The sequence below is a fragment of the Conger conger genome, chromosome 3 (genome assembly GCF_963514075.1).
Source record: "Conger conger chromosome 3, fConCon1.1, whole genome shotgun sequence".
Classification (NCBI taxonomy): Eukaryota; Metazoa; Chordata; class Actinopteri; order Anguilliformes; family Congridae; genus Conger; species Conger conger.
In genome coordinates this window covers 30,299,708-30,588,065 of record NC_083762.1, presented here as the reverse complement: position 1 = coordinate 30,588,065, position 288,358 = coordinate 30,299,708, and the positions used below count along the sequence as shown (strand labels likewise).

Here is a 288,358-nt window from a genome sequence, read left to right as displayed (position 1 = left end):
TATGTGCCTCCCACTTTTTAAGGGACCAAAAGTAAGGGGACAATTGGCTGCTCAGCTGTTCCATGGCCAGGTGTGTGTTATTCCCTCATTATCTCATTTACAAGGAGCAGATAAAAGGTCTAGAGTTAATTTCAAGTGTGCTTTTTGCATTTGGAATCTGTTGCTGTCAACTCTCAATATGAGATCCAAAGAGCTGTCACTATTAGTGAAGCAAGCCATCATTAGACTGAAAAATCAAAACAAACCCATCAGAGAGATAGCAAAAACATTAGGTGTGAAAAATCAACTGTTTGGAACATTCTTAAAAAGAAAGAACGCACTGGTGAGCTCAGCAACCCCAAAAGATCCGGAAGACCACGGAAAACAACTGGTGGATGACAGAAGAATTCTTTCCCTGGTGAAGAAAAACCCCTTCACAACAGTTGGCCAGATCAAGAACACTCTCCAGGAGGTAGGTGTATGTGTGTCAAAGTCAATAATCAAGAGAAGACTTCACCAGAGTGAATACAGAGGGTTCAGCACAAGATGTAAACCATTGGTGAGCCTCAAAAACAGGAAGACCAGATTAGAGTTTGCCAAACAACATCTGAAAAAGCCTTTACAGCATCCTATGGACAGATGAGACAAAGATCAACTTTGTACCAGAATGATGGGAAGAGAAGAGTGGAGAAGGAAAGGAACTGCTCATGATCCAAAACATACCACCTCATCAGTGAAGCATGGTGGTGGTAGTGTCATGGCGTGGGCATGTATGGCTGCCAATGGAACTGGTTCCCTTGTATGTATTGATGATGTGACTGCTGACAAATGCAGCAGGATGAATTCTGAAGTGTTTCGGGCAATATTATCTGCTAATATTCAGCCAAATGCTTCAGAACTCATTGGACGGCGCTTCACAGTGCAGATGGACAATGACCTGAAGCATACTGCGAAAGCAACCAAAGAGTTTTTTAAGGCAAAGAAGTGGAATGTTATGCAATGGCCAAGTCAATCACCTGACCTGAATCCGATTGAAGATGCATTTCACTTGCTGAAGACAAAACTGAAGGGAAAATGCCCCAAGAACAAGCAGGAACTGAAGACAGTTGCAGTAGAGGCCTGGCACAGCATCACCAGGGATGAAACCCAGCGTCTGGTGATGTCTATGCGTTCCAGACTTCAGGCTCTAATTGACTGCAAAGGATTTGCAACCAAGTATTAAAAAGTGAAAGTTTGATTTATGATTGTTAGTTTGTCCCATTACTTTTGGTCCCTTAAAAAGTGGGAGGCCCATATACAAACTGTAAATACCCTCAAATTAAAGCTGAAAGTCTGCAGTTAAAGGCCATCTTGTTCATTTCATTTCAAATCCATTGTGGTGGTGTATAGAGCCAAAAAGATGAGAATTGTGTCGATGTCCCAATATTTATGGACCTGACTGTATCTGCATTGATGATCTAACTGCTTATGGTAGGAGCAAAATGGATTCTGTAGTGCATACACATCCTATTTGCTTTCAAGGCTAAGCAAATGCCTCTGAACCCTTTGTCCGGATGTTCATTCTACAACAAGACAACTGCAATGATACTGCAACCCAAACATACTGCAAGAGTTTTTTAAAGCAAAAACATTTTAAATTATTGAGTGGCCAAGTCAATCACCTGATCTGAAAAAATGATTGCTGAAATACAGGCATGGCAGACCATCTACAAGAAAGGGCACCCAGCAACTAGTGAGACATAACATCATAATACAAAACATGACTATTTTAATTTACATAACAAAATTGTATGTATAAACTATGTACATGTATAAACACTGCTGTAATTTCTACATTTAAACTCATTTAAGCAAAACTTGATTAAAGCATCTTGAGTTTGCCAAACGTCATTTGAATGATGTCTGGAAGAGAGAGTGCAATGGTCAGGTGAGGCCAATATGGAATGTTTTGGCCATACAGACCATCAACATGTTTGGTGCCAAAAGGAGAAGCTGTCAGTGGTCCAGGTGCACTATTTAAATCAATGGCACAATAAATTCCACAGAAATTTTTGCAGGCTACATCAACTTCCACATTCTGCAATGGCCATCTCAGTCTCCAGATGTAAATCCCATCAAAAACCTGTGGTCAGAATGGAAGTCGTGGGTCTTTAAGTACAAATCCAAGGACATCAATGTTTCTGAAAGGTTCTGCATGGCAGAATGGTCAACAATCCAAATCCACATTTGTTCTCTAACCTATAATAATCACATATAGGAAAAGAAACATGGCTATCATCTTTGCCAGGTGTGCTTTCACAAAGTATTAAACCAGGGATGCCAATACTTTTGAACCCGGTTTTGGGGAAATACATTTTTGGACAACATTGGACTGAGCTCCAAAACAGCTGGTTTGAAAATGATCTATATGTGTGTTCATGCTGATGGTCAGAAATCATCCTCCAAGTTCATTTCTTGGGGTGTACCCCAAGGGTCTATTCTGGGTCTGGTCCTGTTCACTATTTATATAAATTACATTATCTCAGTGGCAAAAAACTAAAAAACTCATCTCTACTCCTGCACTGCCTCCCTATCTAGAGCTGTCCAAGATATCCAATAATCTTTTAACCAAAACTACGCATTTCTCCAGGTCAGCCATTATCCCAATGCAGATGTCTTCATTGGCATATTTTCATTTATAAAGCCATCCCTGCCTATAGAAATTGCCTTTTTAATTGGAAAACAAGTTCATGCAACCTCCACTCCCAGAACCTGCCACTTTTTACTGTCCCTCATCCGTCCACAGAATTTAAGAAGATATTTTGGGTTTTTACGCTCCATGGTCCTGGAATCAGCTCCAGAAAGATACTAACCTGGATCACTTCATCCCTCTGGGTGATTTTTTGCAGATGGCAAATCTGGTAACCCTTATCTATTTTTGCAGTGTTCTATTTGAGGCTTTACAACTCAAGAGATGAGCATCACAGAGCCTTGAAAAATGGCTTGAATGAAGCAAGACGCTTGTACTATTTACAATACCAACTTTCTTTATAAGTTAATTATGAAAATAAACAAAGTAGGTGAAAATGCAACAACAACAAAAATGTATCTCCTTTATTTTGCAATGAAATACTAAGAATCAGAAACAGGTACGGGGTAAACCGATACATTTTCTGAATTATAAACTCTTGACTACAAGTGTGCAAAATCTGAGGTTGATAGAACTACTAAAGATCTATGAAGCAAAATGTAAGCAGTGTATCCTGGTGTCCCTTAGTGTCTCAAAATATATCCAAATGGATAAATTGTTCATTGTGGTAAATCATAAAATAAACATATTTTACCATTTATTTTGTTGTTTTGACTCATGGAACTCACTTCTACATGATTTCCGAGTGGGAATTACTATATTTTCAACAGCATAGGGTCATAAAATATGTAGGCGTCCAAAAACCTACCCAAACAGGAAGAACATGTTTTTTATCCAGTATAAAGCATTTCTATTTGTCATTTTTCCACCAAAGCCCCTGATAGCAAGTAATGTTGCTCATCACAATAAGTATTCACAAAAATGAATGGCACTATAATACGAACCTGTAAGAAGACAATGTGCTGTTACAACCTCCTATGGCGTGGATGCAGTCTGCCACACTGCAGAGGGACATCACAAGAATGACGCTGTTGCCACCTCCTGATCTTCTCCCTGCTGTGTGCTGCCATCCTTGCCCACATTAGCTGGCACAGAGGACCTCCCTTAATGTCTTCTGGATCAAGGGAGTGGGCGATTTCTCCAGAGCCAGCTCTTTGCAAATGATGAAGCTGTTCTCCACTGCGATGTGAAATATAATGAACAAACATAGTGAAATGTTAGAACAGGAACAAATCCCATTACATTATTATGTCAATTACAAATGAATCACTAAATATTTAATAATGCACTCCATGTTCTGAAATGGCTGGTAGAAGGTAATTAAATCTTCGCATCCACCTAACAGCGATAACCCAGCGACATGAAGCAGTTGACTGCTGTAAATGTTAAACATTTGAACAGGAACATCGCGGCCATGCAGTCAAAACATAGCTTCAAATCCAGATCTCTCTGAACTGCTCAACAAGCCAACGACCTGCCATTTTGCAACCTTGCTAGCTAGCCCTTTCAGTCTACAGTAAACTTGCCCATGGCAGGGAACAAAAGTTTTACATGTCAAGATTAATCTCCCAAACAAATACTGTAACTAACTGTACATATGCCCAGACACATATTAGATTAATTCAGTCTCTCCCAAAATTTGACATGGTACTCCTTAATATGCAAGTTGCATGATGACCTGCCTAAGGCTAATATTTTTTTAGATTCTGAATTCTGAATTCATCATTTTACCCACAATTTACAAGTGGTACAATCGGTTCAAGAGTTATAGACCAAAATCCGTATTCTACTATCTGGCCAATCATACTATCATGCCATGTTTGGTTGCTGTAGGACATACAGTTATTGCTTTTAGTGCATAAAAGGAATAATAATAAAAATCAGAACAAATGCTATAGATTTCCAGCACATTGTGCTTGGACCCCTAATAAACTATAGTTTACAGCTACTGCACTCACTATATAAGGGCTTTCAAAATGTTGCAGTGGCAGAGGGGAAGACGCTAAAAAGGTCCTGGGAATCACAACAGCAGATGAGCAGACTGGGTAGTCCATGAAGCATTCTGACAGACCAGGTGGTTCCCTGTGCCCAACAGGCCGGTGCCCCTGCAATATGTGCCAGTTGGGCAGTTATGGGCAACTCCTGGCTTCAGCAAGGCTCCAGTCTGGGATACCTGCCAGGTGTTCAGCTTGCCACTGATGACTACTTATCAGCTGACCAGATGGTGGAGAAGCTACAGTCCCAAAGTTCAATGGATAGTAAGTGTCTGACTGACCTGAGCATATGGAATAAGACAGCAGAGTTTCACAGTGATACTCTTCCAGTCACTGTGTCTTCAGAATGTCTGGGAGTGCATGCATTATGGATATGTCCTTCCAAGTAAAGGGGACTAAAACGATTAACCAGATATTGACTGACAGCATTCAGCTCACAGGATTAACAAAATACCCAGAAAAGACATGATGCATCCGAGAGGAAAACGTTCACTTATCTTGGATTCATGCGTGGGTTGTCCTTTGTGTCTTGCAAGCTCCACAGTCTCAGCCAATATACACTCAGTAATCACTTTATTCGGTAGACTTGTACACAAGCTTGTTAATGCTAACGTTTGTGGTGAGGCCGCGGGCCTGTGATGACACATCAACCCAAAATTCTTAAAAAGACTCCTTTCAGGATGGTTATTATAGCTTGTGTCGGATGAGTGAAAATAAAATACAGCAAGATTTCTGCCAGAATGGTGAAGAAATGTGATCTAAGTGACTTTGACCATGGAATGATTGAGGTTACCAGACAGGATGGTTTGAATATCTCAGAAACTAATGATCTGGGATTTTCACCCACAACAGTCTCTAGAGTTTTCAGAGACAAAAACAACCAGTGAGCATGAGTTCTGCGGGAAAAATGAGAGAGGTCAGTGGAGAATGGCCAGACTGGTCAAAGCTGACAGGAAGGTGACAGGTTACGCAAATAACCACACAATACTACAGCGGTATGTAGAGGAGCATCTCTGAATACACTAATTAAGTGCTCACTGAGTGCATGCAGATGTAATATTGAAGGGGCACAATCAAACAGAAATGGAACAGGAGAATATGCCGTGCTGAACAAGCAGAAATTGAAGTAAAGCCAGTGACACAATTGGCATGAATCTATTCATGGTAATTTAGATGTTGGTAATGTGAAGCAGAATAATGCACTATGTTAGTCAGTGAGGCACAGAAACAGATAATCATCTTTATGCTATTTACAATGACAGATTAGGGCGATGCACACCAGCCTGATATTATATCTGTAAAACAGTGATTGGATATTTTGCCTTACGACACCATGCGCATTGGTGATATCTTGATTTCTTACAACAGAATTATGTGTGCTCATTCTAGCATCACCACGTAAACAATGCAGAAATGTAAAAATATCGCAAACTATCTCATCATTTCCTGTGCTGTCTCCTACAACACGAGCAATGTACTGCTGCACAATTTGCTTGACTGCTCCGAGATTACCTCAGAATACCTCAGAAATTCTGTGCAGCCCTGGAATACATCGCTGCAAAGGCTATTTGCGATTATCAGAAGATGAAACTGAAATGATATGAAAAGTTTCTCAGGAGTAAGCAATCTCCCTCCATCCAATTAAATGTTTTGCTGCAAGCTTACCAAGAAGGACAGAATTTGAAAAACAGAATTTTGAGTTCCCATTTCAAAAGACCATCAGAGGAGAGACATCCCCAAATCACTTCAGTAAATGAGCAATCTTTAGATATTATCTATTTTTTCTTAAATAAATTAGCATCATAATCAATCATTTAAATACCAACTTGCAGTAGCCTTCTGTATTTCTATTGCTGTCATTGCAATTTAAATATAATTTGTTAAGTACTGTTCAAGCAACTATACTGTTCGAGCAATTGGATCATTAATCTGTGATGATTGGGGAATTGGCATGTTTTATTTTAAATGTTTTCATTGGCTCCAGTAGTTGTACATCAGTAACAATGCATAACATGTGTAGGGGTCCTCGCACGGGCTCCAAAATATGTAGGGGTCCTCGCACGGGGCTCCAAATTATGTGGGGTCCTCGCACGGGCCGCCAAATAACGTAGGGATTTTACTCTCTACGAAACCAGGGCACCAGTTAATGTTATGTAACATTATAACTGCTAAAAAAGGTAATCAGTCTCATAAAATTACTGTTATCAGAAATATCTAACCACAAATTTAGTATTTTAATTAATAATTAAAATAACCAATATTAATAATTAAACATACTGATAACCTGAAGGTTGGAAGTTCTTCGAAAGATTGCTTTAACTCGGCTCTCATGTCTATGCGATTCCAAAACGGACACCGGGGTTTAATAAAATATATTTATTAAACAAACATACAAACACATAACAGATAAACTAACGGAAATTTAGTAGGTTAAGTTAGGGCGTGTATGTGTGTGTGTGGGCGCGCGCGCGCGAGCGTGTGTCGCTTGAACAAAGGAAAGGTGGGAGTAGCTAGCTTGAGTAAGCTAGAGTTCTGGGTGTGGTAATGAGTTAGAGTTAGCTGTGAGAAGGGACTACTTAAGTAGTTTTACTCTATATATGCGCAAAAGACGGCGAATCAATTCACGTACATATATATGTAGCTAACCAAACATTACAATGGTAGGATGGTAAATATTGAAACACAGATTCACAAAAACAGTTAAGACTAAACTAAACACTGGCTATGCCTGAATGTTTGTTCTCTTACTGAGTCCATACGCATTGGATCCAAAAGACGTGCTGTCCTTATAGGAGCCGCGATGGTGCTGTGAATGTGTGTCCTGGAGAGATGCGCAGGCTGGGGCGTCTTAGTCACGCGTTGTCGTCTGGTCCACACGGTTGCTGGAAGGATGTTCGTTGCAGTTGTTCTTTGGTGAGCTTTGCAGGGGTAAACTGATGTAGCGTTCCGCATACACCAGTTTCCACTCGCTATAGGCCACAAAGTTACCGTGAGGTAACTGGGTGTGTCCGTAGGCCTGGTAGTGCGCTGTGCAGCATTCAGCCTCTGTCCGAGTCTCAGAGCAGATGAGCTGAAGCGAATGGCCAAAAAGGGTGCGTCGAAGAGAAGAAGCAGAAGAGAGGGAAGAGAAGAGAGGAAGCAGAAGAAAGATCTTGTCTTGCTCTTATACGGGACCGTTTATTGCTCCCGCCATTACGGGATTGGCTGAACCAAGTTAGTCGTCATTTGTGGTGGACGTCGCAGAATTTTCCTGTGGGAATGTGGAAGTTGTAGTCCCAACACATGTCCAGTATTACTAAGTAGCCGACTTTACCATTTGAAATTAGACAGCACGATGGTCCTGTCGTATCCGGTCCTGCTATATGCCTTTTGTACTCAGTTTGGCCGGACGGCCATCTCTAGGAAGAGTCCTAGTGGTTCCAAACTTCTTCCATTTCACAATTACAAAGGTTACTACAGAGAGTTCATTGCACTTCATGGCTTGGTTTTTGTCCTGATATGCAGTGTGAATTGTAGGACCATAATTTGGCAATCGCAAACAAGGTCTTCCAATAAAAGTCTTTATTGAATGACTGGCAGGTCAAACAGGAAATAGTCAAGTACAGGCAAACGGGAACGTAGTAGACAATGCAGTCAGAAATCCCAGGCAGGGGTTCGGTGACCAAGCAAACAGGTACAACACTGGCAATCCAACATGTGGTTGTGATCACAGAAAACTGGAAGGCAGTCAGAGAAGGTAGATAAACCAAACAAAATCCAAAATCACAAACTGGGAATCCAAATAAAGTCCAAATACAAGTGGGTAAAATATAAACAGAAGGGTAACCCAAGAGGCAGTGGTAGAGGTGCACAAAATGTGTCGAAACACAAGCAGATCAGATAGAGAAAAGGCTGGAGAGAATGGCAGGAGCACAGGAAGTGACATAGGGCTTAACTTGGGAGACATGGGATACTGGATGGATATGCTGTAGGGTCGGAGGGAAGCTGAATAGGCAGAAGGGGTGAGAACATGGGTGATGGTGAAGGGGCCGATGAACCTGGGGGCAAGATTGTCGCAGGGAAGACAGAGGGGAATGTCCTTTGACGACAGCCAAACCTTTTGGCTGACAGCATAGGATGGTTGCTGGACCTTCGTCCACTTGAGGTGGTGAGTAGAGTCAACAGGTGTGTCAGGTTTGACGTTCTTAGAGCCAGGCTGGAAAGTGAGGGTGAAATTCAATTTGTTGAAAAACAGGGACCAACAGGCTTGGCGGGGTTGAGTCTCTTCGCTGACCTCAGGTACTCTAGGTAGCGATGGTCAGTCCAAACAACAAACAAGACTGAGGTACCTTCCTGGTGGTGGCGCCAGTCTTCAAAGGCCAACTTGACAGCCAGGACTTCTCTGTCACCAATGCTATAATTTCTCTCCATTGAGGTGAGACGGCGAGAGAAGACGGCACAAGAGTTCACATGTCAGGAGCTCTTTGTGAGAGTACCGCTCCAACACCAATGCAGGAGGTGTCTACCTCAAGGATGAACTGCTTCTCGGGGTCAGGCATGGTTAACACAGGAGCAGAAGCGGTTCTTGAGCTCATGAAAGGCAGATTCGGCTTTGGAGGTCTAGAGGAAGGAGACTTTGCTGGATGTGAGGGTTTTGAGAGGGCAGCTACAGAGCTGTAGTTCCGGATGAAGCATCTGTAGAAGTTGGCGAACCCTAGGAATTGTTCAAGCTCCTTGCAGTTAGAAGGAGCGGGCTAATCAACTACAGCCTTGGTCTTCTCGTGGTCCATTTATATTTTGCCAAATCCGAGGAACTGGACTGTGGATTGATGGAACTCACATTTTTAAGCTTTAAGAAACAAGAGGGTTCTCCAGAAGATGCTGCAGGACTTGGCGGACGTGATGGACGAGGCAGAGAAGATGAGGATGTTGTCCAGGTAGACAAAGACAAACTTCTCTGAGAAAGTAATTTATCAGGTTCTGGCAAATATCTATAAAAATGGCTGTAATTCCTAAATGTAGAGGTAATATGAATAATCACATGTAGTGATTGTTTTATTTCACCTGTTTGTTTGCTGGAATAAAGAGCTAAAAAATAAATAAATAAAAAATAATTCACTGTCCAAATACTGATTGTACTTTAATACAGTGGTCACAACTGTATATGTTATATATATATATATATATATATATATATATATATATATATATATATATATATATATATATGAGAGAGAGAGAGAGTTAAGTTATAAGGATTCAGATGACATCCCAACTGGCAAACATTTCATGCTCACTAGCTGGCTATTAGCACCCAGAACTGTCAGTCCCGCAAAATACTGGTGTGCCAAAAGCTTTTGCCAACGGTGAATAAATTAGGTAAATTAGTTGGTCATGATCTGATGCTGGTGGATTACTGCAGACCATTTGCAACATACTAGTCTACCAACAGTTTTTGCCAATGGTGGTCTGATAAGTGCTTGTTGACTGAGACAAGGCAAAGAAATGGAGGATTTCTTTCAGATCACAAATGTAATATTAATGCAGTTCAATAATGCACAGCAGTAGAAATGCAACTACAGAACGTAATCTGGAAGCTTCCACTGCACTGATCCTGTGTAACATTTATTTGTCTTTAAATAACTGATAAAAATGTACCATGCTGCTTTACTGTCTGCTGGTGCGTTGGGATGCCAGCTGGTCCTCAAAGCCAGCTGTGAATACTCCAATTTAATCATGCTGATCTCATTTTAAGTGTTAATGGAGTACCATTTGAAAGTACTGCTGGAAAAAGAGGAGTTGAAGATTCAATTTGATAGAAACAGTCAGGTCCTATTTGCACCCTTGATAGATGCACAAATAATACTGTAAACTATAAAACTATAGAAACCGCTATTGAAATAAACTTTATTTTCAACACTTGTAGTGTGCTTTATTAATGATTCAATGGATTTATCATCTGTCTATGCAAGGCGCCGACCAGCTCGTCAGGAGCATTTGGGGATTAGGTGTCTTGCTCAGGGACACTTTGACACAGACCGGGCGGGGGAATCGAACCGGCAACCCTCCGACTGCCAGACGACTGCTCTTACTGCCTGAGCCATGTCACCCCTATTATGTGTGTAGGCATGTTTAAAATCACCGTCAGTGTAGCCATTTCCTAGATATGGGGCAAATCAAATCAAAACAAACACGTCCAGTGATGGTTATTTGAGAGATGTTTATCTGCATTATTTTATTTATGTAACAAACTGTGACGGATGTGTTCCTTAAGAGTATAGTGCTTTAAAAAAATGTGGGTGTGTGTGGGCGAGTGTGACGGCAATGGGGATAGTGGTTCTGATACGAACAGGCAGACGGCTCAACCAAAAGTGCTTCTAGTAAAATTGTTCATGCACGTACACACATCGTGTTATATAGACAGTTTTGGTTTTGAATTAATGTTAAGACTAACCAGGTAAAGATGTAATAGAGATTTACCTACATATACTAGAGTATAAAACTGTAGTAGTGCTTCAGGTCAAAGTATTCAATGTACTGCAAATCGCAATGTAGTACAGGGGACTGCACTTCCGTGTTACATCACACCCACTTCCAAGTATGATTAACAGATACGGATAATTGAATTGGTTTGGCGGATATAGTAACGGATACAGTGATACAGTACTTGGTCACCCCTAATGTCAACTCAATTGACAGTTTAAGGAGCTTAGTTTTTGTCAAGATGAGTAAAAATTAAGCTCTTCAGCTGAAGACATGATTTTACTGGCTGTGCTGCCTGTGTCTATAGGCCTACATCATCTTTTGAGATGTTGTCTCAAGAGGATGGAGGTTGCTGCACATCTGACTGACCAATTGCTGTCTGTGGAGCTGAATGATCAAAGTGATCCTCAATATGAAAAATGACAATTTCAGAATTTATTCACACAAGAACTGTTCAATGAAGTCTAAAATTGGTTTAAATATTTTCTCTCCTCTCCCTTCATAAAAATGAGGATAGATAAGAACAGCATGAGATGCAGAGAACTAGAAAATTTGGATAGATCAAGATTATTGCACTATAGGCCTACATAAGAGTAGGCTATACAACTACATCATATTTCATAAGCTACCAAAAAGATGTTCACTGACTGTGAACACAAATTTCAGCAGTAAACCAACACGGTGCTATTTTTGAACAAAGCCAGTGATTGTCTGCTGCCCAGCACTTGCTTGCACTTCTTTTGTCTTTGGCCATGATGGAGTTGTAAAAAAGCAAAGTGCTAAATGGGAAAGCACTTACAACAAGTAGGCTATATTGCCAATATCAATGCAAACGTTTTTGAAGCTGAATGATAACCAACTAAAGCTGTGGCTTAGCTAAGGCTGTGGCTTAGCTATTATTTCCCTCATGGAAATGCAATTTTCTTGCTCTCAGCACCTAGCGCCATTCGTTTTCTATGCTGCATAATTGGTGAAAACATCAAGACAGAACAGAGAAAAGTGGTGACGTTTCTCTTCGTAATCAGATTTCGAGTGTGATTCCGCTGACATCAACAGCAAATTTGGGCTAGACAGCGGTGTGACAGTGGGGAATGGTCGCTTATGTGTGAAGTAGGCTTTAGACTATGTTGTTCTCATTTGACTAATTGTCGTTCAGACAATGACAAGTTAACAAAAAACAACATGTAAAATGATCTAACATAGAAAATAGTTAGGTTACTAGGGCAAACCGTAGAAAGGAAACAGCGTTTAACCTGCCTCGCAAAGCAGACTCAAGAAGCAAGTACATAAGACACATAAGAGTCACATAAGACCTGCTTTCAGCGAAAAATGGATCACGTTAATCTCACCACAATTGTCCCGTGCCATTTAAAATGCATTGGCAAAGTTTATTGTTACATAAAAATATATGAAATTGTATCGAGATCTGTATAAAAAAAGTAAAAGTAAAATCCATTCATTATCAAAGAAATTCTGTGTTTTAAATCTGAAGCTGTCGGTTCACTTATGGCTTATTGTATGGCGTTTGTTCATCCGTGCTTATTTGTTGACACATGAATTAAAACTACAGGCAAATTGAACATAGCTTTCCACTCTATGGTATCTACATAAAAATAAATAAAGCAATACATTATCATTAGGCTATTTATCCATCAGATATTGCTATGGGCGGCCTGTAGTGGTTAAGGTAAATGACTGGGACACACAAGGTCGGTGGTTCTAATCCTAGTATAGCCACAATAAGATCCGCACAGCCGTTGGGCCCTTGAGCAAGGCCGTTAACCCTGCATTGCTCCAGGGGAGGATTGTCTCCTGCTTGGTCTAATCAACTGTACGTCGCTCTGGATAAGAGCGTCTGCCAAATGCCAATAATGTAATGTAATCTATATTGGAAACAAAAATGTCCTTCAGTGAAAAATAGCATACAACAGCACCCCGGACGCCTTGGAATCACGGTCAAGGGCTCTGAGACGATCGGGCTTGAAGGCGTATTGTTCTCTGAATCGCCAGATCCCTCAGGGCCACCGAGAGACGGGGCCGTAAGCAGTTTATCCCGAGCTAACGCCAATACTTGGAATAGATAGGTTACAATTGGCTACCAAATTGAAAACATTTCATTATAATAATATATTTAAATCAATAAATGCAATCTGAATTCATACTCACATTGCACACAAATATACTAAAAGTATTCAAGCATCATGGCTAGGTTGGTCAAATGAAAGATGAAAATATCAAATGTGAACATCAAAAACTGCAGATTGACTAAGAGGTCATCCTAGCTCAACCAATCAAATGGCTGTTACATGCAACCTAGTTTGAGATCATCATGTAAATGATTATACAAATAGGCCCGAACCTGATGAAGCGCTGAGCACATTCGATCAGATTCTTAGGTAAGTGACATGACCAGTGAAAGGCCATCTCAAGGCTGAATAAATAAAAATGCAGTGCTCTCATAGCGAGTACATACTGTGCATCTAAATCAGTGTCATTTCTTTAAATTGCAGATTGAGACAATGTATTTTGTATTCAAGTAACCTTCCTTCACGATGAACTATCATTTACCCTCTTTCTACTCTCCTACAGCAAGTAAAAGAGAGATAGAGTGAGAGACTGTTTGTGTGTGAGTGGGCGTTACCATCCCCTTCTCACGTTTCAGCCATTTCTCAGTGCCTAGGTTGATGTATGTCCCATTCGCCCTCCAGAGAGTTACGATCTTGACAGGTGGCACATGAATACATATTTGCATTTGTCCTCTGCATGGTGCATTTATTGCAGATTCATGATTTTGCTGGGGCACTAAGCAACAGAACCAGTGAATGGAGTAATGTGTTGATTCACGCCAGCCCTGTTGTGCCATTTTCACCTACAGTCCCCTCCAAAAGTATTGGAACAGCAAGGTCACTTCCTTTGTTTTTGGTATACACTGAAGACAGGTCAAAAGATGTACGTGAGAAAACAGACCTAAATTAACAGCTTTTATTTCCTGGTATTTTAATCTAGATTTGTGAAACAACTTAGAACATATCACCTTTTGTATCAGACCACCCAATTTTAGGTGAGCGAAAGTATTGGAACATGTGTCTGACAGGTGTTTCTTGTTGCCAAGATGTGTCCAGTTAGCTTGATTGGTTAAACAATTAACAGTTCTGAATGTCTACTCTTGGTTTTAGCCTTGGGGTTTGCCTTTGGTTTTAGCCTTGGGGTTTGCCTTTGTGTTAGAAAAGATAAACTAAACCAACATGAAGATCAGAGAGCTATCTTTGGGAGAAAAGCAAGCCATTTTCTAAGCCATCTTGGAAAAGAGGGGAAACCGATCAGAGCCATTGCACAATCAATGAGGATAGCTTGTACAACAACAATGTCCTGGAAAAGAAAGCAACTGCTGTCGCACAGGTCGACAAAGGAAAACAACAGCAGTTGATGACAGAAACAAAGCTGTGAAGAAAAACACAAAAACATCAGTCAATGACATCACAAACAATCTCCACAGGGCAGGGGTGAAGGTATGTCAATCAACTGTTCAAAGAAGACTAAGAGAGCAGCAATATAGAGGCTATACCACAAGATGCAAACCAAGTAAGAATTGGAAGGCGAGACGATGAAGTTCCTCCAAATTAGTTTAGGCGCATTTCTCCATAAGTTGACAGACAGGATGTTTTTGTAGCAGGACGATTCAGAAATCTACAAAAACATTCTATCTGCCAACTTCATTGACTTCGTTATGGAGAAAAAGTGGAAGGTTTTAGACTATCCAAGTCAATCATCAGACCTTAAGCCAATTCATTCATTCATTCATTATCCTAACCCACTTATCCTGAACAGGGTGCAGGAGGGCTGGAGCCTATCCCAGCATTCATTGAGCGAAAGGCAGGAATACACCCTGGAGAGATCGCCAGTCCATCGCAGGGCACACACACCATTCACTCACACACTCATACCAATGGGCAATTTAGACTCTCCAATCAGCCTAACGTGCATGTCTTTGGACTGTGGGAGGAAACTGGAGTACCCGGAGGAAACCCACGCAGACACGGGGAGAACATGCAAACTCCGCACAGAGAGGCCCTGGCCGACGGGGATTCGAACCCAGGACTGACGCTGCAGTAAAAGCCTGGAAAAGCATCACAAAAGAAGAATACAACAGTTTTGTGATGTCAATCGGTCGCAGACCTTATGCAGTTATTGCAAGCTAAGGATATGCTACCAAATATTTAGTGTTATTTACTTTCATTAACTTAAATACTTCTGTTACAATACTTTTGCTTACCAAAACACTGCAGTTTTACGCATCTCGGTGTGAATACCAGTACATAAAAGCTGACATTCTGTCCCGTGTTCATCTTTTTTATCTCAACCCCAAATGTATTCAATATATTGCAAAAACAAATGAATTGGATTTCTTGTTCATTTACTTTTGGAAGGGACTTTATATGCTGATGACCAGAAATGGCCAAAGTTGCTATCCTCACATTCTAAAAATTATCTCATGCTACATTTAAGTTTTTTAAACTAGCAAGGTAATTTTTCATAGTGCTTGCCATATATTTTTAAAGCTTGAAATGATCCTTTCAATAAGCCTGGCTGATCACTGTGAAACACCGATTGGCAGCCATTGTGATGACATTTCAGAGCCATGGATCTGTGTGAAAAGAGCCTTTATTTGGGTCATAGATTTCCTTTAAATAAATTTCAATAAATTTTTAGGCATATATCCAACAGTCTCTCTTCCTATTAATGGAATAATGCACATTCTAGACAAATGTGTCCTCTGTGGGTCCCATGGCATGCTCGTCACCATCATTTACACCTTCCATATTTCCTCACTTTGCTAATTTATTTGCAAGGTGACAGAGCTGCACTCTGCAGATGCTTGGATCACCTGTCCCAAAGAGAGTCTAACTCTACACAACTCAGTCCAGATAGCCTATGCTAAGTGATATAAAAAGAGAAACAAATGATGTAGTTGGGCACACATTATTTACAATATGACAATCTTTCTCTCTCAAAATGCTCAAGATACACCTTAGGTTTCCAAAGCACAGAAAAGAACATACAGCCCCTTCCAAAAGTATTGGAACTGCAAGGCCAATTATTGGCTTTTGCAATACACTGAGTACATTTTGCGTTGAGATAAAAAGACAAACACGAGACAAGACACGTTGAACACATGAACATTCGATTACATTTTATTTGTATAATAGTGTTATTCACAGAAGAAGTCCCAGAGTCGCTTTACAGAGTACAGAAGGGAAGAAAAAGGGGAAATATCAGCATATACATATATGTAGACATAGAGTTTACAAATTTATAGGCCACCCAAAACAGACTCTCACAGATTATCCCTGTTTACTCTGACGTAATTTGCCGCTAGTGTGATGCATTTGTTGTGTTCTCCTAATAAATAGGGGAGCTTTTATCATGTCAATGAATTTATTTGAATATTATATCATTTTTGATTCTCCACTGTACACTGAACACTGTGATTTGACAGTCAGATAAACACCTTCCTTCAACCAAGACTCTGGAGATGGTGCTTCAATGTTTACTGGAAACTACAAGACAAAGACATACAGTTTAGCACTTATTAGCTTAAATGTAAATGTCTTGCAATACAAATGAATACAATAACAATATACTACGATATTTATTTTTCTTCTTTATTTATACAGGGTAAGTTGACTAAGCATGTGTGCTTTTTTTCAGCAAAAAAAAAGCACACATTCCGCAAATATCAATGTAGATATTGAGATGGGACCAAGGGCAGAAGACAATGCTGTATTGGGTAAACATCAAATTTAGAAATTTCATTAAGCTTCCTGAAATTATACAATTGCACAATGTTTGTGTGTCCAGGCTGACTGGAAAACACATCTCTGTGTTGGTCTACCACCTCCTGTATTTCCTGGGTTTGTCGTTCGGTCAGTCCAGGTCAGAGAATGACATCTTCTTGAGTCTTAGTTACTGGAAAGGGGGATAAAACACAATTCCCGGGCATGGCACTTTTTAAGCAAATTCACATGATGTATTAGCATTTTCTTCAGTTCCATCAGGTGTTTGGACATGGTAATTCACTGGGCTCACCTTTTCAATCACCTCATATAGTCCTTGCCAAGTGGCTAGAAATTTGCACTCAGTACCTGGAATTCACGGTTGTAAAGTCGTTGCTGAGTTTTTTGGGCCTTGGCCATCTCTTAACAAGGGCCACAGCGTAGCCAGTCTTTCCCTCATAATTTCCACATGCTCAATGAGGCTTCGACTGGGCTGTTCCTTCCATGCTTCTCTAGCCAGGTCCAACAGTCCGAGTCAGAATGTTTTCTGACTAATTCAGTGGTGGTTCTAGACCGATTTTACGGGGGGATGTTGGTGATGTTGTTTTGTCAGAGGGGGACATTTGACCCAGGACAAAAGAGACAAAAACAGTGTTCAAGTTTTCTAAATTTTTACTTCAGTATATACAATAATAGCACACATAAAATACCCTGATTTGTCTTTGTTTCAGTAATAATATTTGTTTCAGTAACTTACAGTTGTTTCAGTCATTTGTTTCAGTACCAGTATTTGTTTCAGTAACTTACAGTTGCAGTTACAATTTTGAAAACTAAATAAAATATTCCTGTTTTTGTCCTCCTGGACTCAATTCTAAATACACCCATCTCTCATTGGTTATGGTGGTTTTCACCAGGTTCAGTGTAGAATAACTTGGCTCACAGGGATCACAATTGCTATTTTCCAGAGTCTGAAGAGCTCAAAAAATACTTCTTTATGTGGCTAAATGAACAGTACCAGCTCTACTGTACTAGAGCGCCTCTGCAGCAAATGAAAAAAAGAGCTGTCTCTTTCAGAAATCCATCATTTTTGGGGTTAGAGCTTGGTGCTATTCATTATGTCACGCTTTGTCTTTCAAAACCATTTGTTAAGCTCATTGAGCATCAGATCAATGACGGGCTAGAAAAAGGCTATCTATACATAAGTGCCATTACGGTCTAAGGCTAATCACAGTGATTGTGAGTAGGGGAGGGAAAGGTGTAGCCTGAAGAGATGGGTCTTCAGTCTGCGCTTGAAGGAGGTCAGAGACTCTGCCGTTCTGACATTCACCAGGAGGTCATTCCACCACCGTGGGACCAGGACAGACAGCAGTCGTGAGCGTGAAGTGCAGGTGTGGCGAGGGGGAGGCGCCAGACGGCACGAAGTGGCAGAACGGAGGGGTCTTGTTGGTGTATAGGTCTTGATAAGGGATTGAATATACACAGGGGCTGATCCTTTAACTGCCTGGTATGCGAGCACCAAAGTTTTAAATTTGATGCGAGCCATAACAGGCAGCCAGTGGAGGTTGCTGAGCAGGGGGGTGACATGTGAATGTCTGGGAACATTGAATACCAGACGGGCTGCAGCATTCTGGATGAGTTGTAGGGGTCTGATGGCAGATGCTGGAAGACCAGCCAGCAGAGAATTGCAATAGTCCAGGCGGGACAGGACCATTGCTTGAACAAGGAGCTGAGTGGAGTAGGTGGTGAGAAAGGGTTGGATGCTCCGGATGTTGTACAGGAAGAACCTGCACGCCCGGGTCACCATAGCGATGTTCTTGGAGAAGGATAGCCTGTTGTCCATCACCACTCCAAGGTTTCTTGCACTAGGGGATGAGGTCACTGTGGTATCCCCTAGTGAGATGGAGAATCCATAATGTTACATGGAGCTAACAATAGGCATGCCCACCGAGTGTGACTTAATCACTGGTGTACCTGCATACATCTCTCTTTGTATAGTTAGCCACTTAGGACATATAATCCACATGTGAACACAAATAGTTTTTCTAGTAAGGAGAAGAACCCCTCCACCTTCGGGACAGCTTTGACTGGATCTACTAAAACAAAATTTAGACAGTGGGCATTGCAATGGATGTAAATGGTATATTCCGCTTGCTCTTTAATTCTTGCCTGGAACCCAGAATGCTTACCACTCATGAAGGCAGCACCATCATATGCTTGCCCTACAAGGTTGTTTTTGTATTCTAGACCATGACTTTCCAATATGTGAATGATTTTTTTCAGTAAGCTGTACTTCATCCAGCCTCTCAGCAGATTCAAAATGGAGAAAACTCTCTTGGGTAGCTCCAGTGAAATAGTACGAGAGAAATATGCTCTTTTTTTAATCTTCTGTTTCATCTGAAGACTTCACTGTTTTTCAATTCTTGTGTAATTTCGGTTCGAACCATGTCTGCCAAACAATCCAGAACCTCTTTATTATCTTTGACTGAAGACTCATTGTGTCCTCTTTAAGCAATGTTTTGTGTGGCATAAGTAGTCGCACTTCCCCTATATTCCAGATTTTCTTGAATCAGACATTTGCCAGTGTTGCATTAGTTATTACAGCTCTCTGATAGTTCCTCCATGTCATCATTGTTTGTTTGTGCCACTCAGACAGACTTGGCATGGATTGGCAAAACCCCTGATGTTGAGCCACATTTGTTCCAGCGAAAGTTCAATTTTGGTTTTGTCAGTCCAAAGCACAATGTTCAAAAAGTCTTCAGGCTTCTCAATGTTTTCTTTTGCATACTTCAGACCCTTAATTTTGTGTTGAAGCTGTTCTTTCTGGCAACTCTGCCATGTAGGTCTTTGTTGTTGAAAGTATGTTGTATGTTGTACAGCTAGCCCTGAGTTTGCTACTGTTTTTTGCAGATCTTTTGCAGTGATGTGTGGGTTCCTCTGAGCATTTCTCACCAGGTCTCGGGCCATTCAATCTGAAAAATGTATTGAGAGAGCTTTTGTAGCCTTCTCTTTCTTGGTGGAAATGAACAATCTTCACTCGGAAATCCTTGGACAACTGTTTAGAGGAACCCATGGCTGTTCCCTCGAGACAGAACAGCCACTGCAGTTGGATACTTTAGAAGGCATGGAGTTACAGTTGTCTTCAAGAAAAGAGCAGTACAACATCAGTAACCTGATGAACCACTGTTATTAGTAGTACTGATATTTCTGCATGGCAAATACTTTACTTGTAGATGTAGTAGTGTAGTAGTGTAATAGAAAAACAACAGACTCAACTCATGACAGTAAGTAATTGACTCATTTATTGAAAGGGGCATGTTCAAAATAATAGCAGTGTGGAGTTTAATTAGGGAATTCATTAATTCGGAAAAAACAGGTGTCATTAATTGTCCTTCATTAAGGAAGAAGGGAAGCAAATGTTTTACACATTGTTATAAAATATATTTGCTTCTGAATTGCCGAAAAGTAAAATGGGCCATTCCAAACATTGTTCAGAGGAACAACGTCATTTGATTAAAAAGTGGGGAAAACATATAAAGAAGTGCACCAAATTATTGGATGCTCAGCTAAAATTATCTCAAATACTTTAAAATGGCAACAAAAACCCGAAACAAGCAGAAAAAAACGAGCAACTACTTTTAAAACAGATCGAAGAATGGCAAAGATTCAGCCATTCATCAGCTCCAGAAAGATAAAAAATGATCTACAATCGAAACTTACCTGTTTACCTGTAAGTGCTGTTACAGTCAGAAGACATCTAAGCCAAGCTATCAGAAAGAAGCCCCCGTAAAGCACCATTGTTGAAAAAAGGGCATGTGCAGAATTGGTTAAAATTTGCCAAGGAGGCATTAAAAATGCAGTTTCTGAAGCAAAACCCAAAAATTCACAGGAACTGCAGAATGTAGTTTGTTCATCCTGGGCTGAAATACCTGTTTCTAGGTGCCAGAAGTTGGTTGACTCGATGCAACGCAGACACGCAGCAGTTATCAAAAACAATGGTGATGCAACTAAATATTAGTTCAGTAATTTAAAGTGAAGTTCAATCTTAAAACATGTCTTCAGTTTATACAGTTTGAAGAGAGTTTGAAGAGAAAAATGTCGACACTGCCATTTTTTAAAACAGATTAATATGACTTTTCTTTGCATCCTGTAAAATTTGCTAATGCTTTGATTTGGAATTGAATGTGTAATGTTTCCACTACATTTGAAATATTGAACTAAAAGCTATTAAAAAATATTTGCACTTCACTCCTTTTTTTTAATGCACTGCTATTTATTTGAACACAACTGTACATCCAAATAAAACATTTGTGGTGCCTTCTTGATCACTGCTCTAAGTGATGCTGCCACCCTCATCAAGTACAATGACACTAGGTGGCACTAATGCACTTTTCAATATTCTGATTCTTCCTTGCTTTCTGCCTTTATACTCTGCACCACAAATATAAAATTACTGCAGCATATACATACAAGTGATTTTTTATCTCCAAATAGTATTGGATGTATTGAGCAAGTGAAACTTGTGATGAACTACACTCACCGAGCACTTTATTAGGAATATATTTACTTTATTAAACCTACTTATTCATGCGATCAGCTGCAGTAATTTTATATTTTATACAGGTGTAATAAAGTAAAAAATATTCCTAATAATCTGCCGGGTGAGTGTAGTTTATCTCAAGTTTCACTTGCTCAATACATCCAATACTATTTGGAGATAAAAAAAACACTTGTATGTATAAGCTGCAGTAATTTTATCTAATCAGCCAATTGTGTGGCAGCAGTGCAATGCATACAATCATGTAGGTATAGGTCAGAAGTGTTCACATCAACCATCAGAATGGGTAAAAATGTGATCTAAATGACTTTGACCGTGGAATGATTGTTGGTGGCAGACAAGGTGGTTTGAGTATCTCAGAAACTGCTGCTCTCCTTAATTTGCACACACACTAGTCTCAACAATGGTGCAAAAATCCAGTCAGCAGCAGTTATGCAGACAGAAACGCCTTGTTAATGAGAGACGTCAGAGGAGTATGGCCAGACTGGTCAAAGATGACAGGAAGGTGACAGTAATGCAAATAACCACACATTGCAACAGTGGTATGCAGAAGAGCATCTCTGAACACACAACACATCATAACTCTAAGTGGATAGGCTACAGCAGTTGAAGTCTAAATAAGTACCTAATAAAGTGCTCAGTGAGTGTATTTCTGCTAAATTCACAGATAGTTGGCATTCACAATATAAGAAAGAAAATGTAACCTAGGAGAAGGATAATTCTTTAAGAAAAATATTCTCAAACTTTTACACCTGGTTTCCATGGCCACTAGTCCCATAAATTATGACTAGAATATCCAAGCAGGGGACTCTGAGGTATACCAAATCTCTTTTTGCTATAAATAATTCATATTTTTAAGGCTATTCTGTACCTTTTTTACTACACAATGTGCAGAGAACATGCATTATATGTGTTCTTCTGTATCTGCTAATTAGGATAAATGAAGGCAGATATATCTTTTGGGACATCTTTAGTTCTCTGTCCAGCTGCATCCACCAGAGCAGCTTTGCCTTTAGCATTACAGTGCTATAGCCTGAACTCACTATGTGTAGTTAATTGAAGGTGACAGCTCAAATTGAATAATGACAATTAAGAATATCTTTGTTAAGCTGGATGTCTTCTGACTGGCTGTGATTCTGAGAAATATAATTACCACCATCACCCCTTTCATAATAAGACTGAGAAAATAAACTAGTTTAGTATAAAATACTGAAAAATGAGTACAGCTGAACTGGGCCACAGAAAATTGGCTCTGAGGTGGTTTGCAGGTGTGAGCAAGTAGATAATTAAATTTCACAAATGTATGGGAATGGAGGAGGGGTGGAAAACAACCTTTTCTTTCAGGAGAATACAATTCACAAATACATTCCCCTCCACAAGTTTTGGAGAAGCAAGGTCAATTCCTTTGTTATTAGTATACACTGACGCCAATTGAGTTTGAGGTCAAAAGATGTACAAGAGATCCAAAGTTCAGCTTTTATTTCCTGGTATTTTTTAATCTAGATTTGCTAAACAACTTGGAACATATCACCTTTTGTATCAGACCATCTGATTTTTAGGTGACAAAAAGTATAGCAACATGTGATTGACAGGTGTTTCTTGTTGCCCAGATGTGTCCTGTTAGATTGATTGTTTAAACAATAAATAGTTCTCTTATAAATAGTATACTCTTTTTACTCTACGCATGTTGGGTTTAGCCTTGGGTTTTGCCTGTGAAGACTGCGTTTGTGTTAGAAAAGATAAACCAACATGTGAACTGTCGGTACACAGTGAACTGTCTTTGGGAGAAAAGCAAGCCACTTTGAAGCTTAGAAAAGAATGGAAAACAACTTGGAACATCCTGAAAAATAAACAAACAGCTGCCGTACATGTTGACCAAGGAAAACGGCAGCAGTTGATGACAGAAACGTTGTGAGAACAGTGAATAAAAACCCCAAAACATCAGTCAGTGACCTCATAAACAAGCTCCACAGGGCAAGGTATCTCAATCAAATGTTCAAATTAGACTTACAGAGCAGCAATATAGAGGCTATACCACAAGATGAAAACCACTCATCAGTTGTAAGAATCGGAAGGCCAGATTGCAATTTTCAAAGAAGTACAGAGATGAGTATGCTACCACATATGAACTGTTATTTATTTTAATTTACTTAAATACTATCTGTTCCACTTTTGCTTGGGTGGTCTCATACCAAAGGTGCTATGTTTTAAGTAGTTTAGCACATCTAGGTGTAAATACCAGGAAATAAAAGCTGAAATTCTTGTCTTGTGTTCATCTTTTTATCTCAACCCCAAATGTATTCAATGTATTGCAAAAACAAAAGAATTGGCCTTGCCGTTCCAATACTTTTGGAGGGGACTGCAACTTCTCGTTGTCATTTCATGTCAACCTACCGTACAAACAGACACCAGTTTTATGGAAGCTGTGAATAAAGGGTTATAGTAAGTGAATCACAAAGAAATCTGCAAACTAGTTGTTTCAGCAGTAGCCATTTCAGTAGAGAGCTGGTTGACTAGAATCCTATCTGACTAGGGTGTAATAACAGAACTGACTTAACAGAGCATCCATTTGTCTGCACTTGGATGATTCAAAGGCCATCTTATCACACTACTGAATAGCAATAGCCTTTCACACCTTTCCATCTTAATGGTGTGCAGGCATCCTGTCAGCAGCCGTTTCAAAGATTTAGTAACATTTATATCACCGACACACCTTTCTTGGAACGGTTATCACTCTCTAGGGTATATCATTATGCTAGGACTCTCACAGTAAGGTCACTGATTGTTGCATTGAAGAATAGAAGACATTTACCAGATTAAAAAGACCATATAACAAAAATAGGAATTTACGACACAAGGGCCCCTGCAATTGACTCAATCAGAAAATTGCTGCAGTTGCTGCAATCGTCAGATGGCATATTCTGGAGGCACCTGGGGCCTCATGCATAAATGGGGCTTATGACCAGTTTTGACCATAATTGTGCCTACTCTGAAATCCACAAAAACATTGAGATTCATAAACTATAAAATATCGTGAAAATGTCTATACCTTTACACACGTTCTAGACCATCCATAAGAATTATTCAGTGTGGCTATTCAGCTGTATTGCAGGCATGAGATATTATCCACTCATATCATTAATCAGCCGTGATATCTTAACCATTTCCATTTTGGTCAGCCTAGAAGGAAATTTCTGCCTATCTTGTACTAGTCCTATAACAGTGTCAATATCCCAAAAAGTATTTACTGCACACACATGGTTGAAGACTTAAATTAAAGAAGAGGCTTGTACCATTCATAAATTTGAACAAATTCACGTCAGAGCATGTACATACAGTGTACACAAAAGTGACATAGAAATACAAAAAAATTCAAACTATTTTACTTTACAATTTGAAAAGGTAGTACACTGCTAAGATAAATGGCTGCTGACGGGGAAGACGTGACCTGTTGTAAATACACAGCCATGTGCTTCAAACAAGCTACTGTACAGAGCTAACTTTAGAAATAAATGTTCTAGGATTAAAAAGTGAATTGTAAGGACGGAGGATGTGGTCACGATTTTGTGGACATAGACATTATTTTAGCTAGAGGTAAGGTAGTTGACATTTTATCAATTTAGCTTTTTTTATAGTGGTTTCTTGTTATTTAGTTATTCACTTTTAAACACATTTACTAGCCTGCTAGCTAGGTACTGTGAAAATGTCAGGGCGATGTCCATCTGCTTGATTTGTTTGTGATTATTTGAGTGATTTTTATCTGCATTATTTTATTCACATTAACAAACTGTGACAGATGTGTTGCTTAAGAGTATAGTGCTTTAGGAAAATGTGGACCACCTGGATGGGCAGCAGCACCAAGAAGGACTACTTGGCCCTCAGGAGGGTGGTCCGCTCAGCCGAGCGAACCATTAGAACCACTCTGCCCAACCTGCAGGACGCCTATACCCAATGGTGCAGGTCCAAGGCCAACAAAATCCTCAGGGAGCCCAACCACCCTAGCAACAGACTCTTCTCTCTGTTGCCCTCAAGGAGGCGTTATCGCTGCCTGAGGGTAAAAACAGAGAGGATGAGGAAGAGCTTCTTCCCTCAGGCCATCCGCCTGCTGAATGAGGATTGTGCTTAGCACATACACACACACCTACATATCAGCAAAAATGGACTGCCACTGCACTTTGCACTTGCACTTTTTATCACACATGAGTAATTCATCTTTTAATTGCTTGTTGTCTGTGTCTTTTAATTTTTGTCTTTTAAACACCAGACGGGTGCACTAAGCATTTCACTGCACATTGTACCTGTATATTGTGTATGTGACAAATAAAATTTGAATTTGAATTTGGGTGTGTGTTTAAAGAGGCGAGTGTGACAGCAACGCAGATAGTGGTTCTGATACGAATGGGAAGGCGGCTCAGCCAGTGTTCCTTGCAAAATTGTTCACGCACGTACACACATAGATGTTTTTTAATTCATGTTAAGAGTAAACAGATAAGGATGTAATAGAGATTTACCTGCATAACAGAGTGCAAAACTGTAGCTGTGACTATAATATAGTATGGAATACTGTTTAAACGACACCACTTCCGGTTTATGTCATGCCCACTTTCGAGTACGAGTAATGGATAATTTAATTGGTTTACTCGTATACGGAAACAGATAGGAGTAATGCACTACTCGTTCACCCCTTGTAATTACTTCAGTGCTAAAAATAATTTGTGATTTGTTATGATTACATTTTTGTATGTTATTAGGCGCAAAACAAATCTATATATTGGCATTGTATCAGCTAATATAGAGATTATCTGTTCTTACCCTTATTTGTCCATTTTGTCTAGCTAGCTGATGAGTTAACTTTATTCTCAAGACTATCATGCTGCTGCCAAAAAGAGATGTCGGTGGGTTGCTGAATGCAAATCAAGCAATCGGAGGTCAACACATCTATATCTATCGATCTACCTATCTATCTATACATACATACAAATAAAGTTAACGTAAACTCACTGAACACTAAGTTAGCTCATCATGTTCGGAGCAATACAACTTGACAAATAACTAAAGAAAATATTCCAGATCAGATTTGGTTTTTGTGTGTGTAAAGTGTAACTTTTTTAATAAAAACTAGGCACAAGTCACATACGCGATCAATTTCAGCATACACTGACATGGTAATAGTGGTGCAATTAGATATTTAGGGGTCAGCAAGTAGTGCATTACTCATATTTGTTTCCTTATCCATTAAACCAATTAAATTACTTGTATCCATATCCATTATTCGTACTCTGAAGTGGGCGTAACGTAAACGTGAAGTGAAGGAACCCGGAAGTAACGTGGATGTGAAGTAACCCGGAAGAGTGAGTAACGTAAACTGGAAGTGGTGTCGTTTTTAAGAGTCCCCTGTACTACATTGTGATTTGCCGTACATTCAAACTAAGACTATCACCTGAAGCAGAACTACTATAGTTTTGTAATCTGTTATGCAGGTAAATCTGTAATTCACCTTTATCTGGTTAATCTCAACATAAGTCTTTATTCTTGTCATAATTGGTGTTCTTGTTGGTAATTTCCTTAAGTTATTTGAAAAGTTTCTTTCACAAGTATTTTTTCCTGCTCAGACACTTTCCGTTTTATCTCCCTTGAAAGCATGTTATTCCTTGTGTATATAGCTTTCCCTTCAATTATCTTCTTGTCCTCCATCTGTAGTGGTTAATGTCCCTTTTATGCAGCTGATGAGTCATTTAATCAGGATCTTTATGTGGCTAGAATAACCAAATGAATATATTAATAGCTTCAGGTCTGCTCATGTACTGTACACTTGGCGATGCTTGGTATTCAATGCATAATTATTTGTTTCATTTTACCATAACATACAAGTACATACATGTCATCCATCATAGGAACTAGCTGGAGTGTGACGTCATGAATGCTACTCTCTAGGTAATTCAGTGTATTCCAAAAGGTTATTCAAATAAGGCAATTTTGAATACTTGGATAATTAGACCTGTGGACATTTATGCTTTCCAGATCCGGCATGTTGATACTTACTGTAGTTCATAGTGACACGTGAACAGCATGCAGGAACCTGTCAAGAAAAAAATAATTAACTTTGTAGGCTATGCTAAGATCTTATATCGTATTGTTAATCATGTTAAATAAAAATTTTATATTGATATTACCCTCACTGTAATCAATACTCATTATTTTATTATATTCACAATTTATAACATTCATGTGACAACAATTTTATCTATTAAAAATAGCATTATATCTTTATATTTAATAAAAAATATGTAAAAGATAAAATTAATAATATATCAATATATACTGTACACAATGTACTGCAGTATTTGTATGAAAATTGACAGATCATACCAGTCAGATTATTCACAATTTAAATGTTTTTTCATTAATTCACTTAGATATTTTGCAATTCAGTGCTTTCTCTACAAGATTGTATTAGCTGAACATTTAGCTTATCCACTCAAGAGAGGGCCCATCAAGTTACAGAAGTATATATCATACTTATATATATATAAGTCAAGACACTTAGATGTAGCCATTTTGCATAGATGCTCTCATCTAGAGCAAAGGTACATGCATATGAGACAGTATTAACAGTCAGACACAGAAAACATTGAAAACATGACACCACATCTGAACATGTCATGAGAACATATCGCAAGAGTAAATAACACAGTGCACCAATAAATAATCTAATCAAAATGTATTTTAATAGCACATTTCTCAAACAATTGTCATACATACTTCCAAAAAACCCTGGCCTAATCCCCACAAATATGACAAGGAAAAACTCCCTGATGGCAGATAGGAAGAAACCTTGGAGAAACCAGACTCAAGGGGAAAGCCCATCCTCCTCTGGCTGGCTCAAGGTATGAGTTTTAAGAACCAAAATGGGCAATCAGTCATTGTTCACATTAATGAAATTAGCTTCGATTAGGCAACGGTCCTGAGGTGGTGGCTCAGACGATGGGCGGGGCCAGTCTGCCATGGTGAGGAGCATCAGGTGGCGATGGTAGGGCTGGAGTAGTCCACGGCAAAAGGGAGTCGAGACAACAGGGTCAGGATTATAGCACCTGGGAATCGGGGCAAGAGTCCAAAAAAAAAAAAGGCATGGAATTTTGTAGTATAGCTGCAAATGGGTTGTGAGATCATGTTGGGTAATCACATTTCAAATGTTTGTACAGAAGTTGAACATTATAAACATTTTTGTATCTTATTTTGATTTAATAAATATGTTATTGCAATAAAAAAAATATATATATAATTATGACTATTTTTCTTGGTGAAGCTGTTGAATCTATAACCATAACCATAACCTTTTTATATAACAAGATCTACCCAAAACCAGCCCAAAACCAATGGCAAATAAAATCAGCCCAAAAACCAGCCCAATACAGATTGCCAGTATAGCAAAATTCAGTTTATGGAAATTAATATAAAATGAGCTGATGTTGATATCATTAAAGCCATTGTATTTGAGTGTTATACATAGTGCATAGTTCTTCCTTCACCAAATGTGTTTATTTTATCCAGTACAATATTAATCAATTGTGGCAGTGCAGTGTTGGCACTCAAAGTTGCATTCCCACACAAACCTTTTCACTTCTTGTTTTTGTTTTTTACGTTTTTTCTTACAATCTGACATCACCGTTTTCTTGAATGAACAACGGACAGAGAAACACTTTTATATATTCCCAAATTCATATGGATATTGGCATTGACCTTTTTGGTTACAGGTGTTGGTATGCACTAAAAGAAAATATATACACTAAAAGAAAATAAAAGTATGCCGGAGTATACCAAATGAAACCAATAATAAACCAGAACTGTGCCTACATGATTTGATTAATTGATTATGATCTGCGTGAGAACTCAAAGTGTGGTTGCTTTGGTTACCACTATGCAACTATGTATGTAACCACTGTAACAATGTAGCCACTATGTGATGTAAATGCCTACGTGTTATAGTGAGAATAAGACAGATCAGGTTCATATTAAATTGGTAATATAATGATACAATATATGCGGTATGTCAGTGTATATTTGTACAATTGCTATTCATTTGCTATTAAAATGTAATTTCATAACGGAGAAAGACAATGCCATGGAACAGCAACTATGAGTAGAATACGATGAAAGTCAGTTATTAGTAATTTGGTATTAACAGCCCTGTCCTGTCATTATTAAATGTATCTGCACCACTGTGGTTGTAGAATTTCAGCTTCCACCAAAGAGAAAATGGAAATGGATTTCAAAAATATATCTTCTTTTTGCAATTTGTCCCAGTGATTTTTTTCCTGCTCATTTGCTGTTGGTTATAGTGATATCTTCGGCTTTACAAATCACAACCCTTTTCTTCTTGCTCATCCTGAGACTCAGGATTTTTTGTTTGCTTTTTTGGGTGGGCAGGTTCAGAGCAGTGAAGGTTTGACAAGCTATATCATCCTCGGGAGATCTTGACACAATATTAAGCCGTAGTCACAAGCCCATGCTTGAATGAGAAGCCCTTGGGAAATCCTTTAAATCTGCCATGCAATGTTTTAATACAGGAGTCAGGTGCCTGCATCAGTGAACCAAACAACAATTTGATAAATTTAGCATCATAAATTGATACAGACTACCATCCCTTTTCACTGCGGAATGCATCCTGAAATTAAACATTTGTCTTTTTATCCCTGGAGAATGTTAATTCACTGACAGGATGAAGTATGTGCTCATTATGACAGGTGTGGACAGAGCCAGGTGCTTTACTTGATACCGTTTCTGAATTTATGTCCTTCCTTTCACAGCTAGAGTTGGCGGAGCATCTGCGGCAATGTCGTTGGAGCCTTGGAGCTTATAATTAGGAGTAAGCATGCCATTAATTACCTATAGGAATGGCTTGCCATATTCTCATATCTCAGCATGAGTTTCCTGTTACCTTCAACCCCCCTCCAGACTTCCCATTTATTGACGCTAAATTTACAGCTTCTTTGAAAGAGATTCAAACACTGCAGTTCAATGAACCCAACTTTGATCAGAGCAATTCCAAGGTACTGTAGATCCCCAATGGAATGGAATGGAATTGGAATGAATTACTGGTTTTAATGTTTCAGTTAGGTCAGACTGAATAATATTTCTGGTTTAATTGTCACATTTGCAAGCTATGCAGAATTTTTCATTTTTAGACCACACAAATGGATAATGAGCAATGTTGAAATTGCATTTGGAGTTACAGTGGATTTTATTTTTATTTTTTTGCATATTACAGTTCCCATTTCTGCCACAAGAACAAACCCATAGCATTAATGTGTTAGTTAGGTAAATAAGACTCAGGTCTTACACAAAAAAAAAAAAAAATCATAATATGTTCCTCAATCAATAGAATTTGGCTATGATACGCAAAAACATAACTGTCTTAGCACAAATTATGCCTCAAGCCAGCTCAATACATTCCTTAGAACATTCCAACGTCAGCCCTCAGGCCCCCCTGTTTATGCTGGTTTATGATCCAACCACAATTGCAAATTCTCTTTTCATGTTGAGAGGGATTATTTACCATATTGTGCTATAAATAGCTTTGCATGCCACATATAATGAAATATCCATGACCATAAAAAAGACTGAGATTAATAATGGCCTATTAATTTGTGAAAGTGTGAACACATGGCCACAAAAATGAAGGAAACCACAAAAACTATTTGGTAGATAATGAAGAATTCTAACTTGTAGAGTTAAACTTGTGTGTTAAACCACACAATCAGACCACCCAATTTTTAGGAGCAAAAGTATTGGAACAGTAAATGAAAGTAAATAACATTTAGTATTTGGTAGCATATCCCTTGCTTGCAATAACTGCATCAAGCCTGCGACCCAATGACATCACAAAACTGTTGTATTCTTTTTTTGTGATGCTTTTCCAGGCTTCTACTGGAAGCTTTTGCTTGTTTCAGGGGCGGGGGTTTGCCCTTCAATCTCCTCAATCTGCTCAATTGGGTTACGGTCTGGTGATAGACTTGGCCAGTCTAAAACCTTCTACTTCTTCTCCCTAATGAAGTCCTTCATTCTGTTTGCAGTGTGTTTTGGGTCACTGTCTTGCTGCATGATGAAGTTCCTCCCAATTAGTTTGGGCGCCTTTCTCCGTAACTTGGCAGACAGAATGTTTTTGTAAAGTTCTGAATTCATCCTGCCACTACCATCATGAGTTACATTATGAATAAAGATTAGTGAGCCCACTCCAGAAGCAGCCATGCAAGCCCAAGCCATGACACTTCCTCCACTGTGCTTCACAGATGAGGTCGTATATTTTGAATCATGAGCAGCTCCCTTCTTTCTCCAAACTTTGGCCTTTCCATCACTTTGGTAGAGGTTAATCTTGGTCTCATCAGTGTTCCAGAACCTTTGTGGCCCATCTCTGTACTTCTTTGCAAATTGTAATCTCGTCTTCCTAAGTCTTCTTTGAACGGTTAACTAAGATACCTTCACCCCTGCCTGGTGGAGATTGTTTGTGATGTCACAAGCTTCAAAATGACTTGTTTATCTCCCAAAGACATGTTGGTTTATCTAAATCTTCACAGGCAAAACCCAAGGGTTGAACTATCAGCAATCAATCTAACAGGACATATCTGGGCAACAAGAAACACCTGTCAGTCACATGTTCCAATACCTTTGCTCACCTAAACATTGGGTGGTCTGATACAGTTGTGTAACAAATCTAGATAGAAATACCAGGAAACAAAAGCTAAAATTTGGATCTGCTATCCCCTGTATGTCTTTTGACCTCAAACTCAGTTGTCTTCAGTGTATAGCAAGAACAAAGGAAATTACCTTGCTGTTCCAATACTTTTTTAGGGGACTGTATATGTGCCGTTGCATCATGTGTACTAGTTGTAACAAAAAACGTAGCATTGAGCTATAGTAGTCTATATTCTCTTAACTACATTAAGAATAACAATAAGACTTGTGAAAGAAATTCAGAAAAGAAGAGTAATAAAACAAAATTATCGAAATGAAAAAAAATATTGATCTTATAGTGTGGGTTTGGAGATGTTTATGCTGGGTTTTGTTCCAACCAAAGTTGCAATCCCTGATTTTTAGAATGCTGGTAGTATTACTTTATGTGCTTTTTATGTCTAGAGGAATGATTTACCCTCTTAAGACTTATGATTATTATGCCATATTGCAAACAATTCCATAGGTAACACAATTTAAAACCGATTATAAGAATGAATAGGCTCTTAATTAAGTTGTTCAACACATGGTTCAGTATGATCATATTTTTCCTTAAACCTATTAAAATAATGCATATTTGGCGCTACCAAATTATTAGTGTTAGTATTTGATCAATTAAATAACGTGGACATCAAAATGTTATCCTTCATGCATAGATATTTTTCAGGTGATTTCAGGTGATTTTTCAGGCTTAAGAAGGTAAATAAGCCTAAGAAAATACATAAATAATACAAATTCTGTGCTTCTGTGCTGTGGAACGAAAACCATCATACCAAAGATTGGAATCACTGGATTAGGCTATATAGTCTTAAAGTTACCCTCAAACTTATCACATATCTTTGCCAATTACAAACAAAAATATAACTTTAAAAATCCTCAAAATGTGAATCATCCATTTGCTTATGTTCAAACACAAGGGCATTAATTTATTTGAACCCATTCCTTCTTTTAAACTAAGGCTTTGGATGCTTCTTTTAAACTAAGGCTTTGTTCTTCACAGCCAAAATGCTTTGTTATGTTCAGATCAGTAAAACACTGAATACACATGATTGCTCTACCCATTTTAGGGCTTCACATTCCCATTATTTACTCAAACCCTTCTACTAGATTCTGATAAAATAAACAAATTAGTGTTTACTATTTTACCCACTGCAGTAAAAAGAAAATTATATATTGGATGTTTAATACAGAATTTTCAGACAATCCAGGTCTGATATAATATCAGTTTTCTTAGTTTCACATAAATCGACTGGACTCCCTGCTCCACAATATTCTCGAAAGTGTGCATTCAGAGTTTCCATAAGTAGTTTAGGGACCTTTTTCTGTTTGCAATCAATATTTTGCATTCCTCTGTGCATTTATACTAGATTGAAATCTCATTTAACTAAAATGGTTATGGACTTACCTGCCTGGCCTAATGATTTAAAGTAATCTGGATGGCCAGGCATGGAACTGACACAATGATTGAGGTCAACAAAGAATGCAATCGGGGTGGTCTGTTGTAATAAGACAAATGGAAGAAAGCTGCATTGTCTCTGATTTATTGAATCTGCATTCAACTTGTGAACCCCCAGGAGATAAATACAAGAAGTGCATGGACATTGGCAGGTGTATTCATTTGTGTTGTTAGTGACGAAGGGAGCTGTAGATGTCTAGTCTTGATTCTAGACTTTGCAATTGCCTTTGGAGATTGATGTTTGGGTAGACTAGTAAGGTGCAAATTAAGCTGGCCAGAAGGCTCAGAAATGAAAATTAATCAGGAACATTGCAAAAACCTTGGGCATTATTAACAAGAAAAAAACAACTGGGGAACTTTTAAATAATTATGTCAAAACAACCCATAGACTGAGGAAGACCACTGTTGTGGATGAACGGAGAATACTCTCTTTAGTGAAGAAAACCCCACTGGCAACGGCGCAACAAATCAAAAACTCTCCTGGATGCAGGTGGAGATGTGTCAAAGTCTACCATAAGTAGAGGACTACAGAGAGTACACTTCAAGATACAAACCACTGATAAGCCTGAAGAACATAAAGGCAAGATTAGTTTGCTAAAAAGCACCTAAAAGAGCCCTGTGAAGGAGTGGCCCTTCACCAGCCACTAGAGTTGGTCAATTAATAGAATTGAATTGGTTGATTGATTTATTTGAGCCAGGTGTTGGTGTTTAAAATGGAACACAGCTGCAACTATTTGTCTCTGCCATTTAAGTGTCTATCAGTTTGAAAAGGAGATGGAAAAGGCTAGCCCCGATGTTAATTTCTGGGTTGGTAAAATAAATGATTACTTTTTATCTCAGTTGTTTTTAAAGCCTTTTTTACATTTGGTATCAGAAGTGGGATTTAGCCCCTATCCCTGTGGGGCGACCCATAAAAAAAAACAAAAAAGGATTTTAAGGATTTTTACACTGAGTTTTGATTGCACTTGGACGATGTTGTGGACATGCCAAGAACTGGATTTCCGTTCAACGAGGTCCAAAGGAAGATCCAGATGGGGCTGATGGTGGACCATTGAGGACCTAGACAGAGCAGCGGGGCCCAGAAGTGGGAGCAGCTGGAAAACCCCTTGATTGGCTGGGGAGCTGTAGCTGGCTCTGTTGGAAGGGGTACTGGTCTGGAGCCCTATGGGACAGCAACACTGAAGGCCAGTATGAGGAGCCTGTAGCCTATTGGGAGGTAGTATCCTGGCCCTGCAGGGTAGTTTATGCCAGAGGGAGGAGCTACCAAGTGTCCCTAATCAGGGGGCTAACCTCGAAAATCTTGGAGAGGAGCTTCCCAGTCGGATTTCACTATCATGGACTGTTCTTGGTAAAATACAACGTTTGGAATTGACTGCTTGGGAACATCTGCCCCTTGTCTTGCAAACTGTGGTATGCAAGACTGGAGAAGGGGGAGGAAATGTGAAGGAGTGGCCCTTCACCAGCCACTAGAGTTGGTCAATTAATATAATTTAATTGGTTGATTGATTTATTTGAGCCAGGTGTTGGTGTTTAAAATGGAACACAGCTGCAAATATTTGTCTCTGCCATTTAAGTGTCTATCAGTTTGAAAAGGAGATGGAAAAGGCTAGCCCCGATGTTCATTTCTGGGTTGGTAAAATAAATTATTACTTTTTATCTCAGTTGTTTTTAAAGCCTTTTTTACAAGCCCCAAGAGTTCTTGTGGACAGAAAAGAATGATGGAAAGAGGAAAGTGGAGAAAAAAGGTAAATCAAAAAAATGATGACACTATGCCACAGAATACTGCCAGGTTTCCGTCCACTTCTGGATTCTGTTTAAATCTTCCTGGATTACTTTCCAAACTGGTAAATTCCAAACTAGTTGGTTAAACCTCCTAGTTTGGTATTATCTGCTAATTTAATGAAAACTTTCAACACCTGTATCAAGGCCATTTATGTAAATGAGGAAGAGCAGTGGCCCCAGCACTGAGCCCTGTGGGACTCCACTTCCCACAATACCCTGGTCAGATAAGGTCCCTCATCCTACTACTCTTTGTGTGCCATCCCGTAACCAGTTCTGAACCCACTCATGATAATGCGTTTGTCAGATACCTTATGAAATGCTTTTTTTGAAATCTAAATATACAGTATTGTCAGGGAAGTGAAGATGTTCAATTTCAATTCAATTTTACAGTTTTTCTCGATTGCTTACAGGAACACTGGAACTTGAGACACAATGACCAAAGCCTGAAACTTATGTACCATATCATATCCACCAATTCTGCACAAATACAAACACATTAACTGCTTTTCACTCATTTAGAAAAGTGTGCATTATTGTTCTGCAGTGGGTTGGTTGCTGCCCTCAGATGGACTGGCGACCTGTCCAGGGTGTATTCCTGCCTTTCGCCCAATGTATGCTGGGATAGGCTCCAGCCCCCCTGCGACCCTGTTCAGGATAAGCGGGTTCAGATAATGGATGGATGGATGGAGTGGGTTGGTTGCATTTTCTCCTGGATTAGTTAAGTATTATTTGTTTGCTTGCTGATTCTAAATTCAGTTTAGTTGTCATTTTAGTGTTCTGTTGTGTACTTGTTTGTTTGTTAGCTATTACAAGTGGTGTTTATTTAGATTCAGTGAAACTGGGTTAGGTGTTTGTTTCTCTCAGGTAAGCTAGGCTATTAAGTTAGGCTATTGTTTTACTGGCTGGCAGGCCACAGCTTTTGTTGTAGGAGGAGCCAATACTTTGCACCCTGCTCAGGCTATTAGTACTGGCACACCTGAACTCACTTCAGTGTGCATTATTGTTCTGCAGTGGGTTGGTTGCATTTTCTGTATTCGGCGTCAGTGTTACTTAAGCAGTTGTGTAGCGCACCAGCGGCAGCGGTGTGCGGCAGCCTCGGCGTACGAAGTCGCAGGTGTACAAAGTCGAGGGTGTCTATCTATGGGTGTCAGAGAGCCTGATGATTAACTTTATTTTTGCTGCCTGCCCTCATTCCACTGTGTAGTATTCCTCTTGTCCTCCCTAGTTCCCTCCATGTGTTTCCTTCCCATCCCTGTCCTCTCTCCTCTCCCCAGGTCCCAGTCAGGTAGGAGGTTCGCCTCCCGCCAACATGGGCAGAATATCTCTAACCTCATCTTTCCTCCCAGATCCCCTGGTATTGATCTGTGTGGCTGGTGGCCTCTGGAACTGCCAGTCCGCCGTCTAGAAAGCAGACTTCATATCTGCCTATGCCTCCCACCTCAACCTTGACTTTCTTGCTTTAACTGAAACGTGGCTCTCACCTGAGAACACGGCCACCCCGGCTGCCCTTTCCTCTGCCTTCTCTTTCTCCCACACACCCAGATCCTCTGGCAGAGGAGGTGGCACAGGTCTCCTAATCTCATCCTCATGGAGATCTAGTGTCTTCTCCTCATCCCTCTCCTTCTCCTCTTTTGAATTTCATGCGGTTTCTGTTACTCTGCCGTGCAAACTGTTTGTTATTGTTGTTTATCGCCCCCTGGGTCCTCTGGGAAACTTTTTGGATGAGATGGACATCCTCCTCAGCTCCTCACCTGTCAATGACACCCCCCTGATCCTCCTGGGTGACTTCAACCTCAACTCAGAGTCCACCCAGTCTACCTTTCTCTCCCTCCTCTCTTCTTTTGACCTTACCCTCACTCTTTCCCCTCCCACCCACAAAGCAGGCAACCTTCTTGACCTCATCTTCACAAGGAGCTGCACAACAACCAACCTCTCCGTAACACCACTCCATATATCTGACCACTCCTTCATCTCTTTCTCTCTTCCACTCTCCTCTAACACCCATCCATCTCTCCCACCATCCACTGTCACCTGTCGACGGAACCTACGCCACCTGTCTTCCTCCACCCTCTCATCTACAATCCTCTCCTCCCTACCATCTGCGGAGTCTTTGTCTCGACTGTCTACCGATGATGCGGCTACAACTCTCATGTCCTCCCTCTCATCTTCCTTTGACTCTCTGTGTCCCCTCACCACCAAACTAGCTCGGGCCTCCCCCCCCAGTCCTTGGCTTTCTGATGCTCTACGAGCTGTCCGAACCGAACTGCGGGCGGCGGAGAGAAAATGGAAAAGGTCCTGTCTCCCCAGTGATATGGCTTCCTTCCATGCCCTCTTATCATCTTTCCATTCCTCTGTCTCTCTAGCTAAATCTTCCTTCTTTCACTCGAAAATTAACGCGGCCGCCTCTAATCCCCGCAAACTGTTTTCAACTTTCTCCTCTCTTCTGGCCCCCCCTCCCCCCCCACCCCCCTCATCACTCACACCTGATGACTTTGTCTCCTTCTTTGAAAAGAAGGTCGATGCTATTCGCAATTCCTTCTCCCAACCCTCCACCCCTGCTGACCCTCCTACCCTCCCCAACTCCCTAACCTCCTTTTCTCCCCTCTCTGACGCCGACACACTGAAACTCCTTACTTCCCACCGCCCGACCACCTGTCCTCTTGACCCCATCCCCTCTCCCCTCCTACAATCTATATCTGAGGACATTCTCCCTTTTCTCTCCTCTCTAATCAACACCTCCCTCTCCTCCGGCACCATGCCCTCTTCCCTGAAGAGGGCCAGAGTCACTCCTCTCCTCAAAAAACCTACTCTTGATCCCTCTGCCCTGAACAACTACCGGCCTGTCTCTTCTTCCCTTTCTCGCTAAAACCCTGGAATGGGCGGTCTGCTCCCAACTGTCCACTTATCTTCTCCACAACAATCTCCATGACCCCAACCAGTCTGGCTTCAAGAGTGGCCACTCCACTGAAACCGCCCTGCTCGCGGTCACTGAGGCACTCCACTCTGCTAAAGCAAAATCCCTCTCCTCTGTCCTCATCTTCCTCGACCTGTCAGCCACCTTCGATACAGTCAACCATGAGATTCTGCTCTCATCGCTGTCTGGGATGGGTGTCACAGGTTCTGCACTCGCTTGGTTTTCCTCCTACCTCTCTGGTCGCTCCTACCAGGTGACTTGGAGGGGCGCACTCTCCGACCCTCAACCCCTACGAACTGGAGTCTCGCAGGGCTCGGTTCTTGGGCCTCTCCTCTTCTCGCTATACACCATGTCCCTTGGTTCTGTTATCTCTTCCCACGGCTTCTCTTATCACTCCTACGCTGATGACACCCAACTCTTCATTTCCTTCCCCCCCGACACCCAAATCACCACACAGATCTCTGCCTGCTTGGCTGATATCTCTGCGTGGATGACTTCCCATCACCTGAAGCTCAACCTTGCCAAAACTGAGCTTCTCTACATCCCTGCTAAGTCCTCTCCGTCAATCGACCTCTCACTGACTGTGGAGGACTTTGTAGTTTCCTCCTCCTGTACGGCAAAGAATCTTGGGGTGACTCTTGATAACTGCCTCTCCCTGGCTCCACAAGTATCCTCCACTGCCAGAACCTGCAGGTTCTTTCTGTATAATATACGCCGCATCCGTCATCTCCTGACGGAGAAAGCCACCCAGCTCCTAGTCCAGGCGCTCGTCATTTCCCGCCTGGATTACTGCAACTCCCTCCTAGCCAGTCTCCCAGCGTGTGCCATCAAGCCCCTCCAGCTGGTCCAGAATGCTGCAGCCCGCTTGATCACCAGTCAGCCCAGGTCGGCTCATGTCACCCCGCTTCTCATTGGCCTCCACTGGCTTCCTATTGCTGCACGCATCCGATTCAAGGCCCTAGTGTTGGCATTTCAGGCTGCTAAGGGGACTGCCCCAAATTACATACAATCCCTGATCACTCCCTACTCCCCAGCTAGACCACTCCGGTCTGCCAGCTCTGGTCGCTTTACGGTTCCCTCTCTACGGGCACCTGGCGGTCGAGCTGCACGTTCACGCCTGTTTTCCGTTCTGGTTCCTCAGTGGTGGAATGACTTGCCTACCACTGTCAGGACAGCAGAATCCCTCCCCCTATTTCGACGCAGACTCAAAACACACCTCTTCAAACTCTACCTTAGTCCTCCCTCCTGATTTACCCCGCCCCCCCCTTCTGATACCCCTATCCCTGTCTAACCCCCCCCCCCCCAAAAAAAAAAAAAAAAAAAAAAAAATTGCACTTATGATGACGACTATATGTTTAGAACAGCAGTCCAGGTGTATTTTCCTAGTTCTGGATGTGATGCTTTGACTTGTGGTAGAACCTATGCACTTGTAAGTCGCTTTGGATTAAAAGCGTCTGCCAAATGACTAAAATGTAAAATGTAAATTTTGCAGTTCTAAATCATACTTTTTGCAAAACACTACACACAATCTCTACATTTGGCACAAGATTTGATAAAATCTCTAGGGTTCAGATGGAAAACACTATGCTAAACTCAAACCGCCAATCACACAATTTACACATCATGCTCACCTGTTGCTTGTCAGTTAGCAGTCATAGCTTTAGCAAAGAAAGGGCCAAATTTGAGCTGTCCTGTGTTGAGGTAGAATGAAAATGGCAACAGGGAAGGAACGTCATCGGCCAGCATGCCACGGTTGAGGTTCCTGGCCAGCGAGGGGAGAACATCACCATGTGCGCAGCTATAAATCACCAAGGTGTCCTCCACCACCATTCAACCCTTGGCCCCTACAATAGTGCCCAACTCATCACTTTCCTGGACAAACTACACAATATCCTCACTCCAGCCGAGCAGATGGATGGCCCAGAGCAGCCCAGGTATGTTGTCATCTGGGAAAATGTAAGTTTCCACAAGACTGCTCTAGTGCACAACAGGTTCATCGAGCACCTACGTTTTTTCGTTCTTTATCTACCAACACATTCTCCATTTATCAACCCTATTGAGGAGTTTTTTTTCTCTGGAGTTTGTATTTCCTTTAGTTTTAATGCATTGTTTGCTCTAAGCATATTGACTATTTCAGTCTCCTGGTGAGGTATGAGAAGTGTTCCTCTTCCACACCAACATGGTAGTTTTTCAGTTCTGTACTGGAAAATACTGTAATTATTAGAACAATACAGTAACAATACTTTACATTTACAAAGTAGGAGGATAGTTCCCCATTTCATATATACAAGAAAAATATCATTTTTATAGTATTCAACAGAAATCAGTAAGTACCCACCCACTCTTGATCTACCTCTCACTGCAAAGTTGGCATCCATTGTTCCCCAACAAAGGAGAGCTATGGTTGCTAATTGAAAAGCGTTTGCCCATATGAGGTTTGAGTTTGGCATTTTGAATGGTAGTGTTTTCCATGTGAACACAAGACATTTTATCAATGAAGATTGTGCATGAAAATCCCAGAAGATCAGCAGTTTCTGCGATACTCAAACTCCATTTTGTATGGAGATTCTCAATTCAAAATTGAATTTAGTTTTGGACTAGGTTCAACTGAATGTGAAACTGACTATTACATCGAACTCACACAGATTTTGACAAAGGGCCCAATGCTACCCCTGCAAAGAAAGCATACTTGCTTTGAGGTTTAGTTTTCTGTTTTTTATTTTGTGGGAGGTAATAAGGATCTGTTTCAGTTTAATGGACTTAACTTTGGCCTGCTAACAATAGATGCATGTCACAAAATCCATTTCCTGGTGCACATTGAATGGAACATATTGGGCACATTACACATATTACAATGCAATACAGTGCCACAGGCAGTTTTGAAATACTCCCTGGTTGGTTGCTGCTAGTATTTTTTTTTTTTTAAATGCCATTATTAAAACCTGTTAAAACTATATCAATGTTTTTTGAAATTTTATTTATTGATCTCCCATATGCCTCTGTTAACCCTTATTGGTTGTCGATGGTAACTGGAGAAGCAGTATTTACCTGAAAGGTTATCAAATGGCAGGAGGAAACTATTCCATCTAACCTGGCTTTTGAATACCTTGCCTGTGTTGCAAAACAGCCAAATTATTTCCCTCAGAGCTGTCTGAATTTAGAGGAATTCAGTCAGCTATGACAAAAGTAACGACACAATCTACCAAGCTATCTTTGCTGGTGACCAAGATTACAAAGCCTTTTAAGATCACCTAAGAGCTCATTTTACCAGCTGCTGTGTCATTTACTGAAACCACGCTGGACAAAAAATTGTTCACAGCTGATATACTGTGAAGAGTACCCTTCCAATGATACATTACATTACATTAATGGCATTTGGCAGACGCTCTTATCCAGAGCGATGAACAGTTGATTAGACTAAGCAGGAGACAATCCTCCCCTGGAGCAATGTAGGCTTAAGAGCCTTGCTCAAGGGCCCAATGGCTGTGCGGATCTTATTGTGGCTACACCGGGGATCGAACCACCGTCCTCGCAGGTCCCAGTCTTGTACCTTAACCACTACGCTACAGGCTGCCCTGTACACAATCTATCAAAGGATTGATAATATCGGAACTGACTTTGTCAGTCATTGTCATTGTCATTGTGAAGTGATATAGACCTATTGCAACAGTGCCTGACTGATTGTCAGTGTAATTCTTTCCCACTTAACATTGTAGCATAATTCATCAGGCTAGATGTTTAAGAGAGAGGGAAAGTGCAACCTTTGCTTGAGATTAATTTTATCTTATTTTATTTTTTTCCCAATCTGCACAGAAAAACCTTTAGAGGTAGCTGCAGACAATAGCCTCAAATTATAATTAGATTCTATGCTCACACAGTTCTGGTGCATGGTGCAGAAATTGTGAATTGTGAAAATGCTTGCTGAATGAACTGCTTCCATTTGCACAGCAGGGTATGTCTTTGTAACTAGATTGTGTTAGAGCTGGTCAAGGTACTATCTGAAACTTACTGTGTTGTTGTTATGTCTGTTAATGATGCTGATGCTATCCAAGAGCCTGAAGGCCCCCCAGAAGGGAACAGGAAAGTCTAGCTGGGACCAAAGAGGGGGAGCAGTTCCTCCTCAACCCCTCCTGGCATCACAGAATTATGTTACAAAAGTGATAATTTCCATTAGCATCTTTGAAACCAGAACATGAAAATAAAAATCATCACAGTTGCAGTCATAGCAAGGGTCCAGATATGAGGTAGGAAGTTGCAGTTTTTATTTTTATTTTTTTCATTTTACTCCATTTTACACTGGACTCCCTTAATAAAAATGGATAAAAAAGGCTGCATAATCAACCACATGTATAATGATGTATATGTTCAAACAGGTGGGAAAACTTTTATTTCAATACATTTATTTTCATGTTTCAATGTTTTTTATTTTCTGAAAACCACAGGTGCCAAAATGAATGAATCAAACACCTCGGTCTACAAATCTCATGAATCTGAGAGGAGTGAGACAAAAAAATGTATTGGACATTAGGTCGAGGACTTCTTGATTTCATCAAGGTACCTGACCCATTTAAAGAGAGTGGTCAGAGGAGAATGGCCAGACTTGTCAAAGCTGACAGGAAGGTGACAGTAAGGCAAATAACCACACATTACAACAGTGGTATGCAGAAGAACATCTTTGAACACAAAATGCATCAAACTTCTCGGTGGATAGGCTACTGCAGCAGAAGACTTATAAATGTACTAATGAATGTACGTTGATATTGCAATGCATTTGATTTCTCTAATTTTGCTGATGCTTAATAAATACAATAATAATCACATACAATATAGTTTGAGCCACTTTTTAAGCAATTTTCTTATTTTCCATTATCTTTTCCATTATTTTTTCAAGGAATTCCAGGTTTTCCAGAACACATGGGAACCCTGACATTTTCATAATACACAAGCGCCTGTTCTGTAACTACATGTTGATATTTGCATTGAAGATTCTTTTAAGAACAAGAGTGCATTTTATTACTTCTGTACCACACAGTTAATGCTGAAGTGCTTTCACAATACAATCTTTATTGATATTTTACAAGGATGCAAATTGTCCTATTTTGAACACACCATAATTCCAGTGCTTGGCACACCAATAAGATGTAGCTCCCGATGTACATCCATAAATTGCTGGCTTCTTACAAAATATTGAAATATCAACCCGCCAAATGGCCTTCAAGCTTGATCATGCTAAAAAAAATGCAGTATGCTAAATGGGTTCAAGTGTACATCACCACTGCCCATTACAAGGTCATGGAGGCATGTAAATGCTTTGGAGGAGAAGGCACAAATTGATTGAATCATTTCTCAGCTGCCCTGGGTTAATCACCACACATACACTTCATGCTGTTGTTCCAGTTACATCATAATTAACACAGCAGGGAAAGCAATCCAGAGCTTATGAGGTAATGGGCCTCTCTCCCCTGCCCCAGGAACCAGATGTGTGTTTTTTATTTTAAAGGATTGATTTCATTTGTTTAATGACAGATGTTCTAATGACCCTCTTTGCTGTGTTGATTGACTCATTAATGCTGGGTGTCCTAGACAGAATTGAGACAGAAGACAACTGACCTAGCCTCAATTTGGCTATAAAAGGAAGGACACGCCAGGAAGAATTAATCATCTTGTTTCGCAATATTTCTTCACTCACAGTTTGATCGAAATGATGTGACCTTTCAGCTTCTCTTCAAGGACTTGTTGCTTGTTGTGAAAGCAACACTTATATACAGAATCGTCCATTAGTCACACGCATCTAAATACAATTGTAGCTTAAAGCTATGCAGTGGACAGTGAAAATATTTGTTGTTTCGGTTCTGCACCCCATCATATTGTATTTGATATGAAACAATGAATATCATGTTGCAGATTGTCCGCTTTGAGGGTATTTGCATCCATATTGGGTGATCTGCGTAGACATTATAGCACCTTTACACATACTTTACACATACTTTACACCTCCATTTTAGGGGAAGACTCATTTAAATGCCTCAAAACTAATAACACATCAAATATATGACTGTCCAAATACCTATGGACTGCACTGTATGTGCTATACATTTACAGACACACAGTAAAATGTCCAGTAAAATGTCCAAGTTGTCAGGGTTGGGAGGGAGTACCGGCTGTGGCCACCAGGGGGGTGCTTTATTACCTTCACCTGGCAGTCATTAGTGCCAGCCAGGTACCTACCTCTGGAGAGTATTTAAAGCCCTCATTTTCCATTGTTCTTTGCTTCAGTGTACACTTACGCTCTGTCACCCAAGCTGGTATTGCGCACGGTAGACTCTGGTAGTTGAGTCAGGTATTGTGCTGGGTATCAGTTCTTTCTGAGCCTTTTTCAAATCACGAAACTGTTTTCTTTTATTTTTCGGCACGTGTGAGTCCATGGGTAAGGGACTGTGTCCCGGTTACGTACTTTAATTTCTACGTTTTCCGGAGCTGCGACTCCTGGTGTTTTATTTTTTTTGGTGCCTAGTAGTTTACACTAGGTTGTACGTTTATTTTGGGTTTCCCCCCGTTTCAGGGTTGAGTGCTGACGTTTATGCACTCTGTTTTTTGTTGTTATTTCTTCGCCCTGGTTTTGATGGGTAGCTTTATTTTTTGAGCCCTTATTTGTTCGGAGCTGCCCCCTATTGTACCACGGTCTCTGCTATTCCCGTAGTCACGCTTGGCTCTCCGCACCTCCTCGTCACAGAACACCGAAGCCTACATGGAGACCAGTGACTAGTGCAATAGGGGATTCTCCGCTGGAGGCGGTCACAGCCGCCCAGCAGGCTACCCTGGTCAGGCAGGAGCAGGAGTTGCAGATTTTTGACCTGGGCGGAACCGCTGATCCGAGGTCAGGCTCCCCTTATGAACAACTCGCAGCTCCTCATGCAAGAAATGACGCGAGTGTTCGACCATGATGTCACTGGCAGGGAGGCGGCTTCTCGATTAACTTGGATCAAACAGGGTACACGGAGTGTTGCCGAGTTCTCTGTGGAGTTCCAGGCCCTGGCAGGAGAGACTGGGTGAGCGGACGAACCGCTCATTACCCTGTTCTCGAGCGCCTTATCAGACCCGGTCAGGGATGCTCTGGCCACCATGGAGTCACCGGGGAGTTTAGGCTCTCTGATATAGGCAGCTATCCGCATAGATAACCGGGTTCGGGAACGAGAGAGGGAGAGAGCGGGCAGAAGAGGCGGGTTCAACTGGCCGATTCCGCCTTCTCCGGGCAGGGCTGTCAGTATGGAGGTTCGTCAAGGCACACATACGGGGGAGGAGCCGATGCAGCTAGACGGGGCTAACCTGACGCGTCCTAAGAGGCGTCCCTGGAAAGCAGGGTTGTGCTTCTTTTGCAGAAGACCCGGGCATTTAGTTAGGGAATGCCCCGATCTGAGAGTAAAAGAGCAGTCCCACTAGGGGAGCGAAAGTCACTAGTGGGACTGGTTCGAGGCATTAGCTTTTGCACGTTTCTTCCCGTCCACCTAATGTGGAGGGGAGGTGGGGCTAGGGCAGACGCTTTTATTGATTCCGGGGTGGTTGATAATTTCATTGACCGTCAGTGGGTTCAACAGCAGAGACTGCAGGTCCGGGTCCGGGTCCTGCCACAGCCCCAGGCCATCACGGCGCTTGACGGTCATCCGCTGGGGTCCGGGGTTGTTCGTCAGATGACTGAGCGGGTGGTTATGCGGATTCTGTTTCGGGGGCACTGGGAACGCATTTTTTTTTTTTTTGGTGGAGTCTCCAGCGTACCTGATCGTTTTAGGTCACGGGTGGTTAGCCAAACATCAACCCTGAATAAACTGGGGAGACCGGAGTCATCCGGTGTCCCGGTGGGGTCCGTATTGCACCAACCACTCAGAACAGATGCACACCTCCGCAGTTCCCCCTGTAGAGACTGACATAGGTTCCGAGGTAGATGAAGGGGAGGCTAGGGGGTTCCCCAGCTCTCAGATTAGTCCTCGGGACACAGCGGAGCAGGCAGAGAGTCTGGAATGGGATTCTACCTGCGATTGGTACCTGCCCGTGGACGAGGAGGACGGCAGTGACGTCACTGACCGGGACTCCGAAAGATGCGTTTCCGACAGTGGGGATGAGGGTCGGATGATAGGGGCCATTACATTTCCTCTTCCCCCTAACGTACCCAAGGAATATAGGGAGGTAGCGGAGGTATTTAGTAAACAACGGGCCACCACGTTACCTCCGCACCACTCATACGACTGCGCCATTGAGCTATTCCCTGGTACCACTCTGCCTAGGGAGTCGCTATATTCGTTGTCGGCACCGGAGAGCGAGGCCATGAATGAATATATTCGCGACGCATTTATTATATTATTATATTATTATTATTATATTATATTATTTATAACGGGTTTATTACACCATCTACGTCACCGGCAGGGGCAGGATTCTTTTTTGTGAAAAAGAAGGATGGGAGTCTTAGACCTTGCATTGATTATAGGGGTCTAAATGCGATAACCATCAAGAATAGATACCCCCTGCCGCTGATGAACTCCACATTTGAGCGCCTGCAGTCAGCGTCCGTGTTCACCAAACTCGACCTCCGTAATGCGTACAACCTTGTTCGCATACGGGAGGGCGATGAATGGAAAACGGCATTTAATACTCACACCGGGCATTATGAATATCGGGTCATGCTGTTTGGTCTCACTAATGCCCCTGCAGTATTTCAGGCGCTGGTGAATGATGTGCTCAGGGAGATGTTGGAGAAATTTGTGTTCGTATATCTGGATGATATTTTAATATTCTCCAACAACCTCTCTGAACACATTCGGCATGTTAACCTAGTCCTCACGTGTTTGTTAGGAGCCTGCCTGTTTGTCAAGGCGGGGAAATGTGTTTTTCACGCAGATACTGTTTTGTTCCTCGGATTTATTGTGTCTCGGGGAAAAGTTGAGATGGACTCCGCGAAAGTAGCGGCCGTCAGGGATTGGCCTACCCCTGCATCTATAAAACGGGTGCAGAGGTTCTTAGGATTCGCTCATTTTTACCGCCGGTTCATTAGAAATTTTAGCACGGTGGTCGCGCCCATCACTGCGCTGACCAAGAAGACCGCTTCAGCGCGCTTTGGGTGGAATCCCCGGGCAGAGGCGGCGTTCATGGAGTTAAAAAGAAGGTACCTATGGAACCTATCTTAATAAACCCCAACCCCTCGCTGCCGTTTATTGTGGAGGTCGATGCCTCTGAGCTGGGAGTAGGCGCTGTTTTGTCTCAACAGTCCCTCCTAGATCAAAAGGTACATCCGTGTGCGTTTTTCTCTCGGTCACTGTCCCCGGCCGAGAGAAATTACGATGTGGGAGACAGGGAACTGCTGGCAGTTAAATTAGCTCTGGAGGAGTGGTGTCACTGGTTGGAGGAGGCGGAGCATCCGTTCACTGTGTGGATGGACCATAAAAATCTAGAGTACATACAGACTGCCAAAACACGTAACTCACGTCAAGCCCGCTGGGCACTGTTTTTTACACGCTTTTCTTTTATCATGACCTACCGTCCCGGGTCGGAAAACACCAAACCTGATGCCCTTTCTCGGGTATTTGACAACACTGATGGGGAACACATTCCCCAGCCTATCCTTCCTAGGGAACAAATAGTAGCACCAGTGATCTGGGAGGTGGAGTCAGTGGTCCGGAGGGCTTTGCACCCTCAAATGGGACCATATGTATCTGTAAGAGTTCATTTAACACTGAATATTTTACTGTGAACTTCATTTTTGGGTGTCTTAGCAATTTCATGTGGGTTCTGAATCTTCGGCTTTGTTCACATACAAACTTGGCCTTCTGGCTAAAGAAGCTATAATAAAAAAAATAAACTCCTTAACCCCTTAAGTATTGCCCCTTTTCTTGACAAATGACAAAAACAATGCTTAAAAATTGACGAAACCTAAATAAAATGGTTACTATTCTTGAACCCTTTTGACTACAGGCATAATCCTGGTCTCTTCTGAAAGTTAACCCTTTGGGGTTTGTTTTCCAAGAATTACTCCAAATATTACGAAAACAAAATTACAGAAGCTCAAACACAGTGAAGCTTTTTTTCCCTCACTGAAAAGATTTTCTGTTTTTGACTGGATACAGATTATTGCAGCTGTGGCTGGTGCGCTTAGAAATACAATGCAACCAAGTCACACAAATCTCCTTTTGAGGACAATATCACCAAAAATGAGCATTCTACATTGTTTTTTCTAATCTATCTCTAGGCAATTTTCAAAAAAAGACATTTGGAGACTCCAAAAGGACACATGGAAACTAAATGATATTATTGGTCTTATGAAGTGTAAAATACTGCATTTTGCTGACTAAACTAGCCTGTTTACACTTTCCCCCACCTGTCACCCTCCCCTACCGCTCTGTCCCATCTCCCTCTCCTTGCAGCCATCCTCAGACAGCAACAGGTCTAGAAGATCAGAAAAAATAAGTGCAATAATCATATTTAAACCTGCAAGCAGGGTTGAGGGGCCCAAACAGTCCACCAGGGCAGGGTCACCATGGCAACTTGATCTGATCATGTTAAAATTATGGATGAAAGCACTGAAGAAATTTGCTTTGCTGATCACTTGCATCAAATTCTCAACTTTCATTTAACCTTGGAATTCAAACCTTGATGAGGGAAATTCTGAAATTGTATCCAAACTGGTTGTCAGTCAGAGTAAAAAATGAATACTGTAATTGGCCAGTGATAGGGAAGTGTTAATGGTTGGTTCAGTTCAAAGGCAGTTCCTTTGGTCCCACAGCTTGAAACAAAATGCGGACATTTTGACCACAGGGTCTTAATCAGATTCATTATCATTCACAGTGCAAGGCTATTCACTTTTTAAACCATGTTTACATAATTGAATATATCAGAATAATATATCAGTACGGTATATTAACTGAGCTGTATCTCATTTTAAATTGAAATTTGCATATTGTGAGCTGAGAATTAGAAGTTTCTATCTATTCTGAGTAGTTTTTTAGATATTGTGCTTCAAAGATTCCTAAGTGAGTGGGAGCAGATACAACATTCTCAATTTTGCCTTTTTACATACTTTATACAACTGACATTTTCATCAATAACCTTAGAATTTCAGCTCACAACATGAAACTACCTCTCAATTTAACAGAGTACTGAGACGAGATGAATAAACTTAGTTAAAGGTTCAAAAGGACACAGTAGAAGGGTAGGTGGGTTTTTACATGCATTCCTTTTTAATCACTGGAAAGCCACCAGTTTCCTCAAAACTAAACAGGCCTCCCCTCGTCTGCAAGTGGTCCATTCATATTGTCAGGGTTGGAGGTAGTACTGGTTGTGGCCATCAGGGGGCTTATTACTTTCACCTGGTGGTCATTAGTGCTTACGTGATGTCTACCTCCTGAAGGTACTTAAAGCCCGCATTTCCCCTCAGTCTTCGCTTCGGTGTCACTGTTCGCTCTGCCACCTAAAGCCGGTATTTGGCACATGGTAGACTCAAAGCTACGAGTCGGGTATTGTGCTGGTTCGCTCGTTTTCCAAAAAAAAAAGGGTAAGGAAGGGGTCTGCGTGCGAAGTGTGTGTACACTGCGACCGCCTTCCGTTTGGTTCTTTTGGTTCTTTGTTTCTCTTTATTTTCGGCTCGTGTGAGTCCGTGGGTGAGGGACGTTGTCCCCGGTATTTTGTATTTTGATTTGTGTTATTTCGGAGCTGCGTCTCCTGTATCTTTATTTTGTTTCGCCCAGTCTTTTATACTGGGTTGTACTTTTACTTTGGGTTTTCCCCGGTCCGGGAGAGAAGTGCTAGCATTTACGCACTTATTTTTGGTTTGTGATTTTCGCCCTAGTTTTGTAGGGTAGTTTTATTTTCAGAGCCGTTATTTGGGGCTCTTCCTTTTATTTGTGCGGAGTTGTCTCCGTGTCTCAGAGCTGTCTCCCCTACCCCCCGGGGTCTTAGTGGCGGGCACGTTTGTGTGTCCGCTTAAAAGGGATTACCCCTTAGTCGCACCTGGCTCTCCGCACCTCCTCAACCTTACACATATATCTCATGGTTGGTCGCTGTTGACTGGCTGGGGGACAGAGTTCAACTTTTTTCCTGTTCCATTCCATTTCATCACTGCTGTCTTGTCAAAGCAGGTCTTGTCCGTGCTGTCCCATCATGAAAAAGAAAGCCTGCACACTTTACAACAAAAAAATAAGTCTAATAAATACTTAATAAAGTGCTTTGTGTAAACAGCCCTGGCAAAGATGACAGCCATGAGCCTTTTCCTATCATTTGTGATAAGGTTAGAGAACACATTTGGAGGGATTTTTGACCAGTGCTCCATGCAGCACTTTTAAGAGTCATTGATATCCTTGGATTTTCATTCTCTTCTGTTTTTGATGGTATTTAAGTTTGGAGACGGCCATTGCAGAACATGTATGTTGTTTTCAATGGGGTGCCCACCCCAGTCCTTGTGTTTTTGTGCATAGTTGAGTCTCTTGGATTTGTTTCCATGGCAGAGGAATGACTTTCTGGCTGCAAGTCTTTCATGAAGACCACATCTGATAAGAATTCTCCAGATGGGTGTACCAGGGGCTGCCAATTTTGAGCAGATAGCACAACTGGACATTTTCCTATTTTGAAGGGAAGTCAGCTTGATGTGTCCAAATGTTCTTTGAACTTATATGAACATTTAAAAAATGTGCCACACCAAACCTTCTAAGAATGTTCTTTCCAAACATTCAGTTTTAAAAAAAATGTGCTTATGACTTTGAGGAAAATGCTTTGGGAATGCTCCCTGAACATTTCAAGCTACAGTAATGTTCCCAGAACAGTAATATTAGGGGAACTATCTTGGAACCTAAAATTGTAGACTGAGCGAGTGCATGTGTGTGTGCCTTATATCTGTCGCCTTTTTCACCGTCCATGCATTTGCATCCGTACAATCAGTGACTTACAATGAATAGGAATGGAAAATATTTTCACATACTATGGAAATACTATATTTTAACTTGAATATATATGCTTCCTCCTAGATATAAGACACTATATTTAGTTCATATTGGTTTAGTTTAATACATGCAATGATTATGCTCAGTGAATCACAACCCATATGAATTGTTTTTTAATTAATGGAATGTTGTTAAATTCTTAATGCCTTGCTTAACACGAGTCATTAGGTTACAAATTGTGGCAATAAAACATGCAAAAATATATAGAAGGCTTTGAAATAGAGGAGAAAGTAAATAACATCCATTATTGACCCGTATTATTGACCCGTATATCTCAAACACTGCTTCGAAGGACGTAGTGTTGTAAAATGAAGCATATTAGAAGCCATGTGCTAGGTCAATAGCAGCTGAGTTTGCAATTCATAAATATTGCAGTGCTTTTTCAGAAGTATGTAAATGAAACATTATGCATACAGCAATATATTCTCTGATAAAAGAAACAACATTTTCCTTAATAAGATGAATCAAAGTTTAAATAAACATGATGTTCAGCCCGCCTTTCTTCTCCCTTCCCTCTTCTTATAATATTCAAGGAATATTTGTTCTGTAACTTCAATCAGGACCTCTGTGTAAATGGCATGCTACTGATCTTTCTTTAATCATTAGTACTGGGCTCATATTTATTCTTGGCCCCCTCTCATTTTGAAATCATCCACATCTTGCCTTCATGCACAGTGGATAGTAACAGAATCAGATTTCTTGTCTGTGTAAATTGATCAAAAATTAGAAATCTCCACAAAATGTGCATTTACCACACACTCAAGTGACTTAATACTTTTATGTGTTTTATTTCTGGGAGAGAATTTGTTTTGTCAGTTGTCAGAATGTCAGAAATGCTGCATATATGCTGCACCAGAATGAGATTTTAGACCAGAATGATTTTAAGCTTATTGTAATTTCTAGCCTAATATAGGAGCTATATCTCAAGATGTGAAAATCAGAGGCTTCTAATAGCCATGTTTGTAAAGGAAAGAAAAGAAAACAAGAAGAAATGACACCAATAGATTGTAATAATTGTGAATAAAGTAAAGTAGTAGATTATTCTTATTTGATTGTTTCTGACAGCAAGATGGTATACATGGTTCAAACAAAGAGTCATGGATAGTCTCAGATTTTTATTAGGCACACCTACTTATTCATGCATTTTCTAATCAGCTAATTGGGTGGCTGGTTTGAGTATCTCAGAAACTGCTGATCTCCTGGGCTTTTCCATGGAAAGTTTGCAAAAAATAGTGCAAAAAACAAAAACAAATCCAGTGAGCAGCAGTTCTTCAGACAGAAATGCATTGTTTATGAGAGATGTCACAGGAGAATGGCCAGACTGGTCAAAGCTGACAGGAAGGTGACAGTAGCGCAAATAATCTCACATTACAACAGTGGTATGCAGAAGAGAATACACAACGTGTCAAACCTCTAGGTAGATAGGCTACAGCAACAGAAGACCAATAAGTCTAATAAATATCTAAGTGCTCAGTGATATGTATAATAATAATGCTACTAATTTCAGTCTCTGCCATTTTTTTCCTTCTTCTGACCTTAATTACTTTAATTCCACTGACCTTATTAAAACCCAGTAGACTTGTGTGTGAAGATTTGTGTTTGTGTGCATCTTCGTCGACTGGGTCTTAATAAGGTCAGAAAACCAATCAATCAAGGATTCACCCTCAACACCAATAAAGGATTCAAAGCATATACAAATCCATCGCATTTAATCATGTTTTACAGCTGGGGTCTCTTAGACCCCAAACAGAATGTGTGTGTAATTTTCAGTAGAGGACTACAGAAACATCAAGTAAAAAAGTTTATAAGCTGTTCTCATTAAATTATGAAAAGTATCAAGCTGAAATATGTTTTTGAGCTGTTGCAGAAGGTCTGAGATATCCAGAACTCCAAAAAGAACATAAGGCCTAAATAATTTATATTGGTAAAATATACCAGCAGATGCCTGAAGATTAACAAAATGTGTTACTCACCAAAACATTATTTGACATTTTACATTTACATTTTAGTCATTTGGCAGACGCTTTTAATCCAAAGCGACTTACAAGTGCATAGGTTCTACCATAAGTCAGAGCATCACATCCAGAAACTAGCAAAATAAGGATAGGGATATCAGAAAGGAGGGGCAGGGAAAATCAGGAGGGAGGACTAAGGTAGAGTTTGAAAAGGTGGGTTTTGAGTCTGCGTCGAAATAGGGGGAGGGATTCTGCTGTTCTGACAGTGGTAGGCAAGTCATTCCACCACTGAGGAACCAGAACGGGAAACAGGCGTGAACGTGCAGCTCGACCGCCAGGTGCACGTAAAGAGGGAACCGTAAGGCGACCAGAGCTGGCAGACCGGAGTGGTCTAGCTGGGGAGTAGGGAGTGATCAGGGATTGTATGTAAGGTGGGGCAGTCCCCTTAGCAGCCTGAAATGCCAACACTAGCGCCTTGAAACGGATGCGTGCGGCAATAGGAAGCCAGTGGAGGCCAATGAGAAGCGGAGTGACATGAGCCGACCTGGGCTGACTGGTGATCAGGCGGGCTGCAGCATTCTGGACCAGCTGGAGGGGCTTGATGGCACACGCTGGGAGACCGGCTAGGAGGGAGTTGCAGTAATCCAGGCGGGAAATGACGAGCAGTTCTGTTCTGGATATTGGTCTTAAAATATATACAGTAGTGTGCAAAAATGTGGACACCCCTGGTCAAAAAGCCTTTTGCAATGAATAATCAATAAGTGAACAGAAGCGAACCTGACCTCTAAATGGTACAATGTTAAAAATGACAAATTTCCTCACATTTTAAAGCAAGATTACTTTCATTTAATTTTTTTTACAGTTTCAAAATAATAAAAAAGGAAAGGTTTTGTGCAGCCCTGTCAGTTAGTATATAACTCCTCCTCAGGCAACTATAATAGCTTGTAATCACGTCCTGTAGCCAGCTAAGAGTCTTTCAATTCTCAATTTTTCCCCATTCTTCCTGGCAGAACCTCTAGCTCAGAAATATTCTTCGGCCTCCTTGCATGTACGGCATGTTTGAGATCTCTCTATGGATTTTCAATAATATTGAAGTCTGGGGGTGGCCATTCCAAAACCTTCATCCAGCTTTCCTAGAGGTACTTCATGGTTGATTTTGAAGAATGCTTTGGATCATTATCTTGCTGGAATACCCAACCTCTCTTCAAGATCAATGTCTGGACTGACCATTCTTCCTTCCACTCGCACAGTATTTCCTGTGCCCCCAGCAGCCGCACAACCCCAAAGCATAATGGATCCACCTCCATGCTTCACCGTTGGCAAGGAGTTCTTCTCTATCAAGGCTTTGTGAAAAGGGAAAGCAACTTTCATTTAAAAAGGATAGCAGCATTCATTTTTATGGTCTTCTAATATGTTCATATTTTTCAATTTTATAAATGTCAGCATAACTAATTATTGAGTTTACAATAAATAAGTGTTTGTAAATAACACTCTCTTCCTGTAAGGTTTAAATGTCTGTTCCTTTTTAAACCCCAATCAAGAGTGACAGTCTCATTAGATGTGTGTGAGCAGCAATGCCTGTTTGAATCTGTCCTCTGAAAAGCCCTAATTGAAATGCCCAGACTCCGTGACCTTGGAATGTTAATCCATACAGACATTTATCTCTGCCTTATCACCAGGTTAGCTTCTGTCCTTTGATCAAATGCTTTAGAATTCTATGGAACTTCCCACACCCTGCAGTTACACATTGACAATGTAGGCTGGCCATCTCAGTGCACACTGCTATTTTAAACTCAAGCAAAATTATATTAGCTACAACAAATGCATTGATTTGATTTGACTGGCCTTGCACTTCCAGCTTGGTGGATAACTTTTGATTACTTGTTTCTGTGGACTCTAATGGAGGTATAAGGCGTTGCTGACTGACCTGAATGTAACATTTTAGAAAAGTTCAATTACGTTTCTTTAAAAATAGTGTCATTCACGAGGAGAGGCTTAAATCACTGCTGAAGGAGGAACTGCGCTTTTTTTCTCTCCTCAATTTGGAATGCCCAATCATGCTCACACTGCCATCGTCACCGAAACCTTCAATGTTGATTCAGGAGGGCACAAAGAAGCATTTGCCCTTGCAAGCAAGTCAGGGAAGACACTTCATGTACAGCTCAGCAGATGACCTTGGCAGCCATCCAAACCACCGGCAAGGGTCACTGGAGTTGCAATGACACTCATCCCAGCCAGAGCACTCCAATCTCTGGGTGGCACTAGAGCCACTTGTGCATTCTACTGTGGGGCTGCTGGCCACAGTTGGCACTGGCATAGCCTGGATTGAATACCAGACTATGGGGTGCATCCATGAAAAAAAAACCACCTAATTTGAAAAACATACACCTGGATACTTCCATCCCAAATGATTACACACCAATCTAAAAATCTTAAAATGATAATTTCTATTTAAAATTTTAGAGATAGTGAGCTCAAAGCCGATATCTTTACGTATAGAAATTCAATTTTTGAAAGTTTACCGACTGACTTCCATGGTCAACAAAATTTAGTTTCAGGTCCAGAGTCAGGAAAGGATGACTTCTTGCAACTCTCCTGTATGTCAATTACATTAAGCTGTTCCGCTTATACCACGCCTAACTTGCCAAAGTAATATGTGGAGAGAAAAAAAATCTTCACAGCATAGCTGTCGAAATGAGCTGGCATGTTTTGTTTTTGCTGCCAGTCCTGCAAAACTACATTCATTATTACAGACCTCAAGCTATATGTAGTTTACAGAGAATATCGGTGTACTGAATATATTTTAGCATCTCGGGGTGCTCCGTGTCTAAGTATATTCCTATACGCTTGCGGCACTCATTCTTTGTTGTTTTACGGAGTGAATTACAGACAGTAAATGTTTGATCATTATCTCCTCACTTGTGAGTTGTAAGTTACAAGTGTGTGTAACAGATCTTTCCTGTTATTAAGTGTAAAAAGCTGTCACATTGATATATGGATATACTACGCATGTGTGTTTGGTGATTGCTGACTTGAAAGTTTAAATTAAATATCAAGAAAACATACTTTTTTTGTCATGATTTGCATTTTCTGTATTCAGTGTTCTAAGTCCCCAGCATTTTGGCTTTTACTACCCTCTGTGCTTTCCATGGTCTGTTTTCTATTCATTAATTATCATTCATTCATTTCACCTGTTCTCACTTCCTGATTATCGTGTGCACCTGATTCTCATTTCTATATATACTTGTCTGATTCATTTCTTAAGTGCCAGATTGTAATGTGCTCCTTCCATTCTGTCCAGCCTTTTCTCTGTCTGATTCTCCCGAGTTCTGACCTGTTTTGATTTCGACCACTGCCTTCTGGATTCCCCTATTCGTGTATGATCCTCTGTTCTTGGACTTCGTTTGGATTGCCAGTTTGTGTTCTTGGATTTTGTTTCTGTTTATCTGCTTGTCTGGACAGGCTTCTTGTTATCAAACTTCTGCCTGTGACCACGACTATGTTTTGGATTCCTTTGCTGTTTCTGTTTGCCCCATTAACAAACTCTTGCCCAGACCTTCGCCTGTTTAACCTGCCTGTGTTTTAATAAAGACGTTTATTGGAATTTCTTTGAGTTTGCTAGTGGGTTCATTATTCTGAAGCCTGACACTTTTTGCTGGAGGGGATTTTTCTTCTGTTAATTATTCTAACAATTCCCTTCTCTGGAACCCTTAATGTGTAAGAATTCAAAATACATTTTAAAACTTTTTCCCCTCAATGTAGGAACAGTATAAAAACTGTATTCAAATTTAATTAAAAATTGCTCCGGGTTATTTTCTCTTTTACAGAACAGTAACTGGAATTTATGAAAATGATGCAACAAGACATCTGCAGCGATTAATGTCTTTTAAAAGTCCCCTTTCCCTTAAAGTGTGAATTAGCCATCTTTTTTCTTTTTTACTTTCAACCAGCAGGATGATTAAAGGCATTATTTTATGCTTCATTAGTAATAGCTTTGAATATTACATGCATCACTGAATCTTTGTGACTTCTCTGTAGATAAGTGAAGATGGGTGGCAGTCTGTTCTGAGCTTTTTTTTATTTTTCTTGTATTTATAACCATAGAAGTGACAAAGAAAGATTATCACTCACCTTTTCTTTCCCCCAAAATCCTGTCTTGAGCAACCCTTTACGATAATTTCATTTTGCTTTGATTTCTCAAGACATCATGAAATGCTTTTAAATTCATAGGGAAATAATGGTACATAAAAATATTTGGATGTACCATAAAAGGAAATTTGTTGATTTCAGTAATGTCTTTGTACGGTCCCTCAGTTACATACTACATTTCATTTTACTTACACAAAACTTTCATATTTGCAAGTAAGGAGTGTTATGTGTGGTTGAAACCTGCTCCAGTCTGGGCCAGATGGACTGGATGTTCCCTCCGCACTTGTTGAAAACTTCTTCAGGAATCAAACACAAATAAACCGATGCTATCTGAGTCTAATGCAAGAACCCAGGCTCGTCTGCGCAGAGCAATATATACGATCAAGCTGTCCCCAAACACTTCTCCAAATAAATCCTCCTTTTACCCTGTTTCTCTAACTCCCCCTGCTGTGGAGCTTAAACTCAACTCCTCCTACATCAACTTTCACAGTACTTTTGCAATACACTATTTCTCTCTCATTTTGGCTTCAAATCTTCTACCATTATTTACATGTATCCCATTCGGATCCATAAAAAAGCGGTTAACGGTTAACTTATCCTTTTCTGTTGGTGTTATTCATGCATTACATATGACAGTTACTGATAATACACATTGCCTAGAGACTATGTTTGATTATACAAATGTGATTATAGCTTGGCCTTGGTCTGGGCCTTGATCTGGCCAGAGTTATTCAAGTAAATTAAAATGCTGTTATAGTGGCAGACTGCAACTCTTTTTTTTCCTCTCCTTCCACAGCATGTTTTGTAGACACAGGAATATACAGAGATGCATTTGAATAAAATAAGACTAAGTACACTTATCATGGGTGAATTACTATATTCAACTTCCACATATGATTGTAAAAGACCTGCAAAGGAGAACATCAACATAGTACAGCATGACCAGATAACGTCACAGGCAAAAGAAGAAGGGGGATTGCTTCATTTTACATGTGACAGAATTTATTTTAAAAGAGATGTTCATCCCTATTCTGTATTAAAAAAATCTATAAAATGATGCTTCGTGACCCAGTAATTACATAATTGTGTATGGGAGCGGTGATCATACTTAGGGAAATTTCCTGATCAAGAGTTTTAATACTAGGAGATGATCATGCATATCTCTGGTAGCTATTTTTATGTCATATCTGCAGCACCTTTACTACTTTGAGAGGTCACTTTCAGCAGTTTCTTCATCTAGCAAAACAATTTATGCTCAGGGCTGAAAGGAGAATGCGAAAGCCTGTGGTCTTTTGTCTCTCCGTAGACTGGAGCACAGTCAACATAAGATCCGGTTGCACCCACTGAGTCAAGCCAATTTGTTTCAGCACACGGCAGGAGAGGGCACACTCTCAGCAGCTGGAGGGGAATTTAATCTTCATGGCCATTATCTCTGCTTGCCCCTTTTGGGGTTGCCGTGTTGTAATGAGATATGTGTTGCCTTTGCTGTGATAACAATCCAGCTTCCTGAAAAAGTGTTTCCTGCACAATCCCACTGAGCCCCATGATTTGGCTAAGAGAAGTCAAACAGAGATGGCAAATTTATTAATTTCCTTTTTAAAATCTTTGTATTTCCCATCATCATGAGGCAAAACATACTGCAGACTGCAGGCTTGTGTGGATAAGGAGTTTAGATTTCCCAATTTCTTAGAATTCGGGATGATAAGGGTTAGATAGATGCCTTGACTGTAATAAACATGTTAATTCCTGTATTCCACTCCACATTGGCCTCCACTGGCTTCCTATTGCCGCACGCATCCGCTTCAAGGCCCTAGTGTTGGCATTTCAGGCTGCTATGGGGACTTGCACACAATCCTTAATCACTCCCTACTCCCTAGCTAGAACACTCCGGTCTGTCAGCTCTGGTCGCCTTATCGTTCCCTCACTACGAGCACCTGGCAGTCGAGCTGCACGTTCACACCTGTTTTCCCTTCTGGTTCCTCAGTGGTGGAATGACTTGCCTACCACTGTCAGGACAGCAGAATCCCTCCCCTATTTCGACGCAGACTAAAAACACACCTTTTCAAGCTGTACCTTGGGTCCTCCCTCCTGATCCCCCCCCCCCCTTTCTGATATCCCTCTTGTCTAACCCAAAAAAATAGATAATTTTGCACTTACAATGACTGTATTTTTTGTTCAGAACAGCACTACGTGTGTATTTTACTAGTTATGGATGTGATGCTTTAACTTGTGGAATAACCTTTGCACTTGTAAGTCACTTTGGATTAAAATGTAAATGTATTTGTACAATAACTAACTGTTGTTGCCTACAGTGACAAACTGTAGACTACTTCTTTTTACAGTAGGCTAATACAGTATACTGTAGCATACATTCAAATGCATTGTGGGAAATTACCTTTGAGCAGGTAAAATATCCAGTATTAAAAATGTTACTGTAAATTTTAATAATTGCTTGGGCAATATTGTGTAATAGTTATGGTATGTTTAGTGATACTGTAGCCTAATGTTGCCATCTTCATTGCACTGCTGGCAACTACTGCAAGAAAGAGTGCATAATTAGTATGGGTTACTTCGAAAGTTAGCCTTTTAACTGTTTTGTGCGACAACAGTACCAGTAAATAGTCTAATACTGTCTTAATACAAGTAAATTACTGCAAGGGCTTATACACTAGTTTGTGTATTAATACTATTTGTGTATTAATGCTGTATTAATTACAGTATTGAAATGACCTATACAGTAATGCTGTCCATACTGTAAATATTTTACAATATTCCAGCTGTGAAACAGAAATGCATCACTGGCCACACTGCTGCCAGTAAAATCCTCATTAAATTATTAACAGTAGTTTAGTAGCTAATGTTAGCTGATTTTAACGTTTGCCTATTTTATATAGTTTGCGTTGGATTTTTGTATGTATATATGTAGAGTACAACAAATATAAGCCTATGTTTATATTTTAAAAAAACTTGCACTTGTGCTAACCTTAGCAAAAAAAAAAAATATGACACAACAGTCAGCTACGCAGTTACGATAGCTTGAAGAATCTACTGTATGCTAGAATTTATCAGAACTGAGCTCTGTGCACAAGGCAGCTCTGCTCAATCAATTGACACTATCCAGTGGGGAGAGCTAAGTGGGAAATGGGTCAACACTTTGTTTCGTACAAAATGTATAAATTATCATTACAAGTAGGGACATTACCTAAATCTATGCCTGTACAAACCCCCATGCACAATAGAGCTAAGTGTTCCTCTGTATGCGCCGAGTCACCCTAAAATGTTTTGGACATCTGTGGCTAACTACAGCAAACGACACTAGCCCAAAAAATTTTTTTGTTACCACTGCTTCCGCGATGGGACGTTAACCAAATGAAACGAACGAAACCGAATTTTTACGATCAACAAATTAGTTCGCTATTTAGTCCACTTTTCATTGATCATACTGCAGTTGATGTTGGATTTAATAAGATAGAAGACAAGGGAATGGCATCATATTTCTGCTTAAGACCTCTTCTTGTGCAGCTCATTGACAAGGATGCAACTTTTCCTGATTCATCAAGGCATTGTTATTTCGACACCATACATTTCTTTCTATGTGTCTAAAGTCCTCGGCCTATGGTTGATTAATTAATTGTTGTAAAATTGTGCCTGATTATTCAGTAAAAATCAATACTCAGCAGAGGAGGTCTATGTGTTCAGTGCCCAGTGTCAAATTATACACAGTATAATGGAATCTGCGCTACCTCAGCCAAGTGCTCCAAGACAGGGATTTATCGGTCTGTGATTTAGCTCTGATTGTATTTGGGACAAATACTGTTAATACCAGTAGTGCTAATTCCTTGTGCTGATAGGCAATGGTTTGAAAAGGTCTGAAAATAAAAGTTGCTTTTTATATTTCAGCTCACATAGTCCAGGCCTGTTAAATCCCACTGGATGCTACTGAGAAGGAAAAAGAAGTCTGACTACTGCTCTTATATCAAATAATAATAAACTTAAATGAGTCTGAAAAAAATCAATAAATCGCAGCAAATAAATGGTGGAACCAGGAACCCAAGAATGGGTATATATATTTATATAAAGCACTCAGATGGTTCAGTACATTCTAGGGAAATCAAATCCCCTGCCATGATATTTGTATATTTTCTGACTTAATTAAATACAAAAGAAAAAAATCCCATTAGTTTTTCTTTTGCTGTAAAAAAGGAAACTTACTGTTTCCTTTCAAATTTAAAATGATGTGAAGTATATGTGCATTGCATATCAATAAACGTGCAGTTTGCATGAGATAATGAAAATTATAAGAACTGATAAGAGATTTTGTTTGATGGTTAAGACAAAACATTTTATCAAAGTTGAGTCGGTGACTGATTTTTAATAATCCATTCATCCTTTCTCTTTTTCCTGACCTTTCACTGCCAAAACTAGCAAGTCGTTCTGCATGACCACATGATAAAAATTGATACTTGACATATGGACAATACCATACAGTACATAGGTATATTTCCAAGCAAGCTTTGCATATCAAAGCCAGGCAGGAATTAATCTGGTGTAAATCTGGCACAAAAAGCAAAGAGAAAGGGCCATGCCAGAGCAGCCTCATAGGATTACAGTGTTTATGCTACTTCTTATTTTCCAATCAAAATTGATTGATTGAAACTTCTATTTTAACAGGAAAACACACTGCGACATGCCCAAACAATAATACACTTTTAAACATGACCTAAAAACAAAACTTAAAGAATCACAAAACTATGAAAACGATGCAAAATGTAACTATCTGCTTCAGAAATTAATTGGAAATTTGTAAGTTGTGCATAATGGAGATATAATCGATTTAATGATAATTAGACTAGCTTGCTTGCTCACAAGTACCGAGGCTAGTAATGATGAAATTGCAACGTCAAGATGGCAACTGGCAAGTCCCACTGACCTACTTCATAGTTTTTTAACAGATATATAAGATAAAAAGTGAGGAAGTGTTGTTTAATCATGGTTTTATAATTAAAACAGTGCCTACCTGAGTGATATTATTCACCGTAACCAAACTGGGGCTGGGGATGCTGTGATTTTCATGACAAGTTGCATTCGGTAAGTTGCATTGGCAGATGCGACGTTGATTGATTGAGACAGAACCATTTGGTGGGTCGGAGAGTGGAGTACTTTTTAAATTGATAAGGTGTATTTTTTTCATGGATACTACAACAGATTTCACTCCTTATATTTCAATAACAAATAAAGATAAAAAATTTTTGGGCAGGGGCTCAAGCCTTGATTGGGCCTTATCTGTACATGTGCCTGGTTCCTTGCAGCCCCCATAGATGGGTAACTTTTTACTTCATGCGCCATCATGCACCTTCCATAGAGACTCTATGTGTGACGTCATCATATATGCCGATTTCCACCTCCTTGTTTGTAACTTGTAGCTAATACTATGTAGCAACCATTTCTAATCAGGGGTTTTATGTGTGCCTAAAGTCACACATAAACCTAAAATGCAAATTGTACCAATAACTCCACAGATCATTTCTTATTGTTTTGCTTGATTTTTGGTTTAATTTGGTGGTTAGAAAAATGATTTAGGTGGGCCACCGAAGGAAGTTCAATACAGTTTGAAATCACATTTTCACATCTTGTACAATCTGATTTCAAAATCATATTTCATAATAATTATAATTCTTGATTTATTTAGATTTCGTAAATGGGTGATTTAAGTTTCAGATTAGTTTCTGCTGGGAAGATAACTTCAGAAAACCGAGTGGGAGCTTCATCAGCAGGGTTTGAAACTGACCTGTGAAAGTAGAGACCCCCCTCTAAGTGCAGGGTAAAGCTGTATCACTATTCCTGCCCTTCTTTGAACCTGAAAGGTGCAGAGAATAGAGGGATTATCTGCAGCCTGGATGTAAAAAATTATGTTGAAAGTGTTTGTTCTTCCTTTGTTAGATGTTCTTATATGTGATCCACCCTGACTGAGGGAATGAAAGAGGGGACCATTTAAAATTAATAGCTGATTTCACAAGTACCATTTTGGAAAGAAACTTTGAGGTACCTCATTATCCTGTTCAAAAGACAAATTGCCTTCTTGTCTGAAGCACAAATGAGCTAAATATCATGGTAAAAAACAGTTGCATGTGTTGATATAGTGAGTGAATAAAAATGTAAGTATCCCAGTGGGATTTTGTGGTTTCTGTAATGGTGTAGGGCATGTTCTTCTGTCTTGGATTGGGTATACTCATATTCTTGCAAGTGAAAAGCTCATTAATACTTGTCTAAACTATGCCTTCTCAGTCAGCAGATTTTAAGCCAAACAAACTGTAAAAGTGTATCATGTAGACCAACACCTAAGGCAGCATTTTACACTTCCAGAAAGTGTGAGTTGCTTGACTTTTGATAAAGAGTGGTGTCGTGCTGTGTTTGCATAATTCCAGATGGAGCACACAGACTGTATTGTACATCACCATATTCACATTGGTACTTACACTTTTTTTGTTTAATACCTTCAAATCTCTTCCCACCAAAATATGAGCTAAAATGAGAGAAATTACCTAAATAACAATATGGTTTGATTTACCAATGAAAAATGAGAATAACTGCAAACCAATGCCATTGCTAAGATAAAGTAAGAAACTTAAAGGAGATCCAGGGGGCTCTAGAATTATTGGCACCCTTAATAAAAATGGATAATGATCTATATGTTATGTTCAATCATATAGGAAAACTATACTTTTATTTCAATACATTTACTATTTCAAACATTAGTTTCAATGGTTTTATTTAGTCTCATTTTTTCCTGAAAACCACTGGTGACTTATTTTCTTAACTTCTACTGCTGTAGCCTATCCACTTAAGAGTTATGACACGTTGTGTGTTCAGAGATGCTCTTCTGTATACCACTGTTGTAATGGGTGGTTATTTGCATTACTGTCACGTTCCTGTGAGCTTTGACCAGTCTGACCATTCTCCTCTGACGTCTCTCATTAACAAGGCGTTTCTGTCTGCAGAACTTCAGCTCACTGATATTTAGTTTTTTGCACCATTCTTAAACTCTAGAGACTAGGGTGCGTGAAAATCCTAGGAAATCAGTAGTTTCTGAGATACCAACAACAATCTGTTGGTCTGCCACCAACAATCATTCCATGGTCAAAGCCACTTAAATCACATTTTTTCCCCATTCTGATGGTTGATGTGAACATTACCTGAAGCTCCTGACACATATCTACATGATTGCATGCATTGCACTGCTGCCACACAATTGGCTGATTAGATAATTGCATGAATAAGTAGGTGTAATAAAGTAAAAATGTTCCAAATAAAGGGCTTGTGAGTGTACAGAACATTATAACATTCCCCATTTAGTGTGAAATTGATTTGTGGGTGACTGAGTGTCTGTGTATGCACAGTAGCCATGACTTTGTTTCATTGGTCTACTTTTAGCCAAATATTCATGAATACGTATATATAAGCCCATACAGTGCATTCCATAAGTGTTTGGACAGTGGTACAATTTATGTTCTTTTTGTTCTGGATTTTAAATGAAACAATGAAAAGTGAAAAGTGAAGTGAAGACTGTCAGCTTTAATCCATATCAGGTTATCGGTGTAATCTTCCCACATTTTAGTGGACCAAAAGTAATTGGAGAGTTGACTTCTCAGGCATTTCTAATTAGCCAAGTGTATTCAATCTCTTCTTTATTGCAGGTATAAGAAAGCTTTCATTCTCTAGTTTTTATTTTAAGCTTTTGATTGCCTTTTGAGCCTGTTATTGGCATTTGTCCACATGACCAGCAATTGTGCCAACGAAAGTCAAAGAGACCATTATGAGGCTGAGAAATACAATTGAAAAAAATCTGCTTCCCTTTTACACAGGAATACCAAGTCCATAGGTCAATATACACACCAAGTTTCATGATCAGCCATTGGTAAATGGCTGCTGATATATGATTGGCTGATGACGGCCATGTTTTTAAAGCTATCTTTCTTTATTGAAACTTTGGTATGACATAGATGGATTGTACACAATTTGAACCTGATTGGTCATGTGGTTTACATAATACAGGCACTTACAAATTTTTTTTTTATAGCTCAACCTTTTGGCCCAGATGCACCAAATCAGACGTCAGACGTCCATAGGATCAAGGCCTGTACAGATTTACTAAATTTGGTGAGAAGCATTTTTTTTTTATTTTTTTTTTTATACATTTTTGTATAAATATTGAGATTCAGACTCCCTAGATTCTTTCAACCCCAATTTGGTGAAGATGGGTCAAAAATCCAGTTTCTCTGCAAAATTGTTCAGCTAGAGGACATACCTCGCTCCTGCACTCACTATAATATTAATTAAAAAAATAAAAATAAAATAAAAACAAGCCATTGTTTTATTTTAATTAAACATAAATAATTAATGGTCACAACAGAAGTGTTTGTGAAAAGCTTTTTATGTAAACATACAGTTCCTTATGTCATGGAAATACAGAAAAGATTACATTTTTTGTAAAGATAAACAAGATGTGACAAATGAAAAACATGGTCCAACAGTACTTTATATATGGATAACAGGTGCATTAAATTGGTTAATATGAATTTATCCTATTTACAAACATTTCAACAATATACGTTAATAGTACAGGGTTTTCTTACTTACAATTCACTTTTCTTCGGTTATTACTACAGTACAGCTCATAACAACAATTACAATATTTGTGTATTTTGAAAAAACCCCCCAAAAAAACATGTTTTAAAAGACACATGAGAGAGACATGAGGCACTGACAAACTGACTGGCACTGTCTGTGAAAAATGATAGCTTTAGATTTTTTTAAACATTTATGGAATTGACATCATTAAGAGAGTACACTATACTTATGAATCAAGCACTACAGATCTAGAGATCTACTTGATACATGTACCTAACACATAGCAATGGCATCATTGCCCACATTGCCCTCACCCATTACTTTTTAAAGCTGGTGTTCCTATGGACTGTCCATTCTTGATGCATGTTCATAGCAATTCAGGCTTGCCAGTGGAATGTCTGTCATGTGACCAGCATTGTTAAAATGTCCTTCAGCACTGCCAAACTGCTTTCTATCCCTAAACTGGTCCTGAGAGCCGTCATGATCCCAGGTCCTCATCAGATTGCCCCCAGTCAGTAGTTTTTCTTTGGACCACTCCTTGTGATTGGCAAAGTTGGTATCCGATGAATTAGAGGGATAAGTACCCAGACTTTGTGGCATCCAACAGTTGTCTGAATGGCCCAACACTAGACATTCTTGTGTGCACATCTCTGTTACTTCCACTAGGCCTCTAGATCCAACAGGACCATCTGGGGAACAAGAACAACAATACATTAATGGCAAAGTGCTTTCAAATGGTCATTCACAGTCAGAAGTAATTCATAATGAAATATAGAAAATTATTTATCCACTACATGAGTCACAGAAATATTGCCAAATAATGATATTACAATAAGGTTAAAAATAATGTATTGTGTAAACACAAGTGCTGGGCCCACATTTGTATGACCTTTTCAGACTAGGGGACAAGGGGGAATGCTCCCCCGGGGAAAGAAATATACAGCGGCTTCACAAAGTATTCAGACCCGTTTACTTTTTGCACACGTTATTGTGTTTTTGATTTCATTTTAAATGGAAAAAAGAGTACAAATTATGCTTCTCATTCTTTAGAAATTATTTTATACCCTTTCTCAGATCTATGCCTCGCCACAATTTCATCACAGAGGTCTGCAGACAGTTCATGGCCATGGACTTCATGGCTTTGTTTTTGTCCTGACATGCAGTGTGAATAGTGGGACCTTATATACACAGGTGTGTGCCTTTCTAAATTATGTCCAATCAATTAAATTTGCCACAGGTGGCCTCCAATCAAGTTCTAGCCGCATCAAGGATAATTAAAGCAAACAGGATGCAACTGATCACAATTTTGAGTGACACAGCAACGGGTCTCAATACTTAGGTCAATGAGAGATTTCAATTTTAGATTTTTAATACATTGCAAAAATGTCTAAACACATTTTCACTTTGTAATTCAGTAATATTTCAAGTAAAGGATAATGTAGAGCGAGTCTGTCATAACTGCTAAATAAACCCCTTCAGGGTGATTCAAGACCTGCATCACCCTGTCGGAGTTTATATTGCAATTATGATCGGCTCACTGTATATTATCCCGTTTATCACAGTTACTAATCAATCAGTAATCAAACTAAGAAATCAATCATTTGGCTCAGAATATTGATTTAAAAATAATTTCAAATTGATCAGATTGGGTGAATGGGAATATTGCCCTCTTTCACCTCTGTTTCCTTCTTCTAGCAACGGTCTGTTATTCATAGCAGCACCTGCTATTTCTGAAAGCTGTAATTCACCAATTAGAATCGAAAATTCAACAAATCCGTGTAATAAGTTTGGATACTATACACCAAGTGGCACTGATACAAGAAGCCATCGAAGTATAAGTTCTCTCTGAAATCGAAGCAAACCAAGACATTGCAACTCATTTTGTTGACATAGGTAGGCCCATTATACACTCAGTAAGCACTTTGTTAGGTATTTATTAGACTTAATTAGATTTTTTACTGTTACTGTTACCTTCCTGTCAGCTTTGACCAGTCTTCGCCATTCTCCTCTGATGTCTCTCATTAACCAGGTGTTTCTGTCTGCAGTACTAGTATAATACTAATAGTACTTACCCCCTAGTAGTTTGTAACAACTAATATTAAAGATATTAATGTTTCAGGACACATTCACAATACATTACAATGTCATTTAAGAACTATTTTCCTTTCCAAGATTGGCCCAGAGAGTCTTTTGTCTGACAACCTGGGCCAATTTTAGCCAAAAACACTCAGGTGCCAGCTAGTCCTTGGGGAAGTTGGTGACTACTTTGAATGGTTCCTATTCCTTTTCATTAAGTTGTTACACTCACCCAGTTAAAGTGTTCCTTGAATTGCTCTCCTCTGAGAGGATCTGCCTAATAACATGGCCCATTTGTTTCCTCCCTCTAAACCAGTGGGGCATGACTCCTTTTCCCACATCAAGAATGGAATCAATTCAGCCTGCTGAACTTCTGCTACATTAGCATTCACATCGGTTTGTGTAAGTGAGAGAGAGAAAGAGAATTTGACTGTTCCCAATGCTACAGAGCAAATCTGGATTCCCTTTATTTTATTTTATTTTATTTTTTGCACAATAGCAAAGACAGACAACAAAAAAAAAGAGATTATCACAGTTTAAAATGTGCAAGGTGAGACATGAAACCCTACTGGGCTTATATGGGAGCCTCACCCAAGAGACACAATGGTCAGAAACCATTGCATACAAATTATAGAAAAAAGAACTACAAAATTAACTATTATTTAAAGCAATCAAAGATAATTATAATTGAGAACAATAACTCAATATACAATATTTATACAGAATATAAAATGAAGAAAGAGATAAAGAGAGAGAAAGAAAGAAGTGTGAAAGAGTGAAAGAAAGAAAGAAAAATACATGTAAGATACACAATACAAAATAAAAGCGTAATAAAGTAAAACAATAAAGTAAAACAACCAGTCCCACCAGAATTATGCTTCAGGCCACCCCCGGGCCGCAGCAAAGAGTCCACCAGGGCGCACCCACATCCCGCCCCTGACAGCCAGGGGAACAGGATGTGGGCCCACCCCAACAAACTCCTCGCCACAGCCCGAAAACGGCCCACCGCACAACTCTGGAAGCACTGAACAACTTAACAGATAAGACAAATTGTTACAAAGTTGCTGTTACATTGCTGATGAGGTAATTTTTTAGACTCTTCTTAAAGGATGATAAATAGACAATTTTTTAAATATAATCGGGTAATTGATTCCAAAGACAAGGGCTCTGATATCGCAAAGTAAATTGACCAAGAGTACTTCTAAAGAAAGCAGTATGGAGATCAGAAGAATGTCTTGTGGCATAACTGTGGACTTGGTTGTTGGAAAAGAATATATTACAGAAACTAAGAGGCAAGAGATTCATTCGTTGCTGGAAAACAAATAAGCAGACTTGATACACATTTATATCATAAACATTCATAATTGCAAGTTTTTGGAACAGAGGTTTCGAGCTAGCCCGTGGTTCAGAAAAAGTAGCTATTCTAACAAATCGCTTATGTAATGTAAAAAGGTGTTTAAGGTTTGATCTGTAGGTGCTTGCCCATACTACATTACAATAGGAAAGAAAAGGATAAACTAAGGTGTAATACAGAGAAATAAGAATTTTTCTAGGTAAGACGTGTCTTATGATGATGATGCTGATGATACCAATATTCTTGGCAACTTTGTTGCAGATAAATGATATATGTTTTTTCCAATTTAGATTTTCGTCAATGTAGACTCCTAAAAACTTGGCGGACTGCACTCTGTCTAATGAATGATTAGATATGTAGACCTCTTTATTAAGGGTTGTTTTTTGTCTATTCTTTGGTATGACCAGCATATACGATGTTTTTTTGATGTTGAGTGATAATTTATTTTTTTGGAACCAGAGATGTACTTTACTAAGCTCAGTGTTAGTTTTACTAATCAGGTCTTCATAATTTCTATCAGACAAGAACATATCAGTATCATCAGCAAAAATTATAAAAAACATATTTTTGGCAACCAAATATAAATCATTAACATAAATAATAAAAAGCAGCGGACCAAGTACTGAACCTTGTGGTACACCACATGTTAAGTTCTTATAGCTAGATTCAGTACCATTCCATGAGACAAACTGTTTGCGATTTGTTAGATAGTCACAGAACCATTTGAGCTCAGTCCCCCCAATACCATATAGTTGCAGCTTCTTTGCCAGAATATCATGATCAACGGTATCGAACGCTTTAGATAAATCAATAAAAACGCCAATAGTAAATTCATTATTATCCAAGGCCCTTGAGAATCGATCAACTAGTTGTACCAGAGCCATCGCTGTAGAATGTTTTTCCCTAAATCCATATTGATGAGTGTATAAAAGATTGTGTTCATTAAGAAAAGCTGTTAATCTATTGTACACAATTCTTTCGAGTACTTTGGTCAGACAAGGCAGAATAGATATTGGTCTGTAATTTGAGAATTTAGACATCTCATCAGATTTATGTACTGGGATAACTCTGGCCCACTTGAGTTGATCGGGACAACGGCCTGTAGAAAGAGAACAATTCAATATGTGAAGAAGAGGTTTCATTATTACAGGTAAGCATTGTTTGAGAAGACTAGGCTTCAGACCATCATGACCAGCTCCCTTAGGTTTGAGCTGGGATACAATGTCCTCTAGCTCTGACATCTCAATCAGACTGAACTTGAATTGTTTAGGTGTCTGTATGTCAGGGAATGACATAGAGCTATGAGGTATACAATCAGTCAGTAGAGGTCCAATATTGACAAAAAAATCATTAAATCCATCAGCAATTTTTACAGGATCAGTTATTGACTAATTTCCCTGTCTATCTTGAAATTCTTGACACAATATTGCATTGGAAGGAGTCTTATTCATAATCTCTTTAATAATTGACCATGTTGTTTTCATATTGCTACTAGACTCTGTAAGTTTAGTTTCATAATGATGTCGCTTGGCAATTCGTAGGAGATGATTAAGTTTATTCCTATAAGAGGAATACAACTTGAGATTCAAAGGAGATGGGATGGTAAGGTATGCTTTATAAAGGTTGTGTTTTTTTCTTATGGACTTCTTTAGCCCTTTTGTGAGCCATGATTTAGGTTTTCTTTGACACCTTTTTGTTTCCTGGTAAGGGAATGCAATATCAAAAAGTTTGAAAAATAATTGGAAAAATATATTATATGCTTTCTGGGCATCTCCCTCCATCTCCACTGAATGCCATGGACTTTCATTCAATGACAAAATGAATCTTTTAATATTGGACTGACTGAAGTTTCTAAATACTGCCACTTGTTTGCAATCTGTGCTAGATGGAACACAGGGAGGTGGTCAGATAGATCTGCAAATAGAACACCTGATATGCCAGGACCATCAGTTGAGTTACTAAATATATTATCAATTAAGGTTTTGTTTGTAGCTGTGATTCTTGTAGGTTTGGTGATGAGAGGATGGAAGGCAGAGGCACTCAGATGGTCAGCAAAAGTGCAGGATTGGGGGTGCATTAGATTGATATTAAAGTCACCCAAGAGATAACAACTTTTGTTCTCTGATGAAATTTTGCTCAAAGTAGCGGTAAGACATTTAATAAATGAGTTTTGATTGGAGTTAGGAGGCCTATAAATGCAACCAATTATAACATTGTTCTGCTGGATACCTGTAATAAGTTCAATGAATATAGCTTCAGCATCCTGGCCTAGTGAAATTTCTAGGTCAGGGTGAAGAGAATTTAAGTTGATCCTGCAGAAATAGGGATACGCCACCACCAATCCTGTCTTGCCTGTAACAAGGAATATGATTATAGCCTTGAATGTTAAAAAGAGACACTTTCTCACTAGTTAACCATGTTTCTGTTAGGGCAATTACCTTGAATTGTATGGAAAATAAAGAAAGATAATTGGTGAGATCATCAAAATGTTTTGGTAAACTCCTGATATTTAAATGAAAAAAAGAAAAAGATTCATTAGGACTGGTAGCCTTAACAAGAGTATTAAATGACTCTGTAGTAAAATAACTACATGAGTTCTTACTAGAACCATAACTGAGGTTGATATCAGGGTCAGCATTAACAAAAGATGAGAGATGTTGGTTAGAGAAGGTAGTATAATCAAGTTCCTCATCAAGTAAATGTGAGACATTCAATAATTCATCAGTGTAAGACATAGTGGGAAAATAGAAAAAATAAAAATAAAATAATCAATTGAAAGAAAAATAAAGGATAAATGAATAGGTGTCCATTCAGCCATTGGAAACTTCATTGGAAACTTCATTACGAGGTTTACGTGGAGGGAGCACTACAAGCTGATCATACTTGAGAAAAGCAAACTTCCCTTGCTTACGTGCATCTCTGAGCTGTGGCAACAGGTCTTTCCTTTTCTGGCGGACTCTCTCTGAGAAGTCCTCATTGATAAAGAAATCAGTCCCCTTCAGTTTCTTTGCTTGCTTTAGGATTTCCTCCTTGTCCTTGTAGCGCAGTAGCTTGACGACTACAGGTCTCGGATGCCCAGTGGCTGTGAACTTCCCCGTTCGGTGTGCTCGCTCGATCTCCACCAGCTTTGGGTCCATCTTGAGGTGGTCTGCAAGTAGCTTCTTAGCCTTGAGCTGAGATTCATCCCATGACTCTGTATTGACATCAGGAATGCCATCAATCACAATATTATTCCTTCGTGACTGATTCTCCAGATAATCAGCTTTAGAAGAAAGGTTGTCAAGGGTTGTTTTGTATTCTTCAAGTAGAGTAGAGACTGACTGAGAGGCACTGTTGTTAGTAGTATTGGCCTTCTTGAGCTCATCAACTTCTTTCTGGGAGTATTGAAGGCTGCACTTTAACTCTTGTACTTCTTTGACAAGGTCATCAACCCTTTTGTTTGTTGAGTCCAGAATCAACTGCATAAACATTTTGTAGGACTTTTCCTGCTGATCAATCAACTCTTTAAAATAGGTTTTCTGTTGATCCATTAACTCATGATGTTGATCCATTAACTCATGAGAACAGTTGACTGTTGAAGGCTGAATTTGCTAGAGGCAGGGCCAAGGGTCACCCAGACGGAATGCATGAATCCAACAAATAGCATTTTCATATCAGTTCCACATGTTTCCTCTTAATGTCGATATTTTGTAATAAATTATATCAGGGATACATTTTTTCATTGAATATTTAAATTATTTGTATTTTTAGCTATTAAAAGCATACATGCACACACAAACACACATTCAATACTACTGAAGTACTAATTACAAAGTACATGTTTTAGTTCTACTGCCAGGTCTCTATTGAACTTCCATTGTGGCTTATCCTGGTGACAGTCCGACCTAATGCAACTGGGCCAAACTCAATGTCAAACTCAATATTCAGGCATATTTGGTCAAAATTATTTCCATGTAATGATTGTTATTGGCCTAAGGATTGTGTTTATAACAGCACAAACCCACTCCTTGTAGACTAAGAATCTACACCAATAACCCACGGCTATATGCTCGTAAGGAGTCTTGTGGAGTTCTATTTTGAGGGCGGCATTGTGCGGGATGAAATAGTGGGCCTCATGAAGAACATTTTTGTATTCTTATCTCAAATGTATCTTTCTTTGAATGAATGCTCATGAGAGTGTGCCACATTGGAGTCAACAAACACACTAACTTCGGAGAGCTGTCCTAAATGAAGATGTCTGTTATAATACAGTACTGTGGTTTCATGTTTCAGAGATCTGCCAGCCAGTGGCAAATTTGCATATATCTTTGTTTGTTGGCAGTAACTATACATTGTTTGCACCACCACCACCAGGTAGCAAATGTGAGCACTCTAATCCATTGCTGTCTGAAATACTTGCAATGTTCCAACAGTAGGGGGCAGCAGAGTGTCATATTTCTAATAGTGGCCTCGGTTTCAAGAACAGTCCATGAACTCATCCAAAACTAGCCTAAGGGGTGCACAGCAAGGGTCGATCCACTTCAGGTTTTTGTGCCAACTTCTGCACTTAATTATTTAATGAGCTAATTAATGTCTTGATCAGACATTTGTATATGCTACAGCTGCAGACATCAAGTGTATCCTAAAGATTATACTGAGCTCAAGTACAGGAGTGAACCAACATAATTCAGAGAATTTTCTGAAAAATAACCATTTGTTATTTCTGGGTTGGAACAAAAACCAACTCACAGACAGGACCAATAGTTGTGCACCCCTGACCTTATTTGTTCTTTGTGGGACATATCATTGTTTTAAATTAAACATGGGCTTGCTGCATAGTTGCTTTAGGTGTGATTTTGTTCACTGCTGCAAGTCTGCTTGTTAAAATGAAATGTGTCAGAAAACAGAGGGCAGTGGAGCATTAAATTGGGTTTGATGGAATAAGCTGGCTTTACCATTCAAACTTCAGATGAGCTTTGCAATGAGTCACGGTGTGGTCAACAACAAATAATTAACGGGATTCAGAAAATGAACAACTCATTATGCTCTAGGTCAGATAGCTAAACGCAAGTGAGAGATTTGGTTAATTGGAAGAATGGATACCGATAATAATTTGTTCAGATAACAAGTGCAGGCTGTAGTCATGCATACCCAACAAGAACCTATATATGCATAATAATAAAGTAATAAATAATGTGGATATCCATTAAAATCCCACAACTTGCTCCTTGGAACTTGCTCCTCATCTCTACCCTGGCTGCCTGTGTGTTTCAGAATTGATTTTGAGGACCCTTTATTAGAACACTATGGTTGAATGCCTGAATACATAACTGACATATTAACTATCATCCTGAATAGTATTGCAGATCAAGAAGTTATAGCCTCCACTGTGCACAAACAGGGAAACTTAAAAGGCACTGCACCTTGGAATGAATAGCCAATGGACATTTAGAGGGGCCACCAATAGAACAAACTGTTTCTTTAGCTTGCATTTGCATGTTCATATAATAGCAAATTAAATAATAATTGAGAAAATTGCAATGATCTCTGGCCTATATGACTGCAATATTTTGCTAGGACTCAAGTCACTCAAGGACCAGGGGGGTATTTCATGGTAGAATGAAGGTGGTTATGAACTTGCTAAGTGAATAACTGGGCTATGTTAATCAACTCTGTGCTTTCCCATAAAAGTGGCAGTATCTGCAAACATGAGCCTATAGCAGCAGAGCATGGACTGGCTGGGGATGCACCGTTTACGACCCAGTCCCTCGGTAGCCCAGATGGATTTAGTGATCTCACTGTTGTACGTGGCTACCCCCTGCCAAGTCCCTCCCTCGGAACGGTGAGCCAATTATGAAAATTTGCCATTAGTGTAAATTAGTAGTTAACTCATTTACCTTACAATTACTAACAAATAAATATACTCTCACTAATTAGTACAGTTTATTTCTAATGCAACAAATTATAAAGCTCCTAAACTTTAAACTTAATACAGGATATTTAAAATAGGCTATTGCCTGTAGCAATCACACCGAAGTTCATTCATAAACTTAAAAAATTACTCATTAAAGGCTGTTTTAATGAGTAATTAAAACAGCCTTTACTCATTAAACTACCCATAATTAAGGGTAGATATGGATGCATAGGGTTCATGGGGCGACATTGGCTCAGGAGGTAAGAGCAGTTGTCTGGCAGTCGGAGGGTTGGTTTAATCCCGCCCTGGATGTGTCGAAGTGTACCTGAACAAGACACCTAACTCCCAATTACTCCTGACAAGCTGGTTGGTGCCTTGCATAGAAGCCAATCGCCGTTGGTGTATGAGAGTGTGAGTGTGTGTGTGAATGGGTAAATGGGTAAATGAGAAGCATCATTTGTACAGCGCTTTGGATAAAGGCGCTATATAAATGCAGACATTAACCGTGAAGCTTGCATATGTAGCCTGCTGTGTTGCTTTGTCTTTTGTATAGCCTAGTGTATCCTCTGAGAAAGCCAGCGGACTAATCCGGTCTCTAAATAATCTCCGCCCTGTGAAAACATAGGATACTCCAGGAATGGAGATGCACTTTTCCAAGGAGTTGATTGATGAAACAGCGGTGCGTTTAAACCTTTCACTCTGATAGCCTGAACATAATTTGCCCTGGACAAGGTTAGCCATGCAGCATGTGTTACCATGGCAATGTACCCTGATTTAAAGTGGGTCAGGTTGTAATAAGGAAAGGCCAGATTTAGAGCTTAAGTTAGCTCGCTAACCCTGAAATCTCAGTTCGTATTTCACCCCTCTGCTCCCCCAGGATGGCCACCCATCAATGTACCAGCTGGAACATTAAAATCAAATGTATTACATGGGTTATAAACTTGTGAAATTGCGATCTACCACCCTAGTGAAATCTAAACGTCAACTATATTTACTCATCCCAGGATATTAGATGTACTATTCCTACTAATCACATCACATGGTAAAAGTATTATAAAGTATTATGAGAGTGGCTGTCAATAGTTCATAACTAACATTAGCCAGCTAACAGAATCATTTATGTTATGTATAATTGTGTTTATAAGTAACAAGCTAAGGATAGTTAGCCATCTAATTTATTGTGTTTTTTATCATTTAATTTTGGCACAAATAGTCCTCCATAGGCCCATTGTTGTTCCTATTTTTTATTTTAGTTTTTTCATTTCCATTATTCAGTTAAGTTAAATTATTTTTCCCTTATCTGTCATTAAAATTGATCTTTTTTTACTCAAGATAGGTATAACAATAGTGCAGTACTAGTATAACATCAACAACACTCCTTCATTTTTAAATAAAGTGAAAATCTGGATGACATTATTCTTTTATATATTAATAATAATGATAATTATAATTATTATGTCTTATTCTTTTTTATACAAACATGCTTAAGGAATGCATGAAGCACTACCTGCTTCAGTGCATATGTTATATGAATAAGCACCTGATTAAATCTGGATAATTTACTTCACAAATGCTCAGTTGTGATTGCTTAAATACATAGATTATACACTCAGTGAGCAATTTATTAGGTAGACCTGTACACCTGCTTATTAATGCAAATATTTAATCAGCCAATCATGTGGCAGCTACTAAATACATGAAAGCATGCAGATGTGGTCAAGAGATTGAGCTGTTGGTCAGATAAAATGTCAGAATGGTCAAGAAATGTGATCTAGGTGAGCATGGAATGATTGTTGGTGCCAGACAGGGTGGTTTGAGTATCTCAGAAACTGCTCATCTCCTTTGATTTTCACGCACATCCTCTAGAGTTTGCAGAGAATGGTGTGATAATTTCCAATCCACACATCCTGAGATTCCTCAGTGCATTGGCTTTCTTTATGTACTCCAGGGTCCTGTTCCTAAAAGCAGGATTACTGCACTCTCTGGATAATTGCACTGAGAAACTCTCCCAAACTCTCAGTAATCCTTCTTTGTGGAAGTGCTGATAAAAAATGATAGTTTAAAATGGATCAATTCTGTACATAAGGCTCAGTTTAGCACCAGTTTTTAATTTATAAATGCATTTATACTGTGGCACTTTTATCCAATGCACATGGACTACCTTAGCCACTGTAGCCTAGTGGCTTAGGTGTATGACTGGGACTCACGAATCGCTGCTTGCAGCTATATTTAATTTTGTGCTTTGTTAGATTGAACAAGAATGGTAAATGATTTTAAAGAGTAAATCACACAAACAATGGTTCTGCATTAATAATTTTAAGTTCTGCAGAAATGTTCAAGGTCGTCATTACATAACATCAGCAACATCAGCACCATGAGACAGTTAAAATAATGCCTATGTGTGATTGCATATGCATACATCTTTAATATATCTTAATAATCCAACAAAATAGATTTCCTTTTCAAAATGTCTAGTGTATATTTCACTAGAGCAGATTTGTACTGGAAGGTGGCCAAATCTAATGTTGATATTTAAAACTGTAAAACTTGGGCTGTAAAACTACTACTTTTGCAATATTCCAAAGTATTGCACTCCATTTACTTGCGGGTCATTACACAGATACTTTAAACCAAATTTAGCTCATGTTAAAGACAGGCACAGAAACAACAATTGTGAATTAAAGGAAAAGATGCAGATTCACAGATCAGCTGCAAATAAACCTATTTTCAGTTTTTTCTAACCATTTACATGGAAGGTCTTTTCTGCTAATTTCTGAGCAACATGCCTAGTGACTCTCAATGCCCCTGACATCCTTTGTGCTCTTTGAAGAAAGCAAGCATCTATAGAGACATTTCTGATACTGGCTGATTGCATTACTTTTTGCATTCATGTCAGTGTTCCTTTCATCAGGCGTCTTGCTGACAAATCTAAACACAGCATTGTCAGTGGCAAGCATGGCGAGTACTCTCCTTTAGAAACAACAGCTTTCAATGATGTGAAAAATATGCTGCTACTTGTGGTTCTGTCAGCTGGTCCATTATACTTCTTGTATAAAGTCAAAGGTCAAAGCTGCAGTGGGCTCCAGACTTATTGGCACTCTTAATGAAAATGAAGGAAAATAAATGCTGTAATGTATATAATCAACAAGGATATGAAACTATATGTTAAACATATGGGAAAACAATATACTTTCATTTCAATACATTTATTCTCATGTTTAAATGTTTATCAAGTCATGTCATTTTTTCTGAAAACCATAGGTGTCACAATTATTGCCACCCCTAACAATTATTGTAAATAAATTCAAACAAGTGAAATGGGCAATATAATTGTATTTACTTTTGGTAATCTCAGTCTAAAGAAACTATATTGTATCACTCCACCACTTCATGTTACAAGAGTATAAAAATGAGGTAAACATGCTAAATCCCTTTGTCATACAACAGTGTAAGCCAGTCATAAGTAACATTTGGTGTCATGCGCTGGTCAGCTTGCTGACTTCCCCCTCCCGGAGCATACATTGTTAGCCCCCACCTTTTGGCACACATGCCTGTGGGGGAGAGCTAGAGAAGGATTCTTAGAGGTGCCTTCTTGGGCCCTGGGGGCCCCCCTTTTCTCACATTCCTTACAGGTTAGAGCACAGGAATACTGGAGATGGCATAAAGATGTTTCATGATAATCCCAGGTCAGAATATAGTAATGTTTGGTGGCTAATAACCTACCTGTCTGCGAATAAACTATTTTGTTTGTAACTTACGTGATCTCCATGACTCTAATTCATCTTGTACCAGCCTAAATTAGAACTGAATACTCAGGGGGAAATGGTGGCTAGAGACCGACTGATCGGCGGCTTGGTACACCTGTGGTAGTTCTAAGCTGTGAGGCCATCAATTTCTGTCCATTAAAGGGTTGGGTGATGCACAGCTCTTGTAATTTGGTGCGAAGGGAACCCATGGGCGTTACGGCGCTGGTTCCTGCCAAATTAGCTCTAAGGAGCCCAGACAATGCTACGCCGACCTGGGCTCGCAATCATGACAGTTTCCCATGTATTGTGTTGGCTGGACCCTCAGCCTCTGCGTTCTCCACCGAACTGAGATTTCAGCAGTAATGCTAATCCCGGGAGCATCTATTGAATAATGGTGGCGCAGGGACGAGTCGAGTGTAATCAATCCCGAGGTCCGCGTAAGTTACAAACCCAAATTTCTAAATTATATTTTAAATGGAGTCAGATAAACGAGTAAAACTATAGTAACCACTAAGCGTACAATACGGCCCCGTTTGAGAACGGAGAATATTAAGAACTGTACTGATCCGTTTCTGGCCAGCTGTAAGCGGGATATGGGGCAGGTCAATCCATATCTGACCCATGGCAATGGACCCAGTATATTCTTAAACATAATTGTGCTCTGTTCTTGTACGGAGGATAATAATTAACCCTACTAATGTTCTCCCAGCAACGCCAGAAGGACAAGCACGCAAAACCCCCTTCGGCCCTCGCTAAATTCCGTCACTGGGTTAGCGTGGGGTTTCACAACAGCATGGAAAACAGGACATTCAAAAGAGACTGATGTTCATTGACCATCACAAGTCTGGTAATGGGAACAAAAAAAGACATAAATCGTTAAGCATACCATTAGGGCAAAAACAAAAACATGTGAACCATATGCAATGGTTGCAAACTTGCCAGAAAGAGGATACATTGTCCTCATGAAAGGTGAGGAAGAAGGAGAATTGATAAGAGTTTATGAATTAAGAGATTGGCTGCATCGTGCGGTCACAAAGATTCAAAATGAACAATAAAATGACACTTCCATACCAACAAACTCTTTGGAATGCTGGCATAAAAGACAGCCCTTGCAGAGCACAATCAACAAAACCAAGCATCAAGAGTTTGCTAAATGACATTGGAATTATGACTAAAAGAGAGCGTTATGGTGAGATGAGACCAATATTGAACATTTTGGCTATACATACAATTAAAGATTTGGGGCATGGTGTAGCCTACTTTGGAAAAATCGCATATTCAAATACCGAGCCAATTGGTAAGGTTCACAGAAGAAACAACGAACAATAATGGCGAGCGAGTTCAAGTTCAAACATCATGGTATAGAAGTGGCATGGCATGTGGGTGCTTCATTTGTTAAAGAGTTTTGTTAATGTCTGAGGTTGATAATGTAACATTTGCTGCATTCTGTGGCTGTGACTAATGAAGCCAAACATACAATGTTATATTTGATGACTGTGACCAACATAGCATTTTCTAGACTCTGGATCAAAAATGATAACAAACCAAAAAAAAACATCAAAATCACTTAGGGTTCAAGGAGTTAAATAAAATTTTAATAGCAATAAAATAGTATTTAAACATTTTGACACATATGTCTTTCAGATTTAAGAAAAACATTGAAACATGAGAGGCAATATACACTCAATGAGCACCTTATGAAGTAGACCTGTACACCAGCTTGTTAATGCAAGTATTTAATCAGCCAATCATCTAACCTACTAAATGTATAAAAGCACACAGACCTGGTTAAGAGGATCATCTGTTGTTCTGACCAAATGTAAGAATGGGGAAGAAATGTGATCAAACTAATGGTGGAATGATTGTTGGTGCCAGACGGGGTTTGAGTATCTCAAACTGCTGATCTCCTTCTCACACAAAACAGTCTCTAGAATTTTTGCAGAGAATGGTGTGAAAGACAGAAACATCCAGTGAGCAGCAATTCTGCGGGCGAAAGCACCTTGTTAATGAGAGAGGACAGCGGAGAAGGGCGAGACTGGTCAAAGCTGACAGGAAGCTGACAGTAATGCAAATAACCACACATTACAACAGTGGTATGCAGAAGAGCATCTCTGAACACACAACCCATCAAACCTCTTAAGTGAACAGACTACAGTATCAGAAAATAAGTCTAATAAATGCCTAATCAAGTGCTCACTGAGTGTATATAGTTTTCCCATGTTTGATCAAGACATAGATTATCATCTGTGTTCTTTATCATATGCAGCCTTTTTTCTGTTGATGAGGGTTGGCAATAATTCTGGACCTCACTGTAGATCGCCTCACTGAGGTTAGGCCCTTTATCAATACAAAATGATGGGCCAGATGAGGGGGAATGCTGCATAGAGGCATTCCCCTAAGCTTATTAAGCTAATTATTGGAAAACCAGCGCTGAGAAAACTATTGCCGTTTTCGGCAAAGCAGTACACTGCATTGCCTGACACTATCCTAAGACAAGAAAGTCAAGGAAACCTTATTTCTTTCAGATATCCTTAAGTGCAGGTCTCTTCACTTTGAAGTGCTTTGGAGCAGAAATCCAATTAATTATGCAAAATCCCTATTTGATCAATAGGAAGATTAGAAAGACACATTGTAGCATGTGCTGGGTAAACATGAAGTGGAGAGAACAGTGATTATTCAGATGCAAATAAATTCAGTTTCGGTCAATTAATTATTTCCAGATTGAGTGGGTGTCTCTGATGCATTCTTTGTTGTTTGTTTCAATGAAATATCAGCTAGATCAAACAGCATAATGTCGACAAGATGCAAAGACAATTAATTTGATCAATGGAGGAAATCACAAATATATTGGGGTGTCCTGATAAGAGTCAATTTCCTTGCCTATTGTCTACCTATAAATGTAGTGTATTTTATTTGTATTTCATTTGTATTCTTATAAAATAACCTCAAACCTATATTACATGGTTAAAGACAACAGACAGTTCCACTGAAAGCATGAATACCATTGTTTATAGTAATTTGCAACAACTTCATTTACTAGCCCATATGTCACTTAAATACTTCAATTACATAGAAGCTCTTAGCTCAGCTTTGCCCCTTTAGCAAGCTTGTACCATTCAGAAAATTGACTGATGTTTTTATAGTTTAGCACAGCATAGTTTTTTATTAGGGGTCATCCGAGTATTCATTTCATACGAGTACAAATATTGACGTTTTTCTGAATACGAGTGTTGTATGAGTAAATGGATTCATATCCATAATGGGAGAATTGGTCTGCTTTATATATTTTTTACATTGGCTGCACTAGCCGTATATCAGTGACAAATGCATAACATAAAGTTTCCTGATAGGCCAGTTCCCTCCTGGGTTCCTCCCCCTTCGATTAGTAAAACTGACTGCCTGTAAGGATGGGGTTGAGCGGAGAGCCAGTAACGACTAAAGGGGAAACCCTTTTAAAAGCAAGCATGCAAACGTGTTCGCCACTAAACCTCAATATAAGGCGATAACCCCTACTCCCAGAACAGAGGGAGGAACAAAAACTAACCCGAAGGCGAATTAGAATGATAACAGAAATTAAGCCAAAAACGGCTGGGAAAATAAAACAACCCTCCAAAACAGGGCGAAACTCAAAACCAAATATGTGCTTTACACACAGCACTGACGGTAGCAGACCGGGACCGCCGAAAAGAAAATACAACCTAGCGTAAAAAAAGCTAGGCACGAGAAAATAAAACCCGAGGCGCAGCTCGGGAAGAAAACTCAAACCAAAATACATACCAGGGGACAACGTCCCCCAACCACTGACTCACACGAGTCCAAAGAAAGAAAAACCAAAACCAAAACCTTTGAGGAAGGCGCCAGCGAACACAATACCAGCGGAACGCCTTCCTTACCTTTTAAGCTTTTTTGTTTGCAACCACCAGCACAGTACCTGACTCCAAAAGACTGACAGAGTCTACCTTGTGCTTACCGGCTTGGCGCAAGAGCGAACAGTTGACACACAAGCACTGAAGGATTGTCAGTACTGGGCTTAAATATGCTCCCGGGAGGTAATTCCCCTAACGCCAATGAGGAACAGGTGCAAACAATGATCCTCGGCCCTCTGCTGGTAACAACGGGTATTACCTCCCACATGACACTGCCTGGCTGCCATTTTCCTCACTCTTCTCTTGTGCATGTCAAGAGACTGTTGTGTGAACTTGTTCCGATTGTAGATTAAGGATATTGTAAGGGGGAGGTGCGGAGAGCCAAGCGCGACTAAGGGTGATCCTAAATGAGCGAACACACCAAAAGCGTCCGCCACCCAGGCCCCGGGAAATAGCAGAGACCGGGGTACAAACGGAGACAGCTCCGTACAAATAAGAGCCCCAAATAACGGCTCAAAAATTAAAGCTACCCATTAAAACCAGGGCGAAGAAATAACGAAAAACAGAGTGCATAGACGTGCGCACTCAACCCCCGAAACGGGGGGGGAAACCCAAAATAAACGTACAACCTAGTGTAAAATACTAGGCACAGAAAATAAAAGACCAGGAGTCGCAGCTCCGGAAAAACTTAGAAACAAAAGTACATACCCGGGACACCGTCCCGTACCCACAGACTCACACGAGCCGAAAAATAAAAGAAAACCAAGAAACTCAAACCCTAGGAAGGTGTTCAAATAAGGCACACTGCCAGCGAACAGAACCCCTTCCTTACATAAATTAATAATGCTCTTTTTTGCGAATAGCAAGAACCAAAACCCAGCACAATACCTGACTCGAATACCAGAGTCTACCGTGTGCGTATACCAGCTTGGGTGACAGAGCGTAAGTGTACACCGAAGCAACGACTGAAGGGGAACGAGAGCATAAATACTCTCAAGAGGTAGGTACCTGGCTGATACTAATGACTACCAGGTGAAGGTAATCAAGCACCCCCCTGGTGGTCACAGCCGGTACTCCTCCCCAACCCTGACAGATATAACCACAAATAATACATTATTTTATTTTGTGCATTGTTTATCAGTTTCTGACAGTTATCATTTGTCAGCAGCACCATTCATTTCATCACACTTGCCTTTACACGGTTCTGAGTCCTGATAATTATTGTAATGATAACAGCCTAATAATACTATTATAGCTATACTACTACTATAATAATAACAATATCAATAATAATAACAATAACCTTACCCATTAGTGAGGAAACTTTAGCGGCACTGGGTCCACTGAATTCTGGTGCTACTTTCCAACTGAAACAATTATTTTGCTAGCCAAAAAGCTTGCAGCACGGCACATATCCGTCACAGCATGCTGTTCCGTGAGAAGGGTTCCCAGTTTAGCTCATGTGACCGTCAGCCAGCATAGAAATTGAAAGCAAATTTTCAAATAACTTAAGGAAATTACCAACGAGAACGCCAACTATGACACGAATAAAGACTTATGTTAAGATTAACCAGATAGAGATTTACGCAAAACTAGTAGTAGTTCTGCTTCAGGTGAAAGTCTTGGTTTCAATGTACTGCAAATCACAATGTAGTACCAGGGACTGTTTGAATGACACCACCAGTAATTCAGTGATTTAGCAGACAGAAAAGCCAATGTTAGATGTAAATATTTTTATGAAAAAAAAAGAAATAATTATAATTATACTTTTTTTCTGCACTGACAGGTCGAGGGTGGGGCAGCGCCCTACGCACCCCCTATTGACCAGCCACCACTGATAGAATCATTCTCCATAAATGAATGATGAAGAATAGATCCATCACATTTGTATTTATTTTACTATAATGGTCATATTTCATCTTTATATTATGGCTACTGATCGCAGTTAAACTTGGAAGACACGTCGCAAACAAGGCAAGCAACAAATCGATCCACTTTGTTTTTGTTTTTTTATTTAACATGTGCGTTCTCCCTTAACAGACGGAATGTGACCTGCATGTTACATCTCCCTTAACAGACGGATGTGACGCCAGCGTTGTATTTGATTATATATTTTTTCAATTCACATGACCATTGAATTCATTGTGATTCCTAGGCCTTTCTATATTTTCTGTAGGTCACCTTAGTCCATAATGGCTTAAGCATTGTTGATTACCATGAAATTCCAACGATCAAATATGGTGTCAAGGAAATGTGCTGTAAGGACCGCATTCTAGGTTTCGAAAAACCACAGAATGCATTTGAGTAATGTGTACAAAAATCGCAAGTCTGGACATAGCGTTAGTCTTAGTTTTCTGACTGATGCTTTGCTTGTTTGTTTTTTTTTTATTACAAGAAACACCATTTATTCCATGACTGGTATGCTTTGTTTTCTCATTACACTGTAGTCCAACAATTCAGAAAAAATAAAACTATCCTACCACCTTGACCTATTATACAATACAGTTCTGGAAGTGTCATTCTTCCAAACACTTGTTGGAGGTATTGTTCCACAGAAACACTACAGAGACAATTATCTTTGAAAGAGCTGTTCGTAAGAGAAGACAGGGAGATTTAATTTCACAGCCTGGGGTAGGAACACAGACACATTAGAGTGGATTCCACAGGCACATGGTGTAGTTTTCTTTTTGACAGTTAATAAGGTATATTTACATTAAGGTGCCTTAGAGGATGAGACACTGGTCCATTATTGCTTCTGTGATGCTATTGTTACAAGATGAGGCATCTCAGGTACCATCTATACAGTCACTCTATTGTACTGAGAATCATATATTTACTAGTTTTAATTAACAATTATCTTTGCCTAGTAACTATTGTCCACATGGAATGCAAAGTGTGCAATGTGATTACTCTGTAGATAGTGTAAGGCAATATTCCATAACAAATTGATATTGAAGACTTTATGAATGCAGCATGTCACTTTTCGGGGAAGACGAAAACAAGCTTAAAACATTGTCAGACAGACGACACTCAGGAGCAATCTCTCCTGCCAGTGTTATGCTACCTTAAACCTGCAAGCTAAACTCAGTGGCAGTTGATGTTGTATAAGAACTGAGACATTGGTTTCCCAGTTACGTGATTTGCAGTCTTCTGAACCATTTGCTGTATTGGGCTGGGGCTCGTTTGGAGATGTCTCCCCCCAAGAGTTTCACAAGTAATTGATTGTGCTGCTTTTCCCAGGATTGAATGTGTGAGGTATTGGCACACAGTGAGATTTTGCAGCTAGTTTATTTTGGCTAGTGGGCATAAAACAATGGCAAATGCCAGATGCTCCAAACGACAACCGCCCATTGAAAATCTAATATTGTAGGTGCCTAAAATGTTTCCCCTGAAACTATTTTAACTAAGTAAACTGTCTATGGATGCTCAATAGATATATTAGAAATTGATTATCTGCTCAAAGCACACTGAATGATTTTGGATCACCTTTTCTCCTTTACACAGGCATTGAAAATCCTGAATACTGAATTTTCTTAAAACACTGAGGTGCTGCAATTATCAAAGTAATGTATTACTTCCCCCTGCAATTTTTATACCTTTCCTAATGTTTTTCACTTTCAAAAAAATGCTTTCACAATGTGTTTGCATACTATAAACTGATTTCCATGTACATTAACATTATTGCTTACATGCTAGCTGATATAAAATAATGGTATCAGGAATTAAAAGATGTGCAAAGAGAACAGCTTTATTGTCATTTGAACTTTTTACATGTCAATGGATGCATTTTTCATTCATATTGCAGTCGGGTTCTTGTATTCTGTTTGGTAAATGTTTGCTTTCAGGGTGCGCTGTGAAAATCTTTGTTGATTGATAAATTAAACTCAAATGAGTCCTTTGGCAAAAAGCTTATTTCCTGTGCACCACTTTGTGTGACAGCCCTCTACCTCACAAAATCACAGTCACTCCTTAGCCATCCTCCTAAGCACTGCTGTATCTTTTAAGACCAACTTTTACATAATTAAAACGCCTCAAGTGTACTTTTGCCACCTCTGAGCCTCTTTGTACAGTTTTCTTGGCATCCAGAAACTGCTTTAACCAGCCACAGATAACACATCAGGACACATAGAGGACAAAGCCAACCTGCAGATATATGAATATAATCATGGTTTGCCCATGTTGATACAATCAGTGGGGCTGTGGCAGCCTGTGAAAATGTATACAAAATGAACAAAAAAAACAACTGTTTTTTAATTTCCATAAAAAAATAAAATGATTTTATGTGATGTGCACAGAGGTGATGCTACCACATTAGATGCAACAGAGTAAAAAGGAGGCGGCTGCTAATTTAAGAAGCTTATTTAAATTTGTAATCTTGTTTTTCATGCATAACAATTAAAATTGGATACAACACATTCATTAGTAAATTCTAAGCTTTCCCTAGGTGTGCCTTATGGGTCAGTACAACAGTAAAGCTTATGTTTAGTTCTTAGAGACAGGCTTGGTATCTCAGTGGAAACTTGCTCTAATTATATATATTTAAAACTCACATAGCCTAATTATGTGTCAGATTCCAAAACCATTTATATCACCAACTGCATTATTTTGATTATTTGTAACTTTCTAAAGTTACAAGTGTTATGGTTGACACTGTTTTGTAGAGTGTATACATATGTTTGGATTTCAGGCTCACCAGATGTCCAGTGTAGTTTAATAAAAACTTGAATGTCACATTCAGTGCATTGCTGTACAGATTATGAATGCTATTTTCAATGAACAAATTTACAATAAGACAAGGCAGCATATTGACATTATTATATCACCAGCGCAGATTTGTGGATAAAAATGTAAAAAAGATTTGCACCATCTTTGCTATGATTATTTTTTTTGCACCAAATTCTAGAGACTCTTGTGTGTGAAAATCCCAGTAGATTATACATTTCTGAAATACTCAAACCACCCTGTCTGGCACCAACATTCCACGGTCAAAGTCACTTTGATCACATTCCTTCCCCATTCTGACATTTGGTCTGAAAAAAGCTGAACCTCTAGATCACGTCTGCATGCTTTTATGCATTTAGTTGCTACCACATTATTGGCTGTTTAAGTACTTGCATTAACAAGCTGGAGTAGAGGTCTACCTTATGAAGTGTTTACTCTGTACTCTGTGCTCTGCAGCAAACAAACAGCTGAAATAAAGCAGTCACTAAGTGGTTAAAGTACATACTTTCAGCTTTAATTTGAGGGTTTTTTAACCTTTTTTGTAAGGGTGAGGCTGGGCGGAGAGCCAGATGCGACCAAGGAAAACCCTCTAAAACGAACACGCGAACGGGGTCGTCACTAGATCCCAGGGAACAGCGGGAATGGGATATAAACACAGAACTGAACCAAATAAGGAAAAGAGAAAAGCCCCAAAAAACGGCTATAAGAAAACAAATCAACCCTTAAAAAAACAGGGCGAACCGCACCACTGGCTTAGGTGCTTCCAATGACTGTGGAACAAAATAAAATACAACCTAGCCGGGGAAAAAGGCTAGGCACGAAAATAAAAACCTCGAGACGCAGCTCGGGACCAAAACGCAAACCAAAAATACATACCAGGGGACAACGTCCCCCAACCTCCGACTCACACGAGTCAAAAAGAAAACCAAAACCTTAGAGGAAGGCGCCAGCGAACACAACACAGCTGAACGCCTTCCTTACCTTTTAATCTTTTAGTTTCTTAACCGTGAAACACACACCAGCACAGTACCTTAAGTCTCACAGAGTCTACCAAGTGCATTTACCGGCTTTGTGTCAGAGCGCACAGTGAACACAAAAGCATTGGTAGACTGCCGGCACTGGCCTTAAATACTCTTTCGGAGGGGGAAAAATCCTCTGCCAATAATGACAGCCAGGTGAAGCCAATGAGCACCAGCCCTCTGGTGGACACCATAGATATTACCTCACCATGACATTTTTATACAAAGCCATATCCATCCATAGACATCACCAGATGCTGGGTATCTTCCCTGGTGATATTGAAAATATAGAGGAAATTATTAATGGGCTTAGTGATTATTTTCTTAATGTAGGTCCAAATTTGGCAAAGGAAATTAACCCTCCTACAGATGCAGTCGGTGAGTGTATGTTTGTTTTATTCGATACATATTTATGGAACCAAGTATCCTACCTGGTTATGAAGCTACGACTAATGTTGAAGTTTTTCTTAATCCGTTCAGCCATTTTCAAGAAAACTATATTTTTGCCAGGACCAGTGGCGGCTGGTATAAATGGGCTAATGGAGCTAAGCCCACCCTATCTTTTTTAAAAGTTACCCATGGGTAGGTCTCCTTTGTTTTGTTATTCCATTGTTATGTCAATAAATGAATTGAAGCAGTTTAGTTTGAATTATGGTGAAACCAAGAACAACAGCACCATCTAATGGTCATAAGAAAAACATAAGGTATGACAATTAAACTGTATTTTAGCTAGTTTTTCTTAAATTTATTCAGCCTGTTACAGTAAAACATATACAAGTATAGACTATAGGTCTGAAGGTCTATGTGAGGCACGCCCCCTCATTTTGTTATCCATTGAAGGTGTGTGAGTAACTGTTAGTGGCAAATTAAGGAAATGGGGGCAGAAATATGAACAAGGTGGACTATATACGGGGGGCAGAAATATGTATACTTCACTAATTGTCTGTTTTATAAGATGTCTGTGGAGGAAAAACACGAAAAAAAGAGATTGGGGACCAAATGATGTGCAGCTTAGACAACAGGACAAACAACCTAAGTTTTGAACGAAAGGACTGGCTAGCTAACAGGGAACTTAGCTAGTAATTCGCTTTTCAGCTTCCCATGTTTGCTTTTTGGTCTAAACATTGCAAGGCATTACAGATTTGAAACATTTGTTGGAGAAAATGAGGACGATTTGGAAACTCATATTGAAAATAGCATCAATCTGTCAATGCTGGGTAAAGCTAACATAACGTTAGCCTGTCAGCTTGATGACGGTTTGCTCGCTAATTGTAACAACATACAGAGACATAATGAACTGAAGAAAAACACAATCTCTGTCAAGAATTGTGGATTGTATTATATTTCATATAGGACACAAGTTAGTTCTGTGGTGGGTAGGATCAAACTACCATGGCTGCGTTTCTCGAAGCCTTCCTAACACTATTTCGTTCATAAGTTATACCTTAAGCTGTACCTTAAGGTTTCAGGGTGTTTCCTAAGTTTAGCTAAGTATACCTTCTGCAAGTAGTACTTTTGTAAGGTTGGTGTGGACCACTCTTAGCTATACCTTATCGATGTTGTCAGCTCACTCCGCTAATGGCCACCACTGTTCCGACTCAAGCCTCTGAAATCAGCTGTTGCTAATGTTCGTCTCAATCTGTTAAGCAATGTGTACACTAATAATTCTACAGTTATAGTTGGATAATAATGTTACTAGAATAGCACATTAATGGGAGTGTTTTCATGCAAAGAATACATTTGTACATTATGATGGATGCATGCTGCACTTTATTGAACATGTAGCCTAATTGCCTTTGAAATGAATTCTGTGGTCCTTATAAGGTATTTTAGGGGCGTCAATTTATGCTAATTTTATATTTTGTGCACACGCTTTTTGTTGACGATGAATTGGTATTTATCAACATACACACGTGGATACGAAAAAAAAGCTGTGCCTACTCCTCTTTCATGAATTTGGCGCAATATTTTGTTTGTTTCCGATCACACGTACATTTTCACATGGATTTTCTAAAATATTGATAAATGAGGCTCACTGAGTTTACGTGACAAGCCACTAAGAGATAACTGACTGATTATTGCTATACATAAATGCACATGTTACTACAGCAAGCGACCCATAGCTACACAGCTGAAGCCACACTGGAACACTTTTGTTTTCTTTTTCACATAAACACTGCCACCTTGTCATTGGATGCACATCTGCCACTTAACAAATAAACAAAACAAACCATGTGGATGCCTATAACTAGGGTCACCAAACTGATTAAATAGTAGGGATGAACAAGTACGGCCTTATCCGTATCTGTCTCCATAGCTGTGTGCTTTTGAGTCCGCACTTGGGGCACGAAAGCACGGTAGTTTGGAAGACTTTGTTAATCACTGAGATGCACTTTGTAGTGTCATTTGACCTGTTACCTCCAACCTCTGACGTAACTATCTAACAAATCACATTTACGTTGCACTTAGTAAATAAACATCAGATAAACATCTGTACAGCTGAAATAGTCTGATAGCTATATGTAGCCTACAGTGAAATGTGTCTAGCTAATTAGTTCAGTTGCTTTTGCTTGTGTTCAAGAAGCGGTGTTCACAAAGCCAGGTCAGTGGGGGCAATGATAGCTGCCCAATATTAATTGCAGCTTGGGACAACTTTCAGTGAAAATCTAAATAAAGCTGTTATTGCCTTGTCTGTTTTCATTATTTCCGTGCTGTTTAGGAGCTGGGTGCTATTCACTTATTCTGGCAACTAGTACATTTTAAATAGATAGCACCATCTTTCCCAAAAGTTTGTAATCCCTGCTGGATTTTACAGCAGAGAACAAATTGAACTTTTGTTAGCTTTATTTTTGTATGTTATGGACAAGTTATATGCAGACTAGCTAGAAAGTTATTTATGGCACACAGGAATACATTTACAATTAGGATTACAAATATGAATATTAGCTAAAATAACTAGGTTACTCTGAAAGCAGCACTCCGGTGTACCCCCCAATATGGTCAGTGTTACAACAATAGCATAGGTCAGCTATAATGCCCTTTTAAAGAACAGTTATGCAGGTAATACTCTATTAAATCTTTATCTGCTTAAACTTAACATTCATTAAAAACGGAATCCATCTATATAAAACGATGCATGTACGTGCATGAACAATTTTACAAGGAACACTGTGCTGTATGAGCCTGCCCGTTCATATCAACCCCACTAACCGCATTGCCATCGAATTTCACATTTCAGGCTTGGAACGAAAAATAGCCCACAAGGGATTTTTTTTTTTCAATGAACATAAATGAGGGAGCTGTACTGTGTGTGCATACGTGTGTGTTTGTGTGACTGCATGCAAGGCTCAAGCTGAGGTAGACTAACGATCAGTGGCAGCTGCTGGCCATTTACCTGCCATTTACTCTGGCCAACAGATCTAATATATTACTTATTAGACAACAAAACAAAGTTCACTGTTACATTACATCATGGTCTGGGTAAATAACGCTATTTGCATTTAAAAATTGTCAACTGGCATCTGATATAACTGTGACTGGTTTTGTGAAGTACATTAAGGTTACATCAAGATATTAGCCAGCTCTCTTAATGTGTTGCAAGTTGCAAATGTTATGTGACGTCCTGAAATTGTTGTTTGTAAATGAACAACTCTCAATTAGCTATGATGTTTCCATATATCACCAGCACAAAATAGAGAAACTGGCTTTGTTGGCTAAATTGTGTGACATTTGTGTAATGTGTGGTCCAAGACGATTTCAACATTTAAAAACTTTTCTGAAACTGCGAATCGGCAGTTACAACACTGGTGTAAAAGAGAATTACGTATAAGGAATTGCAAATAAAAAAACACCTAATTTAAAACCTTTAATTTAACCAAGATACAATATACCCAAAACCGGACTTAGCCATCTGGCTAGCTTCTCTACTTTGAGCAGAACATAACCAACATACCAACATAGGCAACCATAGCAACATGCTGATACAGTAGCCACCTTAATGACTTTAAGCACCAGCAAAAAAAAAGATTTTTATTTTGAGGGCGAATTGGCCAAAAATATTAGCGACCCCTGCTTATAATTTAATCTTTGGTAAAAGACCAAGACTGTCCTATCGTTTTTGCAAGTTTGTATCAACATGCAGTTGCCTGCAGGCTAAGAAGAACAATAAATAACTGCCTGGCTAGCTTGCCATCTAGCTACAGAAATAATGTGACACACATCACGATGCATTTTAAAAACTTAAAATAACTGAACTGAACAGCATCGCTGGTTAACATTTACAAATCCACCCAGTTACAATGTTACCATTCGTCACAGATGTACCACCACTGCAGCCAATGTAAAAAATAAATAAATAAAGCAGGCCAGTTCTCAGATCCGGTTAATGATCCGGTACATGATAATGATTACTTGTACAACACAAAAAAGTAAATAATCGTTACAGGTCCTCATCTAAAATGAGTACTCAGTTCACCCCTATTACATAGGCTTCAGAATCGTAGTGCAATTGGCCAAACACTGCACAGGGAGGTTTTTTTTTTTTTTTTTATCGTAACCTACTCTCGGTTGTAGCCTAATCCCTACACTCGGTTTTGCAAACCAAAATGTATCAAAATTTACCTTTAATACACATAAAAACGTTAACCCCATCTGGATTGTTTGATTACATTTCTAAAACTGAGGCAAATCAAGCAAAAAGTGAAGGGGTCTGAATACTTTCTGAAGCCGCTGTATTTTCACCATGAAAAATGGCTTCATTTTTCTCCTAACAAGGTTTAGATGATTTCTATTACTTTCACATTACAGGGAAAATTGGACTAAATGGAGTCCTATTTATAATGTGGCACAGCGTCCCCTCTGTAAGATCCAATGAATTTAGCTTCCCTTTAATCACAGACAACCTATGCTATTTCTGCCTGGATTCAGCATGATTAAGCCAAATAAAAATTCATAGCATTTGATTAATCCTTTTCATTAGATGGAGTGGGAAAATTCCACAGAGTTTCTATCTACATGACCTACACACACTACGAAATATCAATATAAGTTTCATTCTAGGCATAGAAAAGATGGAATGAAAATGTAGGCAGAAATTAAGGTTTCAACCAGTTTTAAACTCCTCTCGCCATTAGTTCACTCTATGATGTGCTCATAATATAAGATGCTCACAGTATCTTTTCTGGCCTTCAAGTTGCAGCATCTGGCGGGATATTTCAGAAAGGTCTGCCAAACCTTTCCACATTTTGTGGAACAACTGTTTGTTGTGAAACTGGAAAGCCAATCGTAACTTCATCGCAGGGCACCCGTCCTGGAAATACATTTAAATGGCCATAGTCCTGTCCACTGACATCCGAATTTGGAATGAATGACTGAATAAATAAATAAACAAACAAACAAATAAATCAAAACGGCTAAGCCAAGTACATCATAGCCTAATCCATATCCGGTAGCCAAGCCCCAATAGTTATCCCTGTAGTCTGGGGTAAAAAAAAACAACTGAATGCACGCTGCTCTGCGTGGCTGTAAAAAACATCTGCCTTTGTATTATTTACCCTGGATGGTAGGTTAAATGTCACTTTACAAAAACATGAAACTGCTATGCATAAAAAGTGCTGTAATTGATAATTGATTGAGTCCAGAACCAGATCAAGAAAAAAAATTGTCTCCCAAAAATGATGGAGAGTACTGTATTTTGTCCTTTTATTCAAGAAACATGCTTCAATTTATGAGAACTAAACAGTCGTAAATAAACTGTACCTCTTTGGGACAGCAAAAAGGTCCACTTTATTTATTGTTGTGTTTCGTTCTGTTTAATATTACGTATATTAAATCTTGTGCATTTGATGCGTTAATCAAAGTCCAATTCAAATGTCTGACTACAATGAAATAAAACTGCATTTTTGCATGTCTTTTTCAACACTGAAATGACATGAGAACAAAAATAGAAAACAGACAACGTAATTCATTGAAGGAACAGTTATATAAAAAATACCCTCTCAGCAGATGAAATAGGCCAAGCCATCAGCTGCTTTGATGACAAATGGTACAAAAATAGAAAAAATAAAGCAAATTCCCTGATATAAAAAGTCTCAATAAAAAATATGCAAAAACAAAACACAAATATAGGGATCCTAAATATTCTGCGACACAGTGTGATAAAGTGAAATATTTGGATCACTGCCTGCCACTAAATCCCACTTGGCATTTAAATGCCTTGCCTTTGTGCAGGGGGAAATGACTGGCTTGACAACAAGTCTCGAAGGAGGTCTCCTTTGCTGTGCAGTATTCCTAGGTCAGTGTGGGAGTGAGCTGGTGAAATCTCATTCTAATTTCCATGCCTACTATGGGATGACTTCCAACCAAATGTCCTTGCTGGAAGGCCCCTCATTGTGTGATGAATGGTCTTACTTGTATTTGTTTGCTAACAGTGTTTGTACTTTTGTACTTGTGTTTTTTATGACTATTGCAATCACCCACTCTACTCGTATTGAATAAATATAAAGGAAATGAAAAGATGAGTACAGTAATACAAAAACTGCAGTTTAGCATCCAATTCCTTGCTGCTGGGCTTCTGGTTGGTGCTGCCGATGAGATTGATTTAATTTAATGTTTCAGAATGAACATGATTTCCAAAGAATCAAAAAGTGTGTTATTGTGTTATAAACACCTGAAACAGTTTTAAGGAGTGGATTGATATATATGTATAAACGATAATGAAATTCAAGGGTCTTGGAGAACGTAGCCAAATGCAGAAAAAATGTTTTTGTCCCAAATATTATGGAGCTCAATGTACAGATCAGAAAAAGATATGATCTTGAGACAATATATTGGAGGGCAGTTACAAGTTTATGAACACCAATATACTGCTCCATGAACAGATGGATCAGTAATCAGTAATCAGTAAATAATCACCTCATCTAGATGGAAATGAGAAGAATGGCATTTACAGGGATAACTTGGAAATAAAAGCTTTTAGATAATTATTTTGCAATTTCGCACCAGCCCTATCTTGTACATGGCATTAAGAGTCCATTGGTAAGCAAACAGTGTACATAAATTGCAATGCCTTCGACATCAACAAGAAGTGACATTGCAGTTGATGGGGTGAGATGAGGCTTAACATGGCAAAATGCTTTCTATCTAAACACTGTGATTAGATCCAATCACACAGCACAAATAACTTGTCAGTCCTACATGCCCATCGGCTTCATGGCTGTCAAAATTGCCAAGACATTCATTCGTATGTTTTAGAGGCATTCTGGTAGCATTGACCTAATACTAAGATTAAACAACATGTTTGATTTCAAAGACAAGTTTTGGCATGAATGTCAGCACTCCCTGGTGTTTTGAGCTTTTCTCAAGCCCTTCAGCTCAATTGGTTGATTATTATTATTATCATTTTTATTAACCTGAACAATAGCATTAAGAAATAAATATGTATATACTGCAATTAATCAGTATAACTAACAACTGAAAAGTACAATATTCAAATCAAATAAGGAAAACATGAAGAAAGTGTGGGTTTAATTAATATTAACTTTGCTATGGCAAATCTTAATTAATTTGTTCTTAAAAAAAAGAACATTTATCTCAAATTGCCTATGTGTGACTCATTTTATTTAAGCTTCATAAAGCAGGAGAAGAGCAAACATTTTCACACAGTAACCGGAAGACTGAAAAAATATTATTTTATGCAATTTAATTTTTTGGACGCCACTTATCGCGTAATAATGGGGTTGTACTGTATTACCAGTTTTTTAAAAAATAGTTAAATTGCCTCGACAATAAGGAGTGTCTTTATTGTCCACTGGCTCGGGGCCAATACAAGCTGAGTTTGGGCCAGTTGATTGATGTTGTACTTGCCCAATCGGGTTCACTTATCATGCTGTGCTGCGTCCTTTGCCACACAGGTTAATATGCCCCACAATAATAACAGCAATTTAGCCGAAAACCTGTCATTCATAAATTCATTTTGACGTTCTGACCCCACAGAGTTGTACCGAAGTCATTTTGAGCAAGACCAAGTCAAGCCTCATGTGAGGTTCCAGCAACCTCCCCTCTGTAAGCCACCAGAGGGAGACTTAGTCTCCATCTCATCCCTGGGACTCAAGTTAGTTAAATCATTGGTGTCACCCTGTGGCCCAGGGGTAATTACTGTCAACTCAGTACCCATACAGCTTGATTTTGAATCCTGGCCTGGGAGGGGTTCCTAACATCCTACAGGGCAAGTCAAAGTGAAGTCTCAAGTCTTTTTTTTTTATTCATTTACATGCTTTCTGAAATGTAATTATTAGATTTTAATGTGTTAAGGGTGAAGAGTTGAATAATCATTGAATAGAAGATAATGGGCTTTAAATCAAGTACACTAGCAAAATGTATTAATTTATCAACATTAAAATCATCAGTTAATTGAAATGTATTATTTGTCATTCCTTGCAAGTAGTCAATAGGGCAGTTGCTTTCACAACCTGTACAAATGCCTTCTGCTGCAGTCAATGTTAGCTTTATAATGGTAGACCTAGGGTAGTACCCTGAAATTATTTTGAACACTAGCTATAGCAAATAAGTCTAAAGTTTTTGTTTGTTTTTTACCAAACATTTATTGAGCCGAATTTTGCTGTTTGGCCATGGACACAAATTTTTATTAGATTGTTTTTTATTAGAAATTTTAACTCAACTAAACCAATTCATAACTCACTGCTCATGTTAGCTAATATGACTTATTCATACTCTTTAAATTTTTTGTAGTGCTTAAGTAGAAAGACAATTTATTTAAGAATGACATTGGTTAGACAGCTACTTACTATTTAGATAGCTACTGTAGTTTGCAGTCGTTTGTTCAGCTTCTGCGGCAACTGCTTGATAGCGTTAGCTAGCTCAGTCAAATCAGTCTGGGAAATATAAATGCTAACCTCACTTGATTTTACAGGAGATGTCTCATGAAGTTTAATGAAATGCATCCTCCATCGGAGATCTTCATACGTGTCTTGCATACGACCATTTTTTTGTTTCATATACAAACATGGTCACTCTGGGTATATCCTTCGTGAACATATGCACAACATTCATGCATGCACATGCGTAGGGTTACCATGATGACAATTTAACTAGCAGCACTCATAAAGCTTTGTGATTAACAAGGACAAGAATAGCCCAGTAAAAGAATATCACAAAAATATAGAAAATCCTAGTGGTTAAGGTACATGAGTAAAAGAAGATTGTCCCCACAGGGAAATTTGCTTTGGACATACATAGAAAGCAGCTGTTAACAATAACAGCAAATAGCCTAGGCTACAGGCCAACACAATATACAACACAACAAACAGCAGTGAATGGTAAATCATAATGCAGTCACCACTATCATAGTTTACACTGTAGTTAGAAATGTCAAACTACCCCAGTTGGTTTGATGTCACAGTTCCCTAGTCAGTTATTTGGTTTGATTGGCATGGGAATGAATGCACCTGGGGAATTTATAATGTCTTCATGAATTGAAATTATGAATAGAGCACATTCATTTGGTCTGCACAAACTTTTAGTGCTTGTCTGATCAGATTTTGTTCAAAAATGTGATGTACTGAAATGGGGAGTAATATCCCAATTATTTCTTTATATAGTTTTTAAAAGATGGTTGATATTTTTAATATGAGCTCAGGACAATGAGTTTTCCATACCACGCCATGATGCCATCGTCGAAAATGCTTGTGAGAATGCCACAATAGAAGAGTAGCATGATCTTTTGCTCAATATCAAAGACTGATTTAAGATAGTTCAAGCATGGAAATGAACCCAAGCATACCTGAAAATGGGTAAAAACATGGTCAAAAATCACACTAAAACGATTACCAATCTCATGAACACTACAGAAGACAACTCTAGTACAGAAGTGTACATAAGAAGTAGTCTCCTTGCAAAGGGAGGTATACAATATTTGTGATACATTTTTGGGAAATAAATGCATCAGTTCATGTGTTTAAGGAGGAGAAAATAGGACTTAGAAATAAACAGAAGGAAACTATACCTGAGGAGGGTGTAGATGGATGGGAGGAGGTTAAAGAGGCATTATTTCAGTAGAGTAGGGAAGAATAAAGATTAGAGGAAGGAAATACATCCTAGTGTGAGAACTGTTAGCTAGTAATGTTTATCATAAACCCTCGCAACCATGTAACTCATTTTAAAACCAATCCGGGAATTCAGCTGATGGAGTCATCACTGTGTTGCACACCTGGGTAGTCTGAATTATTATTTCAGCAACTCATTGTTGCTTTGTTCTTCATGGCACAATAAAGTATATTCAACCAATTAATCACATTTGCATCTTAGGTTGGTTCATTAGAATAGTTAATTAGAACAATATACTTAAAGTATATCTTATATATTGTGAAGTCAGAATATAAAGACTATTTTCACTTTTGTATGACCTATGCACTGCATTTCATCTATCTGCACCAAAAATATACATTGTCATATTGATATAGGAAATAGCAGTAACATCCTGCTGGCTGCATACCACAAAGAAGCATGTGCTATTTTTACATTGCATTATCATTTTGTGAAGTGCAAATGATCTTAATGAAATGCAAATGTAAGTCAGGCGATTCTGAAAGTTAAGCAGTTGGTCACATTGACACTCCTATTTAAGCAATGGAAACCACTAACAGCACAGCTTCCGCGCCTATTGCCATGGAAACATTTAAGATAAAGATGGATAAGCATTTGGTACCAAGGTAGATGCAACATCATTTCAGGCTCTCCTTTTAGCGCTTGCCCAGGCATTCAACATTTCAATTTGCGCAATCAAAATATAGGAATGACTAGCTCTAACTAGCTATGCTTGCAATGAATAAAGTTGTCCTTAAATTTCTCTCAAAATTAATACAAAATAAAATGTTGCCAAAAACAAAATCTAGAAATGCACTTGTTAATGAGGAAAAAAAACAAAACGTCTTTGTCACATTTAAGAAAAACCTGGCTTAAATTAAGTCTTCAGATTGTGCATTCTACAAAAGCAATAGTTGTATCTGTCCTTTCAGTGGCAGCATAGTCATTGTGATTGCTCTTCATGTGAGACAGCACAGAGAAGTTGTTATTCTGTTGCCACTGGTTGTTTGTGCATACTGCATCCCAGTTGGGATTTAAAACACGGTGTGTCTGGGGTCATCATTAAGAGCATTGTTAATGCTCTAGCAATTCTTTACAACACACTCACAGCTAGATTATCCACTATTACTGAATATCCTGAATGTAATGCATTTTCCACACTAATAAAGTCGCTGTCGTCAGTTGTACAAGGTGCTAGGTATGTTCAACCCAGACTTACTGCTGCATGAAAGCCAAGTGTTTGTCAATATGTGAAAATAATATTAGATGCTGGCAAACTTCCATGTACAGTGAGCTCCGGAATTATTGGCACCCTTGGTAGAAATGAAGAAAAAAGGCTGCATAATAAATAACACAAATAATAATATATATGTTGTGTTCAAACATAGAGGACAACTATTTACTTTTATTTCAATACATTTACTTTCATTTTCCAATGTTTTTTTATCTTTATTATTTCTTGGCAATACAATTTTACTTAATCTACTATCTACTTAAGTCTAAAGGAAGTCATTTGTGTCATTCCATCACTTCCTGTTTCACTAGACATCGTTAAACATACCACTTAGCACTGTCAGGGAAATAATTTTTAAAATCTAAAAACGTATGGAATGGTTGCAAACTTGCCAGGAAGAGGATGCAAGTGCACTTTGTCCCCAAGGACAGTGAGGAAGGCAGCTATAAAGAACCCAAGGATCACAGTTTAAGAATTGCAGAAATTGGTTGCACCTTGGGGTCATCAACTCTCAAAACTCTTTGGAAGGGTGGCACGAAGATGGCGCTTGCTGAGCACAACAAACAAACAAGCATCTGTAATTTGGAATTATGACAGGAAGAAAGTGCTACTACCATTAATTGAAGATTTTTGCCACATACACCATCGACATGTTTGGCAGTAAAATAAGAATGACTAGCACCTCATGCCTATTGTCAAATATGGTGGTGGGTCATTGATGTTTTGGAGATGTTTTTCCGCCAGTAAAACTGTCCAGGGGAACTATTTAAGATCAATGGTACAATAATTTCAAGAAAGTACCAGGATATTTTGGCATGAAATCTGGATCTCGGAGACTTAGTCATAAATGTGGAGCAGGACAATGACTCCAAACATACATCAAATTCCACACAGAAATGGTTAAGTGAAAACAACATCCATATTCTGCAATAGTCATCTCAGTTGCCATGGGTATTTGCAGAAAGTAATGAACTAGGGGTGGCAAAACTTTTTGGGATTTTATTTTCCTTTGAAAAATTGTTAATTTCTTTGAATCATTAATAAAGTACACTACTTAAATAACTATTATTTGTTAGTTTACAGTATTTGTGTGCTCATCATAAATATTTCTGGAGCCCACTGTAAGCTTTTAGATGATAATTGCATAGTTCACACATGAGGCCAGTACCAAGGGCTGCATAAATTAAGATGAAATTACATTTGAGCACACATACACAAACACTTTGCAGAAAGTGCCCAATGAACATACTCAAGATCAAATGTGATTATTCCTGATCTGGGGTACTCACATTTCTTTGTGGTAGAAAAATGACACTGCATGGCACTTTGACAGAAAGCTGCATGATACTGCATGGCACATGACAGTGTATATTTACTTTGTGTATAGATTGTGCACAACAGAGCAGCTAAATTGCACAAAATGTTTGTGCACTGCTGCTGCTTCAACTTAGCTAATATGAAGAATATTTAACATCATACAATATGTGTATTAATATTATTGTCAATGTAGTTAAATTGAAGAATAATTGTGGAATCAACAAAACCATGTATACTACTGAATGAAGCTCTAAGCTTCAGAGACCATGTGAAATGCTTCTGGAGAGGGAAAACCAATGTATTGGGTGTTGATATGACAGCCATTCAGCAAAAAGGCCATGCAGCTTCCGTATGATCATATAATGTTATTTAATTTTTAAGGAAAGTGGACAGGTCACCCTCCTTTTGCTTTATTCAGACAGAGAGAAGACAGAAAGAGAAGCAGATCAAGATGGGATCACAACTCAGAAGGTGCCATGTTAGGGGATTGAGCTACTAACTGCAGACTACTAACTGCTGTATGTGCACACTTCTAGGCACATATATTTATACACTTTGAGCAGGCGCACCATCCAGATTAATTATGTAACAGATTTTGTACCTATTTATGGCAATTTTCACAGTACCCATGCCCAAGCAGGCACGACCTGATCCTACAAACTACAGATGACAATAGTCTCTTTTTACTTTAAAAGTTTGTGATGAGTGACAGGTTGTTTCTTCATGCAAAATATATTTGGGGTTTAAAATTCAATGAAGCTGCTTTACTTTAGGGGTTTAGTAGTAAAGTCATTTTTTACCCTTAGGACAGGGGGAGTATACAGAATGTTAAGACTACACAAGGTTTAAACATAAACTGTGAGACACAAGGAAGTAGCAGAATAGTGAAAGACAACATGTTAACTACATTACAGTTCTGCAAAGAAAAGCATATAAAACCCTCACTGGCAACTCTTTGGCATGGCCTTTGTAAGTGCTGTTTCAGGCAGTAAGGCAAGAGTATCATGAGATCTTTTGTGATAGGACCTGTGATTAGTATGGATGGATGGCAGGGGGAAAAGGAAGTTACCGGAGTTGGGGTCTGAGTTTCCGTCAGCTTCGGTTCTCATGTCAGTGGTGGCTTGCGTGCAGAATTCATCCTGTTGCTGCACCAGGGAGAGAGGGTGTGAGAGAGGAACTCTGGGGCAGGAAGGCTCATGGTCCCCCAGCCCACTGTCACTGCAGCTTTCCTGGGAGCCATCTGGCAGGTGAAAGGTCACGTGCCGCTGCGACTACAACAAAAAACCCAGAATACAATACGCAACCATTAGGAATCTAGTTTTAAGAATGTGATGCCTGTACTCCACACTACATACACTCACTGAGCACTTTATTAGGAACACTATACTCATGCTCGGTAGGGCCTCCTTTTGCTCTCAAAACAGCCTCAAAGATTCCTTTGAGATTCTGTTCCATGTTGATATAATTGCATTATGCAATTTCTGCAAATCTGTCAGCTGCACATTCCAGCTACCACATCCCAAAGGTGTTCTACTGGATTCAGATCCAGTGACTGGGAAGGCTACTGAAGAACATTGAACTCATTGTCATGTTCATGAAAACAGTTTCAGGTGACTTTTGCTTTGTGACAAGGTGCACTATCATGCTGGAAGTAGCCATTCAAAGATGGGTACCATGAAGGCATAGTCAAATAGGCTGTGGCATTCAAACGATGATTGATTGGTATTAACAGGCCAAGTGTGCCAAGAAAACATTCCGCACACCATTATACCACCACCACCAGCCTGGACTGTTGACACAAGGCAGGTTGGGTCCATGGATTCATGCTCTTGGCACCAAATTCTGACCCATCTGTATGCCTCAGTAGAAATCGAGATTCATCAGATCAGGCTAGATTTTTCCAGTCTTCAACTGTCCAGTTTTGGTGAGCCTGTGCCCACTGCAGCCTCAGCTTTCTGTTCTTGGCTGACAGAAGTGGAACCTGAAGTGGTCTTCTGCTGTTGTAGCCCATCCGCTTCAAGGTTCAACGTCTTCTGCATTCTGAGATGCTTTTTCAATTGTACAGGGAGGTTATTGGAGTTACTGTAGTTTTTCTGTAAGCTTGCAACAGTCTGGCCATGCTCCATTGACCTCTCTTATCAACAAGGCATTTCCGTCTGCAGATCTGCCACTCAATGGATGTTGTTTGTGTTTCGCACCATTCTGAGTAACCGCTAGAGACTATTGTGCGTGAAAATCGCAGAAATCAGCAGTTACAGAAACACTTGAACACTGGCACTTACAATGATGCCACGGTTGAAACCATTCTGATGGTTGATGTGAATATTGACTGAAGCTCCTGTCCCGTATCTGCCAGATTTTATTTATTGCACTGCTGCCACATGATTGCTGATAAGATAATCACATGAATAAGTAGGTGTACAGGTGTTCCTAATAAAGTGCTTGATAAGTGTATACTCGTTATTTCACAAAATCCTGATTCATCAAAAGAAAGAAGAAACGTACGTAGACCCCTAAGTTCCAATAAGTTGTACACACAAGATCTGTATTTTATGAAGTTATTAAAGTTGCTGTCACTAGGCTACTGTACTGACTTATGGTAGCTACCGTATATAGTATATTCGTTAGTTAGCAACAACCCAGTCATATAAACTTGTATAGCATCATACCAAGATTTACAATGATGAAGTGAAAACTGACCGCAAACAAAGAGTTAGCGATGCTAGCGTTAGTAAATAGAGGTAACAGAGCTGACATTGGGCCAGAATCAGCCGAGATCCGGCCGGCCTTGCTATCTAGTCATGAGGCTGAAATAGATGCGGGAATGAATGTTGATTACACTGCCGGTGATTATCTGTCATGATTCTGTGCAAGTTATACTGCGGAGAGTGACAGTGAGCCAGAAATACAGAATCCAAGCAAATAAAGTAATCTTTTGACTTTTCGATAAATGGTTCAATGTACAGCTGTTCTAGCAAGCCACGTAATACTATGAACGAATATTTTTGACCGTTAGGACAAGGGGAATATACAGAATGTTAAGACTACACAAGGGTTAAATGAAATTCAAGTAGCTTTATTGGCATGACAAAATTGTGGTAGTGCTTCATCGAGGAACATTGGTACTCTCAGGTGGTTGGTCCTCTTGCTGCGGCTCCAAGGCTGCAGATAACCCCTACTTGTCTGTCATGTTACATTACTAATCACAGCTAGATTAAACCCAAGAGAACCTACTCGTCTTGGACTAACCAATGTGAATGGGTGGGTATCACGTTCCAAAAAATAAAGAAGCAAATGCTGTTACTTTCTTTTCCTAACTAGCTAGGCCTAAAATGAAGAGAAAGTATCTGAGCGCCATACAGTTTTACTGATATTGCCACAGAAGTTAAGCTCATTTTAACAATTCCTGCAACTGTGGCTTAGGCGGAGAGATCATTTTCAGAAACTAATCAAGGCTAGGCTCTCACCTACCTTCGAAGCTCCACGTGTCTAAACTGTCGGGATTGTCAGAAGGCTACAGTCGGCTACCGAAAACAGGTGAACGAAACAGGCTACTAGTATAGACAAGCAGCAAGGCAGGAGGACAGTGCTACAATTTATAATTCGCCATATTTTATTGCTTTGCAGCCCATTTAAGTTGGCTAATAACCAGACATTCGTTGAGGGTATACAGTATTTGGCCCCTGTACTTCAGAAATAATTCCGGCACCCCTATTATTAATTATTGAGATTGGTTTATGAATACCTCTGAAATGTATATTTTCTTGCCAGGCACAACTTCAGTCTGTGTGAGAATGTGTCATGCACCTTTTTTTAAAGAGAGAAATTCAATCAACATCCTCTCCTGTCATTCTACTCCCAGGTGGTTTCAAAGCACCCAAGTGAGTAGATGTGTATTTTGTGCAACAGAGATGCAATCAGACAGTGGATGTCTATATTTAAATTTTATTGATTTGTTTTACTTTCTTTTCTCTTCAGGCACCATGGTCCAAACCCCTTGTCCTTCTCCAGAGATCCCCTTGGATGGTAGTACCATGCAAGAATCTTAATTTCATATTTCATAATAATGTATTATTCCATTTTCCTTTCATAAGAATAATTATTTTGTCATTTTTGAATGCTATGGGAGGCAGGGAAAGAAAACAGAGGTATCAGGTCTGGTACCGACTTCAAGAGCTATGAAGAAAATAGCATGGTTTTGGAGATGTAATCCCAGAGTGGATGGACCTGTACAGAGAAGACCAAGGACAGTACTACAGTCTGTCTTCCAAGATTTCAGCTGAGCACAGCTTTTTACACTTTTAAATATCATTGTATGTCCTTATAGGTACAGCTGTTTTACTGTATTTTTTACAAGACATTTTCTCACAGCATTCCATGGCAGCCAGTCGCCGTTGGTGTGTGAGTGTGTGTATTATTGGGAGAATGAGAAGCATCAGTTGTACAGTGCTTTGGATGAAGGCGGTATATAAATGCCAACTATTTGTGCTAATCAGAATCAGAAGTGTACACAGAATAAATAAATAAATCTTAGATGTTATGTAAAATGCTTCTATAGCTTTCTCAGTACTGAAAAGGAAAAGCACAGTAGCCCTTAACACTTGAAGCATAACTGGATAATATTATACACTAAAATGCATTTGCCAGCAGTCAATATGATGCGACTCGCTGCACAGTTACAGTACACATTTCATGGTTACAATATGATAATTCTCAAGTTGCATTTCATAGTTCAATAAAATGGTAGATGTATTGCTAATGGTTTATACTTGGTTTCAATTATTGTATAATGGGAAGTGCATGATATTTAAGGAAATAATGGTTGTAAAAACGCTATTCATTTCAGGCTCCATAATTCATTTCATGGGTAGTAGTGTAACAATTATTTATGTATGAGCTAATCATCTGGAAAATAGGAATTAGACCCTTTCCCAGTGTTTGGTTGGCAGGAGGCTTGTGTAAGTTTCTAATCACAGCCTGAATGCCAGGGGAGAAGCATTGGAGAAAACAGAAAGACTATTTTGCTCCCTCTAGACTTACATCAGCTTGTAATCAACTACAATGCACATAGAAACCTACCTACCACCATTTGCACTCTGCAGGGAGAACATAAAACATACTGTACATGCAGGGAGAACATAAAATCATGGGATAAGAGCAAGTTTGTAAATACAATGTGGCTTTCTTCAATGTCATGTACACTTGGTTTTTTATAGCTTAAGAATAAGAATTGTAAAAACAGCTCCAGAACCCCATATATGGGAGAATTTTAGTTTTAATGCCTTGCAGGGCTGCCAGCCACAGTCAGTATTGGGACTAGTCCAGATTTAATACATAGCCTGTGGGGCTCATCCATACACTAGAACAGTGCCTTATGACCAATTTTGGGGTACTTACATATATTGGCCAAGTGATACCTAAATGCATACACTGCAGCTATACATTTTGAAGGCCAGTACATTTTTTGAAATAAAAAAGGGTGCCATTATGGCAGTCACAGAGACACTTTGGCTGTGTCCAAAATGGCTCACTTTTCACAAACAAGTAAACTAGATTGGCCGTCAGCCATCTTGTTCTAGATCAAAAATCAAATTTTACTCACATTTTGAGGGCACTAGAAAGTAAACCATAAAATCTAGTGAACAACCGTGGTCTATTTCTTACAGTTTCAGCTGCAGAGTTCACACCTAAACCAAAACCAAACACTGTTTTTTAGCTGAACTTTAGTATGATAAAAAGCCTCAATGTATTACCCTTTCTAAGGATGCAACTTATTTGTCTGAGGAGAAGTATTCAGGGGTTTAACAGTGTTGCTGGACCTAATAAATTGAAAAGGGTTGATGTCATTATAAGGTGTGAGGAATTACAGTCATACATTATGCATATCACATTATCTGCTGCAGCGATCAAGTAAAACAGAGCGTGTTTTAATATTGCACAGCGCCACTCCTGCCAAGGGGTTTCAGCTCCCCTTAAGAATAGTCTCAAAGAAAATCAAACAACATGCTGTGATGCCCAAGAACATTAATGTTTGGTCATTTGTATGCATTCACCAGAGACTGTTAATGTTGCAAGAATCTATTCAGTGAGTTCAGTGTTGCTGCCATCAGAAAGGATACATTATCTATTTTGACCTCATTTTTTCTCAGGGATGGAATAAGATATTCATGTTTCATGGGCAATTTATTTATTTTTATATTGTAAAAAAATACTAAATAATAATATTTTCTAGTAATCAGTAATTAGTCATGTTTCTCTCTGTTTCAAATGCCCCATCACAAGGGCCTGGCATTTTCATGTTTTTTAAACATACAATTCTACAGTTCTGTACAATAACAAGAGGAAATCACAGGATTTTCTGAAGCCACTTGTTGAGAAATAAACACATTGTGGTACCTTAATCATTTTAAGTAATCCTTAATTCACTCCAAGAGCCCCAAATCTTATCTGAGAATGGTTAGTGCAGATGAAAACTTTTGTTCTCAGTTACTCAGAGACCAGCTACAGCACTGCAGCTCATTGAATTGCGCTTAAATTGGAGAAACTCTAGTCTAGGGACAGTGGTTAGAGGGAAGAAGAAAGGCAAACATTAAGTCATGTCTTTAATTTGCCATATGACAGACCCCAAGGCTTTCTGGAAGAAGATATTGTGGTCTGATGAGACAGAAATTGAGCTCTTCAGGCTGACTATAAGCTATATAACTGTACAATCCAAACACAGCCCATCACCCAGGAAACATAATTGATGCTATCAAGCATAGTGGTGGGAGCATCATGCCACGCTGTTGCTTTTCAGGGTTAGGAAGGGCAAGGGAAAGGTGGATGGAGTCAAATACAGGCAAATACTTGAAGACACACTGTTTCCAAAAAATCCCAAAGCACATGGCAAACAACTACAACGGAATGGCTTAAAAAGAAGATCAGTATTCAGGAATAGTTCAGCCAAAGCCCAGTTTTAACCCTTTGAGACCATGGGTGAATAGATTTTTTCCACTATTCTCAGTTTCTTGTAGATTAAAAATGTTTATCTAATTGATATGTCTTCATGCAATCCCTAATTTTTTCACAAGACCTGTCCCGATCAGAACATTTCAAGCAAAGGTCTGGATATGATATGGTTTAGTTGGTGGCCATTATATGAAAAAAGAAAAGAAAATGACATACTAAAAAATATGTTCACTTGAGTATCTTCAAAATCAAAAGTGCCACTTCAGATATAGACATCATCCTACATGACAAGAATAGGAGAATAGGTTGTATAGAGTAACCGCAACATACAGTAATGTCATTAGGACATGCTATTGCATCATGATATAGAAATATCAGCAGATTACCTGGCAGAAATATGCAGAACTGAAATAGTTTTCTTGTTTTGATGATATTGTAAACAATTAAACAAGCAACACATAACTATGTACAGCTTCCAGACTTTGCTCTTGCCATTACTCTGACTCTGATACAAGTTCACCTACACTGATCACCCGATATGGAAGTAAGTATGCAAATGACAGCATCTTAACCTAATTTTCATTGTTTGGAGCACAAAGCCAAAAGAACAGAAATTGTACCACTGTCCAAATACTTGGACTGCACTGCATGCCACTGTTCTTACAGGTAAGGTTCTGGTGACCAGTAAAATAATGGCCACTTTCTGTTTTATGGTTGTTGGTTTGTACTGTGATGTATTGTATTTTATGCCGCATGACTGTTTATGCTTTCAAAATCGATTTTCATTTCCATTTCAGTGGGATTCACCGGGATGAAGGATACAAACAAGAATAAAGAAGGACAAATTTTATTTCTTAAGCATTTGCTTACTTCATACATTCATAATTGTGCTTGATGTGCACATTGAGTTTAATCAATTTTGCTGATAGGTGTAAATATCAAAGCACAATTAGAAGAAGTATTTCACCAGTAAGCTGGGCTACCATGCTTCCTAAGCCATACAGTTTTATTGATTTATTTATTAATCCTGGTGAGTAAACCTCTCTAAGACAAGGTCTTGCTAAAGAGACAATTCCCTGGAATAATTGGGAGGCAACAGATATAATAAGGCCTTAGGGGTTATGTTTCCACCCAACACCAACTGTTGCCTCAGAATACAATTGGGGCTAAACCTTACTTTCATTCAGACATGAGAGTGATATACAGGCACTAAAAAGAGAAACCAGAAATAAATAAGCAAAAACTGACCATGCAAAATTGCTGACACATATAAACATATAACTATCTATAGATAGTAAAATAAGGGCAGCAAAGAAAGATTCATTCATCGAGGGGGAGTGTATTTAGGCGATCTAAAAAGGTGATGAATGGTTGCCACTTTTTGAAAAACCTGCAGACTGCGCCTCAAGTTTTAAGAAGTAAAGTAGATCTTGGAGCCATAGAGAAATAGAAGGAAGGGCTGGGGATTTCCACAACAGTAAGATTTAGTTTTTGTGGGTAAGATCACAGGGCGAGTTATGACACCTATCATATTTGTTCTCAAACCTGGATATGTCACAGACAATTAGGACTTAGAGAGATAACTTTCAAAAACTTTCAAAGAGACTCAGATGTGTGCAAGATGTTGTATATATTCTGTAAGTTGCCTCATCCCACCAATCCTCTTTGAGCTCAGGAACACATTCCTGTTCGAAGGCTGTACTAGATTTCTTTATAGCCTGGTCATCAAAAGATGGAAGGAGAGTGTGATATATCAGGGAGATAGGAGCTTTCTAGTGAAGCTCATATGCAAGTAACTTTCCAGGGTTGCTTTCGGGGTAGGGAGGGAAATCCAGGAAAGATAGCTGAGACACAGGGCCATATTTTCCGGTCGGTGTCTACTCTGTTGCAAACGATCCAGATGCCTCTGGTAATTTTGGGACTCTAGATGTGTTTCTACTCTAAATAGGTTTTCCTCCGATATAGTTAGCTAGCTAGCTAACTGTCACTTCAGATTTCAGTCGCTGCTGCTAGTCAGATGCATGTCTTATTAAGGTCAGAAGAGTCATGATGTTAGAGTACAAGTGCGTCTCAAATTACCGGATTTCATGTTCTTGCATTGTAAGCAGTGTTGGTGTAATTAAGCTCTTAAGAACACAAGCCCGCTTACAACTTCAGTTCTGAATTTCGAACAAAGGCTGGAGGAGGCAGAAATATGTGACTGGGTATTAAGAAGTAGTCTACTGGGTGCTGTAATTTAAATGGATGGTTCACAAAAGCACAAGTAGCACAAAAGTAAAAAAAAAAAAAAGACAAGTAAAACGCTTTTAACAAACATACCAACATTATCAATATTAGGTTTGTTGGGAACACTTATTGTTGATAACAATTAATCAATTGCTGTTATGCGATTTCATTGCAAGATGTGTTGCTTCAGGGTAGGGTAAACACCCATAGAAACCAATGAAGACATCAGAACCAGGAAGATTTTTTTTTTTTACTCAACAGAGTAAAAAAGCAATGTCTGGTCACATGCCTTTATTTTATTTTTTTATTTATCAGGGACAGTGCACATGAATCAAAATTTTCAGTTTCCACATCTGTAAATGTGCCAGAGTTGGCTAATGAGCTCATTTTCATCTGTTGTCCCTAACCTGCATGTCTTTGGACTGTAGGAGGAAAGCCACGCAGACACGGGAAGAACATGCAAACTCCACACAGAAAGTCACGGGAGGGGCTCGAATCCAGGACCTTCTTGTTGTGAGGCAACAGTGCTACCCACTGAGCCACCATGCCTAATCATGCAACAAGGTAAGCGCAGTTACATCAAAGCCAACCCTCCTTTCCCACAGGTGATAAAAGCCAAATAAAAGTTTTCATGTGGCTGAGATTGACAACGGTACATTTATGCATGTGGGAAAACATTCCCAAATTGCAAATAACATTTGATGCTGAGAAAAGTATTTTTGGACCACATCAAACAAAGTTGATTCGTTAAAACTAACATATGCGATCTCCTATACTTTTCATGTTATTTCATGGATGTTTCTTTGAGAAAATGTTTTCTTCAACAGAGCTGTCCAATTGGAACTTATGTGGCGTATTGGGACTCACACTGTCACTATGAGAGGATTGCAGCCTACCAGTATAGGCCAGGGGGGTTTGTATGGAAAAGCAGCAGTCAGTAGTATTCCAGGCCCTTGGGAATAGGCTGGATAGGGATGCCACATGGTAAAACATGGACAAATATATGCTCACTCCTTGACCTGAATCTCTATCCATCGGGTCAGAGGTTTCAGGCCCTTTTCTGTCGCTTTTACTAAATCTACAATCACTGGTCAATGAGGTCAGTATCTCTTTCCTCTCTTTTTCCCTTATAATCAGTAATGAAATGTACAGTATGTGCTGGGACATCAAGATCTTGGGCGTGAAGTCACTGGTGCCTGGGCAGGGAGAGGGATGGGCTCAGCACCCTGGGAGTAATCAGCAGGAATTTATACCTAGAGATGGGTGCTTACCAGCACGGAGGGTAGTAATTGGTGGGTACATTCTAATTGTCAATAAAGACGGATGTGTCATGAAGTTTCTTTAGAGTTCTCTTCAACTGCCCTTGAGAAGCTCTCCGTGTGTACACTGGTAAATAAATTGTCACTAATTGGACCTGCTGTGGCCATCTGATGTCTTGGGGTTACTGAGTTTGTTCCTGGGAATACACATGCATTAAAAAAAGAAACAGTATAAAAACTCTCAGCACTTAAACTCTATCTGTTTTGCCAATTCAAACATAAAAGCTTTTATGACTCAGTAGAAGATAATAAATGAATGACATGTGGGCACTAAGCTTGATGACCTGAACCCATCTGGAGGACAAATGAAATGGAAAGGTTGGCAGGGCATATACAAAGAGCACCATTTTGCTCTTGGGAAATTAATGGTCAGTGCTCCGGGAGGAGGCACTAAACATTTTTTACACCCTATTTGAAGCAAGTACAACTTCAACATGTGCGTGCTTATACTCTTACATGTTTTTTGCATTTTTGGCAATGGATAGCTCCCGTATTTTTTAAGGATCTACATTTCAGTCTTCACTCGTCATTCAAGGGTGAACAACTTGATGATATGGTGTGAGCTAATTATCTAAACATTTCACTTTCCTGTCGTGTAAAAGAGTCTGACAGCTCTGTTTATTTGGAAGACTGTCCTTGAATTGTATTACTATTGCTTGCAACACAACACTTCTTTGGGTGTTACACATCTTTCTGCTACACGTAGTCTGGTATGTAAACAAATAGTTCAACCCTGAAAGGACACTTTTTAATACATATATCTGTGTATTATCCAGCAAATGCAAGTGCTTCCCAAAGCATTTTCTTAGAATTCATGCCACTCGAGTCAGTGACTCGTGAACAATAAGAGTCTACCAAATGCCATTGTGAAAATTACGAAGTGAACAATGTCACAACCAATGATTATTTTTCAGTTATTTATATGAAAAATATTCCTTAGTTAAAACACACCCAACGTTGTTTCATGCACCACACCGTGCGCCTCTCAGTTGCAACTATAGCAGCACCCTACACTATTTCTTACAGCATAGCTCGCTAAGATTAAAGTTCTGTATGTTGTGGATTTTAAATAATTCAGGCTCATGGAGCCAAAGAAAATCATTGCAAATTGCAAAATGTGCAGTATTAAAATAAAAGATGCCCCGACATTTGAAAACTCACACGGAAACGTAAGTCAGTTTACCAACACCGGACCTGATCCCACCGCTGTTGACTGTTATCTAGTTAACTTAACTTGGCTAAACTGTTGTGTTGGCCAAATTACGTGTTTCAGACTCAGTATAATGTTACTGTCACAGTTTAATCAGCATCACGGAATTGCACATTTTATTATTTTGTTGACTGCCAAGTTGTAGCGATGTTGGATTTCATTTCAAATGGTTGATCTTAAAAAGCTATGCAAGCTAGAGAACCACTAGCTTAAGGTACAGTAATGTTAAAACAAACTTCTTCAGGTTGTCTTGAAAAGCCCTGTACATTTTCATCGTCAATGTAGTTCACACAAGCAGCTGCATTTTCAGTAAAACGGTCATCTAATGGGATTTTTATGCAAAACAAGCGTGGGGGGACCACACCTTCTCTGTATTTTCGAAATCCGCAGACTACACAAATCAAATTCCCAAGTATGGCGAGTATTTAACATTTCATGATAATGCAAGCTCCACATGATGAAAAATGGCACTGCCACCCCCTACTGTCAGAAGCTGCAAGTCTTTCAGACCGCTATGAATTAGAGTGCTCACATTTGCCACCTGGTGCTGGTTGTGCAAACAAACAAAAATGCAAATTTCCCTTCAATCTGTTTTTCCAATTCTCCTCCCAGTACAGTGAAAGGTGCAGGAAGCACAGACCCTCGTATTGTCCTGTTGAAAAATGAATGAGGAAAAGCTGATTATCATGTTGGAGACATATAAAGAGCTCTATGACCCGCAGAAGTGGTTGTATACGGCTGTATAATACAACACTACAAAATTTGCTGTTTGGATTACTGTCACCGTGCCAAACGTTCATCAAAACGTAGTTGCTTACTTCAGTTAATACAAAGTATATACATTTCAATTCCATTTATTTTTGTACTGCACTTTTCACTGAAGACTGTCACAAAGACACTTACACACAGAAGATAATTAAACATATAAACATACAGCCCTAAGCCCCCAACAGCATATGAGGTGAACAACTTCCTTAAGGGAGAAAAACCTGTAAGCCGGAAATAATTACCATGTGGTGTCATGCGCTGGTCAGGTTGCTGATTTTCCTCCCCTGGAGCATACATCGTTAGCCCCCAAGACTCAGGGCACTCCCACAGTGCCCCCATTTGGATACTTCTGTCATTACACTCTTCACTACTCTCCTGGGTTAATGATGGACTTTTCGTGACAATTACAACATAATAAGACATAAGGATAATGTTTGGTATGGATGTGATCCAGTAAAATCAAGGAATCGGATGAGATACATTTCATGCCAAATGGAGTTTAATAAACCATAGTTTCAGTAACTCAAGGGAAAACCTACCTGTCCTCTCTGGTAAGCATCATTTTTTTCTCTTCTAACAACCCCCAAAGGTGGGGGTCTAAATTCCAGATTTGATCACCCCTCCAGGTTAATTTATGGCACTGCCGCCTGGTTCAAACGTGTGATTCGGGATAAAAGAGAGGGAGACAAACGAATCGGGGAAGATCGCATTCGACTTCCCACACTGCATATTCTATCTTAAAATGGAGTCAGATAACGAAGGTGAATGTATTGGCCCGATTGTGGAGATCCATTACCTAATCACCCACTTCTTTGTGGCACAACAACTAGACTTATTATCATAAATAGGAAGATGTCATGGGTAATGTCATGATTGGCAGTCATGATGGAAAGCTTTCATATATCGTTTTAAATGGTAAATGGTTGGAATTTATATAGCGCCTTTATCCAAAGCGCTGTACAATTGATGCTTCTCATTCACCCATTCATACACACACTCACACACCAACGGCGATTGGCTGCCATGCTAGGCACTGACCAGCTCTTCAGGAGCATTCGGGGGTTAGGTGTCTTGCTCAGGGACACTTTGACACAGCCTGGGCGGGGGATCAAACCGGCAACCCTCCGACTGCCAGACGACTGCTCTTACAGCCTGAGCTAATGTCGTTTTAGTGGGTTAACTGTACTTGCAGGCAGGCTGGTGGCTGGCTTTTGTAAAATCATAAATTTCGAAGCATGGAACATTTGTGATTGATTGTCTAAAAATATTGAATTTGTGATGTATAAATAATAAGTGCTAAAAATAGGAACGCATTCTCAAACACTTAATTGTAAATATTATGAACTATGAGCTTCAAATATAATTTCCTGTTTTCTTTTGGAAACATGTTCCCCTTCCAAATTATGCCATCTGCTAAGTTAAATTTAGCAAAATATAAAATAATATAATAAAATAATACATACAAATATAATTTAGGTATCTCAAGACTTATCATGATTATGTGAGAAAAGTGTTAGAATGTTAGAGGTAATAGCCAAACAGCTCACTTTTGGCACAGTAATGGTCCAATACAACCCTAGTGATTGGCAATACAGTGGTACTGTAGCTCCCTGGAATTTATATTTGTCCCCAAGTCACCACAGGGCCATATACTGATAATCTTCCCATCCCCCAGAAAACCTGTTCATCATGTAGGTATGATCTCAGACAGGACAAACATTTACCAAGTCCTGTCTTAAAGACAGAAAATAAAAGGTAAAATGATAAGATGCAACAGGCTTGCTGGACTTTTGAAGAGTGCCCATACATCATAATTTAGTATCTTTTACTGAAGTCGATTTTTTACTATTTTTGTTCATCACAAACTACCGTTTGCTCTTTCCCCTATGCCATCCATCATGAGTCTCAAGGTCAGTTTCAGTCATGATAGGGAGACCATGCTGCACTGATTAATTGACTCCAGCTAGCTGGCAAGGCTGTCTGAATGAGACGTCTGAATGAGTTTCTTTTTCACAAGAATGCATACAGTGCTGTGAAAAAGTATTTTCCCCCTTCCTGATTGCCTCTATTATTGCATATCTTTAACACTGAATGCTTTTAGTTCTTTTGTTCTATAATTGTTCTATAGTTCTATAATTGTAATATAATGCTGGGTAACTAGCATTGATTATTGGCTTCGAAACCCAGGCAAAACCGTTTGTAAATTATTTTAGCAAACTTGCATCGTCCACATGACTGAAGTCACCTGCTCTGTTAAAAGGGTACCTGTACCCAAGACATGCATACGCCTAGATTTGTTCAGTATATAATAAAAATAAAATTTTCCATTCTTGTAAGCTAAATAAATTCCGCATAACATGTATAGCAACATATTTCATTTATTTTATCGGACTACATCGGTCCCATAACACTTCAGTCAGAGGACATATTGCCGAAAACTCAACGAAGATGTGAGATCAATTCGATGACAGCTCAAACCAGTAACAGCTAAGTCCAATGTAAACACAGTGGAGTATATACACAACATCATGCAGAGAATTAGCAGTTTTTTTCAATCTAGGCATCATTAAGAGTGGCGAAAATTATTCAGAAACTTCAACTGGTTATTTCTATGAACCACTGAAGAGGGATTATCCCCATTAAATATGCTCAGGTGGAGAAAGTGACGATTCAGGTGATGACATTATGGGACCTCCAGCACAATTGCTAGCTCGCAAGGATCACATAAAACATGCATTGACTCCTGGCTCGCAATGATTTGATGTCAGACCTTTCTCAAGTATTCAAGTCTGCTCACTGAAGTGTTACAGTCCACTAAAATGAATGAAATATGTTGTTATACATGATTAATTTAGCTTATGAGAACGGGAAAATTTATTTTGATGATATATTGATCAGATCTAGGCATATGCTCATTTGGGGTACAAGTACCCTTTAAATCATGTGGAATGCTGTATGCTGCTATACATGTTTCTTGAAGGTGCAGGTTGACTAACTAGTTGAAACATCCCTTGTTTACCTACAATTTTTCTGGGGAATATTAATTCTTGTCGTTCCTACTGCACAAAAGTACTTGTTCGTAGGAGAGCTACACAGTTCTCATATCGTATAGTCAATGTTCCTGTCCATACTCAAGCAACCACAGTATGCCCAGCATACAACAGGAGTATGGTATTACAGTGAGGACCGAGCAGCATTTTTGCAATCAAAATTAGCTTACATAAAACACATATTATTTCAGCTGCATAAATAAACTGCAAGCTTTTCATGAGAAAAAACAGTTCAAGACTGTTTGCTGAAAAAGGTTATAAACAATTGTAAAACAAAAAAACAATAAAACAATTATAATAACTATAATAAATTCAGATATCCAATCAGACATAAATTCAGACCCCAAGAATTGCTTAATTACTTAAAGGTACAATAGGTCATTTCAGACTTCTACCGGTCAAGAGAGGAATTGCAGGAACAAACACGCTCAAACCACAACACTGCTTATCCCACCCCTTCTCTGTGAACATGCTGACATTGAAATGCCATTGGCTGTGGCAATTTTCAACCAATTAACTTGAATTACTTACAGCTATACAGATTTTTTGGTACAGATTGCCGGCCCATCAACAGCATATTTTGAAACCCGAATTTAAGGACTATAAACACTGGCGAGTGAGGCAACATGTCACTGAGCCATAGGAAGGGATTTACAACGGTCTAATGTTTTACATAACATAAAGATCTCACCGATTGTACCTTTAATACTGAACATCAATAACAATAACAAATGCCATTATGTTAGATTAAATATCATTCTGAGATAGTTACTGTATAAATGTATCATAATGAGTGCATGCAGAATAAATAGGTAAATTTAAATTTTAATAATGTTTTCTTTTCCTAAAATATAGGAACTAAACAAGATGTTTCAGTGTTGGTCGTTGTTACAGTAACCTTCTTAATAATGAATGGATGAATATGAATAGAAAACAAAGGCAGAAAGCTGGCTTTTCTAGTGACCTTTTGTCAGCAATATGATTCAAACACCCGGGAGCACTGGCTTTCTCTGTACCTCTTGAGATGTTGATGTCATGTGTTGGTTGTTTTGTCTTTCATCCTGGTGATGTGGACCTCCCTATCCATTCCCTGCAGTGGTACGTTTAACAATTTATAGAAAAACTGTGCTTTCATGAAGAAAAGCCATTAAGGATACAAAGGCACACGATCAGTATGGTTCTGTCTGGAATGACAATGACATATAGGTTTCCTCACACCTAAACAATTTATTGACCTTCTTTTTTCTATTAAATTGTCAAACACATCACACATCAATCTTATAAAGGATACAGTGTTAAAATCAATATGAAACCAGGACCACATTGCCACAAACACACATGGAGGGCATGATTATACACTTAAAAAAGAAGATAAGTGGAATTTATTTGTTTGAGTTTTTATGAAGCTGGAGCAATTGATTCTGATCCAGTTTTCAGGGTATATGGAACTTTTCAAGGAGTCTTCTTTGTTTCTTAGAGTCTTATTTCTCTTAGTGACTCTTATTGTACTGGAAGGTACAGTAATTTAACTACACATATCATGGAATCTACCAAAATAAATAACAAAAATCTATCACTCACAAAAAAAATAAAATCATGAAGTAAATTTCTACAGAACACACATAAAATGCCTTCTTCAGTACTGAATTCATTACCAAACTCAGAATGCTTACATTCCCTCTAATTTTGAACTGAATTTGGAATCAAGAACCATCAGTACCTGGAAACAACAACACCAACTGACCATATTTGTCACGTGCGTGCCCTTTACCCGTTGTTTTTTCCCTTCTGTCTGTGTGTCTGTGCTTCTCTCCAAGTTTCTATCTGTATTTTGTCCCCTGCATTTTGTCTTTTCTATCCCACTTTGCTTTCTGTAGTTCTGTTATCTGTTCATCATTTGTGTCACCTGTTCTCTATTTAGGGTCTCCGCCTCCCTCTCCTTATATGTATTTCCTTCCTGTCATTTTGTCATATCTCTCACCTGTTTATCATTAATTCATTTGCAAGTGTATTTAAGCCTGTGCTTTACTGTTCTCGTTGCTAGTTTGTCTTGCCTGTTATCTGTTCCATATCCTGATTCTAGCCTGTATTTTCCAACACGGTTTCCCTTCTGGTTTTCTGTATATTGTTTTTCAGGATTTTCTGGTTTTGATCTTTGCTTGCTTTGGTCTCCCTGTGTTTTTGGATCTCGCATTTGTACTTTTGCTTGTTTGGACTGTCTACCTGGTTTTTGGACTGTTATTCCGATGGATGTTTAGCCTTCATGTACCTGTCTGCCTGGATTACAACCATTGCCTGTTTCTGCATTACGTCTTGGATCTACCCTCTGTTAATAAAGCTTGCCTTCTTCACATCATCCCTGAGTCTGTGTTTGGCTCTTCTGTCCCACAAACTGACAATATTCAAATGGCAGCCATGTTGCTATTACGTAACTTCCACTTGCAACTTTGGAAGACACAGAATACACTTCATGAGGCCAATAAATTGATGGGGCCAAGAAATTGATATCTGTCCCACAACTAACAGAAAAAGTCCAGATAAAGATATGAAGATGCTAAAGAGGTCCCAGACCAAAGGTTACAGTAACTACATAAATGTAATTTACAAAATAAGTATTCACATATTAAGCAATGCATAGGCATACTACTTGAAACAGTTTTTTGGTAATATATTAAAGGAGTAACATGGTGGTTGGTCACACTTTCTCGGTTTTCATATGCAATTTGCATAAGAGGGCATTGAAGAAATACGATAAAAGTATTAAATATGTCTGTTCTTTAGTTTTGGAGAAGTTTGAAATTCATCATTTTCAACCATTTGAGAATATTCTCTTCGTAGTGCATCACACAAGGATAACCACTTCCCTTATCCCTGCCCTATAACTTGTGACCCATAGTGTGCTGCTGGCATACAGGCAAGACAATGCAAATATTTGACTAATGTTAGGTTCCCTTAAATCAGACTATTAGACTATCTGGTTATATTAATTTAGCTAGCAAGCTGACATTAGCTAGCTATGTAGTTTGCTTTCATAAGGTGACGTTATCAATAATGTTAGCGAGCTAGTTCACTTTCATAAAGACGTTATAGTTGTGCTTTTATTTAAATTTGGCTAGCTAGAAAAAAATCCTGAGTCTCCCAAGATGAGCGCATATCATGGAGGTAGCTATGGTTGTTACGTCCCAGTGTTTTGGGATGTATAATGCTGTTGCTTTTTGGCTGTTTTGGGCTGGGTACTGCTGTGTTTTTGTGTTTCCCTCTACAGCTGGAGTGGAGCATACATTCCGTTGCTGAGAAACACACTTGGGCGAAGAGGATGCAGCATCTTGTCACGTTGGAGACTGGACCAGATGCAGCCGTTGCTAAGAATGCCGGCAGTCGTCGCGGAGCAACACATGCCAAGAAGAATGCAACTACCGTAAATCCTCAAATTGTGTCCGGGGTCTTTTATTTACTTAGGCTGCACAAAGCACAGGCCATTATTTGGGGCAGGCTTGTATTCAAGGCAGGCCTTTATTTCATATTAGGCTTCTGTTGTAGAATTTTATTCTTAGAAATAAAGTAAAAGGCTACACTTAAAGTGGGCCAACACTGTTCAACACTTCCTGTAACCGTTCAGAAATCAATTAGTGTAGGCTAATCGGGAAAAAACGCTTGGTAAGTCATAGTGTCAGTCTTCACAGACTTAGTTTATTGCAAATATTCTCAAACACAATAAATCACATGCAAGTCCAGAATCCATAAAATAACAACTTGCCAGACACGCCTTCATGAACAATAACAAATTAGCTTAGATAACAGCAAGTTAAGGATCTTTTTTTTCCTAAAGTGCGTTTTATTGTGAGACATGCGATTCGTTTGGAGCAGCATACCGGTAGGCTATCAAAAGATTTTGGCTTTGGTTTGGGATTTAATTTGCTTTTGGACTGTTTGATTCTATTGCTAAATGTTGGGACTGATGGGCACTGAAATCTGGGGGGTATTTGATGGTTCACTGTTAAGTTTTATGTAGTTGAAAGAGTGTTGGGATTTCCACCCGTCTGTTTATTGCATTTACATTTACATTTTAGTCATTTGGCAGACGCTTTTAATCCAAAGCGATTTACAAGTGCATAGGTTCTACCATAAGTCAAAGCATCACATCCAGAAACTAGGAAAATACACATGAAATGCTGTTCTAAACATAGTTGTCATCATAAGTGCCCTTTTTTTTTTTTTTTTTTTTTTTTTGGGGGGGGGGGGTTAGACAAGGATAGGGATATCAGAAAGGAGGGGCAGGGGAAATCAGAAGGGAGGACTAAGGTAGAGTTTGAAAAGGTGGGTTTTGAGTCTGCGTCGAAATAGGGGGAGGGATTCTGCTGTTCTGACAGTGGTAGGCAAGTCATTCCACCACCGAGGAACCAGAACGGAAAACAGGCGTGAACGTGCAGCTCGACCGCCAGGTGCACGTAGAGAGGGAACCATAAGGCGACCAGAGCTGGCAGACCGGAGTGGTCTAGTTGGGGAGTAGGGAGTGATCAGGGATTATATGTAAGGTGGGGCAGTCCCCTTAGCAGCCTGAAACGCTAACACTAGGGCCTTGAAACGGATGCGTGCGGCAATAGGAAGCCAGTGGAGGCCAATGAGAAGCGGGGTGACATGAGCCGACCTGGGCTGACTGGTGATCAGGCGGGCTGCAGCATTCTGGACCAGCTGGAGGGGTTTGATGGCACATGCTGGGAGACCGGCTAGGAGGGAGCCAAAGCAGCTGCTTTCATTCATTCATTGAACGTGCGCTGTGCTGTAAATACATGGAAACCTTATTGCGTAGCCAAGTAGCCTAAATTAAGTAAATTTTTAATTTTGCCTGATTAACTTTTTATTAAATTCGTAGGCTGGAATGCCTGGCGGCAACAATTGTGTTTAAATGTATACTGCTTCAGCCTTTGGCAAGCTACTTAGAAGGGGGCGGCAAGCGACTGGTAGCTTGAGAGCAACGTGTTGGAGACCCATGGTGTAGGACAACGACTTTTCATTGGCAACAGTATTAAACCAACCAACAATATAAAATATTAAGAAGAGCTCTTTTATTTCATTGAGTTAAATCGAAACAATGTCTTCTAGTGCTCATGGACAGATAGCCCTACTGGTAGGCAATATTACCCCGGCTTGTATTTGGGGGCCAGCCTTTATTTGTCCGAATCGGCCACGCCCCCAGCCATTATCCGAGGCCCGGCTTCAAATAGAATCCCAGACACAATTTGAGGATTTACTGTATATAGGAGCTGCACGCTGTCAAGAGCGAGACTACATCAATTCACATGCAGCTGGAAGCTACGCCGCTTTGACCTCCGCTACCAAAGTCTGTGACTTTAAGATACCGAACTTTGGAGAAGTTTCACAACTGTTCACGTTGTAGAACAACTTAGATGGTGTGACTTCCGCATCACGAACTTTTAATTATCGAAGGACATTATTAGTATAGGACTCTATTTAGCTTTGTAATTATTAAACATTCTCTTACTTCTTTATAACACTGCGTACTGGTTACTTCTTTCTGAAGGGTTTGTGATAGTGAATGTTACGCCGTAATAAATTCTCGTCGTTATTGAAACATCGGTGAGTACCAGGTCAATGGTAATAAACAACAATATGTGGAAAGTCGTGGCACGGTCTGTCAATCACAGTTCTCATTACCATGCCCAGACAGTTTGAATGAACTTTTAAAGTGGGAAATTTAGGCTTAGAAAAAAAAAAAAAACATTTCAATGATTGAATAATAAAGACATTGTACACATTTTATTGTGCCTAAAGACAACTGGCAAGAGTCACATTGAACCACCATGTTACTCCTTTAAATGCCATTCATTATCCCGAAAATGTAAGTCTGACTTCCCGCTCCCACCTGCATCACATAAAATTTGTCCCACGACCACAACAATTCTGTAGGTTCCTGATGGTCCCGTGCTCTAGGTCAGAGTGGCAATCTATTGCATTTAAAAAAAAATTCAGAGGACAAAAGAGGACATTGTTCTTGCCATCATTATGCCGTTAATCCAGACCAACGCCAGTGTGTCGAATCAGTGTTTGTCAGAGGTGTCTTAACGCTGAAACCAGAACAGCCAGGCAGCTCATGTTTGTCATTGCCAGCCTGGGTTTCTTAAAAAAACATTGTTTGATTTCTATGATGACCAGTAGCTACCTAATCAACCTCTTAAATACAACCTGAATAGATTCTGTTTTATATCCCTCAATTTATACTCAACTCAGTATTCAATAGTTTGCCCTATTCAATTACCAACTTCAATGATTTTACTGCTGTAATTCCATGGCAGATAGAGGGAGGGGAGTTTGGTTGGAAACAAAATAATCACCAAGCATTCATATGCAAGGTATTGTGGGATAACTACCTGGCAGGAAGTCATTACCTGTTGATGAGGGCTATGAAACATTGTGGGCACTCTGAAGTATTATTGTTATATCTCAATAGGGAGAGCATTTGTCACTGTTTTGAAGGTAGATGATAATGGTCATGACAAAATAATGAGGGAAGTGGAAGAATGAAAATGGTTCAGGGTTTAAGCTGAACTAGAAGTTTAACCTGAAATATGAATTATTTCATGAAATTATGGGTTAAAACACTATCATAATCAAACCAATTAAAATGCATAGCAATCACTGGGCTAAGAACATATAACAATTTCATACAACAGTTCCTGGTTTGTGGGTGCACGAGAAAAGGCTAAATCACAGCAATTTAATTAATTTTATCAAAACTGTGTTTTTCAAAAAAGCAACATTCAAATCCTCAGAATATTAGCTCAGTCTCACCAAGTGTTTATTTACGTCTCATTCTGTACTTTAAGCTATATATAGTATAAACTGAAAAAGTCTCATTTTGAAACATGTATCTGACTGTCACATATAGTAAACAACATGGGTAATGATCTATATTTTATGCTCAAACATAGGGGAAAATTACACTCAGTGAGCACTTAGTTATTAGGTATTTATTAGACTAATTTTCAACATATTGAATATTCTGCAGCTGCAGCCTATCCACTTAGAGGTTTGACGTGTTGTGCTTTCAGCTATGCTCTACTGCATACCACTGTTGTAATGCCTGGTTATTTGTGTTATTGTCACCTTCCTGTCAGCTTAGACCAGTCTAGCCCTTCTCATCTGGACTCTCTCATTAACAACACATTTCTGCCCGCAGAACATCACTGGATGTTTTTTTTGTTTTTGGCACCATTCTATGCAAATTATAGAGACTGTTTTGTGAAAATCCCAGGAGATCAGCAGTTTCTGAGATACTCAAACCAGCCTGTCTGGTACCTGCAATCATTCCATGGTCAAAGTTACTTAGTTCACATTTCTTCTGCATTCTGACATTTGGTCTGAAAAACAGCTGAACCTCATGTCCACATCTGCATTCTTTTATGCATTTAGTTGCTGCCAGATGATTGGCTGAATAAATATTTGCATTAACAAGCTGCTCTACCTTATACAGTGATCAATGAGTGCATATACTTTCATTTCAATACATTTAAATTATTTTTATTTTGTCATTTTTTCTGAAATAAAGTGAAATTGGCAATACAATTTTACTTTCATTTTGTTCATATCAGTCTAAATGAACTTCATTGTGTCATTTCATCACCTTCTGTTTAACTAGAGTATAAAGAATTAGGTTACAAGCAAGCAAAATCCCTTTGTCAACCATCAGGAAAAGCCATTCAGAAGACACATATGGTAATTGATCATCACAGGTTGGGTAATGGGTACAAACAATACATAAACAGTTCAACATACCACTTTGCACTGCAAGGGCAATAATAAAAAGGCATAAAACATATGGAATGGTTGCAAACTTGCCAGTTTGAATACATATTAACCCCATTGATGGTAAGTAAGATGGTGAGGGAGGCCATAAATAACCCAAGGATTGCAGTTTAAGAATTGCAGAGATTGTTTGTGTCTGTGGGTCACTCGAATAAAAAACATAACATGGCACAATACCAGCAAACTCTTCAAGGGTGGCACAAAGACAGCCCTTACAGAGCACAATGAACAAAACCAAGCATCTTGAGTTTGCCAAAGCTCATTGGAATTATGACTGGAAGAGAGTGCTATGGTCAGATGAGACCAAAACTGAAAATTTTAGCTATACACACCATCAACATGTTTGGCAGCAAAATGGAATACAAGGAGAAGGACCTCATAGCAACAGTCAAATATGGCCATTGATGTTTCAGAGATGTTTTGCTGCCAGTTGTCCAAGGGCAAATACTTGGAAATCTTGGCAGAAAATCTGGTTGGTCATAGGTAGACTCCAAGCATACATTCACACAGAAATGGTTATGTAAAAACAACAACCATCTTCTCCATCTCAGTCTCCAGACTTAAATCCCATGAAAAACCTGAGGTCTGAATTGAAGAGGGGGGTATCCCAAGGATATCAATGATTCTGAAAAGTTCTGCATGGAGGAATGGTCAAAAATATAAATATTATAAATCTGCTTCATATTGGCATCAACTTATTACGATTTGGTCACATGTGCAATTAGCTGTAAATGCTACGTCCCAATGCATGATTCATGCATAACCCTTTAAAGAAAACCGAAATTTCCAGTTTGCTGTAATAAAACTATAGGGGATAGCATTGCATAGGGAGTCCTTTTTCTGCTTATGAAAAGCTTAGGTTATCCAGGTAATATGTTCCTTGGCACAGGGGTTGCTTACAGCTGCTCCCAAGGGTAGGGAAATTTCATCTTCACATTTGAGTGGCTATCCTACCCACCTCTGCCTTTAGATAAAGTAAGATATATGGTTCTGTTTTCATCCAATGTGAAAGGCCCGTTGAGTGATATTGATGAGTGAATATACTGATAAAGGTTTTTTCCATACCTTTTTATGCTTAAGGGCTTGTTCTCTTTTCTGTGCTAAAAAAATGGTGGGTAAATTATACATGTAGATTAAGTAGAATAATGTGTAGTGTTGTAACATTTGCATACAGTGTGCCTATAAATTCTAAATATCCATGAATTCCTGATGAATGCAATCATATATTCAGAATTTAAGAAGAATTGAACATTGAAGTAGAAGCATATGTGGAACTTGGGGGTGGGCGTGAGGGGGTTTCGGCACCAACAGTACCCTGATGTAATTGATTCAATCATTTCTTCAAAGTTATCTTACCAGTGTACCAAAACCCTTATGGTATAGAATCCGGTACAGTATATGAATAATCCCTATCAACTAAACCATGAGGAAATGGTTAATTGCAAATACTAACAAAGTGTATGTGACATCTGGCCCACTGGGAATGTAATGAAAGAAATAAAAGCTGAAATCATTCCCTCTACTATTATTCTGACAATTCACATTCTTAAAATAAAGTTGTGATCCTGAGATAAACTAAATTAACGTAAAATGTTATTGCCATTTTAACTTTGTTTGATTTTATTTACAATAATTATTAGGGGTACCAATCATTTTGAAAAAATCAGATTGCTAAATAATGGACATTGAAACAAATTTAAATAAAAGTATATCGTTTTCCCATACGTTTGAACATAAAATAACATGCCAATAATACTGGAGCCCCCTGTATGTCTAACTTGTTGTGTTGGTGTTTGCTAATGATTTGTTTTTCCACATTGATTCCTCCTAATTTCAAACAGTCTTGACTCTTTCTTAGTTAACCTTCTGTTGCTTGGCTTGCTCTCTGACCAACCACTGTGTATTTCGCCACATTTTTCAGTCCAATGCAAAAAATAAGCCAATCATAAGCTACTTTCTTAGAAAAACAGATTTATAGTTTTATTGATAAGATGGGAACAGGTTCGAAAAAATATTTTCCAACTTTTTAGGCGTGATGCACAGTCCATACTGGTGTATGGCTGCAGGTGCCACTGACCATAGGCCAAACAATAGGCTTACTAACTTATAAATAGACTGTTTGGACACTGAACATCATTCAAAAGAAAACACTGGTGCGCTCAGTAATCGCAAAGGGACTGCTAGGCCAAGGATCTCTCCAGCTTATGATAAAATAATTATTGTCATAATGAAAAACAACCCCCAAACACCCGTCTAACAAATCAAAAACACTCTTCACGAGGCAGTTGTGGATGTATCAGTGACTATTCTCTGCAGAAGACTTCACAAACAGAACTACAGAGGCTACACGGAAAGATGCAAACCACAAAAAATAGGATGCTTGTTACAGTTTACTAAATACCTAAAAAAGGCTGCAATATGAAGTCCATAGGTATTAATTAATTAATTAGTAATTGGGGTTGTTTCCACTGAAACAATTGTCTCATGCTTTGCTATTTTTTAACCAGCCTGTAAATATAGATGGCTTGGATCATTAGCATGTGATGCAAATTGATTTACCATGTAGACTGGAACATAACTTGCTTGTGGGAAATCACAGATGGCATTAAATGATAATGCAATTGTACAGAGGTTTATGTATATCTGCAGAATGGGAATCCCAGCACTATAACAGCTTCCCTTGCAGAATAATTGAGGATAAAACAATTCCCCCAGTTTTTCTCTCCACAGAACACTGATTGCAAAGCAAATACCACTAGACCACTTGGTCTCATCAGAAGAGAATACATGCTACAGAGTGGATCATTCCCCCAAAGGTGTTTTATCAAAGATGTTATGATCCTGGGCATGGCAATAACATTAAATGCATTCACACAAATTACAATGAAAAGAAACCCATCAATGTGTACTGAAAATAACATATTGGATTTTGAGATACGAGGCAACATTTTTCATGACAAAATACGGCATAATTGGATGATACACATGGATGCATACAAATAAACCAAAAGCACAATGCTGAATCAATGTTTCAGTGAAGCAAAGCAGTACTTACACTGAATGGGCTATTTTGTAGTTAATTTATTATCTTTTATTTTGTGTTTCTTCCTAAGGCTTTCTAGGTAATCAAAGGAACCAGGAAGCTGCCCCTGCCATTTAATTATTCATGATAATTCTACTCTGCTGTCTGCTGAAACACGATGGTCCCCCATTATTTTTTCACTGCAGCGTTTTCTGAAAATGTCTGGATCCCAAAAAAGTACTGAATTCCACATGGAGTAAAGAGTCGTGTCGACCTCTCGCTGTACTATCACAGAGGACATTTGCCCCAACAAATTCCTCATCTTCACTTCCCCCCCTTTCCCTTTTTATATATCCAAGCACAGAAAAAAGCCCCCCCTGCTTTTTACTATATCAGACTATAATTGGTTCAGTCCTAGATAACATTAACTGGTTCCTCACAGGCCAGGCAAATGTCTGTCACAGTGAATTGGACAGGTGTACTTTTTTCATATGCCGCCATCTAAATCAACTGCCATTTTCTCCTACAAGCTAATTAGCAGATGCCAAGCTGTTCTGCATTTTGGCACTGTCCGCCAAACAGCCATCAGCTGAATGTCAAGCTGAGCCTTTCACATTTTACTGTGAAGCCTGTGCGGGAGGGCATATATATGCTTTTGGTATATATAAAAAAAGAATTACTGCTAACTCTACACAAAGAACATCAACAGCAAATGTACAGTAATGTTGTAATTGGCTTTTCATAAATAATGAGGAAAGTAGTTCAGCCAAATATCAAAGCCTTTTTAATGTATTCTTAATTAATATGTCACATTTGTTGATAAAATAAAGGGGAATTCTTGATTGTAATGTGCATGACTGTGTACACTGTCTCTAACCTTGAGATTTATACATAAAGGCAATTTTGCAATTGCATACTGTGATGCAGGGCTGGGGATTGCCACTGCTCACATGATGAACAGATCAGCACAATTCAAAGAAAAGGCTTGCAGCCATTTATTAAAATAGAAACATCAAACTGAAACACAATTAAACAAGAAAAGGCCAATCTGGCAACCCAAAAGCTGCTGAGGCTAAGGAAGGAGTGAAATCACTACATAAAACTACCTTCATCATGTATCAGTGATCCCGTGCCAACCTGTCTCTATCTCTAGGCCTGTGAAGCAAGCCTATTATATGGCCCAATAATTAGGAAATTGGGCACAGCTACTGTGATCACAATAAATTACAGCTATACCTGTTGTTAGGGCCAGTGCTCCCCCCTGTGGACGGCAGCTTACTATACTAATCTGGCCACCCCTGGTCAAAAAACCTTTTACAATGAATACAAGTGAACAGAATAGGCCGCGTTGCCGCCACACCCTTTAAACACACCCACGTTGTCCGAAACTTTACGAACTGTGACGGATGTGTTGCTTAAGAGTATAGTGCTTTAGGACTTAAAGCACTATACTCTTAAGCAACACATCCGTCACAGTTTGTTACATGAATGAAATAATGCAGATAAAAATCACTCAAATAACATTCCATTAATCACAAACACTTGTGTGACCAGCGACCACACTCCCGTCCAGATCCTCAGACTGCTAACGTTAACTCTCAGGGCAATCTGTCACAAGAGGCAATACACTAGGCTGGCATGGATTATCGGTACGTTTCAAAATAAATAATGTCGAAACGTAGCCGGCTAGGCTACCAGCCACAACCTAAGGTTAATGTTACAATAAACTGGCTTATTTCACCTACTTCACCATTCTAAGAGCTAAAAATGTATGATGATTAAAGCACTGTACTTAAGTAAGATTGATTTCTTTAACAGCCCCCACCGGAGAATACAGTAAGTCTGACCCAGGTAGAAAGCTCACTCCAAACACGGTACCACCATTCATGCTTTGACATGTTTGGGGCATTATGGGTTTATTCAGCGCAGTAATCCTGCTTTGTCAAGTACTACCAGTTCAGATTGCTAGCTAGCTAGCTACAGAAGATACTGTAGTTAAAAGGTTGCACATGCATGTAGCAACAACAGCAGTAAGCCAACAGGTTCCACCAAGCGTTTAATGTTACGGTCGGACATTACAAGCTCACTAGCTAGCCAGCTACATTAACATTACAGCAATCTAAAAAATTCACCGCAACATCGCTGTGAACAACTTCAACAAACAAATAAAGCCGATGGCATTCACCCACAAGTGTGACAGCACAATCCAGGTATCTAAATAGCTGGCTAGTAAACACGTTTAAAAGTGAATAACTAAATAACAAGAATCACCAAAATAACAAAAAATAAAAATAATAAAGCAGGCCAGTTCTCAGATCACGGATAATTGAAGCCAATTACTCCTACAACATTTGTATTGGGAAATAAGTCAATAATTGTTACGAGTACTCGTCTGAAACAGATACTCGGATCACCCCTAGAACAGAAGTGAAACTGGTGCTCATTTCACAAAAGTGATTTGCGACGAGGCGGCACAGATGGTGCAGTGGGTAGCACTGCCACCTCACCGCAAGAAGGCAATGATCCCCTCATTCTAGCTAGCAATCTTGGGGATTATATGTTTTTTGCAAAGTTTGTGTCTTGGTAGATTTACTTGGTAAATTGTGTGAGATTGTCCGTGGGTACCCTGTAGGGTTTGAGCTGTAGTATTTGAGGACCGAGAATATCAAGGCAGTCACAGGTGAATTTTATTGGAACATGATTTATAGCTAGCCAGTAGTCTATGGTTAAACTTGCAGGTTTGGCAATAGATTACTTGCTACCTAGCTAGCTGACTAGTGAACTCTTAGCCCAGTGGTCATGTCAGGAAATCTGTAATGTTAAGTTAAATGCATTGTATAAACCTAATAAATAGCTTTTACCGAAGATTAAGTTATTGCCTTGTTTACCTCTAAAAAATCACCAATCACAACAAAACCCATTGCCCTGCATAAACTTGCATGGTGACTTCGCTAACGTTATTCTACAACAATCGCTGACTAGGGATGTGTATCGTTAGGATTTTATTGATACCAATACCGATACTCCTTATCGGTGCCGGTATTTATCAATACTCTTATCGATACCACGGCGTGTAATTTAGTGTATAAAATAAAGACTTTTTGGTCAAAGATTCAATCGTTTTTTATTACCACAAGGGGGGTAACACCAGCAACATCATTAAACAACTGCCTTTTAAGCCCTTAGCAAGTCAACATGAGCAATGCAAGGTATGTCAAAAAAATGAGCAGGCAGCTCCATACAGCCTTAAAGGTAACTGTCAATGTGATAATGCTTCAACAGAACAGAAGCTTAACTTAAAATTACAAATGCTTCTCAGAATAGATGAAATAAAAAAAAAAAACCTAGGGAGATGACCAAAGCCCTTGCCTACATGTTCAACCCAACAGACACATACATGTAAACAGAACAGTGTTTACATGCGCTTCTCCTGACGCATTTAGCCCTAACAGTTTTTGTTAAGGAAAAGCAACATATTTACTTTCTCTGGCAGCAGCCGAGATCGCTCTGGACAGAGTGACGTCACGCTATACACTCGGATAAAATGGCGCTGCGCATGTTTTAAAAAAGGGTAATTTAATTACTTATTATTTTTAATCCAGCTTTACTGGCAGTCTTAAACCTTTAAGGATGTATATATTGGGAATCAATCTTGTAAATTATGTCAATTTAATCTAGTATTTCACTTCCCCTTTAAAGATTCATATGCTCACCGTGACTTGATGAAGAAGCACTGTCAGAGTCTGCCTGCACGGAGGAGGGCACGGTGTTGTTAGTGTCTGCCGGGTTGCTAACTTTAGATGCGTTGGTTAGGCAGTCAAACACGCCGCACTCCTTCAGCTTTATGCTATGGGTAGACTGCAAGTGTTTCATGATGTTGCTGGTGTTACCCCCCTTTGACGCAACTACTTTCTTACATATATTGCATTGAGCCGAGGATTCATTGAGTTTGATGAAGGGAGCCCATACCTTGGAGCGCTTAGCTCTTACGGCCGACATATTGACTACTAGAGAAAACAACGGGGCGCTACCTCATAACTTGTCGACGGCGGCAGTGTCATAATTACGCGACGGTTAGGTAGACTCTTAAAAAATACCGAAAACAGTATCGTTTGTCCAGAATATTTAGCGGTACTCTGGTACCGACCAATTAGGAACTGGTACCAAAAAATACCGGCTCTCGGTACACATCCCTATCGCTAACATACATTTATTTTACTTTACCCTAAAATGAAAGCTGGAATTCCTTGCATCACCCAATACGGAGTATGCACTGTGACCTCACATTCATTGGTTTCAGTATAGAAACAGGGCTGACACAATGTAATACATTTAAAAGTTGTAAGCAGTAATATGTACATCTTTGCCATGTTCATATGTTTCTTCACTAGACTTTATACTGTACTCCCTGCTGTTATTTTCACCCACTCCCATGAGACTGCTCAACTCAGAAATAATTTGTTTGCAGTGCTCCTGGAACCAAGCGATGAGCATTTTCATCGCGCCAGGGCCATGGCCACTTGTGAACTTGCACAAAGGGTTTATTTGAAGCTTAACTCACTTTATTATGGAGCTAATATACAAAGCACAAATTTCCCACTGCTTTTACGACATGTGCATCTGTGTGTTTGTGTGTGTGTGTGTGTGTGTATGTGTTTGTGCGTGATGGGAATTGTCAACTATCATATTTTGTCATAATACTTGTCATATGAAATAGAGAGAGAAATCTCACATAATGTCTGTTGCTGCCAATGTCACCTAAAAAAGAAAGAAGTCTATTTCTGGAGAATGGAAAGTCACACTCAAAGGAAGACAGGGCACAAATATAAACGTGTCATTTAACAATTACATCATCTCCTTTGATCATATAAACCACAGTGCTCCTTGATCTTAGTGCCATGCATGACTTATGATTAATTACTTTCATGCTTTTCAATCAAGAAAGGTAACAGGGTTTTTTTTTTTTAAACATTGTATTTTTTCATGAATGAATTCCATTATGGTCTAACATTCATTTGAAATTCATTATGGTCTAACAACTTGGGTTGGGTGTCAAATGGGAAACTACTGTAGAAGGATATGTTCAATAGCAGAACCACTATGTTCTATTGCAGTATTATGAAATATAATTACGATATGAACACTAAAATATACAAAGCCAGACCAATACATAGATACTGGGAAAGCACTCCGGAGAAATAGGAGCGATATTCTTGTGTGCCGTTACCCTCGCACAAGCTATAAATTCAGCTTGTCTCGTGTATTTCAGTCTTCATGCATTTATTCACCCATGGATTTCTTTTTTCAAATCAGACTTTGTGGACATCACAATATACATATATCCAATGCAATTTATCTCAATCACACCAACCCATTGTTCCAGTACACCCACTTCCATCCTCTCCCCCAGACTGTTCTGCCTCAGGTCCAGAGCCATCAATCAAAAGTCTAATGAAATATTGCAAATCCCTGACAGAACACAATGGATTAGCTAAATAAGGAGCTCCCAGAACATCTGAAGATGTATGTTATGTCTGAGGATAGTGTTGATGGATAAGTTTGCAAAAAAGAAGGCAGCAATGAGTATGTATTTCAGCTGGGGAACTGCCAACATTTTTTTCTCTCTGCAAAATAACAAGTGGAGAACTAACTTTATAGTGGCAACTGTGCATCTATATTCTGAGGTACAAAGCTAACAGCTCATTAGGATGCACTAACATAATTATATTCAAACAGCATTACGAAGCTAATGGATCACACAGTAGTCTAAGAAGAGTAATGATTGACCCTTCCCCACAGAAAGGAAAACTAGAAAAAGGACCATGAGTTGTGCAGTAATATTTCCCCATTGCAGTATTACTTCCAAGCCTGCATCAACACCCATCTACACATTCCTCACCACTTCCCATTCTTCTTATGCTTCAATATGAATGGTCAGACCAGACATCAGCATGCATTCACTGTTAGTCCACTGTTTAGTCCACACATAGTATATTACAATCTGTAGTCTCACTTTTCATGTTGCAGTTGCTATGGTGATCTTTTGTGTGTGTGTAGTTTGTGAGTTTATTTATGTACCACTGAGTTCAGATACCACCACCATAAACCAAACCACTTGTTCTAGTACAACCACTGCTACTTCCACAACTAATGCACTCATACTACAGCTGCATCCGTTGTGCACTTCCATAATGATTTGGCAGGAATCTTTGACAAATCAACGAGAGCTGAATGTCACTGCTGTTCTGGAGGCAGCGCAGAGAATACTACAGATGTCCCCTTATGCTCAGTCTAAAGGACATTGCAGTCAAGACAGGAGTGGGGAGACTCATGATTTAATTCTTTTTTTAGCAGAGGAATCATGGAACACCACTGCATTCTCGTAAAATATAACCATCATATTGGTGGACAAGATGTGCCACTCCAGTTGCAAAAATGGTATACATTTTGAGGTGCCTTCTGTGTTGTTTTGTTCTGAACCTCTCCTCAATCTCACTGTCACCTATCTGTTTTTGAAGCTTTTGAAATGTGGCTTTATCTTCTGGGACTTCTTATATTGTAATGATTATGGTGTCTGGAAACATGAAAGTGAAACTCATTCTGAATGTCTGCTCTTGGTTTTAGCCTTGGATTTTGCCTGTGAAGACTGCATTTTTGTTAGAAAAGATAAACCAACATGAATAACGGATAACTGTCTTTGAGAGGAAAGGAAGCCATGATCAAGAGCATTGCACAAGCATTAGGGAGAGCGTGTACAACAACTTGGAATGTCCTGAAAAAGAAAGAAACTGCTGGCATACAGGTCGACCAAGGAAAACAACAGCAGTTGATGACAGAAACATTGTGAGAATTGTGAAGAAAAACTCAGTGACATGACAGGGGTGGTGGTATCTCAGTGAACCGTTTAAAGACTTAGGAAGACTTAGGCGAGATTACAATTTGCAAAGAAGTACAGAGATGAGCCACAAAAATTGTAACAAAGTTTTTTGGAAGATCAGACCAAGTTTATCCTCTACCAAACTGATGGAAAGGCCAAAGTGTGGAGAAAGAAGGGATCTGCTGATGATCCAAAACATACAAGCTCATCTGTGAGGCACCGTGGAGGAAGTGTCATGGCTTGGGCTTGCATGGCTGCTTCTGGAGTGGGCTCACTTATCTTTATTAATGATGTCACTCATGATGGTAGCGGCAGGATGAATTGAGAAGTCTACAAAAACATTCTGTCTGCCAGTTTACGGAAAAATGCATCCAAATGAATTGGGAGGATATACACCATGCAGCAATGACCCAAAACACACTGCCAACACAACAAAAGACTTCATTAGGGAGAAAAAGTGGAAGGTTTTAGACTGGCCAAGTTAATCACCAGACCTTAACCCAATTGAGAATGCATTTCACCTCCTGAAGAGGAGTTTGAAGGGTAAAATCCCCCGAAACAAACAACAACCGAAAGAGGCTGCAGTAAAAGCCTGGAAAAGCATCACAAAAGAAGAATGCAACAATTTGGTTGCAATGGGTCAATGGGTCACAGGCTTGATGCAGTTATTGCAAGCAAGGGATATGCTACCAAATATGAATGTGTTATTTACTTTCATTTACTTAAATACTCTCTGTTCCAATAGTTTTGCACCCCTAAACATTGGGTGGTTTGATACCAAAGGTGATATGTTCTAAGTAGTTTAACACATCTAGATGTAAATACGAGGAAATAAAAGCTGAAACTCTTGTCTTGTGTTCATCTTTTTATCTCAACCCCAAATGTATTCAGTGTATTGCAAAAACAAACAGCATTGTTGTTCAAATATTTTTGGAGGTGACTGTATTTGATGACCATCTTCTCTAAGGTGTGATTTAGACTAGTGTGATTTCTCTCAACATAACCTGCTGCACACATGATATACTCTGCCCAGGGTTAATCATCCAAATGAAATTAGCAGTGTATGCTGCCTGGGGTGAAATGTCAGGGACTGGAAAAAGTAGTCAGTGTATTCTTATTCAGTTGCTATCTTGCAAAATATCCTCAATGCTGTTGTCCCCTGTTGGCATACAAATCTCTTGGAAATCCAAGTGGCATCAAATGCCTAGGGCAGGGGAGAACTATATTGACATCCTACTACTAGCAAGGGGTTACTGGACAGATGAATTGAAAGTTAGAAAAAAAAGAAAATGCCAAAATGTCCTTTTAAAAGGATGGTTGTTCGTGATCAACAAGTTGAATCTATGCCTTGACACAGACTGATGTTTGCAGATCCTGCACCTATGCTGATAAAATAAGTCCAGCCAGCACTACTGAATGGGCCTCACTGGGTGAGAGTTATATCTATCACTAGTGAAGGTGGACAAAGATCGATTGAGTTATGCTTTCCAAAGGTTCCTGTTTTATCCCACAACCAAAACCACAAGACAAAATTTACACAAAGCGCACGGTTATACTGACTCAAAATTCTGTGTTGGTAGCTTTGTGATATTGAGAACTGGACATGACTGAATAACAGGAAATCTTGCAGGGATATTGGATATTGGATCATTGGATCATTTCAAATCCAGCAAAGTGGATTTGAAATGAAACATTGAATATGAGGTTAAAGTGCAGACTGTCACCTTTAATTTTATGTACAGCCAGATTGGGTGATCTGTGTAGGAATTACATCCTTTTTATACATAGTCCCTCCATTTTAGGACCAAAAGTAAATTGATAGGGGGATTCCCAGCTGTTTCTTATTTGTGGTAGCCGGCCAGTTTAAATTGTCCTGACGCTATATGCTTTGCACCATTCATTGCTATATGTGTGCAGGAGATGAGACCGAGCCTTCGACAGTGCTTGCATTCTCTTCTGAACACTTGAGTCTTGAGAATCTCAATATTCTGTAAACCCAGGACGCATTTTGAGGTGTTTGAGTTAATTTGTTCGCTGTTGTAATCTGTTCGCTGGCTACATCGTCATGTGGTTACAATGGTTAAAAACATTCTTTATTTGGTTCAGTGACAACAACATATATTATGTTCTGCAATGGCCATCTCAGATGCCAGACAATCCAAGTGGGCTGAACTGAAGAGGGAAGTTGATAAGCGCAGACGCAAGAATGTGAAGAATTTTGCAAGGATATGCTTAGAGGAATGGTTGAAAATCCAAAATCCAACTGTGTTCCTTAAGGCCCGGACACACCAAACCGACGGTCGGCTGCGGAGCGCCGACAAAGATCGCCTTGCGTCGATACGCGTCGTTAATGTTGGCTGTGCCGAACACACCGCAACGACGGTCCGCCGACGGCCGAGTTGCACGTACGTTCTGCGCCTGCGTGAGAGGTAATAACTCTCCACACCAGCAGGTGGCGGTAGTCTGTATTTGTCTTTCAAAAAATGGAAACCGGAAGACCGGGGAATGCGTTTGCATTGCGTTGGACCTAGAAGCAGCCATTGTCACAACAAACAGTTTGCAGCAATTTCCTTGTTCTCTCGCTATTTAGTATTACTAATCGAAAATTATGTCTGGTAGTGATAGTAACTTCGGAATGTCTTGCTTTCGTCGCTTCCGTTACTCTTCTCGTGCACTGATTCGCTAGCTGGACAGCCAATCAGAGAGCTCTCTCTCATCGACGGCTCCGGGGGCTCCGACGCCGATTCAACATGTTGAATCGGCTTCGGAGCCCTTCAAAACACGCCGACACTCCGACACACCGGAAAGACTCGGCCGACAGCGACCGATTTTTGTTGGTTCCATAGAAGCATTAATAAAGCAAAGTATTTTGTGACACATTGGCATTGTGAGTTTATCTCAATAGTTCCTGGGTTTTTTTTTGCATTACCAGTCAGAGATGCCAATAATTCTGTACTCCACTGTACATATACTGTAGATAACATAACATAATGTAATGACATGAACTGGCCATTCAGCCTGGCAATGCTTACCTTCTTAGCTAAAACAAAATTGTATCTACCACAGTATAAAGACTGGTCTTTCCCAGTTTTTGTCTCCACTACATGTTCTTGCAAGCTTTTCTGCACAGTGATCACTCTCTGCGAAAAAAAATACTTCCTAATGTCTGTGCAGAATTTATCCTTTGCTATCCTTTAATTTATTCCCCCTCATTCTACTAATCGAACTCACCCTGAAAAATAGCCTGTAGTTCACTTTAAGGCTTTTCAATTCATTAAAGGGATTAATAATACAATCTCCCCTAAGTCTTCTTTTACTAAACTTGAAGAGATTAAGCATCTTGAGTCTTTCCTCATAACTTTTATCTTTCATACATGGAACATTACTGTGCTTAATTGATACATGCTACCCTATTGGTCGACATAGTGAGTAAGTAAGTGACCCAGATTGTGAGAGCTCTTGTAAATGGTATGTGAATGACTGTTTTTTTGCCTGTTGCAATACTGCCCTGAAGAAAGTCCCCATTTAAATGTAGTAGTAAGTGCATTTTAAACTTCCATAACTCTCCAGGAGTGGCTGAAATGTTTCCATTTGGTTTTTGCCTTCTCCAAGGGAAAAACAAGTATACTTAGGTGTGTGAATAAGTATACTTTAAGTAGTTAGAGTACTAACAGTATATATTTAATTTAATGTATTTTATAAAAATACACCACAAATATACTGTACTTATATTTACTTTAAAAAAGTGCATTTTAAGTCATTCAACTTGAAGGTATGCATTAGTATAATTTAAAGAAATACAATAAAATGAATGCACATTTTTGCATATTTTAGCATACTTAAAAGTATATTTGATTATTCACAAAATCTTAAAAGTGAGGTTTTCTCAAAACTGTGTTTCACAAGAACACACTATTCAGTCATATCTCAACTATAGATTCAATCTCATCAAGTGGTACCTTAGCTCTGATTCTTTACTTTAACATTGTAACTTTACTTTAAAAATGATTAAAAAAAAAAAAAAATGTGTATGTCCAGTCACATGTTCTATCTGAAATAACTTCCTCCCTGGGTCATGCTATGGCTGTTATTACTTGCTCTGTGGTGACAGCTAGCACTGGCATGGTTCAGATGTGTTACTTATCAATGGGCCAATCCACAGTTTAGAGCATTGCCTTAACGGACAACACACTCAGCAGTACTGCACCATGTAGCAATTTTAATGAATAAATATAACATATCTTTTGATCGGTGAACTTTGGGAGACCACACCCCACTTAGTGGATAAATACGTTTGCTCTGACCCTTGCCTAACAGTATAGACTTACACATTTATTTTATTGTATATCTGAAATTATACATATTTCCTTTCCCTTTTAGTATTCTTACCACGTCTAGGCATTGCAGAATTTAGTGAAAGTAATTTATTTTTAATAAATCTCAGCAGATTACAAAATGAAGTGACAAAGCACTTGAGTGACAGGGAGCAGGCTATTTTTAATGAAAACCATGTTCATTGGGTCTTATTTTAAATATAACAAAGAACTTAGATGCTCTCTTCAGTATAAGTGAAATGCATTATTGAGTTGCTGGACTGACTATTATAATTGGTTCCAAAGTAATTTCCACCCTCATAGCATTATCACAATTTCACAATATGAAGTGCTTTACCTATTAATTCATAAAAATGATTTTAATAGACACTCAAGATATACTGCTGTAATGCAGTGATTACTCAATTTAACTGCCACTGAATTATAACATTTTATTTATTTTCATTTTATTTACATGACTCATAGTCACACCTCTTTTCATGAGGAATAATGTAAGGTCATTTATTGTACAAAACAAATTGAATATGTTTAAAAAGTACATTTCAATATGTTTATATTACTACTGGTTTCCTCAAGGTAATGTTCTTTATTGAAGGGAAGTGCTACTAATCTACATATCTTAGTTAGTGACAGCCCATAAAACTATCTTGTCCAATTCAAGGCTGAGACCATTTCACTACACATTTCAACACTGGCTGTTGCAGTATAGTGAAAATTTGACTTGTGTGGCTTTGTAAAACTCCAGCCATATCATTGCAATGAGAAGTTACACCACTGCAAGAGAGAACTAAGTCATACAGTACGTATCCCTTTAAAAAATATCAGTATTGAGTCTTTATCTTTATCAGTTCTGAATCATATCTCACTCTGAACAAAACAATCAGAACAAAAGGAAGGTGAAGGCAAGCAGTTTCCGCTTGCCTGGAGTAGCATCTGCCCATCCAGATATTTTCACTGAAATATGTTGCATTTTCTAAAATAAAAAATTGCTGTCGTTTACCCTGGTAAAGCGGACCATATGGGCCTGTGGCTTCTAAAGCACCAAAAATGTACATTTTAAAAATTCAACAGGTTTCGTCCTAAAACAGTAGATTTTTGTATGCCTTGTGTGGCTTGTATTTTGTACTTTACTACTGTGGCGTTGATAGCTATTGTCCATAGTCTTTTATTATTTTTATTTTTGGAAGCACCCAAGGCTACCATAAGCTGTTACACCAGCCAAAATGGAGAATTAAATGGAACTGCGATGTGCAAGGAGGTCAAAGTATAATTAAACTAACTCTCCAAAGCTCAAAGGCAGTGACAACAGAAGCCATTTTTCTTTGCAAACACAAAATTCTATTGGAACATGTGAGGTGTGCATTAGGAGAAACTCTAAACTAGCTCAACTACTATGATTGTGAAAATGTTTGTATAGGCAAACTGCACATTGAGCAATCCAAAAATCAATTGCACTGCCAAGCCAGGTAAACAGTTTAGGTATCACCCTCACAAGCCATTCTCATTTTCACGATGTCAGAAGAAGTCAAAGATGCAATTATTTTAAAAGGGCACTGTAAACTGCTTATCGCTGAGTGACACTGACACTTTGATGTTTTCTCCATTCAGTTCATGGTTTGAGGATATAATTTAAACATGAAAGAACACACAACAGAACATACTATTATGAATAACAAAATATTTCATATTTTCACAGTATGTATCCCTTTGAAAATAGACAACAAAACTGAAGTGTGTTGCAGAATATGCAAACAACATTGCCACAGGGAGACTGTAAAATGTCAATGCACGTCGCAAATAATCCCTACCATGTTAAATCCCAGTCTGAAAATTCAAAGGTACAGCCAAGTAGGCACAGTTCAACTGGAGCAGGGTGGAGGGTATGAGAGATGGACCAGAGAGCTTTGATTACTGAAACTGATCAGTCCATAATCCATAACATAAACATATGAAACGGCTAAGAACCTTCAGGTGGCTAGCCATGTTAATCTTTTGAGAAGAGCCCTCGAGAACAGTTAGCTGTAAAAATGTTTCTAATAAAGTGAGTGTATGTATACATAGCATATGTTCATACAGATTTCAGTTAATCAGATTCTTGTTTCAATGTTTTTGACAGTGCTAAACAATGTCATTTGCTGTAACATCTCTGTTTTACTCCGTTTTTAAATTTTTTTTGTGTTTATTTGCCCTTTCTCATCTACAGAAGCTTATTGCTGCCAATGAAAATAAAAAAATCTATATATATACTTTTTTTTTTCAAAAATATTTTGCTGCCAAACAGGGTGGAATTATTATTATCTTTTTTTTTTTTTTTTACAAAATGTTTTCCTGCCAACAGAAAGAAAAAAAAAATCTCAGGAATAGTGGTCTCTAAACCTGATCTTTAAAAGCCGCTGGATCATATAATAATAATAATATAATAATCCTTGTTGCTTCATCATTATAGAATTACTCGAAATGGAATTATCGAAATGGAAAATTACCAAAAATGACTGATCCTACACTTAAACTGGTCCTTAATAGCAAACAACAGATTCATTTATGGAGCACCCAGCTACAGGAAACTAACTTTGATCGTTTCTGTCATCAGCTGACTGGCCAACAGGAAAGGAGTGTGTCATGTATCTAAATTTAATAACACAAAAAAATAGCATTCTAGCCTTTTTTTTTCTCCTGGAACCTACTTGTGCTACTTTGAAGTTAAAATGTAACTGGATTACATAACAACGGATTCATTTATGGAGCACCCAGCTACAGGAAACCAGCAGTCAGTAGCTATGCACTGGAACTGAAGGCCATCTTACTGGATCTGCAGAACACACAACCCGTGATCTGCTGGGGGAATTTTATTCATCAAATTAATAAAATGGGATACTGGAACTGAAACCTATCATGATGTGTATTTGGATCAATACCTTGTAAATGTAACTTATTACTGAATCATATTTTGACCACAGGATGACACCATATGCCTCAGATCCTTATAATACAGGTAGGAATAGGTAGAAGCAGGTTAGATAAGCATCCCAGGAACTTTATTTTATAGGAATACCATTACATATTTTACTAAAATGCTCATTGCTGGCATCCAAATTTGCCATCTTGTGGTTACAAATGGTAAGATCTGACTCTATCTGTTGTTTTAACTCCTGTGTGACATCCTATGTAGAAAGCATCGTACATGTGCTGTGTAGCCTGTTGGATAGATAGATCTACTGTAGCGAGCATCTTTGGTTACCTAATACCACTGTTTGTGACAGAGGAATCACTGAGTGTAGGCTACAAATTCTTAGTCTAGCCGTCTTCTGAAGCCAACTTCAAAGAAACAAGCAAAGTAATGCAAGTAACTTTCATTTTAACTTCAAAGTAGCACAAGTAGGTTCCAGGAGAAAAAAAAAGGCTAGAATGCTATTTTTTGTGTTATTAAATTTAGATACATGACACACTCCTTTCCTGTTGGCCAGTCAGCTGATGACAGAAACGATCAAAGTTAGTTTCCTGTAGCTAGGTGCTCCATAAATTAATGTGTTGTTAAGTGAGGGTTTGCTATTAAGGACCAGTTTAAGTGTAGGATCAGTCATTTCTGGTTATTTTCCATTCCGATAATTTCATAGTAATTCCATAATGATGAAGCAACAAGCATTAATATATGGTCCCTGTAGAGGCTTTTAAAGATCAGGATTAGAGACCACTATTCCTGAGATGTTTTATTTTTATAAAATATTTTGGATAAAGAAAAAGTATACAATAAGCTTCCATACTCATCCATTGTAGAGAATAACATAAAACACACCCACGCTAATTCAGTGTTTCATCTGAATGACAATTAGGGATGAACCAAAATATTAACAAGCTTGTTTATTATGTTTTAATTCCAGCATCATAATTTGCATTCATCTGTGAAACAAAAACCACCATGCAAATGAACTCACAATTAAAGTTACCACTGCTGTGCTGGATCAGTAGTTTTGCAATGTTTGTAGAAGCTGATGTTATTGGAAAAGACTGCTGTAACATGTTCAGAGTTAACTTACCCAGCATCAGGAACAAAATAGAACAAAAATGACGGGTCTGAACATTCATGGAGGGGGAGTAGGAGGAAACAGAAGTAACTTAAATTGTGCATCTCAAGTATTAATAGCCAAGTAAGTCTTTGAATGTTTTCATCAAATCCCAATGTGGAGAATATGAATATTAAGATAAATAGTATGAAAAATCTCTAAGGGACTAATAAAACTTTCCAATTAATTCATATTAAAGTAATGGCTAAATAATAATACCAAGCAATTCCGTTTCCCCTCTCTTTGTGTTCCCTGTGTTTGGATTTGTGTAAGCCTATATACCCAGTACATGGGAAAATCCACCAGAAAGGTAATTCAGGCCAACAATTGGCATAACAGTTACTGCATAGTATTTCTTTCACATAATGTACAACTGTTACAAGATTTGGATGATACAAATGGGGGAATAAAACAATATACACAGCATAAAAAACATTTGAATATTACCAAATCTAAGAACCAGAAATTGTATTTCTTTAATTTTGGAATCATTTCACAACAAACAGACCCCATATTTCCAGCATCATTTCAGCAGTTCAAGTATCCCGAAATTCATGAGTTCCAGCCAGCCTTCTAAACATCCAACTTGTGAGGGAGGAGAATGGTAAGAAGGCATAAGCCCATGCTCCAGTCTCACCTCTTTATGTATTGCCAAAAACATTTGTGTTTACCTCTGTATTACAATATGTTCCTCAACACTTTTGGTCAACCAAAATAAAAATAAAATTCTCGGACTTCAGACTTCTTTTAATGGGATGTTTTGGTATGTTTTTGGTCACCCCACTACTGTTTCCTCATAAATAGTGCACTTTATGGGCAATTCTGTTCAGCCATCAGAGATAAAGCCATCATTGAATCTCATTAAATTGTTTCAGGACTATTTTTCTATGACTGCCAGAGCCAAAACAAAAAAAGGAAAACATTTGCTTTTGTGCTTCTATCTCAGACAGAAAACACTGCAGTAATGGGGCAGGCCTACAGGTGCATATGGGAATCTAAAATAGGATAAATTGGGAAAACGCTTGTGTCAAAAACAAGAGAGGAAGTATTCATCAGAGAAAAATAGAAGCACATGTTGCACAGAATCACAAGTGCCTTTGCACTGTAAGCAATATGGCACTATAGTGAAATCTTCTGGGTGAGATAACCAAAATATACACACACAGGTGTGTAAGAATGGTAACAGACTACACTGAGCATGGCAATATCAGTGGATGACTCAGTCCACTGCTTACATAATTACTTGATGTTTCCACAGTGCATGCCTGGATGCACTTGTTAATTTGAAAGGGCATAGAGACCTTACCCTGGGTCTGGGAGCTGACTAAGAAAATGGTGGCATTTAATTTCTCTCACACATACCAAACATAGAAATGTAATTAAACTTAAATCTTGAAGATGTCACTTGGTACCAGTTATAAACTGAACATGAGACATCTCAGTCGATGGCAGGGTTATTTGTGCTTGCCCTCAGGAAGTTCTGCAAAGACATTTAGAGCGGTAAATCTGCGCTTTGAATTCATTGAGCAATGTTCCCATTCTCTTTTGTTGTCGATGTGTTTTACCATCTGATGAGTTGCCTAATAATGACTTGCCATACGCTATACTGTATATTTATACAGTGGATTCCAGAATCCACCGTTAAAATGTTATGTTCAAACATACAGAAAAATATAACCATAAATTATCACAGAGGGTTGTAACTATAACCACTAAGTAACTCATATCAAGTCAATGTGACTAGCATGGCTACATCTATCGAGAAACAAAACTCAACACAGAAAAGGCTCCAGCCATTTAATCCCTAGATAGAAATAAATGTTTTGACTGATAGCAATGGAGTGCAATTGATTTTTCTGCAGTTGCTGATACTTAATACATACCATAATTACACCATATAATGCCACTTGAAGCCATTCCGATTTATCTTTACAGTCACTTTACATAATATTTTTGTTTCTGAAAACCTGAGTTTGCCAAACCTCATTGAAATTATGACTGGAAACGGGTGATGTGGTCAGATGAGACCAAAATTGTACATTTTGGCCACAGACACCATTGACACGGCACATCATACTTACTGTCAAATATGGACAGCAAGACAATGACAATGATCCACACAAAAATTGTTAAGTAAAACAACATCCAGGCGGCACGGATGGTGCAGTGGGTAGCACTGCCGCCTCACAGCAAGGAGGTCCTGGGTTCGAATCCCCGTTGGCCGGGTCCTCTCTGTGTGGAGTTTGCATGTTCTCCCCATGTTTGCGTGGGTTTCCTCTGGGTACTCCGGTTTCCTCCCACAGTCCAAAGACATGCAGGTTACACTGATTGGAGAGTCTAAATTGCCCATAGAGTATGTGAGTGAATGGTGTGTGTGCAATGGACTGGCAACCTGTCCAGGGTGTATTCCTGCCTTTCCCAATGTATGCTGGGATAGGCTCCAGCCCCCCTGTGACCCTGTTCAGGATAAGCGGGTTAGGATAATGAATGAATGAATGAAAACAACATCCATGTTCGGTAATGGCCATTCTTAGCCTCCGGACTTAAATCCAATTGAAAACCTGAGGTCTGAACTGAAGAGAGCAGTCCATAAACGCAATCCCAAGGATATCAAAGATCTTGAAATGTTCTGCATGTAGGAATGGTCAGAAATCCCTCTAAATGCATTCTCTAACCTTATCACAAATGATAAGAGAAGATTCAGTTATCGGATTTGTCAAGGGTAGGTGCACAGCATATGAAACCAGGGGTGCCAATAATTCTGAAACCTGTTTCTTGGGGAAATACATTTTCTATTTGAAAAATGTAAGACCGGTTGAATCCATTGAATCATTAATAAGCTTTACATGTGTTGTAAAATAAAGTTTATTTCAATAACGGCATTATTTTATTTTATTTTTTGGTGCATATTTATCAAGGGTGCCAATAATTCTGGAGCCCATTGTATATACTCAGTGACCACTTTATCAGGTACTTCATCATGTTGTATTATTGAGTTCTCAGAAAGGTTTTCTATAATTAGATTACAGTAAGTAACAGTGGCAGTGTTCTTTACATCAGTCCTCTCAAAGGACAAATTAATTGTCTTATCGACTATGTAAAAGTGTGACAGCTTGGTTGACATTGCATATAGTGCAACCAAGAAAAATTTTATTCAATAGGGGCAAATTGCTGCATACCTCAATTGGTTAAGGCGCCACACTATGGTGATTGGATGAGCCCCACATTCCCGGAATTAATCCAGACCGTGCCAGCACCAACTGTGGCTGATGGGTTCACATGTCATCGCTCTCTAGTGACCCCCACTGCTTTACTGGGTACCCATTGACTGCATGCCAAAAGCCACATTTGAGATTTTTTCCTCCAACTTGTAGGAGAATCACGGATGTTACATCACAGTTATTTACCTGATGCTTTTATCCAAAGTGACTCAGTTCATTAGACAAAGGAAAGGACAATCCTCCCTGGAGCAATGTGGGAACAGCTGCATGAATCTTATCTTGGCAGTGGAGATCATGGACATGAAATTGGACATGTCCGGGCCCATCTTGGGTAGCAAATATTTTTTTAAAAGACAAAGAAAAAAATCGATGAACTACTGTATATATACAGTATATTTCTTCTTGCTTTTTTCACAGGTAGTCTCCAGATATCACCAAAGGTGCCGAAATCTTCAAAAATTTTCCAAGTGTAGTAGATTAGCTACCCGTGTGAGCCATATCTTGGAAGGTGGTGTCTCTGGTTTTGACCATAATAACAGTATACAATTTTTAGTCTAGTATATAAGAATATTTATACGTGATCGATATGTCAGTGTGAAAATTCAAAAGGTAAATACTTGGTGACATGTCAAATTCTTTTGTATCTTTTGTATAATTATGTGAGTATCTTTATGTATAATTATGTGAACTCCCTTCCAGTAGAGTTAAATCCTATTACAATTCCAAAATAGATGCATCAAGGCACCTAAGCTGGTCTTACATTTAAAGCACATATGAGATGTTTTGGGGAATATTTTCTGCTAACAGAACAGGTTAGATAGGTTCAGCGAGTAAACTTAACATTTTGTCCATGCACATTAATTAAGACACCCTCAATGTGTCATAAGAGGAGGTATATATCCCTTGACAGATATAAAACTGAAATATTTCCTACCCTTTAGTCTGCCAGGGGATATCAGTTTGTAAAACTGTAAAAACTTTTTTAAATCCTTGTTTGGTATGTCAAAATTATCTTTCATTTGGTCAAATGGAGCTAGCTTGCTATCGATACCTAAATTATCCACCAAGACACACCGATAGAGACTTTTGATGGCGAGAATAGTGTAGGGCATTTTACATAAGTGTGCCTCTCTGCAGACCCCCAAAAGGAAACAGACTGTGTTGACCATGTTGACACAGGGTCAGCAAGGTTTGATGAAAAGACAGTGCTCGTCATCATTGTGCTGCCTCTGCGCAATTCTGCCACCTCAGTGGAATGCTCCCAGAACTGATGAGTTGAAATAGCACTGTATAAACCATGGGTTTTCCACATACAGTGTTTGGTGTCTTTAGATAGCTAATGATGTGGGAAATAGTTTGGTGTAGTACACTGGTTGCTGAATAAAGATCTTGTAGGAATTAACCACAAGTAATGCAAGTTACCTGTGAGTCAGCATCCAGCTGTAATACAAAGGTTAACCAGGTTTGTTGGACATCAGCAGGATCATTGTTGTTACCTCCGTCTTTATTTGATGATTTGTTGTTTTTCCTGAAAACCCTGGGTATATAGAGGGAAATGTGGAATGGTTCGAGGAGACTCGCTAATACGATCTCCTGCGCACTGTTTGCGTATAGCCATTCATATTACAACTTGTAATTCTTGTAACACATTGTCATTCTATTTCTGCAATGCACATTGTTTAATAAATTGTATTAATTTGAACCTGCATCCTCTTGACTTACACCACTGCACACTTAGCAGTTTAGAGTCCTAACACACAAAGACAACCTAGGATACCTGCACCCCGTAGTCACTCGCCTATACACCAGTGCCATCACAAGATACATACTGTGTCATTGTAGGCTATACATGCCACAGGTACGTCCGCGTCTATACAAATAGATAGCGATCTTATAGAGCCACACTATTGGCGAACATCTGCAGTTCCTTTTGTTAAACTGTTAGAACAGAGGAGCAGTTGAATTTATCTTTTGGAGTCAGATAAATGAGAACAAAATTAAATTAACCCTGTTCCAGTAGCATTGGTCAGACTACACGCATTTCCTTCACCTCTTGGATACTTCCGCGTTTTGGTGTATTTGGGGGGTTTTCCTACAATAGCTATAGATTAAACAGAGATGGTGTTATTTGTGGTGTAAAGTACATGACCCATTGATCCAGGGTCAGACATAATGTTACTTAGCTATTTCGGGAAATCAGATCCTAGACCAGCATTGCAACTTAAGCCTGAAGTATAGATAACTAGCTAGCTAGGTAAGTAACCTAGCTGTTGGAAATATATTGGTGTTATAATTGGGTGAGAAAATACAACACTGTAAAAAGTTTTTACAAAAACTAAATTTTCAGGATTCATTTGAATAGCATGTTTGCCTTACCAAAATATTTGTACATTATATTGTATATTGGTGCCAGAAACGACATGACTGGTTGTGACATTTCGTTGTGCCTCTGTTAATATCTGGTTTTCTTTTCTCCCAGGTAATTAGCTGAACAATTAGTTCTATTGATTGGCTAGATTGTCTTCACACCTGACTCTGAGGTAAGGTGGAAAATCAGCAGTCCTCGGACCTCGAGGACCATGATTTGATGATCCCTGCGATATAATGTCCCAGGTCTATTCATCTGTGCTACATGTAATTAAAGTTTCTAATGATTAAAATGTTCAAATGGCAATTCAGCAGTGATGGCTGGCTTCAAAAAAAATGCCACACAAACTCTTTAAACCCTTCTTTAAAGAGTTCAGTGGAGGCCAAGAAGAAATTGTATTTCTGTTCTGTACTGGCTCGCAGGACCATGAGATTGCAGCTCATTTGCATACTTGCACACGTAGTTCTCACTAAAGTCGATGTGAATTAGAACTTCACTCGGCTTAGGCCATCTCGTAGCTCCCTGTAGGTTGAATATTGCCACCTTATATTACAAATGTGACATGTGAATGTGAATAGCCTCTCCTAAAACTGGCTATACAGGTCATCTTCAGAAACATCCATGACTTTTTTGACTGTTACTGCTGTTTTTTATCATCTCTCTGGCTTGTCCCCACTGGACTATGGGAATTTCAGCACTTGTGAGGGGTCTTAGGGGATTTTTTTGTTGTACTGAGACATTCTTTGCACTTCCCATATGCAAATGACTTCATCTTGGGGTTGCACATTCGCTCAAGGCTTCTGCTGTCTAGAAGCCCTCTATAGTAAAGAGCTCTCACCATCAAATCAACGCATGTAAGGGTCTCAATCAGCTTCTCCTGGGGGAACAACCCAAAATGGCCATAGGTCACAAAAAAAAGGAAAATAAATGTGCTAAGGATGTGCTGCAAAAAACGTTCTGTGTATGTTGTTCATTGTATCTGTAAGCATCTCTTCTGCAATTTATCTTTTTCTGTGTTTTTGCCTGTTTCATTCTGCTTACGTTATCTCTTAGAAGTCTTCAATGCAGTTCCTTGTGAGACACGGCTCCTCATCAGTACGAGACATGGTCCCACTCGACTTTGCCCTCTTCTTTGAAAACCCTAAAGTGGCCTGGGCTTGTTCTGAAGTCTGTATTTCACTATTTTTCCAACCACTACACAGGTAATCATCTGCTTCTCTCTCTCTGTCGTTCTAATGGCCGGATGAACAGGAAACTGTCTCATCATAGAGTTCACCCTTGAATGAGGGGATTTGTTCTTGTCCTTGGTGCGCATCAACCTTCTTTTTTTTCTTTCTTTCATTTTTATCTTTTCAGTTTTTGGTAGAATCTCTGACTCTTCGCTGATCCTCCACTCCACTTACTACTACTATTAGCAAAATATTATGACTAAAATTACTACTACTATTAAAATACAAATATTTATATTCACACCTTGCAATGACCCGTCAATCTTTTAATTAGTTGATTTATAGAGCTGACAATTTTGCTTAATAACCCAAATTGCACCAAACTGAGGCGGCACGGAAGGTGCAGTGGGTAGCACTGCCGCCTCACAGCCAGGATGTCCTGGGTTCGAATCCCCGTCGGCCGGGGCCTCTCTGTCCAGAGTTTGCATGTTCTCCCCGTGTCTGCGTGGGTTTCCTCCAGGTACTCCGGTTTCCTCCCACAGTCCAAAGAGATGCTGGCTAGGCTGATTGGAGAGTCTTGCCCATAGGTATGAGTGTATGAGTGAATGCGATGGACTGGCGACCTGTCCAGGGTGTATTCCTGCCTTTCGCCCAATGTATGCTGGGATAGGCTCCAGCCCCCCTGTGACCCTGTTCAGGATAAGCGGGTTAAGATAATGGATGGATGGATGGCACCAAACTGAATCTTGGCAATTTAGTACTTTGATGCTTTGGTCTTTCATAAAACAAGACCCTAGCTAAACATGCACTAACCTTGAGGGCCCTGGCACTAGAGCATGTTGAAGTAATTGGGGAGGTGGAAGGCGGGGTAAAAGCTGTACATTCAGCTGCCCTTGCTTTGGCTCTCCTTTTAGCATTTTTTCTTTTGTCCATGCTTCTCTCTCTCACTGAGCTATTGTCTTTTTTTTACCCCTAATTTGTTGTATTTCCTCCATTTTCCCTTTCCTCATCAAGATATTTCTGCCACCTTTCTGGATCTACATCCCTGCATCCAAGTGACAGACATTAAAATACCTCAAATTAAGAGGAGTGCAAACACTTACCAACTTTTCCTTGTTGACCAAAGTGATGTCATAGTGGGTTTTGTTAATTTCTTAAAGGGACAGACCATCTGTAGTAATTTTGTGAGAAATTAATTATTTAAGACGGAACATGATATATTCATTTGATTTTAAAGAAGAGATTTGACTTTGAGGAAAAAAATATGTTGTTTATGACAGAGATTCAGTACGATTGGTGGCACATCATAGGAGGGGACATGAGGAAAGTATGTTGATTGTCCTCTAGGAAAATGATTAAAATGCCTTTAAAATAAATATTTATGTTTTATGTAAAAAATGCAATTAAAAATCTATAATCCCATGGAGAGCTATTTTAATCTGCATTTTAAAGGTAATTTTATATGATTTGTCTGAGGGACAAAAAAGCAACCGCATACAAAGAATGACTCAGCTAGCACATTTAAATGGCTAGCTAAGATTATTTTACTATTATTGTTAATTTCTTTCTATCCATTGTGTAGTGTGTAATCTGCATTATCTGCAAACTGTCAGAATCTGCCAACAAAAAAATGCTGCCTACTGTCAGACATTGCAAGTATTTCAGACAGCAATGCATTAGAGTGCTCGCATTTGCCAAGTGATTGTGGTTGTGCAAACAAGCAGTTACTTTGGAAAAACAAAAAAATATATGAAAATTTGCCACTGTACGGCAGATCTCCAAATGAAACCACAGTAGAAGCTACATTGAAGCAAAACTTTTTAAACCAATGTATTTGTTTTAGACAAGTGGCTTTCCCAAACAACGCCTGAGATATAATTGCTACAGTACATAGGCATTTCATGTACCAATTCGGATGTAATTGGAGGCCCTGTAGTTTCTCCCCAATAGTACAGAGGTGGGGGTGGTGAATCTCCGGATGTCTGTATCACTCATGGTCCTGTGATTATTCTTGAAAGATGACTGTCAATACAGTGGCCAATCTGAACAGTTGTGCTCTCTTCATTAATTTCATTAATTTGAAATGTATCCAAGAATGGTTGTACCCATTCTTCCCCCCCCCCAGTACTCTAATTCAAGTTCAAATGAAGAATAAGTCAATACATAATTACTTGTTCATTAATGTAATGATTGATGCGCATCAGCATCAAGTTTTTGCGCTACCACCATATTCTGTTAATGGAAAACCGTTCAGAGGTATCTTAAATCGCTACAAAGGTATAGTGCTGCAGGCACTAACTTGCTACAAAATGTAACTGAAAAGGGGCTTATATTAGGCCTATTTATTGTCGCTATATGTCACTGCAAACGTCATTAAATGTGCAGTTTAAATGGCAGACGCAACATATCCAGTCTCTGAAAATGATGAGAAAATTCCTGGAGATCAGCAGTTTCTGAGATACTCTAACCACCCTGTCAGACACCAACAATCATTTCACGGACAAAGTCACTTAGATCGCATTCCTTCCCCATTCTGACATTTGGTCTGAAAAACAGCTGCACCTTTTGACCATATCTGCATGTTTGTATGCATTTAGGTGTTGTCACATGATTGGCTGATGAAATATTTGCATGAACAAGCTGGTGCACAGGTCTACCTAATAAAGTACTCAGTGAGTGTATATTTTAATATTAATTAATTAATTAATTTGTATTAATTAATTCTGTATTGATTAAGCCTTGTACCTTGACTAATCTCCCATTCTATTAAATGAAAATTCAGAACTGGTTTCTGATGGAATGAACAAAGCCCTGAAAGATTCTGTGGCTGGCAATGGATTAAAGCTGAGCATAGCCTAAGCAGAGTAAAGAATCTGTAACCATGCTGTACTGAATTTTCCTGTCTTATCTCTTATTTGAGGTTTGGTTAGAGCGAGAATTCATCAAGCTCAACAGAAATTCAAATCCAGAAAAGCTGATTAACTTTTTTGTTCCATACTCTTCCCAAGTTCCCATATCACCATGTGAAACTTCTACATTTCAGAAATAAAAAGCACATTAATGAGACATTCTAAATGGTGGCATGTGGAAATGGCTTAACAAGACAAGGAAAACATCAGTGTGACAATTTAGATGCTAAGATGGTACAGAAATGAATGTTTCCTGACTCTGTGGCAATTGTAGTTCTGTGGGAAACTGTCAGTGCTGGATAGGTATTGGCCTAATTTGGCTGATGGGTTACCTGCCACCCCAGTCCAAGTACTATTTCAAGCAGTAGAATCAAGGGAGGAGTAACAGCTATTCATTTTATGATTTTTATGTTTCAAGGAATATAATTAGACATAAAAGTTAGCTCTCTATTAAAGCTGCAAGGGCTAAAAAGCTTAAAACAAAAAAGTCACTCCCAGTTTCATTTTCCCCTGGATATGGCAAGACCAACAGTTAGACAAACTGTGAATAATCGCAACAAACTGAGGATTACTTTCCAACTTGCTTATAAAATGCTCCCTACTTGCTGTAATTTTAAGAAGGCTTAAATAGATGGCTTAAAACACCACTATACTCAGCTTTAACCAGTTGGCTATTACTGAATTTGTCACTTTACCATTTACCATTAGGAGTATGATTGTTTATGCATCAGTATTCCTATTCAACCACCAAGATAATAGGGAAAATAACTTCTTGATTTTATTGCTTCTTCACTAAATGATTTATATTTGCACACAAAGTGTCCCTTAAAATCCTTTGTGGAGTGCTGTTTATGGATATTGGCCTGTCTCATTGATCAACTGTGTATATGGTTGCAACATGTCATTTCGCATTTAACAACTTTTGCATATACAATTTACAATGCTAATCCTGAGTCATATGGGGAACACCATTGTCAAAGGCTCCTTGAAGAAGCTCAGCCGTGAAAACATAAACAACCTGCTTGTGGGAAGCACTGCGGTATTCACACTTAACTAATCAAAGTTGCAGTAAAATGCCTGAACTAATACCAGTCCAAGTCTTGAAAGCATTAATAAAATCTCCTGCTACTCTCTGGTGAAGCCCCTCAGAGATTCCATAATCATCTGCAAGGATTCTGCTCACAATAGAGGGAGCATTATGCACATTTTGAGTATTTAAACTGAAGAGTATAATTTTTGTTAAACTGGCTTGTTCTCATCATTGAAAATTTTATAGACAGTAGTTTCGTATTTCTTTTGGTGCGGCTGTCTCGGGAAAATTGTAATTGTTAAAAGGAAAACTGGAGACATATATGATGACATCACACATAGGGCCCATCATGCTGTTGCATACTGTGTTGCGAGCTGACGTGCTGCCAAATTCATATTTTCAAGATGATCCCGATGTCTCTGGTCATTTCAGGACTCACCGTGCGCTTAAATGGGTGTCAGTCAAGAGTGAGCAGCTCATTATCATTTTGGTGTAGCTTATTGCAATGTTCTGGTCAGGTCAGATAATCATAAGTGAATGGTATTCAAAAATGTCATTTCTAAATGAAAAAGGAAATCTCATAAGTTCATTGGGAGGGGGGAGTGCATTGTTTTGTTATTTAAATATCTTGGTTGGCACTGATGTCTAGGATCACATATATCTTAACAGGTTCTCCAGGATCTGTATAAATTTTAATATAAAAAAAAAATAGACCCACCATATTTCAAAATGCATGGGATGTATTCCTACATAAGTTTCACCACATGCAGTGCCATGCAATTATAATGGAGGAAAAGGTGAACTCAAAGTGGTAATTTGCTGTTCAATGATGATGTTCTTGGTTCTCAGTCTTCTACAGTCTATATTCTCAATCAAAGGTTTTGTTTTCATAGCATGTATGCATAACGATGCATGATTTAATCGTGCTCACTATAATGAATGCATTGGGCTAGAGCTAGAAATTAGTGTTAGGAAGTTCGACTCATCAAAATGAATCAGAGCATGTTTTTCTAAAACCAGGACAAATTGTTTAGAATGCATGGACTTCTTCAATGACACTTGTTCAGTCTGTAAATTAGGCTATATACGATGTAGCATACATTTATTGGTGTAACCACCATGTCCCAGAGGGGTTTTGTGTTTTATTTTGTCATTCGAGTCTGATACAATGTGTACTTTGGCTAGTCGAACAAGACAGACCAATTTATCATATGTGGTTAACACATTAGAGCTAATGCTGTGCAGAAATGAAAAACTGATAGAAAAGGAAACAGGCGGATGATAACCGATTTACTGATTGCCTACATGGACGCGCTTGCGACCTGCGTTTGAGGCTTGTAATTGCGATTTCTTTGTGAAACACTCAAAAAAGTAGGGGAGAAATCTGTCGCATCTCACAGATCTCAGCTCGCGCGTTGCAACTTCCGTGAAACCGCCATTAGCTCGCAGAGTAAACAGGAAGTTTAATTGTTTAATTGTTAATCGTTTGTTTCATTTCATACAGTACAGGTCAGGAAAATGAATACCCTGTCCTTTAGTTTTCCTAATGATAGCTAGCCAATATAGCTAGCTACACTCACGATAACATTGCTGAAGAAAATGGTCTCATGATTCTCTTAATAGAATTTAATAATATAATTTTTGATTAGTGTCATTTGAGTTGGATTTTTGAGGTCTAATTAAAATGTAATAAAATATATACATTTATATATATATATATATATATATATACATACATTTCTGAATTACCCGCAGAATGAGTTGGATTTGGATTTGTTGGATTTAAAAGATTAGTTATTAGTTATTTTTGCACAAAAGAAGTCTAAATGTTTTATGCAATTTTATTAGGGTATCCATAACACAGAAATGTAGCAATACCAAATGGTGCAATGTGGCGTGCCCGTTGACATTGTAGTAGACCTGCTCAATAGCATTCAGATGGTTTAGAAACGGGTGAGAGAGGTTCAAAATGTGGTATTTTGAAAGGAATTGCCAACCAACGCAAACATATAGCGATTTCAGACTTTTTGATTGGTGCAGCATTGATGAGAAGTGATTAATTAAATTGAATACATGCAAGCTAGGCCAACATAAAGCAGTTGGCATGAAAGGGAATAGAAGATGACATTCTGATGACGCCCTTTGTGCCTTACATTGCACTTGAACTATATGTGGAACTAGCAAAAGTATGTCTAACCACACCCTAAAATGTGCTACACGTTAGATAATGCACTTTAGACTATAGAATAAGGCTATGAAGATAGAGCCCTTAAACTTGGATTAGTTAAGTGAGTTAGCTAGTCATGATTTTATGTAGACTCTAGGCCTAAAAAAGATTTCTTCCAATGCATTAAATAAATAAATAAATATTAATTTGATTGTTTATACATGAGTATGTTCCAATTGTTTATTTATTTATTTATTTATTTATTTATTTATTTATTTATTTTCTATGATGATGCAGTGCTTGATGTATTGCTTGATGATTCAGTACTAGGCTTATAAGTACATAATATTTGGTGTTCATATTCAGTATAGCACTCCTCTTTTGCAATTTCTAAATCTCAATGTAGTGCAGTGTGTTTTGCAGCCAGTTCATCCACAAGGCTTTGGAGCACTCCTATATTATAAATCGTCAACAAAAGGTAGCAGTAACAGCCATAAATATGGATGTATTCAATGATAATCCAAGTATGTGCTAAATAAGCTATCCTGATGGGAGCTGTACTGCAAGGAGGCTTGATACTAAATAAATAAATAAAAGTGACAATGGTCTCCTTATGCCCTTTGTCAAAAACATATTCTTTAGTTTTCTTGAGCCTCTCTGCCTACTGACCAGTAATCTTCTTATGTTGATATTTTAATATTTCAGTATTCACCATTTAAGTCATTGGAAAGAAGCTTAAATTTGACATTTAAGTGGTATACTTATTTATTTAAATTTCCCAAAATAATTTTAAGTACAGCATGACTTTCAGTGAAAAAAACTGTAAATAAATAAAGATTTGCATATCCACATGTGTCATACAGCCGCAAGGTGTTTTTACAATTAAGGTTCTACACTTTCACTAACAAGAATGTATGATGAAAGGAGCCACAAGAAAGTTTGCCCTTGGTCTTTGGTAAACAGTATTGGTTGGAGGTGAAGAGCCCTATTAGTAGAACCAACATTTCCCAAGAGTATGCTTTCAGAAACTACAACTCTGGCTTTCAAAGTTCCAATTAACGACCATGGTCCTAATTAGTACATTCAAATGTACTGCAGAGCATATCCTTGGGGATAAACCCCAAGAAGCTATTTTCATTACCGAAGAGCAGTGCTTTTGGGAGAGAAAAATGTGCTGCAAAAAAGGAATGCATTTAAAGCAATCTTTCTTTCTCACCCTTAATATGTCTCATTCCTTGTACTATCCTTATGTTCAACTCTTCATAACAACTAAAGACCAATACCATGAAAAATGTGTGGGAGAAATTGAATTATTATCCACGAGGGGCAACCAGGTATTCCCCTGAAATTACTCCCTATTGTTGTGTTAAAATCCCATATTTAAAGCTGTTGAAACTATTTCCCAACAGGGTCCAACCAGATCCAATACTTGCTTAGAATTTCAAAGTCTGCCTCTGCCCTTGTCTGTACCATATGCTAATAATATTGTGGTAATGTTATTTCAGCAAAACAACTAACCAAAGCTTGGGTGATGGTAAAACTTCAGTCAACAAGAGCATATGTGGAGGCTCGGAAAACATAAACCAACACAAGAGAATAAGGCATAGAACATAGGCTAGATACTGAAAGCTTCCTTATACCTTCAATATCACAAGCGATTGAATACACAGCCTGATCACTTTTGGTCCACTTAAATGGGGGGACCATAAATAAAAGGGAAGTAATTCCTATATGGATCACCAAATATGGATGTAATTGATATGTAATCAAATTAAAGGTGAAGGTTTGCATTAAATCCAATCATGAGAATAGCTGTATTGGGAGTGGGACAGGAGGATTACACTCACATTAGCAGTGGCTCTTTACCATGGACATGCTGGGGACATTTGATAGCAAAATGATGTGGTAGTACATAGTTATTTCTGTGTGAAAGCCAGCACAATTTGGCACTCCTGTGGACACCATTGCCACACTTGCTGAATGGTGTCCAAAAGATCTATTATTGCAAACAGGAAAGTGCACTCTATCACAGCTCTGCATCTGTCAGCCATCAAGCGCTTGAAGGCTTTTGAAGTAGTGCCAAGATTGGCCAAGAAAATACTTTCCATTTCAAAATGCTCGTAGACCTCATTATACTGATGGAGGGTGCTGTCATGGGCTACAAGGTGAGATGCCAGATCCCACCTAGAAAGGCATGACGACCTCTCGTGAAGTACGATTTGCGAAGGTCATAAAATAAGTGCTTCCAGTGAAGGGCATTGGGCTACTGTGTTCATATTAAAAGCTCAACAGCATAATTTGTTTATTCTTGCCCAGATTACTGTATGTATTAGGAGAGAGTGGGGTATTTCACTCCTTCTTACATTCCGTGGGTGAAATCTACACATTTTTATCACATTTTATCTACACATCACACAAATTTTCCTAATAATGTAATGTCACAGTGACATGTTTGCATTTCATTAAATAAAGTAAAATATTAAGTAATATATATAACTTTTCAGATTGAAAAAAATGATCAAAGCTGTGTGGGATTCCCTGGATTGCCAGATGCAAGTGAGACAGCCAAAGTCTGTAAACAAACTGGTATGACCTACCAGCTTGATTTTCTGATAAAACTGCAGGACAGTGTACAAATTCTTTTTTTCTTTGCACAGTACTGTATACTCAAGGTTTTCAGTCCAGTTCCAACCCATTGCAAATAAACACAAAATATTACATGCTCATTGCAGAATTAAAGTTTTATGAAAAAACTAGCCGCAACTGCAGCTTTGTTTCATTATGAAAATGTGGTCTTCTGGTTCACAGTAAAATATCCTGAATGAACAAGTTCTTGTTGTTTTCCAAATTAACCATCATTAAAAAAAAAATCCTGTTTCTTGTGTTCTGCTTTTAATCGCATATGTGTCATGACACAACAGAGCATGTAAACATGTAAACCAGCCATAGGTTATCAGTAAATTCTTTTTAAATAAAATTTTATAAAATCGGAGTTGGACTAACTAACTAACTAACATTGCACTTTTTTTTTCTCCCCAGAAAATTGTGTGCTACCATTTTTCTCCCCAAAAAAATGTCAACACATTTTCTGGTTTTAGGTTTGATTATGGTGACAGTGATTGTTTTAAAGTATGTCTTATAGAAATGTAGCTTAACATAACATAAACATCGCTTTTGGCAGCTCATCCTCATATTAGATCATTGCTATTATTTTGTTAATTTACATTAATCTTTCACAGAGGCAATTTAATGTGATGGCCAGTTATTGTCTTGTGTCTTTGGCTATTTGTGCATAAATACCAATCACATGATTTAGTAAAACATAAAGTATTGCTTTCATTGTGCCTCATAATTCAATTTTGTGTGGCAATGTAATTTTCCATCAATTTTGCAGGGGGGAATTATTGTGGTAAATATTATTGAGGTGAGTTCCCTTGTCCTGATCAGAAGTATTACCATGGTACATATCTGCATCATAAATCTGGCCATCTCCTTTCATGTTCCCGAGACAGCTTTATGACTTAAGGACCTGGCAAGAAGGGCATTTTGTAAGCAATATTTTACATCATCCATCAAGACCAGCAAACAAAGTGAATTACCTTTCAACACCTTGACTGGTTATCTCAAGTCACCAGCACTACATCTAATAGAAGAGGGAAATCAAATTCAATTGGATAGCAACATCAATAATAAAAATCTAAATCAGAGGGATGAAGAAAATGGTACACATCTTCCAAGCCTCTCAAGATCACATTTTATCAGGCATTTAGATTAGGTGCATTATATAACTCAAGAGAATATCACATACTGTATTTTGACAATACCATAGTCATAAAAATAGCTAGATGATAACTTGCCTAACTGCATAATCCACAATCTCCTGGATTCCTTCCTTCAGGAATTAATGCATCTCACATAATTTATAAACATGTGTACACTCAGTTTTAATAATAATGGAGTGAGTATCCCATATGAGACATTCATGGATTTCAGTTCAGGCACAGTTATTCACATATCCTCACCACAGATTTGTGTGATTTTGACCACATGCAAACAGGAACTTCAACATCAACATTGGGACATCAGCAAGTCACAAAATGTATTCTTATTCTTATTTTGGTGAAATGAACAGTGTGGCAACTTACTCCACTCTCCCCTACTTTTAAACAGCACTCCAAACTATTACTCCAAAAATTATTGAGAGAAGTATTTTTTTAACTGAGATAAATAGTACATTAGTCTGTTGTTGTTACATGATCAGGGTAGATACAGTAGAGACAGAATTGAACAGATTTCAATAATGTATTTACTGTACTAGAGGTATGCACTTTTCACTCAATGGAATGGTGCTGAAAAGTGGATATCTGGAGAAACTGGACCATTGGTACTCACTAAGGGTGTGCACGGGGTCCAATATTCGGGATTCAGTTCACCTTGGGATCGAAGGTCCAGATATTCAGGATTCAGTTCAGTTTGGGCTCTTGTTAAAGTTTCCTTCATGGAAAATTCAAGAAAATGATGTTAACTAAATATTATGTTTATTCGACAAAACATTAACACACAAGCACACACAAATATTTGCTCAACATCAGAAATAATGTTCTTGTTTAAGAGTTATATGTTACTATATAATTATATGTTTATGTAAATACATTATTTATATTATTTATGTGATACTGTATTTACCTGTACATTCTGCATCTTGACTCTGTATGTGGAGACTATTATTTATCTTTTGATGTTCAAGGTTGAGCATCCATGTTAATATAAACGGTGAGCCATGATGGAAAGATGTGGAAGGACCAGTGTCATTGTATGTATTTTTCCTTTTCTCAAGGTGCAATTTCCAATCACAATGGTAACAGGATATACCGTTTGAAAGCATAAAAACTCATAGTTCTATCTGTATAACCTATTTTAAGCTGCCATGTCTTTAGCGACAATAATTCCTTATTTTGTATCATGTGGGTTGCAAAACAAGTGTGGGGGGACCTACAAGAAATAAGGTAATGTCAGTCTCCTGTTCATGGCAAGGGTCCAGTGAACCAAATGCATAATAGTTTCTAATTCTAAAAATGTGCTAACTTTGATGAAAAAGTGCTACTTAGGATATCTCTGGAGGAATTGTCCATTACGCCATTGCATACTTCTACAGAAGTACTTGTACATAGGAATGCTATTATCTACGTTTTGTAAAGGCTCTCTGGAACATGATGAGCGCACGTAGGAGCCTGGCTGACCAATATCGGTAATCAGTAGCGCAGAAAATGCCTAACCACCATCTAAGTGTAAGAAAATGCAGTTCTGCTTCTCCTCCGCAAAGAACCAACTATGGGCATATTATTGAAATGATGACTAAAAAGCATTTTAGCTATTGATATTACATTTCAAATGGCATAGCATAAAGCAACCCAGCTTTTTTTTTTGCCTGGTTAACGAAACCTTGGCGTTTTCAATACGCACGCTGAGACTGTTGCGCTTCGGCAAAAAACGCTGCGCTTTTGCACGAAAATCCAATTTTCTATGTATTTATTATCCTGACCTTAAACACTGGTTTCAAAACCAAGTATATCATTGTGCACTCAGGTATGCTGTAATTATCTACTGATTTACCATATCACTGTGTGTAATGAGGCTGTGCGTCACAGAGCTCTGGGCATACGTATATCAATGTATTTTTTGCAAAAAGGCCCGTAACAGTTATTAAATTTGGTATGGGAAGTACTGGAATATCACCACTTACAGTGCCCTCCATAATGTCTGGGAAAAAGACCCACCATTTATTTATTTGCCTCTGTATTTGCTTTTGTACAAATTTGAGATTTGAGATGTAGCTAAAGTGCACATTGTCATATTTTAATACAGGGCATTTTGAAGCACATGGACAACCACACAATAAAAAAAACACAAGAAGCATTGGTTGTAAATGCATTTCAATGAAACGGGAGTAAAATAAAAAATAAAATCCCTTGATGAGCCTGACATTCTTGAGGACTTTAAATAATGATACAGTAGCTCTGATTACCATTTTACATTTGCTAACGTGAGTATACAATAATTGGCTTCAATAACGTTTAGCTATGAAATGAAAACTTCACCTCAGGATCCCCACAGCTGACGGCCCTCTGACACAGGACAGTCATTATTCATTTGGATGCAGTTACCTCAGGTATTTTTGTCTGTATAGTTACTAGATGGTTATTGTGATGGTCAAGTACAATTGTCAATACTGTCCACGTACAATGGATTCTTTAAGCAAACTGAACACAATAAAGTGACAGTGGAGATACATTTTTGTTTTTCAAGGATCACATTTCCCTAATGTAAGTACTGTAATATTCTCTTTGGGTACAAATGAGTTTGTTTTCCAATCAAAGAAGGTACAAATTAATTAGATATTGCTTGCTAGGGGTAGGACTTTTATCTATCCGGTACTGCCCCAGTGACAGCCATTTGTACCTTTTCAGGCATTTTTCATTTCACAATTTAAAAATGGAGGAGACTTCTGCTTAAATAAATATTTGGGGGTTAGGTGTCTTGGACTTGGACATACCCAGGGCAGGGACCGAACCGGCAACCCTCCAACTTCCAGACGACTACTCTTACTGCCTGAGCCAATGTCGTCCCATGTTTAATTGCGGGATTAAAATATAATTAATATAATTCACAATGGCCATAGTTTCTTCAAATGGACGAACATCACAGAATTTCATACTGCACAGAGGGACCAGGCAAGGATGTCCACTCTCACCACCCTGTTCATGAATCTCGAGCTGTTGCAATATGTCAAAATTATAACAAAGGGAATCCACAGCATTTACCTAAATGACCCATCAAACTCCCTGTCTGAGGCCATCAAGCTGATATTGTATTATACTAATATTGCAAACAAATACAAATGAACACTACATCCTTAGTAAGATACAACATTCCTTTCTCATTGATACAGCAACCGCAGAAGCCAATACTAGTTCATTCATACTCCATTACTGCCATTGTCGTCTCATGGTCCAGTGACTTACATCCCAGGTTTGACAGTGCAAATGAGCTCATAAAAGCCACAGAAACCTTTCCCTCTAGACGCATCACTGTATTGTTTTACAGCTCCCAGACACACAGTCTGAAGCACTCCCTTGAATGGATTATCAGGTTATTCATTGAGTATTTTGAAGATTTTGAAGTAAGAGTTTATTCTTTTCCTGCCAAATTGTATCACAATCCTTCCTTCTTTCTCATTTTAAGTTTATTTTACAGGACCATGCTGAACCTGTTTCCATGGTCTATTCGGCTAAATGTATTAACTGTAAAAAATTGTACATAAAAGCGGCTTTTTTGACTGACATGTATCCACAGCTAGGCAAAAATTCATAATATAGACAGTTTATTAATATAATTTCACTGTTGCTGGTATTCTTACTTTACTATTTGCGGACTAAATCCCAAGCAGAAAATATTATATTTATCAGTCTTTAATATGATCCAAATATGAACTTCATAGTAATTGTTCTCATTGTAATTATCATTGTAATTGTCCATATACACACAGTGATACATTTATTAGGTAGACCTGTACACCAGCTTGTTAATGCAAACATTGCATCAGCCAATCATGTGGCAGCAACTAAATGCATAAAAGTATCCAGACATTGTCAAGAGGTTCAGCTGTTGTTCAGACCAAATGTCAGAATGGTGAGGAAATATGATCTACATGGCTTTGACTGTGGAATGAGTGCCAGACAGGGTGGTTTGAGTATCTCAGAAACTGCTGATCTCCTGTGATTTTCAGGCCCAAGAGTCTCTAGAGTTTGCAGAGAATGGTATGAAAAACAAAAAAACATCCAGTGAGCAGCAGTTCTGTGGGCAAAAATGCGTTGGTAATGAGAGAAGTCGAAGCTGACAGGAAGGTGACAGTAACGCAAATAACCACGCATTACAACAGTGGTATGCAGAAGAGTATCTCTGAACACACAACTCGAGAAAACCTCTAAGTGGATAGTGTACAGCATCAGAAAAAATTCTAAATAAGTATAATAAACACATAATAAAGCTCGATAAAAGCAGAATTATTAAAAAAAGATGATCATCTTTCTGACAATACACATGAAACTTGTTATTGATATCAATAAAAGCCCTGGTCATATTTCCATAAACAGTGCAGTGTGCCCTTTAAATAAGGAACATCCATCTTCTGTTGTAACTGGGTCCAATACTAGTGCTGTATTTATGTGTGGGGCTGGATGTGAGAGAGAAATGCAGTGCTTTTTAATAAGGGAGATGATGACACGTGATTTGAATTCAGATTTTCCTTGTAAGGGCACCTTATAGCTCTTGCCATTCACATCTTGTCACGTTTCAGGTCTGTCTCGCCATGTTTTATGTTTATTCATGTTGTCTTAGTCATGTAGTGTCTTATCATGTATTATGTTAGTCTAGGTTCGTCATGTTGTTTAGTTATGTTTCGTTACGATTTATTTTCTTGTCATGTCTAGTTGTGTTTCGTACGATTATATTACCTTGTTATGTTGAGTGGTTATCGTCTTAGTTTCGTTTTGTGTCATGTTTTGATTTATGTTTATTGTTACATTAACTGGTCGTTGTTTATGCATACACTTTTACATGTCTTTCCGCAAACCTTGCGTTCCGCCTTTTCTCTCTCTCTCTTTCTGTCATTCACTCCCTAATTGTTTCCTATTGTCTATTTACTAAAACTACTAACGCTAGATCAGGATTGGGTAGAAACTAACAAACGAATCATGTGTTCATGTTACCTTACGTTTCTCGTGCATGTCATTTACTAATTTACTAATGCTAGGGCAGGATAGGTTTATTACTAATGATTACTAATCTCTTTGTTAAACTTGTCATCCATCGCACCTGTTTTCCATTTCCTTGCTACGCTCTAACTAATTGTCTACACCTGTCTACACCCGCATTTCTAGCCCAGTCGCACTACTGTTCACTGCGAAATTGTCTGCCTCTAGTTTTACTACGCAACGCTTGAGCATTAGTTGCTGATTGTTTCACGTTAAGATCCAAGCCTGTTTTACTGACCATCGTTATTGATTTCTGTTTCGTTGACCATTGTTTGTTTTTGACCACGTCCTCGCCTACCGTCTTTGTACTTTTGCCTTTATGGTTTCGACTTCCGCATCGCCCTCGACTACGACTCTGCCTGCCGTCCGCCTGTACATCTGCCCCGCTGACAGCTCTCCTGCTACCGGACCTCCCTGCACGTTTACCGACTACGAGTTTGCCTCTTCCCTCGGCACCGTGCTGTTTGTTTGTTTATTATTTGTTTGGCTGGATCTACGTGTATGGACATTGCTTGTTTTGACTACGCTCCTGGGATTCGTCCCGAATAAAGCCCTGACGGGACTTTATCTAACCTTTGTTTCTGAGTCGTGCATTTTGGGTCCAACCCCCACGCACCCGTCTCACATCTGGCAGCACAGAATCTATTAAGCAGCATCTGTTTTGTGGAATCTTGGTGTGTCACAATATGAATCAATTCAACTGAGCAGCAAGTGACCGAAAAAGTACTTAAGACTACATCTGATCAGGAAATTTGTAAATGATGAGGATCATTTCTCACGGCATCTCACCCTCCTTATTAATAATATTGTTAAACTGAAGAAGGTCTCTCAACACAATGAATCAATGCAGTGAAACAGGCCTTTTGACACCTTGGGCTGCAGTTCATGCATTTCTAATCTGGTAATGTTACATTTAGACACGAAGGGTGATGCATCTTTAGCGCCAGGAATGGCAATACATACATTAATGGGTATGTGACTATTATTGTCAAAAGGCCGTCATTTATATCAGTAAAACACACAATTCTTAGCTGTGATGCAGAAATGTGAATTGAATCATTTAAAACTCTTAACATAAAGATTATGCACTTCTTATTCAGCCTTGTAAACACTGACATGCATTTCCACTGAACAGGAATGTGCTTACTGTAGTATAAGAAGTATGGACAGCCAGCAAGGGATACTGTTCAATGTTCACCATTTCAGATAATATTGAGGATAAACTCAGATCACCTTGATGATGACCAACACCTGTTCATTTTCCAATTAGAAAATTGGGGAAGCAAAGTACTGCAGCCACTATAGCCATGAGGGCTTGTGAAAGTCATCTGGGGAAACATTACACCAAGGTTATAGAAAGCTGGCAACTAGGCCTTTTCTGGATCAATGGTTTCTTTCTATTCTTTTTCATCCCCTCTGAGCATTCTTCTTTTGACTAGTCAGTCAATAAGGGCTGCATACAGGAATAGATGCAGAGTTGTCCCCACTGACTGCCCATCAAAGAAATTCCAAGGCATTGTCACAAGAGGTGACAAATGTTTCAAAAATCTTGGAAATTGAAAAAATTGTGACATGGCACGATGGCATGTAATCTTAGTAGTATTGCCTTTTCTGTGTCTACATGCAGCACTGATAATCTTCTTTCCCTTCATTTATAAACGTTGCATAGGCACAAAATAATGCGTACGCCACTTTCTAAGCAAACTTTGGCATTTATAAAAAACAACCTTGATGGGAAAATGTGCGGTCCTCCACAGAAACTCTGACCCATGTGTACGCACATTAACTGGAGAAATGAGAATCTGCGACTCCGATGGCAATGGGATGAAACGCTCATGACGTAGACCAGGAAAACGGGAAGTAAAACAGGATGTAAAAAGGTATAAAGATTTGCCGGGAGTTGTGGCTGGGTATGGCTGCTGTAAGGACGTGCTTCGTCCCTGTTATACTTATTAAAGTGTTGTATTGTTGAATCTCGCTATACGGGTTCTCTCCCTTCCTAAGTGCAACACAACATTTGGCGACGAGAGTAGTCGAAAATGATACACAACAGATACCACTGTGTAAAATAAATTGAAATATTACCTCACACGTATCATATATGAAGAGTATGATTTAGGATGATAAATATAAACGCAGATGTTGTTGTAAAATAATCCCTGAAATATGTAGACGAATTGTTAAACAATACTTCATGTTATTAAATGTATTCTCATAAATAATATGGTGAACAGTCGGACAAATTACGCTGCACTGATGCCGTTTACAATGCGTCAGTTGGGCAGATACGAGTGCATAGTTTCATATATTGTTATCATATTCATATATTATAATGTTTATAATATTTATAATGTGTTTATTGTTATGGATTTTTGTTCGTTTTATCTCTTAATTTTGTAACTGTGTTTTCAATGGTGCTAGACAAATAATGTGTATTATTATCATTATTATTATTATCCATCCATCCATCCATTATCTGAACCCGCTTATCCTGATCAGGGTCGCAGGTGGCTGGAGCCTATCCCAGCATACATTGGGCGAAAGGCAGGAATACACCCTAGACAGGTCGCCAGTCCATCACAGGGCACACACACCATTCACTCACCCTCACACACTCATACACTCATACACTCATACACTCATACACTCATACCTATGGGCAATTTAGACTCTCCAATCAGCCTAACATGCATGTCTTTGGACTGTGGGAGGAAACCGGAGTACCCGGAGGAAACCCACGCAGACACGGGGAGAACATGCAAACTCCGCACAAAGAGGCCCCGGCCGACGGGGATTCGAACCCAGGACCTCCTTGCTGTGAGCGGCAGTGCTACCCACTGCACCATCCGTGCCGCCCCTTTTTTATTATTATTATTATTATTATTATTATTATTATTATTATTATTATTATTATCACATTCGTTGTGCAGAACTGTTCGTCATTTACAATCAATCAGGATAATTCCCACACCTGTAGCTTTTCAGAGGCAATCAAATGGCTGAAATCCCAATTGTGTGGCAGCAGTGCAATGCAGAAAATCATGCAGATATGGGTCAGGAGCTTCAGTTAATGTTCACATCAACCATCAGAATGGGGAAAAAATGTGATCAGTGATTTCGACCATGGCATGATTGTTAGTGCCAGATGGCCTGGTGTCAAGTCTCACCGTTTTTTGGCATTTCCTTTTTTCCTGCTTTTGAATAATAAATAGCATGTGGAATTGTGGAATTTGATGAAAGGGGATTTGTCCAGTCTTTTGGCTGTGGCTCCATTGTATTTCTTAGTACACCAGGCACCGCCACAATAATCTGTATCCACTGAAATACATAAAATCTTTTCATATTCCACTTCCACTTTGTTTGGGTTTGATCAAACGGGTTCAAGAATAGTAACCATTTTGTTTTGGGTATGTCATTTTCAAGCTTGTGTCAAGGAAAGGGTGATACTTAACAGGGTTAACTGTTGAAAATATTATTATTTTTGAGTGTAGAATCCTTTTCTCTTTTCTTTTTTGTTATGCTGCAGGGACCTGTGTCTCTCAAAATTGTTTGGTTGACTAATATTAAAACCAGGGTTGTTTTTTAAATGAAGGCTATATTTTTATAGATTATAAAGCAATGGTATGTCCTAATGACATCACTCATTAAAGTAGTTCCTACAAAAGTTAATTTTTCTTATAGTTAAATTAATTAGACATCAATGTTTCCAAATACAATGTACATTACTGAATACAAGTGACATTCATCATTGGTAGCCCATTCTAAAAGAACATTCTAGAGAATATGCTGGTATTTCTGTATTTTTTGTTTATTTCAAACATTGGAAGTAGGCTTTGACAGAGTATACAGTAGGTGCATGTTTGCTACACATAAATATTGATGGCACTAGTCATTACTTTCAGAACTCATTCTTTGTAACATATCTAATTTGTTGTTTGCATTGTTTATCAACTTCCCTCCAGGAAACACTGGAACAGAAATATATACAGTATATACTCACATGAGATTCATAAAAATTGATAGAACAAAGGCACTCTGGGCATGCAGGCTACATACGACATTCTTTATTGTGACACTAATTGGTGCAACACCGAATGTAGATGTGATAAGAGCATTTCTTTGCTGGGGCAAGTACGGTGTTTACATCCCCACTCTGTGCCTTTTCTCTCTGCCAATCTGGAGCAGGAGGATGAAATATTAAGGAACAAGCACCGGTGAATGAAAGCTGTGATGAGTGGAGACTTGTAATGTGGTCAGTGTTTCCCCTCACCTTGCAGAGAAATGAGATCTGGGAGAGAAATGACTGTCAGAGCTTGAGGATTCACTTTCACGCCTCATGGATCCTTACCAACTTAATTGTGAATTGGATTTTATGCCCCACTGGAAATTATGGTGTGAAGACTTTCCCCCTCTTTCCGTGCACCATAAAATATGCAATTAGCAGTGCACCTGTAGATTCTGCAAGCTCTCTTCTGCCCTTGAGACAATAATAGCTTGGAGCAAGTCATCATTCAGGCTGCACTCAAAATATATTCTGCCAGTGATGTTGGACTGAAATCAAAACCAGCCCCAGTAGCATATTTCACACGGTGCGTCATTGCATTAAGGACTGAACCTCGGCCCCTTTGGTTTGCACAGGTTAATGTATGAATGGTAATCAGCCCTTCCATCAGAGTTCCTTTTGTGCTTTAGTATTCAGATGGGTTACTTTAAAGTTTCTGTTCGCAAATGTCAAGTAATGGTTTGTGTGCCTATCCACACGAATCATACCATATTACATCGGTCCATAAAGTAATTTAAGTTATACAAAACCTATTGAGCAGTCAGTGTCCATTGTGCTCAAATTACAATTACACTATTATTATTTCAATTACAGAGCCTGACTAGTGTCTTACGGTATCAACCCTTTTTCACATGAAACTCTAGAACCCATTGTACTGTAACAGTGAATTCACTGCAGTGAAATGTGTGAGGGGCATTATCCAACCTCTGTATCACTGTCCTCTCAGGAGCTTTAGACTGTAAGCCTTGTGGGTACTGGAGTACCCAAGGCCACATCTCCACACTGATTTTTCTTAGACAATGATTAAATGCTTTTCATGGAATATTATTTTTCTCATGGCGTGTTCAGAAGTGATGGGGCAGATACAGTAATTCTTCAGGACACAATGATGCTTTAAGCAGAAGCAATTAAGTCTGGAATAGACTTATGGCCTCATCTACATCTACTGGCTGGCTAGCAGGTGTTCATTGGATGGAAAGCTGTCTTGGAAATTGAGATTTCCCACTGAGATGTAAAGGTTATTTAATCTTTGATGTTGTAGAAACAATCCAGAACAGTCCAATGAGTTAGCTTTTCAGAAGACACACACAACCTGTAATAGTCTTGTGTCCACTTCTAAAGCACTAGGATAATGCTAATATTGCTATTTCATAATGCAATTTGAGGATATATAGGTGAGTATACCATATGGAGGTCTCATGATTGATTTATGTGGTCATATAACACATTTGATATTTGTATTAAATTGCATATACAACAAATTCAAAAGTGCATTGAGCTAGTAGTATAAATGGGTGCCACCAAAATGTGAGGATGCCTCCTTAGACTTGTTTTTGTTTTGTTTCTGAATTACAACCCCCACCCCACCTCTGCTCTCCTCATACATACTCTCTCCCCCTTCCATCACTCAAGTTTCCCTGGTGACTAAACAAGACATGGCATCAGCTGTGAATCATTAGGCATGTGGCATATGCCTTGCAGCAAATGAAACACTTTAGTCTGCACTACAATTAATAACCTCATCATTTCATTTCCAGAATAATGATATTGCCACATGTGTGTATAGGTGCATGCTCTTGACACACATTGTCACAATACAATATCATGTACCATGACCCACCATTCCCAACTGTTAGGCATTTTTATTTTAGTAATTATTTAGTCTCAAACTTGTATTTATTCATTTATCTGCTTGGATTTTTGCCTGAATGTCCATATACATCATATATTTTTATTCTTTATATTTCGCCAGCCAAAAAACAGCTAAAATCAGGAACAGGACACAAAACTGTCAACTGTCCAAATGATTCGGATTATACGAAACAATGTAAATGCCAGCATTTCTGGCTTGTGTAAATAAACTGGTGTCTGAAGCATTGGCTAGCTTCATGGTAATTATTAATTTTACCATTTACCAAAAAAAAAAGGAAAATGTTGAAACTGAAGTGAATAAAGCAAGCGTGTTTGTAGTTGCTAGGATATTGAGTTGTTTGTTACAGTGTAACTATTTTTGTGGCAGTTAGATATATACAGATATGTATAACAAAATCAATTTGATTATTTGAAAGATTATTCATTTCTTTGTAAAGTAACAATGGTATAAGCAGGACTATGTATCGAAAGCAAGTCAATCATTTTAATGAAAGCGTTATGTAGGGCAGCTTGACTGGCACCTGGTTGGTGGTTCAAACCCCGGTGTAGCCACGATAAGGTCTGCGCAGCTCTTGGGCCCTTAAGCCCACATTGTTCCAGGGGTGATTGTCCCATGCTTAGTCTAATCAACTGTAAGTCACGTTGAATAAAAGCGCCAAATAAATTACTATAATGTAATGTGTATGTAATGTTTTCAGGGTGAGTAAAATAGGCTGGGGCTTTAAAAAAAATAAATAAATAAACTTGTGGCACCGTGAATAATTTTTTGCTCAATTATACAGTACTTGTTTGCCTTGAATGCAGCACTACATTTTCATCAGAACACATGTTAACACTGAAGCACATGTTTTATGAATTATTAACTTTTGACTACAGGGATAATCCTGGTGTCTTCTGGAAGGTAACCATTTTTTATGGGTCTTAGGTGGGGGAAATGCCAACACAACAGTGTTGTATACTTTAGTAAGGTACAAAATACAGTATTTTACATGTCATGTCACACTCTGACCCCTTCCTCTCTTGTGCTCTTTTCAGATTGCAACAGGTCGAGAATCTGGGGAGAGAAGGAGATTGGGGGTGATTGGGGGTGATTGGGGGCAACCTGCTGCTAGACAAGACTCTACACTTGGCTGTACTTCAACCTAAATATCTAGAACTAGCTTTGCATGTTAGCAGACTTTGTATCAAATCAACACAGGACAATATACACCTCATTCAAAGTGGAACACCTAGAGGAATTTATCGATCAGTATTTCTACAGTTGCGTTATGGAGGAGGCAAACAAAAACCCTAGAATTCAGTTACCAACAAATGGTCTCTTTCTGTTTGTTGCTGAGTTTGTGGGGTTTGAGGTCCATCCCAGAGGAATACACATGCCACTCTTGCAGTGCAACTGTAAAACGTATTGTGAACAGTAGTAACCCTCAAAATTACTGTCAACTGTCAAGAATAATGTCAACTCACAAGTTTATCAGTTGGAACGTTAGGGGCATTGGCTCACCGACAAAACGTTCCAAAGTCCTTAAACATCTTACACAAATGAACCCCAGCTTCTGCCTACAAGAAACACATCTCACAACATCACAACATCTAAAATTCGGAAGTAAGTGGATAGCCCACATATTTTCAGCATCTTATAACTCTAAAAAAGAAGTGTTGCTATACTAATAAATGCAATCCCAAATTCTTTCACAGTATTCTCACATCTTATTGGATTTTCTGACTCAATAATCATAGCAGGAGGAGACTTCAAAACAACCCAAATCTAGACCAATCAAACACTGGAAACAATTACAGAACCTTGCCCTCATCTGTTACAGTGCCAACCACTTACAGTGAAACAATATATAAAGGATTTAGGTCTTAGCGATTGCTGGCGATCAAAGAACACATCAAATAAAGAATACTCCTATTACTCACCCTCCCAGAATAGGTTACTTCCTCATTAGTAACTATGTTATATCTCATATTGACAACTCTGAACAACTCTGACAACTCTGAAATCCATCCAGTTATTATCTTGGACCATGCTTCAAACAAGTACATGAAACAGACCCAACCCCTCCAAGTAGGTGGCGGTTCAACATCTCACTCCCAAGAGACAAGATTTCAACAACTTCCTTTCCAGAGAATGAACATCCTTCCTTGAATTGAACAACTCTCCGGGAACATCATCATCTACACTCTGGGAGACAGCCAAAGCAGCTCTCAGAGGCCATATTATCTTATGTTCTTCATACAAGAAAAGGAAAGAAATGCAACAAACTAAAATTAGACTGAACATTCTTGAACACAATGACACAATTCCCAGCTAATCAGCTTAATAGAAACAAAGAAAATGTCTATAGGGAACTCTATCACTCTGATAATGAACACCACACCCCAATTATCCACTAATTTCTTGACAACATAGAACTTCCTAAACTATCCAAAGAACAGGCCAACACATTAGACCAACCCATAACCCCAGAAGAACTCAAGAAAGCTCCATGCCTAATAATAAATCACCTGGTTAAGATAGCTACGCTGTATAGTTCTATAAACAGTTTTGACAAATCATATTTCCCCTGTTTATAAGAATGGTTAATGAAATGAAATTATCAGGAAATATACCACCACACATGAACAGCACCCTCATTTCAGTTCTGCTCAAACACAACAAAGACCCGACACTCACCTCCAGCTACAGACCACTATGCCTAATGGTTGGCATTTATATAATGCAACAAGATACCCCACCACTGCATGATGATAAACAGTACAATATTTACCTACCCACTCACCAATCCACAGTCACATTTAAGAATGCCCAAAAATAACTGCAGATCAGAAACTCCACCCCATTATAGCCTGCTATATGAACCTGGATAATGGATATATGCTATAGTAATTTTCCAGGTTTACAACAGGTTTCCTTGTTTGTTTTCTGATTGACTTCATTAAAGTCATGTAAAAATCCAGTACAGTTCCATCACAACAATATAGAAGATAGTACCATAATTCAAATAGTTGTTGTATAATTCCAACATCATATACATAGGCCAGATCTGGGGTTATCTCATTTCTGATGCATTACAGTCTTCCACCAGCAAGGGGTCAATGGAGCCTCTCCCTCAATTCATATTTCAAGCAATCCTCCAATTAACTGTGGTAATCATTTAATTTAACCGGGTGCATGAGAATAATAACAGCATAAGGTGTTGGCCTGTTGACACATCAATTTACAGAATTGTTTTAATTCTCTATCAATTGTTTGACTTGGTTTTCATATTTTGTTACATGCCAGTCAATCAACTCATCATTTTCTTTTTTTTTTTAAGATATTTTTTAGGCCTTTTTCAGCTTTATTGGGCAGTATATAGAGACAGGAAGAATGGGGGCGAGAGAGAGGGAAAGACATGCGACAAATTGTCAGACGGTCAGATTCGAACCGTTGACGTCACGGCTCACAAGGAGCATGCGGTCAGTGCTCTGCAGGCTGCGCCACCGAGACACCCCAATCAATGTCATTTTCAACTTAATAGGCATACCTGCTGTTTGAATATAAAAATAAAAAAGAATAATTATTTGAATGAAATGTTGAATGCAGTTAACAATGCCAATGTTTTTTTTTAGTTTAAGCATATTCTCCCTGCCATGACTCCTGCCTAAGGAAAACAATAATATTGTTCAATAGTTTGGCTGGAGTTTCTATCATACTGCATATTAATCAGACCATGTTGTATTTTACTTTCAGCCATTTCCAACAATACCGTTATGTACAAACATATCATTGACTTATTTGTACTTTTGTTACAGCCAAGCATTTTTTTCTAATAGCCTGATGAACTTATTACATTTACTTCATCATCCTACACATTCAAATCACAATGTGCTATAAAGATGGAAAAAATGGCCTTGATAAATTAATTTATCATTTCCTGTAAATTGATATCTCACCTTACCAACCTTCACACACACACCCAAACACACACCCACACACACGTGCACACATACACACACAAACATTTATTTTATAATAATGCATGTGATGAATGAATTTTAATTCATTTCATTCTGACACCACTTATTGATATACCACTGAATAGACCAATACAATGCTCATGTAACAAACAAACAAATCTACTGCTTGTTAATGCTATAATTTCACATAAGTAATTTTCCAAATTTATGTTATGAATGCTTTCAAGGTTGTTGCTTTTTTTTTTTCATTTAGTTTAGCATAGCCTTTACAATTTAGAATTTGTTTGTTTATGGAACGAAACATGTCATGCCAAAGCAATACAGGATTACTATTATCAAAGGCATAATGTTTAACAACAAACGTCTTTGCCAGGCTAAAGCCATAAGTAGCTGATCAATCGATGCAGATTGACATGTTTCTTAGCCAATCAACCCTGAAAGATGTCTCAAAAAAAAAAAAAGTTCTGAAAATATATTGTGTTATCATTAAACTATAACCATTTTCATCTGGAATGTCTTTTTGAACTAAATATAATAGCCACTAAATACAAATTTATATTAAAACAAAAGATTCCATGAAAAATAGACTGAATAATTATGGAAGAATTCCTGAACATTACCCACTCTAGGCATCATGTCACGTTTCAGGTCTGTCTCACCATGTTTTATGTTGATTTATGTTTATTCATGTTGTCTTAGTCCCGTAGTGTCTTATCATGTATTATGTTAGTCTAGGTTCGTCATGTTGTTTAGTTTATTTCTTGTTACGATTTATTTTCTCGTCATGTCTAGTTATGTTTCGTTACGATTATATTACCTGGTTATGTTGAGTGATTATCGTCTTAGTTTCGCTTTATGTTATGTTTCGATTTATGTTTATTGTTACGTTAACTGGTCGTTGTTATGCATACACTTTTACATGTTTTTCCGCAAACCTTGCGTTCCGCCTTTTCTCTCTCTCTCTCTCTCTCTCGTTCTGTCCTTCACTCCCCTAATGTTTCTATTTGTCTATTTACTAAAACTACTAACGCTAGATCAGGATTGGGTAGAAACTAACAAGACTAATCATGTGTTCATGTTACCTTACGTTTCTCGTGCATGTCATTTACTAATTTACTAATGCTAGGGCAGGATAGGTTTATTACTAACGATTACTAATCTCCTTGTTAAACTTGTCATCCATCGCACCTGTTTTCCATTTCCTTGCTACTCTCTAACTAATTGTCTACACCTGTCTACACCTGCATTTATAGCCCAGTCGCGCAACTGTTCACTGCGAAATTGTCTGCCTCTGTTTTTCACGCAACTCTTGAGCATTATTTACTGTTTGATTACACGTTACGATCCACGCCTGTTTACTGACCATCGACTATTGATTTCTGTTTTGTGACCTTCGTTTTGTTTCTCGACTACGTCCCCGCCTACCGTTTTTGTACTTTTGCCCCGCTGATTGTTTCATGGTTTCGACTCCCGCTTCGCCCACGACTACGCCTCTGCCTGCCGTCCGCCTGTTCATCTGCCCCGCTGACAGCTCTCCTGCTACCGGACCTCCCTGCACGCCTACCGACTACGAGATTGCCTCTTCCCTCGGCACCGTGCTTTTTGTTTGTTTTGTATTTGTTTGGCTGGATCTTCGTGTATGGACTTTGCTTGTATTGACTACGCTCCTGGGACTCGTCCCGAATAAAGCCCTAACGGGACTTTATTTTACTATTGTTTCTGAGTCGTGCATTTTGGGTCCAACCCCCACGCACCCGTCTCACATCATCTGTGAAGTGGTCTAGTGGTTTAAAATGTACCCTGAACTTAATAAAATGAAAAACTCAGTTAGATAAATGTAAACTCTGTGATCACTTTATTAGGTAGACCTGTACACCAGCTTGTTAATGCAAATATTTCATCAGCCAATCATGTGGCAGCAACTAAATAGATAAAACCATCCAGATGTGGTAAAGAAACAGTTTTTCAGGCCTAATATCAGAATGGGGAAGAAATGTGATCTAAGTGACTTTGACTGTGGAATTAATGTTAGTGCCAGACAGGGTGGATTGAGTATATCTGCTCATCTCCTAGGATTTTCATGCACAACAGTCTCGAGGGTTTGCAGAAAAACAAAAAGCATCCAGTGAGCAGCAGTTCTGTGGGCAGAAATGCGTTGTTAATGAAACAGGTCTGAGGAGAAGGGCCAGACCATATGAAGCTAACAGGAAAGTTACAGTAATGCAAATAAACACCCATTAGAACAATTGTATGCAGAAGAGCATCTCTGATCACACAAGTTTTTGGACTTAATAAGTCTAAAAAATAAGTCAAATAGACTGTGGTATTCAAGTGATGATTGTTTGGTATTAACTGGCCTTAAGTGTGCCAAGAAAACATTCCCCACACTATTACACCACCACCACCAGCCTGGACTGTTGACACAATGCAGGTTGGGTCCATGGATTCATGTTGTTGGCGCCAGATTCTGACCCTAACATCTGTATGCCTCAGAAGAAATCTGTGCCCACTGCAGTCTCAGCTTCTGGCTGACAGAAGTGGAACCCGACGTGGTCTTCAGCTGTTGTGCATTCTGAGATGCTTTTCTGCTCACCACGACGGTAGCCTTTCTGTCAGCTCAGCATATCTGCATGATATTATGCACTGCACTGCTGCCACATGATTGTCAGATTAGATAATCACATGAATATGTATGTGTCCAGGTGTTCCTAATAAAGTGCTCAGTGAGTCTACATAAGCCTTTTTAGTTCGACTTCCATACAGAAGTTCTAGTGGAACCATCTTTAATATTATAATTCAGGCAATATCTAATTCTCACTTAATACACTTGGTGAGATAATAGCATATCCATATAATGACAAGTTAAATAGCTATGGCTGATGAACAATAAAAACTAGCAAGATCTGACCTCCTGAGCCACTTTGATTGACAGCTGTGAGTTATTTGACAGATTAGCATCAAGGAGAATGGCAACTTTAAACCTCTGCACCATCTTGCACTGTATCAGTGTGCTTGTTATTCCTGTCTCTTTAATGAATTAGTGCTATGTACGGCACTGAGGACCCAGACGCAGACCAAGGGATAATCCAAAAATGTTGTTTAATAGTCCAAGTTCAAAGCCAAGACATCCAAAGACAATGCCAACAACAGAAAGCAAAAGAATGGTCTAAATCCAGGTGATCAGAAGTAGAAGGTACAAAAGGGCTAAGGCAAAAATCGAAGTAGAAAAAACAAAGCAAATAATCTAAACCAAGAAAGCAGATGGGCAAACAAAACCAGAGGGCAAGGCAAACTCGAAAACAAATCAGAAGGAATCTCAATAACAGGCGTACAAAGAACAAAGCGGAAACTCAGGTTTAAATACATGAGGGAAGGTAACAATCTAGGCGGGACTCGGGAGAAAGGTGGGCTAAACAAATAGACAACAGGTGGCAAACATAATAGGGTAATAATACAATCACAGGGGGGAGACAAAATCACGGACTGGATGCACGATAACACTCATGTAAAACATATGGCTCCGGATTAGGGGGTAGACATTTGCATAGATTGAAGAAGTAGTGATAGTAAGAGACAGGTGCGAACCCTTCGCTGAAACTAGGCAAGTAATCAGGGACAGCATAGAAAGGCAGAGTTATAGAACAGTGCGGAAAACTAAGAGATTGCATTACTGAGTTAGTTACGTGATAAATCTTAACTACCCAATTAAAGTGACTGTTAGTTAGTTAGTTAGTTAGACAGACAGTAAGTGTATTAATCAGATTAGTACAGTACAACATCTAGATTAGTAGTAGTTAGTAAGAATAGTGCTTTACAATATTTAAATATCGAGAGAAGTCCGAAGTAAGGAATGCGAGTCTGGAAGAAATGTTGAAAACCCCGGAAACTACCGGAACCACCCGAATAGTGAGGCACGCAGACAGGGGAGTCACTTGGGCTCATAAACATTCAGACACAGACATAACAGGGGATCACGAATGTAATAACTGAAATGGGAACAATAGCCAGATAAGCATGATGATGAATAAATAACAAGAATGAACAATAATAACACTAAAAACAGACAGAACAAACTTAGAACATTACAATAAGCAGTAGTACTGTGCATGGGGACCCAGCTATCATGGCTAGCCAGCTATTTCGTTGGCTGGTAACGGCAGCTATGTAATGTTACCAAATTCTGGCCAACCACTTGCAAAGAGGCTCACAAACCCAGCTAACAACCACTATCCATAGAGGTCTCCTCTTACACTCCTCCTCCTTCTTCTATTGGACACATACTTTTCAGACACAGAAAAACGGCCACCCCCAGAAACGCATTGAAGAGTTTTCAGAACAACAAATACAGGTACACAAGCAAGGTATTGGGCAGAATTGAACACAGACACAGGTTGCCAGTCAATCACAGTAATAACTGAGCATGTTTGTTTTATAATATTTTTAAGGTGAAAATCCTGCGGAGTATGCCTTTATCTACTGTATGTGAGGCATTAAAACTAAATTCAACACAGGATGTGAGGAGGCTGAGTAACTTTTAAGAATGTAAGAACTAATAGTGATGAGAACAAGACCCTCAGCCCAACTAGACTCCCTAGTTAACTTTAAGATTAAAGTTTTTGTTGTCAATTATCGTGAATTTCATCAAGACGTTATGCTCACAAAGTTGCCAATCATATTAGTCTTATGCTGTATCTCACACCACAGTAAAACATTTTGCCTCTATCTATAACCTCCATGGGACACTTTTATTCATCTTATCAATGCAACTGTACCTTAGCCCAGTGGTACTAAACGTCTGTTACAGCATCCTCCCTGTGAAGGTCCCCAAATGCTAATTTAGCCAAAGGAATGCTGCAGTGGCAGTGTTTTTTCTGCCAGCAAGACCGCTTAATATTCTCCCCAAGTCAATTATGGCTGAGGGAGATGGCTCAGGATTGATTGTTTGCTTTTGATATTACTGTGGTCAGGACAGATTCCATTGCACAAATTGATGTTGGCATTTGTTAGGCTGCAGGATTTAGGAAAATTAAATATAATTTTCTGAGCTTTTACTGGCAAAATGAGACATGATGGGGGTTTATCATCCTTAATGAGCAAATTATCATTAATCTTGCAATGCCTATTGTCAGTTTTTTCTATCTTGATATTCTTGAATGGCTACTTTTTATGTGGGGATATAAATGATTTGTCCAACAGGCAATTAGATTTTAAGATTTTAGACTATAGGATGACACTCAATCTAACATCGACACTAAAAGCTGGATTAAGTCCCTGGGCATAGCTAGGGCTGTGCATTGTGCAATTAAAACCTGAGATTTTCCAGGGTACAATGTACATCACAGTTCAATCAACCGTGACGGTTACCATGTAGACACAAAGATTCCCTTGCTAAATTATTGTTAATGTTAAATTATTCATTCACTATTTATCCTATACCAACATATTATGTTTTTACTCCATTTTATTCCCTCCATTTCTGTAATGTTTCTGTTTCTAGCCTGTTAGTTTATTTGTCATTGTTGTTATTTATGATTATTGCATATCTGGTTTATTGTTATCCATTACAGTTCATTGCATTTGTCATCCAGGGTTATGTCTGTGACTGTATGTTTCCGAGCCATAGTCACTCTCCTGTATGCGTGCCGCACTATTTGGGTGGTCAGAAATTTCCAGGTTTCAACGATTCCTTCTCAGCCTCGCATTTTCTTACTTCCTGCTTTCACATTAATTCATGTTGTATAGCACAGATACTCATTATTGTATTATTGCCCGTCATGTTCCTCACCTGTTGTTTAATTGTTTAGCCCTCCTCACTCCGGTGCCCTGCCTAGTATTTCGCTTCCCTTCATGCATTTATACCCCACTCTCTGGTAGATACACTGTCAGAACGTTGATCAATATTCAGAGCCGAGTTATTTGAGATTCCTTACGACATCCTCTGCCTGTTTTTCGAGTTTGCCTAGCCCCTTGATTTGTTTGCACATCTGTTTATTTGGTTTTGGACTTTTCCTTCTGCTTTCATCGACTTTGATTTTGCCAAGCCCTTTTGTTTTAGATTTTGCCAGCTCTCTGACTTCCTGGATTTTGATCTCTGCTTTTGTTCATTACTTTTCTTTTGGATCTCGATTTGGCAAACCTGTCTTGTGATCTCTTGGGTTATGACTTGGACTGAATAAAGACTACGTTTTTGGATACTCCTTGGTTTGCGTTTGGGTCTTCGGAACTGTACATGACAATTTCTATTCCATATCGAAGAAAAACTTTAACCATTAACCTCTGCCAACAACTAATAAGCCAACACTGATGGTAAAGTGTACGCTTATTCTCAGGGAGGCAGTTTACAGTATTTGCTGCAAGCAGCAACAGTATCTGCATAGCCTACCAAGGGTCATACTTTCATGTAAAAAGGTGTGGAGGAGTTCTTCCTTTTAAAACTACTTTCAGAAGGTTCACGGATCACTGTGCTCAACCAGCAAAAGATGGAAGAGGATACATGTGTGTTCAGCGGTTATAGTTCCAACTGTCTAACTTATCCAAAAACAACATCCCTGCACTGGACCGGACTGCTTGCAATCGATAATAACTGACCCTAAAATTTAAGGGATGCCTGTGTATTGATCATTTTAGCTTTGAGGAGATTCCATCATGCCTAATTACATAATTCAATTGCAATGCTCTTCTATTTGTATAATGAATCTAAATGTAACTTTCCATTGAATGTTAATTCTTTTTCACTTTTTAGCTACAAATTGTTTTTTATTAGTGCGATAACTTTTCCAAGAACAGACAATGAAAAAATACATTTTTACGTAATATCAAAAGGGCAACTTTGATTATGTGCACATACATTTTTCATGCACATCCTTTAGGCTATTTTTCATTGTAATCACCTGCATCTATGACTGTATCATTTTGACAAAACATAGAGATAAAGCCTCGTTATTTAAAACTTGACAAAGGCCCCCAAATGCACATGGTCAACAAGAGCAAGGGGAACCAGGCGAAGACTGATTTAAGAATAACCACTCACTTGTTCAAGTGTCAGGTCATGAGCTAGCCCTATTCATGAGAGTGCCCTGTGATCTCAGCCTGAAGATGCCTTCAGATGTATTCTTTAAAGGACCATCATTGTGTAGAATCGGAGAAGCAAGCGCAGAAGGAATGTGGGTTCCACACAGGAATGCCTGACACACAGAGAGCCCACTTTTTCAAAGCGAAGTCCCCCGAGAGGGGATACAGGGCAGACTCAGTCACTCTGTCACAGATTGTGCATTGTTTCCATCTCTCGACCAAGAGCAAGCTTTCATGGAACACGTCTTTAGCCTCATAATATCTAGTACTGTGACGCATTTCCTCAAATCTTTGTCAAAATCCTTTAGACTGAGATTAAATAAATTAAGTAAAATGTTATTGACAATTTCACTTTGATTTTATATACAATAATTGTTAAGTGTGCCAATCATTTTGACACCTATAGTTTTCAGGAAAAGAAATGTATGTATTGGAATAAAGTATATAGTTTCCCCAAATGCGTGAACATATCATGTATGTAATCTGTGTTATTTATTATATGAAGCCTATTTTCTTCATTTTCATAACGGGTGCCAATAATTCTGGAGCCCACTGTATATATACATAAATATATACATATACATATATGAAACATATCTAAAATACATATATACAATATATAATATACAATATATAAGTTGTGTGGTCAAGGTGTAATGTATTCAAGACACAATAAAACAATTAAGATATGAAGCCAGAAAAGCAGGGAAATTAGGATAAGACTGCAACAGCCAATTCAAAAATGCTATTACAGTAAGCATGCTTCTGTGCACTTAACAATAAAGTAATGATGAGGGATGATGTATGGGTAGAAATGTGTCATATCATTTATGAAGTTTTATGAAGAAAATACTATATCAGCTTTGGTGCATGCCAACCCAGAAAAGCGGAACTCAATTTATGCCAACCAAATAACTTCAAGATCATCTCAATTACAGCAGACATGGCCAACAGTCAAGTGCATCCCACGAGACACCACAAACAAATAGCCAGAGAGCAACAACAATACATTAGGTTAATTGTTACTGAAATCAATTTTTGTTACAAAAATGCTAGCAAGGCATACAAAGGCTGGAATCCTCCCGACGGCCTTCTTCCTTATTTTGCATTCAGGCACCTGACATGTTTTCATCCAGAAAAACATGGGGGACAAATAATGATTCAAAGCTGTGGCCCCTTGCTTGAAGCAGAAGTAGGCAAGGATGGTTAATCACGTACATCCCATCATGTACACCCCAGACATAAGTTTGGAATCACCATGCCCTTTGGGAATCACCATGCCCTTTTTAAAACAATTCACACATGGTCAAAGCACAGACTCAGAGCTTTTCTTAAAGTGTATCTTTATACATTTTGGTTTCACCATGTAGTAATTACAGCATGTTTTATACGTAGTCCTCCATTTCAATGTTTGAGACAAATTAGCATAATCATTGACATTTACATTACATTTTAGTAATTTAGCAGATGCTTCTAATCCAAAAGCAATAGCCATTGTAAGCGCTTAAAGTGTTTATTTTTTTAATATAGGGTGTACAAGAGGGGTAAATAATGAGAGAGGACTAAGGACTCAGGTACAGTCTGAAAAGGTGTGTTTTCAGTCTGTATCGAATTATGGGGAGGTATTCTACTGTTCTGACAGTGGTAGGCAGGTCATTCCACTACTGAGGAAGAAGAACAGGCATGAGACAACAAACAGTAAAGTGGACTACTTGTTTATTTTCTTTTTCCCTGATTCCCTGAACTTATTCTGTGATATTAGCCAATATATACATTCTTTCAAATCCACAATGCCTATTGCTAAACAAAATGCAAGAACAGTGTTACAGCAGTAAAATCTATTCTTTATTTTGTATGCTTTCCTGCCCCCCAGGACCACAGTTGGCCACCTTTGCCCTAATCTCTAATGTTGAAAGACCAAGAAGTGGACAACATTTTCCTTTTTAAGAATGTACTGTTGGGAATAGCCAATATTAATAGATAAAAGTAGGTCTTCGACTAGGCTTTCAAAATGTCTGTTTTCAGGGCCTGGCTTTTCAAGCACTTGTACTAGTACTTGCACTTGTACCGGTAAAGATTGGGACAAATGGCTTCCCTTTTTGTATTTGCATTTAGGTATTTGTTTGGTCGAACAGTGCAAGGGCTCCTGGATCTGATGCATGCAAGCTGGGGAAGGAAAAGCTCAGCTGCACCAGCTGAGGGAGTGGTGGGCTATGTGTTGCAGGTGCGAGAACAGTCTCACCCTGGTAGACCTGCAGAAAGCCCAAGAGAAGCAGAGGCTCTGGCATGATTGAAGTGCCTGCTTGCGAGAGTTCCAGCCCTGTCAGAAGGTTCTTCTGCTATTCCCAACCAATGGACCCAGTCTACGGCAGAATTAAACCACTGGACATAATGAAGACCTGGGATGACCACCTCCAGAGGGTGCTGTGCAATATTAACACTGTTGGACTAAGGCTGCACAGCACAAAGTGTGCATGGGTGCGGCATGTGACGAAGTGCCTGGGGTATCAGCTGGACAATGGAAAGATCCATCCCCAGTGGACAAAGTTGAGGCAGTGCGGAATGGCCCATGACCCAGGACTAAATGACAGGTATCAGCACTCCTTGACCTCATTGGTTGGTATCAGTGATTTGAGACAGACAGCGGAGGACGAGGCAGCCAAACTAACCGAGAGGGTTAATTGGAAGAAGTATCCACAACCAACATGTTTTGCTTTGAAAGTACTGCTACTGGAATTTGTAAGGGATCCATGAAATTATGAACTGCACGGCACCCAGTCTTTCTCTGATACATTTTTTAATTATCAACACTATAAAATGTTGATTTACTTCCAGCCTTGGAGCGATTTTGGAAGTGAGTATGCAAACATTTTACAAATCTGTGCTGAATGCATCAGCTTTTAAAGTTCAGAGATTAGCCCTACTGATGGTTCTTCTGCATTTGTAATGGTGCTTTTACTGCAGAATATAATGTAGCCCAGCTGTAAATACAGGCCCTGCAAATTAAATAAATTCTATATTTTATGTAGTAGAATTTCAAAACAGTAGGCATTGGAAATATGTAGGAAAAGCTATTGTTAATGTTCACACAGTGATTCCACTGCATTTTCAGAGATTAAAAAGCAAGATAACCGTGTTCTGATTACTTTGCTGTTGCAGTTTGTCTGGTTATCTTTTTTTTATGTGCACAATCTTCCTCCAGCTCCCACATCTGCGTTTTGTTTGAGCAAATAATGAATTCACAAAAGCTGAGATACATTTATTAAAGGACGAATAGGCTCCAATTTGGAAAGACGTGTAACATAGAAGTAGACCTCCAGTACACAGGAAACCCAAATGTATGTGAACATATTTTACAGATCTATAAAAACACTACCATGAAATTAGGAATAAACATGAAATAACAATACGAATGATGCTCTTGATAGACCTACAGAGGTCGCATTAATGCAGAATTATCAATTTTTCATGCAAGAAAAAAAATTAATTCTATAAATGCAGATATTCTGTAGCCTGTTTTTAGAGATTACAACAGACAATGACCCAAACATGAACCACAATGAAATAATCACTCCTCTTCATTTAAGCCAATCATCTCCGGCATCTGACATTTGTATTATTTATAGATCATAATATTTACACACCCGTTGACAGCATTGCCAGATTCAAAGAAAAAACACTATTTTGTATGAGAATTTGAAAACTAGATGTCAAGCTCTCTGTATTTTTTTTTAAAGATAATACATTTCAATTGTTTTCTGTGCATGTCATCTTTGTATTGCGGCCAATTAAAACTCCCAAACATCAAGACAGTCACTGTTTGCAGTAAAAAAAGAAGGCTCGTATTACCGTGGTAAGGTTGTCCTCTGTAAAAAGCGCATTCTGATTTACCTCCACCGCAACAAACTGTCAATGGTAGGCTAAGCTAAAATTAAAGAGCTACATTTTTCACGTTATGGCAATGTTGCCATAATCATGTGATCAGGTGCAGTCTTGTACGATAACAGGTTATTAATGTTTGTCATTGTTGGCCTTTTAAAGATGAAATTGTATTGCTGACTATTTTCTACCTGTGCAAGGGCAAGCTACATTTATTGTGTTATTATAGCAGAAATAGTATGCCTTTTTTTTTTTATCAGAACACAAGTCAACTCGGGTAAAATGCAATATTTCATATAACCTGCATTCCAAAAACTCCATATTCCATTGGCTATCACTACTGTGAATAAAACAATACTTGCCTTAAATAAAGCATAAAGCAATAAAGTATAGAGAATATAGTGTGGGAAAAAATCTAAATAAAATAATCCAAATTTGAAACATTTATTATTAAGTAAATAAAAAGGCATAAACACAGTTCAAACAATGCTGCAGAAGTGTTTATTTTCAATATCCAGATTTATTGTGCTTTACCATTTAATGCAAAGTGCAGATGGAAATTACATTACATAAAATAAAAAACATAATCAGAGTACAATACAACACATTAAGTAAGATTACCAAGAGCTCAATTTATATAAAACATTTCTTATATACATCATTTATTACATAAATGCTCTTATACAATTGTGTTACATGAGTTCAGCTACAGACTGTTAATTCCAATTACTGTACATTTCAATTCCAATTACTGTGCCAATGTTAAATTTTTACACAGTATTTTTCATGAATCTCTACAAGACACATCTTACCATGATTATATCACCCTTATTTGTAATTCCTTATTTTTAATGCAATCTGGTACTTTTTGACAAGGTGACTTGGTTTCCAAAGATGAATGCTTCAAGGATAATTAAATCCAAAATGCAATACAACACTTCCCAGCAGTGCTGAATCATTAAGAATGGCAGTAGTTAGTTTATGACACGAAATGAAACCCGTTTCTGCATCGCTAAAGGTGGGCTCATAAAGGATTACAATCTTTGACTCATAGGTACACTCACCCTTTAAAAAATGTTAATAGTAGTGTAGTAGGGTGCGGGTGGTTCATTTGTCTAGAGTAAAAACCAATTTACTTTCTTTTATTTTACAAAAAGATAAAAACAGACAAGAAGCATTTTCTTCATACCACGATATTAGTCATAAACATTTTGGTTTTTGTGGGTTTCATTGTGCTTTCATGTAAGATTTTAATGACAATTTGCTTAAATGACCAATTTAAAATGACATTATTACAAAGTATGATTTATTATCATTGTATAGACTTCATTGTATGCATAGATGATTTAGTGGTTTATATATACTGTATATACAGTATACATTCAATGAGCACTTTAGTGGGTATTTATTACTTATTTTAGACTTATTGGTCTTCTGCTGCTGTAGCCTATCAACTTATAGGTTTCATGCATTGTGTGGTCACCCAGTCAGCAGGAGGGAGGCATCAATGCAGATACTCCGGCTCTGCCAGGGGGTACAGATCATAGCAGATTACACCATCACTTTCCGTAAATTCAGTTTCAGCACTGTGACTACCCCTCTCTGTGGCCAACGTCAAGCCCGATGCTCTCTCCAGACAGTTCACAGTCCACTGGGAAATTGTAACCCAGGTTTAGAAGGGCCAGAGGAGAGACACTGATCATAGCAAAAGTCCCCCAGATCGCCTGTTCATCCCTAGATCTATGAGGTCAAACGTTTCCTCCGCAGACATTTCCGGTGGCCTACAATGGAGATGTCAGTCCTTCATCGCCACCTGCACAATTTTCACCCAAATAAGAACCCCTGGTCATATCCCATGGGGATATTGTTTTATCAACTTTCCACCCCCAGTCGTTGCTAGTCCCACTTCTCAGTGGATTTTATCACTGGCCTCCCAATGTCTTTGGGCCACACTGTGATCATTGACATTATCAACAGGTTCTCTGCCATTTTGTTCCCCAGCCCAAGCTCTGGAGAAGGCTGAGCGCATGGTACCCTATGTTTTCCAGGTGTTCAGCCAGGCCTGGGATGTCATGTCAGATTGCAGCCCTCCATTCACTTTCTGGTTCTGGAAGGCATTCTACCAGCTTCTGTGAACCTGTCCTCTGGATTCCACCCTCAATCCAATGGCCAGATGGAGTGGGTCAACCAGGACCTGGAGATGACACTGAGGTGCCTTGTGTCCTTCAACCCTGCCTATTGGAGAGACCATCTCATATAGGTAGAGTATACCCACAACACTGCGTTGCTCTTCCACCAGCATGTCCCTGTTTGAATGCCAGTTTTCAGTGCCGCCACTGTTCCCAGAGTAAGAAGTGGAGGTGGGAGTGCCATCAGCCCAAGGGTTTGTTCAGCAGTGTCAACAGACTAGGCACCAGGTGAGCTCACCAGGTGATCCAGTGGTCACCAGCACCTTGGCACCTGGCTTCCATTGACCATGTGATACACAAGGCTTCCACTCACCCCTCGCACCATCGACAGTGCCTGCCGACACAGTCCACCGGCTCCTGGGCTCCTGCTGGGTCTGCAGGGCTCTGCAGTATCTGGTGAAGTGGGATGGCTCATCAGGGCTCACTTTTTGTCAATAGTACATTTTTGGTTCTTGTTTGTCCGCAAGTCTTTAGTTCATTTAGGTGATTGTCTGTGTGACCAAGTGTATAGTATATGTTTCCCGCTCCCCTTGTTTTGCATTTTTCATTTTTTTTTATCAGCTCCTCATGTTCCCTGTGCTTTGTTCTCGAGTTTTCTCCATTGTTTTTTCCTGGCTCCCCCCGTGTTTGATTATTTGCATTTGACCTTTCCATTCTTGTTTACTTTTGCCATTTGTTTTCTTCACAAAAGGTTCTTGTTTTTGACTCCCTCCTGCCTCCTTGCGTTTCTGCATTTGGGTCCGCCTTCCTGAGTGCCTTGTTACACACACTGAATTGACATAATAACCATGTATATTTTTGCTTAAGCATGTTAACAAATAAATTCATTGAAGTGTATTTCCTTGAAGTATACAGAAGCTCAATTTGAAATATACCTCTTATCAACGCCCTGAAGTTGACATGACTATCAAGTTATGTTGTACATTCATACTTCATTGAACTATTTGTAAATAGTGTTACAGTAAATAGATGTACAGTGGGCTCCATAATTATTGGCATCCCTGACTATCACAGCACAAATATATACATTCACCAAACACTTTATTAGGTATCTATTAGACTTATTTTATTTACTTCTACTGCTGTAGCCTATCCACTTAGAGTTATGATGTGTTGTGTGTTCAGTGATGCTCTTCTGCATACCACTGTTGAAATGTGTGGTTATTTGTGTTACTGTCACCTTCCTGTCAGCTTTGACCAGTCTGGCCATTCTCCTCTGACGTCTCTCATTAACAAGGCTTTTCTGTCTGCAGAACTGCTGCTCACTGGATTTTGCACCATTCTTTGCAAACACTAGAGACTAGTGTGTGTGAAAATCCCAGGAAATCAGCAGTTTCTGAGATACTCAAATCACCCTGTCTGCCAGCAACAATCATTCCATGGTCAAAGTCACTTAGATCACATTTTTTTCCCCATTCTTATGGATGATGTGAACATTAACTGAAGCTCCTGACCCGTATCTACATGATTGTATGCATTGCACTGCTGCCACACAATTGTCTGATTAGATAATCGCATGAATAAGTAGGTGTAATAAAGTAATTACCTTGTGCTCTGAGAGTGTACATAGGTTCTTTTTCTTTTAAATTTGTTTCAAATGTTTCCCTTTTTCTCTCAATTTGGTACTATTTGGCCAATTGTACCCTAGAAACGATCCAGTGAACGACATGCCTTCTTCAAGCCGTATCGCCACAGAGCCGATGACATAGATTATTTTGCAATGAAATACTAAGAATGAGAAACAGGTAGGAGGTAAACCTATACATGAACTCTTTGACAACAAGTGTCCAAAATCTGAGGGCGATAGACAGAAATACTAAAGATATATTGAGCTAAATCTAAGCAGTGTACCCTGGTGTCCCTTACTGTCTCCAAATCTATCCAAATGGATAAATTGTGCATTACAGTAAATTATAAATGAAACATATTTTACAACAATGTTTTGTTTTATTTCAATCATTTCCAAGTGGGAATTATTATATTTCTACAGCATCCAGGGGTCCAAAAACCGACACAAACAAGACAAACATGTTTTTTGTCATTTGTTCACCAGAGCCCTGTTAGCAAGCATTGTTACTCATCACAATAAGTATTTCAGGTTAACAAAAAAGAATGGCTCTATAATTTCAACCCACAAGGTGTTGTTACCACCTCCTATGGCATGGACAAGGGGTTTGACTGTAGGAGGCATACAAAATTAACAGTGAAAGGTGAAAAAATACTCTAAAATGGTGAAACCTATTTACATAACACACTGGGCTGCATGCTCAGTCCTTCACAGAGCCTGTCTCCTCTGAAGGTCATGCCACTCTGAGAAGCAGATGCTGTCAGCCACACTGCAGAGAGGGACATCACAAGAATGACACCGTTGCCGCCTCCTCATATTCCTCCTGCTAATGAACAAAATGTTAGAACAGGAACAAATTACATTATTCAAAGCATAACACACCTTGGTACACACACCAAAATATGTAATCATGCACCCCGGTACTTCAATGATACACCACCTTTGTTCTGTACTTGAATTAATGTAATGTTTTGTTGCATGCCCTGGGATCACATTCCTCTGTATGCGTTTCACAATTGTTGCCATATACAGTCACTGAGCACTTTATTAGGAACACCTGTAAACCTACTTATCCATGTGATTATCTAATCATCCATCTATTTTTATCCATAAAATTATGCAAGTAGGGCTCAGGAGCTTCAGTTAATGTTCACATCAACCATCAGAATGAGGATAAAATGTGATCTCAGTGATTTTGACCATTTGATTGTTGGTGCTAGACAGGTTGGCTTGGGTATTTCTGTAACTGCTGATCTCCTGGGATTTTGTGTGATGCAATCATGTCAAAATGGAACAGAATCTCAAAGAAATGTTTTCAACATCTTGTGGAATCCATGACACAAAGAATTGAGGCTATTTTGAGAGCAAAGGGAGGCCCTAACCAATATTAGTATAGTGTTCCAAATAAAGTTCTAAGTGAGTGTATAATCAGTCCAAAGGAGAAGTCATATTAGCATCATATATCTGGTATATAGCTGGTAGCTAGTTGAGCAGTTGAGACCAGCTGTCAGCTCGACATTAGCTGGTTCACCAGTTCAGACCAGACCAGGTAATGCAAAATAAGCAAATTCATAAAATTGACTTCCCAGCAACATAAAGCCAGCAATCAGAAGCTCTAAATGCTAGATAAACATTGTAGCTAACATACAGTAGCCCAGGTCAAGGAACAAAATCCATATTTCATAGCTAGATGAATAATGTACTGTAGCTACATATGCTCAGTCTAGTTAGAAAAGGCTATCGGTTGTTGATGAAAATGTGGCAAAAGCAAAGCAGAAAAAAATAACGTAGCTAGCTAGCTAGCTATAATTCAAATTGTGCAAATAATAGCGTTAATACTTACAGTCGCCATGTACAAATGCAGGCTCATCCAGCTCAGAAGCGCTTCTCTTCTCGACTCTCTTTTCTGATCCACTCTCCAAATTCATAACAGTTAGGCGAGGATATGCCTTAGCCGAGATGTTCTCAAAAAACTATATTTTGTTGCTACAGAAGACGAGAAATTACCATTACAATAGTGTGTTCTTTTCCTTGAATGTATAAAGCACACACAACACAAATTAACTCATGGTTAAGCCGGCTTTTTAAAACCTGTACAGAAGCTCACATGATATATCAATGGAAAGTACTTACTGTACTCAACTGGATGAGCAAAGTCACGCATATCATAATGAATTGGAATGCCCCACAACAAACTAAATAGCAGTGTGATTTTATGCACAGCTAGTTCAAACGATGGAAGGCTTTGCAAATGAAAGTCTGTTTTTCCAAATCAGATTGTCAAAAGACCATAAATGACCATTGAATCTTAAAAAGGACATCTTTATGTGTAAAGCCGACGATAAGATATATATATATATATATATATATATTTTGTTGCAGATATTGATGGTAGAACAATCCATCCATTATCTTAACCCACTTATCCTGAACACGGTTGCAGGGGGGATTTAGACTCTCCAACCAGCCTAACTGGCATGTCTTTGGACTGTGGGAGGAAATTGGAGTACCCGGAGGAAACCCACGCAAACTCCACACAGAGAGGCCCCGGCCGACCGAGATACGAACCCAGGACCTCCTTGCTGTGAGGCGGCAGTGCTACCCACTGCACCATCCATGCCGCCCCTGGTGGAATGATGTGGTACAATTACACAATAATTAATCTAATGTATTTTGCTATTCAGTGAGCAGCGTTTTTCACCACTGCAATTCGAAACAATTCATGGTTTTTGGCTTTATCTTGTTGCAATGATGGAATATTAATTTATATTGGTTAGGTATTGGCTTGTATCCCTGTGTTCATGCCTCCACATGCAGTTTATGTGGGCCACTGTAGTTGCATATGAGACTGGGCTAGGGGGGGCTGTTCGACAGCAAATAGGGGACAGCAGTGGCAGTTACGAAACCCATATTTTTAACCCTTTCCCTGCTTCACTTAGTAATGCATTTGGAACAAAAACTTAGATGTTTCCTTTCAGTTCACATATCTCAGTGTGTGGTTGCAAGAGCACTGAGGGGTTAAATTACCCAAATCTATTAATTAATACTGTTGATTTTCCTTTGAAGAGAACATCACATACAGTCAAAATCACCTATCTATGGGTGCTGCTGCAATGTTTGCTTTTTCTCCATTCATGTTAGTAGAAAGCTCTAATCTAATAAATACTGACATAGATTTTGTACAGTACTAAATTATATTAACACACTAATTGTCTGTCTAACTAACTAACTAACAGTCACTAGTTTTGGGTAATGGTAATTCAATCACGTAAACTAACAGACTAACTCTATATCTACCTCGACCCTGCTCTATAACTCTGCCTCCCTGTTCGATCTCTAATTGCTTGCCTTGATTCAGCGAAGTGTTCGCACCTGCTCTCCCCTACAACTACATTCCTTAACTCTGTGTAATTGTCTACTCCCTAGTCCAGAGCCATTTGTATTACATGTATGTCTGTGAATCCAGTCCACGTTTTCGTTCCTCCCTTGTCATTGTATTAATTACCCGTTCATGTTTCTCACCTGATGTTTATTTGTTAGATCATCCTCACTCCCTTGCCCCCCTAGTTTGTATCATCCCACTGTGTATTTAAACCCTGGTCTCAATTGTATTCTTTGTCAGAATGTTGATCAATACTCAGAGCGGATTTCTGCCTGTTTATTTGAGACTCCTGAAACACCCTTTGCCTGATTACAAGTTTGCCTTATCCCTTCTGTTTTGTCTGCCTGGTTGATTTTTGACTTTATTTTTAAAGAGTGATATTCTGGATTTACGACCCTGGACTGTTTTATTAGCATTCTTTGGCATCTCGAATTTTGGCTTTGTCTCTGATTATCTGCCTTTTGACTTTGGACTGAATAAACAATGATTTCTGAATGTCCCCTGGTCTGTGTTTGGGTCTCCTGAGCAGTACTTAACACAGAGTGGTGAAAACAGACAAGTGTATGCTCTTTGTGGTTAAATTTCACTGCTTTTGATTGCATTAATTTGGAGTAATTGAGTAAATTAAAATGTAAGAAAAAACTTTAATATTGTGCTGGTTATCCCCCTACTTATTGCCGTAAATACTTAAAAATGCATCTGCACTAAACAAACTAACACCGATGACATTAAAAGAAGAAAATGAACAAAACATGTCTTTCATATGCTTTCATGAGCTAGCTAACATTAATGCACTGAAGTTGTTTCATTCACAATTCCTTTCTACCACAAAAATCTACACAGCACTTATTGCAATATGCAAGTAAGCTTGTGTATAATTCAAAGGCATACTTTGCTATCTTGATGTAGCCAAGCAATACACTTGCCAAGCCGTTTCTCATTTACAAAGGCGCTCTGTATCAGTAAACAACCCTGTTTTTCTGTTTACAACTTTGCTATGTGCCACTACAAGAGAGCTAGTACTGGCTATGAGTTAACCAACCCTCTCTTGCCTAAAATGGTATTATCATTTTTTTAGGTAGCCTAAAGGTTACATTGTGAACGTATGGCGCAGGGTGGAGCTGGTTCATACTGCAACATATTCGGAACTAGCGTTATAGAGACTTGATGTTGTTAATGTTAGCTCATCAGTACAAACATTAACTTAACGTGCAGTAAACAAGTGTTTGTTAAACATACAATTTTACTCTTCCAATACAGGAAACAGAGGATGGGTTGCAACACTCAGCAGGAGTGTCATCTCTGTGACTGTTAATAAATCCAGGTCAAAGTTTTAATGTTGTGATCATTATAATATAGTTCACTGAATGGCCAAGAAAAATGAATTCCTGTTTCAGTGTCAGCAGAGTTTGGTTGAGGTAATAAAACATCTTGCAAAAAGTCTCTAGCTGCAACACAGCAGCTGTTACTAAAACCCCTCTGATGCTTCATAGCAGTGGGAAGCCATTCTTCTTTTTTTACAGGAGCTCAAGAGCTAATATGGTTTATTTTTGTGACAACAAAGGGCACACCACCAATTCTGTACTACCCTTCACATGGTCCATGCAAACAACTTCTATAGTTAGACTAATAACTAATTATGGTTAATGAACCAGAAATCATCCAAACATTTCCCCCTTAAAAGGCTCACAATTCTAATCCAAAATGCTACTAGAAGACACTGTCTCACTGTATACCAAGATACCTTTATACAATGATCAAAGAAATATGATTAAATGCACCTGCACCTTTCATCCCCTTAGTGGGCAGAAAACAATGTCTTCTGCAGCAGTTCACCTCTCCAGTGGCCTGCTCTATTCAGCTGCAAAAGGCCGTTAGGAGATATGCGCTTCATTGTTGTCGTTACTTCTCGTAGTCTTTTGTGGTCAAGATGTTAAACACTGTCTGGACAGCACTAAGTTAACCCTGCATCAATAAAAGTCACAGTGTCTTATGCTAAAAAGGCTATATCTTATAATTTACAATGGATCATGCCATTATAACTCTGCTGTGCATTAACTCTGTCATTAGACATCAGTTTCATTGAAAGCAAGGATGGACCTGCCCCTTCCCCTACTCTGATTATTGCACTTTATGATGGCTGGGTGCCAGACAATGCCTTGCAGAACAACGTTGCCATCTACAGGCAGAATTCCTGCGTGTTCAAACATCAAATGAAGAGAATATATTCTCTTTAACTCCTTTATTTCCTCCACATTAAAAAATGCTCTACATTGTCTGGATTTGATACGTTTGAGGTTTCATTAAATATTTAGATTCAGAAGTGCATTCCTGGGAATTTTAAGGATTCATATTATCTCATATGATTACCTAAGCATATCTTGTCCTCTGAAAAAATCATCACACCCTACAATTTTAGGCCAAGTATACTCATATGGTTGAGCATGCTGTGATTTTATATATGTGGACATTTCTCTGTGAAAAGGAGTGAGTTGATTAAAAATAGCCTAATTATATATTATGTCATCAATATTTAATCTTAACATATTGTCAGGACATTATTCCAGAGACATAAGAACTACATAATTATTTCTAAAATAATAAATGTTGTTTTTATGACTCATATGAGAATGAATTTGTTTCACTCACACATTCCAAATGAATTGATTTGTGCCAATCCAATCTAATTAAAAGAAAATAAGTGGTAAACTGAGATTAGTCAGTAAAAAATATTTCTTTCACAAATTCTGAAAGCCTCTTTTCAGTGTGACAAAATGCACATTTCACCATCTGGTTTCACAGTATGACAAAATGCAAACCAAACCAAGCAAAACATTTTTTCTTTTTAAATAAAAACAAATAATGTATTTGTATACAGGCATGTGATTGCATGCAAAACAACTATTCATGAGGAAAAACACCAGGCAAGTCCTTTTTGTAGACATAAAAAGTAGAGAAAATGACACGTAGATCTACTGGCACTTCAGTACTGGTGCGCTGGATAATTATATGAAGTACTTATATAGACCAGTAAAAGTGCTCCTTTACCTGTCTGTTGTGCATGGGACCCCTTGTCTTGACCCCTCCTTGGGAACTGCATTCTGAGGCACTGAAGTGGTCAGAACTTGTGGAGGACCGCTTGGATAGAGTATCACAACCCCCAACAAAGGTGTTGTCCAAAGGGAGGTCCTGAATGACATGGTGTTTATTCACCGAGACTGGAATGTCAGCTTTTAGGTGGAAAGCAGACTGCGGCGAGGCCGACTTGTAGTGCCTAGCCAGGTCAGGACTGCTGGGTTTAAAGGTGGTTGTAGGCATGGCACTCCAGTCAAAACGTCCTATACTCTGCTCCTCCAGCTCGGCCGGAAGGCTTATGGTGCCGTTCATGGGTTCATGAACAGGGTCATCGGGTTTAGACTCCCCGATGGTGACAAAATTTAGCAAGGACCTCTTTGGTGTCTTCCTTTTCTTTCTCTTCTTTTTGTTCTGTTTGCTCTCCTGGTTTGGAGACATCCACTCTGCACCCGGTTTCTTTCTTTGTGCTGCTTTAAACTTTGATGCATGGCGACACCTTACCAAGACAGTGAAAAATATGACCACTATCACAACCATGGCCCCCGCCACAATAGCGATCATAATTGTCAAATAGTCCCTGCTCTGATAAGCCTTATTGCTCTCACCAATGTTTCTATCCAAAGGAGTCTCCATGATTTGCCGGATGAGGTCCTGGATGTAGGACACATTTCCCACTGTCTCATTCACATAAAGAAAAACTGTAATCAGGGTGTGCAAGGACTTTGGGTAACCTAGGTCACTGATGTTAACCACCAAGCGGTGAATACCAATGTCATTAAGCGCTGGCTTCTCCTCAAGAGTAATGTTACCAGTCACTGGGTCAATCCTGAACAATCCCTTGCTATTCCCATTGACAATAGTGTACTTGAGCTCAGCATTCATCCCTGTGTCTGCATCCAGTGCAAAGACCTCTGCAACTACTGATCCGGGAATAGCAGACAGAGGAACCAGTTTGAATGACATGTTTGTTGGAGGATAAATGATGACAGGAGGGTTATCATTGACATCAATGATATTAATGGTCACCTTTGCAGCTGAAAAACTGGGTGGCCGCCCATTGTCTTCAGCCTTGACCTCAAAGGTGTAAGAGCGTTGTTGCTCTCTGTCAAAGGAAACATTTGACGTTATAACTCCAGAATAAGGGTCCAAGATGAAATTTTCATTGTCACTCGGTATAGAAAGAGTTAAAGCAGCGTTCTCTCCAGCGTCTGCATCTGTGACAGTGATCACTCCGACCGTGCTGTACTTTAGCAAGTTCTCTGACACAAAAAACTGAAAGTGATTATGGGTAAACTTGGGGCTGTTGTCATTCTCATCCTGGACAGTCACAATTACAGCTGCCTGGCTTTGAAGTGGGGGTGTCCCATTGTCTCTCGCTGTAACAGTAAAAAGAAATCTCTCCTGCTCCTCTCTGTCAAAAATTCTTGAGGCTGTTAACACCCCTGTTTTACGATCCAGGTCAAAGAAGGAAGCATTGGGCCCGAGCTGATAAACAATCTCTGCATTCTTTCTACTATCCTCATCAGTAGCACTGATAGTGGTGAGAAATGAACCCCGTTTATTGTTCTCCTGAACAACCAACTCGATTACAGGCTGACTGAAAATGGGAGGGTTGTCATTTTCATCTTCAAGCTTTACTCTGGCTAATGCTGTCTGGTTTAAGCTCGGCTTGCCGGAGTCAGAAGCAACTATTTTAAAGTTGTACTCTTTGGTGCCCTCATAATCAAGCAATGAGGAAGTCTCCAACAAGTACTGGTTGTCATACACTGCCTTAAGGTGGAAGGGGACCTCCCTATCAATAAAGCAAATCACTTTCCCATTGACATCAGTGTCCTTATCAGACACTGTGATGAGGGCAATCTTGGTATTGATAGGGTCTTTCTCTGACAGGAACACTGTTCCATTAATTGGACTAATAATGTACCTCAGGTCTATGTTTGGAGGATTGTCATTCACATCTGTCACATTGATAGTTACGGTGGCTTTTACTGGACTTGAAGTCCCATCACTGGCCATCACTGATAATTTGTGGATGGCCATTTCCTCCCTGTCTAACGGTCTCTGCACCATTATCAGGCCAGAGGTGGAATTCAATGCAAAGAGTCGTTTGGCTGCTGGGGACACCTGAGCACCAAAAGAGTATCTGACTTCAGCATTGGCCCCAATGTCTGCATCTGTGGCTTGCAGCTGTACCACAGACGTACCCACAAGAGAGTTCTCCAGGATGTGGACCTCAACCTGGCTCTCCTTAAAGACAGGCTTATTGTCATTCACATCAGTTATGGTGACCTGAAGTATGGCAGTGCTGGACTTTTGTGGGTTGCCCCCATCTTCTACCTTAACCTTCATGACATATGTGTCCTTCTGTTCTCTATCTAAGTTCTGATGTACAATCAGCTGGGGCCATTTCTCTCCATCAGGGGTTTCCACAATGTCCAAGCCAAAGGCACTTTGCCCATTCAGTAGCTTGTAGCGCTGCACACTGTTAAAGCCAGTGTCTGGGTCAGTGGCCGAGGGGATGGCGAAGCGGCTATTAATTAGTGTGTTCTCTGGGATGGAAATGTTTATGACCGGTGATGGAAACATGGGGGCATTATCATTGGTGTCCTTAACAATAATTTTTATTTTAATAAGCCTAAAATTGTCATTTGGTAGGATGACCACCTCAATCTCAAAAGAACATTCATTTTCCTCATAGGAGAGGCCAGGGCAGAGTTTTTCCCTGTCGATTCGACTTGAAGTTGTGTAGATTTCTCCAGTGCTGCTTAAAACTCGGAGTAGAGGTTTATCTCCAGCTTTTGAAACCAGTCTGTAGACCAGGTTAGCACTCATTCCAGTTGCAGCATTTGTAAGAGAAATGTTCAGATCCTTTGGTATGTTTCCAATGAGAATGTTTTCTTGCAACTCCTCCCTAATAGAGTAGGTCAGCTCTTGAGTTACTGCAGGGTCTAGCCAAATGAAGGCAACCAAGGAACCGAACAGGTAAAAATCCATAAAATTCATGACACCTGCTTATTCCTTTTCCACTTCGTGTAATTGTTTCCCCCTATGCACTGGAGCTAGACTGCAGAATGCATGGCATCTTGGTAAGTAATTGGCAACGAAGTCCTATAAATAAACAATAATTGCAAAATGTTACATTCTGGTAACAATATTATTTACGCATAGGTTACTTTACCTACTTAAATATTAATTTCAATACAATCATGAAAACTTAACATTCGTTTATTTTCTTAAAAATTAAATACAATAAAAAAAAAGACATAGCCTACATACACATACATACATACATACATATATAACAACGTGTAAGTTCTGGCAAGTAGCCTACGTTGCTAACTACTACATCGTTTTGTAAAAAACCATGCAGCTTTGCTAAATCAGCGGCTATTCCTTGCATCGCCATATCATTTAAATTATTCCTTTTACTTCCAGGAGCTTTTCCTTGAATAATCCTGCAGCAGCCGGAGGAGCCATTCAAATACTAAGCAGCATCTTTCAAGACATTAGCTATGGTATGCGATGAGTCTTGAAACGTTTTCATTATTATTATTACATTAATTAACAGTAGGTTATTTACTTAATTGGGAGAAAATGATTACCGATACTTTAACAAATAAGGATCTAAAACTAACAGGGGCTACAGCAAGGTAGGATTCCAATATTCTGAACATATGTATGCAACATTTTCTTACCCGGTTTTGCTCTGAAGGAAGGTGATGTTAGCGCGTAGGATATGGTTTCGAACAAGATTTATGTTGCCGAATAGCCTACTGCAATCCCACATCACTGATAAAATCCCTTTCATTAAAGAAGCAAAATTAGAAAATAAAATAGTTGCACCATTCCAATATCAAGATGCACGAACGCATTAGAGTGAATAAAATGTATTCCGTCGAAAAGACAGCCGTGGTGAGATCGAATGTGGTAATTGTAGATTGTATAAACAATTCGTTACATAGTAACTCTCCGGCAGTAGCAATTCTCAGATGAATAACGTTACTTAACTACGTGTAGCTACTGCGGTTGTCAGATCCTCATCCATGAACAGAATCAGGTGATCAAGACACGTTCCTTTGGACAGCCGAATCCATTCAGTCACACCGCATCAGCAGAAGAATCCCGTGTTTTGCTTACTATACAACCTGTTTTACTACAACTAAGGTCCGAGTCTTACTTTTCCGATTGGAGAAAGGATGCATCATCGGTTTCACTCATATCCAGATCTTCTCACTGTAAGCTAATGTATTTCAGAAAAACTCAGCAGTTTCAAGAGTTGAGTTTTCTACAGTTCATTTGATTGATTGGTCAGTGGGTAACATGCAACATGTACATTTACTCAGATAACGCAATTGTCCAACTGAAGGCAACATTTTCCTTCTGTGTCTACTCAGACTGAACATCTTGCAACTCTCGAAAAACGAAGGGGTGGCTGGCTGGCGGGGGGGAGGTTGAGGAGGAGAGCCGAGGGAGGAGAGGAAATCCTATCAAACACGCCCCCGGCAACAATCGTTGGATCTCTTGTATTTTAGATCAAAGGCGAGGGGCGGGGCATGGGTATGATTGGATGAAATACATGTCAGTACATGTTAAAGTTTCTGGAGACCCGTCTTAGCAGCCACCCTAGTTGCATTGCAGATGGATTTAACTGACTTACGGGTGGAATATCTATAATAGCAATTGGAGCACATTCTCTCCTCATTTAAAGAAATGTATTTCATAGTAAATCTAATATGCGACAATAAAAAATAAGGTAGCTGCAGTTCGCATGTGTTTATAGAACCAATAATGTTGATAGAATCGGCTTACCAACACACTGGTTTGCTACTGTAACGTTGTGATCATAAAAGCAAATGCAAAAAATATATAAAAAATAAATAATCATTGTAGTGCATTTTTCACGTGGGCCTACCAGTTTAGGAATATTTATAATGTTTCGTTGACGACTCCACAGCTGATCTTTAGCATTTTCTAGCTCTGAAAATTAGACTTTCGTTACGTTCCGTAATGTGAATATTAGCCAGTGTAAGTAACAGGAATCAAAGTAGGCTAACTGGCCATATATAGGCCTATATATTGGCTACAGAGCTATCGTATACAGTTAAAAAGACGACTTTGATTTAGTTAGTTTCTTGTTTTCACTTTTCAGTTTCACATTCTGAAAATATGCGAGCACGCTGCATTTTAATAATGCACGCAAAGTCGTGATGCACGTAGACCTATCTAAACCTGGAACGGTGTAGTGCATGTAAATTTAGCCCTTACGGTGAACACTTCCTTTGTCTCTGCAATTTCTCACAACACTGAGGTAACATTACAATCATCACCGAACCCCTTAACAGCCCATTCAACCCAAAATATAATAGTAATAGTAATTGCATTGTCAAATTGGGCAAATAAGTTTAGTGACAGCTGAAAATGTTGTGAGACAGATAATCTAATAATCTATAGTTGTAGGCCATGCTAGGATATAAAATGTATAATAATAATAATAATAATAATAATAATAATAATAACAACAATAACCTTTGAAATCATGTCCTGGAGTGACGCAAAATGTGTTTTTGGCAGTTATTTTAATGGAAAGAGATCTAGGCTAGATTCTAGTGTTAAGCCATACAGTACCATCTAGAGGTTTATAGTGGAAATTGTTAATGTGTGTGGGTGGCCGCGTGTGAACTAATACAGGAGTGATAACCCTTTTAAATAGAGAGCAATTACAAGTTGTATGCACACTTCCAGTGTAAAGAAGCTTTCCAGTGACTTAGATGATGACTGGGAAAGGTGTAGTAAGAAGATTTAGTAAGTAAAATACAATATGATAATGTTAATACATTGTAGGTGTGGAAACTACACACATAAAATATATGTATGACCTGAAGTCTCACCCATTATGCATGATTCAGTCATTAAGGACCAATGTCATGTTCACATCTCCCACTCATAAAATCTGCGTGTTTCAGGTTTTTTGTTGCCATTTTAAAGCTTTTGTGATCATTTTAGCTGAGCATCCTATACTTTGTTGCACTTCTTTATAAGTTTTCCCCTCTCCAATCAACTTTTTAATCAAATTACTTTCTTCCTCCAAACAATGTTTGGAACAGCCCATTTTACTTAGCAATTCATAAGGAAATATATTTCATAACAATGTGTGAAACATTTACTTCCCTTCTTCCTTAATAAAGGACAATTAATGACATCTGTTTTTTTACAGAATTAATGAATTGTCTAATTAAACTCCACACTGCATTATTTTAAACACGCCCCTTTCAAAGAATGAGTCAATTACTCAGAACAAGCAGCGTGCATGTCATGACAGTTGGGTCTGTTGTTTTTCTATTACATTACTAGATCTACAAGTAAAGTATTTGCCATGCAGAAATACTACTACTACTACTACTACTACTACTACTACTACTACTACTACTACTACTACTACTACTACTACTACTACTACTACTACTACTACTACTACTACTAATAATAACAGTGGTTCATCAGGTTACTGATTGCTATTTTCTTGAACACAACTGTAACAGTCAGGTGGGGAACTGAACAAACAAAGGGGTTTAAATAACACAGGTAACAAGAGGGAATGTCAGTCAGATGGGAGAAACAATCAGGAAGTGAAAACAGGTGAAACGAATGAATGGGAGTGAATGGGGAGACAGACAGACTATGGAAAGCACAGAGGGTAACGATACAAGGAAACGTCCCACTTTTTGGCTGCATTCACAACCAAACGGTTGTCCTTTAGCATGCCATCCAATAGCGCAGACTTGTATACCACATGCATTTTCAGAACATTAATTAAATGCTTCAAAAAAACTACCCAAAAACCTAAAAATGCTATCTGCAGAGATTTATACACCGTAAAATGTTCAGCATTAAGTCAACATATGTTCCCTATTGCACTCAAATGTTCAAGTTGAATTAACATTGGACATTTTACTGTGTACAGCCACCCAAAGCATGATACGTGGAATACCCGTCTTCATAACATAGCACCAATAAATTGAGAGAAAATGCCCTGATTCAGTTGGGAATAAATACATTGGCATTAATTCTTTGGACTGCTTGTCCACATCTTTACTATTAAAAATCTATATCTATCTATACCAGATTTTGGGGCTTGTATTGCTGGTTTTCATTCCTCCCCTCTAATCAGGAACTGATTTAAACCTGACATACTAGGTGAGAATAATCTCTGGCCAATCAGTCAGACATTATTGGACTATCGGGCAGAAGAGGAAAAACAGCAACACTGTTGCCCCCCAAGGATCAGATTTGAGTATCCCTGATTCACACATGTGCAGATACTTCTGCTGTTAATAGAGAAGTGTCATGTCAATATTCAATACAATTGTCGGTTAAGCTTTATCTTTACATTAAGAGTGCACAGCCCTCTCCGCAATTCCCTTGGTTAATCTCATAGTTCATTGTATACTGTCAACAATATATTTTCATTTTGACATTTGTACACTTATCCAGAGCAACTTACAGATTCAATTTTTATATACACAATCTTTATATACAGCTGGATATTTTACTGGTAAATACCTTGCAACATGAAAAGTCTAGCTAGTTCTAGTGCAGCAGTGTCTAGCCTACTTTCGGAACATGGAAAGACGAAGGCTGATGACTAGGAGGGTATTTATCTGCAACCGCAATCACTGGAGCCAGAGGTGCCAGCAGCCGAAGATAGCACCAAATTAACAAATGTTTGCTTGTGAAAAAAAGGGCAAAGTTTGCCCAGGAAAGTTCAGATGATGGCCCATCAATACTACCAGAAGAGAAGTACAAGCGAAAGGTTTTTCTCCCCCTGGTTGATGCAGCTTTAATCACTCTTACCGAGAGATATTCACAGCTGGACATTTTTTACGAATTGTTTGGATTTCTATTCAGTACCAAGGAGATGCAATCAGTGATAACACACTGCATGACAAGTGTCTGCATCTTGCAAAGGAAATTATCTGAGTTTTGGAATAAAAACAGCTGTCAAGAGCTATGTGTGCGATTCAACCATTGACATGCTTAGGTACATCTACCGGGAAAATGTTCTGGATTTGTACAGAAATCAGTTATTGTTAATTGTGCCAGCAACCGTGACATCAGGGAGAGGAGTTTTTCACCTCTCAACCTTGCACTATCTGCGATCGACAGTGTCACAAGATTGTTTGAATGGATTGGCCGAGATTTCAAAACTGTCGCAAATTAGATCACTAATTGAAGATAATTGAAGAGTTTGTAGCAGGCAAAGCAAGAAAGGTTCTCGTTTAAATGGTGAGTCAACAGTATTAATTCATTTCACCTGTCTTAAGTCAATCTATTGGTTTGAAAAACAGTGAAAACATAAGGGTTTAACTAACCAGAATGAATTTCCATTTAATGACCATATGGCAGTAAATCAAAGCTCTGTCCAGTTTTCCCTTAAACCAGCACAAAATAGTTCTTCTTTCTGAGTACTTTTTATTTGAAGAAAAAAAAAAGAAAAAAAGTCCTTCCAAACTAGGGCTGCCTATTCTCCACCTCCAGCACCACTATATTACAGATCTGTCAGCTTTCTGTCACAACCACTACAGGTAATACTAATGCATATCCGTGGCACTGTGACATGGATTACCTCAAACACTCATTATTATTTTGCTGGAACACCTGTTTCTCATAATCTGACAGGATGATGTACCTTATTAGCAACATGGCAACAACCTCAAAGCTCATTTTACATGGGTTTGGGAAGGGCTTACATTCTACTACACGACTTAGTAGCCAAGCATAACATGCAGATTAAAAACGTTTTAGTAATACAAACTAGGGTTGCACTGCATATTTTTTTCTTTTCCCTCACAGTATGCTTTTCTAGGTATAAGCATACTGTGAGGTTAAAGTATAAGGTCTATACATTATAAAAGCAGTTCTGCAAAGAAGAGTGGGCTAAAATTCCTTGACAGTGATGTGAAAGACTATCATTTTTTTTAAAAAGTGTTTTGTGTAAACACGGGTTGTATAAACAATACAATGTGATAAATACTGTATGCAATAAGAGAGTAAATCAGGCTATCATTTATTCAAGAGAAGCCTGATGAAGAGGTGCTGGGCTTGCTAGGGAAAATTTCATCAGATGATGGGAGCAGGCTTGATTGATCAGGATAGGATGAGTCCTTTTTGCAAGGAGTAGGGGGCACTTACACTGCGGGTGGGCGCATTTACACTGCGGGTATACTGGACTCCTCATTGACAGGGCAGTAGTTCCCAGAATAGGATTCACACAACGTCAGCATGTGCAGCAATCCTGTAGCATCTAGCAGAAATGTCAGCAGCAGCTCACTCTGGAAAATTCTGGAGGGTCATGGAAACGGCCAACTTATAAGAATGAATCAAATAGCTGAGCTGTTTAAGCTTGAGCCATGTACACTTGAAAAGCTGTCAGGTTTGTAATTGACAGCAGAATATGCTACTTTACAATGCTTTTTAGATTAAAAAGATGTATTTTATTTTGTTCCATGTCTTTAAAAAGAACTCTGAAGCAGGTTCAAACTAGTTAAAATTCTAAAGCTTTAAGAGTTTTCTTTCTGCTTAAAAAAAACTCAGTTCTCTTGCACCACAAAATCTATAAACTTTCAGGTTTTCTTGGATGTCTTACAGGCATGTTTGTAGACTGGCATATGTAAATTATGTGCAATCATAGGCTGCAGTTTGAGGCACCCCCAAATCAGATACACCCCCCCCCCCCCCAAGTCTAAATCCAATAAAGGCATTCACCTTACTTTTGCTTTGATGGATTTTCAACATGGATTTGACCATTACAATTTAAACAGACTGCCAGCAAGAGTGCTTTGTCAGCCTAATCCCATCATTATTAATCCTGTTTCTATGATCACACCTCATTAGTTATGTTTAATATCAATGTGAACTAGCAGCAATAAATTCCATCTGCACTTCAGAAGGCATAGAAAATGAAAATACTAATTTGTTGCTACTGTGAGCTCGGTAAAGTGTTTCTTCATAGCAAATGTAATAGATGGTAAATGCACACACATTTGTATGTTTTGAATCCAAGAGATTTAAATGATCTTGTAATGTAATTCAATGTAATGGCACATTTATATTGATCTGAGCATGCAAATGGGTGGCTGCATGGATGTTTTTTGTAGGATTGAATAATGGTATGTCCACCTATACCTAGATTTTATCCATTTTCTACATGAACAGTAAAATATAGAAATCACCATCGGGCTTATTATGTTTAAAGAATGTATGCATATAGGAAAACCTTGCTCAATGATCTGGTTCGCCTTGAACCTAAAAAAACATATTGCTTAGAATGTATCAGGCAAGCTGTAGAATGAATTTAAAGTGTGCAAAGATAAGCAAGATTGACACTTAGGAGTATGCTACAAGCTACATAGAAGTGTCAATAATTGACTTGATGGGCTAATGTCAACAGGAGAGGATCTGATGACCACATGGAATTTGAGGTGTCCAAGGCTGACACCAGGCACACAGTTCATCCCAGCTAAATGAGGGGGGCGGGGTTATAAGACTACCACCTGCGGAATGCGGACTACCACCTGCTGTGCCTCTTTGCACTAAATCTGGTAATATTTTGTTCATCATCCTTCTGTGTCTTATCACCTTTAGAACCCAAATAGCTGTTTACTTTATTAAACGTTCAAATTGTGTTTTTTGCTGAGGTTTTATCAGGTGCAACATTGGTATACAAGTCTTGTGCTACCTTTATTCTGGATATGAATGTGCCTACTCAAGAGGAGAGGACATGGCTTCAGTTTCAAAACTAATGATATGACAAGAGAAGACCAGCTGATGCTAACAGCTGGGGTATTTGCTGGTCTGCAGTAATTGTGCGGGTTGGGGGGTGGGAAGGGCATGCATCAGGAAGTTCCTTTCCGAGTACATTATTTAACTTCCATCAGTTAGGCACCGAATGTTAGACAGGGAAGGAAACCTAAGACGACAGGGGAAGATGATGTTAAGATGCACAAGTATAACTGATATGAGACAATTTGACCAAAATAACGTTTTATTGAAAAGATCAATTTAGCATAACATGAATCCCAAGCATTTTCAATTATGGCAACATACATATAATAACATTTAACTTTGGGTTATTCAAATAATTTCTCCCTTCCAATTTCCTAAGCTTTTTTCCATCTCAGTAGTTAATTGCCTATCCCTTTTAGCAGTTGAAATGGTTGGTAAACAGCACATTTCTCATAAATTCCCAATGATTCTGTCTCTAGAAGCAGCTCTCATTGTAACTGGTACCTGTGCTGCAGAGATAAGAGCTACTGTGATAACTCGGTCCTGTAGCTTCAGAATGCTTGTGAGCATGCCCTGCATTAAGGGATTTGGAGGCCCTGGGCTGACGCATAGGTGTGGCCCCAAGAGAGCAACACACAGCAGCCTGGTACACCAGTATAACGTAAGTTTAAACATCAGCTAGTTTGAACATTAATTCAGAGTTAGGACGCAACTTAATTCAAACAGGTTGCACCCATAGACTGTAGAAAAAAAACTTTGTTCTGAACTTCAAATTAGAGAAGTTTTTATGAAAACTTTGACTTTACATACACACAAAAAGCAAAACTGATCTGGTAGTAATTTCTTATTTATTTGTCATGAAATGTTTGGAACAGTGTGAGCTAACTTGGTGTTCGGAACACAGTGAGTCTACGTTACCCGATGTAATGTTAGCATTATAGGTTTGCCACCATTAGTTGTGCATGACTCTTTCCTTTAAAGTAAAATTGGATTTTTGTTTCGTACTTCTTCAGCTTTTGACTTTTCAGTTTTTACTCTTTTTTGCCCTGCAATCATTTTTCCTGATGTTAGACAACATTTCTCAAATGGGGAGGGCACGCAAAGCCTACATTTCGTGTAAAGTTTTCTTAATTTATTAAACATAGTTGTATATGCTTTATATACTACATGAACACGTATTTGTTGAACTGTTCAACAAATACGAAGCAAGCCTATGATTGGTGAAAAAACTAATGAAGACATCCTGGGGAGGCCCCTTCAGCAGGGGAGGCCCTGGGCTGCAGCCTATGTTTCCCTGTGGTTTAACACAGATGTGCCCATGAGCAATGCACAGCTTGTTGATGCCAACCGTAAGTGACCCAGCATTCCCTGGGTAGATTTGCAAGAGGACACTGGGATTGCATCATTTTCAGAGATGTCTACAACAAAAATGCAAGTGCTTGCTTTCCAGTTTATTGACTTTTAAATAGTAGTTGATTATTTTCAAATGCACAGGCTTCAAGTACAAATATTTCCTGAACATTAAGTTGATGGATTTAAAGAGTACTATAATGAAATTTTGTCCGTACCAAAAATGAAATTGAAGGAAAACAAAAAAATGGAAGTTCAGGCCTCCCCACAATGGAAAGGTGGACCCGAATGACAGTATTCTCAAACTGCAAAAAACAACTAAAACTAGTGATGTGACATTTGACACTGAGGCTTTGAAGCATGCATCAAGAACGTGCAGCAGATTTCCTGAAGCGCTTGTGTAGCTGCATGTATTACTGCCAGATAATGAGGTAATCAATGACTTTCAAAGCTTTGTTTCGCCTCCACCAGGCAGGTGGCCCAGATAAGACATCCCATAAATCTTTGTGATTAACCTCCAACTTAAATTAATGGCGGCTGAAAACAACTGCTGAGTTCGTACAGAACAGTAAGAGAGCTCGTCCACAAGTGCAAGTATACAGTGAGCTCAATATTTTGGTGTGGTTATATTTTTAAGCTACATTTTAATGACTTAAGACACTGAAATAATGTATTTAATGTTTTTAAGCCTCAGTTTTTAAGCCTCCATGAACTAGGCAGCTAAAATGCTTTTAATTACTCCAACATCTTTCTGCCTTAAAAGTGCGACTCATTTGCGTGCTGCCTAAGCACCTCTAAAACGGCTTTGAAGGACAGTGACTAATCAGCTGTTGAAGCAATGAGGCATCAAGGCAACTACCTTCAGTTTGAGACGCAGTTAGCACTGGTGTAGGTGTCCTCCAAAATAGCACAGGTGTGAATGGTTTCTGATTAGAGAAGATACTGACACAATCATGAAACTTCAGGAGTAGGGTTTGGCTCTGTACTCAAATGAGATTTGTACTCATACACATGTGGTTAAAGAACAGCTATCATCTGTTTTTAAACAGTTTGGTTTCACTGTGTAGAAATGACAGCACTTTATATACATACTTAAACCCCCATTTCAGGACACTATAGTGTTTGGGACATATTAATGTTACATAAATGAAAATAGGTATGTTTAGATGTTTACATTTTTTCATGCAATGACTGCTTGAAGTGAAGTGCATGGACATCACTAGTTGCTGTGTATCTTCTATGGTGGCCTGTATGCCCACCTTCTTCAGTGCCTGCTTGTTTTGGGGACTGAAATGCATGTGGATGATTCTTCGAAGCAGGGGCGTATGCTGGACTTTTAACCATTAGGGGCTGAGGCTAGATTGTTAAAAAACAATTAACCTGAAAATTGACCATTTCCAGTCCGCACAAGTGAGGGTTTATACACATCAACAAAAACATTGACTGCCTTGACTGACAAGCTCATTGCTGATTGAGAAGTCTTACTTTAAATTAACTACAATTCACATCACAATGTGGTTGTAATTATTGCTGCTAAAGGTGGTGACAGAGGAGACTTGGATGAATCCACTGCCTGATTGTTTTCATTCATTCATTCATTATCTTAACCCGCTTATCCTGAACAGGGTCGCAGGGGGCTGGAGCCTATCCCAACATACATTGGGCAAAAGGCAGGAATACACCCTGGACAGGTCGCCAGTCCATCGCAGGGCACACACACCATTCACTCACACACTCATACCTATGGGCAATTTAGACTCTCCAATCAGCCTATCCTGCATGTCCTGCATGTCTTTGCACTGTGGGAGGAAAACGGAGTACCCAGAGGAAACCCACGCAAACACGGGGAGAACATGCAAACTCCACACAGAGAGGCCCCAGCCGACGGGGATTCGAACCCAGGACCTCCTTGCCGTGAGGCGGCAGTGCTACCCACTGCACCATCCGTGCCGCCCCTACCTGATTGTTTTGCACACCTTATTGTATGTCCCTCTCGTTACCTGTGTATTTAAATCCCTCTGTTTCTGTTACTCGTTGCCTGATTGTCATGTGCTTTAGCCATATGCTTCAGCATTTATTTCTGTCTGTGGATTACCCTTCTGTTCTGATTTGATTCACTGTTTTTGGACTGGTTTAATGGTTTGTGCCTTTGGTTTTCGATTTTGTTTATTTGTCTGATTCGACTGCCTGTTTGTTTTCGACCCTCTGCCTGTGGCCGCGACCATTCTCTTTGAGGGAGTGGAGTTGGAGGACCAAACGCAACCAACTTACCCACAAAACGTGTTAACCACTAATATTTTCTTGGGGGCATCCCCAGAGACATGGGCTCCAACTGTCATGTGTCTGACATTTGTGCACAAAAAATAAAACGTGAGCGTGCAGGTGAGACGGACCATCCTCATTCCCCTAAGATGATGATGGAATGCTGTGTGTTCAGCTCCCAGTTCAACACCACGGTTAAATGATTCTAGTTGTTCGCGGCAAACTACCTTTTCAAATTGTTAGCTAACATTTGTGGCGAACAGAAAAAATCTAGCACAGTGTTATAAATAACTATGTACATCAATAATGCATTATAAAATAAAAATAACTGGATATTATACTCCATATTATTTAAAGAAAAATAGATATTTATAAATGTACTCATATAATTATTTTTTGCCATGAACTGGATGATTACAAGCTAATGAAGTAGGCGATAAACTGCTTACAAATGTTGGTACCTTATTGCCCCCAAAACAATGATTATCTTCCAATAGTTACAACAGTTAATACAGTAGTAGAATATAGTTAATTATTGTTCATATTCATGTTCATATTGTATTGCATAAACAGTAAAAAAAAACAGGTAGTTAGTTTCGTTTTCAGTTCGTTTGTCAGCTCAATTGCAATGTAGGTATGATTTTCAAATATAACTCCTGCCCATCATGTCAACACATGTAAGAGTCTTCCCTGCATATCAAAAGAAAAGAAACTGAAAGAAAATGATCCTACATTCAGAACTAAGAGTTTTTCTAAAGAGATTAACCATTGTGTTTTCTCAAGGGTCAAACATGACCCACCACTATGTTTAACAGCAGAGAAAACCCCTTAAATTATATTTTTTCAACTTGAAATTTGATGACAAAGTTTGTGATGAGTGACAGGTTGTTTCTTCATGCAAGGTTTAAAATTCAATTTAGATGCTGTATTTTAGGGGTTCAGTGAAGGCGGGTCATTTTTGACCCTTAGGACAAGGGGAGTATACAGAATGTTAAGACGACACAAGGGTAAAAGGGAGTGCTTTTTGACGCAAATAGCAGTGTATCCTTAGTTAACACATGGGCAATTGGAATAGATAGGGTACAATTGGCTACTAAATTGGGAGAAAACGGGAAAATCTGAAACAAATAATTTAAAAAAAGAATTAGACCTTTACTATGGAATAGGCAACTGCATACTATCTTATTATAATGCTAGTTTCTGCCCAAAAGTTTAGTATAAATTATACTAAAATTAGGCCAGAAGGGTCCCATTATCCTTTTTGTAACTCAAGGTGACCTTCCTTCATTACTGTTCTCTGATGACTTTTTAATATTCTCAACTCTCTATTCTGCTTTCGTCTCTATTCTTACACTGTCATATTGCTCCCAAGGACTTTCTTTAGTTTTACATCTGTTTGTGGTAGGCTCACTCTTCGCTTCTCCTCTTCCACTGGGACATTTAGTTCAATGGTCTTAGTGGAATGACAATTTCAAAAGCTGCCTTTTTAAACTTGCATTGTTTATTTTCTTTCTTGCCATTACAATGTGACAGAGTGCTTGGTAAAAGCTGCATCTGTTGTCAGTAAACAAGTTATTTGGGAATAATATTAAGATTTTCTCAGTAAAGGAAAAATGTAAGTCAACAGAAATGCATGTTAATGTGGTGTTACCAGGAAAAGGCAATGTTGATCTCAAATTCTGATTCTGATTCTGAAATGTAAAAGCGAGAATTTCTGTTCAAATATATAGCTAATAATTACAAATGAAACCATGACATCAACAATGTTGACTATTATAATTATTCAATTCAATTCAATTGGATTTGTATAGCATTTTTCACTGAAAACTGTCACAAAGACACAGAGTTACAAATAATTAAATAACAATGAATACTTGTTTAATTTTTAATTCAGCAGGATTAACATATCCAGTATTCCATTCGATTACGATATAGCAGTGTATATAATATATAATATTAAAGATTTCCACCCACTTAAAATGACATATTTGCAGCTTAATATATATTTTGTGATACTCTCCTTGCAAAGAGTAAAGAAGGGTGGCCTCAACAGTAATACTAAAAATGACTAAGAATACAGTTGCATGACACAGTATCTTTGCAGAAAAACTGCCACTGTTTTATGAAAACCCTCTCATTTTATGTGCTACTTGGTGAATCATAATTGGCACTATAGTGCTCCCATATTTGGGATGTCACAGGGGATAGTCTTACAAGTCTCCTGTAAAGATTGAGTGTGGTCCTGCATGTTTTTTCTGATTTCATACATTATCAACAAAATCTATAGTGTGTTTTGTCCAATGTCAGTCCACAAACCATGATGTAGAGCAACGCTTGGCAAACTAATCTTTTGTGAAGGCCTGTGTTGGAATATAGTTGACCAAGGTCACTGAATTCTCTCCTCAGAGAGTGGAAGACATTAGCTGCTTCAAAAGCGGGCAGATGTTGGATGACAATAGCTGCAATTATTATGTAAAAAAGCATGCATAGAAAATGTCTCCGACCTTGTCAAGGCTACACGTTCATCATGTACATGATTTCTAAAGACATAATAGAAAAGAACATGGAATTCCATAAGTAATTCGCTTTAGTCTTTTGAGAATTTTCTATTTATAAAAAGCCTTGCACCCATCTTGAAAAATCCTTACAGAAATGGTTTACTGTGAGGACAATGCAAAACCTTTTGGGGAGATTTACAGAGCATGGATTGTATTAACAAACACCTCAGTGAATACATTATACAATGGCAATACACAGAAAGGTTTTAATTTATCCATGTTCAATAACTTTGTTTTATACCGGCCACTCTTCTGCCCTGAAACACAAATCCAGCATTTCTTGCATTTTACACTTTTCATCTGATAATTGTCCTGTAAAATGGTTTATATTTTGTCTAGACTAACCGCGTGTGGCAAGTTGTAACAAAGTTTAAACAAAGCATTCCAAAGTGCCCTGGCTGTACTAGTTGTACTCCTGCATGGCTCACAGTCTCTGCTTACTAGTGAAGTGTGCAAAAACTTTTAACCCAAAAGATAGTGATCTATAGGTCTCACCTATAGTCCTCCATTATCAGATTCCACTTGGCAGCTGAAGTCATGCATTTTTGGATATTTAAGGCATAGCCCTGTCATTGTTAAGATTAGTGAGGCATTAAGGTGGGAATTGGCCGGATATCAAAATACGTTACCTGACTGAACCCATGGAAAAAAACACATACACAAACACACACACACACCAAGCATAGGTACCTTTTCATACCTTTATTTCTGTATTTTTAAGTCATTGGAGAATAGATGCAGGAGAAGTATCATTTTATTCTGCTCCTTTATGATAAGAAACAGAGTGTGCTGCAAATGTAGAGAAAGGTTCTGGGATTGGTCATGTACAGTGTAAGACTGCCATCTTTTGATTCAGTTGTGCACCTGCAGCGGTGAATAGTATTATTGAATTGAGTCCATTCAGTCCTGGTTCACATCTCCCTTGTTCTAAGTTGTGAAAAACATAAATGCATTATACAGTAATTCTCTCAGCATTTTCAACATTCTCCCTGTTTCCCCAAAATGTAAAGCTTGTTATAGGAAATGTGGCTTCTTCTTTTATGCATGCAATGCATGTGTTTGTGTGTGTGTCAAGAATGCCTAAAAGCATTTTAATAAGGTTAGATTGTATACACACATTTGCCGAAAATGTCTCAAAGTGTAGTTGATGAGTTACTCAGTCATGTGTTACAACAGTAGTATGCACAAGAACACATAACATATTGAACCTTGAACTTATTTAATATCATGTTAAAATGCAACAATACATGTGACCACTAGAGAGCAGAATTGCTCCTACTAAGCATTGGGGATCTTAATTTCTGTTTATTAATTATCATAAAATGTATCACAAACATTGTAGTTTTAGCCTCACCTTTTTATATGCCCTTGGTTCAAAGGCATCATTCATTCCAATGTTATAATTAACATTACCTCATTTTGCACAGTATACAGATACATTATTATCATTATTATTTGAAGGGTCCTCAGTTTCAGCTGACCATATATACTATATGGTATACTGTATCAGACAGGTGAATCCATACATGTGTACTGCATGATACAATTAAGCAATTGCACTACGGCAAAAATGATCTAAGTGACTAAGTGAAACATTCTGTTTTTACTTCATTACATCGAATTATTCATGCAAGTATCTAAACAGCCAATTGTGTGGCAGCAGTGTGATGCATACCATCATATAGATACGGGTCAGGAGCTTCAGATAATGTTCACATCAACCATCAGAATGGGGAATAAATGTAATCTAAGTGACTTTGACTGTGATATGATTGTTGGTGGTTTGAGTATCTCAGAAACTGCTGATCTCCTGGGATTTTCACGCACACTAGTCTCTAGAGTTAAAGAATGGTGCAATGTCAGAGGAGAATAGCCAGACTGGTCAAAGCTGACAGGAAGGTGACAGTAATGCAAATAACCACACATTACAACAGTGGTATACAGAAGAGCATCTCTGAAGTGGATAGGCTACAGCAGTTGAAGTATAAAAACTAAGTCTAATAAATACAGAATAACCACTTTTTCAAAGCATTAATTACTGGAAAGTAACTTCATCCGAATTTGGAGGGTAGCGTGAGTGAGACAGTCATTCATTTCTATAAATGCAAGCCCTTTAAAAAAAGATTGGTATGTAGTTGTCTGAACATCTTATTGATTTAATGCTATCATTAGTTCAGATATACACTATGTACTTGTGTAATTTGGCAGTGACTACCCTTTAGTTTCTTTTACAGAGCATGAATCACTAGAAAGTAGCAAGACATAAAATTGGTACATTTTAAGTACATATAGCAAATAAATACTTACCTAATTGATTTATGAATGAAATGAATCAACTCTTTAAGTCCTGCGTTCCACTGAAAATAATCCATTTGGTCGTTGATTCAAAGAGAATATTTGATTGAATCCTCAGAAGACCGCCTAGTAGTACATGCTGTTTTAAGTAGACCACCATAGTTACAGTACCCATAGCAGGTATTAATGCATTGTGTGTTAGAAGCCCTGTCAGTGCATGGGTCAAGATAATGGTCCTGGTGTTTGTGTGAATTTTCTGTATTTTTTGGCTTTTGCCATTCATTATCTTTTCTTTAAAACAAAGTTTTTGGGTTGAATTTACTGTATTTTCCGCCTTTTGCCGACCATTACGACATTACCTCTCACTTTAGAGAACCCAAAAGTAGCTTTTGGGTTGAATATGTATACACCTATCACTGTTGGAAACCTGTTAGTTGGATCATTGGGTCATTGTACAAAATGAATGAATGTCTAATTGCCAAGTGTTCACTGTCCAATTCTCATCACCCTCAGCTTATTCTTGGATTCATTGCATCCACTCGGATCTCTTGAGTGAACCAGTCTTCATAACAGATGAGGACATAAGAGAGAGAACGCTGTCCCTTGAGTAAGCACATTATAACCGGTATTGACAGGTTGCAGCAATTCACTCCCATGTCTTACACAACTCTCTTAACTCAGAGCCTGGACATACCAGCACTACTGAGCCCTCATAATGACTTCCTCCATATGTGACAGGCCAAGGCTAATCAGTCTCAGAGGGAATTACCCCATGTACTAGGTAGACCCCTGTGTACCTTTCACTGGCAGCCTCTGTGCCATTCTTTATGCCCTAGCACATACAAGGCTGCAGTTGAGGCTTCTCTTTATTTTATCCCATCAACTCATAAGTACATCTGTCAACAGTGCAGGGACTTGTCTTAACAACCTGGTTGCTTGTGGAACTCTTGCTGTATCTAGGAACAGTCCTGTACTCCTTTTCTGCCTTTTATTGACATGTGTCAACATGGGGTCCAGAGTTGTGCCACTGAAAGTCAATTAGGCTGAGAAATGAAGAAAAAAAACTTGCAGGTACATACTGGTGTGCTAAGTAATTGCAGAGGCTCTGATAGGCCAAGGAAGACCTCGACAGTTGATGACCGAAGAATTTTCACCGGTCCGATAAGCTCTTCATTTTTAAGCATTATTTAGAAAAAGGTTTCAAATTTATTCATAAAGAGCTTTTGTTAAATGTTCTATGCCCATGGTGCAAAGTAACAAAATGCTGTTTTTCCTAGTCCTGTGCCTGCCAAAGGGTAGCCACTGGGTGGAATGCAATTGATAGGTACATGAACTGATACCATGGTTTAAGACCAGGGAGACTGGGGAACAAACAAACACTTGTAGGCTTGTACTTAATAAAAACATACACATATTAGAGCAAATATTTTTCATCCAGAAGGAAGAAACAAGTCCAAGGCTGTGGTAAATGAAAAGCTTTTGCCAGCCACTGACATTGCATGTTGGGATCCTACTACAGAGGGGTTGTGCAGTTACTGGGTTAATAAAGGAGTGAAATAATCCCTATTGTGCCAGAATAAAGACATTTCCTTTACAGCATCTGAGCGCATGTATTAAAAAAAGAAAAGATGCTTCAGTAAACATTGTTCACACATTTCGTATGTAATAGTAAAAGTGTACTGAGAGATTGGCTAGTTTATTCTCCTTCGACAGGGAATGTTTTTTTTGTTTTTCTTGTTGCCTTTTTGGAGAGTGTACTACAACTTTCTCATACTCCAGTTTTTCTGACTGGAAGCATGCCTGTGTCTGTATGAAGGAACACAAGTCAAGCCAGAAATATGGGTACAAGGAGAGGAGGACAACCTCCTATCTCTCGAGTACAACATGTGATGAGTTTGAAGCACTGATTGGACAGCAAATACAAGCAGAGATAATTCTTCAAGTGCAGAAATCCAAATATTTTTCTATAGTTATTGATTCTACCCCTGATTTGGCACACATAGACCAGCTCACATTTGTAGTCTGTCATGTTTCAGATCAGGGTCTTTGAGAAAGAAATGTCTTCCTATATTTAGTCACACGGGCAACTTGCTTCTTGAATCAGTTTCAGAGATTCTTAGAGAGACTAACCGAGACATACAGAATTGCAGGGGACAGTGTTATGATAACGCATCTAACATGTTGGGTGTCTACAGGGGTTTGAGGGCTCACATCCAGCAGGTAAACCCCTTGGCTGACTGGATCCCCTGTGCTGTGCACTCGCTTAATCTTCTCAGAATGAGCAGTGTTGACTGCTGCAACAAGTCAAGTTAATTTTTCTGATTTATGCAATATATTGCTATATATTTTTTTGGACCCCCTAGGACCTTGGTGATGGAAAGTTCTTATGGAAGGAACAGACGTTAGATACATAAAAGGGACTCCCCAACACACGATGGGCCTCTCATGCACAGGCCACCAAAGCCCTTTACATGAACTTCCAAAATATACTGAATGCCCTGATAAATCTGTCATCAGATGAAACTCCACAAAAGATGAAGCACGGTCTCTCGCCAAGAAATTAGTCGACTCAAGACAGCATTTTTGTGCATATTACATTACATTCCATTATTGGCATTTGGCAGATGCTCTTATCCAGAGCGACAACAAAGTGCAAAGTGCATACCCATCACCAGGAGCAAGTGAGCTGAAAGACCCTAGAGGGAAGTACAGTTCCAAGTACAACAAAGATAAGGACTAGGGCCTATTTGATAAATCTGACAATGGATTATATCTAAAACTATTTCAACACAATGCAATAAAACAATAAACACTAACCAAATGTAACTAACACTATCATCCTAGTGAACAAGTAGACAGTAGTTGTGAACGGGAGGCGGAAGTGTGGAGAGGCGGAGGTAAGCTGGGGCTGACCCCTTATCTGCTCGGAAAGCTAGCACCAATGTTTTCAATTTGATGCGAGCCATAACAGGCAGCTAGTGGAGGGAAGTAATGAAGGGGGTGACGTGGGAGTGTCTGTGAAGGTTTAAGACCAGATGAGCTGCAGCATTCTGGATGAGTTGAAAAGGTCTGGTGGCAGATACTGGAAGGCCAGCCAAGAGAGAGTAGTCCAGGCGGGACAAAACCATCGCTTGGACCTGGGTTGAGTAGGAGGTGAGGAAGGGGCAGATTCTCCAGATGTTGTATAGGAAGTATGACCGGGTCACCACCAAAATTTGACAGTCTGCTGTCCATCACCATTCTGAGGTTCCTTGCACAGGGCGATGGCTTCTCCGGGGTATCCCCTAGGGAAATGGAGAAATCAGAGGGGAGAGGTTAGAGAAGGGATTACATTACATTACATTAAAAGTCATTTGGTTGACACTTTTATCCAAAGCGACTTACAGTTGATTAGACTAAGCAGGAGCAATGCAGGGTTAAGGGCCTTGCTCAAGGGCCCAATGGCTGTACGGATCTTATTGTGGCTACACTGGGGATTGAACCACCGACCTTGCTGGTCCCAGTCATGTACTTTAACCACTATGCTACAGGCCGCCCTGTATGAAGATCATTTCAGTCTTAATGATTCACACAAGCACCGAGACCATTAGCAGAGATGCAGGCTAAAACCTGCATCAGATGATGAGAAGGAGATGACACCCAAAATAGTTGGGTGTCGTCAGCATAGCAGTGGTAGGACAAACCATGAGCACTAATAACAGGGCCCAGGGATCTAGTGTGAATGGAGAAAAGAAGCCAGCCAAGGACTGAGCCATGGAGAACTCCTGTGGCAGGGGGCCAAGGTGTCACCTGGACGGAGCGACCAGAGAGGTAGGACTCGATCCAGTTCAGGGCTGTGCCACAGATCCCCTTGCTGACAGCGAGGACAGGAGGATGGAGTGATCCACAGTGTCAAAGGCAGCAGAGAGGTCTTGAATAATCAGGACAGAGGACAGGACACTCTCCTTGCCTGTTTATACAAACCTTCTATCTTCCCCTAAGAATCACAGGTCTCTCTACACTTACTGAATGCTTCTCAGAGATCTCAACCTGGATGAATACAAAATCTTGATCAACAAATTTCTCAACTTTCCAATCTCTCCAGTACAAGTTTGCCCCCCATTCAGATTGCAAAGTGCATGTTTCTCTTATATCCTTCACAGGCACCAGCACTTCAGGGTTCTTCCTCAAAATAAAACATTTTTAGAAACGTATTATTAATATGATTATTATTATGATTATTATAGTAGTAGTAGTCATTTATACTGTTTTCATATCTTAACATTGGAAGCTTTTTAACATTTCATAATTATTTGCATTTAGTTTCAACTGCAAAGGATTAATGGTTTGAAAAATACATTAGTGTGAAAGATAAATTAGATTTTATTCATCTAAAATAGAAACCCAAATAAGTCCCGCACCAGACAGCCAAAGGCCAAAGCAGCCACAGGTAGAAACCATTTTTTCCAACTGACTGAGATTGATTCAAGCAATCTATAGTGCTAGTTGGATCTGAATAATTCAATAAGGACAGGATTCTGAAATTACTCTGTACAGAATATAGCATAAAACAAAAAGAGAACCTACAGCACACTAGAGACAAAGGGTGAATTCCAATATTATTTATGATCTGAGCCATGAATTATATAGTTTTTGGGAAAATCATTTCAGTGACATGTCATCATTGGTTTTCTATTACAGAGAGAATTGTGATCACTTGTGAGTATCCTTGTATGTCATGAAAATCCAGCTGTGTCCCATGACTATGCATGAGACATGTGGTGCGGTTTTCTTGTGTTTTGTTTGATGCAACAGGGTATGTACAGTCCCCTCTAAAAGTATTGGAACAGCAAAGCCAATTCCTTTGTTTTTGCAATACATTGAATAAATTTGGGGTTGAGATGAAAAAGTCTGGCGATTTACTTGGGCAGTCTAAAACCTTCTACTTTTCCCCCTAATGCAGTCTTTTGTTGTGTTTGTAGTGTGTTTTGGGTCATTGTCTTGCTGCATGATGAAGTTTGGTAGAGGTTAATCTTGGTCTCATCATCCATAAAACTTCCAGATCCAGAACTTTTGTGGCTCATCTCTGTACTTCTTTGCAAATTGTAATCTTGCCTTCTGATTCTTGCAACTGATGAGTGGTTTGTATCTTCTATAGCTTCTATATTGCTGCTCTCTTCACAGCTCTCACAGTCTCTATCATCAACTGCTGTTGTTTTGCTTGGTCGACCTGTACGCCAGCCATTTCTTTCTTTTTCAAGACGTTCCAAGTTGTCGCAAAAGCTATTCTCAATGCTTGTGCAATGGCTCTGATTGCATTCCCCTCTTTCCTAATCTTCAAAATGGCTTGCTTTTCTCCCAAAGACAGTTCTCTGGTCTTCATGTTAGTTTATCTTTTTTAACACAAATGCAGTCTTCACAGGCAAAACCCAAGGCTAAAACCAAAAGTAGACATTCAGAACTATTTATTGTTTAACCAATCAGTCTAATAGGACACAACTGGGCAACAAGAAACACAAAATCTAGATAGAGGAAATAAAAGCTGAAATTTGGATCTGTCATCTCATGTACACCGTACAAATTCAATTGTCTTCAGTGCAGAGCAAAAACTAAGTCATTGACCTTACTGTTCCAATACTTTTGGAGGGACTGTATATGACAGCAAATCAATATTTTAAAAGGAGTGCTGCTGGCTGCTTTTAATGTTAATTAAAAAAAAAACCATTTATTTATTGTTTACGTTTCCACTTTATTGTTACGTTTCCTTATGTGCCCACTACTCAATATAAAATGTACAATTAAATAGATTAAAAACACATAATAATAATTCAGTTGATTGTGCCCTACCAGTGAGGTGCAGTACATGCAGTCTGTGTCCAGCTAAGGTCTCATGTCATAAACCTGGAACTAGTACACAATAGAATAGAAAACTTTGGATATTATGAAGAATCTTAAGGATGGCCGTTCATTTTTCCTTGATAGTTTAGGGTCTCTGAAAAATCTTCAAACTGCAGTAATATATTCTACAATGTTCCATAAAAAGGCTATGGAATTGTATTTGTGCATATATGTGTGTGCCTGTGTTTCCTTGTGTATTCCATAGTGGAATTTTAGAATTGATAAGCTTGAAGCTGTTTTATTGTTAGGTTTTTACACATTTAAACATAATTTTGTATTGAATAAATAAGGACTGGAGCTGAACCATAGATTGATGGACAGCTGGAGTAGACAGGAATGTGGTGGTGGCATTGTGGGGGTTTGTAGGACAAAGGGGTGGTGGGGTGTATCTGGCGATGAGGGAGTCAGGGAAGGGGGTTAGGAGCAAATTGCTTGCGGTGATTGTGTTTTTTAAATTTGTGGCATATGATTGGCAATGTTAGAAAGGAGTTTACATTGAGATTACATTGAGGAATATAGAGGGTGTTCAATGTGAAATTTATACTAAAGTGGATTGATAATAATATAACATGATGTTGGATCACGTTCCCTTTGAATAAACACACGGCTTGTGAAATTGCCACGCTATGTTTCTTTTCTCAGTAATACAGGTTTTTATTATATCTAACAAACATATAAATAGTATTTAAATTATATTATGAACATTAAATGTCTTAAAGATTATAAAGACAAAACTATAACTGGTGAAATGTAATTCAAATGAAAAAGATGAAATGATATTCAATCATGTGAGCTTTTTTCTGAGCAATGTATTATTTAGTGAAGTCAAGCACATTTCCAGTGAACATTTCAAGAAGCAGGTTCCAGCAGTAATGCACACATTCACTTTGTTGCCTGATAAATAATTAAGGTCGCAATGTGCAGTATATGCAAATAGATTCAGAAACCTCTCCCTTCCCCCCCTCAACTCCCAATTTTTGTCATGTATTAAGACACCATCACCCTGAGTATGTGGTTTTATGCTCTGTGTTTGCTTATTTTGATATTATAGTTTAAACATTACATTGCATTATATTTGTTCCCATGTATATCATATGTGCTTGGAGCTCACAACTAAATTATCATATGCATCACATTTCTAAATGAAAAGGTATGGGTGAATCACCTTCCAATCCATTAAAACTATGATGTACACAGTATCTAATATGCAGTGCGGTCCATAAGTATTTTAAATTAAACAATGAATATGAGGTGAAAGTGCCTTTCATTTCAGGATATTTACATCCATATTGGGTGATCTGTGTAGGAATTACATCACTTTTATACATAGTCCACATAGTCCCGTCATGTTAGAGGACCAAAATGAATTGGACAGTTGGCTTCTCTTCGGATTAGTCAGGTGTATTCAGTCGCTTCGTGAAAGCAAGCTTTCAGCATCTTGATTCGAGGCATTTGATCGCTTTTGGAGTCTGATATTGGCATTTACTGTCCACAAGGAGTTAAGAGAAAGCTCAATATTTTAATTATTTTTCATCGAAAAAGGCAGATTTTCAATGGGAAGGTGACTAGTTTTAGCTTCATTGCACATGCCAAAAGAACAGTCCGATTGGTAAAAGGAGCCCACTTGAAGGTGGAATTTATGAAAGCCATATTAAAGTTTCATGTTAATAATGGAAATTCAGAAGTGGAGCTGATGGAGGCTTTCTACTCTACTTATTTCTGTCTGGGTGAATTAAATATTACCAGTGAAAAGACATACTGTATGGTTACTACATCCATAAGACATTGATAAAAAAATGTATGCATACCTGGAATATCTACAACCGAGTAATATGTATATTGCTGCAAATCCTAATAACAGCATCTAGAATATTCGTTTGAGGATTATTTATTAAGATAAGATATTTATTAAGATAAAAATGTCTTAAAACTAAGAGAACTACCAAACTCTTAAAGCTAAATTGAAATCTAAGTAAATTTAAAATTCCAGGCCTATGTTTTCAGGAATGTTTTTTTCAATCATTCATTCAAGGCATACGGAAGCATAACAATTTTTCAAGCTTTTTTCTCCCTTAAATAGCTTATCAAGATAATGTTATTCACCACAATTTGGAACTGGCTGTCCAAACAACTTCATTAAACTTGAGTGCAATGCATTCATCAGCTTCCTGTGCTTTTCACAGCTTTGATTTTATTCCATCCAAGTGCTCCAAATTATCAGAGGCATCAATATCTTCAGCAAACTGCTAATCACTCTCAAGCTCTGGTTTCATTATTTATGTCAGCTCAATTATGGCTCACACCCAGCTCTTCTTATACAATCTAATACAATCAATTGACAAGCTGGTTGGTGACTTTTTTTTACTTCTTTGCATTCTGTCATCTCACTAATGTACATGGCTTTAAGGCAGTGGCATGCATAGTGCCTACTCGCTTGCAATGCACAGCTGATGCAGCTCAGACCATTTTCATCAAATATTTATGGAATGGAAAAATACACAGGGCTGAGGGCTTGTCTGGAGCTCTGCAAAGTGGAATGGATTTAGAACCACTGTCTGATGACTGTAATTAGGAGCCCCTAATTAAAAATTAAAGCCCAGAGTTCATTTTAAAGCATGAATCTTCACATGCATACTTTATATTTCCTTTATAAAGTACTTCATTTTATGGTAGCAATTGAACCAACATGGCTTTTCTGTTGGTCAAAATACCTGACTGCTTTCTTCTCTCTGTCTTAGAGTTGCTTGAGAGGAATTCCAGACAAAGCATTTTAATACCACCATGATATGATAAAGACGTTGAAGTGCCTGGCACTGTCAGATTAGAGCAATAATTGACAGTGATTTCAGAAGCCTGTCAGTAGACCTGTTCCACTGGTGAAATTTATCCTTGATCATAAACCTTAAATTATGTCGGCTTTTTATTTAATATTTTATCTTTTGCAAAAAATAATGAGGTATTTTTCACTTCCTAAGAGATAATATGCATTGAGTGAATGATTTACCATGCTTATTCTCTACATCAATGACAATAGGTGTGTTTAAATGTGCTATAGTACACCCTACTGTACATTTATAGTATACTACACCTACTTTTTAGTTTTTCATATTTCACTGGAATTGTGCCATATGTTCATTGTGACTTTCTTTTTTCTTGTAGAAGGTTTACCACTATTTATTTGATATTCCACCTTTTCCAGTTGTGCTATTTGTTGAAACAGTACTGTATGTCTTTTCATGTTGCAAGATAATTGCATTTAGAACATTGCATTGATTGTGTCTGATCTGTTTTCCTTTCCCTTGTATATCAGCATTATTGCCATATAGTACCATGAACTAGTAATCTGGAGTACTGTCATACTTCTTAACAGTCACAGTTGTATATCTTATTCTCTATTTTTGAAGCTGTTCATGCATAACTTTGGTAGTTTTTACACTAAAAAAGGAAATGCATGTTGTCATACCTCAATGTATTGAACAATCAATTAGCCCTGTCTAAACCTATTGGTTTAACTGATCTGAAATAAGCCATCATGTTTGAAATGTCTGAAATATGCTATCGCTATCAATTTGTTTCGTAATATTCTTTAAATTATGCACATAGGTTCCCAGAAGTGCTATAAATAACTCCTAACATGATGACATATAAACATTGTTTTGTATTGGACTTGCTGACCCATTGCTACAATATTCATTAAAAAAGTCATTTTGCAAACATTTTGCATTCATACTGCAATTACATTTATTGTGCATGCTGATCAATGGGAAATAGCCGATACGATTATTTTAACCAGGTGTGTCTGGCTGCCTAAACTAAACTTCCAAATTCATTTTATGTGACAATCATCATTCACCCATTAAAATCATTCTCTGAGACATGTGACAGTTTAATTTATGTAGTTAATTGTGACCATCACATACCTAGCTTAGCTCAGAAGGCTGGTTAACATGCTGTTGCTGAAAATTTAATTGGTGTTTGTGCTGATTCAAGCCATCCCACTGTTGTGCTCGACTGAGTGCTTGGGCCATTTCCATCACCAAATTCGGCAAATTAGATACAGGTGACAGCTTTGCTTTGTGTGTATTTAAAGTAAATGTGTGTATTTAAAATTTTCACCCCTCTACAAAACTTTGACAGGCTACTGTATGTTGTTCACTTCTCTCTAGTAACTATAGTGACTGTAAAGGTAGACTGTAAATCTGTGAATGGATTCAGACATTGTGGGTCAACTCAATCACTGGACAAGGACTTCACTAGCTGGCTAGCTAGATACAAGTGTAGTCATAGCCAAAAAGTGCACCAAGGTTACCCATAGGCCCTACCTTACTAACTAGCTAAATTAATAAACATCTTCCAATAAAATTCACTCAACACACTCAAAAGCTCCATGGAGCAATGCACAAAAGCATCCACCAATCTATGAAACGTTATGACGGAAAATTCATCAATCCCAAGATAACCATACAACCAACTTCTTATGCATAATAAGTTATTTTCTGATTCTAGCATATTTAGTAAAAACACCCTCACCCACCCTACTTAGCCTATGGGGTTTAGAGCTTGAAACTTATCTAGAGCTTTAAGTTTTAGAAACAGTGCACCTGGATTACCTTATGTTATCTTTTATATATTACATTACATTACAAAGCATTTAGCAGACGCTCTTATCCAGAGCAACATACAACAAAGTGCAGATCGAACACAGGAACGAATGTGAAGAGGATCTTAGAGGACAGTAAGTCCTAGCGTGACCATACAGATACAATTGGAACCCTTGAAGAATACATCAATTTAAACTAGCATACCACGGTTGGCAGCTAGAATACCCCAAGTACAACAATACAATATCTAATACAATATAACAATATCTAAATATAACTATATATAAGTGCCATAAGGGAAAGGTACAGCCTGAAGAGATGAGTACAGCCTGAAGAGATGAGTCTTCAGTCTGCGTTTGAAAGTGGTCAGAGACTCTGCTGATTTGACATCCACAGGAAGGTCATTCCACTACTGTGGGGCCAGAACAGACAGCAGTCGTCACGGCTTACTAGGGCATGTAAAACACAATTGTTCACAGGCTACATAGTGGCAGATCCTCCAAAAAAATGCTTGTGAAATTAGCACTGTCACACTGTCACATTTGAACAGCATTATTGCTCAATGCTAAATCGTCAATGACTTAGTTAGGATATCCCAACCATAGACTGTAGAAATCCAAACTAGCTGATATTCACATTTCACCGCCAAAACTAGCTAAGTTAGCTGCATATTTGCATAATATTATTTTTAAAAACACTTGCCATTGGACGCCAAATACACGTTTCCCAGCAGTCTTTACTTATCAGAAAAGTAAATAAGCTATAATTTAATTCATAGTGTTTGCAATTAACAGCCTTAAAAAGGAGTGTAAAGAAGAACACAGGTTCAAATAAGATCGCTTATATTTGTTTAAAACACCTAAATGGAACATTATATTTAGAGTAGAACTTCGGATCGAAATTTGGCACACCAACGTAATAGCTGTAATGACTGTGCATCTCCAAACACGCAAGTAAATAAATGCCATTATTGTCCCACTTTTTTATTTTATGGCAGTTACCAACATATGGGTCTCTGTAGACTAGCGGAAACCCTGATCGATCAGGACATCGCCTTTAGTACTTTGGTTTGTGTAATGTGTGTGTAAATTCCAATTCCTTCCGGTTTCACATTCACATTCACATTCACGAAAAAGCATGGTACTAGTCACATATGCGATCCATTCTAGCATACAGTGTAGACTAAGGGAAACGCTGACTGATCAGCCCATTTCCTTTACAGTACATTTAGCCTTAAATCGTTTAAAAGACGGCTTTAAAGGCAGTTTTAAATGGATGTTAATGGTGATCCACTGTGACATTGTGGTGGGGAAGCTGTTGCTAACCAGAGACTACGAACTGGGACGGCTTATACGAGTGAATAGGTGTTCAGACCATTGTCAGCTTACACGGTCTTCCGAACATAGGGATGTTGTGCAGTTATTTGTCATTTTCTCCATAAATATTGCTCCAATTTGCATAAATCAAGTGTTTTAGTGTCTGGGATAGTCACTAAGCAACCATAATCATAAGCTACATTTCTCGGGGAAAAAAGCTACCATTAAACTGATGTTAACGTTACGGGTATTAGTTTTTCGTTACGAATGTTTTGACCATGGTCAGGAAAGTGGGCGGGGCTTAGGCACGGGCAATTAACACACACGTCATTTTCGTCACCACTTCATAAAAAAAAAACTCCAGTTTATAGGCCTATAAATATTTTCTAATTGTGACGCATTTGTATTTATAGCTGGACGAGTATTTGAAGATTCCAAATCTCCGCTTATCTCATTTTTGCCCAAAATCGAATCTGACACAGTTTTTTAAGTATTCTGTAAAACTGAGAACTGCGGGATGTTACCCTAATTTAATACGAAAACACAGGTTTCCTCCTTTCCCCTCATGAATCAGTGGGTATACTAGTAGTATACTGGTATATTGGTCTTTTTTTCATGCTTCCTCTTTCTCAGTGCTAATATCCACATCTAGAATTTGCTTTAGCCATGCAAATGAGTAAATTTGTAAAAGCTTCCATAAACCAGAGGGAAACAACAATTACTATGCAAAGTTATGGATGACGCCGCAAAGGTGTGATGACAACATTCTAGCAGTTGCACTCAGCACTGGGTTCTAATTTTACAATGTTACATTCCATATACTGTTAGAACGTGTATGGGATTTATTAGAATTATTGTAATATGCACATTGACCAGAGTTGTGAAAGCCTTGACAAACAACTATATTTTCATATTTATATTAATGTATATTCATATTTAAAAGATTCATTTTTGATCTTGCATTTATGAAAATAAATAGTATATACAGTTGTATCCTACTAATCAATAATTTGAGACTTTCTTGGACATGTCCAAAACATTTTTTTATAAAATAATTGTTTGATCTTTTAAAATTGCACGGCATTGCTTTTTCTGTTCTGTATAATTTCTTGTTTGTTTAATTAATGTAATCATAATTGTAAGACAATCTCCACTGGACAGTGCTAATCAGCATAATTAATTTGAGAAATATAAAACATCAACTGGGCTAACCACATCAGAACATATTATATGAATTTAACTTTATGTTTAACTGCATGTTTCTTCAATTAAATCAGCTGTTCCTTCCAGGTGAATTCCGGTCATCTCCCATTCCTCTTACAGTGAGGCAGTCAAGTGGGCTGTTCTCTTCAGCTAATTAACACAAAAGGTCCAATCTGCTTTTCAATTAGGAGACCCTGCCTATAGAAGTGCTTTGGCATCACAGTACACAGTGGTGTAATTACAGTGGCAGGAAGCCCATTGCCAGGCCTTCATGGTTAATGAGCCCCTGGCAGCTTCCAGTTGGGGAGCACAGGGCCGATGCAGCTGGGTGTCGGGAGGAAAAGCACCCATAGGCGTTCCCTTTGAAGTGTCAGAAGGTCCCCTTGTTCTGAGGGGGGTCATGTTTCATTTGTCTGAGTGGCAAATGAAAAATGGATGAGCTGCCAGCAGTTAGCCCCCGTGACATTATTCACAGATTATCCCTGTGCCTTCAACACTCCTTTTCACCCCTGACACCCCCCTCCTGTCCCCTTTTACAAACCATAGAGAGTGACAATACAGTTTGCAGCATTTCTGTTTTAGAGACAACTCTAATCTAAGGTTTCAAAATGATTATTTTCTTAATGAAAAAAAAAAATTCTAATACTAATAAAAGCCTTTTAATACCCCATAATTATTTATTTCAGATTTGCTCTTGCCTTTATTTTAATTAAGGAGTGAACATACAATGCTTGTGTAAGGGTTGCAGAGTGTTACTACAGACAAGGGATGTCCCTTTATTGACTTCATGGCTGCTCTGTGTGTCATGTGCAGCCTCCCTATAGGAGCTCAAATGTCCATCTGGAGATCTCCAGTGGGAACCTCAGTCTTTTGGTGAACAGTAGGGAGACTGTACTAATGAAGTAGAAATTACCTTTGAGGCTCAAGTCTACTTAAAAAGGAGGCAGTTATCATGTGCTAGCATATAATATCTTTGTGTGTTTCTGGGTTTCTGGTGGACAGAATTGAACATGATCTTGGAACTGCTCGTCTAATATTCATGTCATCAGATCAAATTTTGGAGGTGTTTACCAAAATACCCTCCACTCCATTTTGAAACTCCTCAACTGTGGAACATGTACAGTGTGGTACATCCAAACATACTGTACATTCTGGGATTATTTTTAAATGACATTTACACTTGACTAATATTTGGAGATGATTTGTTTGAGGGTGTGCAATAAATAGCTCCTGGAAGCAATATTATGCAATTGCAAATACAATTCTAACTCATATTTCTTTCCCTTGAACCTTTCAGAGGGCAAGTGAGAAAAATATTTAAACAAGAAATGGTTATGTATGTTCATTGCTGCTTCTTCGAGGCCTATCGAATTGCCTTTTCTAATAATTACAGAGAACATATTTGATCTCAGGGTGAGTAGGGTATTAGTTTTTCATGAAATCACTCAAGTGCAATGCTCAGCACAACTCAAATACATCATTGTTGACTTGGGTGTTTTATAATTCCCGTTATTTAACTTTAAGGCAACCCCAAGTTTGCCGAAATGGAGATGCAAGGGATTCAGAAGGTCAGGTTTATGTGAAATTATTTTTCACGTATTTCCTTTCCTTCTTGTCCCTGGACCCAAAGGAGTTGCAAAATCAATTTGTGCTTTGGAATACATTTAATACTGAATTTACTGTCCCTATGACATCTCACTTCTGCTGTTAATCACATGGATTTTTTCCCATACGGGTGTCTTCTGAAGGAAGATTTAATGTATTTGTGATCTAGAACTGAAAGTAGACTGAAATATATTTATTTAGAGCTGAAGCCAAACACAAAACACATATAAAAAATCCAGGAAGAAAGGGGTAAACAATGATAGGAACTGAGCACATGGTTTTACATTATGTTTACTGTGTTCGTATGATTCAGTGTGATTATGACAAGCAGGTGGCTATGGTTCTTCTTCTTCTCATTATTTTTTTCCTTTTCTCCTTCACTATAGTGGTATTGGTAATGTTGGTAGATGTTATTTATTTATGGTATGTATTCAGGATGGCTTCCATTACCAATTAATTCCTGTAACTTGCATAACACAAAAGCCATTGGATGGCCATTGGAATAAAAGATTGATTGATATCTGAAAAGATTGATATGTGATAAGGCATCAAGCAGGGAATATAAAATGATGTTTATTTTAACTAGTTTTCAGGGTTTAATCCCTTAATCTGGCAATCCAAACCAATTTCTGCAGTGTTCTATTTAAGGCTTTATAACTCCAGAGGTTATCATCACATAGGTTAGCGACACTTGAAAATGAAAATGGCTTAAATGAAGCAAGAGACTTATACCATTTACAATACTAATATAAATTAGTTTAGTTATACCTAAATGAAATGTGACGCCCTGTGGTACACATGCCTGAACATGTAATCATTCACACTTGTAAATTCTGTGGTCTAAATGATGTAAACGTTTGCTGCAAGGGCATTTCAAAACTCTGTTTCACTATGACGTCCATGAATTTGAACACAGAATGCCACAATAAGCCAGCAGAATAAACTATGTTTGACCTGGTACAGTGCTCCCATATAGCCTACTAACAGCGACATAGCCCAATACAAATTAGCATTATTAGTAGTCTTTTATGGCCAATTCAATTAAAAAAATATCAAAAATAATTTAAATGTTACAATGTTATTGTACCAACAATATTAACCATAATGTTTTGGCTCATCAGTGTATATTTGACTACAAACCAACTGTTTTAACTCACAGAACTCACTTCTGCCTTATTTCCATTACCAGCCTGAAAATTAATAAAATGCTTTTTGTCCATTATAAAGCATATGAATTATATGATGATTTATGCAACTACATATACTGCTGTAAACTATTACTTACCTTGTCAGCTTACCTTGAGCTACAGCAGCTAGACAGCCCATCTATAGCTTTGAAATGATATTGGTCAACAGTTCTATTATCTTCTTACAGACATAAGAAGCTTTTCTTTAGATGGTAGATCGGCTGGGGTTTTTACATGGCCAGAAAGCTCTTTGCACTCCGATACTTCTGGGTGCTTCTCTGCCTGGTCCCTCCAGCCCTTTCCACCGCTCAGGCATTACGACCACCGAGCAGTTGGGAGCAGTACTGTGACCTTATTTTGCTTATAATGGGGGCAGCAGGTCTCATAATTGTGTGACCTGCTCTTCAGGAGGCCTGCTGAGGATGGGCATGACAGATGTGTGTATGTTTGAGTTAAGGCCATGCATTAAGGGCCAGCAAGACCCTACTCCATGCACACAAGGGAGCCAGATTGTCATTTATTTGCTGAGAAATGGCCTCCCTCTCCTACATCTGGATCATCGCAGGGTTTAATTGTATTAGGTTTTAACCCACCCTGGACCCCCCTACGGCTGATCATGCCATCTTCCTCCTTGTAGAGGAAGAGGAGGTGGATGTGGGGGCGGGAAACCCTTGGTCATCCCTCTTCTCCCAGACTTTGAGGAGATAATGCAGAAGCAGTTGTGGCTGGGGAAGCCACATGCTCAAGCAGTCTACTCACTAGGATGTGCAGAGTTATGGCAATCCAGACATGGCAGGCGTATACAGGCACTATCCTTTCTTACAAGACTGAACATATTGGCGACAAAGTGAGTAGGAAATTGATGTATTGGGGGGGGCCAGTATGCTTGTGAAATCTCAGTTACATCACACCAACAGTGCAGAGGGCAAGGCCTAGCCAGCCCTGTGATTCTCTGAAGGCACTACACTGGGGTCCAGGGACCGTCAGCCTCGACTCGAGTCCTTCGCTCGATGTAAGGCTCAGCAGTCAAGGAGAGGGAATGGAGCTCAAGGCCGTGGATCCCAGTGCTGCCACCTCACTCCCGACAGGGTCCTGAACCCGTCACCCCTCAACACTTTATTCCTCTGCAGCTTGGGTGGCCCCTGGATCCTTCCCACCAAGACCCAGGGTTATTGCTGTCTGCCACACTCCTCCTCTGATACGGGTGGCGACTGGGTTACGACAGTGGTTGGGGATGCCGAGGTCTCTGGTCACTAAGCACAAAGTACAGCGTTACCCCCATTTTACGCCACCCAAGGAACGGCTGCAGCACGTATCCAGCACATTGGACACAACACAGAAAGCTGCACCGCATTTTACACAGACTCTTCTGCTCTGCGTTTCTATTCCAGTCCTGTGGTGGTTTTGTGTTTCATTTGCTGCTTTGGCCTCCAAAGATCTGCCAATTTTTGGCAGATTTTTCGTTTTTTCCACAGTAATTACTTGTTGTTTGCACAACCACCCCCAGGTGGCATATATGAGCACTGTAATCCATAGCGGTCTGAAATACTTGCAGGTTCTGACAGTATGAACTGAAAGTCTGTTTCCGGATTTAGATACAGTACCAAAATACTTGCCAGAGGGAAACTGACATTGAATCATGGTTATGTTTTCTTTCTATTTATACACAACTCAGATAAAAAGTTTTAAACATGAATTTCTTTGAAAGGGGCCCAATTTCTGTCTCTTTTTTTTAATCAAGGGATATTACAATTTAAGGGCTTGTTGCTGGGCCAACAGTGCCATTAGCACAAACCTAGGTTTAAGGTTAAGTTAGGAGGATAACATGTACGTATCCTATATAAACCACCTGGTGTAATCACACTCAGGCAGCATAAATTCGCTCAGCTGTTGTAAGCGAGCTTCTTGTCGACGAACGACCAATCTTTGTAAGAAGAGTATTTGGAACGTGTTTTTTCAGAATGACAAGACCTTTACATGTTATCTTTATGAGCACCTCCAATTTAGTCCTGAGGGAATCATTAACCTCCAGCTTGTCTAGCTATTTCAGTGTGCATGACATAAATGAGGTGCCTTGATTTCTGAGAATCACTTTCAGCATTCGGGACACAGGATTTCAGGACACAGGAGAAAAAATGAAACATTGCCTCCGCAATAGTCTTAGCAGATCTATTGCGGAGGGGGACTCCCTCCAGATATCGGGTGACATAGTCTACTAGGACTAACACAAATCGATAGCCTTTTGTGCTCCACTCTAATGTTCCCACAAGGTCCAAGCCAATTCTTTTGAAGGGGACCTCCAATAAAGATAATGGATGAAAAGGTGCCGTACACCACTGGTGGACGTCTCCCCGTATACCCGGCCAATAAAATTGGACCATTATATGGTTATGAGTTTTTTCCTGCCCCACATGACCTATCATCGGACTGATGTGAGCCGCCTGAACAACCATTTTCTGACACTAAAAGCCATGTGCTGTCTTTACCTGTATGTGGGTTCCGACTTACCCTATATAATTTGTCCTTAATTATACAAAAATTGGGGTATGAACTTCCCTCTGCTAGTCGAGTAACCCTCCCATCAATCTTGATCACTTGGTGACTTGACTTAGCATTTGATCCTGAGACTGTTCAAGGGTCAGTCACTAAAGAGTTTAGAGGAGGCCTATAGCCTCCGACCTCCCCCCATCCTGCAGTTGAAAATTCAATCCGTGATAGATACAGTGGGGTGCAAAAATTTGGGCAGCTCCGCTTTAAATGTCTGTTACAATCTGTATGTGATGGACAGCAAAATTAGAAAGCAAGATTGCTTTTTATTTTTATAAATAATATTTTTAAAAAAGAAAGAGGCCCTGTACAAAAGTTTGGGAACCCTTTTGGAGTATTCTTTGTTACTTTTTTTTACCGGTAGGGGACCGGTGACAGGCAGGGGGGAAGTGAGAAAAAATACTCTTTGTGATCAAGGGATATTCAAACGGACTGGAATGTGTCACTGAAGTTTACATTAATCATGGACTCTTTAAAACGAAATTAAACATAAAAATGAAAGATTACCTTCACAAAGCATTATCATTAGGCTACTAGATATATCATCAAATGGTGAGTGAGAACATTACCGTACCTCCATTACCATTATTGTCCTACATTCATCCTACATTCCATTGCAGATAACAATCAAGAAAATTCTAACAAGCATTTGTCAGTTGCCAGCTATCACAGTTGACTGTCAGTTGACAGTTGGTCCACTGGACTTACAGTATCAGAACAGATTGTTTTTAGTTTCTCCTGGGAGTCCACTCAAGAAGCACAGCTCACCAGAACTCACAGACACTTAATATAGGGGAAGACTTTCTCCAGTTGAGGTCTTTCAGATCATCTGGTTCTCTTGCACTGATCTGACATCATACCATGACTAATCAATACTTCACTCCAGTGAAACGAAAATCCAGACAATGGCTTGGGAATATAGTCTAATTGATACCAATTCTCACTGGCAGGCATTTTTTGCCCTCCAGCTATGTGGTGGTGACATTCTGACAATCTTTCCAGCTCTGAAACTGAGACATATACAATATCAACACTGTAATATTGTTTTTCACACAGAAAATGTGTGCTAAGTTCCATGTTTGATAAGATATAGCTCTAAAGCATATTTTGGAAACTGAAAATAACCATGTACTGTTCATATATACAGTGCTATGAAAAGGTATTTTCCTCCTTCCTGATTTCTTCTATTCATGCATATTTGTTACACTGAACGGTTTCAGAGCTTTGGACAAAATATAATATCAGACAAAGGGAAACGGAGAAAAGACAATACACATTGTTTAAATCGTATTGCATGTATTTTATGAAAAAAGCTATCAAACACCCATATCGCCCCTGTGAAAAAGTGAAAATTCCCTCTTAGTTTAATTGATGTTAAAAACAGTCATTGAACTATATCAGTCTGGAAGGGGATAAAAACCATTTCTAAGGCTCTTGGCCAACCCACAATGAGAACCATTATCTCCAAATTAAGAACACTTGGAACACTGATGAATCTTCCCAAGTTGCTGGCCTGCCAGAATTTGGCCTGCCTGGTAAAGATAAAAGTTAGATGGAGAGGCCTCTCCAGCCTCACCTAAAGTCAGTGTTCATCATTCCACAATAAGAAAGAATGGGCAAAAATTTGACTCATGGGGATGTAGCAAGGCAGAAACTACTACAAACCAAGCAAAACATCAATGGTTAACTTGCATTTCCAAAGAAAATCAAGCCTTTTGGGATAATGTTCTATGGACAGACTCGTCAAAAGTGGAACTTTTTGGATGATATGGGTCCCAATATATCCTGTGCAAAGCAAATACACAATTTCACAATAAGAGCATCATACCAACGGACAAGGTGGTGGTAGTGTGTAGTGTGATGGTGTGGGATGCTTTGCTGCCTGTGGACCTGGACGCGGCAATTTGCGACAGGTTAATGCACATTTCTAAACTTACCAATTGTACCCTATCTATTCCAATTACCCATGCTAACCACTTAGGATACACCGTCTACGTCCTCATCCCTCGGCGGCCCAGTGAGATCTAGTGATCCGTAGAACAATGCCTTCTCCAAGCCGCATCGTTTCAGCCTATGATCGTGTTTTAGAGTGATTCAGAGGCAATCAGGGTGCAACTACAGTATATGTTGGACTGTTCAGCTATGTATTGAACACACTCTATCAGTAAGAAGGCTGAAAGGGATATGCCTCACACAATACTTGGAATCTCACGACAAGTCCCAGAATGTCGTGGAAAAAATTAGGATTTCATGTACTACTTTACCAGCGACATGTTTCGGGAAACACTCGTGAAATGAGCAAATGAAGAGATACTTCAAGACATTCTTACTACATGCATCGGGAAACTCGCCCCTGGTGTGTATCCTATGGTATTATTCAATTGTAGCCTAAACTACAATGCATTACTACCATAATCAGATGGAGTGGTATTATCTGTAAACTAGTTATCATTACCCTATATCCAGCACCCCCGAGTGGTCACGGAATGGGGATAAAGCAAGGTGTTAAACACAACCGATAAAGGCGCCGCAAGTTCACACTCAAAGAATTGGAGCGTTCATTAGACTTATCTCTCGCTAGCTAACAAAGCCACTTTTCCCCTTGTCAGCTATCAGGACAAGAAAGGGAAATAAAACAAAGAGAGTGTCCCGACCCTAGATTGCTTATTACTTTTAAACCACATCATGAACTTTTTAAAATTCTTTCTAGAGTTACTTTGTCTCATATTTGTGTATAGGCCTATTCCCCACCCAGCAAAATATCTTTGAAAAGAGGACGATGGAAAATCGTCTATCTTTATCAAGATACTAGATATGCGATAATAAAATTATACGAAATGACAACGTTTTTATAAACACACAACGTGAAATGTTTATATAGTCTGCAACTTTGATTGTTGTTCATTCTCATCGTGAACTGTCAAATTGCTTGCAATACAAGTTTTATGTTTTTTTTGCAAACTAGTTAGTTGGGCTAGTTGAATAAAAGTTTCACATTGTGTAAAACGGAATGCCTAATGGGTAACACTAACCCTAACAGTCAGACTATATCCCGGTAGAGATAAAAGTTATTCACAAAGCATCTCCACTTAATACAAGTAAAAGGTTGATGAATCCAACATTTCTTACCGTTTACATTTTCATCTGATAATTGTCGTGCAGAAATTGTCAATATTTTGTCAATACTAACCGCATATGGCAGTATTCATACGTATTTAATGTCTTGGAAGAAATGGATAAGAGCGAGTGGTAAATAGGATCGAATAAGAGCATGGTAGCTTATACATGGAATATGCAATGTTACACTAAAGGTTATTGTGACTAATGCATGTACAATAGGCGGGGTCATATTGGAATACAGCGTCCCAATGTGCCCCGGCTCTGTACTCCTACATGGCTCAGTTTCTGCTTCCTACATATACTTCCTTATGACCCACAAGACAGTGATTTCAATTACGTATATTTGGAGTATGTGGCGTTCACACATCATCAGTTAATCGAAAAAACACTTTCGTGAAAAAAACATTAACTGAAGAGGAGGATATCTTCAAGTAGGCTAACTCCTTATTTACCTACTCTTGAAAAGCTCTCCTCACGTCATGATTTGGGAAACGCACGTTATATTTTCAAGAGATGTCTTGAAATTGACACAATTGGCATTTTCAAGACACGTCGTCGTCGGGAAACTCAACCCAGAACGTTTGATTGGCAACTCCCAAAATTCGCCTGTCTCTGATGATCATAAAATATTCAGAGGGTAATTCCCAATGTTGTTTCGCCCGATCCTTATGTCAAAACTCCCATATAAACCACATTATTTTCAGCAATAAGTTAAAATAAAGTGTTGGTTGAACTTTGAGGGTGGTGTATTGTGGAGTGCTGTTGCTGCCATATGTCTTGATTGATATAGATCTATGAGGCAAACAGGCAGACATATGTTGCACGAAGCGACTGAGAATAGTACCTAAAGCATCCCCTACGGGTATTAACATATTCGAAGCTTTTGTGCAGTCAGACTGTCGGACCTCATCTTCAGCCCGGCTTAGAAAGACAGTACTCCATAGCTCTTTGATATAGGCTTTCAATAATGCATTGCTCTCAAATTTGCAACGGCGCTCTTCGTGGTGCTGAAAAACTGCCATAATGTAGTTTCTCAAGTGTGTCGAGAAACACCACTGAAAAGCCTTCACTCCGTGGAAATACAATACAAAACATGTATTTACCCTAAATACAAAATAGATATTATAAATATGGAAATTAATGAAGTCTTATTTCGTTTGTGTTACTGCTTACTGCCATTTATTACCAGTGTGCTACAAGAATAATATTTACAGTAAAGACAAAAGTGGCCAAAAACACTTCAGAACTGCAGCCATCATTTATCGTGTTACTCAATAGTTACTGTAATATATGTATCATCTGGTATGAAATAAAACGAAATAGTGTACCCTAGTATGTCATTTTTATCAATATTTTAAAGTTACAATAGGTAAGATTTTTGTGTGAATACAAAATTCATTGAAAAAGGCTCACTGACATGTTCACTCACCCTCTGCCTGTGTTTATAGTCCTTAATACTATACCTGCATGTGTAGGCTATTGCGCATCTTTTATCTAATTCTAATACAAAATATTAACTATATAACTACTAGAGACCTATTCGCTAACATTAAGTATGATTATCCTTCTTTCCTGATATAATAGGATGATGGACTGGCTGCTACAAAACAAAACGTCTTACTCACGTAATAATGTTCACTTCCGTAGGCAAATGCCAGACAAAAGCATTAATACGGAACCTTTCTCCAGTGTAGGCTACAGCTGTCACCGTTGTCACCTGCCCGTCCCTTTGTAACGTTTTTTTTCTTTCATATTTTATGTAAAGGGAGAAAATTAATATTTGCTATTATTCTGACCATGTTTGGGGCAAACAGATCTGAAGATTTCATTAAATGTTTGTCTCTTTATCAATCTCATCATACCTCCTGTTCCTCACATTCGATTTGCCAAGCAGTCTGACAGTTCCATAAACTATGCTTTGTTTGTGCTTCTTGGAAGGACCGTACAAAACGTCCAAAGAATTGAAAAGTAATTGTATAACTCATTGGGCTGATTGACGTTATATAGCCAATTATTCTCACATTCTCACAATTATTCTTAAGCATAGTAGCATACAAAGGGATTAAAAAGCCAAAAGCTAACTCAAAAAGGAATTATTGTCTCAAATGATCAAAACGCAGGCCACTAACCAGAAATGTTATTGTTCCTCCTCTTCAGCTACTTTGTGAATAATGTACTCGAAAGTTAATGTGAGAAATGGATGGCTACTTGCGATTAATTCTTTGATTTTGTGTTTTAAAGCTTTAAGTAAAAGGATTATAAATACGTTTTTCATCATTTAATCATTCTTTGATTAAACGCAGTGGATGAATGTGCGTTAAATACAAAAACCATTCCATTGTTGATAAAATAATCATCATGGACTGTGAATACATGACAGGAATTGCCATGAATTGTAACTGTGAAACAATGTGACGATATAATGGTCTGTCCATAATTATGATGATAATAATAATAAGAATATTTTTGAGGCATGCAATAGTCAGTCATGCAATAGTTATAAGTATGCAATAAGTTATGCAATAGTCAGTCTTCAGATGTATTGGCTATGATCTTTTCCTTAGCAAAAATAGTGAAAAGAGCAAAAACTCAGATTCTATGTTGTTGCTATTTCAGACGTTTTCGAATGAATAAGATGGCATCACTCGCCTTAACAGGCAGAACATGAATAGTTCAATATTTTCTTCAACATATACAACACATTGACACTGATAGCAGTGATTAGATGATCTATTAGTGGCAATCCTAGTGGCAGTATTAGTTGAGGTAGTATTCAAAATGACTATTATATGTCGTCCAGTTACATCAATATTTAGCAGAAGTTGACGTTTTAAATAGCTAGAAGCCTAATAAACTGAAGATGTATTATATTTACACAGTGATTGCTTTATTTAAATTTGATTCTCAGGATTGTTGGGAACACATCGCCCTGATGTTGGATTTGGCTTACAGGGCTTCAAAAATAAAATTCCAATTCCAGAGAAAAATAACATACAATGAACAGGTGTAAGACAGACGTTTTCATGATGCACACATGACCGATTGTAAACATGATAATTATAAATAATCAATAATGTATGTTGATAGGATAAACAACGTTGTCTCTGTGTGAAAGCAGGCATTAAACACTTAATTTGCATAGATTGTTTGCACTGCAAACTGTAGTATACAAACATATGCATTTTAAAATTTGTGAGAATCCTCTTTTCCAAATCTGGACAATTTGAACCATGCCAGTAGACCTACGTTATAAAATCACCCTTTGCAAAGCCAGTAACATTATTTTGAAAACGCATGATCAGCCTTCTGAGAACTGCGCCAGTGCTATTTGTTGCCAACAAACATTTCAATTTGTGATGAACATAATCTATATATTATAGTGCAAATTCAAAATAAATTTATGTGTAACTTTACAGCAGCAAGATACATTTGTCCTGTGTCTTTCTTTCTTTTAAATCATGCAGACCGTTAGAACATCGGTTTCAGCTGTTTGTGCGTAGAAGCCTAAAATTCAAGTCAGACAGACAGTACAGTGACAGGTTTCTAAAATTATATAAACACAGCAATTGCCAAATGTAGCCTATTCGACACGAGTCTAAAGGAAACTATAATACAATAGCTGCCAAAACAGACCTAGAAAATATTGACAAAACCTATAAACAATTCATGGCAATTTTATTAGGCTATCAAAAAAATTGTCATGGAAAATTAGGCTATTGCCTAAATAAGAAAATCAACTATCATTAAGGATTTCAAAAGGCAATCTCCAAATCAGTCGTAGACAAGAATTTCAAATCTATTTCAGAAATAATTATAGACCGAATTTTATTCTCTAATAACTGCCAGACATTAAGCCACATAGCCTAGGCTGAATCCGGTAATTTCATAATTATCGCCGCGTTTACATCCTTTAATGGCAGGAAGACTGATTACGATGTCCATATCTATGTTCCTTGGTCCCGAATGCAATCGAAATAAACTAAAGAAAGACAACTGTATCTAATGTTCAGTCAGTTAATTAATGTGCAGCAGAAAATTTTAACCGCTTCTGCTTTTGCCTTTGGTTGCAAAACCACACTCGCACCACGTTCTTTTTTAGGTCCAGTTTTTCTGCTACCGCTGCAATCTTCTCTGATGACGGTCGAGGCTGAACAGCAAAGTAAGCTTCCAAAGATCTTTTTTCTGCTGCCGCTATTGATGTCCTCTTTCGTTTTTTTTCACCCCCGTTCAAAATATCAGGTTTGCTCATTTTCTCTCTCTGGGCCCCCTCAGCCTCTTCCAACCAAGCTTGAAGGATAGGTTTTAATGCTATCATATTATTGTGTGAAAGAGTTAAGGATTCGAACCGACAAATGGTACTTTGGCTAAGACAGCCCACACCCGGAATTTTTAGATTTGCAAGCGCAGAACCGACGTCCCCTTGGGTCACTCCGAGTTTAATTCTCCGTTGCTTGAATCGCTCTGCAAAGGCCTCCAGCTCCCTTGGCTCCGTGTCTGAATCGCTAATTGTGGAAAGTCCGTTATTAGTAAGTCCAATTGTGCTCTGCCCACCTCCGTGATGCCCGGGTAAAAGCCCATGGTGGGTGAGAGATGAATTTATATTCATAGCCTGATGGGAAATGTGGCTCAAGCCGTGCATATGTGAATGACGGTGAGCAGAGGTTGAGATCAAGCCTCCGGCGCCTCCTCCGCCACCGCTTCCTGCCACATCGTGTCCGCTGGTCATCAGGGCCAGAGAGGGCGAGGTGATATGGTCCATGAGGTCCGAGGGTTCTACATTCTGGTGGTGGTGATGGTGACTGTGGTAGTGATGGGCAAGTGGGACTGTGGAGGCCGAAGAGCATGGCACACTGTTCAGCGTGTGGTAAGATACGTCGGGCTTGAAAGTGATGGTTTTGCCCTGAGAGACAGCGATATCCACGGCGGCCAGAGCTTCGGCGCGCGCCAGGAGAGTTTCATCCAGACTGGCGAAGATGTTGCTCTGCAACTACATTCATAGTGGAATTAAGGACAACAAGGAGAAACAAATGTCAGAACACAACATATTCAAATATTTTTCGATGTGAAGTTATAAGAATCCGTTAAAAAAGCAAGAATAGCCCACTGATTCTGTTTTAAAATGATATATGGTGGAGTTGCAGTGGAAGACAAAAAACATTAAGCATGCATTGTCAGGATGCATCGAAGTTCTCTTTGCCCACAGACATGCACGTTCTTGGATAGAAATCACTGCAAAGATAAGTTCACTTAATTTACCTGTGGAGTTTGCAGACAAGCTCTCCTTATTGCTTCCGAACTGGAATGCAGAGATGTGTACTTGTGTTCAGGTAAGGTCGGATGCATGCCAAAATGTGGCTGTTTGCTGTTCATTGACATCATATTTGGAGCTTCCCAAAAATAAATAAAGTGCTCGGGAGAGGGAAAAAATATCGGTCCTCGCTTGTCCAGTAATTATATAATCGCGTGAACGTTTGCGTGCTGCTCTCAGCCGCAAGATCACACAGCAATGCCTGCAGTCTCCCAGTCACACTTCTCTGTCTGCTGTTTCCTGCGGCTGGGGTAAGAAGAGCGCTAACACCTGAGCCCCTCAGATCTCGTCAAGCAAGCATTGCCTCTCTCGCGAGACATTTTTCTCCAGTCCGTCAGATAACTGATGCTTAAATAGGATATCTTGGATAGGATTACTTTTTTGCAAATGGTATTACTATAGGTTTAAATACCTACACATAAGGTGAATTCAGGTTCTGAGCCTGCCCTCACTACTAGTTTTAATAAGATACCCATAACACTTCTCATCCTCATGTTCTCAGCTATTCATATATACGTGATAAAATTGTTGAATGTATGTGAATGTATGTACAGATCATAATTCATAATTCAAGCATCAGACATGTGCATATTGTTTCTACTGTTCCTTTACCATTTCATATAGAATATTTTATATATTATCTCTCTCTCTCTCTCTCTCTCTCTCTCTCTCTCTCTCTCTCTCTCTCTCTCTCTCTCTCTCTCTCTCTCTCTCTCTCTCTCTCTCTCTCTCTCTCTCTCTCTCTCTGTCTGTCTGTCTGTCTGTCTGTAACAGAAATATAAAGTTATGCTGGCTTGATAAAATTACTTAACACCACTTCTGTGATTATTTGAGTTGACCAGGCCTAAACTCCAACAAGTATTTTCTTATGAAATGTACATAGCCTATATTAAGTACGTTTATTGAATTAAAAGATTTGACTGACAAATAACATTGTTTAAATGTGTGTAATAATCAATGTTTCAGCAAAATTGTTGAGTAAACACCATGTACAGCAATTCATTTTAAGAACTACGATTATTACACAACTCTACTTAATCGTATTATTCTTGACAAAAAAAAACGAGTAAGTGATGACGTCATTTCCATGATTCTTCCGGAGAAGACGTGTGATTCGACAACAAACTCTAAGTAAGTAACTTTTAATAAATCTATAGTTGAACATATGTAGCATTGTTTAAAATGATGTTTGCCACAAGGGATATAATTACACAAAATCGTCTAATTTTTATTTTATATACTCATCAGTATATATGTAGCCCCTCCCTGTTTGTGACCCCATTTCCTGTCAGTTGCCCATAAAACTTTTAGCTCTACTTACCTCGTGTTGTGTTGGCGGGAAGAGGTATGTGTCTGTTGTCGTCAGCCCTTCGTCATATCTAGCTAGTAGCCAGCTTACAGTTCTACCTAATATAAATTACATGTTTCACAATACATTAATAGAATATGTAGCTAGCTGTCTCTATCTCTGTGTGTATGTCCATAATGACCAGGGGATATGGTTATGTGTAACGTTAGGCTGGTGGAGTATGCTTGAAGTCGCCTAGTCTACTCCAAGGCATGTCTGAAAGCTACCAAAGTATTTGTCGTCTTCGGTTCCGGTTCAATGGACACATACATTTTTACTGCAAACGTTGGAAAAATCGAACCCATGCAGAACACGAAAGGCAATGCACTGGTTCTGCAATGCAATGATGCAGCGTCTCGCAACCTTCCATTTGAAATGACTCGACTTCCAGTGTAACGTAATGCACTCTTGTGCACGGCGTTATAAAACAATTTGTGAGTCTAACGTTAGCTACCTAGAGCTTGATCTGGGGCTCACTCAGTGCAGCGAGCTAGCTAATGTTAGTTGGCTAAAACCAAATTGGTCGAAGCACCGCCAAAATATATTACATTATATGTCATTTCATGTACTAGTTTGAATTAAAATGTTGTTTCTCTTCTCTGATCATGTGTTTGTCAATATCAATATTGTCAGGGATGTGATTTTTCCTGATTAAACAGGATTTCCTGCTTTTCTGTCCTGATTGGCTAGACTTCGCTGATGTGTCTTTCTATTGTGTTCTATAATTTCTCTTAGGACAGCCCTGTTCTGCTCTACCCTCAGTGAGGTATAGGCTACTCAATGGTCACTCTTAAATAGCTTCAGTGTTCCTGTGCAGTGATGGGGAGAACCTGACAGAAGGCCTACCATCTGTGTCGCACTCCATCCAGTCCAGAGCCCGGGGTCCTGAAGTCACGACTCTTACGATACTCCGACGATGTGATGTTTCATATACCACTCTGATCTGACGAGTCTGACTAGTTGTCGTTGGCCGCTCAGGTGGGCTTTGGCTTCAGTCTAGCCATAGATTTATGGAAAGCTGAAGAGATGGTTGTCCTTCTGCTAGATTCTCCCGTCTGCACAGGAACTCTGAAGCTCTTTTACAGTGACTGTTAAGTAGCCTACCTCACTGATGGTGGAGTAAAAAAGGGCTGTCCACTTGAAGCGATTCACATGCCTGATTATGGTTTGGGTGTGTGCTTAATGTGAGGGTGTGTTCACATGTGTTTGATGTGTGTATTGACTATGAAGTGTAGTCTTCCATGTGTCAGTTCTTCAAGTAGGACCAGGGTGACCACTTCATCGGCTGCCTCTTCCTTACAGTGCTCAGCACACCCTTTGTCTCCTTAGGGAAGATGCTCATCCAGGTGAGACATACACACCCCACGATTACATTCAACAGTGATTGCTTTTTATGTACATCTCAGGGGTTTCCAAACCTTTTGGGCTCACAACCCCACTTTATATTTGCCTGTCATACTTACCTGTAGAGAGAAATCCAAGCAAATCCTAGTACTTACAGGGCCACAGGGCTTCAGACAGGTATCGCAAATGTTTGCTTCCTGCTGTTCCTCATCTTCCCCCTTCTGCCGAATATTCCACAACTATTTAATTCTTAATTTCTTCAGTGTAGTCCAACCTATTGTGATATTGAAAGTAAAACAGCCAGAATGTGCACTGAAGGAGAGTGAGTAGTGCATCTTGTCAGCTGTTAAAATACAATTTCTCCTTTCTCCTGACAGAGTGGAATTTCCATTCAACAAACCAGAGAAGTTGTCATCCTCTGATCCTCTGATCTGATCTCTGATCACCTGGGTGAAGATGCGAGTGCCTTGATCAAGGACTTTGAGGTGAGCTTCTTTTGCAGGCTTTTCCAATGGACTTAGATTTGTGGGGTTTTTCCCCTTTGAGCAATGTTCCACATTTTACCACGTTCCACTACAAGGCACTTGCTCTTATCAGTCATACAGTCATATTGAAGTACACAAGGGTTTACTCTCACTCAGCACTAACACAGCACTGTACCATCTCACTGGAGCAACAGCTCCACCTCCACCAACCCCCTCCTCCACCACCTCCACCAGCCCCCTCCTCCAGCCACTGCCACCACCAACCTCCATCTCAACCACCACCATCACCACAAACCCCCTCCACCACCACCCCCCTCCGCTCCACCACCATCACCACCACCACTACCAACCCCCTCCTCCAGCACCACCACCAACCGCCTCCACCACCTAGCCCATCAGCCACAACCAGGCTTGCCTGGTCTTGTTAATTCAGTTAACGAAAATGTTTTTTCATTTCTAGTTTTCATTATTTCGTTAACGATAATAACCTTGCCTGCCATCCTGCCTGCCTGCTATAACCAGTTGCATTTTCTAATGTCTGCAGGATGCCGGTGATTCAGCTGTCAACGTGGAAGAAGAGCTGGCAGCGGAGGTGATGGCTGTGTACCTGGTGAAGAAGGAAAGTGGACTAGTCAACGATGTAGGGATCATCATTGAAAGTTCCACTGTACTCCGCCATCTTGGGGGATCTCAGCAGAGCCTGCTGCTACCTGGTAGCACTGACGCATACCTTTGACCTGAAATACCCCAAAACTCTAAAATACATTTGAGGTATTTCAAAAGATGCTGCTGGAAGTGGATCCCGGAAACCTTTCAATAATGTTGCAGAGACTGAAGAACAATGTGGTCATTGCTGGGGGGCAACCGGCAGATGAGTTTGTGAATCATATGCCCAATTGAACCGTGTGTGTGGAATGTGAAAACACACTGTACCTTCAGTTATTAGTTTCTAACCAGATTAGTATCTGTCCAGAACCTTACTAATAACTCAGGGTACAGTGCAAATATAAATACTTTATTTTAGCATTTTTAGTTTGAATTTTAGAGGCAGTTGACTTGTTCTAATTCTAAAGAAGAAAATACTAGTTTTTTTGCATTTTGAATTTGGACTCGAGTGTCCTCAAGGTCATGGGGAAATGCCTGTCCTTTGACGGCTTTAAATCTGTTGCCTTATGTCATGTCCACAATGTTTTGTGGCATACGTGCTGATGAGTGCAGTGAGATGTTTGCAGTTGGTGATGATGAGAAAGGACAATATGTCATTGTTATTGGTTGGTTGATGTCACAGCACCAACCTTTTTACTTTTCTGAAATCTTTGCCAGTTGCCAGTTCAAATGGGGTTTTTTGTTGTTTTTTTTTCTCCATATTCTCCAGCTATGGGGAAGTTTGCATTTGTCACGAATTTCATATTTGTGAGATCTTTTTCATATTTATTAATGTTGACACATTGAAGTTAAAATGAATAGTTTCTTTTACTTGAAGATTGTATGTTAATACTCTTATAGCATGTAGTAAATGAAGTTAAGAAATTAAGTAAATGCAACACATTTTTTTAAATAAGTAACTGGCAAGTTTTCAGTTTTGTCCTACAAAAGTTTTCAATTACATCTACTCAGTTTGTTCAGTGATTTCTGCTCATGTTTTTAATAGGTTGTACTCAGTATTTCTGTTGCATCTACTCAATTTATTGGGTAATTGTGCTAAATACATTGATTCAGACATAATTGAAAATATTTCTTGCATCTACTCATTGAAAGTTTGTTTTCAAAGCTTTAAAATCTACTCTATTAGTGAGTGTAATTCTGTTGCACTCATTTAAGTAATCTGCTGTAAGACTTTTCTGAGTGTAAACATCATAAGACATGCTGTATCATGCACAACATTTTTATTGTCTTAACAAATAACGGGTCCAAATGCTATTGTATCCTGTCTAATGCCTACTTCCTGGGTGACCATCACCACACCCACTTCAGTGAGGTCACATTGGAAATGTTATTTGATCATGATCGCTTGGTTGATATGCAAGATCTTTGAGGTGAAAATGCTGAATGACAATTATTATTTAAGGACTCAAAATACTTAAGGTGTCCCAAATTACATGAATGCATGCTATGAAGTATAAATTGTCTAACCCATGCTCTATTTTCACCATTAAGCAATTTCATGTCTCCATGGAGCTGGATTTTTCTACCTCTATGGATGGCTGTCTTCAGTTTTTTCTTCTAGATTCTGTTGCTACCGCTGCTGTTACTACTAATACTAATACTAACGATAATCATAATCTTCAATAACAATGACGACACATCACAATAACAATATGTATGTATGTTCCAGAATTATTGGCACCCGTGATAAAAATTTGCAAAAAAGACTAGAAAACAATACCATTACTCGGTGTAATTTTCCAACATGTGGAAAATATTTTACTTTATTAATGATTCAATGGAATCGACCAAAATTGCACATTTTTCTAATTAAAAATGTCTTTCCAAAAAAAAACCCAAACCTTCTTTTTAGGACTTGGTGCAGCCTCCCCTGGCAAAGATAACGACACTGAGCCTATTTCTATAATGTTTAATAAGGTTGGAGAACACATTTGGGGGGTCTTGGACCATTCCTCCATGCAGAACCTTTCAAGATCCTTCATATCCTTAGCTTTGCGCTTATGGACCGCCCTCTTCAATTCAGACCACATGTTTTCGATAGTAGTCCGGAGACTGAGATGGCCATTGCAAAACATTGATTTTGTTTTCACGGAACCCTTTCTGTGTTGATTTTGAAGTATGTTTGGGTCATTGTCTTGTTGGAAGGTCCACCTATGGCCAAGTCTCAGCTTCCTGGCAGAGGCAACAAGGTTTTTGGCTAAAATGTCCTGGTACTTGGTGGAATTCATTATGCCATTGATCTTAACAAGAGCCCCTGGACATCAATGATCCACCACCATATTTGATCCACCACCTACTTCCTAGTAGGATGGAAGGCAGCATTAGTTTGCCGTCTTGCTCCTGTATTGTCTCGGGTGTTTTGGTTGCCTACTGTATATACTTCCGGAAACAGACTTTTCAGTCTGTCAAGCTTCTCCAAACGGCACTGCTGCCCCCCTACTGTTGGAACCTGCAAATACATCAGACCGCTAGATTATTGCGTTAATATATGCCACCTGGTGGTGGTTGTGCGAGTCATTCATTCATTATCCTAACCCGCTTATCCTGAACAGGGTTGCAGGGGGCTGGAGCCTATCCCAGCATACATTGGGCGAAAGGCAGGAATACACCCTGGACAGGTCGCCAGTCCATCGCAGGGCACACATACCATTCACTCACACACTCATACCCATGGGCAATTTATACTCTCCAATCAGCCTAACCTGCATGTCTTTGGACTGTGGGAGGAAACCCACACAAACACGGGGAGAACATGCAAACTCCACACAAAGAGGCCCCGGCCGACTGGGATTCAAACCCAGTACCTCCTTGCTGTGAGGCGGCAGTGCCACCCACTGCACCATCCGTGCTGCCGGTTGTGCGAGTCAATTCCAATAATTTGTGATATGTTAAGAGACTAATGCAGACTATTTCTCCGAGCAGAACTTTTCAGAGTCATAGATATCTTTGGGATATCGGTCTGGAGACTGAGATGGCCATTGCAGAACATTGTTGTTTTTACTGAACCATTTCTGTGTGGATTCTGATGTATTATTGGAGTCAATCAACAGATGACCAAGACACTGCTTCCTAGCAGAGGCAACCAGATTTTCCTCCATGATTCGCTGGTACTTTGTTGAATTCATTGTGTCAATTATCTTAAATAGTGCTTAAAAAGTGGCAGAAAAACATCTGCAAAACATCAATGACCCACCGCCATATTTGAGGTGCTTCCATTTTGCCGCCAAACATGTTGAAGGTGTGTATGGCCACAATGTTCAATTTTGGTCTCATCTGACCATAGCACACTCTTCCAGTCATAATTCTGGAACCTATGGTTTTCAGAAAAATGGATTACTACATTTAAAAAAAGTAAGAGAGTAAATGTATTTAGTTTATAGTTTTCCTGTATTTCCCGTTTACATTTACATTTTACATTTTAGTCATTTGGCAGACCCTTTTAATCCAAAGCGATTTACAAGTGCATAGGTTCTTCCACAGGTTAAAGCATCAAATCCATAACAAGTCAAATTCACTTGAAGGGCTGTTCTAAACAAAAAGTCATGGTATGTGCAATTTCTTTTTTTGGGGGGCGTTAGGGTTTATTATCTGCCGTCTTTTTCTCAGTTTTTATTAAGGGTGCCAGTAATTCTGGAGCCCACTATGGATGGAAGCAGGAAAGTGTAGATACACAAATCTATCCCACAATGCAAAACATGGCCCGTTGATCACATCCATATCAAATAAAATCTGTGTTCTGGATGAGTATTTTGGATGTGACTAGGTCTGCTGGAGAATATATTGTGCTTACAGAACCAATAGATTTACACGGTTTTGGTTTCCCATACCCGTACGAGCTCATGGATTATTTCTGGCCATTTTACCTTATATTGTGATGCTGACAGCCTGGTCAAGGATCATAATTACCACTACACCTTCTGTATCATATTTAGCTATTCTGTTGTTAGTTCTGTATCATTCACAACATCCCCCCTTTCTCTATCTCTCCCTCTCTCTCCATATCCAGGGCTGCAAGTTAAGTCACATAATTTATTGATAAGACAAAAGGAATGTAATGAAATTATCAATGTTCCTGAATTAATTATGAACATGATTAAGACAACTAAAATCTCAGGAGCCAGGATCTCATTATCCATTCAGTCTTAGGGATTGCTTTCAGTCAGGAATGAAAAGGGCTATGGGTACACCCACCTTTTTCTCTTTATTCCATGTTCCTTTTCCATCCTGTCTGGCTTCCTTTGTATTTTAAGCCTAGTGCTTTCAAACCATTTCCTCCTGTTTGATGTTGCTTCCACCTTTTACTTCTCTACTCAAATTTGGCCAAGTATAATGGCCTGCAACTTCCTGTCAAGCCTGTGGGTGAAAGCAGATGGAAATGCCATCTAATGCATGTATGTTATTGGGTCACATCCTCCAAGAGCTACAATTGAGGTAAGTAAAATATGTCTGGCTTTACTTTAGCTTAGATCGTTTGTTTTAATGTGGAGTAGTACCTGAAGACCTGGAAACTTGCCACTTTCACATCATTGGTTTAACTAATAATAATTGTAAAATGTAAAATGTGCTTTATATATTTCTCCTCTTCTCAGATTCTGATGATAAAACATCAGTAAGGGAGATAAGACAGATATAACTCAAGTATAACAATGTATCGCATCTCTTAAAAGACAATAAAGCACAAATTGCTGTTGCCTCCATGCTGCTGCAGGGTTGTTCATTTGTTGAGTTTATTTTTTTATTCAAAGATTCAAATTCTCTATTGTCTATTTTTAACATTTGGCTTTGAAAATGCAGGTCCAAAAAGATCAGTACATTACATGGAGCTTCTGAAGTACTACTATAGCTGATAAATGAAAAACTTCATATTCTATAAAATTAATCATTATGTTATCTAAAACATTGTTTATTAGAATGATATATGGTAATTGGTTGTAGTTTAAAGACTGAAAGCTAGATTTAAGTAATGTGACATGGGAAATTAAACATCTAATCTATGCGCTTCAACAATAGTAATTTGATTAATGGAAATGTATTTAAATCAACAAAGAGCCTATTTATTTCAGCCAAGAAATTTGAACCAAGAAAAAGGATTGAGCATAGCGTAACACCTGCTATGTAGTGGATCGAAAGATATTTTTAAAGGGGGAAAGCAAAATTATCTGTCTAAATTGTATGTACGCAATTACAGACTGCTAAAAGCATGTTGACACATCCTATGTATATTATAGCTTGATAAATTCAATTAATATCATGATTCATCACATTTTAAGTGAAATGTTTGCATTTGCTGAAAGCCGCAAAAGACACATCAATTTAAATTCCTGTAAAATGTCCTGTCTTTTGAATCTTTCAGCAAATGAAAACACTTCAAACTTTTGTGATTAATTTCCTCATTTTTAAAACCGGGAGGTTCAATGAATGCTTGATAGGTCATCATAAATATGCATTAAAAATAAAATCCTTGGTTGAGAACTTGCCTTACATTAAAGAATCAATTTGGCTCACTTGCAACATTAACTAGAATTACAGTTTTTCTCAATTGCTTTAACCAAATTGTTGAATTACAATTAACGTTCTCAAAACAATATGTGAAATCCTCCACACCATAACATCACTTGTTCACAGCAGAACACCATTTATCATTGCATTCTACAAATTGCAAATGTGAAGCATTTCATTGCAAATGATAAAGCACAATTGTGCAACTACTCTTTGTGTATTATATGTCATCATATGCAAAATGGTCCATACAGCCATCATAATACGTCAAGTAGATAACTCCCTAGATTTTTGTGACATTGATGTAATGTCAACTAAATTGCTTGTCAGGTGAATCTTGGATTTTACCCACATCTGAGATCACTCAGTCAAATTACTGTCAAATTCCTGTAAGGTACAGGTGCAACGCAATTACCGTACTACACTTTCTGATCATGGAGGATCCTGCTTAGGCAAACATTGAACAGGAGCAAATGACAGCGGGGAATGGTTGCTTATGCGCAAAGTTGACTTTCGACTATGTTGTTTTAATTTGACTAATTGTGGCTCAGACAACAGCGAATTAACAGAAAACAATGAGCAACATTATCTAACACATAAAATAGGTATGTTACTAGAGCAAAACTAGAAAGGGGTGTTTAACCTGCCTCCCAAAGCAGACTCAGGAAGCAAGTAGCCTACGTCTCTCTCAGTCTTTTAAAACGGGTGGGTTTGTTTATTATTATCACTGTTCATTGGAAATTCAGATCACTGGACTCTCTGAGAGCTAAAATCGAACGCACCCAACATATTTGAGCATGCTACAGTTTGTATTAATTTTAATTGACTGAGAGGGCTGGAGTTAAAATACATGGCCAATACAATTGAAAAATCAACATCACATGGAAAAGGGTGGCTAGTTACTGCACATTTTGCACCCACAAATGTAGCCAGCCTTTATCAGTGCAGGAACTCCGCATGTGTGAAGAAACGTTGTGGTTTGGCGATAATGTAAAGGAAGAGCACTTACTAAGCACACCCACACCTTCAAAATGGCCATTAGGAAAGCAGCGCATATTTTTTTACAGCTACACATGCCATGAAGAGTAAAACGCCCATGTTGGTATTTCGCTCTGTAAAATTGCAATTTTTGTATTATCATGATACAGTACAAAACTTGCTGTGAATTGTGGTAAAATAAAGAAATATACATTCAATTTAATTCAATTATCAATAGTAATAAGTAGCTAGTTTAGAAAGTAAGAAAGAAAGAAAACACAACTGTAGAGAGGTAGAGAGCATATTTCCCTTAAGGGTTAATGGCTTTTTGTGAGGGTTCAGAATTGATCCAAGTATTGGATCGCACAGAAAGCTGCTGTTACTGGATATTACCCGTGCTATCAGCCTTCTATGATAGCACAGATAAGAACTGCATACTGAGGAGAATGGTCCTACAGGGAGATATGATTTCCCATGCCTTAGGGAGAGACTACCATGCTGTAAGCTCAGGAACTTGTCAATTCAAGGCGTATCAAATTATTGTTCCCAAATTGGCCAAATATTTGTCTAGTCTTAGGGACTGCTGGAGCAAATAGCAGATGAATACAGATTCAATCCCACACACTTTTGACAGATAGCAATTCAGATTTTGTGAAAGACTGAGACATAATTCTGCACTATTAGAGATACAATAAAATAGACTGGCAAGGACCTTTAGATGTTTTACTGCAGTTTTTAAGAACAGCATTTATCTCATAATAGTGCAATAGAACCCTGTCCAGATGGCTCAATTTGGAGAGGTAGCCTAATTTGTAAAATTCTTCTTGATAAACATTTGGTATTTAAGGTTGTCAATTATATTTTGTGAGAGTGTGGCAGAGATTCTACCTATTCATAAGGCCCATTGTCCCACAGTTATTTTTGCTATGCATGACAAACCTTGCAGTCGAATGCTTGATCCCAGTTGGGCTCCCCAGCTAATAGCTAATCAGCTAGCTAGTTTAGTTAAGTAGGCTATGTTAACTAATTGGACTGAATTTATTGTTCATCATCCCTATCTTCACTTGCAACTGTCCTGCTTGCTCTTTTCCTCTTCTTTTTCTTTTTCTTTGCCGTTCATTCTAACTGTCGGCTTCTTAACTATTTATGCATTCACTTTTGATTGATAGACCGGGCCACTCACTCCATGGCTATAGTATCAGCACCGCCATGATAGCGAACTTGCGTACCGTAGTAAGATCAGGCAAGATAGATAGCTAACGTTAGTGAAATATAAGACTACACTCTGCTGTAATCATATAGGGTATATAGTATCTGTTCCGAACAGAACATGGTGAAGCGGCCGTTTCCATCAGAAGTTAACATCTGTGTTCGGAAGATCGTTTTAGCTCACCATGGTCAGAACGCCGCTGTATAAGCCTGCCCGGTTCATAGTCTCTCGTTAGCAACAGCTTCCCTACCACAATGTCACATTGGAGCACTATTCCCATGTCACTGTATCATATGTGACTCGTACAAACTTTTCATGAAAATGGAAGGAGTTACACTTTACACACACAAAAAACCAAAGATCTGGAACTGATTTTTTTATGTTGGTCATAAAAGCTGTACTGTTCGGGACATAGTGAGCTAACTTAGTGGTCGGAACAGAGTGAGTTACGTTAACTCTATTTGTATGTATGTACAAATAGCTAGATCATATTTTAGGCGGCAGCATGACAGTCTTCAAAGTAAATTAACAAATATTGGTAAGAATAGCTAATCTTTACATGACATTATATGCATTATCGATAGGTAGTCATCAATTCAATTGGGGAGGAGATTTTAACATGATCTGTAGGCTTGATTCGATTAGGTTAGCTGTAACGTAATAGTAATACCATCATATATATACTGGTTGCCTCCCCAATTTAATCGATTACTGGCTATCGATAATGTTATCCGTTAATGTCAAAGGATAAACTATGTTAGCACATAACAGTATTAATTGGTTCTTTTTGCTGAAGTAATGTTATAACGAATAAAGTAACTTTACACTCGCCAGCTAACATTAGCTATATTTACACAAGATAAGTACATCTCATTGCTACATTAGAAATTGTAAATCATATCTTATTCATGGCAATATTGATTCCTGCAATACGTAACATGATTGTTTTAGTGGAACATTTTAAACTGAGGGGACAGTTGTTTCATAATTAATTCATTTGAACTCGTGGCTAATTAATTTTATGTTAAAGAGACAAACACTTTTAGACTGACAGCTAGGAAATGTATTCAACCACAGAGATGGCAGTTGTGACTGCTGTTCATCTACTTCCAGGTAGCATCTGGTGTAATTCACCTGCCAGCTACGATAAACCAGATGGTCTGCTTAGTGGGGTAATTATTTAAACACAAAACTTCCCACTGGGTCCAGTTACACTGTTTTAAATGTACATGCTGGCTTTGTTAGAATATGTTTTTCCACAATAAAATGTCACTGAAAACTTGGGTAACATAACCATACAGCCTCATTGGGAGATGGGAGTAGAACACTGTAGAACAGATTTAGTCTTTTTAGGTGTCTGGGAAATGCTTGATATTCTCTGCTTCTGTAGTCATGGTTTTGTTCACAACTATATTACTAGGGTGACTTCATTGTTAACCATAATTTCAGGAGAAAACCACAAACGCAAGCATTCATGGTACAGTACAACACAAATCACAAATTAAAGTTGAAATAAAACAATCATTATGTGCAGACTTCAATCTATCAAGGTTTTTATATCCATATTAGATAAGATATTCCATCTTCCATATTCCGTATACCTGGCTTCAACATTAAAGGCCCTGGAATTGATGCCCTATTGGTCTTGAAATATATCAGTCTGGAAAGGCTCTGGGACTCTACCGAATGACAGTGAGATCCATTATCTTCAAATGGAGAAAAATGGAAAGAAAATGGTGAGACAATTCCTCCAAGTGCACAGGGACTCATCCAAGAAAAAAACAATGATCCCAGAAAAACATCCAAAGACCTGCCTGTCAGTGGCTCTACAATACGAAAGAGAGTGGGCAAAGATGGGATTCATGGGTGAGGAGCAAGGTGGAAACCACATGAATGCTCATCTCACAATTGCAAAAAAGCACCTAGAAGAAGTTTTTTGGGATAATGTTCTATGGGCAGATGAGTCTGAAACAGGTCGCATTATGTCACAGTAAGAACATCTTGCCAAAAGTCAAACATGGTAGTGTGATGGTGTGGTGATGCTTCCGTGCCTCAGGACCTGGACAAGCCATTATTGATGGAACCATGAATTCTCTCTTCCAGAAAATTAAGAAGAATGTCTGGTCATCAGCTGAAGCTGAAGTGTAATAGGTGTTCAATTGGGTTGGGATCTGTTGACTGCAAAGGCCATAGAATATGATTCACATCATTTTCATACTCATCCAACCATTCAGTGACCCCTTGTGGCCTGTGGTTGGGGGAATTTTCATCCTGGAAGAGACCAGTACCTACACCCCTGGCCATTTTGAGTGTTTCCCTTCTGCTTTTGGGATTTCTCACTGCAATGTGCAGGAGAAACTGGATAAGCACACAATTTCCCTGTCAATATATTCCTATTAGCCTGCCCTATCCATGTATCACAAACCTGCAGGCCTGCAGTTTGCTTATCTTTGCTAGAGCAATTCCATTTGATTTATCTAACAAGCAAGGTTTAATGAGACACAGAGGCTCAAAGAGTGGTGTGCGTTTGAATAAAATACTCATGATAATCCATCGCAGGCTCTTAATATCTGAACTCCGGTTTTAATATCCCTCTTTCAAGCCATGACATGCAATATGGAAAATAGAGGAAACACAAAACTATATATGTAGAGGTGATTGTAGTGCATTGTGTTTTTTTTTTAATTCATTTATATTTTTATAGAAGTAGTCATCCTATCTCAATCCTTAGCATAAATGTAGATGAACATTGAAAATGTATGGAAGCTATTCTTTGGCACATTTCCAATTATAAAATGGCCGTGTCTAATAAACCATCACATCACATGTGATTTGATTAAAGCTGTGTTTATTTTGAAAAAAAAAAAGTAAAATAAATAAAATAAAGTTCCTCCCATCTAGTTAGCTAGCTAGTGATATGACCACTAGAGGCAATGTATGCTGGGATAGGCTCCAGCCCCCCTGCGACCCTGTTCAGGATAAGCGGGTTAGGAGAATGAATTAATGAATGAATGAAAGGTTATACAGTATTTTAGGTATATAAACATAATTTAAAGGGTACACCTGAAAGAAACAGACATACGCAAATATAACAAAAAATACTTCATGTCCAAATACAATGTCCATGCTGTTTCTACTTCATAACATGACATGAAGAGGACATTGACAAACATTACCGCCATGTGATAAACAGTGGAATGCTTTTGTGATGCTCTTCAATCCAGCATATACACCTATTCAAAACTCTCCTTAGACCCACATCTCTGTCAGACATATAATGCTTCTGAAAAATAGTCCTAACTGTCAAGCACCTTCCATGCTTCTGTTGAACTACAGCCAAAGATATTATATACCTAAAATAACCCAAACTGAAAAGTGTGCAGGTATCTCTTGATTTCCTCTGCATTTATTCTTGTGTACATTTGGTCTGATCAGTCTTCCCTTCCTATCTTCATATCATAGCGATATTTGGTACAATAAAAAAATATAAAGGGGAGGGGGGGCATTTCATAAATATGTACTAAAAATGAATCCATAATAAATTTGAGTTCATTAGTTCCACTGGCTCCTTATTTTATGTACTTCCTTTTATTACAGGTTTATGTAATGTATGTCTATTTAATTGTACTCTATTTTACATGTTATTTTCAAATACTATTACTATTATAAACTATCATAAATGTTGTTATGTTTGGCATAAAAAATGTTTTTATTTCTACCCTGTATGAAGGGTGCAATATACTGTAAATAAAGTTTGATTAATTACTTATTTTCTTTTTAAATTCTGCCAGTTCTATTTTCAGGACGATGTAGAGTCCTTCTCTCCTCCCAGACATCTACACACTGCAGCTTTGACCTGGAAGGCAATTCGCTTTAGGGGAGAACAGATGTAGCCTACAATACCTAAAGAGGAAAGTCTTTTGTTGTGCTCAGTTCTGATAACAGGTATGAATGCAGAAACATGGTCTTTGAGTTAAACACAGTGGTGTTTCAACAGTTCACAACTGTATATAAATGCAGAAACTGTTTGTGGGCTGAAAATAGCCCAGATAGTGAATTCACATCCTGTAAATGTCAACTGGAAGAAATATAGCAGGTAGTGACTCTTAGCATCCTCAGGCAAATTATGTAGCACAAATATTAATAAATTGAGTAAATATAGAATCACTACAGATAATTAACAAATGAACATGAATAAATACTATAATGCCTTTATGATTGTGTAATATCCTCACTGTGATGCATAGTATATGGTGTATCTGTAACAGCAGTCTGAATTGAATCCCCCCCCATCGTGCATGACTGTTGAATTTTATGTAATTCAGCACTGCCTGAGAAAGACGATCACCTACTTTATTTCTTCTGAGAAAGTAAGTGAAACACTGAAACACAGGTACCATATGGTTGTTATCTGCATCCCTGTTTCCCTGGGCTTGCTTTCCAGCTGGCTTGTGTTCTCCCATGAAAGGAAAAAACATGTCAGCCCTTTTTTTATCCCTGCCTCTGGCAGGTGTTTTTTAGGGACTGACTGCTAAATACCTTGTAATTAGGATGCCTCTGAGCAATAAGTCATTTTACATCTGTAGCTGTGGTAAGGGTATGGATTACAACTTTTTCCATAATTTTAACAATGTGTCCCATGCTTCTACAGTCTGCCTGAAGCCTCACTGTTTGATAAAAATACAATACAGGCTTGCTCAGAATATCAATGTTTCCGTATTTAACACCCGCAGTGTCAATTTGCAGAAGAATGTTTCAGTTTCAAAGTTTTGCTGAGTGCATTCCAAGCTATACAGAAACATGGCATGTTAGGAATAAAAGGGTACAGTGGGATAATGGGAAAACCTGGTGCTGTATGAAATGCTTACTGGGTGGGTTTTCTGTCCTAATTTCTCCATCCATAACCCATGCCAACAGACTAACTTTTTTATCTGGCCTGGTCTTCCCTTATTGATTTAGCAATATATTTCAGGGTGAGGTCTTTGGAATTATCTGTTTTCAAGGGTATCTACAATGCCTCAATTTAGATAGCACAAGATATAATTATGTAGGGGAAATGGGCTGAAGGAGAATGCAGTTAACTAGTTTTTAGCAACGAATACAGTGGGCTCCAGAATTATTGGTACCCTTGATACATCTTCACAAAAATGCTGTAGTGCTGTAAACTGAAAAAGAATACAGTTATTGACGTAAGCTTTATTTATTTTATTTATTTATTAATGATTCAATGGAATCAACCAAAGTCTTAAATTTTTTGAATAAAAACACTCACTGAACACTTTATTAGGTATTTATTAGACTTTGTTTTTATACTTCTACTGCTGTAGCCTATCCACTTAGAGTTATAATGCGTTGTGTGTTCAGAGATGCTCTTTTGCATACCACTGTTGTAATGTGTGGTTATTTGCAGTACTGTCACTGTTCTGTCAGCTTTGACCAGTCTGACCATTCTCCTCTGACATCTTTCATTATCAAGGCATTTCTGTCTGCAGAACTGCTGCTCACTGTTTTTTTAATATTTTTATTTTATTTTATTTGCACCATTCTTTGCAAACTCGAGCTGATCGGGAGTTAAACAAGTCATTTTTATGTTTGCCAGAGATTATTAGCCATGAGGGAGAAGAGACACAAAGGTAATGAGGAAAGAAGAGCAAAGTGGACATCCAAGTAGGCAAGGTATGACACCAGAAGGAAATTGAATATATAACAATTTGTTCTGATTTTAAACACATAAATTTCGGATACTTTTAAAGTGTTCTATCATCCTCATATTCAAGCTGGCAGGAGCCAGTGAGCTAAAGAGAAGAGGGCCAATTGCTCCAAGGGTGAAGTATAAACTAGAGGCTCAGTTAACTACTAGTTAGTTCCAACATCAGCTAATAAATGGCGCGGTGATTACCTGGTTGGATGAAAGTCATAACTAAAACGAGTGGATTATCAACAATCAAAACACTCTCTCCTCACAGTTACCCACTCCTACTTGGCATCGTAGCTGGTTGGCTAGATTGCTACTGAAATATCATATCCATAAATGAAACCTCTACTTGATTACCAAGTTACAATATGGCAAGGTGTTACCGAGAGAATTATGCTGTGTGCAAAAAGAAATGATGTTTTGTCATGTAGACTTCTGGATAAAAACATCCGACGGTCTATGGGAGAAATGAATGGAGTTTTTTTTTAATCCTTTAAAATAAAGTATAAAATGTGGACGTTTGTTTGTATATGAAAATTGGCCTTTCGTCCAATTTGTTTGGTCCAAAAAACAAACATCTGTGTAGATATAAAAAGCAAATTGCTACGGCTAAGTTGCACAACTCGTCGCACATCACGCACAGTGCTGTAGCTATCTGGTTGTATTTTCAGTTACCATTCACGCGGTTTGCTGATGGCTAGTATTACTCGTTTGTGTCAGAAGGTGCGCGGATCAAAAATTAAAATGAATTTGAACATTTAGTCTAATTTAAGTCGGAAAATAGGTATATTTCCAAAATTTAGGTTTATTCCTTTAACACACACTCCCACCTGTTAGGGTCTCCATGAGCCCATGCTGTCATTCCCCCACAAGTTTTTAACACTTTCTTTCCAGACATCTCCCCTACCGCATGAATCCTCTTGTATAAGCCACATATCAGTACTCCTCAGGGCCAGTGACTCTTAAGGTTAAATAGTTGGCCTCTTTTTGCAAGACGAACTAACCGCAGCCTCCCATTTACCATTATGGGATAGCTAACATTACATTCTTAAAAGCAAAAATAATGTAGCTACCTTTGGAATACGTGGGCATCATTACCATTGTCGGTGAATAATATGGTCATGAAAGTATGATTGTGTGTGGTTAAATTATATTCGCATCTGTTATTGACGTGTATTTCAGTCACTTCAGTTAACATCAACCGTTCTTGATGCATAGCCTACTCACTCGGTAGCTCAAGACAAAATTTAGGTTTGTGAAAATAATTTCTGCTTCTAACATAAGTCAAAGACTTATTTTTATAATATTTTTATTCAGAAAACCCCACTATTAGTTACCCCTATACGACGACCCCAAAGTAGGAAGGTTTTCCCTACAACCAATAGGCCCAGAGCACAAATCCACCAACGACAATGATATAAGGATAACTTATAACTAAAGTATAAGGTGTTTATACTAGTCCTTAAAGGTAGCCTACAATAGGTAATTTCAGACTTCTAATGGTCAAGACAGGAATAGCAGCAACAAACCCCTTCAAACCAGAACACTGTTTATCCCTCCCCGTTCTCTGTAAACGCGCTGACGTTGAAATGCAATTGGCTGTGGCAATTAGAACCAATTTTCAACCAATGAGCTTGAATTATTGTACACTTATGCAATGTTTTGGTACAGAGTGTCCGGGTCATCAACTGTATATTTTGAAACCCAAATTTAAGGACTATAAACACAGGCAGAGAGTGAGTCAACATGTCAGTGAGCCTTTTTCAATGATCGGAAGGAATTTACAATGGTCTTGTAACAATGTTTTAGCACAAAAATCTTACCTATTGTACCCAAGCTAATTTGTTGAAAATTGGTTCTAATTGCTACAGCCAATGGCATTTCAACATCAGCACGTTCAAGGAGAAGGGGGAGGGATAAATAGTGTTGTGGTTGGAGGGTGTTTGTTGCTGCAGTTCCTCTCTTGACCGATAGGAGTCCAAAATGACCTATTGTACCTTTAATCTTCATTCCCTTAATTTGTACGTAACGTGCCTTAAGCTTATATCATTTTAGTTTTTTATTGTTTTTGTTTATGTTTTATTTAATTGATGTAGCTAGTTATTGTAGTTTGTGAGTGTCAATTATTCTGCTATGTATTCTGTTTACACAGGTGTGGACAACTGCAATTATTTAAAAATTCATTGCGTTGAACTTCCTGCTATCAGGCACTCAGAACAGGGGATCCAATAGCGAGACCATAACGAAAGTTCTTTATTTTCTGAGGGTAGGTTGGTACAGCGAGGGTCAATAACCAGCAAACAGTTATAGCAGGGATAAGGCAGCGATAGTCCAGGCAAAGGGTCAGATCTCCAGCAAACAGATGTATTGAGGGTAATCCAAAGAATAGTCGCAGTCACAGGCAATGGGTTGAAAACAAACGGGCTAATTAAACAGAAACAGAATCCAGAAACGAAAGTCGATAAGCAGAAACAGGTCGAAAAACTACGTCTCAGAACAAGACAGAAGGAATAAGCTAAACTCGATGGTCGGGGACGAAATGGAATAAACACATAACAATCACAGGTAAGGAGAGGGAATGGGAATCAAGTGAGGAAACAATCAGGAAGTGAAACAGGTGAAACGAATGAATGAAGTGACAGGGAGACTACGGTGTGCACGGAGGTAACAAAAACACGAAAATGCTAACAACATAATACAGAACATGAAAAACACAAAACCTAACACCTGTTTTATAATAAATTGTATAATCCGTTCAAAGACTGGTGTAATGCTTCTCCCTTCTGTATTTGAATGAGTGACTGACTGACGAAGGCCTGTGTTGTCATCAAGAATTTGGCAATTTTCTTATGTCACAATTTTCGTATGAGAAAAGTGAAACAATGCATACAGTGTTTGATAGAATACCAAATATACTGCGACCAAGTATTGTTGTTATCAGTGGCAATGACCAATTGTCCTCACACCATTTAGTACTTTACAGTATGCACTATAGTATTGCATGTATAAATCTCAAACAATGCTTGCATAAGAAAACATTTTCAAAACCGTGTTAAGATGGCATAAATATGTTAACCAATGTTTTAATTGAGAAATATCAAATATCATACCTTATTTTCACAGGTCTATTTTTGCATTTTTCATATCTGTATTCTGCTGTTAGCTTCAGATATTGTTTGTATGTTTTGTTGTGAGTAGGTTTGTATACGTAAGGCTGTTGCTGGTGGGAAGGGTTGCTAATTCTCTACTGAGGCCACAGAGAAAACAACTTGAGCAGGGACAAGGTAAAGATTTAAATTTCGCATAACATGGAATGTCAAGTTTATCAATAAGTAAAGGCTGCCATGCTGCAGTCTCCCATGGTACCATTGTAAGTTGTTATATCTATGAAGCTGAACAAGCCAGCACATCACATCATATGACAACGGACATTTTTTTATCAATTGCCATAACAGTAAAAAAAGTATTCATCCTATAACATAATGCATTCCAAGTGCAAACCCAACAAAAAAATATTTACTTTCTGTCTGGGGCATGCATTGTAAAGCCCTTTGCATTATGTTTTCCCATCACCCCTTGGTTCTTTAAATAATCTTTAGAACTTCATTCTTCCAACAATTCAATTTTGCAGGGTCATTATCTCAGAGATGGTTAAATATATCAGGGCAGTCATTATGTGAAAATAATTAGTGATAATAAATAATGCAGTAATTCCGATTTTTCAAAGACTTTCGACTGATGAGGAATCCTGTTAATGTGATGTTTCTCATATTAACCCTGCCCTGTCCCCAGGCCCTCGTTTCCCTAAAAGCCATTGCCTTCCCACCCGCCCCTTTGGCCCCACCATTAACTGTCCCTAGTTCCCGGTCTCGGGTCAGGTAATGTGCCAGAGACGTCAGGGCAGGGTTGCATGGCGCATCCTTCCCCCGTTCCAGTAGAGTCATATCTCATGCCTGTAAGTGTGAAAGGAGATACAATCCAGGTATTGTTGGATTCGGGTTGCTACCATTGTGGACCAATGGGTTCCACCAGAGGCTATTGATAGACTCACGGAGGTGGGCATCCAGTGTGTGCATGGGGATGTTCATTATTATCTGACTGCGCAGAGTGAATTTTCAATTGTGAGGTTAGTACCCACACCCCCCTTCCGGTGATTTTGGAACATGATTGGCCAGAGTTTAGAGAGACGGAGAGAGAGTGAACCTGGTGGAATGGGCGACAAGGGGGGTGTGTTCATTGTCCTTTTGCCACAGACGGGGGCTCGTTGGTCACTGATGACGGAGATCCAGGGGAGGGGCTGTCTAGCGGACGCTTCCTGGTTACGGGTGGGACAGAAATGTTTGACACAGATTTGGGGGCAGAGGCTATAGGCCCTCTACTCTCTCGAGTGACTGACTTCACCCTTGAGCAGTCGAGTCGCTGACCAAGTGATCAAGATTTATGGGAGGCTACTCAACCAGTAGAGGGCAATGTCATGTCCCTATTTTTGTATAATTAAAGACAAATTACACAAGGTAAGTCAGGACCCACATATAGGCGAAGACAGCACACAGATTTTAGTGCAAAAAAGCCGTCAGGAAATGTTTTTTTCAGACGGCTTACTGCAATCCAATGGCATATCGTTTGGGGCAGGATAAAACACAATTTTATTGGCCAGGTATACGGGAAGACAACCATCAGTGATGTACAGTGTGCCCAGAGTGTTAAAAAGTAAATCCTACGGCCATTCCAAAAGCACCTTTGCCTCCATTACCCTTAATAGAAAGAATTGGCATGGACCTCGTCAGACCATTAGAGCGGAACACAAAAGGATATAGCTTTAAATAGTCCTAGTAGACTATGCCTCCTGATATCCGGAGGTGGTCCCCCTCCACAATATATCAGCTAAGACTATTCCGGAGGTGCCGTTTCATTTTTCTCCTGTGTGGGAATCCCGAAAGAGATTCCCACGGATCAAGGCAATTCCTTTGTGTCACGAACACTGAAAGAGCTATACAAATTGTTGGACGTCAGTTCTATTCGAACCAGTTTCTACCACCCTCAAACCAACAGGCTGGTGGAGTGGTCAATAAGACACTGAAGACAATGATTTGTAAATTTGTTTCCACCGATATCCGAAATTTGGATAAACTAATTGACCCCCTGTGGTGCTGATTCACTTTCCTTCATTGATAATGTAACTGCTAACAGCAGCAGCAGACTGAATTCTGAAGTCGACAGAAGCATCTTATCTGCTCAAGTTAAATCAAATGTCTTGGATGGATCCCACAGGAAGGCAATAATCCCATACACCAGTGCTCTCATTCTTCTTAAAGATGTTCCAAACAATGCATTTTGGAAAGGCTATTGTTTAGATTTCTTATAACTGCACTAAGGAAGTGATTGAATACGCCTGATTACACAAAAGCAACTGAGAAGCCAAATGGGAGGTACTATGTTTAAAAAGGGATGTGATTCCTACACACATCGCTGCCTATGGATGTATGTACCCTCAAATGAAAGGGGAAAATCTGCATTTTAACCTCACATTTATTGTTTCCTTTCAAATCAAGTGTGCTGGACTACAGAGTCAGGAGAACAGAAATTGTACCAACTGTCCAAATACATATGGACTGCGCCATATGTGGTCATTGAATTATGTTATGTAGAGATACCATAAATGAGACAGATCAGGTGAACAGGTAACATGGGGATTCATATTATTTATAGGATTGATCTCAATTTATATGTTTCATTGTGGCCATATGTGCCAAGCAGACATGGGAAAAGCACACTATCGGAATTATCCATCTAAGTATGTAAATTCTTTCAGTTATTTATTTTAAGGAATAACCTAGCCTGTTTTAAGAAATATCTCTTTCAATTGTTTGAAGCATTTACTATGCCAAAAGTAATCTATGTCTGTACATTTTAAGGATGCACTAAATGGATTGGAAAATTAGTTTATCTTATTTCTGAAATGTGCTTGGTCAATTTTCACTGGTGTTAATGAAGTTAATGAAGATTGTGAACTAAGGGATTAACCATCTAGTGTACAGTTATGCATACATCTTGGCAATTATTAGTAGGAACTACAATTCAATGGCAAATATATTCCATTGTCATACAATTTCTCAGTTCTGGAAACAAATAATATTGTACATAATTATTGTTCCATATGAAATCTTGGCGGCACGGATGGTGCAGTGGGTAGCACTGCCGCCTCACAGCAAGGAGCTCCTCGGTTTGAATCCCTGTCGGCCGGGGCCTCTCTGTGCGGAGTTTGCATGTTCTCCCTGTGTCTGTGTGGGTTTCCTCCGGGTACTCCAGTTTCCTCCCACAGTGCAAAGACATGCAGGTTAGGCAGATTGGAGAGTCTAAATTGCCCGTAGGTGTGAGTGAATGGTGTGTGTGCCCTGAGATGGACTGGCAACCTGTCCAGGGTGTATTCCTGCCTTTCGCCCAATGTATGCTGGGATAGGCTCCAGCCCCCCTGCGACCCTGTTCAGGATCAGCGGGTTAGGATAATGACTAAATTAATGAATGAATATGAAATCTTGGATTCTCATTACATGAGAAAGCTTAATTAAATACACATGCCACAAAATTGTTTTATTGTCCAGTGCTGCCCCCAAAAGAGCTACAGTGGAACTGCAGAAATATTAAAACCAAAATGTAACCCTATGTATATGCTAGAATATTTAAATATTTCCCCTATTATTAAAATGTGAATATACAGTGGGCTTCAGAATTAAAATATGCACAAAAAAGTGACATAAGCTTTATTTTCCAACATGTGTAAAGTAGTGCCCTTTATTCATGATTCAATGGAATAAACCAAAGCCTTCCATTTTTCAAATTAAAAGAAATATTTCCCCCCCAAAAAATGGGTTCCAAAATTATTGGCACCCCTGGTTTAATACTTTGTGCAAACACCTCAGGCAAAGATGGCAGCCATCAGTCTTTTTCCATAATTTGTCATAAGGTTAGAGAACACATTTGGAGGGACTTTTGAGGGATCTCCTTGTATGCATTCCATTCATTGTTTCTCCTTGTATGCATTCCATTTTTCCGCCAAACATATTGTTCGTGTGTATGACCAAAACATTCAATTTTTGTCTCATCTGACCATAGCACTCTCATAATTTCAATGAGGTTTGGAAAAATCAAGATGCATGGTTTTTTGTATTGTGATCAGTAAGGGCTGTCTTAGTGCCACCCTTCCAAAGAGTTTGTTGGTATGGAGGTGGTGTCATTTTTTTTTTTCAACCAATCTCTGCAATTCCTAAACTGCAATGGTTGGCCTCCTTCATCATTTTCCTTACCATCTGTGGGGATAATAAGCACTTGCATCCTCTTCCTGGCTAAACTTCCTTTTACTTTGTTTAATTTTATATACAACAATTTGGACACCTGTGGGCACCAGAAGAAAAAAAAAAGAAGCTAAATAATAAAACATTGAAACATGAGTGTAAATGTACTGAAATAAAATAATACAGTTTTCTTTTGAACATGAGATAGGTGATTATCCATGTTGATTATGATGTGCAGCCTTTTTTCTCAATTTTTATTAAGGGCGCCAATAATTCTGGAGCCCACTGTATGTACCTATTGTGGCTATCTATGAAGAAAATAAATCAATACACAACATCTTACACAAATGTATTGTATTTTACTCTTCAACTATATTCTGAAGCTGCAAAGAGCATTACCATTGCAAATACATATGTTGCAAGGGCAGACATTCTGGAGCATCACTAAGATGGTTGGTATACTGGGCAATGTAGGGCGGCCTGTAGCGTAGTGGTTAAGGTAAATGACTGGGACAGGCAAGGTCGGGGGTTCTAATCCAGATGTAGCCACAATAAGATGCGCACAGCCGTTGAGCAAGGCCCTTTCCCCTGCATTGCTCCAGGGGAGGATTGCCTCCTGCTTAGTGTAATCAACTGTACGTCGCTGTGGAGAGCGTCTGCCAAATGCAAATAATGTAACGCAATGGCTAAAAAAAGCTGAAGAGCCTGCAGTTCACACATACAACCTTACCCATAATGTACCCATACAAGCAGTGTCAGCACTGTAAACCCAGTTCTAGGAAAACTGTAAAACTTTTGGTATATGCAGCATGGTGACCTGAGAGGAAACTACTATGTTGTATGTGTTTCCATAAATAAACAAAATATGTGTCAGAAAATTAGTTATAAGTTATAGACAGCTTGTTTTAAATGGATGATCAATGCATTGTTACATTTCAATATAATTGAGACCATATAAGCTCCACTTGAAGCTCCATACCTGAATTACATGTTCTGATATGCATAGCTTCTGAAATTCCCATTATAATTTCACATAGCTGTCAGAAAAGGTGCATTGCTCAATAATCCCATTCATGTAAACAGTAAAGGGGGTGAATGCAGAGATGGATTGTAAAATGGATAACAGTTGAGTGTATGTACCCTGGTGGATGAGGTTATTCAGTTTTAAGTTAGCATCGAAACATTTGGTCCTTGGTTGTCAGTGATGGTTATGTTAATAAACAAAATGCCTAACATGAGCTGCACATGCCCATGATTACACATATATTTTCATGGAGGCTTTTAAAAATGCAATTTTCAGAATAGTAATAATGATTATTTTAATTATGATGACGATTGTCATTATTAGTACGATTATTTATTAGCACATTTGAGATTGTCAATGTTCTATTAAACTTTAATAATTCAATTCATTGTATAAACAACACATGAATGAACTGTCTTGTATAGTTCTGAAACAGAAACAATGTTCATTTTGTATGAAACTGAAGACAGAACAGAAAGTCTAATGTAAGAATAGCTAAGCAGAGTATGCACTACATCAGCAAAATAAATAGTATGCACTGCATAAAAAACAATGGAAAATAAGGATAATTGACACTACCATTTATTCACAGGGAAGCGTCTTAATTGGCCAGTGCACAGTCACACTCTCTTCACACCTTTAACACATTAAAAATGTAGCACTGCAGAGTCATTGAAACACCAGAACTGATTCAGATAAGCACCTTTTTGATTTTCCTCACCAAAATTAGGACCAAAATAGTCTCAAAGCATTTCCCTATCACCTGCATACACTTTCCGTAATTAAAGTTTGTTGACATTCATTTGTTTTCAGTCACCATTAATTGTGTCCAGTGGAGAAAGTATGAGGAAATTTTTGCTGGTACTATGGTTAGTGAACATTTTATTTTAAAAAAATAAATAAAAATACAGTTTAACAGCTGAATGCATCGATCTGGTGCACTTTGAGGTGATTCACAGATGATTCAATTAGATCAGCATTTCTGTCGTAACCAATTATTTGAATCATGGAGGCATAGTTCAGGTTTACTCTTGGTTTCATTTAATATGCTCATGCACACTTTTAGTGTATACTAACCATATTTATACATCTGGATTGTCATTCATGGCTGGTGAGAATATATATATATCATATGTTTCCATATGCCTCTTGTCATTTGACTATTGATTAGGCATCACTGAATAGAGAAGATCTGAGAGATAAAAAGTTAAGTTCACTCAACATACAAGGCAATAACATGTCAGGACTGTTTATTATTATTACCAAATCCACTCATATTTGCAGAAAGCACCTGGAATGACATGGATGGGTGAACCTCGCCAATGTCATCACATCCACTTGGTTTACAGATCAGTGTATCCTTGCAGACTTAAGAGCCCACCCACAGAGGGGAAAAAAGTCCGTGTTTTCGATGGCGTTTATATAATGCGTGAATATAAATAAAAGCGGACGGTTAGTATATTGTGAGAAATCCAGTTTTATTGGCAGTTCGAGCTACGTACGAAATATTAACCGACCACCAGATAGGAGGACGTCGTTGAGGTAGTTAGCTTGGTAGCTATTTCGCTAGGCTACTTGACAAAATGGAACATCACCAGGCAGCGAGTCGATATCAAGTGGTAAGAAAAACGAAATGTCTTATTAATCCTCAGTGAGCTCACGAAATTAAAATGCACGAGACAACGTTGGTGGATAATACGCAATATGGAACGACGGTCTTTCTGGCTAACGTTGGCAGCTTTAACTCGCTCGTTATATGCGGCTTAGTTGCTCACTTCCGTATTTCCTGGCTGGCTAGTGGTACTAGCTTTGCTTTGGTATGTCTGGCCGGCTCGCTGTGTCACGTAGCTAACATAACTGCAGCATCACATGGATGTTTCATGTTTGTATTTTTACAAGATAGCTAGCTAGCTAGCTAGCCAGCCAACTTAACTGTGTTGTTCTTTAAAATGTGACTTGCGGTATTTTCAGTCTGACATAAGAACACCGCTCGCTAGATAGTCGAGGCTATGCTGAGTTTAATATCAAACATTAAACTAGCTTGTGGAAATTATTTACCAGTGTTTGCGACAACATAACCGTTATCGGTTGTCACAACTAAAGGACGATGCAGTCTGTTCTTACGCGGTTCCTCTGGGGAGACGTGCTAAACTGCCCTGACGTTAGATAGTTAACGTTAGCTAAGTAATGTTACGTAGAGAATCGTGATGCAACATATGTTGACAGTCTCCGGATGATTATGTCTGTGGGAAACAACGATGGTGGATTGCACATGCTGCATTAATGTTATCTCACACGATTGATAAACACTGAATGGTGATACCTCAGGTTTAGGCCAATGAACAAGTGCCAGGAAACCTCATTACTATGGGACACATTTAGCTAGATTAGCCTACCTGAAGCAAAGAACAATAGGGTTTCTGTGCTGCACTGCACGGTTACGTGGTGCCACGAAAGAACCCAACCACCGTCCAAAACTTTGTCCCTTTCATCGCGGGGGGCTATAAATGTTAACCTAATGTAGATTTTTATGTACACCAGTAGACTGAAGCATGTCATTTGTGGCCCACTTACCAGAGGTTCTGTAACTGTTTTTGGGCGTGTACTTGCCATTATTATGATTATTATTTATAGGAGTTGTATTTCTCAATGATCATGAGGATGAATTGGTGACTATCACCAAATATTAAAAGCGATTCAAAAATGGTTTGTCAAAGGAAATGCTAGTTTCCCACTAAACCTGCATACTTCAGGTTACAGTCCAGCTTCCTGGTCAATGCACAGTCATTGGCATTGAGTCTTGATGAATATGCACCAATGACAAATGTCTTTTCCATATTTTTGTGTTCAGTTGCACAATGAGGACGACCCCTCCGAAGGGGCCTCTAGTACTGACACCCCCTCCTGCACCCAGGAGGACACTCTTGCAGAACGTGGTGTGCCAGTGGACCCCGAGGCCCCACCTCCACCATATGCCAGCGTTGCACTGGGAGCCAGTGCACCTCCAGGTGCTCCATATCATCTTTTCCTGATCATAGAAACATTACATTGCACATCTGCGTAGTGGTTAAGGTAAATGACTGGGACACGCAGTCTTTCTGCTTTAGGTACACTGCTAACAGAGACCCCAGACAATGAACAGCCTATGCCCACTGAATAAAATATTGTGCAGCTGTAATTGTGTACATGCTGAACATTTTGTATTGTGTGAGGTTCTGTGTTTAGACTCTTTCTGTCCGTTTTATTATTTCTAATGCGAAACTTTCCACTTTATCATGTTCCCACAGAAAATGGCTTTCAGTGTGAGTTCCCTGTGCCACCCCCATACAGTGTTGCTACCTCCTTACCCACCTATGATGAAGCAGAGAATGCCAAAGCTGCAGCCATGGCAACTACCACAGTGGGGGTGGTGCAGCGGGTAAATACCTTGCTCATTTACTTAATTCTCAGCAAAAACTGGTCATGTATCACTGGGGTTTGGGTCATTTTGTGGTTATTTGTTTATTTTTCAACATGATTATTTTATGTATCCACTACTACATTATGTTTTCTCATATTGGTTTGTTGTATAGATGACTACAGATATGAAATGCTAGTGTAGTACATGAAGTCTGACAGTAAATTGCGAAATATTGCACGAAAATCAAATCGGCCGAAATGAAGTGAAACCATTATTACAATAAAATGCGTACTCCACTACGTTTTCTGTTTTGGTCCAGGAGGATGTTTTTCCACCTCGAGAAGACTTTAGTGATGCTGATCAGTTGAGAATTGGCAACGATGGAATATTCATGTTGGCCTTCTTCAGTAAGTTGGGCATTTTTCCTGAACTAAATTATGCTTATTTTCTATTAGCGCAAGTACAGGCATTTACATTATTTGAATTTGATGCCATTTTAAACATGAATGCTGTAAATGTGAACACTTTTAATCCTTCGGCTCCATCTGGTGGTGTATATGTAGAATGTTAATAAATGTCAATTTTATGCATTGTTTTGCTTTACAAATAAAATAAGCTGTGTGATGATTTGTATTTATTCCAACAGGAAAGTGTGAGTGATGCCCAAAATAAATATTATCGGCTATAGGCCTATACCTTTTAATGGAGCTGTAGGATTGGATGACACAAATGGTACTTGAGACCAACATAATAAAATATTGCATCTTTGACATTGGATTTTTAATTTGGAGCTATACTGTTGAAGCATATTTGAACAACCAAAAAACAAGACATCTTTCCATATTTGCCAAAAGTGCCCATGGTGGCACAGAAGGCGTCTTCTGAGGGCGTCTATTTTACAAATGTTTCATGAAATTGGCGTATTTGTTTTTTTTGTTATGCTGTTCTTACAGGCATCTGGCCTTCTCTGTGTTTTTGTAAACAGTGGCCTTTCTTTTCAACTGGATTGGGTTCTGCCTGTCTTTCTGCCTGACCAACACTATCGCAGGCAGATACGGCGCCATCTGTGGGTTTGGGCTCTCCCTTATCAAGTGGATCCTGATCGTCAGGGTGCGCCTATCAGAATGTCCAAATCCAAATCTCAGAATCACCAAGAGAAATGTGTTTTCACAAAATATACAACGTCCTGCTTCTACTGTTTTACTAGTTATATGCATTATGCTTAAAAAAAGCAAAGCTATGGAAAGTCAAGTATATGCGTACAGTTAGACAGTTGCATCCATTGTGTTAATATTCACATTAATTTGATGGTCCAAGCTATGCAGGCTGATGTAAGATATGACCATTGTCTATGTCAATAACATTGCTACTCCTTTGTGGGTTTCTTTTCTTTTTTGTAGTTTTCTGATTATTTCAATGGATATTTCAACGGACAGTATTGGCTGTGGTGGATATTCCTCATTCTTGGTGAGTTAACATTTTAATGAGAATTAGATTGGGGGGAGGCGAGGGTGGCAGGGCTTCTGTAATTTACTGCATCCTGTGTTCCGTGGCCTTAAAAACACACAAACGTCCAAATGTAAAAACACTATTCATTTCTCCCATAGACTGTCAATTTTTTGATATCCAGAAGTCTTGTGAACAAAACTGAAGGGAATGAGGACACTACTACTGAGACCTATAACATCCAAGCCAGGCGTAAATATTTGAAGACCTGTGTTGCAAAACAGTCTACAGTCCTGAAATAAATATACAAAAGTAGTCTTTATTGCATTTACCCCTGCAGACCTGTGCTCTTACAGACTTCTTAATGACGCTGAGCACTTCAGTCAATGTCACAATATGCAAGACCAAAGTCCACTAGTCTGGAGTGTGGACATTTGGATTCAGCCTTAGTTTAATAAGGGAGTGGCTTTGTTTGATTGGATTTTTTAATTGACGTGATCTTTGTGTGAGAGCCCATGTCGCACACCAAAAGATTGGCAACCCTGTTGGCTATTTCATTCAATAACCTGTGAAAAGCAACATGGCATTAAAATAATTTCACATTAGCTATGAAATCACGTCTCAATTGAACAAACTATCCCAGTGAGAGAAAAAGCCGGAATCTAGACATCTAGAGGGGTGAAAATCTTGGTTGAGAGGAGGTATGTGACAAATCATCAGTTTTTGTAAACCGTTACTATCCCATTTTGAAAACGGTAAACCGTGTAACTGATACTGCATATGACCGCTAGGGTTTGTATGTTATTTATTGGAGAAAAAAGTTTGACAGGCATGCTGTTCGATTGCGTGTCATTTTCAAAAATTAATTATTTGTGTTTTCATCCCTCTTCCCTATGGATTCTGCCTGACAGACTTGATTGACATGAAATGTGCCAAATCTATTGCTATTGAGAACTTTGTTACAGACAGGGTTGTGCACTCAAAATTCCATGGTCACGTTAATGTCCAATGTTTGTGTGATATACAGTAACATGATATTGTTGTGGGCACACAATAAATCTGGTCTATTTTTGGCTGGGAATCTAACGGAAACAGAGTAAATATAAAAATTTGATTTTGTCTTATGATTGTACTTTTGTACCAATGGTTTTTATACAGTTTTGCTTATATTTTTATATTAGAGTAAACCTTGCCAATGCACTTGATTTTATATGACGCAGGTGACAGGATTAATGTGGTCCAGAGAATTTTGGCTTTCAATATCTGATGGTCTAAGGATTGTTCTTTCATGCCAACAATTCTACTTGATTTTAGAAATAGTTAAACTACACAGTCCTGGAAAATGTAGGTAAGCTAGCTCTGGCCAACATTAGATATATAGAACACAACACTTTATAAAAATGTTGGATAGTGATTGAACTACACGAAAACACATTTTAGCTAGGTTATTGACATAATATTGAAACCTTCTCTGGAAAATAATGAAAGATTGAAATCCATGAGCTATAATAACCTGCTGCAAATTCACAACAAATGTGCAAAATTAAGTTAATTTCCTACTGGTTGAACAAATCATTACACAGTGATGCAAGTGAGGGCAAGTGAGTCGCACTCCACCACTGTTTGATTCTTTGGGAAGAACCATAGAAGTGGTGTCACTGCTTTGTGTCAGTACAGAGTGGAATTTCTTATGTAAACATTATCTTGCCAAATTTGGTCATTTTTAAGCGCTCTTTAACCTCATGAGTCCCATAAGCATTTATCATTTTTTTCCACTGAAATTTTCAATCCACATGATCACAGGATATACCGTTTAACAGTGATGAAACTCACAGTTCTTTCTATATGAACTATTTTTTGATGCCAATCCTTTTGCAGCAATTTTTGTGAAGTTGGGTGCCAAAACAAGTCTGGGGCGACCTCACCTTCTTTCCATTTTCAAAAATCCACAGGCAACACAAATCAGGGTGACGACGTAATTCTTTTCATGGCAAGGGTCCAGTGAACCAAACCCATAATAGTTAGACACAGACATAGCTTAGAAAGCAATGCAGAATGCTCATTTTTGGGGATATTGAAAGGGTGCGTGTCCAGCATTGTGGCTGTGGCTCCATTGTGTTTCTAAGCCCCCCGTGTACAGTCAGAAGCATCTGTATCCACTCAATGCCGAAAACCTTTTTGTGAAAAAAAAAGAAGAAAAAAAAAAGGCTCAACTGTGTTTGCGCTTCTGTAACATTGTTTCAGGAATATATGTGGAGGAAAACAATCCTCCAAGGGTAACCTTTCAGAAGAGACATGAGTTAAGAAAAGGGGGCCATACGCAAGGGTTAAAAATCAATTGCTATAATGCAAGTCACCTTGACATCTAGTTCTGTCCTTCCACCTAGTGGTTAAATCTTTCCTGTGCTGTGTCCCGTGGTAAGGAGCTAGGATACACGTTGGAGTATTGTATTACAAGAGATCACACCTAAAAATAGTCTGGAAACTGTGTGATGTGTTTAGTGAATGCCTTACTAACTTCCCATGTGTAAATCTTAATCCTATTGGTAATGTTTATCTCTCAGAAGCTGTGGTCCATAGTTTGAAAAATAAATATGAAAATATGTGACTAAAGTAAAAATACAATTTAACTTAATTTTGTTAATCAGAAATGAAATGCTAAAAAAAATAGAATAACAGATAGAGACAGAATAACAGATGGAAAATAACAAGTTCCCTCAAAATGGGGACAGAACCTCACATTGTGGATTTAAAATGTGAGCGCTGTGTCTGCATATTGTGAGTGTCCGATTCATTAAACAGTCGCGTCAACTGAACTGTTGATGGTTGGCTTCCGCATTTTGAGTTTGGCAACGGAGAAAAGTAAGCTTTAAATGAAATGTCCATTCATTGTGATCCCTCTCAGTGTGGGCTGTGTGGCCATGGGTATCCAATTTATTCATGTAGCCCAGTGTCCCAAATGATAGAAGGCACCGTTGGTGCATGCTAACGTTCCCTGCTGACTGAGTCTAAGCATTTCTGCAGCCTGCTGGACAAAAGACATTCTCTTTGTGCCAGAATCTTTTTCTCCCGCTCCCCAACTTTAGTAAAAATTTAGAAACATGAAAGTAATGAGTATGAATAAGTGAGTATCTTCCTTTTTCCTGCAGTAGCACCCACATTTGCATGAGATGGGCATAATCTTACCAAAAAGCCAAATGTGTTGTACAGCTTCTACTTGGTATCAAACCTTGCTTAAGAAACGTAGCTGTAAACACATTATGAAAAGATCCATTTGAATGAAAGCTTCTGAATTCTCAGGCCTCTTTCACTAAAATGCGGTGTCCTTTCAAAGGACTTCTGTTTCATTGGCTTTGTTTCAGACCGTGAAAATGAAAGCAAACTTAGAATTCCTTTGCAAATAAATTAAAGTTTATGCAGCTCCTGAGTGGGGTCCCCAGAGGATTTTGGTTGTGTCTAAAACCGTGCACTTGCCCTACTAGGGGTTTGCCAAGTACTCGTTTTAAATGAGTATCTGGTACGATTAATGACATTTTTCTGTGTGAGCACTTGGATCAATATCCATGATGATCGAAGAATTGGCACATTTTAATGTATTTTTTTTTTTCTATGGGTGCATTATGTTGGTAAATGGGGGTATGAAACTTTTAAGAGTACGAATCATGGGTGTTCTATTATGTCATATAAAATATTGTAGTATTATATGTTTGCATTGGTTGGTACTTCCATTCAAAATGGCTAATTTTGAACCTCACTTTCTCCCCAATCTCAATGCCATTTCGCTGGTCTACTACAATTGCAACAGGCTCACTCGCCAACTACTAATTTTGGTTTTGCTACATTGCGCCATTTCTCTGTTAAGAAATTATAAAACATTCAGACCCTGTAGCTTATATTCAGTTTGTGCAGAAGAAGACTAATTTATACCTAATTATATGCACAGAATTAACATGGCAGCATATTATTATTTTGATCAATTCAACAGATAGAATGTTGTAAGTAATATATACAATTTATTTTCTTACAGTGGTTTGTGGGTGACGCTATCATTGAGGGACTGAATGCACAGTAGTTAGCCATGACTTTGTTTAAGTGGTTAATTTGGACAAACTCTTCAGTGTATAACAAAAACAAAGAAATTTCCCTTGCTGTTCCAATATGTTTGGAGGGGACTGTATATTATTTGTGCTTCCACCAAAGAATTGCCACAAAAATTTGACATGAAAGTTGTTGCAATCTGTGGATGACACTGCCCTTTTGAAAACAATTTGTCATTGACATTTCCAGAACATTAGGCAACCAAATGGTTTTGAAAATGAGGGAGACCCTATAGGTTTTGCTTCTCTTTAATCATTTCATTTCCAGTTAAGCTGCAATGCATTTTTTTTATACTTGACACCTTTTCAGTGAACCGAAATCACAAGCTCAAGTTTGGTTTCAAACGGTGGTGGTCTTGCTTCAGTTGCTTTATATCACACCCAGGTGTCACTGCCTCGCTGTCAGAGGTTTTGCATTTCCAACTCCAGTGAGCCAAACCCCATAAAGTAGTCATAAATTGGTGTATGAAAATGCTTTTGGGTTTTGTAAGGTTTACCTTTTCTATGATTTAAGAAAAAATAAACCATATAATGTTTATGTATCATATAATATTATTTGTCATATAAAGATGACCCAAAAATTAGCATTTTACGTTTATTTCTTGGCGGGAATCAAGGTGCAACTGCATTGCTTAATTTGGGAATAAAGACTAGTGCATTATTATTTAGAAGCCAAGTTATTCGCTGCCATATAGCTGTCGTGACACTCTTTCCCCTATATTAAATTCAAGTGCAATTTCTAATTCTGCTGATCTCTGTCTCTTTTGAAGGTCTCCTGCTCTTCTTCAGAGGTTTTGTGAGTTATCTGAAAGTGCGCAACATGTCTGAGAGTATGGCTACATCTCACAGAGCACGTTTCTTCTTCCTGTATTAGAGGTAAGTAAATAGTTTCCTCATCTACGTTACTCATTGAAATATTTAGTCAATTAAAACATTTAACTCCTAATTTGTCCCTTTAAAACATTTTTTAAAGTGGATATATTGACATTTAAAATATCATCTCCATCATAAGTTATAACTTTTTCTGACAAAAAGTAATTTAACCAGTGATGCTATGTTGGCGAATTCAGATGATGACGTTATGGGACCTCCAGCACAATTTCTAGCTCGCAAGGATCACATAAAACATGCATTGGCTCCTGGCTCACAACAAGTTGACGTCACACCTTCGTCAATTATTTCGTAATATGTATGCTCACTTAAGTGTTATGGGACCGACGTAGTCCGATAAAATAAATGGAATATGTCGTTATGCGTGACTTATTTAGCTTACGAGAATGGGAAAAGTTATTTTCATGATATATTGATCAGATCTGGGCATGCTCATTTTGGGTACAGGTACCCTTTAAGGGCAAGAAGCAAATGTTAAATGTTAAATGTTTCCCAGCAAGTTTGCTCACACATTTGTTTGGTTTAATTTTTTTCTCTAAGGCTGTGGCACCTGTGATTTCTCCTAACAATCAACTTTCCCTGTGATTTCATCATCTACATTGTCTGCCAAAAATGTACTCAAGGCCACTGGAACAGAAAGCATTCACATGTACAATAACATTTTGCTCATTGAGTGAGTACATGTAATGCAGTTACAGTCTGTAAGTACAGTCTGTAAGTATTTGGGCAGTGGTACAATTTCTGTTATTTTGCCTCTGTACTCCACCACATTGGATTTGTAATTAAACCATTAATATGTGGTTAAAGTGCAGACTGTCACTTATGTGTAAGACAGGATGTAATCCCTTCATGGATTGCCAGATATGGATGTAAATACCCTCAAATTAATGATGACAATCTGCCTCTTAACCTCATATTCATTGTTTCAATTCAAATCCAATGTACTGAAGTCAAAAATACTTACGGACTGCGCTGTATTTGATTGATATTTGGTTCTGCTATTTGGTTCTGCTTAATTCATATGAATTACCAAATCTATGGAAGGTACAGGAACTGTACTGTTTAATACCACATTTTTCTTCACATACTTAATTCCCTATTCCATATGAGAATTGCCTGGTCATGGTTCAATAATTGACTACTGAGTTTTCAGTTTTGGCTTTAAACAATTCTCTTCTGTGAGTTCTTTTTTTAAAAATATTTATTTTATTGTGGGTATGTATGTTAATTGATCATTGAGCCAAACTCGCAAGCTGCTTACGGGCTTCCGACAATTTATGCCAACCAATGAGTGGACTATTTGCAAAAATGTTTTTATTTTCTTTCTTAGTTGTGACTGGTTTGCACAAGTAGGATATCCATGTCTAGCTTTTTCAGTCAGTTTTGGAATTAAGCTTTTTATTGCATTTTATTGGCCTTGTGCAATGAAAAATTTATAATGTTTTTAAAAATATCTTTACAGATCCACAAAAGCATAAATATACATGGAAATTTGACATTCAGCCAATGTGTAAAAAAAAAAAAAACGGCTTAGAATAGTCGTGTCCCAAAACATAGGGCTATCGTACTGTAACTTATCTTCATAGCTATATCCATGTGTTATGCAGTGCTAGTTGTAGAATGAACAAACATAGTAATGCTAGCTGGATATTTAACAGGTCAGTAAATGCAACTTGTAATGATACATTTGTTTAGAAAAGATAAGTGCTTACAGCAGTATATTTGCATGTGAGCAAGCTGTCTATTTTAATCAAAGCAATGGCCATATTTCCACAGCTGTGTCAATGCTGGGCAGGCACACCAGTGCTTTTTCCCCTTTGTGCTTCTAGGCTTTGGCAGTGCCTTGGGCACTCAAGCATGCATTTTAATGCTTCTTATCCGGTTGTGTGGCAGTAAAGGGTGTAAAAGAGTGGGAGTATCATAGTTGACACATTAACATCTTTTAATGAGATTATGATATTAAGAAAATGGAGGCTTTGCATGAAAGGGTGTTCAGAGTAGCATTGATAGATAGAGGACCAGTGGCAGACACAAAAATGGAGTTTGAGTTTTTGGGCATGGGGCTTTTGGCTTGACATGGTTGGACCTAGCTGTGGAAATGCAGTTGTGGCTGGTGCATGCTCAAATTAGAGAAAATTCTCGTTTTCTTTATTTTTATATGTTGCTATGATTCTTGAGTTACTTATGGCGCTGTACTTATTCCTGCATATAATAAATATGTTATTCAGCATATACACTCTGTGACCATTTTATTAGGTATTTATAAAATTTATTCTTTTTTGACGTATTGGTCTTCTGCTGTGTAGCCCATTCACTTCAAGGTTTGACGTGTTGTGTGTTCAGAAATGCTTCTCTGCATACTACTGTTGTAATGTGGTTATTTCAGTTACTGTAGCCTTCCTCTCAGCCTAAACAAGTCTGGCCATTCTCCTCTGATCTCTCTCACAACAGGGCTTTTTTGCCCATGGAACTGGATGTTTTTTGTTTTTCACACCATTCTCTGTAAACTCTAGAGACTGTGCATGGAAATCCCAGGAGATCAGCAATTTCTGAGATACATTTTCTGAGACCACATTCTGATGATGTGAACCTCTTGACCATGTCTGTATGCTTTTATGCATGAAGTTGCTGCCACATGATTGCCTGTTATTTGCATTCAGCTGGTGTTCAGGTATACTTAATAAAGTGGTCACTGGGTGTATGATGCAAAGCTGTTTGATAACTGGGAAACTGGTATTTACATACTTGCCCCATGATAATGGAAATTCATGTTTGAAATGAATGTTTCTGTGTCTTCAGTAGGCCAGGATTATTGAAGTTCAAACCGTAATGGAACTATTAATTTACATTTCAAGGATGCATTTTGAGATTGAATAAGAAACAGCTTATTTTATATTGATTCCTCTACTACTATATTTACAATATTTAACAGGAACTTGAATTATCATTGGTAATTTATGTATTTACTTATTTATTTCAATGAAATTGTATGATGTCTTTTGTGTATTTGCAGTAATGCTTAAATTACTTTATTGTCCCCTGCCCCATACTGTCCTCCTATATGTGCTCTATAGCAGTCTCAGATCTTAGCATTAAAAATGTCAAAACAAGTGCATGGTTGATTAACTGGGTGATATATCAAGAGTTTAGCTTTGTTGTCTTGGGTAAATGTTTGTAAAACATGAAGTTTTTATGAGAACTATCAACTTGAGAGAGACAATCATTAGCTTACTTGTAATTTGTAAAAAAAGAAAAAAGAAAAAAGAAAAAAAAGTCTTGTAAAATGTGAAGGTTCAGTGTGCCCTCTAAGTTCTTTAAATGCAATTGAAAGAGTTTACAAGAATTCAAAGTAATACCCATCTAAAATGAAAACATGAAATGATCATATTACAATGCTATTACTGTATGGTAGTGTTATATGTGTTTATAATTATCAGTGAAAAGTAATTGGAATGTTTTGTTTTCTTCACAGTTGTTCCTCATAAACATATAATGATACACAAACAATACTCTGGTATATTATAGTGTGCAGCTCTGTGCAGAGACTCTTGAAAATTAGAATGTCTGAAATGTAAAAGTCACAAAGACTTAAGCTTCAGGTCAAAACACATAAAACACACATTTGTCAGTTCCACGACAGTGGATTCCAAATCCGGTGCTCAAGATCGAGCATATTTTATTTATTGTTTAATTTTGTAATCTCATTTTTCCTGAAAACCACAGGTGCCAAAAGTATTGGAACCCATAAGAATTATTGGAAATAAAATCAAACAAAGTGAAATTGGGTAACAAGCTTGTAAGATCCCTTTGTCAAAGAACTTTCAATTCAGAAGACACAGATCGTAATTGACTATTACAAGTCGGGTAATGGTTCCTCTTCACACTGTAAGAGCAATAATAATAAGGCATAAAACATATGTACTAGTTGCAAACTTGCAAGTGCATATTATCCCCACAGATGGTAAGGAAGATGGTGAAGGAGGCCATAAGGATCGCAGTTTAAAAATTGCAGATTGGTTGTGTCTTGCAGTCACCATAAACATGAAATGACACCTCCATACCAACAAACTCTTTGGAAGGGTGGCGCAAAGACAGTCCTTACTGAGCACGATAAACAAAACCAAGCATCTTGACCTGAAATTATGACTGGAAGAGAGTGCTACGGTCAGATGAGACCATAACTGAACGTTTTGGCCATAAACACACCATCGACATGTTTGGCAGCGAAATGGAATGTATACAAGGCGAAGCACCTCATACTTACTGTCCAATGTAACGGTGGGTCATTGATGTTTTGCTGCCAGTGTTCCAGGGGGAGTATTTAAGGTCAGTGGCACAATGAATTCAACAAAGTACCAAGAATTCTTGGCAGAAACCTTGGCAGGAAAAGGCTGTTATCTTTGCCAGGGATGTTTTCGTAAAGTATTAAACTAGGGGTGCCAATGATTGTGGAACCTGTTTTGGGGGAATTCTTTTTTATTTTATTTTTAATGTAAGACTTTAGTTTATTCCATTTGATCATTAATAAAGCACACGGCTTTACATATGTGTAAAATAAAGCTTATGTCAATAACGTTTTTTTAGTTTACACCATTTTTATGTGCATATTTATGAAAGGAATGCCAATAATTATCGAGCCCACTGTACATACAGACTGCACTGTAGGTTTAAGCCCAAACCATGCTCATTCATTCATTAAAATCCATTTCCAATCCATCCATACATCCATTATCTTAACCCACTTATCCTGAACAGGGTTGCAGGGGGGCTGGAGTCTATCCCAGCATACATTGGGCGAAAGGCAGGGATACACCCTGGACAGGTCGCCAGTCCATCACAGGGCACACACACCATTCACTCACACACTCATACCTATGGGCAATTTAGACTCTCCAATCAGCCTAACCTGCATGTTTTTGGACTGTGGGAGGAAACCGGAGTACCCGGAGGAAACCCACGCAGACACGGGGGGAGAACATGCAAACTCTGCATAGAGAGGCCCCGGCCGACGGGGATTCAAACTTAGGACCTCCTTGCTGTGAGGCAGCAGTGCTACCCACTGCACCATCCATGCCACCCCCATTTCCAATCACAAATGGAAAACGTTTTTTAATAAGGATTCTCAGTCTGAGACACCGCACATATTATATCCATGAATAAGAGACAAGCATTGTGGCATACCATTATCCTGGAAGAAGTGGTGCATAAGCACTGGAATATCACTGCACTGAAGGCATGTAGGTCGAGAATTTGAATAACAACAAATGTCATCACATGATGTATGACGTGGTACATCCTGAATCAAGTGCCGCTGTCATGCAATATTCTACCTCTGGAATCTTCTTCCAAGTGACAAGGAACTCTGGTGGTCATCCGGGATTCATAGAACCACAGTTACATCCATAACTAGCATTCTATTTCATCCCTCCTGACTACCAGAGGCGGTGCATAAGCACTGGATGACTAATACCAATAAGGTCACGAGGAATAGGACATAACTTACAAAGGTGCAGAGGACGTCACTGACAGAACCATAGACCCCAGCACATGCAGGGATGCGATGCTGACCTTGCAGAACCTTGAGAAGGTGCAGGGCGAAGTCCAGGTTGCCGCTGCACATATGTCAGACCGTGGGACCCCCTTCAATCCTGCCCAAGACACAGCAACATGTCTGGTAGAGTGGTACTTCACTACCCCTGGTGGGGGGCAGTTAGCATGTGCGTAAACTGGTTGTACGTATGCTGGCAATCTTTTAAAAAAGGAAATTCCCATGACCTGAAGCATACCACCTCATCCGTGGAATATGGTGGAGGGGGTGTTATGGGTTGAAGTAGAACAATGAATTCAGAATGATGAAGTATAACTGTTACTTAACTTAGTTTAGGTGAAGTTTGAACGTCAGCTAGTTAAGGAAATATATGGCACCAACGAGTGAGTTGCAGTGAAGCAAAAATGCCTTAGAATCCATTTCTAGAGAAAACGGTCCTGTAGAAGAGATAGCTCAAGTTGTCAAAGTCGGATGGCCTTTTTTCTTTTTTAGCTAAGCAATCGCAACCATGATAAAACATCTGTGTGACCACTTGCTAAGTAGCTACACCAGGGTACTGCTGTCAGTAAATTTAGAGATGTGTCCACAATTCTCTGCTCAACCGCTATCTTTCTGGATCTGTTTTAGTGCTGACACCCTTCAAATGACTTGAGTGAGTATAGCGTTTTTAAAGAGGTTTTGTATGGTATTTTTATGGGGCCTGCTGAGATATGTTATTATTTTGAATGAGTTACCTGCTGCTGTGTGGCTAGGCTATCAATAATTGTCTTTTGATTTGAGCAAGCAAATCCTCATGCAGTTAATAAAGGTGAAAACATCTGATCATTTTCATGCTCCAAAACGATATAGGTTGTGTTCAGTAAATCTTTTTGTTCTTGAAAATTGCTGACTGTGGATAAGAATTGGTTGTAGCCTACTGTTACATTCGTGTGTAACAGTACATCCACATCACGCATGGCAAACATTAGCCAAAGTTATAGCAATTATTCAAGCTTATTCATTTTTCAGAGAAGATAAATGCCCCCCGCATTTGATAGATCACTTTTATTGTTAAATGTGAGTGTCAGAGTAAAAGTCCTTGCAGCCAGTGACACTGGTACTTCCTGGAGACCCCTGGAGCTCTCTTAAATATCGGAATATTTTTAAGTCAAGAGAAATGTTTTATACTTAAACGTTAGTATAGGAGTGAAAATCGCCTATTTTTACACTCAAGTTGCACTTAAGACTCAATTGTTACTGTGACAGGCTTGATGCATGTTGAGTAGAGAGAGAGGTTCAGAGTCCACTGCGTTTGGTTTAAATCCCAGGTACTGGTATTTTCCATCCAGTTTCTGTTTGAAATGGACCTGGCATCTGCTGGGAAATACAAAGCATAGAAAGTGTTGCATACTGTAAGTTCCTGAAGATGTCGTGTTGTCAGCCTGCTTGGATCATGTTTGATGCAAAATAGCCAGTGGACCAAAATTTACCCTGGATCAAAGTCTGCTAAGAAAATCACATATGTAACAAATAAGGATGCACTATTTTCACTTGCAGAGAAACTGCTACTGAGGTAATGTGGTTTGGCATGTGTTAGGAACTAATGGTTATTAACATTACATGCTAAATTGTATTGAGCCACAAGGGGCAGACCTGAGTGGAAGGATTTGAGAAAAGAAAATATACACTGATATATCGAAAGCTCAAGTGCAACTTGAAAGACATGTTAGGACAATGGAAGTGATATAGTTGCAGTTCATGATCTTGCATATAGAGGAGGGTTTTTTGGATTTAGAATCCAGTGTTGCCCCATTACTGCAAACAATAAAAATAAGTACCATAGTGCGGCCCATGATCTTGAAGCACATGATCTTGCAAAATTGTGTTCTGAGTTGCCCTCAGCATTATCACAATACTTCCTCTGAAGCAGTACAAATAGGCCTTAAATACAAGATTCACTAAAGTAAAATGTGTTCCATTTTGAAAATGTTAAGTTCAACATGCTCCTTAAAGTGGAGGGAATAAAAATTCCAATGTCAGTCATTTTACAGCATGAGGAATGTCTTTTATCAATTATATGGTGCAATAAATAGCTCAGCTGGGTACCTAAGGTGTATGTTCAAACATATATCAAAATGGAATAAAGGCTTTCCAGCTGATACCTACAGCTCTACAATGGTGACCTTTGCACAGGCTTCTATTTAGTGTTCGCAGCGCAGTCCATCTCACACATGTTGAAAAACGGAACTGCTAACCATATGCTATCCAATGTTCCCATGTATAAATGAAGCAGTCTGGTGTGTTTTATTGATTTACAGCACACTGCAGATGCCTTTATCAAGACAAGTAATGCCATTGTGTTCCTACCCCAACCCTGGTTCCTGAAATAAAGCTGGCACATTTTGTCATGTAGATTTAGATTGTAATTTACATTCTATAACTACAAATATGGGATTCTTTTTGATCAAGTGTAGTTTGTGCCATTTCATAATATTAAAACACAATGTATTTGCGAGGCAGTTCAAACATGGATTGTTTATTGTACATTTTCCACATGCACATTTCATAATCTCCAGTAACTTGATTCTTTGTTTCCAGGAATTTTGTAGCTGACTTGAAAGCTGACTTCGTAATCAGGGGTTTCTTCTGCAAAGCCAGTGTAACTACTAGTGTTAATTTGCATGGTTTATTGTGGTTTGACCTGAAATTAATGCGCATTATTCAGAATTTCAAAATGAATCATAAATATATGGTATATGTATACCATATGTTGAAATGCCAGCATAGAAGGAAATGTTGTTCCATACCATTATGATTAAGTGAACAAGGTTTTGCTTACTTAGCAAATAGGAATTTTGTTTACCACTCTTGTAGCCAGTGACACTGGTACTTCCTGCCCTGCCCCATTTGACAAGGTTAATCTGTTCTGATGATATGCAGTTGTGCTTTGCTTAATTTTTCATAGATTCCTTCTAATAAGCGTAACATGAACTCTGGCAACTCTGTGCTGACGCCTGAAAAACACACCATGTGTTATTCCCACATTCAGCAAATCTCCAGGGATTCTACTAATGTCGGGTGCAGTCCAGAGGTATGAGGCCGATTTGTGTTGCCATGTTTGTCACTTGCTTCTAAAACCCCAATCACACTTTTTATTTTTATTGTTCCGCACACAAGGAGAACACTGTTTTATCTAAGTTTCTGTGACAAAAAAATAACAGGGATGCATAACTTTAACAAGGCTTTATTTTATTTAGGATTTTGTTTAGGATTTTTCATCAATGTTTTGAATCTTCATTTTAATGTATATTTAGTGAAGATGAGAGCAACACAAACAAGAAAGCTTCAACATTTGATAGTGGAGCATGCCTGGCTCTAATAAAAAAATGTTGGTCTGAAGTAAAATATTTATGAGGCTATGTTACATTAACATGATTGCTGAAAACATTTGTCTCTCATGTGGTTGCACATAAGGTTACACAGAAGATGTTTTGTTGAGTTAACTCACTCAGCTTTGTGAGTATTGTTTTTGAATGGCCTAAAATTGATGATGATAGTGAATATATTTAGTATTTGTGAGACTGTTTTAAACCAGATTAGAAAGCAAAGCTAGAGTTAACATTAAGCAATCATTAAAATAGTGGTGAAAACATTGCTTTAGAAAAATAAATATATAATGCAGCAAGCATGTCTATAATGTTTCCTTTATAAGTATTGGATATCACATTCAGACTGGCAGTCCGCCATTGAGAACAGGTTCTAGGTGAAGTAAATCAAACCACCTGTTGCAAAGCAGTTGCTATGGGAACGCCAGCACAATATTTTGTTAAAATGTACAGAAGACATCTGATAGGGACAGTTCTATGGTCTATCAAAAACACATTCTGCATGTTCAGCTGTCCCAAGGAAAATAGTACCCTTTTTTCCTTTTTTTTAAGATAGACTTCTTCATAAACTTGCCCTCAACACGACCTGATCAAGAGAATTCAGCTCAGATTTTTATATTATGCCAATGGGAGCTGCACTATCATGTTTTGTACTCAAATCATACATCTCCAGAAATTATTCTGCATGCTGAAAATAGACAGTGGATTCATAAAATATTATATTATTATATACATAATGCATGTATTTATTATTATTATTATTATTATTATTATTATTTTTTTTTTATGTCTTGTTTTTAATCAAAAAAAACGTGTGAATCTTGTTAGCTCATTGGGGGGGATCTATTCCTACATATGCTTCACCACATGCAGTACCATGTAATTCCAATGGATGGAAGATGGATGGATGAAACTGATGTAGGATTAGATGCAATGCATTTTTAAATATGGCAGGTGGTCTTTTTTTATATGAACAATTTTACAGGTCCTCGAGCATCTGACATCATCATGAACACCAGTACGTACCAAGATCTTTAAATAGCAAAACAATGCAGCCCCTCTCCCTCCCAATTAGCTTTCCATTTTCATTTAAAAATTTAACTTTTAACAAGTTTATACAGTTTTTAAAAAATTTAAAATTAAATTAATGTTTTGTGATTAATTTCCTTAGTTTTTACACTGGCAGGTTCAATTAGTACTTGATAGGTCATTATAAATATGCTTTGAAAAAAAAAAAAAGCTTTTAAAATAAAACTCATCGCTGAGAGCTTGGCTTAAATTATCTATTCAACTCACTAGCTGTTTAACTGTAACTGTCCCCATTTCTTATACGCGGGTGCCATCTACTGGCAAAAAGTTGTATTTTCTTGGTTAAACTTGAAGTGAGTTCTCCCAAAAGTTTTGTTATAGCTAGTTAGCATGCATAACAACACATTATTTAAAAGTATAGTTAGCGTTATTCTGTTCCATTTCAACGAGAATTCTGCTGTCTGAAACACATTAAATTCCCTTTCCTAGCGATATTGTATGGCCTCTTATGTAATGTTAATGAGAAATATCTCACCCCAGCCAGTCATCTTACTAGCTAATTTGTACAGAATATGGTAGCATCGTGTCAGCCTGTAAACTGACAGTCTGTATAGCTTACGCTAGAGCTGGGTTAAGCATCATACATTTCGTTAACTTAGCTAGCACGCTAACTTAGCTAATATAGGTAGAATGGCTGTTGGTCTAACTAGCTAGCTACGCTGTACATTACAAAACAAATGAAACACATTGGTATTAGCTATACTAGTTTGTCCAGAGCAGTAGTCGAACAAGACAGACTAATTTATCATAGTGCTAGCTACCTGGCTAACACAATTTGCATAACACAAGCTAATTATAAAATAGAAGATTTATTAGACTATGTTAAGCTTCACCATTGGTGCTGGTCATATCAAGCTATAGCTAGTTATCTAATCTAGCTAAACATAAGTTAGCTATGAAGGTCCTGCAGAAAATATAACCGTAGTCACCCCAGACAACACCCAATATAACAGTTAGCTAGGTAACATTATAGTTAGCGGTTACATTGCGCTAGAGCTACAGTCCATGAGACTGTCTAAAGTGGACAGTACTAGCTTAATGCCGGTGTCATCTACTGCCTGCTGGTGATACCGATTCTCGTGTCAGTTTACTGAAAAGTTATTCAAATGTACAGTCATGAAATGAGGAAAAACATGTATATTTCTCAATTTCCCAAAGAATGAGTGTGTCAGGATGTGTTTTATGGTATTTTCCAAGGGTATCCATAGCACAGAAATGTTGTAACGTATCAATACTAAAATCACAAGTTGCCGAGCCCATTGGCATTGTAGTAGACCTGC

The 288,358-nt window shown here is 38.7% G+C and overlaps 3 protein-coding genes across 7 annotated transcripts; 1 reads left to right on the top strand and 2 right to left on the bottom strand.

Annotated features, from left to right (window-relative positions):
* Window positions 1-65,852: 65,852 nt before the first annotated feature.
* LOC133124376 (protocadherin-9-like) lies at window positions 65,853-198,693 on the bottom strand. 4 transcript variants are annotated; one of them, XM_061235526.1, is made up of 7 exons: window positions 195,664-198,693; window positions 169,478-169,484; window positions 165,758-165,771; window positions 162,107-162,134; window positions 105,508-105,540; window positions 102,383-102,478; window positions 65,853-66,674 (listed from the first exon to the last, which is right to left on the bottom strand). In XM_061235526.1, the coding sequence occupies exons 1-7, from the start codon at window positions 198,691-198,693 to the stop codon at window positions 66,325-66,327; spliced, it is 3,558 nt and encodes a 1,185-aa protein (XP_061091510.1). In that variant the 3' UTR covers window positions 65,853-66,324. The 4 variants fall into 4 exon arrangements, 3 of the variants coding, with proteins under 3 accessions (XP_061091510.1, XP_061091509.1, XP_061091511.1); XM_061235525.1 differs by lacking the exons at window positions 105,508-105,540; window positions 162,107-162,134; window positions 165,758-165,771; window positions 169,478-169,484 and having other exon boundaries at window positions 102,383-102,584; XM_061235527.1 differs by lacking the exons at window positions 105,508-105,540; window positions 162,107-162,134; window positions 165,758-165,771; window positions 169,478-169,484 and having other exon boundaries at window positions 102,383-102,458.
* Window positions 198,694-240,411: 41,718 nt separating this feature from the next.
* Window positions 240,412-241,840, bottom strand: LOC133124939 (POU domain, class 4, transcription factor 1-like). 2 transcript variants are annotated; one of them, XM_061236538.1, is made up of 3 exons: window positions 241,650-241,840; window positions 240,941-241,380; window positions 240,412-240,895 (listed from the first exon to the last, which is right to left on the bottom strand). In XM_061236538.1, exons 1-3 carry the CDS (start codon window positions 241,770-241,772, stop codon window positions 240,412-240,414), a joined length of 1,047 nt encoding a protein of 348 aa, XP_061092522.1. In that variant the 5' UTR covers window positions 241,773-241,840. The 2 variants fall into 2 exon arrangements, with proteins under 2 accessions (XP_061092522.1, XP_061092521.1); XM_061236537.1 differs by having other exon boundaries at window positions 240,412-241,380.
* A 26,746-nt stretch (window positions 241,841-268,586) lies between these two features.
* On the top strand, window positions 268,587-280,868 carry LOC133124561 (NEDD4 family-interacting protein 2-like). Its single transcript, XM_061235862.1, has 8 exons — window positions 268,587-268,861; window positions 270,094-270,250; window positions 270,530-270,660; window positions 270,962-271,049; window positions 271,628-271,752; window positions 272,043-272,109; window positions 276,956-277,061; window positions 277,617-280,868. Exons 1-7 carry the CDS (start codon window positions 268,826-268,828, stop codon window positions 277,057-277,059), a joined length of 708 nt encoding a protein of 235 aa, XP_061091846.1. The 5' UTR covers window positions 268,587-268,825; the 3' UTR covers window positions 277,060-277,061; window positions 277,617-280,868.
* The last annotated feature ends 7,490 nt before the right edge of the window (window positions 280,869-288,358 follow it).

Coding starts and splice junctions, on each gene's coding strand:
- LOC133124376 (XM_061235525.1), bottom strand. CDS start 198,693: ATGAATTTTATGGATTTTTACCTGTTCGGTTCCTTGGTTGCCTTCATT. Junction 102,585..195,663: donor GTCCCATGCACAACAGACAG/GTAAAGGAGCAC, acceptor TTTTTGTTGTAG/TCGCAGCGGCACGTGACCTT. Junction 66,675..102,382: donor AAACTCAGACCCCAACTCCG/GTAACTTCCTTT, acceptor CTTGTTCCCCAG/ATGGTCCTGTTGGATCTAGA.
- LOC133124939 (XM_061236537.1), bottom strand. CDS start 241,772: ATGATGTCAATGAACAGCAAACAGCCACATTTTGGCATGCATCCGACC. Junction 241,381..241,649: donor CTTGTCTGCAAACTCCACAG/GTAAATTAAGTG, acceptor CTATGAATGTAG/TTGCAGAGCAACATCTTCGC.
- LOC133124561 (XM_061235862.1), top strand. CDS start 268,826: ATGGAACATCACCAGGCAGCGAGTCGATATCAAGTG. Junction 268,862..270,093: donor CAGCGAGTCGATATCAAGTG/GTAAGAAAAACG, acceptor TTTTGTGTTCAG/TTGCACAATGAGGACGACCC. Junction 270,661..270,961: donor CAGTGGGGGTGGTGCAGCGG/GTAAATACCTTG, acceptor GTTTTGGTCCAG/GAGGATGTTTTTCCACCTCG.